This window comes from Moschus berezovskii, chromosome 9 (assembly GCF_049115385.1).
Source record: "Moschus berezovskii isolate FMDL1 chromosome 9, NW_MosBer_1.0, whole genome shotgun sequence".
In the NCBI taxonomy this organism is placed as follows: domain Eukaryota; kingdom Metazoa; phylum Chordata; class Mammalia; order Artiodactyla; family Moschidae; genus Moschus; species Moschus berezovskii.
In genome coordinates, this window is record NC_142468.1 from 21483101 (window position 1) to 21695572 (window position 212472).

General features: G+C 45.2%; 1 protein-coding gene across 6 annotated transcripts; it reads left to right on the forward strand.

The window, feature by feature from the left end:
* The first annotated feature begins 12310 nt into the window (after positions 1-12310).
* Positions 12311-181854, forward strand: SLC8A3 (solute carrier family 8 member A3). Of its 6 annotated transcripts, none has more exons than XM_088839498.1 (8): positions 12311-13177; positions 33250-35095; positions 161714-161820; positions 169684-169701; positions 173605-173729; positions 174290-174389; positions 177214-177486; positions 179765-181854. In XM_088839498.1, exons 2-8 carry the CDS (start codon positions 33312-33314, stop codon positions 180139-180141), a joined length of 2784 nt encoding a protein of 927 aa, XP_088695624.1. In that variant the 5' UTR covers positions 12311-13177; positions 33250-33311; the 3' UTR covers positions 180142-181854. The 6 variants fall into 6 exon arrangements, with proteins under 6 accessions (XP_088695624.1, XP_088695625.1, XP_088695626.1 ...); XM_055436162.2 differs by having other exon boundaries at positions 12312-13177; positions 177211-177486; XM_088839497.1 differs by lacking the exon at positions 161714-161820 and adding an exon at positions 164871-164974 and having other exon boundaries at positions 12312-13177; positions 177211-177486.
* Positions 181855-212472: the final 30618 nt, after the last annotated feature.

Here is a 212472-nt window from a genome sequence, read left to right on the forward strand (position 1 = left end):
TTAGGATAAAGGCCAGGATGTGTATGCCGTGGTGTGTGGATGCCTGTGTGAGTGCTCAGCGCTCAGTTGTGTCTCTTTGTGACCTCATGGACTGTAGCCCACCAAGCTCCTCATTTCCTACTCCAGGGGATTTTCCCGGCCCAGGGATTGAACTTGGTCACCTGCATTGGCAGGCAGATTGTTTACCACTGAACTACCTGGGAAGTCGCTGTATTCCATGGTCAGTCAGCTCACTCAGTTCAGTCGCTCAGTCGTGCAGGGGCAGTCAAAAAAATTTAATGCCCTTTGTGTGGGTGTGTATGTATCTGTTCCTCAGCAATGCACTATGCACTGAAATGAGTTCTATTGACAGCTACACACTAAATAAAATAATCAGCTAAATAAAAACCAGTCCCCAGATCTCTGAGTCTCCTCTATCCTCTTTGCATAATACACCCTTATGAACTGGAGAGGGGAGTCAAGGAGCTGCCAAGGCTGTAACACAACAGTGTTTATCTCAGAAAACAACCACACGGGACATAATTCTGACTTTGCCAACCCCAACCTCTCCCTGCACTAGTTTCCTTCATATCACCAGAGCCTAAAGCCCAGTCTGTGGAATTAAAAAGCAGTATCAGTGGAAAGCTGATTACTAAATAACGCTGAATTTAAAGTTAGGATACAAAATTGTAGCTACCAAATGCTCAGGTATACTCAAACACGTATTAAGTGTGTAACTGTATGAAATTACACATGTCATAACAGTTATGTCCAGGTGGTGTTATTTGGATGATTTTTCTTTATACTTTTCTGCATGTCTAATTTCCCAACAATGAATATGCATTGCTTCATAATTAGGTAAATATTACTGTTTTCTTTTGTCTGTCTTTAAAATCAGCATCACAGTGTAAGAGGCTGTTCTGTTACAAAGCTGGTGCTGTTCACCACCTCCAGAAGGAGCAAATCTATCTATCAAGAGCTGTTTTCATCAAAAAGTGTATTTCTCACTGGTGAAAGAGATCAATAGATCAAGACCAGAAGTTTTGTGATGATTTCTTGGAGGAAGAGACTGCGCAGGGTGCTTGGGGCCAGTGCTGTCTGGTTCCCTACTGCCTCTGGCTCTCTGCAGAATTTAGCAGATTTATCACTGCACTCCATCAAGACTCTGTTATTTTTAGCTCTGTTGACTTCTAAACTGTAGCATACAGACCTGCAATAGACAAAGTACCTTGTAGGTGGACAACCAAGCTGTGGGAAAAGGAAAGAGCCCTCCATTAGGAAGAGGACAACTTACACCAGGAGGTAGAGTGATATGATATCTTGCGTAGAAAGAATTTAGGGAAGGGGACATCAAGCTAACAGCCTCAGGAATTCCAGGCTGCCTGCCTTCAGCAGCAGCCAGAGCTGGAGGTCTTCCCTCCTTGTTTCCTGCCACTCTCTCCCTCGCCCTGCATCCTTCACTAGGCCCTAGCCGCGATGGCTGCTTCCTACTCCTTGAACACAGCACTGGTCATCTGCCCCCAAATGTGCATAAGCCTCACGCCTTCACTTCACTGAAGCTACTGCTCAAAGGTGACCTTCCCTGAGAGACCTTCTCTGAGCATTCAATCTAGATTGCCGCCAAACTATTCTCGCCACAACCACTCTCTGAACTTCTACCTGGCGTGAGTTTTCTTCATGCCACTTTCTTTCATCTGGAGATTCATAAAAATGCCCTCTACTTTATTTGCTGATTATCCCCCTTCTGCACCATGAGAGCAGGAACTTTGTCTTGTTGATGGGTACGTCTTCACCCCCAGAACACTCCCATAGATAATTGACTTTCGAGAAATTGTTGTGTCATCCCGCTCACTTTTGAAGGTGGTTTTGAGGCAGTTTTACTGCCCGTCACTAAGGGGTGATTAACTCTTGAGTCTGGGGTGGAAAACGTTTCCCTGTTGTTTCTCCCTCACCAACGTGTTCACCACCCAAGAACATGGCCCTCTCCCTCACCTCATTTTTAGCTCTTTCATGTTCAGTTCATTCCGTCAACTTTTCCTTTGGGAACTCCCCCTAGAGCCTCAGCCCTTTTCTGGATATCCTTCTTGTGCTCTTGTTTTCTTTTGGGTTGGTTTTTTTTTGCCAGTTTCTTTGAGGTTTGACTGACAAAACTTGTAAGTATTCAGGTTGTATGTGATTTTTTTAAAGGTGTACATTGTAATGATTTAATTTTTGAATGTGTGGTGAGGACACTTATGATCTACTCTTGGCAGATTTCAAGTGTACAACACAATATTACTAACTATGGTCTTGATGCTAGGAAGAACTGAAGGCAAAAGGAGACGGGGGTGGCAGAGGATGAGATGGTTGGATGGCATCACTGACTCAATGGACATGAGTTTGAGCAAACTCCAGGAAATAATGGAGAACAGAGGAGCCTGGAGTGTAGCAGTTCATGGGATCAGAGTCAGACATGACTTAGTGACTGAACAAAAATAACAAAATCCATGGTCACTGTCCTACACATTAGGAAAGGAAAGTGAAGTCGCTCAGTCGTGTCTGACTCTTTACAACCCCACGGACTGTAGCATACCAGGCTCCTCCATCCATGGGATTTTCCAGGTAAAGGTACTAGAGTGGGTTGTCATTTCCTTCTCCAGGGGATATTCCAGACCCAGGGATCGAACCTGGGTCTCCCACATAGCAGGCAGACGCTTTACCGTCTGAGTCACCAGGGAAGCCTCATTAGAACCTATATCTTATAACTAGAAATGTAACTGAGCAAGTGGGTTTGTGACCTGCTGCACAATGGAAAGACCAAATACCAAGTCAATGGTCTTTTACAAAGAGAAACAAGTTTTATTGGACAGAGGAGTCTGGTGGGCTACAGTCCATGGGGTCCCAAATAGTCGGACATGCCTGAGCAACTGAGTGCACATGCAAACATTTTATAAAAGAGGGAAGGGTATTTCCTCCTTTGGTCCTTTCCAAAAGACCCTTGTCTGTCGCCAGTGCGGTGAAACAAAGAGCACAGCAACAGTCATCATTCCTTTCCTGGTAGGAAGTCTGGCTTGAAATAGCCATTTAAGCCTTGTGGCTCAGCTGGTAAAGAATCTGCCTGCAATGCGGGAGACCTGGGTTCCATCCCTGGCTTGGGAAGGTCCCCTGGAGAAGGGAAAGGCTACCTACTCCAGTATTCTGGCCTGGAGAATTCCACGGACCCTATAGTCCATGGAGTCGCAAAGAGTCAGACATGACTGAGCGACTTTCACTTGCACTTGCAATGACTCATAAGACCAAGTCTGTTTTTCTTTGTCCCATCCAGTTTTTGAAAGAGTGAGTAATACTTGGGTGTGGTAAATCCATGGTCTTATCCCCACTAATTTAAAGAGGAGTGAGTGTTCAAGAGCACCTTGTGGTCCTGTCCACTTAGTGGCAAGTTGATATTCAGGTCCTTGTTCTCTCCAGGTTTAGAGGAGGAACTGATCCCCAGGCAGGAAGCGGAGCAGGACTTCCTCATTTGGGGAGACAGACTATTGGAGACAAACTCATGAACGGAAGTTAATATAGTGCTAAAAGTCTTAACACAGTTGGTGACTGCTAAGTCCTTTAAGACATCTATAGATTCTCCTGCCCAGACAGACACCTGGAATAGCCTACCATAAATATTTCAAAAGTGCTTAATTTAAGCTTGCTTTTAGGAGCCACATTAATCTGTAGTGGGGCAACTGGCAAGGCCTTATCTCAAGTTAAATTCGTCTCTTGACATACTTTAACGATGCTCCTTTCTAACGTATGATTGATTTTCTCAGTTTTTCCTGTTGATTGTGGTCTCCGGGTTGGTGGTTGTTTTCAACTAATGTGCAGTGTTTAGACACTTGTTGGGTTATGCCTGAGACAAAAGCAGGCCTCTTTATCACTTTGAAGGGTGCTAAACCATCCAATGGCTTCCCAGGTGGCAGTAGTGATAAGGAACCCATCTGCCAGTGCAGGAGACGTAAGAGACACCGGTTTGATCCCTGGGTCAGGAAGATACCCTGGAGGAGCACATGGCAACCTACTCCAGTCTTGCTGCATGGAGAATCCCATGGCCAGAGGACCCTGGCGGGATATAGTCCATAGGGTCGCAAAGAGTCGGACTCGACCAAAGTGACTTAGCACATAACACGTCACAGACCATCCAAATTGGAGGATAATTTCCTTAAGAAGGGCTAACAACTTTAGAGGCTTTTTGCTATCTGGGTGGAATATGATTTCCCCCATCCTGAAAAACTGTACACAGCACTAGCAGGTATCCAGAATTTCCCGCAGCTCGAAACATTTAAGTAAAGACTATTTGCCAGTTCTCAGTGGGGCAGGTCCCTCTGTGTTGAGTCCCCAACTGGGGAACTCTGACAGGAGTCTTTGGGCTATTTTTGCACAAATCAAGCCGTTCTGAGTGACTCACTGTGTAGTCTTCTGTAGGTTAGACCCATTAAATACTTCTGAATCCATTCAAGGTGCCATCTCTCCCATAACGGATACTATTATGAATGTGCTGCAGGGCTTCCCTGGTGGCTCAGATGGTAAAGAATCTGCCTGCAATGCAGGAGACCTGGGTTCTATCCCTGGGTTGGGAAGATCCCCAGGAGAAGGGAATGGCAACCCACTCCAGTATTCTTGCCAGGAGAATTCCATGGACAGAGGGGCCTGGCAGACTACAATCCATGGGGTTGCAAAGAGCAACATGACTGAGCAACTGACATTTTCATTTCATGTATGTGCTGTAGCACAATGTCCAGGAGTGTCTCAGGGATCAAAACAATTCCTTGTGCACAACATTTCCAGCCAGGCAATCAAGAGAGAAAACCTACTATCTGAACCTCTCTCTGTCCTTTTCTGAATACACTGACTGGTATTTTGACAAGTCAGTCTGTTAGAGAAGTGATCCCATCACGACTTGATAATCGCCCTAGCAAATCATCCATATATTGCAGTCAAAGTCCTTCACTCAATATTAAGTTTCCAACCTTTTCCCAAATAAGGTAGGGGAATTTTTAAATCCTCAAGGCAGGACTGTCCAACATTACCCTTGGACTACCTGTGTTTCTGGGTCCTGCCATTCAGAAAAAAATAGCTGCTGTGATTCTTCCTCAAATCGGAATGCAGGGAAAAAATAAACCATCTTTTAAGTCCCCAAACTGAGTACCAGCCATATTCTCTCAGAATAATTGAGAGCAGAGCACACACAAAGTGCAACTCTTAAATTATTTCATTAATAGCCCTCAAGGTTGGACAAAGCGATTTTCTGCTGAGTTTGACTTTTTGACCAAGAGAATAGGGGTTTTGTATGGAGACCTGCAGGGTTTCCTCAGTCCTATTTTCAAAAACTTCTTGAGAATCGTCTGGATTTCCTTTTTGTCCTCTTATCTCAGAGGATATTCTTTTAGATTAGGTGTCCCACCATCCCTTTTTAATGAGCTCTGTATTGGCCAAGTGTCCCATAATCCCTTTTTAATGAGATCTATGCATTTTTGGCCTTCCCTAGGGTGTCATCTGCCCACCCTTTTGGTCTTATATTTCCATATACCTTGGTGGGGAGAGAGCTCTGTCTCCTTTTCTGGGATTTTTATGATTGTCATCTGTAGGCTTAAAGCTTGCTCTGGGTGGGACTGATGTCAAGCCCTTCTGGCAGAAAAGTTACTTGAACTTTACAAAGGAGATCTCCACCCAAAAGAGGGATTGGACACTCTGGTATATATAAGAAACTATGTTTCAAAGTGAGGTCCCCTAGCTGGCCTTCAGGAGATTGGAAAAACAAATGACTTTGTACTTCTCCAGAGACTCCCGTGACCGAGATGGATTGAGATGTTTTCTGTGCCACCTTGATGTTACCTCTGCATCTGTCAGAAAGTCAATCAGCTCATTCCCTACTGTCATGGGGCTCCTGTGCAAAAGTTGGAATTGCGCTCCTCAAGTCCCATGGAGGCCCTGGGCCTCTTCATTCATCAGTGTTGCTCTCTTTCTACCATATGAGAGGCTCCCATTTTTGTTTTATTGCTTTTCCTTCTTATGTTTTAGTTCAGGGCAATCTTTTTTCCAATGCCTTTCCTCCTTACAGCAAGTGCATTGTTCCTTCCACAATGGCTGTTTACCTTTCTTTGGGTTTTTGTTGAATTTCTTGTATTTTTTGTTATACCCAGCCTGTTGGCTATCCGCATTTAGGCCCCCATGGGATAATACTTAGGGGAAATTGCCCTGCACAGGGAGTGGCTCCTTGGTCTGCACTGGGTGCCCTGTCAGGTCTTGATTGGTTCCTCTGCCCCAGGAACTAACACAGGATTTTCCAATTGATTCCTACATGGAGGGAGAGCTGGTCCCATCGCTTTGTGAGCCCCAGCATAGAAGCAGAAGTAGATGTTTTTCTGGAACTCCCTTACCTTCTCCATGATCCAAGGAATGTTGGCAATTTGATCTCTGGTTCCTCTGCCTTTTCTAAGCCCAGCTTGTACAACTGGAAGTTCTGTAATCATGTACTGTTGAAGACCAGCTTGAAGGATTTTGAGTAGAACCTTACTTGCGTGTGAAATGAGTGCAAATGTATTATAGTTTGAACATTCTTCAGCATTGCCCTTCTTTGGGAATGGAATGAAAACTGACCCTTTCCAGTCCTGTGCCCACTGCTGAGTTGTCCAAATTTACTCATATTGAGTGCAGCACTTTAACAGCATCATGTTTTAGAATTTTAAATAGCTCATCTGGAATTCCATCACCTCCACTGGATTTATTGGTAGTGATACTTCCTAAAGCCCACTTAACTTCACACACCAGATGTCTATAAAATATACTAGATTGTTTCCAGCTATTTTTCCACTGACCTTTAAAATCATCATATCCAGTGTAAAAAAAGAAAATCAAACTAGGATTGTGGTTGAAATTTCATTAAATATATAAATTCCTTTGGGAAGGGTAGATATTGTTATGACATTATCTCATCCTATTAATATCTTAGGAAGTTGTGACTCCATTTAGATATCTTTTTTCCACATTTTAATAATATTTTTATAGTTTTATTTATTTGGGTCTTTTGCCTTTCTTGTAAACTTTATTTCTAGGTATTTATAGTTCGAGGTTTTATTAAAAATGGGATTTCCTCCCCCCAGAAATTTAAATTTCCATTTATTAAAACTGTTAATTTTTGTATTTTAATTTTGTATCCAGTCACATTTTTTTATCATTTTAATAACAAAAACTAACATTTTTGGAGAACTAACAAGTAACATCTAGACGTTGTTTCAAGCCTTTTGGTGCGTTAACTCATTTAATCCTCATAATATCCCTGTAAGGTAGATAGTTATATCAGTTCTATAGATGAGGAAGTGAAGGTGTTAGTCTCAGTGGTGTCCAACTCTTTGCGACCCCATGGACTGCCAGGGCTCCTCTGTCCATGGAATTCGCCGAGCAAGAAGACCAGAGTGGGTTGCCATTCCCTTCTCCAGGGGATCTTCCCGACCCAAGGATAGAACCTGGGTCTCCTGCATTGCAGGCAGATTGTTCACCATCTGAGCCACCACGGAAGCCCATAGATGAGGAAACTGAGACATAAAGTAGAATTTCTTAATCTTTCCTGGAAAACAATCTTCTAACCTGAAATTGAAGATTTTACTATTTAGTGATATTTTGGTAATTTTTTATCTTATTGTATTGCTTAAAACTTATAAAACCGTATTGAATAACAGGAGAAATAATACATTTTCCCCTTATTTTAATAGAACTATTATAAATAGAGATTATAGGCAAATCCAAATGTACCCTGGTAATCTGATAAAGAACTATATGCTTTCAAATAATGATATTATTATTATTAGGGAGCAAAGGAAAAATAGAGATTTACATGTGCAAGTATCTTCCATCATCCCAACTGAATGCACAGTTACAGAGAATACCAAAGAGAGATAAGAAGGCTTCTTCGATGAACAATGGAAAGAAATAGAAGAGGACGATAGAATGGGAAAGATGAGATCTCGTCAAGAAAATTGGAGACATCAAAGGAAAATTTCATGCAAGGATGGGCATAATACAGGACAGAAATGGTAAAGACTTAACAAAGGCAGAAGAAATTAAGAGGTGGCAAGAATACACAGAGGAACTGTACAAAAGAGGTCTTGATGACCCGGAAAACCACGATGGTATGGTCACTCACCTAGAGCCAGACATCCTGGAATGTGAAGTCAGTGGGCCTTAGGATGCTTTACTACCAATAAAGCTTGTGGAGGTGATGGAATTCCAGCTGAGCTGTTTGAAATACTAAAAGATGATGGTGTTACAATGGAATATTACTCAGTCATTAAAAAATGCATTTGAATCAGTTCTAATGAGGTGGATGAAACTGGAGCCTATTATACAGAGTGAAATAAGTCAGAAAGTAAAACACCAATACAGTATACTGATGCACATATATGGAATTTAGAAAGATGGTAATGATGACCCTCTATGCGAGACAGCAAAAGAGACACAGATGTAAAGAACAGTCTTTTGGATTCTGTGGGAGAATGCGAGGGCGGGATGATTTGAGAGAATAGCATGGTAACATGTATATTATCATATGTAAAATAGATCGCCAGTCCAGGTTCGATGCATGAGACAGGGTGCTCACGGCTGGTGCATTGGGATGACCCTGAGGGATGGGATGGGGAGGGAGGTGGAGGGGGGTTCAGGATGGCGAACACATGTACATCCATGGCTGATTCATGTCAATGTATGGCTAAAACCACTACAATATTGTAAAGTAATTAGCCTCCAATTAAAATAAATTAATTAATTTAAAAAAAAGATGATGTGTTAAAGTGCTGTATCAATATGTCAGCAAATATGGAAAACCCAGCAGTGGTCATAGGACTGGAAACAGTCACTTTTCAACCCAATTCTAAAGAAGGGGAGAGCTAAAGAATGTTCAAACTACCAGACAATTGCACTCACTTCCCATGCTAGTAAGGTTATGCTCAAAATCCTTCAAGCTAGGCTTTACCAGTACTTGAACTGAAAACTTCCGGACGTTCAAGCTGGATTTAGAAAAGGCCGAGGAACCAGAGATCGAATTGCCAACATTTGTTGGATCATAGAGAAAGGAAGGGAGTTTCAGAAAAACATCTGCTCTGCTTCATTGACTACGCAAAAACCTTTGGCTGTGTGGATCATGACAAACTTTGGAAAATTCTTAAAGAGATGGGAATACCAGACCATCTTACCTGCCTACTATGTGGGTCAAGAAGCAACAGTTAGAACCTTACATGGAACAACTGACTGGTTCAAAATTGGGAAAGGATTATGACAAAGCTGCATATTGTCACTCTGTTTATTTAACTTATATTCAGAGTACATCATGTGAAATGTTGAGCTGGATGAGTTACAAGCTGGCATCAAGAAAGGCGGGAGAAATATCAAAAAACTCAAGATATGCAGATGATAACCATCATAATGACAGAAGTGAAGAGGAACTAAAGAGCCTCTTGATAAGGGAGAGGGAGGAGAGTGAAAAAAACTTGCCTGAAACCGAACATTCCAAAAACTAAGATCATGGCATCTAAGATCACTTCATGGCAAATAGACGGGGAAAAAGCAGAAGCAGTGACAGATTTTATTTTTCCTTGGGCTCCCAAATCACTGCGTATAGTGACTGCAGCCATGAAATTAGAAGATACTTGCTCTTTGGAAGGAAAGTTATGACCAACCTAGAGAGCATATTAAAAAGCAGGGACATCACTTTGCTTATGAAGGTTGTATAGAAAGCTTTTGTTTTCCTAGTAGTTGTGTACAGATGTGAGAGTTGTATCATAAAGAAGGCTGAGGGTCAAAGAATTGATGCTTTCGAACTGTGGTGCTGGAGAAGACTCTTGAGAGTCCCTTGGGGTTCAAGGAGCTCAAATCAGTTAATCCTAAGGGAAATCAACCCTGAATACTCATTGAAGGACTGATGCTGAAGTTGAAGCTCCGATCCTTTGGCCATCTGGTGGAAAGATCGGACTCATTGGAAAAGACCCTGATGCTGGGAAAGATGGTAGGCAAAAGGAGAAGAGGGTGGCAGAGGATGAGATGGTTAGAAAACATCACCAACTCAATGGACATGAATTTGAGCAACTCTGGGAGATAGTGAAGGACCGGGAAGCCTGTTCTTGGGGTTGCAAAAGAGTTGGACACGACTTAGCGACTTAACAACAACAACAACAAATATTCACTGAAGAAACAGAAACATCAACAGATATAGAGGCAAGAAGAAAAAATATCTAGAACAAGCAAAAAAATGAATCCAGAGTGACAAAACAATCAATGGTTGCTTGAGGGAAGGTGAGGGATAACTGCAGAGGGGACCAAGAACTTTTGAGAGATGAAAATGTCCTGTACCTTGATTTGAGTAGTTGTTACATTTGTATGTACTTTTGTCAAAATTCCTCAACCTGTACACTTAAAACAGGTGACTTATTGTATGTAATTATACCTCATAAGGGCTTCCCTGATAGCTCAGTTGGTAAAGAATCTACCTGCAATGCAGGAGACTCCGATTTGATTCCTGGGTTGGGAAGATCTGCAGGAGAAGGGATAGGCTACCCACTCTAGTATTCTTGGGCTTTCCTTGTGGCTCAGCTGGTAAAGAATCTGCCTGCAATGCAGGAGACCTATGTTCAATCCCTGAGTTGGGAATATCCCCTGGGAAAAGGAAAGGCTACCCTCTCCAGTTCTCTCTGATGGAAAATTAAGATGTTTCCAGTTTTTTCCTCTTATAAACACTACCATGAATGTCCTTGTAACTAAACATTTGAGCACAAATCCTCCATTATTGCCACAGAATGAATTTCTACTAGTAAAATTACTAGTAGAAGCAAAAGTGGTTCACACTTTTGAAGTAATTTGATGTATCTTCCAAAACTGCCTTCCCTAAAATCTACGCTAGTTTATGGGCCCACCAGTAGTCTCTTGGTCTTGACTATGGACCAATCTGCATCATAGGTCTCCATGAAAACAGACACAAGGTAAATCCCACCAATTGTCATAACCTGAAATCTCACATTAGAAGTTATTGAACTTTGGCAGAGTCAATGCCTCAGCCCTTAACTGGACTCAAGGCCCATGAACATTGAGGGATGTGAGACCACAGGGCTCAGTTAGTACTGAGGATATCCGGGGCTCAGACTCAGGACTGAAACCACTGTGTGATTTGCTGAAATAGCATTGTTCAAGGGACCAGGAAAGAACTCACACACCATCTCAAGCTCAGGCGCTCTCTAACTCTTTGGACCAAACCTTGTTCCAGGAATCTGGGAAGTTGCACATACAGTTGCAGTTATCAGTGAAAATCCAGTTGATTCCACCTTTTTCTAGTCCTTGGTTCTGCTGCATGTGGACTTGGGATGGTTTTTTAACCTCTCTAAGGCTCAATTTCCTCAAGAGAAAAATGGAGTTCATAACTGTACCTGTCTCATAGAGTTTTGTGAGGGTGACATAAAAGTAGGCAATCAAATTCATTAGCAGGGTGCTTGGCCCTGAGGAGGTGCTGACACTTGCAGAGTACTAGTCTCACTTTTTTGGCCCATCATTTTCGGCTTCAGGCAGCAAAGGCCTGAGAGCAACTTTGTGCCCCTATGTTCTCTCCCAGAATCTGCCCTGGTGTCTCTACAGAAGCCCCCACCAGTCTCATTTTAAATCTGCCTAATGCCATCCATAGACAGGGATGTGAAACCCCATTCTTAGGAGAGGCTTGCCCACCCCTCAGGCCTCCAGGACCAAGCCTGACAAATATAGCAGAAATTACAGGCATCTGATTTAAGGCTACGTGTGTACACTTCGTGTAAGCCAAGCCCCAAACCCTAGTTCTGTTGCTGCATCAAAGGATCATCTCTCTTCCAGACTCCAGGCCCAGAAGAAGCAGCAATTTGGGAGACAGCCCCCTCGTATTTTTAGCCTTAAAAAACCCCAAAGCCAGCATACCAGCGCTCACCCAAGCGTCTGTCACACGCTGTTGTTTGATTTGGGTTGAGAAAATGACAGACTGAGTTCTGAACCAAGAACAGAAAGGCGGGGCGGGGGGGGAGAGGGGAGAAAGGGAGTTTTCTTTTCCCTCCACTGCTAACCTCCATCCCCCCTCAACTCCTCCCCTAGGCCTGGGTGGACCCTGCCTGGTTAATCGTCCCCTGCTATATTTAAAAACCACAGATGTGTTTGGTGGAGACTTAATTTCGGGATTGCAGGCGGCGTCTCCTGAGGACAAGGGGAAAGCCGGTGCTGCGCGCCCGCCTGCCCTCCCTCCCCGCCGCTGCCCGGAGCTCTGGACTCCGCGGAATCCAGGTCAGGACGCGCCGCCGTCTTGGAACTGCCGCTGGCCAGCAGGCGCCCGGCGCGAGGCTCCAAAGATTGGGTGGGTGGCCTCGGGCTACGGGTTCCGTCTGCATTCGGTCCTGGGGGCTCTCGGGATGCGAGAGGCGGACTCGGCTCCCCGCTGCTGGTCGGAAAGCTCTCTGAAAATCACCTCCATCGGCGCGCGAGGATAAATATGCGCGGCTAGTCATGCCGTGATAGGGTGACGTTGGGTTTTGGAGGCTTGGAGATTGGCTTTTTGATTTGGCTTCCTCCTGCAGCTTAATGGGCAAAGCTCTCGGCTCGCCCAGAAACCAGACCCTCCGCGCGTCCCCTCCGTGCGCGGCGAGGCCCAGACGAGTCCCGCGGTGACGGCGTGCTAGGGGGAGAGCCGGCGCGCTCCCATCCCCGGGAAAGCCCCGGCGACGCAGACTGCAAGTCCAGGGTCCTCGGAGCCGCCAGGGCGCGCCGGGCCGCTCGCCTTCCTGCCCCTCCCGGCAGGGATCCCCTTGCTGCGGGCGGCCGGGACTCCGGGCCTCTCCAGGGCTTTAGTCCGAGCCCGCGCCCGAGTCGGGGTTTCCCGGGGGTCTACGGAGGCGTGCTCCCTGCTCCTTAAACCGGTGCCGAGGGACCCCTCCCCAGGCCCCCTGCTCCGGCCCTAGCCCTCGCCCTCCGGATGCGCTGCCCCAAGGCTCCCTGAAAGCTGGTAGCCCACGAGCCCGGCGGGCGGGCGGCGGCGGACTGACATGCCCCGGACGCGGCTGCGGCCGGCGGGCAGCCCGCTGGGGCGATGAGCCGCTGCGGCCGGTGAGGAGCCCGGCGGCGGGGGCATCGCGCACCTTCCTCAGCCCCCCTCACTTGCCCACCCCGCCCGAGAGACCGAGAGGAAACGGTGAGTGCAGTGCTGAGCCTCCTGCCCTTCCCCCTCAACCGGCGTCCGAGGCCGGGGAGGCAGAGGTCGGGCGGGGGCGGCGGGGGGTGGTGGTGATGGAGGTGGTGGAGGGGGTGGGTTTGGGGATGTCCTCGTGAGGGTTCCGGCTTGTGAATAACGGTGTTAATTAAGTTCTTTCTCGAGATCATTCACGTGAACTGCTTTCCTGCGGGTCTAGTGTCAGCAGAGGTGGCGGGGGAGGGTGCCCCGGAAAGTGTACTGGGGTGCAGGCGGTGCTCGGAGGTGGGGTGGGGGGCGTTCTGGCGGACTGAGTGCCTCCTGGGAGGTGCGGTGGTGGGGGGCGGCGAGGTGCAGAGATGCCTGGGCTGGTCTCGGGTTTGTGGGGTTACGAACGGGTGCGCATTAGGGAGGCTGAGCGCCGTGTTGCGTGCTGGATGCGTGTATGCATGTGTGTGCCTGGGCTGTGCCATCGAGTGTTGTGCTCCCTGGGTGGCGAGCGCCCGTGGGGTTTGGGGGCTGCGAGGGGAGCGCGTTGCCCACTTGGCGCGCGCCCGCCTGTACGCACGCCCGCGCGCACCCCAGCCTCGGGACTCCACCGCCGCGGGGCGGGAACTGCAGCCCCGGCGCCCCAGCCCGCGGCGGCCAAGGGGGCGGGGAGAAGCAGGGTTTCTCCCGGCCGGTGTTCTCCCGTCCGCGGTGGTCTGGGCGGGCCGGGGCCGGGTGGAGAGACGTGAAGTGTGTAACTATCCCCCGTCCCCAACCCGCCTCCTCCCCGCCCCAGCTCCGCTCGCCTACACACCCCTCACCGCCACCACCACACACATGCACGCACGCACACACGCACACAGCTACAGGCCTTCATTCAGAGGCTGGCCTGCTCCTGCAAGACCCTGCCTGACCTGCCCCAGCACCCGGGCCGCGGGGCAGATGAAGAAAGCGATATGTTTCGGGAAGGGAAAAGAGCGATTTTTTCCCTCCTCTTTATTCACTGTGTTTTATTTTTAACCGTGGAGGGAGAGGGTGGGGGTTAAATAGAACAAGCGCCTTTAATGCAGTGCCATAAATTTACCCGCTCCCTGCCCGCCCGCCCGCCGCCTGTCTCTCCTCTCTGTCTCTCCTTGCCCGTCTGTCTCTCTCTGTCTGTCTTCGGCTCTGTCCCCTGGCGACTGAAAAACAAACCCCGAACGTTTGGTTGTTCGGGCTCCTGGGCAGAAAGATTGAAACTGGGGGTAGTTGATCAGAAGGGCAGGCCGCAGCTGGGCGCAGGGCTGCGCGCTCTTGAGTGGCCGAGAAACACCCCAGGCGGAGGGAGCTGTGGGGACGTGATGGGAGCACATCCGGCCTGCTGGTGGGGGCCTCGTGGCGACCTGGTGACTCGCAGCCGTGTGTGATTAATCTTCCGCAGCTGTTGTGCCCCGTCCACTTGAGCTGAGCTCTTGTTTACCTCGGTTTTCAAATATAGCTGCTGCACCCTGCTTCTCCCTGACGGAGGGAGGTCCGCTCAGGTCCTCCCTCCCGCCGGCCCTTCTTCCTGCGGGCCTTGCGGGGTCCGTCCGAGTTTGAGAGGAACCCGCACCTTCCTGCCTTGCGCCTCTCCACACGAGCAGGGTTGAGGATCAGAGCTGGGGGCAGCTGTGGTCTCCCAACCCCTCACCGCCATCTGCAATTCCCCTTTGCAGTTTGCACATACAAGTCCACTCCACAGTTCCCTGTTCCTTTAAATAAAATACAGATATGGGGTTGAGAAGAAGCAGGTGGGACCTAAATTTGATTGAAGTGGTTCTCAGACTTCATAAAGATGGGAAGGCTGTTTAGGTGGTTTCCTCTACCTGGGAATGCTTTATTGCTCTTCCAACACTTCGTCCTTGTTTAATGTACTCCTATTTATCTTTCTGTCCTTAGTTCATTGGTGACTTTCTCAAGGAAGCTTTCCCTACCTTCCCTAAGCCAGATTCCTTTATTTTACACTCCTAACTAGAACCTGTTATTTTGAAGTAATTTAAAGATGCACGTTCAATTTATTTATGTGATTGAGTAAGGCCAGTCACACCTCTGGACAGCAAGCTGCATGAAGGGAAGAAAGAGAGCTGGTGTTTATTCACCTGGTATCCCCAGGGCCTGGCAGTGTGCCTGGCATAGAGAAGCTACTCCGTCAGTGCTGGGTGAATGAATGGAACTAGGAGGAATAAGTTACCTCTCCTCTGATCTCTACTTTGGCATCTCTTGCCCATTTGCCAATGCAGGAGACGAGAGAAGATGCAGGTTTGATCCCTGGGTTGGGAAGATCCCCTAGAGAGGGGCATGGCAACCCCCTCCAGTATTCTTGCCTGGAGAACCCCATAGACAGAGGAGCCTGGTGGGCTACAGTCTATGGGGTCACAAAGAGTTGGACACGGCTGAAGCGACTGAGCATGCATGCACACATGGCCCCGCAGAGCCTCCTGGTCAGGGAAGGAAGAATAGGGCCAGCAAACTGACCCTGTAAAAAACATGCCCTTCCCCTGGACTTCTCCCTGGGCTGGGACCCTGAAGCCGAGGGAGTGTCCTCCTGACCAGCCCCGCCCTGTCCCTGTGCAAGGCGGCCCCTTGTGCAGCCCCTGGCGTAGTTACTGGTGTTGTCCATGGGTAGTCAGCGTGGGCACTGTTCCTTAGCCTACATGGTCCAGTCACTCACTGCCGACAATCTGGATTTGGAGGAATGTGTCACACCTCTCTTCAAGCTACCAAAGTTGGCTCAAAAGAGAAAATCACTCCCTTTGCACTCAAGCCTGGTTGCTTTGCTTGGAAGTTCAAACATTTGATGAGTTTCAGAAATACATTCGACTCCAAAAAAGAAAGCCTTCGTTGATTCAATCAATCAGTTATTTATTCAATAAATATTCAACAATCCCTTTGGCCAAGTATTTGCTGGGGACAGAGGCAAAAAAATGGAATGTTTCCTTTCCTCATAAACACACACTCATCCCAGCAGGGATAACCAAATAGTGAACACACAATTACCATTTAAACTGATTCCTCTCCGTGAAGGCTACATCCCAGGTGCAGTGAAAATGTAGGAAGATCACATCTCTAGGGGGTCTTAAGGAGAACTTCTAGGGACAGCTGATTCCAGAAAGACAGGCTAGGGAGGAGCTGGCTTTGGTGAAAGTAAGGAGGAGAATGGTCGGGGGGAAAGGTCTTTGAGTGAAAGGATCAGTACGTGCTGTGCTGTGCTCAATCATGTCCAACTCTTTGAAACCCCCTGGACTGGAGCCCACCAGGCTCTGTCCATGGGATTTCCCAGGACAGAATACTAGAGTTGGTTGCCATTTCCTGCTCCATGGGATCTTCCCCACCCAGAGATTGAACCTGCATCAGTCTCCTGCATTGCAAGCAGATTCTTTATTGCTGAGTGGTCAGGGAAGCCCTGAAGGGATCAGTATGCAAAGGCCTAAAGTGGACAAGAACTCTTTCAAATGACTAAAGACTGAGAGTAAAGTTCAGAGAGATGAGTTTAGAGAAGTTCTAGGGGCCAGATCTTGAAGGACTTGTACTTCATGCCAAGGATTTCCACTGAGTTTCCGGTGGGGACTTGGGAAGGTTTTCAGTACTGAAGTGCATGGTTAGATTTGCATTTTAGGTAGTGCATCAAGACCAGAATGTAGCCAGAAGTAAGGGACTGTTGTAGAACCCTTGTGCGTTGTCATCCTGCTGGCCTATGAGGGAGGATTATGGGTTCCTCTTTCTGTTTTAGCATACAAACCAGAGCTGTCCTTCTAGGAAGGAATTTCCCTATTTTCTTTAATGAGATTGGTTTGTGTTCAGTTGTCTGTTTTTTGGATGGGCACTCTAAACCCAACACTGGGTACACCACCTCAAGGGGAAAGGAAAAATGGTTCCAGCATGTCTAAGACACTCTTCCCAGTCACCTGAGCTGCCCAGCAAGGTGGACCCCTAAAGATCTGAGATCTCTGGGGCCTCGGGAAGGTCTTGAGCAGGAAGGTGAGGGGTAAGAAGTATTGCGATCCATAGAGACTATTGAACAAGACATCTGGATAGGAAGAATCACATGTATATGTACATTTTTATAATATGAAGAGTGAATAGAGGCTAATTCCTGAATCAAGTGTTTTTAGATGTGGTATACAGGGTCATGTCTACTAAGAAAACAGCTCTTGGAATGGGTCAGGTAGCATTTACTGCCTTGATGTCTGAATGACAAATAGTGCTTTCCTGGTTGTGTACAGGAATGCTGGGTCATGTTGGGACTGGATCCGGAAGTGGGTCTGGAAACTGTATTCCTGCCCAGGCTTCCACATGGCAGTTTCCAAATCACTTGAGAGGAGAGGATGTCCAGGTCACACACCACTTTGTTCATCCTAGAGAATGAACCAAATAGTGTGAGCTTGCACACTCTTCTTTTGCACCCTGATCTCCCAACTTTGTTCTCCATCCTTACTTGTCACTGGTCTCACAATTTAAGAAAGCTCTCCCTTCCCTTCCTGCCCAGTGTCCCTCCTGCCTCGCCTTCATCAGCTTGTCCTGAGCTCTTTCCTTTTGAGCATTGAATCCCCTCCATCTAGTTGTAAGCATGCTCAACATCCTGGCAAGAATATCCCTTTGTTCACTTCCTCCCCTGTCATTTTCTCTTCCCATCTTGCTATCCACACACTCTTGAAATTTTAGAGTAGACATCTGTTTCTATTTCTCATTCATTCACTTAGTCCCTTGTTTTCTCATTTTTTCCTACCTTCTGCCCAACTCTCACTCACCAAGGACTTCTCATTCCCCCAAATATAACTGATTCCTGATTTCCCCCAACCCCCATCAGAAAAGATGATCATTAGCTCCTTGAAACTTTCCCCTCTTGACTTCTATCGCACAGAACTCTCCAGGTTCCGCTAGCTCTCTAGGTGGGCCCTCTTTCACTTCATCTCCAAGATCCTCTCCTCCCTCCCAGTTTTCTCCCGCAGGTTTGCTGTCGCACCTCAGGCTCCAAAAGTTACAGCCACTGTGTGTGATAAAGTACTCCGTTAAGATGGAAAAGGCATTAAATTTGTACTGTAACATATTCTGGGGGCTTCCCTGGTAACTCAGTCGGTAAAGAATCTGCCTGCAGTGCAGGAGACCCAGGTTCGATTCCTGGATTGGGAAGATCCACTGGAGAAGGAAATGGCAAACCACTCCAGTATTCTTGCCTGGAGAATCCTGTAGACAGAGGAGCCTGGCAGGCTATAGTCCATGGGATCACAAGAGTCCAACATGACTTAGCGACTAAACCACCGCCACCATAAGATATTCTGCATGAGAGAATGAAAGAGAATACACTCACACAACTTTTATTACAGTGTAGACTCTGATGCTGGGAAAGGTTGGGGGCGGGAGGAGAAGGGGACGACCGAGAATGAGATGGCTGGATGGCATCACCGACTCTGTGGACATGGGTTTGAGTGAACTCCGGGAGTTGGTGATGGACAGGGAGGCCTGGTGTGCTGTGATTCATGGGGTCACAAAGAGTCGGACACGACTGAGCGACTGAACTGAACTGATTGTTATAATTGTTCTATTTTATTATTAGTTATTGTTGCTAACCTGTTTCAGTTCAGTTCGATCACTCAGTCGCATATGACTCGTTGCAACCCCATGGACTGCAGCACGCCAGGGCTCCCTGTCCATCACCAACTTCCAGAGTTTACTTAAACTCATGTCCATTGAGTCGGTGATGCCGTCCAACCATCTCATCTTCTGTCGTCCCCTTCTCCTTCCTCCTTCAATCTTTCTGGTCCTAATTTGGAAATTTAACTGTAAATGTGTATATACAGGAAAAAACATAGTATACATAGAGTGAAGTACTATTTGCAGTTTCAGACATCCACTGGGGCATCTTAGAATTTATCCCACACAGATAAAGGGGGACCTGGTGTTGCTTACATCTGTCCAGTCCATTCCTCTCTTCTCTATCCCTACTACCACTCCCTCAGTATGGATTTGACAACCTCTTACATCATAATAATGATAATTATAATAGAAATTATTATTATAGCAGCCAACATTTGTATGCTTGCAACAGAGTCAAGCTACTCTATTCAAAGTACCCAACATTGATTTTTCCCACTCAGTCCTTACCGTACCTGTAAAAAAATAACTTTCTAAGCTATATTATTTGATGATACTATAAACAGTAACTTTCTAACATCTTCCCAACTTCATTCTTCCAGTCCTTCAATTCATTTTAGTGGCTGTTATAAGATCGCCCTCCTAAAACACCAATCTAGGCTTGTCATTTTCTCACACAAAAACCTTGAAGGGCCTCTCACTTTTTGCAGGAGCCCAACTTCTGATATTCAAGGTCCTCCATGGCCTGCTTCACCACTCCACTTCTAGTCTCCCTTCTTACAATTCCCACGTGGGCACCTAAGTGCACTTGTCCTTTCTTCTTCTGCGCCTTTGTTCATGGTTTGCCCTTCGCTAAGAATCCTACTGTTCTTCAGTTCAGATGCCTCTTTCTGATGGGAAGACTGTGAAGAAGCAGTCTCTTGTTCTGAATTTTGATAATGCAGCATCTGTTTTTCACAAGTCCCTTATATTTATTGAAATACAGATTTTTTTATTATTAAATATATATATTTTTCATCTTGAGACTTACCTTCTTTCCTGGACCGAGTCCTTTCCCTCTCTCCCACTTCTTGTTGTATGATACCTGAAACACAGTGGCTGGTCAATGAAAAATGAATAACCTACCTCACTCTTGAGGCAAGTGGACTAAGATCAAGAAAGAGAATCTGTCCTATTTATCATAAAAGGAGCCAGCGAAGGAATAAAAAGATCAACCCAGGAACGGGCAATGTGGTATCGCAGAAGATGCAGTGAACAAGTGGCAAGAACAGTATATTTTAGTTATTATCTCTTCTCACAACTACAGGCAAAACCCATTGCTGCTTTCTGGGCCTCACATTCCTTACCCTTAGAAAAGGCTATGTTGGATGTGTTGACTTTTAGTCTACTTCCCTGACAACTCTGTGTTCTGTGGGTCTGTTTCCACAGCTTATAGATCACCTCCTACTAAGAATATTATTCGTGCTGATCACATCTTTTGTTTCAGAGCTTTCCAGCTGCAATTTTAAGCCCCCAGTGTGTCTGTTATTACACTGGGTCTCTAGAGGTGAGATGAGCAGCCAACCCAACTATCTGGCTGTCTGGGCTACAAGGCATCCTGAGCTGGTTGAGGGTCCTGGTGGCCTGAGGTTGGCTCTCCTGTGTGGAGTCCCTTCCCACTGTGACCCTCTAGGGCATTCTCAGAATGACTAGTAGTCATGCTTGGCCCCCAAATGCTCTAGACAGTTCAGTCTCAAGTCCTATGCTTCTTCTTTTCCTTTTCCATCCAGGAAGGATGTATTTGGGTCCATGTAGACTCTGAGAGTCCACCTGGAATCCCTTTGCCCAGTGGCTTTCTGAAGGTTCTGCTTACTCCGTATCATATCGCTGTACTCTCTCCCCTAGGATTCAGGAAGAATCATCTTGAGTCTGTGCCTTCCAGACCCTCAGGAGGAGATAATGGGGGAGTCAACTTCGAGGGGAATCATTAATGACCAGCCAGTGTGTGTGCGCTAAAGTAGAGGAAGAATGGGACTTTGCTGATGGTCTAGTGGTTAAGACTCCTCCTTTCCATTGCAGGGGGCAGTGGGTTCGATCCCTGGTCAGACAGAGAGAGATCACAGCTGCCAAGACAGCAACTGGATCTGCTGGAAGTCCTAGGAGTCTGCTCCTAGCACCCTCTTGTGAAAGAAGGGCTCAGAACATCCCTGGAGTTGAGTGTACAAGAGACTCTACCAGCCATGTATCAGAGAGAGAACTCTGAGTGCTTGCCTGAGTCCATTTGCTCTTCCTTTGGGCAGTAATATGATTTAATCCCATATTTTAACATTTAAAAATTAAGAGAACTAAATGGTATTAAAAAATAGATCAGTCTCCTGGAGAATGAGCTGAGGAAAAGGTACATAAAAGCACCAGCTTTTATGACCAGCTTTCCCTTCATGGGTAGGCAGTAGGGCAGAGGGATGTCAGCCCTTTCTCTGTGGATAATTCCGAAAGATAGAGCCCAAGTCATTTTCTCTGGGAACACAGAAAGGTGGGAATGATACCCCCTCAGGCTGCCCTGGGCTTCTCACGCCTCTGGCCCAGCCCTGATTTCCTTTCAGTAGTAGGGAATGTTGTCTCTTGGTCTTTGCTGACATGATGCTTTTCCGGCTTGCTGAAGGGAGAGCCCCTGAAAGCTGGAGGGCCAAGGTTTGGTTCTGACTCCATTATTTCTTGGCTTGGAAACTCTAGGCAGCTAACTGAGCCTCTGTTTCTTCATCATTATTAACATCCTCGTGAGGACTGAATGGGAGCAAGAAGGCCTTTGTCAACTGTTGGTACAGACTATCACTTGATATTTGTTGAGGGAGTAGTGCACTATGAGTGTTGGCCATTATGAGGCCACACACTCTGGAGGAGAAGTAGGGTACCCATGAGAGGACTAAGGTAGATAGAATGAAATGCTTTTAGAAACAGTCTCCCATCAACCTTCCAAATACTTTGTGGTCCTGTTGGTGCTTTCAAGTGAACAGAACTGCCGGTTCTCTGAGATCATTGGTTTTAACCATTTGCCTCTCTACCCCAAGGCTTCCCAGAAGCTTGACATCTCCTCTCACAGGTGCATCTTTCCAAAAACGCTTAGTCCTGCAGAGTGAGCGCTGATCTCTTCAACAAATGCTGACACTCACTCTGCCAGTCTGCAGTCAAGCAGCCTGAGAATATCGTGGTGAGAAAAAAGATCAAGTTGTCTGCTCCCATGGAGTTTATATTCTATGTTAAACCAGTGAACAAATAGAAAAGCAATGATTCCAGCCAGTGTGGGTGCTCTAAAGAAAAGAAAAGAGTGGGAATTCCCTGAGGGTCCAGTGGTTAAGACTCTGCACTTCCACTGCAGGGGGCATGATTCGATCCCTGGTCAGGGAACTGAGATCCTGCAAGCAGGATCAAGTTGTGAGCTTTCAAAGATGCAAACGTGCATTCCATCAACATTAGGCATGAGTGAAACTGCAGCTCGCCCTCCACCTCCTGTAGCTGAGGATCCTTCAGCTCTACCATCTCCCACCGCTTCACCCTCCTCCAGTCAGTAATTCTTCCTGCCTGTTCACTTGATGCCAGCCCCTGTGTGCCAGCTGTTGTTCTGTACTCCTGTACTTTTCAAGGTACTATACTGTAAGATTTGAAATGTTTGTTTTTTGTGTTGCTTGTTTTTTTTTTATGAATTATTTGTGTGAAAAGTATTATAAACCTATTGCCATATAGTACTATATAGCCAGTTGTGTTTGTTGGGTACCTAGGCTAACTTTGTTGGACTTAGGAACAAATTGGACTTACAAATGCACTCTTGGAAAGGAACTCATTTGTATGTAGGGGACTTAACTGTATCTGATTTACATTTTAAAAAGATGGTAGTTGCTGTTTTTCTGGAGCGTAGACTGTAACAGATGTGGCAAGACTGGCAGCTTTGCAGCAGTCCAGGTAAAAGATATAATATTGAACCTCCAGTAGTTGGAAAAGAGTGTGACATACAGTTGGCACCCAATAAACGTGAGAACACATCCAAGATTCTGCGGACCAGCTGAAAACGGAAGATTCTGATAGTGAAAGAGGGATGAAGAGACACAGGCGGGACTAAACCGCATCAAGCACCGTCATCATCCCAGTGGTCCTGCAGGGCTTTTCCTATAAGGGTCTCCAGGACTGAAGAAAGGGGAGCTGGAAAATTCAACACAGATTGGTCAGACTTAGATAGCTGTATAGCTTTAGGGACGTCAGTGACTGTGAGACAGATGGGGCCAGGAGAATTCTGGGCTCTAGGGAAGAAGGCCCTAGAGCTCCAACAAAAGACCAGAATGCTCCTCAGTCTTGTCAAGGTAGTAACCATTTGTTGGCTCAATAGTCCAGACTGTTCTGAGTCTGGGCTTCCAGGTGGCACAGTGGTAAAGAACCTGCCTGCCAATGCAAGAGACGCAAAAGACACAGGTTCGATCTCTGAGTTGGAAAGATCCCTTGGAGTAGGAAATGACAACCTGCTCCGGTATTCTTGCCTGGAAAATTCCACGGACAGAGTAGCCTGGTGGGCTACAGTCCGTGGGGTCACAATGAGTTGGACACAACTGAACGCGCACACACATAAACACACACACACACACGTATTGATTCTACTTTTGAAGCACTCTAAACCCCTGCCTCCCCTCAGCAGGCCTGCTCTCATTGCCTGTGTTCAGGTTCTGATCACGTCTCACTCAAATACTTTGAGAGTCTCTGAACTGGCCTTTCTACCCCTGGCCTTGCCCCACCTTCATTCACATATCTGGTTTCTGCATAGTTATCAGTCTAGGTCTCCATCCAAAGGAAAAGCAATGATCTTGTCCCTCCTGTGAATAAAAGACTTTCAATACTTCCTTATTACCACCAAGGTAACGACCAAATTCCTTGATTGGGCATACAAGGCCTTTCACAAACTATTCCTCACTGATTGCTGCAGCTCCTCTCTGCTCTCTCAAATGCCCTGTCCTTCAGACACCCTGCTCATCTTTCTTTAAACAGACATTGCTTGTTGAGGCTGACCTGCTCTTTAGCATGGCTTTCTCTTACCTTTCTTGAGGCACAGTGGCTTTGACCCAGTTAACTCATGTTCATTCTTCAAATCCTAGATTCAAAGTTGCCTGGTCCATGAAGTGACCTTGATGGTCCCAGGCAGCACTTGACCTTCCTTCCTCTGCACTGTCTAGGCACATTGCACATGCTTCCAAATCTAGGACTTTTTTGTTGTTGTTGTTAATTTGGTTTTCTGTCACTGTTCTTCAGTGAAGTGTGTGCTCCTCAGGGGAGATTACATTTTTGTTCATATAACTCAAATTGGAAAAACCTTGCTCACAGCATCCCTAACAGATGGGATGCTCCATTTGAATACTGCCAAGAGTGGGAGAAATCACTGGCTATTATGCCTTCTATTTTTGTACATTTATTCATGGATCTATTCATTCACTAAGTATATACTGAGCACCCACTCTATGCCAGGCACTGATATAGATGGCAGGGATACAGAAATACCAAACAGATGAAAATTGCTACCCTCTAGGAACTTTTATTCTAAGTTTTTTTGAATGTGCAAAAGGAGTTGGGTACCTTCTCATCTAATTCAGTGAAAGTCGACCTGTACCACATGAACTGAGTTTCACACAAGTGCCTGCATGTATACGTGAATAAATGAATCACTGAGCAACAAAGATGGATGAGGAAAAACATGGAGCAGTCAACAGAAGATACCATCCGTGAAAAGGAAAATACGTAGAAACACGTCTTGCTGAAAATGGGATGAGCAGCATCATTTTCCTGTGTAGATAAGGGAACTCTGGGTCTTTTCTGTTTCTTCAGTAAAAGTGTAGATTAAGCGAACAGAAGGTTTAGGGAGAGACAATGGGAAAATCTACTTATATGGGTAGGGAGTTGATGCTCTTTGTCATTGGCAGGGTATGAAAGGATGTCAGAGTCCAGGAGGGTGGATGTTTGTCTAGTGTATAGAAAGGCTTTGTGACTTATGAGTCAACTCATGATACACCAAGAGTCCTTCTTTTGGTCCAGGGAAATTCCATAATGGTTGGAATACCTGAGATGCAAATGTCTTTCTTAGTTAGTCTGTGTTCCTTTTATTCTCTCCCAGGATTCTCAACCTTGGCTGTACCTCTAAATCAACTAAGGAATTTTAAAAAGTCTAAATATTGAGACTTCACTCCCAGAGAGTCCAAAACTTAGGTCTGGAGTAAGATCCAGATGTCTGTATTTTTTAGAGCTCCAAAATTATTCTAATGCCCAGCCCTCTTTAGCCTGTGATCCTGGTTCCATTATTGCCTCCGATGTGGGGGATGACTTACATGCAGATGCAGATCCAGCAGCTGGAGAAGCAGAACTTAAATTAGGTGAGCAAGGCCCTTTCTTTCTTCCTTTCACTCTGGTCCCCTTGCGTGGTTTGTGATTCTCCAGATCTGTCAAGGACTCATAGAGGGCAGAGTCCTCTGGCCTCTAGAGAGTGTGGTAAACCTTTGAGTAGAATCAACAAGCCTTGGAATCAATCATAGAATTTTGGAGGCAGGGAGGATATTAGAGATCAGATCCAACCTCTTAGCCCTCTGAACTGAGTGTGATAACTTGCTAAAAAAGAAAAGTCCCTATATTGAGGGGGAATCCCTCAGGGAGTTTCTCTAAGTGTGTAGGAGATGGACATGCAGACAGATCAGCCCAGGTTAATGTGATGATGTGTGACAAGTGCTTTGATGGTCATCAAAGGGCTAGAGGAACACAGGGAAGAAAATGACTCAGTTGGAAGGTAGAAGAAGAGGGTATTATCAGGGAAGGCATCCCAGAGGAGATAGAGGTTTCCAGAGCTGTAGGTTCTTGACCTAAGGGCTCACTTTTAGACTTTGGCATTTGACACACCAAGTTTCATAGCTCAGCTGTGCTACTCAGCTGGTGGACCTGGGTAAATTAGTAATCTTTGGGCCCAAGTCTCCTCATCTCTAAAATAGTTAACACTACTTAAATCATTGTGGGATCCTTAGGTCTTAAACAGAAGCTATAGAAATGCCTGATGCAGTGCCAGCCATAGAGTAAAGAATACTCAATGAAGAGATAGGATTATTGTTATCATTTTAAAGTCCTTTATTTATATACAGCATGAGGAGATTGAGGCTTGCTGGTGCTTCCTCTTTGTGTGTGGCAGTGCCTAGGAGAAGGCCAGCTGGGTTTCATGACATTATCATATGACTTGGATGCCATTAAGGGTTTGGAGGCTTTGAGGAAGGCAAAATGTGACAATTGCATGGGAACAGAGAAGCAAGAATCGTAGAATATCAATCATGCATACTACTGCAAGGTCCTCGATATTATAAAACCATGATGTACAGCAGCCTCTGTCCATAAGGTTAGAGGCAGCGTGCAGTGACCAACTTGAGAGCTTAGAGTGGAACAAGAAAAAGAGTAACTTCCCATGACATCATCATAGTGTCATGCCCATAATTCCTTGTTTGTCTCTATCCTTCATTAGAAGAAAATGTCAAATCGTTGGGGATGTGGAGTAGCACTTTCATAGGTGTATGCTTAATCACTAGCACAGTGCTTGGTCCAAAATGGGCATTCAAAGCAGCTGTTTAAAAAATGAGTTTGATCCAAGGTGCTTTTGGTAAATCCAGATTGTAGGCTCTCCTTGCCTTTTGGGGTCCCCTTTTCCTACCACCCTCCCTTAATCTCTTCTCTTCTGACGTCTCCTGGGGAGTGACTGGCTCTCACACTGCTCTGGGCCAACCTAACTGAACTGTGTGCCTTCACTTCTTTGCCTGTTGTGGAGATGGACCTGCCTGCCATCAAAGCATTTTTGGCTCAAAGCAACTATAGAGATTATCCAGCCCAACACGAATTTTCTGGATGAGGAAGCTGATTCCGTAAGAGTACTCTGACTCTTTGAAGTCTCATAGCTTGTTGAGGCAGAGCTAGGAAGAAAGTTCTTGCCTCTTGCTTTCAGATTTGGGGCTCTTCTACTGTTTCAGGCTGCCTTGGAGTATGTAGCATCTCCAAGTTCATAGTGAGGGCACCATATCCAGAAAAACTCACCCTCCCTTCCCCAGGCCCTTTGCTTTTCAAAGGGCTACCCAAACCCAAGGCATCTACCTAGCATGGTGGTTAACGCCAAGTGCTCTGGAGTCAGACTGCCAGAATTCAAGAGCTTATTTGTCTACTTACCGTGATTTGGGCAAATTCTTTAACCTATGTAAATTCAAATTTGCTTATCCCCTGGAGAAGGGAATGGCTATCCATTCCAGTATTCTTGCGTGGAGAATCCAATGGACAGAAAAGCCTGGTGGGCTATAGTCCATGGGGGTTGCAGAGTCAGACACGACTGAGCAACTAACCCTTTCACTTTCAAAATGGGCGTGATGATAATAATACTAACTTTTTTACTTGGAATATTCAAAGCAATCATAATTTTAGGATGAAAAGCAGCATCCTTACATTTCCCCCCTTGGATCCAAGTTCCGATTGTGGCAGCCAAACTATATAAGTAGCCAAGGTCGCGTCTTTCCTGCTTGAGTGCCGGAAATTTAGTTCCTGTGTTTCTGGGAGAGCTCTGCCATGGAGAGGACTCTGCAGACTCTCAGCCCCTGTAGGCAGGGGAAGTACAGGAGAAGATGCAGTGTTCTTGGACTTGGGTGACACTTGAGATCCAGTGCAGCCTGGCTGCACCTAAAACTTTAATGTAAATTGGCTGTGACGTCTGTGCGGGGGCCCAGATTTAGAAGCAGAGCAGGATGCGTCTACCCAGGCTGGTGACAGACCCGGAGCAGCGTTCCCATTGGAGAAAGTGGAGGGCGTAGCAAGAGGGAGAATTTGCTCAGTCTGGCCTGGTGGCTCTGTTTTATTAATGATCTGGAAGAGCAGAGGAACAGTGACTTTAATTAAATTTGCCAGTGATATTAAAAGATGTCAGGAGCCACTGCTGAGGACACAGACACCTTGCAGATGGCCCTGGGGGCTTTAGGAAAATAATCCAGGAAAAAAATGAGAGGCCGTGAGCTGAGCTGAGGGGTCAGAGGGTCATCATATGCGGAATGTACCCTAGGCCCACCCTCTTTATCTGTATCTGTTCTGTTTCCAATAGATTTCTGACTGATCTTCCTGCTTTGGTTTTGTCCCGCTTACAGCCACCCTAAAACCTATCTAGCCAAATTGGTTTTTCTGGAATACGGATCAGACCATGTCATTCTCCTGTTCAAAATCCTCATTGGCTTTTCACTGCCCTTAGGATAAAATCCCATCTTCTCGGCCTGGCATTTAAGACTTGCCGTGAATTGGGTCCTCCCTCCGTGTCCAGCCGCATCTTCTGTCCCTCCTGCCTCACACTGACTTGCCTATAATCCTGTGTACACGGAGGGCTTTCCTGCCCCACGTCTTTGCTTGGGCTGTTCTCTTTGACTCAGATGCCCTTCCCATATTTTTTTTTTTTTTCCTCTTTCTTTCTTCTTTTTTTTAACTAAAGTGCACTCATGCTTGAAGCCTCATTTCAGGGATCACCTCCTTCAGAACGCCTCCCTGAATCCCCAAGTTGGCTCAGTGCCCTGCTTGTGTTCGGCAGCATTCGGCCCACACCTTCACTGATGATCGTAGAAGCGCCTATGTGTGTAGCTCTCCACCCCTGCTCAGTGGTGTCTTGGAGGGAAAACCCTGTATCATATTTTATTTTGTCCAGTGGCCTCTAGGACAGGCCTGGAAAATCACAAGCACTTGTTAATGTTTGTCAAACTGAACTGATAGGAAGGAGAATATTTGAGTGGGAGACGGCCTTGGACACTCAGGACACCTCCAGGAAACCTGGGGAGCAGTCAACTTAACCAAATGGTTGGCTCTCCTGTGAGGGTACGTAGGGCAGCCAGATTGCTTCTAAGACCGCAGAAGACTGGAAGCTGACTGGGGCTCATGGATGTTCTGCAACAAATTAGGACATCCTTGTAAGGTGGAGTGGTTAGGACCATCAACTTTATGTCATCTCTATGTGAGCTCTGGTTCTGCTACTTCTTTGCTTTATACTTTGAGTAAATGACTCAAATGACTTAACTAAGACTCAGTTTCCCAAAATGTGCAATAGGGATTAAAATAGTACTGATCTCTAACAACAACTAATAGGGTTGTTATGAAGATGAAATAATACGTTTGAACTTTATGCACACAACTGCTTTTAAGCGTTAGTTACTGTCATTAATATCTTCCTTGTTTTGGGCAGTTCTGGGGATCTCAAGCTGGGTCACCTCCGTGAGTATGGCTTAGGACTGATTAAGAGCCTTCTGGAAACACCAAAGATCAGTTGGGTCTCTAAGGGAGTGCAGTGAACCACCCAGGAGGTAGGGATCTGTCTCAATCGGTGTCTGGTGCTGGAGTTATGGCAAAAATTGACCATTGGCTTGTTCATCAGAGACATCCCCTCTCCCTCTAACTTCTCAGTCAGAAACCATCTCCTGGCAGAGCTGGAAAGAACAACTAGGCATCCACTGGTTGTTTTTCACCTTCAGTTCTAACAACTTAGTGCAGGCAATCCCTAACCACTTTTTTGCCTTGTTTTCTTTTATTTGTTCCTTCAGTTCATCTGTTGTCTCAGGGAACAGTCTTTCTAAACTGACCTCTGATTATGACCATGTGATAGCATCAGTTCAGTTCAGTTCAGTTGCTCAGTCGTGTCTGACTCTTTGTGACCCCATGAATCATAGCACGCCAGGCCTCCCTGTCCATCACCAACTCCCGGAGTTCACTCAAACTCATGTCCACAGAGTCGGTGATGCCATCCAGCCATCTCATTCTCTGTCGTCCCCTTCTCCTCCCGCCCCCAACCTTTCCCAGCATCAGAGTCTTTTCCAGTGAGTCAACTCGTCGCATGAGGTGGCCAAAGTATATCATAGTCCCCATAAAAACCTGTTGCCACAAGTGTCTGTGGGACCAAGGAGATTAAAGATCATGATCCTCCTTAATTGTCCCGGTGGGTATGAGCAGTCGGAGTCCTCGTCCCCCGTCGATCAGGATAACACTACTACCTGAGTGTCCCCTGTCCCCTGACTGCAGCAGGCCAGCCTCTTCTCTAACCTGTGGATAGCCCACCCCTTTGGGCTTGGCCAGTTGTGCAGCTGCCACTGCCTGTCACCATGTTGGCTCTTGATCAAAGAGCTGCTCCAGCTGTGCCCACCTCCTGTCTCCTCCTGCGTGGGGCTCATCAGAATTCACAAAGTGTTGTGTTTTCAGAGGTCAAGGCAAGGAGCCAAGATCCGTGTCTGTCCACAGTTCTCCAGGTAGGTGAGTTCTAAACCTATGAATAGGGTCTCTGGGCACATCACAGGTTATGGGGGCATTTTCAGTCTTTGAATATGGATACTGATCACCTTCAGCCTCTCTACGCCTCTACAGTCGTCATAGCCCTAAGCACCTGCTGGGATGACCCCTGGTACCTGGACTAATGGGGATTATGGGCCTCAGCGGTTGGCTCCCATTCTGAGGAATACAAAACCAAGTTAATTCACAGAGCCCTTTGGGGAGGAGGGCCTTCAGGATTACCATATGCACCAGGGCGTGTCCCAAGGGGAACTTCTCTTTGAGTACAAGCCTTGGCAATTGACAGAGCTCCTACGTAGCCTCTAAAATCTAGTGAGGATTTGTCTACGAGATCTATTTTTTCTAAATGGCTACAATTCAGATTGTAAAATGACTTTTAAGAAGGCTGATTTCTGAGTGTGTTAGTCTGCTCAGGCTGCCATAACAAAATACCATAGACTGAGTGGTTTAAACAACGGAAATTTGTCAGGAGGCTGGGATTCCAAAATCAAGACACTGACAATTTGATTTCTGGAAAGAGGTCTCTTGCAGGCTTGCAGATGACTGCTTTCTCCCTGTGTCCTCACAAAATGGAGTGCTCTCTCTTTCTTTTTCTCTCTCTTGTCTTCTTAAATGCCACCAAGCCTATTGGATTACAACCCCACTCTTATGACTTCATTTAGCCTTGCTGCTGCTGCTGCTGCTAAGTCGCTTCAGTCATGTCCGACTCTGTGCGACCCCATAGACAGCAGCCCACCAGGCTCCCTCGTCCCTGGGATTCTCCAGGCAAGAACACTGGAGTGGGTTGCCATTTCTTTCTCCAATGCATGAAAGTGAAAAGTGAAAGTGAAGCCGCTCAGTCGTGTCTGACTCTTAGCGACCCCATGGACTGCAGCCCACCAGGCTCCTCCATCCATGGGGTTTTCCAGGCAAGAGGACTGGAGTGGGTTGCCATTGCCTTCTCCATCATTTAGCCTTAATTACCTCCTAAAAGTCCTATCTCCAAATAGAGTCACATTGAGGATTAGGGCTTCAACATAGGAATTGGCAGTGGGATTGTACAATTCTGTCCATAGCAGCGAGGAAGCTTCCCTAGGGCCACATTTATTTATTCCAAAACATACATTTACTGAGCACCTACTAACTACCTACTAAGGATACCATGATAAACAGAATAAGCATAGTCTTTGCCTTTTTGTCATAGTTTAATGGATGAGTTAGTCATCAATCTTATAATCCCACAAATACATATGTAATTTCAAAATTTTGTAAGTGTCATGAGGAAAATTAAAGGAACGGAGTTGACCATTTTATAGTGAAGGAAAGTTTTTGTGAGAAAGTGACGTTCAAGCTGAGAGCTAAAGCATTGTTACGAGTTGGGGCGCAAAGAAGAAATGATATTTTTGGTCCTGGGTCATGTTATGGGCAAAGGTCCTGAGGTGGAAAATAAAATGGTGTACTCCAGGACCTGATGTAAAGGCCATCACTGCAAAAATGCAGTGAGAGGGACAGTGGCAAGAGATGAGGCAAACGAGGAAGAAGGTAGCTCACACGAGGCTCGGCAGGTCATGGTGAGGATGCAGGTCTTTATCAAAGTGAGGGGGAAATGCCGAAAGCCTTCAAATAGGGGAGCAGGGGCATAGGATTAGGTTTTTTGTTTGTTTGTTTTTAAGATAACCATGGCTATAAGAGAAGATGGAATAGAGAAAGTTCAGAGTTGGAGTGAGTTCAATGAGGAGGTGACTGAGTAGATTCGTCAGGTGAAGTGAACGGGCTGTGATGGCGGTGAGAGAGATGGGGAGGAAAGTTGATGGGACTCTGTTGGACTGGAGAGAGAAAGGCTTGCAAACAGGCGGCGGTTTCCAGGCTGAGAAACCAGGTGGATGGAAGTGCTATTTTCTGAGATGGTAAACAGCAGAGAAGGAGGAGGAGCGAGTAGAGAACAGCAGCGTTCTTCCGTTACTGACAGTACTCCTACATGCTTGTAACAGAGGTGGAAACATGGGCAAGTTGTTTTTCTCTAAGGTATTGAATAGTTATTTGCAGTCTCATTCCATCTGAATGAGGCAGTGAGTAGAAAGATAGCTGTAGTTTCAGCTGAATTTCTTCCATTCTTCTGAACTCATGTTCACCTTTTAGTGTCTTGAGGTCAGCAGAGGAGGCTGAACTTCACCCTGAAATCTTGCCTACGGATTAAAAAAACTTATTTAGAGTCACTTGCATGTTGTTTATAGTGCTTCCTACCACTTGGCCCTTGCAGTGTTTGGGTTTCAAGTTAGAGTGGCTGACTGACTTTCATCTTCCCGTAACTGGATGCCTAAACTCTTTCATAATCCTGTCTTGCTGGAGGGCTAAGGACTGCTATGGACTGGGCCTTGGGCACCACTTACAGGGCTTCGGTTTAGCTACGTGACAGGTAGTATTCACTACAGAATCAATTCTCTTGATTTCTCAAACAATCTCAGAATTACAACTTGCCTCCCTAAATTTTCATCTGGGGAAGGAGTTTTTCCCAACTGGGCTCAGCTGCACACAAAGCAAAGTGTTCCATTTGCAGGGGAGTAGTCCAGGATAACAGTTCAATTCAGCATGTACTTCTGTAAACTTATATGTTGCAAGATTCTTGAGTATGATGACAGTGTGGTAAGGAAGGCTGAAAACCCTAGAAACAGTAGAAGTGGGGATGAAGATTCCTGTTATGTTTGGCCAATTTTAAGTTAATTCTTGAGAACTCTCACAGATAACAAAAGGGCTGGAAGGCAGGACTCAAGGGGTATCAGTTGAGTTTCCATTACCAATATTCCCAGCTATTTTAAGCCATTTTTCTACTGACTCTACCAAATGGTCCTGAGGACAGAGCAGCTATTTGAGCCTCCCAGTGACATCTATTTTTCCAAGTGAGAGACTACCCCATATGTTAGTACAATATGTCACTCAAGATGAAGCATCAGTTTGTATTGGTCGGAACCTGCCGTTAGTTGTCCTCCTTTTTATTTTTATTTTTTTTTTAAATAAACTTTTTATTTTTTATTGGGGGTATAGCTGATTAATAATGTTGTGATAGTTTCAGGTGAACAGCAAAGGGACTCAGCCATCCATATACAGGTATCCATTCTCCCCCAAACTGTTCTCCTTTTCTTCATGCCTTTTTCTGCCTCTCTGATCTCTTCTAGGTCTCTGGCCTGTCAGGAGGACCTTTGGTGCTGCAGTGGAAGCCGGCGGCTAAGTCTTGTGTATGGCGTGGTTAAGGGTGCAGCCTCTCACCTCTGCCTTCCTCCATTTTGGGCTGATTACCTTTGTGCTCTTCCTGAATGGTCTTCGGGCAGAGGCTGGCGGCTCAGGGGATGTGCCCAGCACAGGGCAGAACAATGAGTCCTGTACAGGGTCATCGGACTGCAAGGAGGGTGTCATCCTGCCAATCTGGTACCCAGAGAATCCTTCCCTTGGAGACAAGATTGCCAGGGTCATTGTCTATTTTGTGGCCCTGATATACATGTTCCTCGGGGTGTCCATCATTGCTGATCGCTTCATGGCATCTATTGAAGTCATCACTTCTCAGGAGAGAGAGGTGACTATCAAAAAGCCCAATGGAGAGACCAGCACAACCACCATTAGGGTCTGGAACGAAACTGTCTCCAACCTGACCCTTATGGCCCTGGGTTCCTCTGCTCCTGAGATCCTCCTGTCTTTAATTGAGGTGTGTGGTCATGGGTTCATTGCTGGTGATCTGGGACCTTCTACCATTGTCGGCAGCGCAGCCTTCAATATGTTCATTATCATTGGTATCTGCGTCTATGTGATCCCCGATGGAGAGACTCGCAAGATCAAGCACCTTCGAGTCTTCTTCGTCACTGCTGCTTGGAGCATCTTTGCCTACATCTGGCTCTATATGATCCTGGCTGTCTTCTCTCCTGGTGTGGTCCAGGTTTGGGAAGGCCTTCTCACCCTCTTCTTCTTTCCTGTGTGTGTCCTTCTCGCCTGGGTGGCAGATAAGCGACTGCTCTTCTACAAATACATGCACAAAAAGTACCGCACAGATAAACACCGAGGAATCATCATAGAGACGGAGGGTGACCACCCCAAGGGCATTGAGATGGATGGGAAAATGATGAATTCCCACTTCCTTGATGGGCACCTGGTGCCCCTGGAAGGGAAGGAAGTGGATGAGTCCCGCAGGGAGATGATACGGATTCTCAAGGATCTGAAGCAAAAACACCCAGAGAAGGACTTAGATCAGCTGGTCGAGATGGCCAACTACTATGCTCTCTCCCATCAGCAGAAGAGCCGCGCCTTCTACCGGATCCAGGCCACCCGTATGATGACTGGTGCGGGCAATATCCTCAAGAAGCATGCAGCAGAACAAGCCAAAAAGACCTCCAGCATGAGCGAGGTGCACGCTGATGAGCCGGAGGACTTTGTCTCCAAGGTCTTCTTTGACCCGTGCTCTTACCAGTGCCTGGAGAACTGTGGGGCTGTGCTCCTGACAGTGGTGAGGAAAGGCGGGGACACGTCCAAGACCCTGTATGTGGACTACAAAACAGAGGATGGTTCTGCCAATGCAGGGGCTGACTATGAGTTCACAGAGGGCACTGTGGTTCTAAAGCCGGGAGAGACCCAGAAGGAGTTCTCTGTGGGCATCATCGATGATGACATTTTTGAGGAGGATGAACACTTCTTTGTGAGGCTGAGCAACGTTCGCGTGGAGGAGGAGCAGCCCGAGGAGGGGACGTCTCCCAGAGTACTCAATAGTCTTCCCTTGCCTCGGGCTGTCCTGGTGTCCCCTTGTGTGGCCACAGTCACCATTTTGGATGATGACCACGCGGGCATCTTCACTTTTGAATGTGACACTATTCATGTCAGTGAGAGCATTGGTGTCATGGAGGTCAAGGTTCTGCGGACATCAGGTGCCCGGGGCACAGTCATCGTCCCCTTTAGGACAGTAGAAGGGACCGCCAAGGGTGGTGGTGAGGATTTTGAAGACATATATGGGGAGTTGGAGTTCAAGAATGATGAAACCGTGTAAGTAACCCTTCCATAGTCCATCTGCCTCCATCCCTTGTCACCCCTTTCTCTCTTGCCCCATGCTTTAAAACTTTTTCTTATACTCATATTAATGTCAAACTTTGGTTCCATCACAGGTATGCAGGATCAGCAGACACTCCTGCCAGGTTCTGTTTCCAAAATCTCCTTCAGTTTTCTCTCTTTAAATTGTTTTCGGGCAAGGAATGCTGTGGCAGGATCTAAGCACACAGGACCTAAGAGCCTTTTGTCCACTGAAACTCAGAATGATAGCTGGTGGGGGTGTGGGATGATGGGAGTTCTGCTATCAGATTTCGGGAGATTCTTGTGATGAAGCAAGATCTAGGAGACTGCTTGGGTCTCTCCTTCCTCCTCTTCTCAGGCCAAGGGCTTACATGAGCTTTGAAGGCAGTCCTTTCCATTCTGAATCAGTGATAGTCCAAGCTGGACATCCTCAAGAACGTGAGTGGCATTGGCTTATGTTTTTCCAGTACCATATTGCAGTTGTATTATATAAGTAGATTTCAGGCACCTCTCCTTCATTTGGAAATTGCAAAATTGATTGAAACTTGGCAGTCTCTTGAAGCATCAATAGGCTTGTTTTATGGTGTGAGGCTTGCCCAGTCTAGGTGAAATGAATCAATATGGCCTGAGTCCTGGAGGTATCTTGGAGAAGCAGAGCTCCCAGGGCAGCAGCCACCAGTCTTTAGTCACAGGGCTGAGCTCCAGAATCTGGCTAAGCAGTGGAGGAGAAACCTCTTAGGAATTGGGAAAAATACATCTTCTGTGTGGTCATCTCTTTTCACAGTCCAGAGTTCTCCTAAAACACTTCTCAGGTCACTGGCCCATTTAGTCCTTCAGACACTGTGGGTCTTACATTTCTATTGCCTCTGTCACTCTGAGGCCTCTCTGCATTGAAACATCTTGTACTGGGTGTTCTGTCCTGTTCTCGGATGGATATCTATAAAGAATAAAGCAGACTGACTCTGCCCAGGAGATCAGACTTTCCAAGGTTGCCAAGAAGGAAGGGGATGAGAAAGGGGAACCTTGTCTCAGAATTGCTGCCCACATCCACAAGCAATAAGCAGTAGCAGGGGAAGATAGGAAGAACCAAAGGGACACATATAGGAAGTGGGAGATGTCAAACTGCTCCTAGAACCTGCTAGAGACACTTTCAATGGGAAATTAAAGCTCTCATCTGTAAAATGGGAATAGCAATACTTCCCTTGCCTCGAGGTGGGCTCTTTTTTGCAGTTCCTCCCAGCTCTAGGATTTCTGAACTATAGACATAGGCACTCGGTGTAGGTCATAACCTGCACCAGCCAGATGGAACATGGGGATACTGTCCCCTGAAATGAAATAGCCATTGACAGATTGATTTATTAGAGCTCTGTTTAGTCATTTTGTGGGAAAGGATAATCTCTTGTTAGCATTAGTAAAAACCTGTGCCTTTCTAGAGAATACGATCCCTTTCGGTGTGCTCTGGGGAGGATGCTTATACGTGCAAATGAAGGCCCTCACGGTGAGGAAAACCCCCATGAAATTTCATGCGTATTTATGGCAGTGTCAGTAGATAAATTACTGTCAGGCATTAAATGACACCAGCATTGGCCATAACTGCAGAGACTCATGGTTTCTCCCATTCAGTACCAATCTGCTGAGGGCACCGAAGAGTAGTTTTTTGAGAGATCAGAAGTTGTTTCCCAATTTCTTCACCTCATTAGTAATCAACTGTGCACCTGGTATCTCTAAATATGACTAAACCTTCCTCAAACCTATGTATGTTTTCAGCTTGATTACTGTCTCGGTGTAAATGAGCCTCATGAATGATCACTTCTGGGTAATATTGGTTATAAATATGTATGAACTTCTACACGTTTGAGATGCTAGCCCAGGTATTCTAAGGTTTCCCATCTTTTCCTTTGCATTATTTTTTTAGACTTCAGTAGAATTTAGACTGCCCTCTTGGCCTTCTTCACTGCAGAAGAATGAGTCCAAAACCTGCTAATCTATTCTCACAAAAGGAGACCTACTTTTGATACTTTAAATTGTAATTTTACAGCTAGAGACAGTATGATACAGCAAGAAATCCATGGGCTCTAAGTATAGTACTCTGTGGATTAGGATTCTGGCTCTAGTACTGATTTAACCACATTGGGGAAATTTTATTAATTTATGAGATTTTTTTTCCCCATTGATAAAAAGGAGATCATAATGTCACTCTAGCAGGTCTATTATAATGATTCATGATATTGTATGCAGTGTTCCCTGTACATGATATGTACTCAGTAAACAAACTCATTAATAGCAATATTGATGAATTAACACTATTCTTCAGAGACACCACTGAGGTAATCAGGTTACTTGATTTTCTGTGTCACCCTAATTAATAAGCATGTTAGTTTTTTGGTTAGTAATGAAGATTACTAACCTAAACTCATAAAATATTGGAGTGAGAAAGGACCTTAGAATATCATCTAGATATTCTAGAGTAGTGTTTCTCAAATTTTAATGTGCTTGTGAACCAGCCAGGCATCTTGCTCAAATGCAGATTTTGACTCCCAATATCTAAAGTAGGGCTTGAGATTCTTCATTTCTAACAAGCTCCAGATGCTTCTGGTTTCCAGAAGTAGAGCTGAAAGGCTCTAAAGCTCTTGACCAAACCATGAAACCTAGGAAAGAAAGTGGCTTTTCAGATGAGTTGCATGATTGGATCATGAATGCTTGCTTTCCAGTCCCAGTATTGAACTCCATCTTAGCTCGAATCTAGCTCTTACCCTGAGACCCTGCTAATTGCAGTAACAGTCTGAACCCTGAAGTTGAAACCTTCAAGGGACTCAGACAGAAGCTGTGTGATGCCTGGAACTATTTCACTTTCTTTTCCTTCTCTCTTTGTGTAGCTTTCTTTTCCCACCAAACCCGGTGGCACGGTCACTTTTGCCCTCACCATAATACTCCGAATCTTCAGAACAAAGCCAGGCCTATCTGTGGACATGAGTTTGAGTGAACTCCGGGAGTTGGTGATGGACAGGGAGGCCTGGCGTGCTATGATTCATGGGGTCGTGGAGAGTCAGACACGACTGAGCGACTGAACTGAACTGAACTGATGCTTTATCAATAATATTAGGTCCATGAATTCATTCATTTGGTTTTATGCTTTACTTCTCCAAATGTGTCCTTAGCACCATGGTAGGGTGGAAAAACAAACTCTGGTGTCTGACAAACAGGTATGAATCCGTCACGCATCAGCTGTGTAACTTTAACAAGTCATTTCAGCTTCTGAGTCCCAGCTGTTTTGTTGCAATGATAGGAACAATAATACCTACCTATCCTTCAAGATTATTAGTACTACATACAGATAGCAGGAAAATGCACCTTAGCGCAGTGCCTAAGTGCATCAAAAGTGCTCAGTCACTCAACAGACATTTATTAAATATCTGCTACATCCTAGGTACATTGCTAGTACTGGAGAGACATAAGTGACTAAGATAAGGTGGCATTTTAACTCCTAAGGATCTTATTCTCCAGTGGAGAGGAGAGAGGTATACAGACAAGTGGGAGAAGTATAGTTTGAGATTAGCTCAATAAAAGGGAAATGAAAGCTTCTCCTTCTGTGCGTGATACCACTGAAGTTTTAAAGTCACCTTCATTAAAGATGTAGTAGTGAAGTAGGTGAAGTGTGGGGGTGGTTACATGATTACTTTAAACCCACGTTACAATAAATTCGTGATATTCAAGAAGGATACTACTGACATTTTTGTGGTCTGGAAGAATCCTGGTAGCTTGTGACTGCCACTGTAGCACATCCTGGGGATTATGGCCTCCGAGCCTCCTGCACGTTAATCTCACTCACTGAACACGTGACTCACTCCTGTATCCCAGGTTCGCAGAGCGCCTCTGCAAAAATAAAATTATTACAGCTCATTGACCTTTGGGGTCTCTGGGAATAGCCAAAGCCTCAGATGTCAAATATGCAAATGGCAAGATCTACTATAACTAAATAGCGTGGGCCTCCTTCAAAGTAGAATGGAGTGTAAGCTGTACCGCACATTTCCCAAGCAAATATAGAATGTTGAAGCTAGAAGGTATCTGTCCTCCCAGTTTTACAAATTATGAAATGTGAGAATCTGAGATCCAAAGTGACTTGTCCAAGATCACACAGGTAGATATGATAGAAAGGTAGACTTTAGAAAGGACTTTTTTGGATGCTACTGATTTAATGTTTCCCCAGAGTCGGACACGACTGAAGTGACTTAGCAGCAGCAGCTTCCCCATTTGGACTTTTCCATTTTATTTTTATCCTTCAAAATGTTGACTTTGGAAAGAATATAGAAATTCATGGGTGAAAGATGCCCTGGAAGGACACATCCAGGAGTGTTTTTGTGAGTAATGTCTTCATTAAGAATAATAATATATTATGGACTATTTTTAATCTCTTGGTTCACCTTGAAACTGTTCAGGAAGGAACATATTGAACTCATAGAAAAAAATTTTAGAAGGTTTATCTTCATGATCTCTTGCTGAAAAAAGTGACAAGTGTTGCTGAGACATCTCTTGGCGATGGTTAACTTCGGGCTAGACCTTGTTCCATGAAATAGTGCAGTATTTTTTTCAGAATGATGCAGGCCATTCTCTTCCAGGGGTGCTTTCTCTATAAAGTTTTAGCTAAAGGCATCTTTGCATCAAAACCTATACAAATAAGGAGTTATCCAGGGCACAATTTTCACATTCTCCAACTTGACTAAACACAGTCGGGTTTTTGCTTTTTCTTTGGCTCAGCAGAGTAATAGGATAGTTTTTATGTGGTCACAGAGGAAGATAAGGGGCTTCCCAGGTAGTGCTAGTGGTAAAGAACCCTCCTGCCAATGCAGAAGACAGCAGAGATGCGGGTTCAATCCCTGGATTGGGAAGCTCCCCTGGAGGAGGGTATGGCAACCCACTCCAGTATTCTTGCCTGGAGAATCCCATGGACAGAGGAGGAGCCTGGGGGGGAGCTACAGTCCAAAGAGTCGGACGCGACTGAAGCGACTTAGCACACACGCATGCATAGAGGAGGATCATTTGTTTCTAGAATGTCCTTTCTGCACTTGAGAAAAATCAGAATCTGCACACTTAGCGCGGGCGGAAGTGCAGTGGAGGTAGAGATATTTCCCCCTTAGCTGGAATCCTTTTCTTTCTCCTTTCTTCAGCCTGCAGTGCTGATTTCCAGTAGCAAGCTCTCTTTGTAGTTATAGGTAAACAGTCCATCCCCAGAACCATGGCTTCATGGAACTCACAGTGGAGCTATGTGCTTGGCTCAGAGTGATCCTGAAGAAAGGAATCCATGTTTAAGTGAACTGTTAAATGCGGGGAGGCGGGGGGGAGTGTTTAACAGAATAGTGGAATGTTTCACATAGGGTTGTTCAACTACAATTTCCTCTCTTTGGGGCACAAAGGAATGATTAGAGTCTATGGGGACTCTTCAGCAGAAGCTTTGGATGTTGTGCCCAGAAAGGCCCCAGGTCTTGGTAATTTTTTTTTCTTTTCTTAATTACTAAAATTGCCCAAGAGTATGTCAAAGAGTGACATAGTCCAACTTCAGGATCCATAAAGCACGGCAAGTATACTTAAACCTTATATGTCCATAAAGATCGCCAGCAAGTCCAGAGCCTTCCTGGTTTATTTGTTTTAGGGTCTAAGGGGGCAACATCCTTGGCAATACTGGATTGGGCAGCACTCTCTCTGCTTGACTTGGTCAGGGACCATAGGCAACAGAGCATTCAGTGTGCCTGCCCTGGGTCTTCTCACTTTGGCTTGTCCTCTGGTGTGAGAAAATTTGGGGTGTTGCAGAGTTGGAGACTCCACCAAGGAGAATGTCAGGTTGGGTTTGAGGAGAAAGGCACACTGTGATTGGAGATGGTCACATGACCAGTCAGTCAGAAAATGAAATGGTCTCAGCCTCAAAGCAGGCTCCGCTGAGCATTGCTTGCAATGATGCTAGTTGGGGCTTTAGGCAATAATAAAGGAATAACAATGAAGATCCTGCCACAGGCCTTGCTTCATTTGTCTCAACTCTTCTGGCTCTTCAGGTCAAAGTTTTCTCATTCACTCACAAGCGTGATAGTAAGGGATACTTGGGCAAAGTGAGATGGGTGAGTGGGGAGGACTCTTCCTTGTCGTCCATCTTTCATCAACTTTCCAGGTGTGTTTGGGTCATACATGAACACTTATTCCTTCTCCATCCTTTGGCTATGCCCCCATCAACTCCACTAGGAATGGAGTAGAATTCAGTACTTCAGTTTATTCAAGGTGTTATTTTCTTGTTGTCCTTTTAAAAGATAAACTAACCTGTGCTTCCAGAACCAATCAGAAGTCCTGGTGTAGAGCAGGAGAGAGAGAACTCCTTGACCTACAAACAGAGCAGAATCCCTATATTTAAATTCTGCACCATCCAGAAGCATCTTGCAGGAATCACGTGCTCTGAGGATTTTGCTAAAAGACCATGAAGGAAAGCACTAGGTAAACATTTTTAGCTGATGTGATAGTTATCATTCATAGGAATTATAGTCCCACCCTACCATCTACCACATACAAAAATAGGAAGTTATCTGGCTAAGCAGAGAAGAAGATAAAGTTGAAGTAAAATTTATTCATTATGGAAAAATTTGTTTTTCTAAAATTGAGTCATCACTCGGTGAGTGTGTATATTTGAGTTCAGTTTTCAATGAGGCAGCATCCTGACCCTTTCTAGTGAAGGGTCAGCATGACATGGACACAGCCTGGTTAACCTGCTCTTGCCTGAGCCCAGTTCACTTACCACTTGGTGATAAGGGTTCATGAAGAACCAGTTAGTTATGATGCAGACAACTCTTTAACATGGATACTTTAGTTGCTTTCAAAATGAGTGACATCTTGATAATAGCTTCCTATTCAGAATATGGCTGTGGTACAAGTTATGGATTAGAGGTGATGAATTCTGCCATTTCTTTGTCGTTCAGTTCAGGTCAGTCGCTCAGTCGTGCCTGACTCTTTGCGACCCCATGAACCACAGCACACCTGGCCTCCCTGTCCATCACCAACTCCCGGAGCTTACCCAAACCCATACCCATTGTGTCAGTGATGCCATCCAACCATCTCATCCTCTGTCGTCCCCTTCTCCTTCTGCCCTCAATCTTTCCCAGCATCAGGGTCTTTTCCAATGAGTCAGCTCTCTGCTTCAGGTGGCCAAAGTATTGGTTTCAGCTTCAACATCAGTCCCTCCAATGAACACCCAGGACTGATCTCCTTTAGGATGGACTGGTTGGATCTCCTTGCAGTCAAGAGTCTTCTCCAACACCACAGTTCTAAAGCATCAATTCTTCTGTGCTCAGCTTTCTTTATAGTCCAACTCTCACACCCATACATGACTACTGGAAAAACCATAGCCTTGACTAGACGGACCTTTGTTGGCAAAGTAATGTCTCTGCTTTTTAATATGCTGTCTAAGTGAAGTTGCTCAGTCGTGTCCGACTCTTTGCGACCCCGTGGACTGTAGCCTACCAGGCTTCTCCGTCCATGGGATTCTCCAGGCAAGAATATTGGAGTGGGTTACCATTTCCTTCTCCAGGGGATCTTCCCGACCCAGGGATCGAACCTGGGTCTCCCGCATTGGAGGCAGACGCTTTAACCTCTGAGTCTAGGTTGGTCATAACTTTCCTTCCAAGGAGCAAGCATCTTTTAATTTCATGGCTGCAATCACCATCCACAGTGATTTTGGAGCCCAGGAAAGTAAAGTCAGCCACAGTTTCCACTGTTTCCCCATCTATTTGCCATGAAGTACTCCATCTTTTTCCAGAGCCCTTGGTCTTGATTGGTCTCCCTTTTGGTTTCCTCCTTGTGTCTCCTGTGTGATTTCTTCTTGGGACCCTCCTGACCCCCTGACACTCTCTTTCTGAGCTATAGTCATAGAAGGTGTACCATACCACCATCCCTAGGGCTAACCATGGACCTGACTGCAGATATTCTATGTGTTTACTTTATTTTCCTGCTTGTGCCTTCCTTTTTGCTTGGATGCTTTCTCTTACACTTGCTCTCTCTTCTAAACGTCCTCGGCTACATCCTTTCTTTCTTTACTGCATATGCTCCGGGAGCTGCTGATACTCATGCTGTGTTTTCTACTCCTACTCGAGCTCAGTGCCTTCCCCCTCACGTCCTTTAGTCCCGTCTCCTGTCTTATTCTATTCCCTACGTCTGCTTCCTTCACACTGTTGGCTTCTGTGTTTGGACCGCCTTCTGTCTACTGTCTAATCTGTGATTTCTTTGAGTGACCAAGAGTGTGCTGTGGGTATCCCTCAAGAAAGCCTGGCATTTGCATAGAAAGAACTAGCCTCATGATAATACCAAGAAGACTGATATCTCCCAGGAAACAGACCACTCACTCTGGTGCTCTTTTTTTTTTTCCTTCACCACATAGTATTTGACTTTTGAGACTAGAAGGTTGAATTGTAAGGATCCAGCTTAGGCTGGAACTGGTATCAGAAAGGCATCAGAGCCTTAGGGACCACCTTCCCTGTCTAACACTCTCCCTCTCAGACACGTGGTCTCTGGCTCCTGGCTCCTCTGCTCCTTTCTCGGTCTTCTCCCTTATTGCTTCAGTGAAACCTCACAGCCCCATTTCCTACCTGAAAGATCTTTCTATTCTTCTACCTCAGATTCGTAAGGGAGGGACTCTGTTTCCTTCCGCCACCTCCACCCTTCCCCACCCCTCAACTTACCTATATCAAAGGCCACTGGCCAGATAGATATCGGTTACCCCGGGTTAAGTCATGTTTCTGTCCATCCCCAACTTGATGATTAATCTGCCGTAGCTGGGTGGTGGGGTGGGAAAACGAAGTTGCCCAGGGGTCTTGATGGTGAGCTGACTGAGCAATTGTGTCTCTAAATGGTGGACAGTGTCACTTAGAAGGAAGTCCTGGGCAAAACAGTCATCTGTCACCTCAAAACTCACACAGTATGTAAGGCTTGCTGTACCCCTGCTGCTGCTGCTGCTAAGTCGCTTCAATCGTGTCCGACTCTGTGCGACCCCATAGACGGCAGCCCACCAGGCTCCGCTGTCCCTGGGATTCTCCAGGCAAGAACACTGGAGTGGGTTGCCATTTCCTTCTCCAATGCATAAAAGTGAAAGTGAAGTTGCTCAGTCGTGTCCGACACTTTGCGACCCCATGGACTGCAGCCTACCAGGCTCCTCCACCCATGGGATTTTCCAGGCAAGAGTACTGGAGTGGGGTGCTGTTGCTTTCTCCAGCCGTACCTCTGAGAGAGTGCTGATTTTACAGTGATCAGCGCTGGAGAACGGGAGAAACGGCCACCTCTGGAGCCCCCAGCACTACTATAGCCATCCAGCTGACCACAGACTCGGCAGCTGAAATTAAACTGGCTTCTGCCCAGGTCAACAGAAAGCATTCCTAGTGGGTGATGCTCAGTGGCACAAGTCTCCAGGCCACCGGGGTCGTTCCTCCCCCTTTGCCCTTATCTGGTCCATCGTCCCCAGGAGATGAGCATCAGAAGATGCTCTGCCGTCATTTTCAGGTGCACTCAGTTTGGGTCCTGAGTCACTGTCCCAGCCTCTTCATGGGTTTGGGTTTCCAGAGCAGCCTGTATTCCCGACCGGGACAGAAAGCATCCCCGCCACTTCGTGCTCGCCAGGGATTGAATGACAGCCTCTCCCTTCCCACCCTCCCCTGCTAGACAGCTGGTCTGCTGGACTTAGCACAAGCCAGAGGGCACCCCCACCCCCTTATCTTTGCAGCTGTGACTTGATGCCTCTCCAGGAACTCCCCAGAAGCCACTGTATTCTCATCTCCCGGTGGCACAGAGCATGGCTCTGTCAGGTGCCCATGCCCCAGGGCACATGGCTGGGTGTAACATAGGACTCTTCTGGGTCAGTTCCGGTCAGTCCGTTGTGGCTGTCCAGGGAGCCATCTTGGAAAGGATTTTTGAGGCTGTGTCTGGACTCAACTGTGGATGTGAGAAGAAAAGCCAAATATCTGCCAACTCTAGTCCTGGGATGAGAGATGGGAAGAGCTTCATGGGATCAAGTAGGAGTCTCCATTTCACTGAGGTGCATGAAGTTGTCACCGTCTTTCTGATACTGGGCCAGTCCTAGGGGCAAACTTCAGTGAACCTCTCTCTTCTTCCTCCTGAATTGAAGTCCACAGGGACTTCAATCCCCACTGGACCCATGATGCAGCTAACCTTATCAGACCAGAATCTTCCAGAGTCCTTGCTAACACAGTGGGCTTTGTAAACCAGACCATGGGTTCCCAGCCAGCTTCCCATAACAGGCCATTTTAATTATCTACCCCTCCTTGTGGGACCCCAGGTTTTACAAGAGTCTTAGCTGAAAATTCGGAGAAGGCAATGGCAAGCCACTCCAGTATTCTTGCCTAGAAAATCCCATGGATGGAGGAGCCTGGTAGGCTGCAGTCCGTGGGGTCGCTACGGGTTGGACACGACTGAGCGACTTCACTTTCACTTTTCACACATTGGAGAAGGAAATGGCAACCCACTCCAGTGTTCTTGCCTGGAGAATCCCAGGGACGGGGGAGCCTGGTGGGCTTCCGTCTGTGGGGTCACACAGAGTCGGACACAACTGAAGTGACTTAGCAGCAGCAGCAGCAGCTGAAAATTAATTAGATTTCCATTTTTTTTTTCATAAATGACAGCAGAAGTTAACTGATGTCACAACAGTGAGTGAACACAGTTCCAGCCAAAGTAGGCAGAAATGGCATTTTAGGTAACCCGTGGGCTGTTGGGAGAATATCTACTTTCTATTTTGAGGCCTGGGGAGAGAGTAGAATGAACACAGCCACGAACTGACTTTAAAAGGAACAAGTCGATATAAAACGCTTTGAAAATATTAGGCACTAACTGTTTAAAGTTGTTTTGAAGAGGGTGATCCCCTGGGGAGATCGGAATATGCTGGAGAGTATATCAGAATATAGGACACAGTGTTGATTTTCTAGGCTTCCACATTGTTTAGAACTTTGGGAAAGATTACTGTTGTGGCTGTTATGTTTTTACATAATAAGACTTCTAATATTTATATGGAAATAAAAATTGCACTTTTAATATTATCAATTTCTTCAGATGAGTTAACTGAACTTTAGAAGTGTTAATTTATCTTAGAACACTAAGCGTTTAAGGGTCTGTGTCCAAACCTAGATCTTCTGCTTATAAATCACATATTCTTTCAACTACGTTACATATTTTAGCATCAGAATAAGGTCAGGAAGTTGAAAGCAGCAGACTTTATTCTCATATTGAAAGAGTTAAGAGGACATCTCTTCCTTAACAGCAAAGAGTTGGCTGTCCTTTAATTCAGGGGCAACTGGGCCCAGGGAATTTGGCAAGGGCCAGATAGACTCCTTAATACCCAGCTAAAAAATCTGGACTCATCACTCTTGGCTGTTGTCTCAGACCCACGTTTGCCCGGGCGGGTACACAGGGGATCCTTGTCTGGCCACTTCACCATCAGGAATATACACAGCTGACGCTTTGGCTTGCTTCAGGCAAGGCTAGCTCAGGAACATGTGTTCAAATTGAGGAGGCCCCGTTTGAGGTTGTGACCCTGATGTCTCGGTCTGGGTCACAAAGACGAAGGGTTAGAGGAGGAGGATTGTCAGAGAGCCCGCAGCCCTCAGAGAACCTATGAGAGCCCTCCCTCCAGAGAGGAGGTGGGGAGGGGGTGCCAGTCTCTCAGGGTACAGTCATTAGACGTTCATGGAGCTCAATCAGTGGGCTGAGCACTGTGAGAAGAGGCACCACCCCTGTCTTCAGGGAGTCCCCAGGCGGGCGGGGAAAGGGAGTGCATGTGAGCTTTGCTGTGAAAGAGGGACCCCTGAGCCTCAGCCACGCAGGGACTCCTCCTGCTTTTTGTCACAATTTATCATTATTACTACTTATTTGGCAATGTCGGGTCTTAGTGGCAGCACACGGGATCTCTCGTTGCGATGCGGGGATGCTCTAGTTGTGGTGCTCCAACTCAGTAGTTGTGGCATGTGGGCTTGGTAGTTGCGGCCTGCAGACTCCAGAGAACGTGGGGTTCAGTAGTTGCAGCTAGCAGGTTTTCTAGTTGTGACACATGGGCTCTAGAGTGCATGGGCTCCGTTGCTCTGAGGTATGTGGGATCTTAGTTCCCCGACTAGGAATCGAACCCACGTCCCCTGCCTTGCAAGGTGGATTCTTAACCACTAGACCACCAGGGAAGTCTCCTTTTGTCGTGATTCAGTTTGGAGCCGTTAAAGGTGACTTGCACACCTCCTCCTCTAGTCCACTTAGAAGAACTTGTTAGGAAGAAGGGCTGGTTGACTGCGGCTTGTAGGGCATGCGTAGATAAAAGTGGAAGTTGACTTCAGGAGTAAATGGTCCCACAGCAGGCTGCGTCCTCAGATCAGAGCAGCACTTGGTTCTCTTTCATCACACATCCTAGGGGCACAAAAGATGCCTGTTAAATGAATGGATAAATGAACAGAGGCCTGGTCCTCTGGCTCTCTACCACCTCTTGGTTGCAACAAGCTGGGGAGATACGGGATTTGAACGCACTTCTCAGGTATGAGCTCCAGGGATGCCCACCATCCCCCACTCTCCATGCCTTCCTCCTCTTCTCTCCCAGGGTCTGTGAGACCACCGAGATTCCCCAGAGCCCTCTCTAGCTTCAGGCATCCTAGCTCCTCCCCAGCCTGACCCTTCCCTACACCACAGAAGGTCTGCTCTGGACTGTTCAGCTACCTCTGAGCACAGGCTGCCTTTGATGCTCAGGAGACACCCTGTAATTCAATTAGGAGCTCCCTCCAGGGAGCGTGTCATTATGTTCTGTCTGGGTCTTGTAATGACAGCCCCCTGCCACTGCGCAGGGAGCTGCCCTGCTCAGCTGTCCAGAAACCTTTCACTGGGAGGGAACTAATCTGCTTAGCCCAGATTGGATGCAGTTCCGCACAGCACCTCCCTGAAGGCCTCAGAAATCAGTCCCCACTAGCAGAAAGGACTGCCCTAGGGGAGCCTGAGGGTTAGCTCTGCTCTGTTCTTTGCCGTGTGCCTCCAACCCCCACCCCTGGGATTGTTCTTGGCTGAATGGAGGGTGAGAGAGTTCCATCTCAGCCACAGCCCCTGGCTGACCCCCAGCCCTCGTGGGGCTTAGAAGGGAGATGAAAGGAGACTGGAGGAATTTGCCTCTTTTCCATGTAAGTTTGGGGAAAGAGGGTGCAGGGTGAATTGAATCACTTGGCATGGTACCTGGATAGTGTTGCACTTTGACGGGGAAGGGGCCTGGGCTGTTTTGAGCTATGGGGGCAGTTGCCTTTTTCTCTGCATGACTTACCTTTGTCCGTTGGACTTGATTTCTGTGAAATGTTTTAGACGCGAGGGTGCGGCCTCAGTCCAGCATGGACGCTGCTAAGGGTGGTCTGTCTCCTCCATCTCCCCACCCGTGTCGAAGTTTACCTGAGGCTTTCCCTTGAGGAACCCAAATCCTCTCCTTTCTGTTCTGTGGGATCAGCCAAAAATGCCACTGGCGAGATCTGAGGGGTTGAATGTAGTCCCCGCTCCCTGTTCCAAATCCATGTCCACCCATAACCTCAGAATGTGACCTTATTTGGAAATAGAGTCTTTGCAGATTTCGTTAGTTACAGTGAGGTTATGCTCAGTTAGGGTGGGCCTTAGAGCCTGGGACTAGTAGCAGCATAAGGAGGCCATGTGATAACGGAGATGAAGTTGCAGAGTGATGCCAGCTGCAGACCCAGGGATGCCAAGGATCGCTGGCAAACACCAGAAGCTAGGAGAGAAGCATAGGATAGATGCCCCTCAGAACCTCTGAGGAAGGAATCAACTCTGCCAACACCTTGATTTCAGGCTTCTGGCTTCCAGACCTGTGAAAGAAGAAATTTCTATTTCCTTAAGCCGCCAAGTTTGTGGTAGTGTGTTACAGATGCTGCAGGACACTAATACCCAAGCCTTGCATAATGCTTGCTCTGGACTTCAGTGAGTCAGTGAGGGGTGTCACACGGATGGTCAGAGCGCTGCTGGTGAGAAGAGCATTGCCTGTGGGGTTAACCACCCTCAGAACACTGACCCACAGCTTCTGAGGAGGATGGAGACCAGAGCTCATTTAGCAACTTTGTTATGTATGGATTGTAATTGTAAGCCTTTCCATTCCTGCTTGCAAATTAGATGAGAGTTCAAAAAAATAATCTGGCCCATTTTTCTAAGCCACACTCCCCCCCATCAGTTTAGTTACTTTATGACAGATATTTTAATGTCCTTCCCTTTTATCAATATTCTTAGTCCTAATCCATTGATGATTATTATATATATATATATATGTATATACATATATTCACTTTGTCAATATTTTTATTGAAGTATGCTTGATTTGGGCTTCCCAGTAGGCTTCCAAATTTGGGCTCAGTGGTAAAGAATCCACCTGCCAATGCAGGAGATGTAGGAGAGGCAGGTTCGACCTCTGGATTGAGAAGATCCCCTGGGGGAGGAAATGGCAACCCACTCCAGTATTCCTGCCTGGAGAATCCCTTGAACAGAGGAGCCTGGTGGGCAACAGACCATAGTGTCACAAAGAGTCTGACACTTCTGAGCAACTGAGCGTGCACGCAAACTGATTTACAATCTGAGTTAACTTTTGCTCCACAGCTAAGTGGTTCAGTTATACATATATACACATTTAAAAAAATATATTCTTTTCCATTACGGTTTGTCATAGGATATTAAATATAGTTCTCTGTGCTACTCAGTAGGACCTTGTTGTTTATCCAGTCTATATATAAAAGCTCACCTCTGTTAACATCTGCTAACACCTACTCTATCCCTTTCTCAACCCCCCAGCCTTGGCAGCCATCAGTCTTTTCACCATGTCCATGATTCTGTTTCTGTTTCATAGATAGGTTCATTTGTGTCATATTTTAGATTCCACATGTAAGTGATATCATGTGATCCTTGTCTGACTTAATTCACTTAGTAGGATAATCTCTAGGTCCATTCATGTTGGTACAATGGCATTATTTCATTCTTTGTTTGGCTGGGTAATATTCCCTTGTACCACATCTTCTTTATCCATTCATCTGTTGATGAACATTCGGGTTGTTTCCATGTCTTGGCTATTGTGAATAGTACTGCTATGAACGTTGGAATTGCCTGTTTGAATTGTAGTTTTATTTGGATATATGCCCAGGAGTGGGATTGCTGGATCATACAGCAGTTCTGTTTTTTGTTTTCTCATGAACCTCCATTGATGGTTCTTAACTGCATAGAGGCTCCAGCTAATGCTCCATGAACTGCCTGCCCACTTCTCTTTTTCCACCCTTGTGATTGGGGAGGCACAAGAAGGGCCCATTCTCCCGGCACTCTTTCCCACTGGTGTTCCCTGCTGCTTTGAAACCAGTCCTAAGAGCCAGGTGTGTTATCTGCTTGTCCTAAAATGCAGATGTTACCTGCTTCCCTCTGCAAAGCAAGGTGGGCCTAGCTGGGGAACAAATGGAAATGCCACAGACAGCCTGAGAGCAAGTGAGCCATGGCTGTCTGTGACGAAAGGAAGGCGGCCCTGATACGTGAGAAGGGGGCATTGAATGAGTGCTGGGAGCTGGAAGAAAGAATTTGAGTTTATCATTTGCACCGTGAATCACCAATGACAGAAGTGGGAGAACAGCGATGTGGGTAGAAGCCCGTATAGATATAGCTGGGTAACAGAGCAGAGGCTTCCCTCATAACTCAGTTGGTAGAGAATCCGCCTGCAATGCAGGAGGCCCTGGTTCGATTCCTGGGTAGGGAAGATCCCCTGGAGAAGGGATAGGCTACCAACTCCAGTATTCTTGGGCTTCCCTTGTGGCTCAGCTGGTAAAAAATCCGCCTGCAATGCAGGAGACCTCGGTTCGATCCCTGGGTTGGGAAGAGCCCCTGGAGAAGGGAAAGGCTACCCACTCCAGTATTCTGGCCTGGAGAATTCCATGGATTGTACAGTCCACGGAGTCGCAAAGGGTTGGACATGACTGAGCTACTTTGATTTTCAACAGAGCAGGGTGATAAAATACACGGAGAAGGTGTCATATGGACCAGATTGGAATCCCAGCTCAGCTACTTATTGGTGAAGGAATCTAGGGGGAGTTAACTGGCCTTTCACTTACTCATCTATATATATAGATAACAATAGTGCCTACCTCCTAGTGTTGCTGTGAGGATTGAATACGACTATAACTGGAAAATCCCAGGGATGGAGGAGCCTGGTGGGCTGCAGTCCATGGGGTCGCTAAGAGTCGGACACGACGGAGCGATTTCACTTTTACTTTTCACTTTCATGCGTTGGAGAAGGAAATGGTAGCCCACTCCAGTGTTCTTGCCTGGAGAATCCCAGGGACGGCGGAGCCTGGTAGGTTGCCGTCTATGGAATCGCACAGAGTCGGACACGACTGAAGCGACTCAGCACAGCACCAGTAGCATAAAGCGTTTAACATAGTGCCGAGGCTCAGTTACTCACCAGATGCATTATGTGCCAGTTTGTCATTAAGGAGTTAAAGAATCTCTGCCGTGACCTGTGGGCCAGCCGTCTTCTCAGGCAGTTTCCCCCATCAGTAATTGTATGCCCCACCTGAGCCTAAGGGGAGTTTGGGGGAAGAGACCATTGATCTAAAGATAGAAAGTCAAGGAGTCTTGTCTGGAGGAAGGCAGGGGAAAGTTTCGTTCTCCAGGCTTTCTTTGACGACATCAGGGAACATGTCAGCGTTCTCTCCAAGGAGAGAGCAGCCCCAGGCCCAGGTACAAGGTGACCTTGGAGTGGATTCTTCTGCATCCTGATGTGGACCTTACTGAATTTGTTTGGGAGATGAAGGGAAGGAAGGAAGATGGAGAGAGAAGGGAAGTAAAAGGAGAGGGAGGAAGAAGGGCTGGGAGGAGGATGCATGTTCTTATCTGGAGGATAATTACATAGGAAATTATTATACTTGCTGGTGGGGCTCTGGGGCTGGCACGACTACAGTAATTACAGTGCAGGCTCCCGGGGGCTCTTGGGCATGTCTCTGAGCAGCAGGTAGGCAGTGCTGCGATCTCTCTCCTTCGACCTGCTTCCCAGGCCCCACAGATCAGGAAGTTTAAACAGAGCAATTACCAGTTTCAGAACGGAGGAAATTGCTACTTATTTTTGTCTTTCTTATTGTAACTGGACTATTATATCCTAAATATGAGTCCTACTGACCAAATGTGTATTTATAACCCTCCTGTTAAAATGGTAGATGCCATGTTCTAAGCTGGAAACAAACTCAGGACTGAGGCAAGGACAGAGCCCCTGCCTTGACGGCGAGGCAGGTGACTTCGCCCACTTCTCTTCACTATGTGCCTTGCACATAGTGGGTGACTTAAAAAGCATCTTTTGAATGGGTTAGCAAATGAATCTGTGTCATGTTTTTATGCTTATGTAATCAGTGTGATTATCTAGGGGCTCATGTGATGAAAACCATAAAGTTGTCCATCCTGGCCTCCTTCAGATGGAGAGCCCTGCTCTTGATGGCCAAGTGTCTGGAGCAAGATGAATAACTCTGCCGAAGTGCCAGCCAAGGTGCTGTCCCTTCCCCACAAGAGGGAGTTTGGTGACTAAAGAATTAAATATTTTCCAGCCTGATTCTGGTGCTCCCAGTCACGGCCTTCTGTCTTTCCTTTTGTCATTGTATTTAAAGATGACTCGTCCTTATATGAGCAAGGCAGTTTTCTGTTGTCTAATAAACAGCCAATTAATGATGTTGCCATTTTTTTGGTACTTGTTGCTGTCCAGTCACTAAGTTCTGTCCAACTTTTTGTGACCCCATGAACTGCAACACGCTAGGCTTCCCTGTCCTTCACTATCTCTCCGAGTTTGCTCAGACTCATGTCCTTGATGTCAGTAATGCCATCCAACCATCTCATCCTCTGTCGTCCCCTTCTCCTCCTGCCTTCAGTCTTTCCCAGCATCAGGGTCTTTTCCAGTGAGTCAGCTCTTCGTGTCAGGTGGCCAAAGCATTGGAGCTTCAGCTTCAGCATCAGTCCTTCCAGTGAATATTCAGGGTTCATTTCCTTTCGGATTGACTGGTTTGATCTCCTTGCTGTCTGAGGTGCCAGGTCCTGTGGCAGGTGTGTGACATGTGTTATTTATGACACTTACACTAATCCTGCAATGGTACATAACCCCATCGCTGCCCTGGCCACTCTGCCCTGTGCTTCCCCTTTTGTAGCATAGCATATCACTAGATCAGAGTCAGAGATCTGCAGATTAAGCTTGGGTTTCGTAGGTGTTCATCCTTCCCACAGCTGCACACAGCCCTTTGCTGAAATCTCCCGTGGCTGAGGCATGAGCACGCTCACTGACATTGTCCCTCCTGGCTCTGAACACCAAGTTGTTCTATTCTTGCCTTGACAACGTCCATGTTCGTGTCTCTTCCCACTCAAGAAGTCCTGCCCGACAGTATTCCTGGCTTCTTTCCTGCTTCCGGTCTCTGACCTGACATTTTCTAACGACTGGTTGAATCATATGTAGTTGCTATTCGTGAATATCATAAACGATCACATCGGCTATTTCCTGTGGTCCATCTAACATTGTGAACCCAGAGTTCTCTGCTTGCCCTGTGCGAACACTGTTACCCCCCAGTTCCCTTTACGTATTTCCTGAGAAAGAGGAGGTGAAATGCTTTCCCACCCCCTCTCAACTCCCAACACTAAGAGGCTCCTCACTTTTTTACTAGTCACAGTAACTGCCACCACCCAAGGCTGAGGAGACCCGCTTTGAATTAAGACTTGTATTAAGGCTTTTATCTTAGCCATTTTATCTGAATGTCTTTCATATTTCTTTCTACCACTGTCTTCTCCTCATGGCCACCAAACAAGGAAGCAAAATCCAAAGCATGGTATCACATCGTATAAAGGGCAAGAACATCAGCTTTAGGAGGCAGGGGACCCTGTGTTTCAACCCTGACTCTGCCACTCCTTAGCTATGTATGTTCGTTTTCTTTTGCTGTGTGACTAATTACCAAAGACAATACTGATGTACTGTCAGTTCAGTTTCCCTGTATTGAGAGTCTGGGCACAAGTTAGCTGTAGTCAAGGTGAGGGTTAGGTCAGCTGGGGCTGCTGTCTTATCTGAGGCTTAGAGTTCTTTTCCAAGTTCAGAGGGTTGTTAGCAGAATTAATTTCCTTTTAGCTATAGAACTCGTGGCTTTCTTCTTCAAGGCCAGCAGGAGAGAGATTCACCTTTTAAAAGGACTCATCTGTCTAGGAGGGACAAACCCAGAGTAATTTCCTTTAAAATCAAGACTTGAGTCAATCAATTATATCTGCAAAATTCTTTCACGTCTGCATTATAATGTAATCATGGCATATGACCATTGCCATGTTTACGGGTCCCCACTTACACTTTAGGGATGGTATCATGGAGGGCATGTATGGTCCAGAGGGGAAGGAATCTTAGGGCCGTTTTAGAATTCTGCCTACCATGCTGCGTGACCTCAAGCAAATTGCCTACTCTCTCTAAGATTCAGTTTTCATACCTAGAAAAGAAAAGAGCAATAAAAGCAGCCATATAGAGTTATTACAAAGACTAAAGAGATATAATACGTTGAAGGGAGTGGCAGATAGTAGACACAAGTACATCATTTTCTACTTACCCTTCCTGTTGTTGTTCATATATCCTGCAGTCTCTGTGATTAGAAATACCATGGAAAACCATTCCAAGAAGTCAACATTGTGTCAAAAAGCATAGCTTATTCTCATTATTTGTAGCAGTTATGTTCTATAAGGTTGCTGCAAACACTGAATTAGTGAATGCAAGGTGGGGGAATACAGAATTAGGTTCCTGTGAGTCCCCAATCACGGTATTTTTGCCAACTGACCAATGCTGCTGCTACTGCTGCTGCTGCTAAGTCACTTCAGTCGTGTCCGACTCTGTGCAACCCCATAGACGGCAGCCCACCAGGCTTCCCCGTCCCTGGGATTCTCCAGGCAAGAACACTGGAGTGGGTTGCCATTTCCTTCTCCAATGTGTGAAAGTGAAAAGTGAAAGTGAAGTCGCTCAGTTGTGTCCGACTCTTAGCGACCCCATGGACTGCAGCCTATCAGGCTCCTCCGTCCATGGGATTTTTCTAGGCAAGAGTACTGGAGTGGGTTGCCAGTGCCTTCTCCTGACCAATGCACTATCTTGTTTTAAGTGTTTCTGTATGCTTATGTAATATATGCTGACGCTTCATTAACACTAAACTCATAGGCAACAGCACCATAACTCATGCCTTGTCAAAGCCTATCCAATACAAGTATTTTCTCCATAAGGTGTATCATAGCCTTCCTGCACCTGGAAACACTGGACCGCACTTCAGCACTAGGCTGGGGGGCCATTTAAAACACAAAATCACCAATAAAACCCCACAAAAATGTGAAAGACAGTGGCGCCAAACATACTGCCAAAGGACACTTGTTAATAGCATGAGATGAAACAGAAGGCAGAGCATCACCTTGTGGGACCTCACCTGGGAACATAAGTCAGGTGACTCAAATGTTATATAACATTTTATATAAATATTAAATTAAAATATTTATATACTTAAAGTAGGTAGGTTAGGTTTTAAACTTTTATTAAAGTACAGTTGATTTACAACGTTGTGTTAATTTCTGCTGTACATCAAAGTAATTCACTTATACATATATATATTCTTTTTCATATTCTTTTCCATTATGGTTTCTCACAGGGTATGGAATACAGTTCTCTGTGCTATACAGTAGGACCTCGTTGTTTATCTTTTCTACACATAAATAATAATAATTTGGATCTGTTAATCCCAACCTTCCAATCCTTCCCTCCCTCAGCCCCCTCCCCCTGTCAGTCACGAGTCTGTTCTGTGAGTCTGTTTTTGTTTCATTCACATGTTCATTTGTGTCATATTTTAGATTCCACATGTAAGTGATATCACATGGTATTTGTCTGTCCCTTTCTGACTTCGTTTAGTATGATAATCCCTAGGTCCATCCACGTTGCAGCAAATGGCATTTCATTCTTCTTAATGGCTGAGCAAAATTCCACTGTGTATATGTACCACCTCTTCGTTACTCACTCATCTGTTGATGGACATTTAGGTTGCTTCTGAGTCTTGGCTGTTGTAGAAGTGCTGCTATGAACACAGAGGTACATATATCTTTTCAAAAGATAGTTTTGTCTGGTTGTATGCCCAGAGTGGGATTGCTGGGTCTTATGGCAACTCTAGCTTTTTGAGAAACCTCCATACTTAAAAGTGGTAGATTACTTTCTCCCCCAAATCTTTTTCTAGTGGTTTTTCACTGATTAGATGGAGGAGCTGGAGTGAGAGGCGGAAGCAAGGGCCTTCTTTCCTTTTCCCTTGCTTCTCCTCCTTGGAGAGCTTTCACTCCCTCAATACAGTTTTACAACTCTTCTCCACCATCAGAAAAGAGAAACTAAGTAAATACTGATTTGATTTAAAAAATGTGCATCACTGCATACTAAGAGATGAAATGTTCTAGGGGAATATTCTGAAGATACGACCTCAGCCCCCATGGCCTCGTTGCAGACCCAGATTTCTGCCAGAGGTACTTTGGTTTGAACTTCCCTGGCCATGACACTGTGGATGTGCCGGATCTCCTGCTGTTCAGATTAGGGAAGACATCCGTAGCAGGTGTTGTATATCAAAGAACGCCGGGAAGGGGTGATGCCCCAGTGGCTAGAGCTGGGTGTGAGTTGGCCACACAAGATGCCTCTTCTTTTCTCTCTTCTGCCTGTGGTGACAGATTGCAACCAGCTCTGGCTGGCGGTGGCTTTGAGACACACTCAAAGTGTTCCAGAAGACATCTTACACCAAGTCTGTAATTCCAATGCTGTCGGACATGCCGTCTTCCAGCTCTGCCTGCCTGCCTGTCTGCCTTGGGTTCATCTGCTTTAAAACCTGCTTTGCTGAGCACCTGTCTTCGTAGCTCCTCATTAGTGACATGGGAACCCTTCCCTTCTACCCTGCTAACTGCAACTCATTAGGACTCAGTAGCAACAGCTGTGGTGCCAAAAGTGGGGCTGGGGATTTGGTGTTGGGCAACAGGGCGGTGGGGTGATTATCTGGGGCAGGTGAGCTCGTTGTTTCTTTTGTCCCCTTCCTCTCCCCTCCCCACCCACCTCCCCTAACACACTTTCCTGCACCAAAGGGAAACAGCAAACAATGATCTGGCAATGTGGCTGTCATGGATACCAAGCCTGCCATCTGTGGGGAGCCCTTCTGTATCATCAGTCAGCAAAACAGAGCAGAACCCTGTATCTTGTAGCTGGTAGAGCAGGGCAGCATCTCCACTGAGGGGGCCAGGGCTTCTGTTTGCTTCATTAAGAAATGAAACAGCAGACCTGATTTCATATTTCAAAGTCACACATTGGTGCAGGTGTGGAATGCAGGCATCCACCAACATAGTTGGTCCTGCTGTCTTTTCTCTGTAGTGACTTGTTGAACTTAATAATGGAAATGTATAAAATTCAGAGTGATTTGAACTGAAGGTGTAGGGACTTTGTTCCAAGTTGATATGTAAGGGATTTGGAAGGGAATGAGGGATTCCTCTCGATACCTGTCATTCAATTTTGAAGCCAAATAACCATGCATTTACAAAAAGCAAAAGAGAAATTGAAATAGGATTAATCTGGGAATTTCTGTGCCTCCTATGAACCAAATCTTATAATACGAATTATGGTGGTTGTTTTTTTTTTTCATTCCATGCCCAGTCAGCAAATATGATTAGTGGATATCTAGTGACTTCAGGGCACTGTGCTAAGAGGGGTTACCGAATGTTTTCACTTCACAGAACCCTGCTGAGCTCCTAAGCTGTGTCAGTACCATGCCTGGTGCTCCATGTAAAGCATGACTTTATGGGAGTGTCAGGCCTCAAGAAGCTTATAGTCTGTCCGAAGGCATCAAACAAGTGAGCCAACAAAGTGATCTACTGTCTTAGAGATGAGCCGCTCAGTCATGTCTGACTGTTTAGGACCCCATGGACTATACCCCTCAAGCTGCTCTGTCTGTGGGATTCTCCAGGCAAGAATACTGGAGTGGATTGCCGTGCTCTTCTCCAGGGGATCTTTCTGATCCAGGGATCGAACCCAGGTCTCCCACATTGCAGGTAGATTCTTTACCATTTGAGCTATCCAGGAAGCCCCACTAGCTTAGAGATAGTCCTCAAATTCGTAGAGTTGGCACTCTTCTAAAGAAGGTAAAACATAGACCTGTGAGCATTCAAAAAACACCCACTGAAGATGGTAACAGAAGAATGCAGTTGACGACTGAATTATACCGACTGTAATGACTATAATATAAAAATTCACTGAAAGAGATCATTATGAGCTGGGGACAATCCAAGAGACTTACTTTTGGAGGTAGGTTTTGAGCCAAATCTTGAAGGGTCAATTACTATTGTTTTTTGCTTCCTATTAAAAAAAATGTCTGTGTCAAATGGAGGTGAACGGAAAGAGAGGCTGTGACAACAGAAAGAAAAAGTTTTCTCTAAAGAGTTTTCTGATGTAAGAATCCAGCTCTTTGGGTCTGAGTGTACTCCCTCAACCAGTATTGTTTGAGTCTATCCTTTATGCCAAGTGCTTCATCACACAAGGGGACACAGCCTATGAAGTTCTAGAACAGCAGTGGCAAAACCAGTAAGTTATTGAGGCTGTCAGAGCTTAGATGAGCTCCAGGATCTCGAATCCAAGCCCTCTTTCAGGCATGAGTTCAGTTCCTCCCTATGGAGGAGTGGTTCTTAGCCTAACTTCTCTTTAGAATTACTCATCTTAAAAATACTGATGCCTGGGTCCTACCTCCAGAGATTCTGGTTTCATTGGGCTCTGGTGGGATTTGAGCATCAGTGTATTTTAGAAGCATCTCAGGTGGTTCTAATACATAGCTAGGGTTTGAGCTTCTGCTCTTAATTAGCTATCTGCACTCTGGAAGTGCTCCCAGGTCTGTCTCTCCATGAGTCGACAGGCTTTTTTGCAGCAGCAAATGGAGAGAATTCCAAGGAGGCACTAGTGGTTAAGAACCCACCTGCCAGGTCAGGAGACAAGAAATACAGGTTCGATCCCTGGGTCAAAGATCCCCTGGAAGAGAGCAGGGTAACCCACTTCAGCATTCTTGCCTGGAAAATCCTGTGGACAGAGGAGCCTGGTAGCCTTTATGCCAATTCTAGGGGAGAACTACTCAATGCCTTACTTTATACATATTTGTGACTATCTGTACGGAAGTGCAGTCATATTTTGAGGAGTCGTGTGGTCAAATAAAGAATCTTTCGGATAACCTAATGATTAGATATGCTGCTGCCCTCTTCTATCCCATCCTACTTTTACACAGATCTGAACGGTCAGCCACTCTGACTTTCTGAAGGTAACTAGTTCCTTTGCTGGTCTCTGTAAGAATGGCGTACAACATCTCCTAAAGCAAGCCCAGGGCTGAGCGATTAGAAGCCTGTCTGCTCATGGTAATGTGAATCAGTTGAAGTATCACTCTGCGCATCAGATTTGCTTTGAATCAGCCCAACCCTGGTGACTGGCACTTCTGATTTTTCACTCCTGGCTCATGAGGGACTGCACTGACCATCTACGCTAGGCTGGACTCTATGGAGCTGGGTTCGGTGGCAGGACTCTTGTCATTGTTGAGAGGGAAGCTACTGGGATGGATCTCCAAACCCCAGGCAAAGCAGCTAGGTGGGCACCCTTTCAGAACAAAGAATGGACTACAAGGTGAAAGAACTCACGCTGTGAGGTAAGCCAGGGAGTATGAGAGCTGATCTGAGAAAGGTACCACGTTCTTGTGGGTATAAGAAGGTTATCAGGGGCGGGTCTCTACAAGGTAGTATCTTTGAGACCGCAGCATCTAACTTCTGGTGGTGTACAATTAATTGATTTATGACCAATTGAAATTGTAAAGGTTTCCTCTTGTCTCATTCAAAGTCTCACTCTTCTTTCTGCTAAGTCTGAGGAGAGCTTGTTCTGTTAACCGGTACATGTGGTTAGGAGAGGAAGTCAGGAATTCTTTTGTGCTGTGGAGACGGTCCACATGGGTGCATGCCCTATTGTTTCAGTCGTGTCTGATTCTTTGCGATGGACTTATGGACTGTCCCTGCCAGGTTCCTCTGTCCGTGGGATTCTCCAGGCAAGCATACTGGAGCAGATTGCCAGTTCCTTCTCCAGGGACTCTTCCTGACTCAGGGATCGAATCCACTTCTCCTGCATTGATGGGTGGTACCGCTGAGCCACCAGGGAAGCCCTTTATTAGCTACATACACTTTCGCGAGTCACTTCTGTTAGCGCTACAGCCCGGGGGTTAAGACTGTGCTTTGGAGACACATTTATTTCAAAGACTTGGATATTACCTTAATAAATCTTTCATTAGCTAGCCACATGACCTTGAGCGATCTCTCTGTCTACACCTCTCTTTTTCTACCTATAAAAGGGCATTCTGTTTTCTATCATACAGCTTTGCGGTAAGTGGGATAATACACTCTGCACAGTGTCAGTGCATATAGTAAGCCCTTGATAAGTGTTAGCTAAAGCCAACCAACCAACCAACCAATAAATAAAACCTTTTAGTCAGTGTTGATGGAAGGAGACCATGAGAGAGATTCAAAACACTCTCTTACCATGCCTGACACAGGGCCAGTGCTCAATAAATTAGTTGTTCTTATTATATTGTCATCACCATCTTCTTTCTCTTCTGTAGGCCTCAGGTTTTCCGAGCTGTCTCACAGAGTAATAGTTTAGCAGCAGCATGGATTTAACTGAGCTCCTAATGTGTGTGGCTAGATGCCCTAGAGGAGAGGTGTAGACACAGAAGTGTGAAAAGAAGAAAAGTACGCCCTAAACTAGGCTTTCTGGAAAAGGGCTAAAAACAGTGTTCACAGCAACATTATTTACAGCTGCCAAGATGTGGTCGCAACCCAAGTGTTCATCAGCAGATAAGTGGATAAAGAATGTATACATGCACATACACACAATGGAATACTCTAGCCTTTGCCGTTTGCAGCAACATGGATGGACTTGGAGGGCATTATGCTAGGTGAAATAAAGTCATGCAGAGAAAGACGAATACTGTATTGATATCATTTATAAGAGAAATCTAAAAAAATATAGCAACTAGTGAATATAGCAAGAAAGAAGCAGACTCAGGTATAGAGAAGAAACAAGTGGTTGCCAGTGGAGGGGGGAATATACGGGTAGAGTGGTCAAGAGGTACCAACCATTAGGTATAAGATAAGCTATAAGGATGTTGTAAAACACGGGGAATATAGCTGATATTTTATAATAACTCTAAGTGGAGTATATCCTTTAAAAATTGTGAATCACTGTATTTTACACCTGTAACTTATATAACATTGTGCATCAACTATACTTCAACTTAAAAAAGAGCTGAAGGAATTAGCAGTTAATGTACATCTGCACTGTCTACCAGGCCCGAGGTAAGTGTGTCCTGCCCAGATCCTCATAGCATCTTGATGGTAGGTGCTACACCCATTTTATAGAGGAGGAAGGTAAAGTTCAGATTCAGTAAGTCATTTTCCCAGAATGCTGAGGTGTGAGGTGGCAGCGCCATGACACTAATCCTTTGGGACTTTGCCCCTAATCCATGTTCTAGATTCTCCAAGGCTTTTGGAGACAGTAACTAGGGGGAAATAAAACTGTCCCAGGTTATACGTTCTGAGTTCAGTGATGATTATATGATCGATCATACCTTATACAGCTACTGTATATATGCAGTGGTATCATGTACATGTAACTGGTTTATTAGTCTGAATTCAGAATGTATAATCTGGCTATTTGAGGGACAAATAGTGCAAGTCGCTCAGTCGTGTCCCATTCTTTCCGACCCCGTGGACTATACAGTCCATGGAATTCTCCAGGCCAGAATCCTGGAGTGAATAGCCTTTCCCTTCTCCAGGGGGTCTTCGCAACCCAGGTATCGAACCCAGTTCTCCCAAAAGGAGAAGGAGCCAAACGTCTTCCCAATAGCCAGCAATTCAGGCACCGCCTCCTCTTCTCCCTCTCTGTCTCACAGGCTGGGAGGGGGTTGCTGGAGTGACCACGGGGTGACTAGGAGAGCAGGGCCAGTTCAGTGGCCTTTTGCAGAGTCGCAGGGGAAGTGTCTGGCTGCTGTCTTTAAGGCTGGGGAGACTTAAGGCCTCGTTGCCTCAATTCCACATTCCAGTTGCCAGGGTCGGGACAGCAGGAAGAGTTGAGTTCAACATCCTGTTAAATATTTGATGCATCGCAGCTCAGTGCCTGGCACCGGGCAGGTGTTTTCTAAGCGGGAGCCAGCGGGAGACCTACTGTATTCTTTTCCTCTTTGCTTAACCTCCGAGGTAGCTGAGCCCGTTTGTTTGTCCACGCATAGCCAGATAAACAGAGCACTGAGACTGTGGCGCTCTTTGCCCTGTGTCCTCATCCCAGCTGGGAGTCTGGAACACACTCATCCCACAGATGTTTGTTGGAGCCTTCTCTATGCAGAGCACTGCACCAGGCCCGGGAGACCAGCTTTTCTGAACTCCAAATTGAGGCCAGTTGGCAAGTTGGGTAACTTCAGGCATGGGGTGCAAGCAGAGAAGTGGTGGTTGTAAAAGCAGAGCTCTAAGTCCCCTGCCTTCCGGGAGCTTACAGTTGGTACAGGGATGGGAGGTCTGAAAAAGTGAAAGTTGCTCAGTTGTGTCCAACTGTTTGCGACCCCCTGGACTGTACCATCCATGGAATTCTCCAGGCCAGAATACTGGAGTGGGTAGCCTTTCCCTTCTCCAGGGGATCTTCCCAACCCAGGGATCGAACCCAGGTCTCTCGCTTTGCAGGCAGATTCTTTCCCAGCTGAGTCACAAGGGAAGCCTGGGAGAGGTCTGAACCAGGATTCAATCCACTGGATCTAGATGGGTGATGCAGTGGGCAACGCTGAGAGCTCAAAGCAGGAGGAAACCACTGGTTCAAAGAGGCGTCTGTCCCATCTCAGCTGCTTTATATGGGGAAGCGTTCATACCTGCATTCAGCCTTTCTTTCCTTCAGTCAGCAAAGATGTCTGAGTCCCTTCTGTGTGCCAGGCACTATTCCAGGTACTGAAGATGCAGCCATGAGCCAAACAGGTGGGATCCTGGCCCCGTGGAGCTTACAGTGTAGCAATGAAAGTGCCTTTCTCAGTGGCCCCTCCCTTTGTTTGAGAAACCACAGCCTGAGCCCCTGCAGTGAGGCTGACTGCGCCACAGAGTCACACCGGCCCTCAGGAAGCTCTGTCCCCTCTAGGGCCGGGGTTGCAGCTGCTGGTAGTGTGATCGGTGCCACCCCATACCCTGCTTCCTCCCTTCTCCTGAAGGCAAGATCGTGGGGAACATGTTGTCATTTCTCCTTCCTGAAGAGCACCAGCCAAGGTGTACAAGGGAATTGAGAGGCGTGATGGATCGAGGCCCTGTGGAAGTGAATCACTACCCAGCATGGAGAGCAAGGAGACGTGCTTGAAGGACAGACCGTGCCAAGTCCACTGTGCTTCTCCCCCACAGAGGTGACCTGAAGATCTTATTTTCCCCAGGGAGTCAAACTAACAAGGTGCTGGGAGTTTTCCAAATCAGCACACACACAAAAAAGTCACCACCAGCTCTCAAATCAGATAGACTGGTGGGTGGTTTTGTCGACTTGTTCGTTGTACTTGGCATCCGATGCTAAAATGGGGGTGAAGGCAAGGAGTTTGTATTGAAAATGCATCTACCTCTGAGCAGGCGGTACAAACCAGCATCATTGTGTTTTCAGAGGCAGGAATCATGGTGTTCCCCGATACCAACTACCTCAGTGACCACAAAGCTGAATTTTCACAAATTAAGAGGTAGGAAATTGTCAGTCATTATACAAATTGATTTACCTCGGGATTCCTTCTAGGTGGCCAGTTCCCTCAGTACTTTAAAATATGACTTAATTTATAAAAATTTGATATATAAACAGATTTTTTTATATTCTCAGCATGAGCTGGTAGAAAAAGCTTGTGTTATAATTCTTAGAGGCCTGGTTTTCCATTTTATTTCTGACTCCAGCAAAAGAATGCTATTACCTCCATTGATCAGCCCTTTCATGCTTCATTGTGGGTGTCCATTCCTTCGACAGAGACACAACAGGATGAGCACTAAATGTAACATTCATTTACTCATTCATAAAATTCATTGTGTATCTTACATGTGCTGAGCACTGTGCAAAATGCCAAGGATATATTAGTGAGCAAACTCTTTCATGACAGTGAGCTTGGCTTAGAGGAGCAGCCCCATCAATGGTCCATATCCTCATGTAGCTTATAGGCCAGTGGCAGAAGAAAGTAAATAAACAGCTAGAAAAATTAAACAAGTTTAGGTTGGGATAGGTGCTATGAAGGAAAGAAGCAGGCTGCTTCAGACCCACATAGATAGGATGGTTTGGGAAAGTCCCTCTGAAGTGGTGACATCCAAAGCAAAACCAGAAAAGATAAGGAGTTATCAATTACATGAAGACCTGAGGATCAATGTTCTATGGAAAAGGACTACTCCATGCAAAGGCCTTAAAGGCAAGCCAGGCTTATTGTGTTCTAGAATGTGAAGAAAAAGTCTTACTGGAGTAATGGTGAGATGGCATAAAAGGAATTTGATGAAGTAGGCAGAAACCTCATCGTACAGGTTCTTAGAAGCTATGTGTATTAGCGTCTTGGGGTTGCTGGAACAAAATACCATAAACCACATGGATTCAAGCAGCAAAAATTTATTGTCTCAGTTGTGAAGGCTAGCAATCTGAAATTAAAAGTGTCAGTAGAGCCAGGATCCCACTGTAGGGGAATCCTCCTTTGCCTCTTTCTAGCTTCTGATGGGTTGCTGGCCATCTTTGGCATCCCTTGACTTGCAGCTGTGTCATTCCAACCTCTCTCCATAATCATGACGTGTTCTCCCTGTGTGTCTGTGTCTTCAGTGTCTTCTTAGGACACCAGTCATACTGGATTGGGGGCCCATCCGACTCCACTGTGACCTCATCTTTACCTAACTAATTACATCTGTAGCAACTCTATTTCCAAATAAGGTCACAGACAGTGCTACTAAGGGGTTACGACTCCAACGTGTAGATTTTAGTGGCACGCTTTTTCAACTCATTACCCCATGGTAAGGAGTTTGAATTTGATTCTGCGTACAAGTCCAGGGTGGTCTTACGCAGATGGATGGCATGCTCTGTTCTTAAGGCTGCTGTGTAAGGATGGACTAGTGGTAGTTGTGGAAGGGTGATGAGGACAGAGGTGCATGACTAGGAATTCACTTGTAAAGGGCTAGTCCAGGTCACAGGTGATGATGGCACGGACTAAGATGATTTTGGAAGTTGGAGAAGTGAGTGGAGTTTAAAGACCAAAGTACAAGATAAATGAGACGTGTATGGACTGGGTACGGGGTGAAGGAAAGGAAGGACTTGGAGATGGTATCCAGTGTTTTACTATAATTGTGAGAGGATGGTGGTACCGTTTATCATTGTTCCCTTTACAGACTTGGAGAGGATCAGATCTGGGGTTGGAAGTGGTTTGGGTCAGGGTCCAGGAATGGTAAAAATGCAGGAGATGAAAATTAGAAAGCTTTTCTAATCCCTGCCATCTTGCTTTTGCCTGAAATACTGTTTAAAAAATTTCTTTTCATTTTTTGGAAAGCTCAGTCCCCTGTTAAAGTGAAAACTTTGCTGGGGAGGAAACACAGCCAGTCAGAGCACTTTTCCCCAAAGCAGTTGTTTTTTGGGAGATCAGACGGAGCAGCAGACAAGACACCAGAAGAGAACGTCAGGAAAGAAAGAGCAGTGAAGCTCCAAGGCACAGGACCTGGAGTCACAGTTTTTCCTTAGACTGGCTGTAGGTATGTACTTAGTTAAATTCCATTGCAGTGCTGGAGCGGGACCCAAGAGCAAATAGCCAAAAGTGCCAGCAAATTTGGGATTAGGATATAACAAGTTCCTGCCATAGAGACCAGCTGGAAGAAAGTAAGAGAGAGAGGAATTTTGGGGGTGGGTTGGGACATGCAGTGTTTCAAGCACATAAAACAGAAACAGGGCTTGGGGTAAAAAGTGGGCTAAAGCTAGGCTTTTAAAAGAGAACTGTTTCCTGAGCTCAACTCACCATCACCATGGCTTTCTGTTGACTCAGTCTTTTTTTTTTTCATTATTAGAAAATAATTAAGCGTATCAGTTTTTTCTAAACTTGTTTATTTTTAATTGAAGGACAATTGCGTCACAGTATTGTGTTGGCCTCTGCCATACCTCAGCATCTGTCAGCCATAGGTGTACATGTGTCCCCTCCCTCTTTAATCTCCCTCCCGCCCTTCCTCACCCCTCTAGCTGTTACAGAGCCCCGGTTTGAATTCCCAGATTCAGTCATTTTTGATGCCCCATCTTCTTCGGCATTCCCAGCGATAGCTCTTCCAATCCCCAGAATTTTGCTTCTACCAGAGCTGGGTTTTCATCACAGCATCCCCTTGAGCTTGTATCTCCGTTATCCCTTTCTGTTTGAATTCCCGTCTGATCACCAGAATGTAGGCACTGGGAGTGATCACTGTGGACAGTGGCATCCTGGCTTTGGTACTTGGCATAGTGTGACCTCATTGGTCCCCACCACCTGTGTGCTGCCGCCCTGTCCTGAGTTCTCGCCACTGTGCCTGGATTTCACCAGAAGACATGCTCACTCTCCAGCCTCAACACCTTGCTCTGAAGAGGATGTTAACACTCGAGAGAATATGAGGACAGTTGCCTATGCTGGAAGGGGTCCCTGGCCCTCTTATACCTTTTTCCAGGTGACAGTGAAGGGAGAGGTGGCCACAGACCTACTATCTTTGGACAGACCACCTCCTAGCTTGGCATCGGGACCACTTGTCCAGCCTGTTGAGCAAAGGTTAGTCTGCTTGAGCTGAGAACACAAGACAGTTTAAGCATCACTTTCATCCTGTTGTTTCTTTTCCTTCAAGGCCTTGCTTTTTGGCTTAAACAAATGGCAAAGGCCACTCCGTTGCAGGAACCAGATCAACTTTGCCTTGGTTTTATTGCCATGCTAGTGGGGAAGGAGCCTCCTCTTTGTAAAACTTCAGAAGACATCTGTTTGGTTTGGAAGATGGGAGGTGGGGGCTGTAGCTGGAGGAAGAAAAGATTTTCTTGCTCATGTTTTCTCAGCATTTGTTGAGTGTCAAACCTGGCAGTAAATGAGACTCAGAAGATAGCAGTTAGTGATAAGCAGAGAGGCCAATGGTGTTGCCTGAGGAAGGCAACAGACAAAAGTGAATTGTTGGCTGGCCCCACAAAAGGTATTAGAAGGTCTCATGCTGTTGTGTGGTGAATCCCCAGATGCCCCAGGATGTGACTATGGTTACCTGAGCGCCTGCCTCCACTGTCTCATCCCACCTCCCCTGGGACTGACAGACAAACAACACTCATTTGCTCACCGAGGCCAGGTATTCAACAGCAAAGCCAAGAGCTGAATTTGTCTGGTCAATCTAGATGCTCCTCTCTTTGTACCACATTGCCAAAATCACCGCCTCCAAAGGCTGTCCTGAGATGAAACTGGAGGATGAGACAAAAGGCCTTCTGTTTCATCCACTGTTGCCTCCCGAGCTACTTACAGCAGCAAGTCAAAGCCACTAGCGCTCTGCTTGCCTGCACACACCGCACACAGACAAGGGCGCCCCTGTGGCTGGAAGTTTGCACGTCTCGATTCTAGTCTCAGCTCAGCCTCAGATTCCCTGTGCTTGGCAAGCTGATTTCTTCATCTGGAAAATGAGTTGGCGCTTCCATAACTTAAAAAAATAACTATACTAGAATTTTCACTAATAAATCGAATAGTTTATAAAGCAAGGGGCTGAACCCCTAAATATAACAGTGAAGGCTGCAGCATTTCCTGAATTTGCTGCTTTCTCTGCTGGAGGATTTTCTAGCTTGGTTTCCTCTTTCCCATTCCAATCCAACAAGGAGTGATCACCAAAAGAAGGCAAGCTGAGTCTTTCATTTTATTTCCTTTCAAGCAAACAGATACCATGGAAAGAGCCAAGGGATCCAGGTTCTAGCCCTGGCTCTGCCATTAACTATGTGTGTGCCTTGTCTGAGCCGGCTGTTCTGACTCCAGCTTCTCCTTTGCCTGATAATCAGGCCATCTGGGTGATCACTAATCACTCTTTCCCCTACCAGGATGAGAATTTGCTCTCATCCTGAGAAACTTTTCCCTGAGGCCTCCTATCCCTTCTCCTATTTGAAGACAGCCTGTTTTTTGTTTTGTAAATTAGTTCCTTTGTATCATTTTCTGATTCCACATATAAGCGATATCATCTGATACTTGTTTTTCTCCGTCTGATTTATTTCACTTAGTATGAAAATCTCCAAGTCCATCCATGTTGTCACAGATGGCACCATTTCATTCTTTTTAACGGCAGAGTACTATTCCACTGTATTTATGTACCACATTCAGTGGGGGTGGGTGGTGGGGAAGGATAGAATGGGAGTCTGGGATTGACATGTATGCATGTCATGTTGTATTTAAGATGGGTTACCAACAAGGACTTTCTGTATAGCACAGGGAATACTGTTCAATATTCTGTAATAACCTAAAAGGGAAAAGAATTTGATAAAGCATAGATCCATGTGTATGAATAATTGAATCGCTTTGCTGTGAACCTGAAACTAGCACAACACTGTTAATCAGCTGTGCTTTTAATAAAATGAAGAATTAAAAAAGACAGCCCCACCCTCTTCTTCCTTCTCTGTGACCTTGCTTTCTCTGCCACCCATCTATTCCTCCCCTTATTCTCTCACTTATCACTTAGTACTTCAGTTCAGTTCAGTTCAGTTCAGTCGCTCAGTCGTGTCTGACTCTCCACGACCCCATGAATCACAGCACGCCAGGCCTCCCTGTCCATCACCAACTCCCGGAGTTCACTCAAACTCATGTCCACAGAGTCGGTGATGCCATCCAGCCATCTCATTCTCTGTCGTCCCCTTCTCCTCCTGCCCCCAATCCCTCCCAGCATCAGACTCTTTTCCAGTGAGTCAACTCGTCGCATGAGGTGGCCAAAGTATTGGAGTTTCAGCTTTATCATCAGTCCTTCCAATGAACACCCAGGACTGATCTCCTTTAGAATGGACTGGTTGGATCTCCTTGCAGTCCAAGGGACTCTCAAGAGTCTTCTCCAACACCAGAGTTCAAAAGCATCAATTCTTCGGCGACCAGCTTTCTTCACAGTCCAACTCTCACATCCATACATGACCACGGGAAAAACCATAGCCTTGACCAGACGGACCTTTGTTGGCAAAGTAATGTCTCTGCTTTTTAATATACTATCAAGGTTGGTCATAACTTTCCTTCCAAGGAGTAAGCGTCTTTTAATTTCATGGCTGCAATCAGCATCTGCAATGATTTTGGAGCCCCCAAAAATAAAGTCTGACACTGTTTCCACTGTTTCCCCATCTATTTCCCATGAAGTGATGGGACCAGATGCCATGATCTTTGTTTTCTGAATGTTGAGCTTCAAGCCAACCTTTTCACTCTCCTCTTTCACTTTCATCAAGAGGCTTTTGAGTTCCTCTTCACTTTCTGCCATAAGGGTGGTGTTATCTGCATATCTGAGGTTATTGATATTTCTCCCGGCAATCTTGATTCCAGCTTGTGCTTCTTCCAGCCCAGCGTTCCTCATGATGTACTCTGCATATAAGTTAAATAAGCAAGGTGACGATATACAGCCTTGACGTACTCCTTTTCCTATTTGGAACCAGTCTGTTGTTCCATGTCCATTTCTAAGTCTTGCTTCCTGACCTGCATACAGGTTTCTCAAGAGGCAGGTCAGGTGGTCTGGTATTCCCATCTCTTTCAGAATGTTCCACATTTTATTGTGATCCACACAGTCAAAGGCTTTGGCATAGTCAATGAAGCAGAAATAGATGTTTTTCTGGAACTCTCTTGCTTTCTCCATGATCCAGCAGATGTTGGCAATTTGATCTCTGGTGCCTCTGCCTTTTCTAAAACCTGCTTGAACATCTGGAAGTTCACGGTTCACATATTGCTGAAGCCTGGCTTGGAGAATTTTGAGCATGACTTTACTAGCGTGTGAGATGAGTGCAACTGTGCGGTAGTTTGAGCATTCTTTGGCATTGCCTTTCTTCACTTAGTACTTATCACTTCTGAACTCGCAATGGTTTTGTCCCTGAACTCCAGCGTGTTTCCACACCAACATAGTGACTTCCTAAACAGTCACAGCGGAGAAGGAAATGGCAACCCACTCCAGTGTTCTTGCCTGGAGAATCCCAGGGACAGGGGAGCCTGGTGGGCTGCCGTCTGTGGGGTCACACAGAGTCGGACACGACTGAAGTGACTTAGCAGCAGCAGCAAACAGTCACAGGCTCTGGCACATTCAGTAACTGACACATTTCCCAGCAACAAGTGCAATGACCTCAGAAACCCACAATTTCACCCGATTTCAGCAAGAAAACTCAGCAGCACTTGAATTACACTGTTTGCCATTATGAGGGCCAGTGTCTGAGTTTGCCTGTCTTTCCCTATCACTTATACTCTACCTGTATTTAAAAAAACCTCTCCCGTGGTTGAGCTCCAGCTCCACTGATTGAATAAGGTGGTTTTCTGGAGCAGATGGACCAACCCAAGGTACCCTGCAGCTAGATTGCAGCCTGAATCCCTATCCCCCTGTGAACCCTGTGGTCTAGCTTTTATTATGTTCCCCTTACTGATGAAGAAACAGCCTTGTTGGATCTACTCCAGGCCACACAGTTGTATGGAAGCTGAGTGTCCCACTAAGCCCCGGTGGACCCTGAAGCATCGCAGAAGCTCCACCCGCTCCCACATCATGTCAGCTCCACTCCCACCTTCAGATCCCACCCAGGTGTCTCAGACATCTCCCTGTCTCCGTGTCGCCACCTCCTGCCACTCCTCGGCCCCTGCAGTCTAACTTCTCTGCGGTCATCAAGGCTGCTCTGCTCTTTGACAGTGCTGCTCACTGGCCTTCCGGAAGCTCCTCACTCTTGTGCACTCCAGGACAGAGCACCCTCCCGGCTCTTCTCTTTCTGTCTCTGTTTTGTTCACCGGTAGCTTTTTCTCCATCATGCATCAAAACTGATGTTCCTCGGGGTCTCACTTTGCCTCCTTCCTGTACAGTCTCCATGATCTGTGTCATCCATCCAGGCTTTGCCCACACCCTCTGTACTGACACGACCTGACTCTCCAGCTCTGGCCATATGTTCCGTTGCCTGCGAGGCATCTCTCCCTGAAGGTCTCACAGATGTTCCTCACAGCTACGATCCCCATGGGACTGTCTCTTCCTCAGCCGGTAGCATCATACTTCACCTCATCCCTGGAGCTGGAGTAACCTGGGATTCTTGCAAGCCACCCTTGCTTTGCTCTGCATCCAACTGAACACCACGTCCTTCTTCCTAACAACTTTTTCTCACAGACATCTCAAGATAGACTCCACCTCCTTTGCATTCACCTATCATTACCTCTATAGCAAGCCTTCATCATCACCATCTTTTTATACTGCAGTAGTATAAATGGCCTTTGTTCTTTTTGCCTTGAATACCCTCATCCCATTTCTTGCCCATAAACTCCTACCTATCCTATAAAACTCAGCTGGAAGTTACCTCTTCTGGAAAGTCTTCACACAGACACACACATACACACAGCTACACACCCTACATGACCCAGGCTCCCTTGGGTTACGATTTGAATACCAAACCCTAAAGTACTGTGTCCAAACCTTCATCTTCCCACTCACATTGCTTCAGAGCTACCTGTTCATGTGTTTGTCATTTTTATCAGCATGTGAGGACCATTACTTCTACATCTGATGCCTGGAACACAGCAGGCACTAAATAAATGTTTAGAGGATAAATGAGCAGGTACACCAAATGCAGAGCAAATCTTTAGATATCTGGACATAGTTTTTTTTTTTTCCTCTCTTTTGCTAATGTTTAGTCTCTTATTATAATTAACCAAATCACTTGACTGAACCATGCAATCTAGGGATGAAGAGTGCTTTAAAGCACATTATTATATATTGAAGTCACTCAGTCGTGTCCGACTCTCTGTGACCCCATGGACTGTATATACAGCCCACCAGGCTCCTCTGTCCATGGGATTCTCCAGGCAGGAATACTGGAGTGGGATTGCCATGTCCTTCTCCAGGGGATCTTCCCGACCCAGGGATCGAACCCGGGTCTCCCACATTGCGGGCAGACGCTTTACCCTCTGAGCCACCAGGGAAGCCCACTAGGGCATTAAAACACATTAGGGCAGGGGGAAATATGTCACCTGATTTCTGGTCTATGTGAGTAACTGTCTGGATTTTAGGTTTTCTCCAATTTGTGGATAAACAGATGAGACCTCCTCCTACCCCCTCTCCCACCTCGGGACACAACTTTTTCAAAGCGAGATTAGCCAATGGGCAGAGAATAATAATGATAGGAAATAACCTTCATATGTAGTGGTTATGTGTGCCAGGCAATGTTCCAAGCATGTTGTATAGTTAATATCATTTGTTTAATCTCGACAACATTGAGATGAGTGAGGTACCTTTACTGTCCCATTTTGCAGATGAGGAAACTGAGGTACAGAGTGATTACATAGCTTCCCAAGGAAACATAAACTGTAAGTAGCACACATAGATATTCACATGTTTAAATAGCATTAAGTGCTGATGAGACCAATTCTGCAGAATGCGTTCTCAAGGGCCAATTAGCCTCACTTCATTCATAAACATATTGCATCTTGAGAGGGAAGAAAGGGAAAGAGAAGGTTAGAATTGCTATTTGGGTGCACCTATTAGATGTCAAGAATAGCATTAAGGGTTTTACAAAGATCGTCTGATTTGTCTCTAACCAGACAGATGCTCCTATTTTACAGATGGAGAAACTGAGACTCAGAAAGGCTAAGCAACTTCTGAAATTGCCTAGTAAGTGGCAGAGCCGACTTGGAATGCAGGCCTGTCTGATTGACATTGCTCCACAGTCAGCCTTCAAGGCAGACAGGATCAATGCATGGGAGCAGAAAGGTGATTGCTACCCAGTACCAGAAAATACAAATATGAGAAGTCGGTTTTGTTGGTCAGGATAGGCTTGAGTGTTCTACAGTAACAAAGAATCCCTGAAATCTCACTAGCTTCATATAATAGTTTTAGTTCTTGTTTACTAGAATACAGAGCCCAATGTAGGTCACACTGCCTTCCTTCATCTTGTGGCTACTCCACCAGGAATGGACAGCCTCCAAGATCACCATGGAGGGGTAGAGATAGAAGGAGGTACACAGGCTCTCAACTGCCTTGACTTTGACTTGACACATTTCACTTTCAACTACAGTCCTTTGGCCGAAACTGGTCACATGCCCCATCCAACGACAAGGGAGGCTGGGGAATTTAGCGGAGGGCATGGAGATGAGTGAGCACCAGCCTACCCATGCTTCTGTGGCATCTGCCTCTTATCCCCAAGGGCTCTTAAAGGATGTGGAAGGGGTGAGCCTGGAGGTCTCCTGGCATGTCTCTACATCTTCCCAGCACAGTATTCAGGGCTCCTTCCTCCTCTGTGAAGGTGAATCCTGTATAGAAGAGAGACCAGAAAGTTCTCAAGAGAACAAGTTAGCAGAGGCCTTTTGAACCCTATACCTTCTGGCTCTGGGTTTTGTGAAATACAAGTTGATCTTTTTGCATTTTCAGGAGAGAAAATTCAGTGACACTCACCTGTGAAAGGCACTGCTGTGTCTCCATTGCCCAGGAGTCAGGAGAGAGAGGAGGCCTGGAGAAGGAGCAGGGGAGGTCCCAAAGGGGAGTGGGGGTGAGGATGGGGGATTCCAGCTGCTGTCACTCCACAGCTGAATCCGGACTCTGCAGCAGATAGCAGTCGACTTTTTATTAAGGCATAGTGCCTTTTTCAATATAATTTACAGCACACAACCAAGCCTGCTGTGCGACATCACAATTTGTCATTAAAACTCCATTTCTCTTGCCAGAGTAAATGAGCCATTTACAGCCAGGGAGCCAAGATGGACTGTTGTTATTTTTTCTGCTTTTGTTGTTATGAAGGTTCACAGCTCTTCTCAGACAAGCCCTTGGGGATTCCCAGAGGAAGTACCTTGACATTCAGGTCAATTCGCGAGGCTTGGTGTGGATTTCTGGATATAGGTAACAGCCTTGCAGAGACTGCAGGAAACCAGATGTGGATTCCCCCAATGTGATTGCTGACCCTGAGAAGTATTCCTTGTTCTTACGTGTGCTAACGGGTTTCCCTGGTGGCTGAGACAGTAAAGAACCTCCCTGCTAGTGCAGGAGACGTAAGAGACGTGGGTTTGATCCTTGGGTCTGGAAGATCCCGTGGAGGAGGGCATGGCAACCCACTTAGCACACATGCAGCACATGTGCACACACACACACACAACGCAGGCACATGAGCTCTCACATGTGTATACACAGGACACAAAGAAACACAGGGAACTCAGCATCTCTGCCTTCCCAGCTGTTAGCATTGTCATACCTCCATTAAGGGTGGGAACATTAAGGAAGGTTATAAAATCTCTGAAATATGTGCCTAGATGGGCTCAGAGAGTGACCTGCAAATGTCTTAGGGTGTGCAATTCTTTCCCATGGTCTTCTGGTCTCAAAATTCCAACCTCAGCTGCTGTTCTTGACAGTAGGTCAAGATCTGACCTAGACGAGGCAGGGGGCAGTCAAGTAGACGAGTTCGTCAGCTATTCATTGAGAGAGAGAGAGGATTCTTTGGGTGGCTGGAGGAGGAGATTCGGCTAGTGACTAAGGAAAGAGTTGTCCAGGGGCCTGAGGGCAACAACTCTATCTTGTTTATCTTTATACCCCACCCCTCCTCGTATGCACACTGCCCTGGCAGGTACAGAGAAGATGCTTGATGAAAACCTCTTGCATCTGTTGAGATGATCATAGGATTTTTATTCTTCAATCTGTTAATATGGTGTATCACCCTGATTGATTTGCAGATACTGAAAAATCTGTGCATCTCTGGGATAAATCCCACTTGGATGTATGATATGTTTAATGTATTTTTGGACTTGGTTGGCTAGTATTTTATTGAGGATTTTTACATCTGTGTTCTTCAGTGATTGGCCTGTAATTTTTTGGTGATGTCTTTGTTTGGTATCAGGGTGACTCTAGCCTCATATTAATAGAAAAAGTTCAGAAGTGTTCCTTCTCTCCAATTTTTTGGAATAGTTTCAGAAGGATGGGTGTTAACTCCTTTCTAAATGTTTGGTGGAATTCACCTATGAAGTCATCTATCTGGTCCTGAACTTTTGTTTGTTGGGAGTTTTTAAGTTACTGACTCAACTTCAGTACTTGTAATTGATGTGTTCATGTTTTATATTTCTTCCTGGTTCAGTCTTGGGAGATTTTACCTTTCTAAGACTTTGTCCATCTCTTCTAGGTTGTCCATGACAAAAAACCTCTTGAACTGAATTATGCATAAAGGATGTGATTCTTCCCTCAAGGGATTTCCGCCTTTCCGGTTTCCCAGAAAGCACATGTCCTTCTACCTCTGCCTTTTGAGATCTGGTCTACCTTGCAAAGCCACTGTCCCAAATCCTTTTCTCTAAGTAGGACTACTGGGTCAATACCAACCTCTCTCTTTCCATAACAAAATCTGGTTTACTTGAATACTTAACTGTCTCCTCCACTGGCCTCTGAACTTCCTGGGTCAGGGAGCATATCTGATTGATCCTTAAATCTTCTACAATGTCTAGTACAGTAGCTGGAGTAAAATGCTCAATAAATGCATTAAAACATTAATGAAGCTCACAAAATGCTCTAGTTTATGAGTCACAAAACCTAAAGTTCTCTAAACTTTTTCTTCTGCTTAAAATAAGGATAATAATTTTAATACCCACACAGAATTGCTGGGAGGATTAAAACGATATATGTAAAACTCTTAGCATAGTAATATTAGTTATAAGATGACGGTAGCTTCTAGAGCAACTCTTCTCAGCATCATTTACCTACCCCCCTTTACATCCAGGAGTCCAGATCACAGTGGCCAAATTCCAGGACCCCACGTTTTCTGTAGGTGCTTTCCTTCGAGTATCAGTAAGGTGATTTGGGTCCACACTGTGCTCCATTGAACTCTCTTTTCCCTACTCACAGGCACTGAAAGTGGCCTTTCCAAGCTTGAGCTGAGATGGGCTTGTGAGTAGAGATTGAGGTCTACCCTGTATCGGAAAGTGTTTCTTCCCAAGGTCCGTCTGGCCTAACGTAGTTAGAAATGGGTATTTTGGCCCAGAGCCCAAGCCAGTAATCGGAACCAATGCACACAGGCAGCCACCTGCCACTCTACCATCTCCTACCTATACCCATAACTACAACAGAAGCTAATTAATCTTGTGATACCATTGACAGATGTAAAGGCATCATAGTTTCAGACTCTTTTGGTGTCCTACATGAGTTTTTAAACCAGTAAAGAAGCAAAAATTTTATATCCACACCTATCATGAAAGGCAGGTGGTAAGGGTGGTAAGAGCTAAAATAAAGGTATGAAACACCTTGACAAAGCAGGAGGAATTGTATAGCCTGAGGCCTGGCCCCTTGATTGGGAGAAAGGAAACACATTAAAAGAGGCCACCATATAGCCATAGACACTTTCTCTGGGTTTTTCATGGCTGTGCTTTTGTACTGCTTCTTCTAATATATTCTTATCATAGTCTTAATAACCAGCAGTGTCACCACATTAACTTAAAATGCTAAAAGTCGCCACTTACTGGGACAGTGTGTAGAATGGGAGATAGTCATTTCATTTCATTAAAGAAAGGAATCTTAAAGAAGAAATAGGGCTTTGTCAAAATGGAAGGAAGGACATCTCTGGTCAAGGAGTTACAGGGCCTATTGAGGAAACAGTGAATAGCGCAACGTGGCTAGATCAGGGTGCAGAGGGAAAGAAACTCAGAGTTTGACTGAATTGTAGATAGTTTTTTCAACAGCTGGGCTTCCCTTGTGGCTCAGCTGGTAAGGAATCCACCTGCAACGCAGGAGACCTCTGTTCAACCCCTGGGTTGGGAAGATCCCCTGGAGAAGGGAACGGCTACCCACTCCAGTATTCTGGCCTGGAGAATTCCATGGACTGTATACTCCATGGGGTTGCAAAGAGCTGGACCCGACTTAGTGACTTTCACTTTCGCTTTGACAACAGCTGGAGGGTTTGGACAATACTCTATAGGCAGCAAAGCAATTGCAGAAGTCACTTTGAGTAAGAGAACGACATAACAAAACAAAAAGATCTTTGTTTTAGAAAGGTTAATCTGGTAGCAATATTAAGGATGAATAAGCTGCAGCTCCAGCGCCAACTCAGGGGCCTGGGCACCCCCAACCAGGGCCCAGGCCAACTGTTGTTGCCTGAGGGCATCATGAACAACATGTACACGAACATGCCCATGAATTTCTCTGTGCTCAGCTGCCAGCAAGACACCCAGATCATGCCCCAACAGGGGCAGTACCTGCATCCCCCCTTCGTGGGGTACACCATGCAGCCGGACTTGGCGCCCATGACCCTGGTGCCCCCATTCCTGGATGGGCTTCAGACAGGCAGATCCAGACTCCCTTCCCTCGAACCAGCAGCGAACAGAAAATGTACCCAGTGGTGACCGTGTAATGCAGAGTGTGGCCAGAGTCCTGGACCAGACAGAGGCCAGCGGCAACCGTGGGCTTGGGCAGGATTTTAGCCTGGAAGTCCCTGCCAGGTGGTGAGGTTTATGGCACGGTTCTGTTGGATGGCTTCATTTGCCCTCAGACTGTATGAAAACATCTTTCTCCAAGTGGGTGTTTCTAGATATGTTTTGGTCTTACCTGGTAGTTCAGCTGGTAAAGAATCTGCCTGTGATATAGGAGACTCCGGTTCAATTCCTGGGTTGGGAAGGTCCCCTGGAGAAGGGATAGGCTACCCACTCCAGTATTCTTGGGCTTCCCTGCTGGATTAGATGCTAAAGAATCTGCCTGCAATGTGGAAGACCTGGTTTCGATCCCGGGGTTGGGAAGATCCCCAGGAGGAGGGCAAGGCAACCCACTCCAGTATTCTTGCCTGGAGAACCCCCATGGACAGAGGAGCCTGGTGGGCCACAGTTCATGGGGTCACAAGGGGTCGGACCTGACTGAGTGACTAAGCACAGCATAAGGGGCAGATGGGGAGAATCCAGAAAGAGGGTCAAGACTAAGGAAATATCACAGAAATACAGGTAGAGGATGAGAGAGGCCTGGGTTGTGTCTATTGAAATAGCCAGGAAATGGGTACAAAGGCAGTCTATGAGACTCAGTAGGTTTGGAGCCTAATTTGCACTGCGTGAAAGGAAAATAAAGAAGGCAGGGTCAAAGATGACTCAGTTCAGTTCAGTCGCTCAGTCATGACCGACTCTTTGTGACCCCAGGGACCCCGGCACGCCAGGCCTCCTGTCCATCACCAACTCCCAGAGTTTACTTAAACTCATGTCCATTGAGTCGGTGATACCATCCAACCATCTCATCCTCTGTCATCCACTTCTCTTCCCACTGTCAATCTTTCCCAGCATCAGGGTCATTTCCAGTGAGTCAGTTCTTTGAAGCAAGTGGCCAAAGTATTGGAGTTTCAGCTTCTGCATCAGTCCTTCCAATGAATATTCAGGACTGATTTCCTTGAAGATGGACTGGTTGGATCTCCTTGCAGTCCAAGGGACTCTTAAGAGTCTCCTCCAACAGCACAGTTCAAAAGCATCCATTCTCTGGTGCTCAGTTTTCTTTATAGTCCAACTCTCACATCCATACATGACTACTGGAAAAACCATAGCTTTGACTAGATGGACCTTTGTTGGCAAAGTAATGTCTCTGCTTTATAATATGCTGTCTAGGTTGGTCATAGCTTTTCTTCCAAGGAGCGAGTGTCTTTTAATTTCATCTGCATATCTGAGGTTATTGATATTTCTCCCAGCAATTTTGATTCCAGCTTGTGCTTCATCCAGCCCAGCATTCCTCATGATGTGCTCTGCATATAAGTTAAATAAGCAGGGTGACAATATACGGACTTGACGTACTCCTCTCCCAATTTGGAACCAATCTGTTGTTCCATGTCCAGTTCTAACTGTTGCTTCCTGACCTGCATACAGATTTCTCAAGAGATAGGTCAAGTGGTCTGGTATTCCCATCTCTTTAAGAATTTTCCACAGTTTGTTGTGATCCACACAGTTAAAGGCTTTGGCGTAGTCAATAAAGTAGAAGTATCTGTTTTTCTGGAACTCTCTTGCTTTTTTGATGATTCAGTGGATGTTGGCAATTTGATCTCTAGTTCCTCTGCCTTTTCTAAATCCAGCCTGAACATCTGGAAGTTCACGGTTCATGTACTGTTGAAGCCTGGCTTGGAGAATTTTGAGCATTACTTTACTAGCATGTGAGATGAGTACAATTGTGTGGTAGTTTGAGCATTCTTTGGCATTCCCTTTCTTTGGGATTGGAATGAAAACTGACCTTTTCCAGTCTTGTGGCCACTGCTGAGCTTTCCAAATTTGCTGGCATATTAAGTGCAGCACTTTCACAGCATCATCTTTTAGGATTTGAAATCGCTCAACTGGAATTCCATCACCTCCACTAGCTTTGTTTGTAGTGATCCTTCTAAGGCCCACTTGACTTCTCACTTCAGGATGTCTGGCTCTAGGTGAGTGATCATACTGTTGTGATTATCTGAGTCATGAAGATCTTTTTGTGCAGTTCTTCTGTGTATTCTTGCCACTTCTTGTTAATCTCTTCTGCTTCTGTTACGTCCATACCATTTATGTCCTTTATTGAGCCCATCTTTGTATGAAATGTTCCCTCGGTATCCCTGATTTTCTTGAAGAGATCTCTAGTCTTTCCCATTCTATTGTTTTCCTCTATTTCTTTGCATTGATCACTGAGGAAGGCTTTCTTATCTCTCCTTGCTATTCTTTGGAACTCTGCATTCAGATAGGTATATCTTTCCCTTTCTTCTTTGCTTTTCTCTTCTCTTCTCTTCTTTTCACAGCTATTTGTAAGGCCTCCTAGCAAGATAGAATGGATAGACTTGCCTTTAAAGATGATGGAGAATCTAAAAGTGGGGAATACTTTTGCGAAGTGTTTGGAGGTCAATTTGAGTCCCATTTGGGACATGCTGCTTTTGAGACAGTAATGGCACATCCATGGAAGAATGACTGAGACCAATAGAAACATGGATCTGGCATTCAGTTTAGCTTCAGAGCATTGTCATGATAACGGAGTTGAGATTGAAGACATGGTGGTAGAGGAGGTCACTGAAGAGAAGAATTTAAAATGAAAAGAGGCCAAAGGCTAACTCTGTGGTGTCCTTTCTTTTCATGTACCCTCTGGACCATCAGAGTATCACAATATTCACATCACCTCATGGGTGACCACAGGCAAGTCCCTTCTCTCGAAGGGATTGATTTCTTCATCTGTAAAATCAGGGTTTGGATTGTATGATTCACATTCTATGAAGTCAAGTTTGGAGAGACTGTAGCAAATTGGTTGCTATCAGAGAAGGGCCATTATGAGATGAAATGGAGCAAAAAAATTCTAGCACAGGGAAGACACTTTCTGGTGTGGTCGCAGGAAGGCAGGACTCATCTTAACCCATTGCCATCACTCTCAGAAGCCTTCAGCTACCACTGACCACACTCACAAGGAGAGAAACCATTAGAATTGAGTGTTAACCGCTTAGAGATGGTCGAAGAACTCTGGTTTGCAATACCTGGTGATAAAGTGCTATGATGCCCGAATAGGTCAGAAAGGCTGCCTGCTCAGCACACGGTGCTCAGATGTCTGACATTTACCAAGGGCCCATTCACCACATTCTCTGGATGGACCCGGTGTAGGCTTCATCCAGACTCTTTCCAAGGAACAGAGCATTTGGTTCTCAGTTGTAGGTGTTTGGGGTTTACTTTGCTTTCTCTCCCCACCTCTATCCTTTCTGCCTCTTTCTAGTCTCAATCACATGTAAATTACTTGGGCATGAATTTGGGAGCCATTTCTAGGGGAATAGAAGGCAGAGATGGTGGTATGGGTGGAAGGTGTTCCTCGCTGCTTCCTGCTGTGCTCAGCAGTTTAGGAGACATCCCGGGAGCCCTCCCCAGTGACCAGGAATTGGTCATGGCATGAATAAAATTGATAGTAGGGTCAGAATGATAGCAATGCTTTAAGGTCGAAAAAGACCTAGCTGGAACCGATGAGAAGAATATAGATCCTTCCCTTCCCTGGGTGCTACCTGCCCACTCACTGGCAGGGTCCTGTATTTCATTCTAGAGTGTGTGTGTGTGTGTGTGTGTGAGTGAATTTTATTTCCTTAGTTATAGTCTGAGTTCCCCAGAAAAAGATTTTGTGTTTCTTTGTATTCTCCATAAAGTCCCTTGCATAGTTCTAAACAATAGTAAGGATTACATTCAAGTCTGATTTTAGGCAGCTCCAAATTTTCTATGTAATTGACTTAGAGGCAACAATCTGGTTGCAGTAGAAGTTTAGGAGCTTTTTTAAAGCATCTTAAAAAAAAATTTTTTTTTTTAATGTATGTATTTATGTATGATTTTTTGGTTGCGCTGGGCCTTCAGGCTTTCTCTAGTTGCAGCAAGCGGAGGTCCTCTTCGTTGCCAGTGTGGGCTTCTCATTGCCGTGGCTTCTCCTGTTGCAGGGCATAGGCTCTAGGCACATGGGCCTCGGTAGCTGTGGCGTGTGGGCTCCGGGCCCATGGGCCTCAGTAGCTGTGGGTTGTGGGCTCCGGGCCCATGGGCCTCAGTAGTTGTGATGTGTGGGCTCTGGGGCCCGTGGGCCTCAGTAGCTGTGGCGTGTGGGCTCTGGGGCCATGGGCCTCAGTAACTGTGGGTTGTGGGCTCCGGGCCCGTGGGCCTCAGTAGCTGTGGCATGTGGGCTCTGGGGCCATGGGCCTCAGTAACTGTGGGTTGTGGGCTCCAGGCCCGTGGGCCTCAGTAGCTGTGGCATGTGGGCTCTGGGGCCATGGGCCTCAGTAACTGTGGGTTGTGGGCTCCGGACCCATGGGCCTCAGTAGCTGTGGCGTGTGGGCTCCGGGCCCGTGGGCCTCAGTAGCTGTGGCATGTGGGCTCCAGGCCCGTGGGCCTCAGTAGTTGTGGCGTGTGGGCTCCAGGCCCGTGGGCCTCAGTAGCTGTGGCGTGTGGGCTCCGGGCCCGTGGGCCTCAGTAGCTGTGGCGTGTGGGCTCCAGGCCCGTGGGCCTCAGTAGTTGTGGCGTGTGGGCTCCAGGCCCGTGGGCCTCAGTAGCTGTGGCGTGTGGGCTCCGGGCCCGTGGGCCTCAGTAGCTGTGGCGTGTGGGCTCCGGGCCCGTGGGCCTCAGTAGCTGTGGTGCGGGCTTAGTTGCTCTGTGGCATGTGGGCTCTCCCAAGCTCTGGGGTTGAACCTGTGTCCCCTGCGTTGGCAGGCGGAGTCCTATCCACTGTACCACCAGGAAAGTCCCAGAGACTTTTCTTAAAGCACATTTTACATGTAAGAAAGTGGCAGTTGTGCGTGTCTAAGAATGGGTGGGGTTTAATGACCCCCACGTTACCCTTACCATCATCAGTTTTCGTTTCTTCTGATTCCGGGGTCATCTGACGAAGGCCTTTCGATCCCCCAGTGTAAAAGCCAGACTCTGCTGGTAGAGAAACTCTTCAGGAAATGGCAGAGAAAATTGTGAGAACTTGAATGCACCTCAGATCTAATGCAGTAAAACACTTTATTTTTTATCAGGTAAAATGGAGCCCCTGTGAAGTACAGTGATTTGTTCATGATCACATAGCTACTCAGTAAATCCAGGACCTCTGAGATCCAGTGCCCTTCTCTTAAACCAATGGTTCTTGACCTTAAAGAGCTTTAAAAACCTGCTAGTGCTATATCCTTCCCAGACTAATTAAATTGAACCCATGGGGATGAGACCCAGACATCAGTATTTTTTTTTAAGTTTCCCAGAGTTGAGAGTCAGTACTGTACTATGGGCCTCTGCTGTATTGTAGCTCAAAATGAGTTTAGAAAAGTTTATAGATCAATATAAAAATATTTACTGAGTATGTACGAAGTGCAAGGTACTGTTAAATGACTGTAGGGAAATTTGATTGGGGAAGAAAGCCCAGATCATGGCCTAGATGAGCTTTACACTAATGGAAAAGATAAGTGATAATGAAAGACCATCTTCTTCCACCCCTTCCCCATAGTTTTGACAATGGCAGATACAGCTAATTGATTTTGGTACCTTTATCTCTGACCCAAATATGGTCTCATGAGCCTTTCAGCCAGGATCTAAGCAGATATCACCTTTTGATCTCTTGACACCTGGGAAGAGACCCATTTACTGCTCTTGAACAGGGCATACATATATGGCTAGAGCTGAGTGACCAAACAGGGGAGTAATAATTAAAACAAGGATTAAAGGTTCAGGAGAGAAAGGTTTTGCATGTCAGGCAGTGATCTTGAACTTTCTTAGTAGGAAATCAAAAGCTATTGAGGTTTTTGCATGAGAGACTATAAATCAGATTAACCTGGTTACCTTGAAGGACAAAGAGGTTGGAGTTAAGGAGTCGAATTGGAAGGCAATTGCATAGTTGAGTCATCAGGATATATAGGAGGCAACAAGGGCCTGAACATGAGGGGGTCGTTGTGAAAACTGAGAAGAAGGGGTGATGGAAGAGACATTGAAAGAGGAGAGTTGACAGGACTTCATGATGGGTAGAGGAAAGTGGTGGAGAAGAGAGTGAGAGAAGTCAGAGACCTGCCCAGTCTGGGCCCTGGGTGAGCGAGAAGAGGATGATGCCATTACTGAAAAGACAGGCTGGAAGAGTCACTAGACTCAGTGGAGCGATAATCAAGTTGGGGTATCCAGACACATTCCTCTTGGAGAAGCCAGCGCTGAAGTGGCACCAGCATACTGAGTTCAGATTCCTAGTTCTATCATTTATCTACATGAAGTGGACATGAACCAGGTAAGCCTTTTAATGTCTGTCAGTTGTTTCTTCTGGAAAATGGGGCTGATGCTCTTCATCACAGGGTTGTTTTGTACATTAAATAAGACAAGTATGGCAGGGCTTTGTAAACAGTGATAAGCCCTGAGCAATTGATTGATGATGGATTCTTCTGGCTCATCCACCTGGATGTATGCTGGCCCAGGGGGACCAGAGTCTGGGAGGGAAGCCAGGCCTGAAGATGGAGACTTGAAAATACTCTTTGTGGAAAAGGCAATTAAATTAAGCATTGTTTAAGACCCATTAAATAGATATCAAAAAGAGAATAGAAATCACACAGAATGTTGAATGATACCACTTTATAAAATATTCTATTTCTATCATAAAAGAAAAAAATCACTCTACATGGTTTCCTGCCACCAAACACATGATTCACAGTTTATTGTATCTCTTTCTTTCATGTTTTTTTTTTGTGTTTAATATAAACAATTATTCATAAAGGAGAATAAGAAAAGGAGAAAGTGGCTCTGACATTAAAAATGGTTAAAATAATTCTAACCCCAGGGAATAGTCATAATACATTTTTTTAAGAAGTGGGGATAAAAATCACATACTCCTATAATTGAGAAAACTGTAAAAGTCATTTAATCTAAACTATGTTTTAGGATCCATTATATACACAATACAATCCAGATCCTTGACTAAATGCTATTCATGTACTGTGTCATATAATATTCCCAGTAATCCTATAAGGCAGATAGTGTTACTATCCATTTTACAGATGAGGAAACTGAGACCAAGGTGTGGTATGCTGACTGAGGTCACAGAGCCACTCCTGCCTGATGTTGGGATACATGCTTTTAACCACTGTGCCATCAGAGTTGTCCTCACTGTCCTTGGCCTAGTAAAGCTGAAAGTGTTCCTAAGGGATGAGCGGGGAATGTGGCCCCCGGAGGTGTGTCTGAGTCAGAAGCAGCTGGGAGTAGGCTGAGAAATGAGTCTTCTGTGACACAGAGTAAAAGATAAAATGGGTCAGAAGGCGATAATCATCGTCAGTCTGTTTGGGAATATGTGGGGTGGGAGTGGGGCCATAAAGGTTTCCAAAGTCACTTAGAGGTGACATGTGGCTACTCACGTTTTCCATTCACACACCTACCTGCCCCTGCCAGATCTCTGCTGTGGCTCTCTTCATGGCGCTCTCTGGCTTCTTTAAACAATGGGGTGCCCAGTCCTCCTGTCGTCACAGGGTAGGGATTCAGCTGTGCCCATGGAGTCGAGTAAACCTCTCCTTCTCATTGAGTCTGAGTCTTTAAACAGAGAACCCTACTCCAGCATCAACTGGAATGAACCTTGGGCCATGGCCTCTTTTCTTGTTGGTTGGACAGTCCTATGAAAAAAAGAGTTGGAGGCTGAGGAATCACTCCCAGCCCCCGCAGGAATCAGAAGGGCTGACAGGATCGCTTTTTCACAAACAGCCTTCCTGCCTTATTGGAAAGAAAGCCCTCTCCCCAGCTCTGCTCCAAGGCAGCCTCCTGCAGAGCATCCATAGCAGCGCTGAGCCGTTCCCATGGCAACAGAGGAAGGGGCTTTTTGTTTCCCACAGAAGGTTGAATCCTTTCAAACAGAAAGTTGGCTTGTAGACTGTTCCCCACAATCCACAATCTACTATTTTTTGGCTGCATGACTAGTTTTGGAGTTATGGAGTTTTAAACATAATTAAAACAGGTATAATATGTGAAAACTGAGGCTGAAAGGCTTAGGGAGGCAACTAGTCTAGAAGTTTCTCAGTAACTGCATGTTGTTGTTGCTTAATCACTCAGTCATTTCCGACTCTTTGTGACCCTATGGACTGCCCCAAGGTAGGCTTCCTTGTCACTTTAATCTTAGATTTTTTTCCCTCACTATCTTCGCAAGTTTGCTCAAACTCATGTCCATTGAGTTTGTGATGCCATCCAGCCATCTCATCATCTGTCGTCCCCTTCTCCTCCTGCCCTCAATCTTTCCCAGCATCAGGGTCTTTACCAAGGAGTCAGTTCTTCGAAGCAGGTGGCCAAAGTATTGGAGTTTCAGCTTCAGCATCAGTCCTTCCAATGAATATTCAGGACTGATTTCCTCTAGGACTGACTGGTTTGGTCTTGCAGTTCAAGGGACTCTCAAGAGTCTTCTCCAACACCACAATCTGAAAGCATCAGTTCTTCAGCGCTTAACCTTCTTGGTTGTTCAACTCTTACATCCATATGTGACTACTGGAAAAACCGTAGCTTTGACTATACGGACCTTTGTCGGCAAAGAAATGCCTCTGTTTTTTAATATGTTGTCTAGGTTGGTCATAGTTTTTTTTTCCAAGGAGCAAGCATCTTTTAATTGCATGTTAGAGCTATAGATTTAAACCTACATACAGCAACATTCATCAGAATCTACAGGGGTGTCATGAAGAGGCTCCAGCTACTTCAAAAGCATCCTCTAAAAAAATCCAGAAGTTTCAAAGCAAGAAATGTAGGTGGCAATGCAGTGGAAAACACTAACCTGGCCCCTCTTTGGGGCATAGAATGAGATGGCTTTTCAAATTTCCCTTCTTTTCCAAGGCCATGACTCAAGATGACTGACATAGAGGGCCCAAACCTGACCTCATCTTCAGGTAAGTGACCTTGGATGAGCTATCTGATCTCTCTGGACCTTCGTTTCACTTGTAAAATGAGGGCATGTGAAATAATAGTCTCCTTTTGGGTTTAAAATGCAGTGCTTTGAGTTGCTGGGGGAAAAAGACATTTCTGAATTGTTACCATGTTGCATACTCTGAACTGTTCCAGTATGAACACCTTTCTTAGGATATTTGCCTTGTAAAGTAGTCCTTTTCTGCTTTGTCCTATATTATACATCGAGGTATATGAGGCCTATAATTGGCCATGTAGGAAGAGAACACTGTACACAGTCTGCCTCTAGCATGCCTGAGTCCAGGACAGGCAAATCCCCTCTAGACTGATCCCCTTGAGGCCAGAGATCATATCGTAAAGATCTTTGCCCCCTCCCAGCATCCAGCACAGTGCTCGATGAATGTCTGTTGAGTGGAAGAACTTGTGGAAAATAAAAACAAATCATTAGAGCTGAGAGGATCCTTTGAGCTCTTTCAGTCCTTCATTTTATAGATTAGGAAACTAAGGCTCAGAACATTATGTGACTTGACCAAGGTTACGCAGCAAATTAAGAGCAGAGGGAAGACCTGGCCTGGGCTGTCTCAACACTTGCACCGCGACCCTTCCTACAGCATTTCTAATTCTTCCACTATTCTTGCAAGGGATTTTATAGGAGCGTCAGGCCAGGGCTGAAATCGTTTAGAATCCTCTTATCATTCATCAGGAAAGCTATGTCAGCCACCAGGGAGGACAGAACTATCCTGGGCTCTGCCTCTGTGCCCTCTGCTTTTTAATAGCAGGAGAACGTAGGCTTTTGAATGTGAGAATTAGTTTAAGTAGGGATGCCGCGAATACCTAACCTTTCCCACCTTCAAACCCAGAAGCTGTAGCTAAAAGTGATGCCGGTTAAACACTCCAATTTTCCCTTTTATTTTCTCAATATATGTCCTATTTGAGTAATAATAGCAAAAGCATATTAGACTGGGGGATTCATGCAAGCTCTCGTAACAACCCCCAGATGTCATTGGCTTCCACAATAAAAGTTTACTTCTTACTCATGCAAAGTCTTATGTCCTGGGCAGGCAGTTCTTCTCCAAGCCATTACTTGGGGTGCAGGCTGCTTGCATCTTGCAGCTCCACCATTTGAGGGCTGCAGCGTTGCTCTGGCAAACTCTGATCAAGGCTTCCCTGGTGGCTCAGTGGTAAAGAATCTGCCTGCCAATGCAGGAGACACGGGTTCGATCCCTGGTCTGGGAAGGCCCCACATGCCACAGAGCAGCTACTCCCATGCACCACAACTATTGAGCCTGTGCTCTAGAGCCCAGGAACTGCAACTGCTGAGCCCACATGCCACAACTACTGAAGCCCATGCGCCCTAGAGCCCTTGCTTCACAATTAGAGAAGCCACTGCACCAAGCCTGCATACAGCAACTAAGAGTAGCCATCTGCTTGCTGCAACTAGAGGAAAGCCCATGCAGCAATGAAGATCCAGCCCAGCCATAAATAAGTCAATAAAATTGTTAAAAGGAAAAAGCAGAGGATGGTAAATTTTGTGCCTGTCACTGACCCGCCTTGGTCCAGCAGTGGCACACATCACTTGCCCTTCTCTGGTGTGTGCACTCAGTCACGTGACCCTACTTAGATGCATAGGGGACTGAGAAATGTACCCCTGACTGGTCAGCTGTGTCGCAGTGACAGCTTAACTCTACACTGTGGAAGGGGCGCCCAGATCTGTTTTGGTCTCTACCACAAGGAGCTAGCATTTAGGCCAGGGGTCCCCAACCTCCAGGATCTAATGCCTGATGATCCGAGGTGGAGCTGATGTAATAATAATAGAGATGACGTGCACATTAAATGTAATGTGCTTGAATCATCCTGAAACCACCCCCTCCACCCACAATCTGGGGTAGATAAATTGTCTTCCATGAAACTGGTCCCTGGTGCCAAAAAGGCTGGGGACCACTAATTCAGGCAACACTAATTATTTGCCAGGAGACATCCTAGGTATTATTTCATTTAATCTTCGCAGCATCCCTACAAGGTTATTATCATCTTCAGTGTACAGATGAAAAAACTCCCTGTAGAGAAGTCACACAACTAATGCAAGGTTACGTAAGTAGTTGGTGGCAAATCCAAAAAGCAAGCCTTAACTCCAGAACCCAGCTTCATAGCTGCTTCATTACAGTCTTTTGAGACTCTGAGTGGAGAGACTACATCAGCCACTAAGTAGTCTGTATGGGCCTCATCTATTTACTTTTCCCTTCTGCCCTTGGATTCATTCTCTATAAAGTGACAGTGTTATGCTGGGTGAGATCTGAGCTAGCCTGCCAGCTGGGACATTATATGATTCTTGGGGTGAACAGATAAGATGTGTGTGTCTTAGTCAGCTTGGGCTGCTAATAGCAAAATACCATAGACTTAGTGTGTAAATAACAGACATTTATGTCTCTCATTTCTGGAGGCTGGAAAGTCCAAGATCAAAATGCTAACTGATGTAGTGCCGGGAGAGGGTCTGTTTCTCAAGTTGTAGACAGCTACCTTATCATTATACCCTCACCTGGCGGAGAGAGAAAGCTCTAGTGTTTCCTCCTTTCCTTTTTCTATATTGGAATATAATTGCCTTACAATGTTGTGTGAGTTTTTGTTGTACGACAAAGTGAATCAGCTGTATGTATACATACATCCCCTCCTTGGACCTCCCTTCCACTCTCCATCCCACCCATCTAGGTCACCACAGAGCACCCAGCTGAGCTCCCTGTGTTATATAGCAAGTTCCCCCTAGCTGTCTGTGTTCCACGTGATAGTATATACATGTCAATCCTAATCTCCCAATTTGTCCCACCTCCCCACACCATCTCCACAGGTCTATTCTCCATCAGTGTCTCTGTCCTTATAAGGGCACCAATCCCATCACGGGGGCTCCACCCTCATCACCTTATATAAGCCTGATTACCAACCTCTCACTTCCTAATACCATCACATTTGGAGTTAGGGCTTCAACATATGAATTTTGAGAAGGAACATAATTCACTCCATTGTAATAGGATCCCTATAGTTGCTTGACTATAGCAAGGTCTTTCCAAAGCTTTCCTAATTCCCTATGGAAACATGAAGGCTCACAGTGTCCATATAGGGAAAAGCATGTCAAATTAGTCTCCTTTCTCTGATAAAAAATTAACATACTGAGAAAGGGATGCTTTTCCACCCAAAGCTTGAGAGTAATTTAGGGGTATCCTTGGAAATAGGCTCTTTTATCCAGTGTTCTTCTCACTGGAATGTGGGGGGCGGTTACAAATTGGGAGATTAGGATTGACATACATACACTATCATGTGGTGAATAGGTAGCTAGTGGGAACATGCTGTGTATAACACGGGGAGCTCAGCTAGGTGCTCTGTGATGACTAATGTTCTCACGAGAATGAGGGGAAAACACTACTTCTGTACCCAAAATGCTGATTTCCTGAAATTAAAGGATGTCACCTGGACACAAATCATTCCCAACAACAACAGAAAAATACTTGCACTTGGATACAATTGAAGCTGTAGGACTTTAATGAGCAGGGTCGTATAAGATCCTTGCATGGACATGCTCTTGAAGTGCTCAGATGGATGAATTATTCAGCGTGACTTCTCATTAGAGACTTCTTATGATAGTAAAGTTCCAAACTCATTCCAGTCCAAATTTAAGGAAAGGACAATCTTTGAATGGCTGTGTAGAGCAAAGCTATATTTCACTGTGTTCAGAGGAGACCAATTTTACATTTGTGGGTGTGTGTGTATACACCTTGATGTGTCCTTTCTACCTCCATCTTCCTGATGCTCCCACCCACAGCTTCTTAAGCAGCTTGAGATGTGTAAACTTGGAGGCAGGAGAAGCTTCAAAGGCCTCTTACAGTTTCTTCTGAAAGCTCTTTTGTGACATGTTGGACAGTTCATTAAGGAACAAAGAGATGGCCAAACAGGGTTTATACTTTTATATGGGGATATATGTGTGCAGGAGAATAGGCATCCCTTCTTAGGACTGAATTTTGCTTCTAGGAGAAGGATGATCCCTCAAGAAACCAGGGAGGAGAAGTAAAGAGTTGAGCCTAGAAATTACTGGTGGTCAGAACTGAGAAGACCAAGTTCTAGGCAGAGTAGATTCTAGAGTAGCTTCAGAAGACCCTAGAGTCTGTTTGGGTAGCTTCTGCTAGAGTAAGTGTTTCCTGTCCATATTTGTTCCAGAATGAGAAAGAATGTGAGAAGTCAGAGTGTGAATGGAAAGGGAGTAGGGTGCATGAAGCATTTGGAATCTGCCTGTTGTAGGCTGGGAGCATCAGGCAGCTTGCTTGGGAATGACTAATGCCAATGTCTTCCCATGGCTGCTGGATCTTAAAGGGATTCAGACACTTTGTTGGCTTGGAGAAGTGTCTCTCTAATCCCTTGTTTTAAAATATACCCAAGATTTATTTTAATCAGGTGTGGTAAGACACACAGACGTGGAAATGACTTTATGGAGGAATAAGTTTTTATACTCACAGATCCGCAGAGATGGGAGGCCTGGCCTATCACGCAGGGCTATGTGCAAAAGCACCAGGATTTGTTGCCAGAGGGAAACGTGGGCAAGAGTGTTCATTTATTATGGTTCCTGTAGGAAATAATTGGCAAAGCAGAGTAAGCAGGCTTAGGATTGGCAAGTTTGAATATCTTTGGTGGACTCTGAGGTATAGGGCTTCCCAGGTGGCTCAGTGGTATAGAATCTGCCTGCCAACGCAGGAGTGGCAGGAGACACAGGATTCAATCCCTGGGTTGGGAAGATCTGCTGGAGAAGGAAATGGCAACCCATTCCACTATTCTTGCCTGGAAAGTCCCATGGACAGCGGAGCCTTGTGGGCTACAGTCTATGCTGGTCAAAGAGCCGGAAACAATTTAGTGACTGCCCAGGTATGCACGCCAGGTATAGGGACTGTCTCTAGCAGTCTGACTTCTAGTCTTGGGGTGCTTACAGCAGGTGGAAACTGACCCAGAGTGTAAGAACCCAATAATGGAGGTGGTTGAAGGAATGGGCTTTGGGTTGGCTATCTTGTATATGAAAGGCTCACTTGCTGATGAGTCCTCTACTATCTCTAGAAATTGGCTAGCCCAAGGACAGACTGGTTCCAAATAGGAAAAGGAGTACGTCAAGGCTAAGCCACTCCAGTACTCTTGCCTAGAAAATCCCATGGACGGAGGAGCCTGGTGGGCTGCAGTCCATGGGGTCACTACGAGTTAGACATGACCGAGTGACTTCACTTTCACTTTTTACTTTCACACATTGGAGAAGGAAATGGCAACCCACTCCAGTGTTCTTGCCTGGAGAATCCCAGGGACGGTGGAGCCTGGTGGGCTGCCGTCTATGGGGTCGCACAGAGTCAGACACGACTGAAGCGACTCAGCAGCAGCAGCAGCAAGGCTGTATATTGTCACCCTGCTCATTTAACTTATATGCAGAGTACATCATGAGGAATGCTGGGCTGGAAGAAGCACAAGCTGGAATCAAGACTGCCTGGAGAAATATCGATAACCTCAGATATGCAGATGACACCACCCTTATGGCAGAAAGTGAAGAGGAACTAAAAAGCCTCTTGATGAAAGCGAAAGAGAAGAGTGAAAAAGTTGCTTGAAGCTCAACATTCAGAAAACGAAGATCATGGCATCTGGTCCCATCACTTCATGGGAAATAGATGGGGAAACAGTGGAAACAGTGTCAGACTTTATTTTTCTGGGCTCCAAAATCACTGTGGATGCTGATTGCAGCCATGAAATTAAAAGATGCTTACTCCTTGGAAGGAAAGTTATGACCAACCTAGATAGCATGTTAAAAAGCAGAGACATTACTTTGTCAACAAAGGTCTGTCTAGTCAAGGCTATGGTTTTTCCCGTGGTCATGTATGGATGTGAGAGTTGGACTGTGAAGAAAGCTGATTGTCGAAGAACCGATGCTTTTGAACTGTGGTGCTGGAGAAGACTCTTGAGAGTCCCTTGGACTGCAAGACCAAACCAGTCCATTCTAAAGGAGATTAATCCTGGGTGTTCATTGGAAGGACTGATGCTGAAGCTGAAACTCCAATACTTTGGCCACCTCATGCGAAGAGTTGACTCACTGGAAAAGACTCTGATGCTGGGAGGGATTGGGGGCAGGAGGAGAAGGGGACGACAGAGAATGAGATGGCTGGATGGCATCACCAACTCGATGGACGTGAGTTTGAGTGAACTCCGGGAGTTGGTGATGGACAGGGGGCCTGGTGTGCTGCGATTCGTGGGGTCGCAAAGAGTCGGACACGACTGAGCGACTGAACTGAATTGAACTGAAGGAGGGGCAGGATCAGCAAAGCCCCAGATTTTGACGAATCAGGAAATAAAGAAAACTTTAAAAAAAATGATCAATGCATATCTATAGGAGGCCTAGTCTTTGTGTAAAGAACAACCTAAGCATTGGTGTAACAGGTTGGTTTCCCCAGAAGTCAGACTCTGAGATGGAGACCTGCATGAAGGAAGTTGAATGTGGACAGCTCTAAGGTTGTGTACCTGTGGAGGAAGTGAAGGGAGCATTAAAACTGGCAGAAGAGAAACTGAGCTGTGAGGCTGGTTACACAAAGATCTTGGGGTCTTGGTCCATGTGGAACTCTGGAACGCAAAGGGCCCTACAGAGATATCCTGAATTGGGGCAAGGGGTCAGACCAGTCAGTGGGTGCAGGCTCCCCATCCTGCCCTAAGAGGGATGTGGTCTTAAACGAATCAGCTTTCCGTACACAGGGTACTCTAGTGGGGACTTAGCCACCAACACTCCCAGCAGCTAGAGGAAGAACACTTCTGTCCTAAAGGGGAATCTGGGTGGCACACCTGGGCATCCATTAGAGCTAGGATGAGAATCCATCTCAAAAGTAGGCCAGGGGCTACTGGCAGGAATCCCCTGGAAAACAGAGGTCACTATTTTATTTAAAAATAATTTTTTATTTTTGGCCACACCTCCACACCATGTGGGGGTCCTTAGTTCCCTGACCAGGAGTTGAACCTGCCCCCTGACACTAGACAGCCAGGGAAGTCCCTCCTCATATTTTATTTTAAATCAAGCTATGTATCTGAAGCTATGTGGTGAGACAACTCAATTTGCTGCTAAGGAGAAGTCACCAAACTAAACTGGCTTTCATGTTGAAGAAGATGAGAATCATCCTCAGATTTTGTGGGTGATCCTGCTCAGATGAAGTTTATCTATTGATATGCTTGTGGTACCATTGCTAAAAATCCCATAAGGAGAATCTAACCTAAGTCATTTCCTTCCTCATGGATTGGCTTTTGAAAATGGAAGTTTACCTGGTGCCCCTCTGGATGTTACATGAAAGTGGCAGCTTTGTCTCTGAAATGGGAAGGAACCAACCCTGCCAGTAAGCATGACTGGAGCATTCCTTTTGTGAGAGGAAGACTTAGTGGAAATTATTTATTTTGAGAGCCGCAGATGAAGACACATCATGGCTTTCTTTTACCTTCCAGGCTCTGTCAACCACGGACTTACCAGTGCACCTGAGAACTGGGGATGAAGTAGGTGCTGTGCCTGTCTACCTTAAAGTCTTGGAGCTCTCAGGCAGCACAGCTCCATTGTAGTCATGGGGGTTTTGCTTGGTATGATAATGCGTTTCGTTGAGCGCTTATATAATTGCTGAGTCGATGGTGATCTCCAGGCCAGTTTCAAGTAAAAGCTATTTTTAATGAAATTGCCAAAGGATGGTAGGGTAGGGAGCAGGGAGAGAAGAGATGTTTACAGAATGCTTTTCTAAGCCAATACCTCTCCTCAAATTTCAGTCTTTGCATTTCTGAACCTGAATTTTCAGGGCGGAGGGGATTGGAGCATGCAGATTAAATCATAGCAGATGTATTTGGGAGTGGGATTCCTTTTTCTGCACCTGCAGTTTTCCTTTGAACGCTGTTGCGTGTAGTGGAAAGATGACTGGGATGAGACTCAAGAGACCTGAGTCCATCCCCAGCTCAGTTAAAAGCCCTTACTGTGCCCTTGAGCTGGTTACTATCACTTGCTTCATCTGCAAAATGAGAAGGCTGAACTGAAATAATTCTCACAGCCCTTCCAACTCTAAAATCCTAGATGATCCGCAGACGTCAACAGTGCTAAAGCCCCAGAGCTGTGAGATGTCACGTGATCTGTGAGGGGTTCGGTTCTTCCTGCCTAAATTCTTTCTTCCAACCAAGACTTCTCACTTACCTTTGTTGATACAACCTTGCCTGTCCTAAGCATTCAAGGACCCAGGGCTTTATTTTATAAGCTTTCTTCAGGAGAAGGTAAAAGGCTTCTCTGAGTTCTGAACACCATCTAAGAAGAGCATAATTTAAGTTATTCCAGTGTTAGGAGTTCATAAAGCTTAGTATCAAATCTTCAGAGAAGAAATTTCCACCAACACCTAGCAATTTCAGGAAAAATAAAAACCTTCCTCTGCCACAGTCAGGGTTGTGTGTGTGTGTGTTGCTTAGTCGTGTCTGACTCTTTGCGATCCCATGGACTGTAGCTCACCAGTCTCCTCTGTCCATGGAATTCTCCAGGCAAGAATATTGGAGTGGGTTGCCATTTCCTTCTCCAGAGGATCTTCCCAACCCAGGGATTCAATCCAGGTATCCTGCATTGCAGGTAGATTCTTTACCGTCTGAGTCACCAGGGAAGCCCTAGTCAGGTTAGGCTGCTGAATTCTGATTTTGACCTTGAACTTGCTATATCTGAACAAGGTAGACAAATTACCTAATGGAATGCTTTAGCACAGGAGTGGATTTCTGAACCAATTTTAAGCAACCCTGGCTCTTTCTGTGCATGTTGATTTAGCTGTGGTTATAGTGCTAACAATTTTGTAATTCATCTCATTTTTAATCTCCCTTTCCCTTTAGCAGGATCATTTTCTCTGTCTTAAGGGATTAACACTGAGGTAAGAATGGCTGAATAACTGCCCTTTCTGGAATACAAATGACTTTATAAATAAAGGAATATAAAATAGGAAGAGTTCTTAGTTGCAGTCAGTAAATGCTGTAGGCCTTCATCTCCATGCATCAGCCAGACCAAGCATGGAATTAAAAGTTCAATTCTAGTAGTCTCTTTCAAGACCATCCCCACGCTTGAGTCTCTACTGGGCACAGAGACCACTGTACTTGGCTGAATTATGTGTTCCCCAAAATTTCATGTCTGTCTGTCAATGAAACCTTATTTAGAAATAGGGTCTTTACTGATGTAATAAGACGAGATCGTACTGGAGTGGGGTGGGCATACCTCATAAATCCAATATGAGGTTTGACCCTAGTAGAAGAGAAGAAGAGACCCAGATACACAGACAGTTTATGTGACGAATGAGCCTAAGATTGGAGTGATGCTGCCTCAAGCCAGGGAAGATCAAGGATTGCTGGCAACCACCAGAAACTGGGAAGGGTCAAGGAAGTATCTTTCTCTAGAGCCATCAGAGGCAGGGAGCATCAGAAAGAACATGGCCCTGCCAGTACCTTTATTTCAAACTTGTAGCCTCTAGAATTGTGGGGCAGTACATTTCTGTTGCTTCAAGCCACCCTGTATGGTACTTTATTATGCCAACACTAGGAAACGAATACAGTCAGGCTGGAGAGGCATCTGAGAGCCACAGGAGAACAGATTGTAAGAGCCAGAAACCTCCAGCCTTAACTTGTGCACTGCCTGTTGCCTTCATTCCTGCTTCCAGGCTAAGAGATGGCAGGAAGTTGTGAAACCCACTGATGGTCTCCATGCGGATTCTGCTCCCTAGTCCTGTCCAGACCACCACGGATCTGAAGACAGCCTTTCATTCCTTTCTTGTTGGCTGCCTGTCCCATTCCCTCAATGACCAGTCTGAACCTTTCTCATCTTTCCCAAGTCTCCACACCCACCCACCTGCCTCACCGTCAATGGATGATTTACTCTGAAACCATGATGAAAACCCTCTTTAATTCTTGCTCCACCTTAGAACTCTTTCTGCAGCCCATGTCTGAGGGAAGATGTGCACCTCTTGCTTGCCAAGGAGACTCTCTTCTTTCTCTTCTCTTTTTTTGTTTAGTTATAAAACATATTAGCACATTTTATTTATTCATCTATTTTATTTGTCAACACAATGAACACTCTAAGTTTTCTCAGACTGATTACTTAATGTGTTGAATTATCAGTTCAGTTCAGTCGCTTAATCGTGTCTGACTCTTTGCGACCCCATGGACTGCAGCACGCCAGGCCTCCCTGTCCATCACCAACTCCTGGAGCTTACTCAAACTCATATCCATTGAATTGGTGATGGCATCCAACCATCTCATCCTCTGTCGTCCCCTTCTCCTCCTGCCTTCAATCTTTCCCAGCATCAGGGTCTTTTCCAATGAGTCAGTTCTTTGCATCAGGTGGCCAAAATATTGGAGTTTCAGCTTCAGGATCAGTCCTTCCAATGAATATTCAGGACTGATTTCCTTTAGGATTGACTGGTTGCATCTCCTTGCAGTCCAAGGGATTCTCAAGAGTCTTCTCCAACAGTACAGTTCAATAGCATCAATTCTTTGGCACTCAGCTTTATTTACAGTCCAAGTCTCACATCCACCTCCCTCCATGTGAAGACACAGTGAGAAGACAGCAGTCTATGAACCAGGAAGCAGGCTCTCACCAGACACCCAATATGCAGGCACCTTGATGTTGATTTCCCAGACTCCAAACTGTGAGAAATTTGTTAGTTAAAAGCCACACTGTTGGCAGAAGCGGGAGAGGCCCAGCTCCGGCGGCGCAGGCGCAGACGCGGGAGACGCCCAGCTCTGGCGCAACCGACCACGTGCAGAATCGTGGCTGAGAGGAGCTGCCCCGCGCCCAGGGTTAGGGCGGTGGCCGAGAGGAGCTGTACCACGTTCAGGAGGCGGTGGCTGCTTGGGCACCGGAGGGCCGAGAGGAGCTGATCTACATTCAAAGCAGGAGGCGCGGCCTTGAGGAGATACCCCTCGTCCAAGGTAAGGTACAGCGGCTGCGCCTTGCTGGAGCAGCTGGGAAGAGATACTCCAAGACCAAGTGGAATATAAGAATCCAGTGTTCTGGGGAGGAAGGAACAAGATGGCGGAGGGATAAGATGGCAAGACCACTTTCTCCCCCACAAATTCATCAAAAGAACATTTGAACACGGAGTAAAGTCCACAAAACAACTTCTGAATACTGGCAGAGGACATCAGGCTCCCAGAAAAGCAGCCCATTGTCTTCTAAAGGAGAGAGAAGAAATCCAGCTCCACCCGCCAGAACACCGACACATGCTTCACTAACCAGGGAACCCGGACAAGTCACCCATCCAACCCCACCACAGTGAAGAAACTACGTAATAAAGAGAACTCCACAAACTGCAAGAAGAGGGAAAGGCCAACCCAAGCAAAGCAATATAAGCAAGATGAAGAGGCAGAGAAATACCCAGCAAGTAAAGGAACAAGATAATTGCCCACCAACACAAACAAAAGAAGAAGATATAGGGAATTTACCTGATAAAGAATTTCAAATTTTGATGGTGAAAATGATTCAAAATCTTGAAAGCAAAATGGAGTTACAGATAAATAACCTGGAGAAAAGGATTGAGAAGATGGAAGAAAGATTTAATAAGGACTTAGAAGAAATAAAAAAGAGTCAATATACAATGAATAATGCAATAGATGAGATCAGAAACACTCTGGAGGGAACAAACAGTAGAATAACAGAGGCAGAAGACAGGATAAGCGAACTAGAAGATAGAATTGTAGAAATAAATGAAACAGAGAGGAAAAAAGAAAAATGAATTAAAAGAAATGAGGACAATATTAGAGACCTCTGGGACAATGTTAAACGCTCCAACATTCGAATCATAGGAGTCCCAGAAGAAGAAGACAAAAAGAAAGACCATGAGAGAATATTTGAGGAGATAATAGTTGAAAACGTCCCTAAAATGGGGAAAGAAATAATCACCCAAGTCCAAGAAACCCAGAGAGTCCCCAACAGGATAAACCCAAGGCGAAATACTCCAAGACACATATTAATCAAATTAACAAAGATCAAACACAAAGAACAAATATTAAAAGCAGCAAGGGAAAAGCAGCAAATAACACATAAGGGGATTCCCATAAGGATAACAGCTGATCTTTCAACAGAAACTCTTCAGGCCAGAAAGGAGTGGCAAGACATACTTAAAGTGATGAAAGAAAATACCCTACAGCCCAGATTACTATACCCAGCAAGGATCTCATTCAAATATGAAGGAGAAATCAAAAGCTTTACAGACAAGCAAAAGCTGAGGGAATTCAGCATCACCAAACCAGCTCTCCAACAAATGCTAAAGGATCTTCTATAGACAGGAAACACAGAAAGAGTGTATAAACTTGAACCCAAAGCAATAAAGAAAATGGCTATGGGATCGTACTTATCAATAATTACCTTAAACGTAAATGGGTTGAAATTTTCAAAAAGGCTAGGAAACAATTCTCATAGCCATCAATAGTTCAGTGTTGAGTTCATGAATAGTTTTTAAAGTTTGGGACAAACTGTGCTGCTGCTGCTGCTGCTAAGTCACTTCAGTCGTGTCCGACTCTGTGTGACCCCATAGACGGAAGCCCACCAGGCTCCCCCGTCTCTGGGATTCTCCAGGCAAGAACACTGGAGTGGGTTGCCATTTCCTTCTCCAATGTGTGAAAGTGAAAAGTGAAAGTGAGGTCAGTCAGTCGCGTCTGACCCTTAGCGACCCCACGGACTGCAGCCTACCTTGAAGTACTATTTGTAATTGGCATATTACGATGTAACATTGGTCTTCATTTCCATCTTAAAACGCCTAAAAATGCCTAACAGGTTTTTAGATTTGTGAATTTTAGTTGAAATGTATTTTACGATGTTACGAAACCTGCAGAAATATTGAAATATTTCAGAGAACTTATTCACTGTACATTTAATTTATTTTATTTATAAAAGTTATGAACTGTAGAAAGTTTTACTTGTTGGGTCAAATGCTTGTTGCTTCAAATGGTTGTTGCATTTGAAGTGCTAGTTACAAGAAAATCAAATACCTTCAATGTATAAATGCTATTAAGTTTTTAAAGGACTCTGGAGTATAAGTAAGTTTGTTTAAAGAAATTTAGTTTGTTCAACTTGAAAAAAATAAATAAAATTGGAAAAAAAAAAAAAGCCACACTGTTCATGGTATTCACTACAGCAGTCTGAACCGTCTAAGACAGGAGTCCCCAACCTCGAGGAGCTAATGCCTGATGATCTGAGGTGGAGCCGATGTAATAATGATTGAAATAAAATGCATAATAAATGTAAAAAAAAAAAGTCTCACATCCATACATGACTACTGGAAAAGCCATACCTTTGACTAGCTTTTAAACCTTTGACATAGCTTTTAAACCTTTGTTGGCCAAGTAATATCTCTGCTTTTTAATATGCTGTCTAGGTTGGTCATAACTTTTCTTCCAAGGAGTAAGCGTCTTTTAATTTCATGGCTGCAATCACCATCTGCAGTGATTTTGGAGCCCAAGAAAATGAAGTCTGTCATTGTTTCCACTGTTTCCGCTCTATTTGCCATGAAGTGTTGGGATCGGATGCCATGATCTTAGTTTTCTGAATGTTGAGTTTTAAGCCAACTTTTTCACTCTCCTTTTTCACTTTGATCAAGAGGCTCTTTAGTTCTTCTTCTCCTTCTGCCATAAGGGTGGTGTCATCTGCATATCTGAGGTTATTGATATTTCTCCCAGCAATCCTGATTCCAGCTTGTGCTTCATCCAGCCCAGCATTTCCCATGATGTACTCTGCATATAAGTTAAATGAGCAGGGTGACAATATACAGCCTTGATGTACTCCTTTCCTGATTTAGAACCAGTCTGTTGTCCCATGTCCAGTTCTAATTGTTGCTTCTTGACTTGAATACACATTTCTTAGGAGGCAGGTCAGGTGGTCTGGTATTCCCATCTCTTTCAGAATTTTCCACAGTTTGTTGTGATCCACACAGTCAAAGGCTTTTGTGTAGTCAATAAAGCAGAAGTAGATGTTTTTCTGGAACTCTCTTGCTTTTGCAGTAATCCGACGGATATCGGCAATTTGATCTCTGGTTTCTCTACCTTTTCTAAATCCAGCTTGAACATCTGGAAGTTCATGGTTCACATACTGTTGAAGCATGGCTTGGAGAATTTCGAGCATTACTTTGCTACTGTGTGAGATGAGTGCAACTGTGCGGTTGTTTGAATATTCTTTGATGTTGCCCTTCTTTGGGATTGGAATGAAAACTGACCTGTCCAGCCCTGTGGTGACTGCTGAGTTTTCCAAATTTGCTATCTTACTGAATGCAGCACTTTCACAGCATCATCTTTTAAGATTTGAAATAAACTGAAATTTTATTTGAAATTCAACTGGAATTCCCTCACCTCCACTGGCTTTGTTCATAGTGATGCTTCTAAGCCCCGCTTGACTTTGCATTCCAGGATGTCTGGCTCCGGGTGAGTGATCACACCATCGTGGTTATCTGGGTCAAGAAGATTTTTTCTGTACAATTCTTCTGTGTATTCTTGCCACCTCTTCACATCTGCAAAAACAAGTTATTGTTTATGATACATGCAGGTTTGGGAAGCAGATTCTTTTAAAGTCTGCCCCTGTGTAGACCTAAAGCAAATAAAATACATCAAGTTTTAAGTAGGGTGTATGTATTTAATATTGTATGTAGAAATTTTATGTTCAATGTAAAAAAAATTATATAAAAAATGCTTCAAAATGCATATGACAGTCAAGAATCATAAGTTTGCCAGTTTGGTTTTCACATGGTGCTTTTCTATGCCTAGGGTGGAGTGATTTGGGGGAAACCACACCTAAATGACATGTGGGAAATAGCACACCTAAGAATTCTATAGAACATAGATGACCTTCTGGGGGTAGGCAATGGACTGTCCGGGATGTTGGGAGAGGTTACTGTCTCAGGATAATTGGGGTACAACAAGGGTATAAGTGTACTGGATAGCCAGGGATCCACAGAGATGGTCAATATGCCTTCGTACAGTTCCATTCTTTATTTCTTTTAGTTTTTATTTTATATTGGAGTGTTGTTGATTAATGATGTTTGTGTTAGTTTCAGGTATATACCAAAGTGATTGAATTATACATATGCAAGTATCTATTCTAATTTTTTTTCCCATTTAGGTTATTACAGAGTTCCCTGTGCTAGGTAGGTCCTTGTTGGTTATCAGTTTTAAATATAGCAGTATATACAGTTCCATTCTTTATAGGTTTTGTTGGGCTGAGATTGCAACCCAAGAGCAGCCAAGTCCGCAGTAGCAGTGGGAGTCAAGGTTTCAGCTGTACTCTTGACCCAACCCTCGCTGGCAACTTCAGCATCTGTGCTCCGTCATCCCAGCCCAGCTGCTGGTCTCAATCTCTCCAACTCTGGTGCTCCCCTCTCTCCCCACTCTCAGCACCTTTCTACAGGCAGGCCTAGGTCTCTCTTAATAAAGCCAAACCAAACCAACAGACAAATATATTCCTCAGACGATTATTTGGTCTTTCCTTTCCCTTCAGATTTCTTTATGGAATTTTTTAATAGTCACCCCTTCCACTTCATCAAACCCTTGTAGACAGACTACTGCCCTCACGCTCTAACATGAAACCACTAGGGAATTTCCAAATCAATAAAACAAATACTCTTCTTTTTGTTACCATTAAAGACATCTCAAATATTCATTAAAAATTTGTTTTCAAATCTTCATTTTAAAGCATCATCATCACACATTGCCTCACACTGAAACAAAATGTTTTTGCGGTTTTCCTTTCATGCACACATGTATTTTCATGTCGTTAACATGGTTTGCATGTTGTCTGCAGCATTTCTCACTGGGGCCACTCTCTTCTCGAAACTCTCAACTCACTTGGACCCTGGTTTCCTCCCACCTCTCCAACTGTTCCTTCTCAGTATCATTTTCAGGCTCCTCTGCCCCTACCCGTTTCTTTCTTAGGTCTACAAGCTATCTGTGAATAATCTCATTACTCCTATAATTTCAGTGATCACCTGCATGCCAGTGGTTCACAATTTCCTATCCTCAGCCCAGACCTCCCACTGATCTTTAGATTCTTCTCCAACTTCCTGTCTTGATGTCTCACAGATATTTCATTTTCAACCTATCTAAAGCTGAACTCATTATCTTTTCCCAATGCTCTTATTTTTGTGTGCTTTTTCTCTCTGCACTGCACATGGCATCTTCATCCACACCACCACTCTCCTGAACAGCTGGGAACTATCTTAGGCCACTCTCTCTTCCATCTCCACTGCCACCCTACCCCCCGCTGTGCCCCTGCTTCTGTCCATGGTACCACTACTTTCTCTGAACTCATTATGGTGTCTATTGTCTCCAATGGCTTCTCGAATCTAGTGAGTGGGCTAATCCCCTGGATTGTCCTACAAAATTTGCTGCTTCTTGTTGTCTTTCCCTCCATGCCTAATACTTCCGATGAGGCTTTCACTACATTTCATCTGGACCACTGTGGTGGATTACTTGGAAACAGTCCTTATGACTCAGGTTTCTCTCTGGGCTAATGTCAGCTTAAATAGTGAAAGAAAAAAAATGTCCAGAGTATTGTTTGAGGACTGACTTGGAAGGAGCATGATTCCATCCTACTAAAAAGGAATTCTTTGATGGCAGAAAACTCAAGCTGGCCTCCAGATACTAGCACCCTGTGGTTTTGTTTGTATCTCACTATCTCCAATACGTTCTCTTTTGCTCAGGATCCCCTGGTACTTTTAAGCCTCTGTGTCTTGGCTGTGAGTGCTACATACTCCATTGTAACAACTCTGTCCTACCTCACCCTTGCACCATATAACATTACCCACCAAAATCCAGGTCACACTTTAACATTTATCCCAAATCATCACTGCCATCATCATCACTGTCGACTTATGTTTGAATAGGATTTCAGTTTTCAAAATGCCTTCACATGCACTTTCTCAAAATCCCTATAGCTCAGAAGGGTACGGATTTATTATTCTTTTGACCAGTGTGGAAACAATTCAGAAAAGGTAAATTACTACCTCAGTTCATTCACTCAGTCATGTCTGACTCTTTGCGACCCATGGACTGCAGCACACCAGGCCTCCCTGTCCATTACCAACTCCTGAAGCTTGCTCAAACTCATGTCCATCAAGTCCATGATGCCATCCAACCATCTCATCCTCTGTCATCCCCTTCTCCTCCTGCCTTCGATCTTTCCCAGCATCAGGGTCTTTTCCAGTGAGTCATTTCTTCACATCAGGTGGCCGAAGTATTGGAGTTTCAGCTTCAGCATCAGTCCTTCCAATGAATATTCAGGGATGATTTCCTTTAGGACTGACTGGTTGGATCTCCTTGCAGTCCAAGGGATTCTCAAGAGTCTTCTCCAACACCACAGTTCAAAAGCACCAATTCTTCTGCACTCAGCTTTCTTTGTAGTCCAACTTTCACATCCATACATGACTACTGGAAAAATCACAGCTTTGACTAGATGGACCTTTGTTGGCAAAGTAATGCGCTGCTTTATAATATGCTGTCTAGGCTGGTCATAGCATTTCTTCCAAGGAGCAAGTGTCTTTTAATTTCGTGGCTGCAGTCACCATCTGCAGTGATTTTTGAGCCCAAGAAAATAAAGTCTGTCACTGTTTTCAGTGTTTCCCCATCTATTTGCCATGAAGTGATGGGACGGGATGCCATGATTTTAGTTTTCTGAATATTGAGTTTTAAGCCAACTTTTTCCTCTCCTCTTTCATTTTCATCAAGAGGCTCTTTAGTTCTTCTCCTTCTGCCATAAGGGAGTTATCATCTGCATATCTGAGGTTATTGATATTTCTCCCAGCAGTCTTGATTCCAGCTTGTGCTTCCTCCAGCCCAGCATTTCTCTTGATGTACTCTGCATAGAAGTTAAATAAGCAGGGTGACAACATACAGCCTTGACGTACTCCTTTCCTGATTTGGAACCAGTCTGTTGTTCCACGTCCAGTTCTAACTGTTGCTTCTTGACCTGCATACAGATTTCTTAGGAGGCAGGTCAGGTGGTCTGGTTTTCCCATCTCTTTCAGAATTTTCCACAGTTTTCTGTGATCCACACAGTCAAAGACTTTGGCATAGTCAGTAAAGCAGAAGTAGATGTTTTTCTGGAACTCCTGAATTACTACCTAATATATAACTATTTAGGAGGCTCCTCTTTATATTTCTCTTGTCTCCTATCATGTTCTTCCTATTAAGATTATTGCTCCTATGATCATATCTTTCATTCTATGTTGTAAATCATTTATGATAGCAAATAGTAGTAAGAGTGGTTTACTTTTGTATTACATGGTTTGCAAAATGCTGCTTTCAAATTAAGCAAATCCTCAAAATATTCTTCTGTTAAGAATGATTACCCCCACTATAACATACATGTTTGTTACTTGAGCTAAATTTCCTTGTTATAGTTGGAACAGGTCCTCATCCATAGGATGAATGCAGTGTGTGTGGATTGTCATGACAGTTTGAAAATCTAGTACTCGAAAATCTGGCCATGGAAGAGCAAGAGATTCCTTAGTCTATGTGTCCTCATATTGTAAAGTTAAAACCTGTCAGTGGACTTTAGAGTAAGGGGATCATGCTTGATGTAAAAACGACTTTATAGCACTTGGAGCAGCCTAACACTGAAACTGTCACAAGATGTAGTGAGCTCTTTATTTCAGAGTATTACAGAGGTCATTTCTGCAGAAGGAGGGAAGATGGCCAGGTAGGATAGATTCTTTATGGATACACTTTATTTTGAGAAAAACCCTTAAAAGCAGCATTTAAGGTGTAGAAGTTAAACTGGCAGATATTGAGGGAAAAGCAATCCAGGCTGAGGAAGCATCAGATGCAAAGGCCCTGAAGTGGGGAAGAGCCTGGAAAAGAAATGCAAGTCAGGGCAGGCCAGTATGGCAGGACCACAGTTACAGTACAGAGCTAGACAGCACCCTCCCCGCCGACCCCCCAGGCCGTGGTAAGGAAGTAGTTTAGATTTTCTTCTCAATACACTGGGAAACTGATAGTTGTTGCATAAAACTATCTAAGAATGGCAGCTTCTTCAATAAACTCTCATATACCCAGACTCCAACACCATGAGTGGCAGCTGTTCTAATTCAGGGTGGATCCTCCCGCCACACACCGTGTGGACAGGGCTCTGATTCACCAAGGGGACATTCTTCTCTGGGAGGAATTTAGCGATCTGCCTAGGGAATACCTGAGTCTCAGAGAAGACAAGGCAGCAAGGGAAGACAACTTCCTGGGACAGAGATTTGTAAGGATGAGAAGAGAAAAGGAGGTGTTGAGCCCTTTCCCCTTATCCATAGCCTTCAGTTGGACACACAGAGAAGCCTGCCTTCACTGGTTTCATTCCATGGCTGGAGAGAACTTGGAAGAGACTCTCAGTAATAACACAGGCTACTCTTCAGCTCATCAGTGAATTTTTGGAGCTTCTATTATGTCCAAGGCTCTACCAGCCACTGGGGATATGACAATGAACCAGACAGGCGAAGCTCTTGTCATCAGAGAGCCTAAGTAGCAGTGGACACACGGAGGTAGAGAGCAACCCTTTAGGAAGTCATTGTAAGCACATCCAAGAGAAGGAAGTCCAAGGGCAAAGACATCCACTCATGCCAAACATCTCTCAGAGGCAAGAGATCAAAGAATTTTAAGACCGGACCTCAATGACAAAAGGAGGTCTTTGGAAAGGAAAATTGGGAGGATGAGGGTAATTACCTGGGTGGCAACCCCAGTCCCAAATTGAAAAGGTGGCCAGGAACTCCTGCTGGAGTCATTTCTGGGTTAAGTGAATGTGCGGAAGTGGAGACTCCTGGACTGTTTGCAGATTTCCCCTTATTTCATCCCTTTTGTAGAAAGGTTGCGCTGTGGCCTTTTGGGCTGCTGTGATTATGTTAGGACCCCACTGAACAGCATTGGTATGAATTAATCTGCTGCAGTATCTCTCCAGATCAAGAGACTGACTTCTGGAAATGTTCCAAGGCACAGGGAAAGCCAAAATCTCCCCACACTGAGACTGAAAATGCCTTGGGTGCCCTTGCTGATAAGATCTGATGTATAGATGCATGTCTACAAGTACTCAGTGGCCACTGGCAACATTTATTACAACTCGAGTGTACATGTGCTGTCCTATTCATGGATTCTGATAAAATTTATCAGCCATGGTTGATATACAAGGAACCTGGCTTCACTGTGACTGAGTAGAGTTATCTTATTTCCTATTTCTAAACCACATTTACTCTGGGAATTGAGCTGGAAATTGCTCACAAATGCTCTCCTTTCTTAGTTATGAAGGTATAGTTATTTGGTTTTCTACAGGAAGAGATATAAGACAATCACATTAAACATATTCTACTGATGTCAGAACTACTGGTCCTAATCTCCCTTTCCAGTCTTAACTTCTATTTATTTGTAACTCTTGCTCCTCCAAACTAAACTACCTGTGGGATCCTGAAATTGTCACCTCTATTCAGTCTGGCCCTTTTGCCAGGAATGATATAGGAGTTCTCTCTCATCCTTTGTGAACCAGCTGAAATCTCAGTGTCTCTGAAAATTCTTTCTGTCCCACTGGGGAACTTCTTTATTCTGCATTCCCACAGGTCAGGTCCTGTGTTGAGCATGGGAGATGCAAAATCAAGCTGTTTAAGTGTCTGGACCCTCAAGTTCTCATAGCCTGGTGGAGAGCTAGACACCAGTAAATACACCTGGTATATTTACTTCCTATAGCAAAGGCATAAAAAGAGACACAAATTAAAGAATCAAATCAAATGGAACATGGATCCCGATTCCAAGCTCTTCCATCGTTAGGAAATTACCGGTCTTCTCTAGTGATGTCACAATCGCATCCTGGTACTCTTCTCAGTACATCTCCTTCCTACACAGGTAATCACTATTCTCATCATGATCAGCAGCAACCTCATAACCATAAAATTATAAAAACAGAGTTAACAGAGTGTGAACTTTCCAAATCAACAATATATGGTATGATTCTTCATATGACAAGGATGATTCTTCATTTTCTGAAGACATCTCTAAATACTAAGATTCCTGCTACAATAAAACTCAAGTTCAATTTACAGATCTTGAATATAGTCCATCTTTAAAGAATATTTGTTTCATAAAATAAAATTAAAATGCATGTGAGAGTATTAGCACAAAGGAGTTGCAAAATCAAATGTTAGTCAAATGTAAAATAAGATACACATGCATTGAGAATAGGAACAGTGATGATTATTATCATATTCATAATCAACATCTCTAATCATTGTGCCTTCTTTGTAGTATTTAGAGTTGCACTTATTGCACAGAGTACCAGTTGTTCAAATGCCCTGTATTAGAGATTTTCTTCTTGAACTTAAGTAACCTATTAATGATTTTCTTTAAAATTTTGTGGGCATAATTTTTTATCTAACAATTTATCTTCCATGGAAGCTAAAACTCACTATTCTGTTACATTGCCAGTACCATACTAGCTTAATTACTGTGGCATTTTAGTAAGAAGTGTGAATTCCCTAATTTTATTCTTCTTGTTCAAATATTATTCTAGTTCCTTTGCATCTCCATATACATTTTAGAATCCGCTTATTAATTATAGGAGACCAGCTGTGATTATAATTAGAAATGTAGTGTTGACTGCATAGGTCAACTTGGGGAGAATTGAAATCCATATACTATTGAGGCTTCCAATCCATGAACATGCTATATCTTTCTGTTTAGGTCTTTAATTTTTCTCAGAAATGTGTTATAGCTTTCAGTGTAGATGTCTTCTATATATCTCCTTGAATTTATCTCAAAGTATTTTTTTGTTTTGTTTTTGGTACTAAGTGAAATTTAAAAGTATTTTTAAAATTTCATTTATCAGTTGTTTGCTGCTAGTGTACAGAAATACAGTTGAGTTTTGCATATTAGCTTGTGTCCTATGACATTGCTAAATTGCCTTGTTAACAGTTGATTGTTGCTTTGTGTTTTTCTTAGGGTTTTTAATGTAAACAATTATGTTCTCTATAGTTTTACTCTTTATGCTTTTAATTTCTTTTTTCTTGTTTGTTGAATAGGAATGGAAAGAATGGACATTCTTGGTCCCAATCTTCTTCAATATTATGTCTATAAATTTTTCAATGATGCCATTTATTAAATTGAAGAATTTCCTTCTATTTCTGTTCCCTGTTAATTTTTTTTTAGACCATGAATGGGTTTTAAATTTTGTCAGACTTTTTTCCTGTGTCTCTTTAGATAATCATATGGTTTTGCTTTTAAAGCTGTTAATATAGATTTTACATTGATCAATTTTCAAATGTAAACCAATCTTATAATACTGACATAAGTTGTACTAGGTCCCTTTTATATACAGAAAGATTCAAACTACTACTAATTTTTGTGTATATGTCTACTTTCATGATGGAAATTAGTCTGCAATTTTTTTCTCATTAGGTTTTTGCAAGGGTTTAGGGTATCAAGGTTATTTGGGTTGAGAAGAACTCTCTTCATTTTTCTTAAAGAATTTGTGTGACATTTGAATTATTTCTTTCTTAGATGATCAGTAGAATATACCAGTGAAACCATCTGGACTTAAAGTTTTGATTAAGAATACAATTTCTCTAAAATATAGTACTTATATTTTCTGTATTATCTTGTGACAGGTTTGGTGAACTGTATTTTTCAAAGAATTTGTCCATGTCATCTATATTGTTATAAAATTGTCCATAATATTCTTTGAATGTCCATAAGATCTGTACTGATGTCCCTTAAATTTTTTTTAAGAATGCTTGCTAGAAGCTTATTAATTTTATTAACCTTTCCAAAGAACTAGCTTTTGGTTTTATTTATTTTTCCTCTTGTTTGTCTATTTTTCATTAGACTGTTTTCCATTCTTTATTTTCTTTCTTCTACTTTGGATTTTAATTTGTTCATTTTTTCCTAGCTTCTTGAGATGGAAGCTAACATTATTGATTTTGAAACTTTCTCCTTTTCTAATATGTGCATTTAAACTTATGTTCCCTTGTAAACCCTGCTTTAGCCATGTCTTACAATTATGATATTGTTTTTATTATCATTAAATTCAAAATATTCTAATTTTCCTTAGGATTTCTTGTTTGACCCCTGGGCTATTTATAAATATGCTGTAATTTCCAATTGAAAGTGAAAGTGTTAGTTGCTTGATCCTATTGACTCTTTGCAGCCCTGTGGACTGTAGCTCTTCAGGTTCTTCTGTCCATGGAATTCTCCAGGCAAGAATACTGGATTACATAGCCATTCCCTTTTCCAGGGGAATCTTCCCAACGCAAAGATAGAACCCAGGTTTCCTGCATTGCAGGCAGATTCTTTACCATCTGAGCCACCAGGAAAGTCCAATTTTCAACTGTCTAGAGGCTTTTACCTATGTCTTATTATTGTTGTTTTCTAATTTAATTCTGTGGGGTCAGAGTACATACTCTATAAAATTTCTGCCTTTTGAAATGTGTTGAGAATTGGTTTTTGACTTAGCAGATGGTTTATCTTGGTGAACATTTTATTTTCATTTGAAAGGAAAGTATATTCTATAGTTATTGGATGTAGAATGAAGTGATTAATAATGTTGTTTAGATCATCTATATCCTTACTGAATTTTGTTTGTTTCATGAATAACCAAGAAAAAGGAGTTAAAAATCTACAACTGATTGTGGATTTGACAATTTCTCTTCTTAGTACTGTCAGTTTTATTTCATGTGTCTTTGAATTCTGTTATTAGATGCATATTCATTTATGATAGCTGTAGCTTCTTGATGAGTTGGCTCTTTTTAAAAATCATTTATGGGGACTTCCCTGATGGTGCAGTGGTTGAGACTTCATTGTAGACCTGTTTCCATTTGATATTATTTCTTTTGGTCTGAAACTTCCATTAACATTTCTAGTGCAGGACTGCTGGAAACATATTCTCTGTTTTCATTTCTCTTGAAATGTATTTATTTTGCCTTCGCTTTTGAAATATAGTTTTACTGGGACATCGAAATCTAGTTTGACAGTTGTTTACCCCTTTTTCTTGGGTTCCATTGTCTTCTGACCTCTGTTGTTTAGGAAAAGGAGTTATCCATTATTTGCTGTTTCCTTGTATGTAATACATATAATATGTTATTTTTCTTTGGTTGCTTTTAAGATTTTTCTCTTTATCTGTGGTTATCCACACTTTGAATATGATGTGCCTAAATGTTGTTTTCTATATTTATCCCACTTGGTGTTTACTGAGCTGCTAGGCTATGTAAGTTAATTTTTCCCTTGGACTGCAAGGGGATCAAACCAGTCCATCTTAAAGGAAATCAGTCCTAAATATTCATTGGAAGGACTGACACTGAAGCTGAAACTCCAATATTTAGGCCACCTGACACGAAGAACTGACTCATTGGAAAAGACCCTGATGCTGGGAAAGATTGAAGGCGGGAGGAGAAGGGGACGACAGAGGATGAGATGGCTGGATGGCATCACCGACGCAATGGAATGAGTTTGAGTGAATTCCAGGAGTTGTTGATGGACAGGGAGGCCTGATGTGCTGCAGTCCATGGGGTCGCAAAGAATCGGACACGACTGAGCGACTGAACTGAACTGCCTGGGACATTTTAAACCATTATTTTATTGTTTCTTCTTTTCTGTTCTCTCTCCTCTCTTCCTGACACTCCGATCACACATAGGTTATACTGCTTGATATTACCCCACAAGTCACTGAGGTTCTTCTTTCTTTCTTTTTTTCTCTATATTTCCGTTTTTTCCTCTCTGTTCTTCAGATTGAACAATTTATCTTATCTGTCTTAAAGTTCATTTATCTTTTCTTATCCTATTTCCAATCTGATATTAAGGCCACCAGATCTAAAATTTCTATTAGGTTCTTTTTTATAGTTTCCGTTTCTCCGTTAAGGCTTTTTGTTTGCTCACTCATTAAGATATATTTTCCTTTAAGTTCTTAAACATACTTGTAATAGCTGTTTTAAGGTCTTTGTCCACTAATTTCAACATCTGAGTTATGTTAGAGTTATTCTCTATTGAGTGATTTTTTTTCTCTTGTCTGTTGGTTACATTTTCATGTTTCTTCCCATGTCTAGTAATCATTTATTGTCTGCTGGGCACTGGAAAAGACTCTGATGCTGGGAGGGATTGGGGGTGGGAGGAGAAGGGGACGACAGAGAATGAGATGGCTGGATGGCATCACCGACTCGATGGACATGAGTTTGGGTGAACTCTGGGAGTTGGTGATGGACAGGGAGGCCTGGCGTGCTGTGATTCATGGGGTCGCAGAGAGTCGGACACGACTGAGTGACTGAACTGAACTGAACTGAGGCATTGAGATGAATATTTTAAAAGGTCTCAATAATGTCATCTTCCTTTAAAGTGTATTGAATTTTGTTTAGAAAGGAATTACAGTACTCTGACTTTTGTTTCTGTCAAGCTTGGTCCTATTCTTTGTAAGAATGGGCCTGTTTTTAGTTTTAAACAGTTCTCCTTGCTCTATGGTATGGTCCTTACTTCTAGCAAGCTTACCTTCAATGCCTGAGATGCTTAGTGAGGTCTCATTACTCTGATTGGGCTGGAACTGTGGTATTTCCCATCATGGCCTGATCTCTGTTTTCATCATTCAGCTCTCAGGCCTGCATAAAGAGATCCCTTTTGGGCCTTGTGGAATCTTGCTTGCACTTGTGCAGTCCAACCCTCAACTAAAGGCCTACAGGGAACCTACATGCAGATTTCTGGGTTCTCCCCCTCTATAGCTTCCTCTTCTCAGAGATTCTACTATGAAAATTTCAGCCACCTCAGCAATCCAGAACTCTAATCTCTTCTTTTATCAACTTAGCCCAGCTACTACTCTGTTTCAGCTCCATCTTTGGCTCCACAAAAAGAAAAAGGAAAGTATCTCCAGGAAGAAAGGCTGGATAATTGTGAAATGTTTATGACTTTTGATTCATGAATTTTGTTTCTCTTAAAGTTCACAGTTCAGTCCTGTCTGTTATTCAATACCTGAAGACAGTTTCTTCAAATACTTCCCCAGTTTTATGACTGTTTTCAGTGGGAGGTCATGTCTAGTACCAGTTACTCTATCATGACTAGAGATACAAGTTCAACATGAATCTTTTTTAGAATACAAATTGGGTCACATCTCTTCCTGCCCAAAACCCTTTGGTAGCTTTCCATTCAGTTCAGTTCAGTCACTCAGTCGTGTCCAACTCTTTGTGACCCCATGGACTGCAGCATGCCAGGCTTCCCTGTCCATCACCAACTCCCAGAGCTTGCTCAAACTCACATCCTTCGAGTCGGTGATGCTATCCAACCATCTCATCCTCTGTCGTCCCCCTATCCTCCTGCCTTCAATCTTTCCCAGCATCAGGGTCTTTTCCAATTACTCTTACTTTCCATTACTCTTAGGATGTTTGTGATCTCTAATATCATCTTCAAAGCTGTATATGACAGGGACTCTGCCTACTTCTCTAGTTTCTTATGGCATCACCCTTCCTCCTTCATACGCTACCCTTTTATTAGTCTTCTCACTTTCCATCGAGTTCTCCCACTGGGGGCTTCTCACATCATATTCCTTCTACCTTCAAATGCTCCATTATCTCCTTGCTGCTATTCATCCTCAGGTTTCAACCAAAATATAATTTCTTGAGGATGGCCATTCCTGCCCCCACCGTGAGTCTTAGGTTTCCATCTCCTATTATATGCTTTTGTTTCACTCTGTATTTTTCCTTCAAAGCACTTACTGAAACTATAATTATGTGGGTTTTTTTTATCTGTCTGCGCCTCTAGAATGCTCAGTCCAGCAGCACAGAGAGCCTGTCCCTTGTATTTATTCTACATCCCCAATGTTTATTAGTGCCCAATACTTAGTAGTTAATATGTACTTGTTGAATAAATGAATCTACCTCTGTCTTTTAGATCTTTTATTCACTTTATCACTGATAATAAATATAACATCTTGAATTTGTATAGTCTTTTTTATTTTTCAAAGAGGAATCTCCTGCATAACTCCTCTGAGTTTCACAAAACCCAGTAAGGAAGCTTTGTGACTGTTATCAGGTAAAGATTTTTGAGATATAGAAAAGCCTGATGATATGTCAGAGCTCATACTACCAGAGGTGGAAACGTGGCTGGAACAGTCTCCAAGCATCTAATCAGGATTTTTTTCATAAGAACCCCTCTGGCCATCTTTCTACCCTTATAAAGAAAAATGTGTGCACAGTATAATCTTCTTTTTGAAACAAGTCTCTAGTTTCTCAGGATGGAGTCATGTTGACTTTTTAGGTTCTTAAAAAATATCAGTGAGCACAGAGAAGACTCTATGTGGGTTTACACTCATTTTGCTCCCATCAGTTCCCACACTGAGCAGTTTCCCCATTTCCATTCTTGGCTTTGTGGGGCTCTTGGCTGTCCAGTCACAGTTTAAAACTGCTTGGGTCTTTTCTTGCAAAAATACATCTCAAACATTCTAACACCCCCTTTTTTAAAAAAAGTGAATAAAGGCTGTTCCGAAAATCAGCCGCAAGTCTAGAAAGCCTGCAGTCATCTGGGTGCTGTCATCCCTGGGTAGACGTGCATGTTCTGAGCTCTGCCCCCACCCCCACCCAGCTCCTTTCTGTGACCTGTGCGGATATTCACAGGACAACTGGCTGGGAACACCACCTGAATTTTTGACCACACAAAGCCGAATGGCTGATCCAGGTTTAACCTTGACATCATCAACACGACCTTCTCAGCACCACTTTGGCTCAGCAGCTCAGTTATGCATTCCAAAGGATGAATAAATGCAGTGTCAGGGTCTCCTTGGGGGCTTTTGAACTCATTTATCTGTTCAATCTTTTATAAAAGCTGAGGAGGCGAAAAGGTAGGCCAAAATAGTTTTGTACTATTAAAGGTTGTCTGATTTCTCAGTACATGTTCTTTGCTGCTTTTCTGCTAAAACACGGTTTGGATGCTATTGCTTTTAGTAGGTCTTGTGCGTAAGGGGCCTCATAACTCTATGGTATAGCGCAAGGCTGTATGGTAGTGGTTTGGGTGAGCAGCTAGTCCTGTTTTAGGTGTTCATCATCAGAGCCTTCGTCCAACTTCTCGTGGGCCCAGAATCCCTGTCTCCACGGAACACCTTTGAATTCTGGGAATTCTAATTCCTGAAGCAGTTGTGAGGAGGAGTATCTGATGCTTATCCAAACCAAAATATTTGCAATTGGCGTAATTCTGGAAGAAAATCTAGGTCATTTTCCTGCCATATTTCAAATGTACTTTTCCATCCTTCCAACAGTAGTGCTGACTACCGTTTATAGAGTATTTATGCAATGAACACTGTGCTAAGCTCGTGTCTTCATTCTCTGTGAGATAGATACCAAGCCTAGTTTTACAACTGAGATGCACAAAAATGATATAAATGCCACCAATTCATTCATTGCGTTAGTTTGTGGAAGGCCTGGGGTTTGAACCTCATTATATCTGTCTTGAGTCTGTACTCTGCTTTTAACCAGGGGTTGGAAAACTATTTCTGCAAAGTGAAGTGAAGGTCACTCAGTTGTGTCCGACTAGCCTTTCCCTTCTCCAGGGGATCTTCCCAACCCAGGGATCAAACCCAGGTCTCCCGCATTGCAGGTGGATTCTTTACCAGCTGAGCCATAAGGGAAGCCCATTTCTGCAAAGGGCAGATGGTAAATATCTCAGTCTTTGCAGGGAATCTGTGGTCACTGTCACATCTTCTTCTTTCTTTTACAACCCTTTATAAAAGCGAAAGCCATTTTGAAATCACAAACCACACAAAAAGCGGATGATGAGCCTGATGCGGCCTGGCTTCAGTCTGCAGCCATAGTTTGCTGACCTCTGCTTTTAATCAGTGCACACACTGTTTCTCAGGATGTGAAAACTCAGTGTTTCCAGTGGAAAACAGTGAGAAAAATGGTGAGAGCCTGGGAAAGGTAGCTGGATGACAATAGGTGCTGTCCCCGCTCTGGTGAGATGAGCCAGATGTCATTTAACCACTGGCTGCTGTGTGCCTGGAAGAGTTCAGCTTTCCCTTACCAATTCTGTCAGGAACCTTGTGCCTCCAGCAACCCAGAGAACCGCAGGCGAGAGGGACAGCCCTCCTCGTGGGAGAAGGAAACCTGCAAGGCCAAAATTGTTTTCGTGTCCACCTGATCCTTCTCAACCTTTCTTTCCTGCACCCTCTTGCTTATAATCAGAGCACTATCAGGAACCCTAGAGTCAGCAGCTTTTTATTTGTATGTTTTAATTTATTTCCCTTTTCAGTTGCCAAGCGTTTGACTGTTTAAGGGACTCCCGTGGTAAATATTTATCTCCCTCCTGGCACAGCGAGGTTCCCTTTGCTGGGCTCACACAGTGGGGTTCTTTGGGTGCTGCCGACCAGGACAGCTGACCATCTCTAGTAGGTGGAGTCCCCAGCTGTGAGCTGAACCCCTTCCAGAAGAGGCTGGAGGGCCAAGAAGCTTCCTGCGAGTCCCCACTGCCCCCGTCTAACTAACATCTCCATCTCCTCACCGCACACCTCCCTGCCTGCCCCCTTCCCCTGGCGCAGACACATTCTTCTGCCTGGCAAAAGGAACTGTGTTTCCATGGAAGCCTCATTAAATCTGCATCTTGCTTTAGTTTGGGTTTGATCACGGCTGCCAGAGTATTTTTAGCCCATGCAGTTCTGTAATGAGATGGGAATTGGGGAAGGGAGAAGGGACAGTATGGACAGAGAAGATTTAAAAAAAAAAAAAGAGGAAGGAAGGGAAGGAGAACCTCAGAAAGAGGGTCCCACCAAAGGAGGGAAGGGTGGAGCACTCCTTGGGTGGTGAGGACTGCTGCTCCTGGCTCACTCCACCCTCTGGAAGCCTGTGGACACCTGCCATGACAGCTGTCCTGGTCACATGTCAGGGGAGCCTCTGATCTCCCTTTCCATGAGCTCAGTTGGCCCCCGCCAGGGTGTCACTTAAACCAGGGAGTGTGGTGGATAACGCCACTGCTCATGGGTTTCCCCTCCCAGACGGTGGAGGGGGCAGGGAAGGAATAGTAGCCTAGTTGAGGACTGGGGTTCTCAGGGTCTGCAGTTCTAATGGCCACAGGGTGATAGCAGGGGAGAGAGGGTGTCTTAACACACTGAGGTTTATACCCAGAGACAGGATTTTGGGGGTCAAAGAGGGTGTGTAATGTGATTATGCCAGAACCTGACACCAAGGCCATCCCCTGGCTGCTGAGGTTCTCAGAACTTTCATGTTGGCCCTTCAGCCAGACTGTGCCCTCACTCTGCCCTAGTATGTGAGAGGGCTCTTGATAACCTGGTTGGTCATTTGCGTTGACATTGTTGGAATATGTGTGTACGTGTGTGTGTGCATGCCACACACCTACGTGTGCAGGTCCATAAATCGCATCACATAAAGAGATCAAAACCACAGGCAGGGAGAATAGCTAACATTCACTGAGCCCTCCTTGTAGCCACACAGCATTTTAGGCATTGTGTACGCAGTAACTCATTTTCCCTTCTCCTATTCTATGGGTGAGACACTTACCATCTCCATTCTACAGACAGGGAAACTGAGGCATGGAGAAGTTAAGAAACATACTCAGGGTCACAGACCTAATTAGCAGTGGGTCTGAGTATTGTACCCAAGCAGCCTGACTTGCGAATCTGCACTTTGAAATCGGTAACGTTAGCATGGGCCTGTCATATGTTTGAAACAATTTTCTGTACGGAACCATTTATAGTAAATTTGGATGGATGAGCTGAACACAGTCTCCCGATGTGCTGCTGGGATTTCATTCATCCTTAAAGAGATGGTGTGTTTTTTTTTCTCCCAAGGTTTTCTGAGGGCGGTATCCAAATTCATAAAATCTTCACAATCAAGATTTTCACGAGCTTCATTCTGACTCTCCTGCATTGCTGATCTTCCCACATTTCTGACTGATTTTTACTGCTGCATCTCTCTCAAGCCCCACTGCTCCCCAGAGTGTCCCCATGTGCAGCAACGAAGACTCAGTGCAGCCAAAAATAAATAAATAATATGTTTTAAAAACATCCTATGAGCTGAGTACCAGCGATACCCTTTATTTTACAGATGAATAAACTGAGGCACAGAGAGGTAATTTCCTTCAGGTCCGCACAGGTAGTAAGGGGTTGGAACCATGATGCAAAAGAGGGCAGTCTGGCTCCAGAGTCTGGGCCCTTGATCACCATTCTATGTCACTTCCTACTTGAAAACAGCCAGGGACAAGCTGGAGATAGATCAGTAGCCATCTCCTTGCACAATAAAGCAGAGGCCAACTGTCTGGAGCTACACTAGCCTGGTTGTTCTCTATGAAGGCCTTGCGTTCAGCGATAGCCTCTAAAGTTCAAGGTCTTGCCTAGATGCTGTAACAACTGGGCACCAGCAGAGAAATCAGCGTCTATGATTCATCAGTTTTCTAGTCCATCTAAAGGTGAGGTAGGAAGAACACATATGTATGCTCCCTGTCACTCTCCTTTTTTTAAGCTGAATGTATATGGTATAAGGGTATCTTACAGAATTTGGTTTAAGGCACACAGGCCTTCTGAGGTGCTGAAAGCAAGAATGAGGATGTTGCCAGTACCTTAAAAAGTCAAGGCAGAGGTTCAGTTCAGTTCAGTTCAGTCGCTCATTCATGTCCGACTCTTTGCGGTCCCATGAATCACAGCACACCAGGCCTCCCTGTCCATCACCAACTCCCGAATTCACTCAAACTCATGTCCATTGAGTCGGTGATGCCATCCAGCCATCTCATCCTCTGTCGTCCCCTTCTCCTCCCACCCCCAATCCTTCCCAGCATCAGAGTCTTTTCCAGTGAGTCAACTCGTCGCATGAGGTGGCCAAAGTTATTGGAGTTTCAGCTTTAGCATCAGTCCTTCCAATGAACACCCAGGATTGATCTCCTTTAGAATGAACTGGTTGGATCTCCTTGCAGTCCAAGGGACTCTCAAGAGTCTTTCCAGCACCACAGTTCAAAAGCATCAATTCTTCGGCGATCAGCCTTCTTCACAGTCCAACTCTCACATCCATACATGACCACGGGAAAAACCATAGCCTTGACTAGATGGACCTTTGTTGGCAAAGTAATGTCTCTGCTTTTTAATATGCTATCTAGGTTGGTCATAACTTTCCTTCCAAGGAGTAAGCGTCTTTTAATTTCCTGGCTGCAATCAGCATCTGCAGTGATTTTGGAGGCAGAGGTTAGTCACGTCCTTTTCATGGTTGGAGACCCCAAGGCACAGAATGCGCCTGGCTGGGGATCCAGATTTCTGGCTTTTGTGTCTGTACTGGGCCCACCAGACATGGTATCTGATTTTGAGGGGTTGTGGGGTTTCTCTACTTTGTCTCCCCCCATGGCACTTGCTCATTAGGGGCTCCTGGGGCCCTCCTAGGGTAAATTCAGTGCGAGAGCCTCAGGAGAAAAGTACGCCAAGTGAAATTCTGGATCAGCTCAGGCTCTGGCGTTGTTACTGACCCAGGTTCTTGGCCTCCTCAATCAATAGAAATTGATCAGAGGCCAGACAAGATATTCAGCCAAGGCTTTATTGGGGCCCCTGCTGCAGCAGAGGGGAGTGAGAACAAAGTAACAGGTTCCCTTGCTCATTCCCCATAGGGAGGTGAGCTGGTTCCTCATTTGGGGTGAGGGTAGGAATGGGTCCAGGGATCAGCTGGATGGGTAGCTTAGATGCGTTGTCCACCCCTCCGGTGGTATTGTTTGCAGGAGGCATGCGCAGTGCCCTGCTTTTGTTCCCGCCTCTTCAGAAGTGCCAGTTGGGTTTTTGGTCTTCCTGTAACTTGTTGTCATAATTTGCCCCAACTGCAGTTATTTTTAGTCCCCTTCAGTTTCTTTGTATTTTGTGGCTCGAGGAGATGGTTCTGTCTGGGTGCAAGCACTGCAGCAAAGGTCCCTAGGCCCCCAGTCCCAGCCTGTCTCAGAATGAGGACTCCCGGGTCCTGAAACCAGCTCTTGGCTCATCAGTTGCTTGGTGCCATCGTGGAGCTAACGTCTAGTGCTCCTGGATTTAAATACAAGTCTTCAAACTTCTGCTCCTTCTACCATGTTTCAGACCCTCACATATCCATGCCTCAGCCCTACAGGATGGGAGCTTTCAGACCCATATCCCAGACGAGCCAGTTGGGACTAGGAGAGTAAGCAGCTAGTTCAAGGTCACACAGCTGAGCTGGAGGTGAGAACAGCCCTGTCTGAATCCCGAGAGCCACTTACCACATTCCTCCGCCCTCTGCTTCATTTCCTTGTCTGTCTGATGGGAACAATATGCCCATCTCCCTTGGATATTGGGGGAGAAACAGACAAAAGAAGAGAAAGTGCTCTGAAAACGTCAGCAGCCCCTGCAGATGGCAGTTGTTTTTGTTGCCATCACCTCCCAACAGCCCCCCACTCCTCACCCCCTGGGGTTTGCCAAGCTCTACACAGCCCTGGGCTCCTCTCCACCGACAGCAGGGTAGCCTGTCTTCACCCTGAGCCAGGCTGACAAAGTGAGCCCCCCCCACCCCCCACCCCACCTTCCCAGGCCTGGAAGGAGTGTAGCTCCCTTGTTGCAGGAGGGAGGTGGGGGTGAGGTGGGGGGTAGGGGGTGGGGGTAGGGGGTGTGGAGGGGCACGGAAGGGGGTGGAACGGCAAAACCTAGAATTAGGGTCTCAGCAGGTTGAAGAGATGAGGGGATAGATTCCCCCAGCCCACCGCCCCAGGTTTATTTTTGAAATATTTGTATTTGTGGATCCACATTTGCTTGCAAATTTCTTCCAGAGATATAGAATATCCCAATAATGAGAACTGTTTAATAATTGAGGAGTGGGAAAGGAAACATCAGCTACTGAGCACCTGATCTATATTGGACAACTGTGTGACTGTGGGTCATCTTTGCAATGTAGTATAGGCTCTATTTATGCCCACTCCACAGACAGGAGGATGACCAGCACTGTGTGTGTGTGCCTAGTCACTCACTCATGTTTACCTCTTTGTGACCCCCGGGTATGCCAGGCTTCTCCGTCCCTGGGGATTCTCCAGGCAACAGTACTGGAGTGGGTTGCCATGCCCTCCTCCAGGGGAATCTTCCCAGTGCAGGAAATTGAACCCAGGTCTCCTGCATTGCAGGCGGATTCTTCACCATCTGAACCACCAGGGAAACCCAAGAATGTTGGAGAGGGTAGCCTAATGACCAGCACAGTTGTGTTCAATTGGCTGGTTCCTCAGTGATGGAAGGAAGGGCTGGGTTTGAACCTAGGTCTCCAAAGTCTCCGTCTTTCTACGACTGCCTCCCATTGGAGGGGAGATTGTGGAACAGGTGTCAGAGGTGTTCCTTTCCAGCCAAGCAGACTGGGAGGCCGGTGGAAACTACTTGTGCCAAGGTCAGCTAGTAAGGAAGAAGTCAGAGCTGGACTGAGTTGCCAGGCCGCTCGCCCTTGCCGACCCACATGGTGTGGCCAGTCGTCATCACCCGGGCTTGGACTAGGCTGGCTGTGTTCTGCAGAGGCACACAAGCCAGAACAGTCTGTCAGGGTTCACCAAGGTTCACCACAACTCGTTATCTAGGGCAGTTACCTGGGAGCATGTTCTCAGGGATGGAGCAGGTAGGCAGGAAACTCAGGATCCGTTTTCATGGCCAAAGGCTGAGCTGAGAGGCCTTTTGAGCAGTGGAAGGGTGGGAAATGGCCAGAAGGTTTGCTTGATGATCGAACCAGGAGGAGAGGAAAGAAAAAAAAAAAAATCAGGTGTTGAACGTGGGAGGGCTCACCTCAGCTCAGGTGTGTTGGGCCAGCTCTTGAAGGAGTGACCCTGCCTGTGGCCACGTGTTTATCAAAGCAGCCCGGTCAGCCCTGCAGTGGGCTCTGTGTTTAGAGAAGGACCCAGTGTAATTCCCCAGAAGGGATTTACAAAGAGCAGCAAAGAGCCACTATATGTTTTCTCTTGTCATCCTCCCAGTAGTCCTGTGAAGTGAGAAGGTCCCAGAGAAGTTAAGTTGCTTTTCCAGAGACACACAGCTGGTAAATAGTGTCTGTCTGAGCTGTCTTCTATCCCACATGCCATGGTCTGTAAACCACACAAATAAAAGCCGATCGGGCAGCCATATGGAGTATGTACGCCTTTTACAGCCTCCCTCATTTCATCTTTCAGGAAGTGCTCGTTATTTTTGGTTAGACAAGAAATAATCAGATCAGCCAACACTTGTGCAGGATGGTTAATCAAATACACAGAACAAACTCAGACCCAAGTACATGCTCAGAATGTGCATGGAGTCACTGCTTCACCATACAGCTTTAAGGTGTGGCCTCATGTACCTATCATAGTATGACACGTGTTCACACTGTCACCTCAGTCCCTGATTCCTCATTACAAGAAACACAATTTCAGTCTTTGTTTACAGAGCCTCTGGTGAATGCCAAGCCTGGAGTTAGCAGCTGGAGTCAGAGACATGAAGAAGGCAGTCAGTGTTACTTGAGAGGACTCTCTGGTTGCAAATAGCAGAAACCCAAGTTGCATACATGTTGGGGAAAGACTTCATTGGCTCCCATAAGCAAAGCATGAGAAGGGCAGTCCCAGGGATAACCACAACCAGCAATTCAGCTGCCTCCAGGATTCTTCCTGTCCTCTCTTCACCTGCCAGCTTCCTCTGCCCCGAATGGCCTCTCTTCACCAGGCTGGAGACATAGCTGCAAGCAGCCATCAGGCTCACAGCTTGAGCTTAAACATTGGAGGTGACTGTCCCTCTGTGTCAGAGACCACTCAGAGCATTCGCTCAGCCAGCTCGGCAGGATGTGTAAGAAGATGGCAGCGCCCACGTCAACCATGTGGTTGGAATTAGAGGAGCAAACATACCCCAAAGCAGGTGCTTGGAGGTGTGAACCTACCCCAAACAGGAGCTTGTTGGTCACACTGTAGGTGGAGAACAATATCCAGTCTCTGACCTGAAGGGCCTTTCCCTCTAGTGGAGGGTGTGGGTGTGGACAAGTGAATCTGCACCTATAATACAGTCCCATAAGCTCTAGACATAGGAGCCATGAAAACCAGAGGAGGGGAATCCATGTGGGTCTGCACTGGGGTCAGGAAGGTCGTCGGGAAAGCCTGACAGGAGAGCTGAGGGACACTTGATGACTGGAATCATCTGGGTGTACTAGGGGGAAAGGGCATGCCAGCCAAACCCAGCCACATTAGCAAAATTCCTGAAGGGTATGAACATTTGGGAAAGACAAGTAACTCGGTATTGTTGGAGGCCCAGGTACAAATCGGAGGGTGGTAAGGTTCTGATGTCAATAGAAGAATAAAGGTTTCAGAAGTATTTGTAGAGTTAGGATCTTAAAAACCCTGAAAGGAATTGTTGAGAAGAGGATCAGAGAACAACTTGAACAAAGTATATAGGCTGAGAAGCAATGGACAGCGAGTAATGTGGTGACAAATGTTGGCTTGAAAACTATCTGTAACACGATGGTTTTTCGAGGATTTTCCTTTGGGAAGAGAGGAAAAAATCTCAGATTCTGCGAGTAATTAGTGAATTTCCCTATACATATAAAATCTCAGGAAATGTGGTTATGGGGATGATGGTGAGACACGCAAAATGGTGCAGTTTGTAATTAGTGGTTACTAAGTTGGCTTATCCTTCAGGTCATGCTTGTAACATGATTTTCAAAAATTAAAGGTCACTTAAGTTTGTTTAAAAAAAATTATAAAGGAGGAAGATTATGTTGCCTTCAGTTAAAAAGGAACGTAGGAGCTGGTGATAGAAATGATCCGAAGCACCAAGCTACCTCTTAGGATTCAAGGGGCTAGGGTACAGCTCAGAAATCAGATATATGCAAAGCAATATGGAATGAGACAAGTCAACAGCAGACTTTTAGAAGATTGGAACTGATATAGGATTTTCAGGCACCAAGAAAATGACATGAGACCTAATAAAGGAGAGCAGAAGTCAAGGATGTGTAAGGTATTAGAGAAAGTGAGAGGGGAGGGTTTTGCAGGAAGGGAGGAAGGAGCAGCAAAAAGAGCCTCCGCCTCCCCTCTCCTACTTCTTGCTAAAAAGTGGATTTGTTTTAGCTGAAATGACTGTAAAGCAAACTTTTGTTTTCAAAAAGGAGCTATTTTGTGCTGACTTCCATCAAAGAATCAGAGCTCTGGTGCCATAAAATAAAATCTCATAATAGGATGAGTAGGAATCTTGATATCTTGCAGGAGAAAAGATGGCAGCCCGCTCAGTGCCATGCTGGGCATGATTGCACACAAGCCATGCACCTCTCGCTGGGAGTTGTAGCTCCTGTAGCTCACATTTTCTTTACAGCTGTTTTCTCTGCATTCTGAGGTTACTGAAATCCATCACCCTCAACAATTGATCTTTCGTCTAGGGGTTATTGACTCAGAACCTCGGGACATTTAGGGGATCAATGGCTGGTTTTGTAATATACATACAAAATATTTGAGTGTGAGTGTGTATATTTTTCTGATAAAAGACATCTGAATTATCAGAATAGTTTGCGATCCCTCAGAAGAGTAAGAACGATTCCCTAGAACAAAGAGAGTTTTTGCTACACTTAGAGACTTCCAGATTTGACCAGGGCAGTTCACATAACTGAGATGCAGTTTCACACTTCAAAAGCAGGTCTATTTTCAGCTCTACAAATTCATCAAGGACATGTCGGAGCAATTCTGTAAGAATCAGAAATTTAGTATATTGAATGTATTTAGAATAAGGACTACTATATACAAGTTCTTTCAAAAGGCCAAAGATTATGCCCTTGGCAGGGAAGAACGTGTCAGATTCATGAAGTACTCTTGTAATTATATTTCAACCCTGAAAAATAATTGTGGTTTCACTAAGTAAAACCTTTATTTCAGTTAGGAAAATGTTGACTGGCTTTAGCTTCCAGTGGTAAAATATAGCCTTGATGATATACCATTGCATTGTACTTTCATTCACTAACAGGGCTTTTGTAATTGACAAGACAGGCATAAGGATGTGCCCATATTATGTGGTGTGTTTAAGGACTCACAAATATTCACTTGAACTGGAGGAGAAGAAAATTCAAAACACAGAATTTCTTATGGAAAATCAACATACAGAACATAGAGGAGGCAAAAAGAAGAGTGAGTAGGAATAATTCTTGTAAAACTTGTCTGGATCAATAGCAACCAATCTGTTGATCAAAGAAATTCTATTTGGGGGGTGGGGAACAGTAGGATCCAGCTGAAAAATAAGCATCATACTGCATAAAAACAGGTGACAGAAATTACAATGGCCGGATGGTGTAATGAGGTAATAAACATCTGGAGTTTGCAAAATACACTTGAAAAAAACAGAGTTGTTAGGAAGACAGAATACAAAAACAAAACAGCAAATCTTCAAACTCAGAAGCAATGGAGACAATTGTTCAGAAAAGTAAGAAAAGAAACCTCACTTAGACCTGAATTATCTGGATAATTGATAAAACTTCCTTTCACAAAGCAGCTTCTGACCCCTGCTCTTCTAAATTCTGTATTGAAGACATCTTCCATAGATGGTTTTAAAGAGATCTTTGGTGTGGATAAGTCCCAAACCTGTGTCTCCAGGGTTCTGTCTAGCCATCTTCTCCCAGTCAGCCTGCCCAAATTGAAAGCATCATTTTCCTTCCCCAGAGCCAACTGCTTCTGCTCTTTGGAAGTCTCTCTGAGTCCATCGCTCCATCGTCCCTTCCTCCTCTGTCAGGTGTGAACTGTGACATCTGTCTTTGACGTTGCCTTACCTTCCATCTCCGCGTTCAGAATGTTCGCACACATCCCTTCACTCATTCACTCCCTCGCTCGTTCATTTGTTCAGAAGCATTTTTGAGCTCCTGCTTGGTTCCGGATACTGTGCTTGGTGCCGGAGACGGTCTCGTGAAGAAGTGATGTCAGCTGAGTGTGCTGTGTCACCACAAAGGCAAGAAGAGTGGGAGGGCAGAAGAGACTCACCAACCCGTTCAGGGAGGTTGGTGACGGCTTCTTGGAGAAGATGATGTCTGAGGGCTGGAGGATGCGTGGGAACTGGGCGAGAAAAGGGGCAAGGAACAGGGGTCCAGAACAGCCTCTCACAGCACGCTAAGGTTAGAGGACAGCGAAGAAGGGAAGGAGGAGCCTGGGGAGACTGGCAGCATGAACAGAGGGCTGTGTTGGAAGAATGAAATAGCATGGCCATGAAGCAAGTCAGGGAGATGATTTAGGAGACTGCTGTGGGAATCTGGGCCAGAGGTGATGGAGGCCAGTGAATAAGAATTTTATAATACCATTTGCAGCAGCGTGGATGGACAAAGAGATGATTACACTAAGTGAAATAAGTCACACAGAGAAAGACAAAAGCATATGATATCACTTGTATATGGAATCTAAAAAAATGATACAAATGAACTTATTTACAAAACAGAAACAGACTTCAAAAACAAACGTGATTATCCAAGGGGAAACCTGACAGGGAGGGATAAATTAGGAGTTTGGGATTAACATACACACATACACTGCTCGGAGGAGGCAATGGCAAGCCACTCCAGTACTATTGCCTAGAAAATCCCATGGATGGAGGAGCCTGGTTGGCTGTAGTCCGTGGGGTCGCTAAGGGTCGGACACGACTGAGCGGCTTCGCTTTCACTTTTCACTTTGACACATTGGAGAAGGAAATGGCAACCCACTCCAGTGTTCTTGCCTGGAGAATCCCAGGGACGGGGGAGCCTGGTGGGCTTCCGTCTATGGGGTCGCACAGAGTCGGACACGACTGAAGTGACTTAGCAGCAGCAGCATACACTGCTATATATAAAATAATCAATAAGAACCTACTGTATAGAACAGGGAGCTTAATATTCTGTAATGACCTACATGGGAAAAGAATCTGAAAAAGAAAGTATAACTGAATCATTTTGCTGTACACCCAACTTTACTCCAACATAAAATTGAAAATTAAGAAAAGAGTTTTAGAGGAGGACGGAAAGAAGAAATTGTATTTTGAGCTCTAAGTAGGTAGAAACAACAAGATCCAGTGCCTGGCTGGAAGTGGGTGTAGGCCAGAGAGGGCCCCAGGATGCAGGAATGAATGGATAGTGTATGATCCACTGACAGGGGCTCCAAAGGAGAAATAGCTTTGATCAAGAAGTGAAGTTCAATTAGTAATAACTGTATGTGGTGTGTATATATACACAGCAGACGATTATTCATCCACAAGAAAGAAGGAAATCCTGCCATTTGCAACAGCATGGGTGGATCTTGAGGGCATCATGCTAAGTGAGTTAGGGAAAGACAAGTACTGTATGGTCTCACTTATATTAGGATCTGAACTCATAGAAACAGACTACAATGGTGGATGGGGGAAAAGGGATGTCAAAGAGTACAAACTTCTAGATTATTCGACAAATAAACTCTGGAGATCTAACATACAGCATGGTGATTGCAGTTAATAATACTGTGTTGTGTACCTGAAAGTCGTTACAAGAGTAGATCTTAAATAAAAATAGTAATTATGTGATGCAGGTAAAAAAAAAAGATAAATTCAGCTTTAGGGTGTGGGAATTTGTTATTTCAGAGAGGGGGACCATTTTAGGCAGTGGTAAATCTCGGGGATAGAGGTTTGAGAGTGGATGGCCGAAGCAGTGGTGAAGGTGATTGAGGATGAGAAGGTCAGCAGATCAAGTGGCAAGGATTTTGGATTAGTCATCTTGGAGCTGCTTACATCACTCAGGATGCTGACAGGAAGACTAGAAGCCAGGTATCAGAGTCTGCGGTGCTGAGACAAGTGACTCAGACGTCAGCAGATGGGGGCAGGAAGCAGCAGGAAAGGGGTTTACAGCCTGCTGGGTGAGGGACCATTACCTGAGGGTGGCACAGAGGACAGAATTTTCCTTGGCTGATGCAGCAGTGAGGGCTTGTGCTTTTCAGCCAAGCCCTGAGAAAGAAAAAACAATATTCTTAGGTAGACACTGACTTGCCCAGAAAACCTGCCTAGATGCATTCTCTTGCCAAAGGACTCTTGTCTAGAAAAGGACTTCGTTATTAGAGCATCACCAGTCAGATCTGTATATCATTAGTTAACCTGTGTCTCCAACCCTTCTGCTCTGGCCACATGGGCTTACCCATGGTCTGCTGAGTACACGTATTTTCCTCTTGCAGTGCTGCATAGTTTGCAACCTTCTTCTTGCCTCTTCCTCACCTCACCTCCCTAAACCTTGTGGATTCTTTTTGTTAAATTTATTTTTAATTGAAGGATAATTGCTTTACAATGTTGTATTGGTTTCGGCCATGCAACAACGTGAGTCAGCCATACGTATACACATGCCCCCTTTCTCTTGAACCTCCCTCCCCGCCCCCACCCCCTCCACCCCACTCCTGTAGGTTGTCCCAGAGCACTGGGTGGAGCTCCCTGTGTTATACGGTAGCTTCCCACTAGCTCTCTGTTTTGCATAAGGTAATGTGTATGTTTCAACATGGAATCTAGAAAAATGATACCGATGAACCTATTTGCTCGGCAGGAATAGAGATGCAGACACAGAAAGCAGACTTGTGGTCACAGCGGGAGTGGGGAAGGAGAGGAGGGGATGAACTGACAGAGTAGCTTTGAAACATACACATTACCTTGTGGATTCTTAATGACCAACTTCATCCCAGCTCTTCCAAGAACCTTTTAATACTTACCAGGTGATCATTCCCTCCACTGACTGCACCTCTGCAGTGCAGCACTTGTTCTGCAACTATCAAATACTACTTATTAGGCACATGTTTGGCAATCTCTTGGTAGACACAGAATCCAGCTTATACTTTGTCAGTCTCTAGCACAATTCCTTGCATACCTAGATGCGTCATGAATATTTAGAAGACTGGTCAGTTAATTTCCTACCTGAAAATTACATGCGTTACAAAGTTCTGGCCGCTGTGTTTCTTGTATGAAGTAGGAATGATAGACAGTACATGGAGCTCAAATTCCATGAAGCAAAAGCATATAAGGGATGGCACTGGACTATTTGTTTCCTTTTAGCTCTTGTAGCAACTGTTTTGAATTTGTTTGCTTTGCCTGAGAGCTAGGATTGTGAATGGCAGTTCAAGTGATTTTTCTGTACATCTGGAAAATGAAATTGAGTACTTGATAGAGAGTAACCGCTTAAGACAGGAAAAAGAAGAGATTGTAGTGCTCAAAAAAATTTTTATAGCAGAGCAATAAAAAATGAAAATAAATAAGGTTAAGTAGCAAATGTCTAAGCCTATTGGACACAAGCTTCTGTGGCCATTGATAAGCAAAGTTTATATGACTGCTGGGCCATTGATAGATGTACATTAGTGGTCAGTGTTCCAGGAAGTTTAAGGAGATGAATGGAAATTGCACATCAACCCAAGTGCTCTCTTAGGATGACAGTACTCTGTCAGAATGCCATCAGTCTGTTTGCCTGTTCTAAATTCTTCACATTTAATTGCCTACTTTTTCTCATATTTTTAAAAGAATTTTTATGGGACCATTTTTTAAGTCTTTATTGCATGTGTTACAATATTGTTTCTGTTTTATGTTTTGATTTTTTAGCCATAAGGCATATGGGACCTTAACTGCATGACCAGGGATTGAACCCACCCCCCCCCCCCTTGCACTGGAAAGTAAAGTCTTAACCACTGGACCACCAGGGAAGTCGCCTTTTCTCATTTTTATGATGGTTGTCCTAATAATACTCTAGCCTGGGCTTTGGCCAAGACATCTGGAGATAGGAATAAACCACTGGACCACCAGGGAAGTCGCCTTTTCTCATTTTTATGATGGTTGTCCTAATAATACTTTAGCCTGGACTTTGGCCAAGACTTCTGGAGATAGGAGTGATCCTGAATTATTCTATCTTTTGGGTAATGATTTTAAAAACTTGTTAGATGGCTAGAGATCCTGGGAGAATTTCTGTTTTCTTGAAAGACTGACAAAGATGGTGAGGACTGAGCTTTGGATAATGGTCCTTATGAAAGGTGACATCATCACCAGCTCCCCAGACTCTAGTCAGTGAGGACCTTTGGAACTGCAAGAGTTTCATCGACTGATCCCAACAGTCTCTTCCCTCCAGCACTCCTAATTTGGCACTGGTTCTGTGTAGTAGAAGGCAATGGCAAGCCACTCCAGTACTCTTGCCTAGAAAATCCCATGGACAGAGGAGCCTGGTGGCCTACAGTCCGTGGGGTCGCTACTAGTTGGACACGACTGAGCAACTTCACTTTCACTTTTCACTTTCACGCACTGGAGAAGGAAATGGCAACCCACTCCAGTGTTCTTGCCTGGAGAATCCCAGGGATGGTGGAGCCTGGTGGGCTGCCATCTATGGGGTTGCACAGAGTCGGACACGACTGAAGTGACTTAGCAGCAGCAGCTGTGTAGTAGGGGGTCTGGTTTATGGAATCTGGCTATCTCAGCAAGGGGGTGAAGAGGGGCAATGGAGAGCTCGTGTTTAATGGAGACAGAGTTGCAGTTTAGGATGGTGAAAAATCCGGGATATAGATGATGTTGAGAACTGCACAACAATGTGAATGTACTTAATACCACTGAACTGTACAGGTCCATCTAGTCAAAGCTATGGTTTTTCAAGTAGTCACATATGGATGTGTGAGTTGGACTATAAAGAAAACTGAGCACTGAAGAACTGATGCTTTTGAACTGTGGTGTTGGAGAAGACTCTTGAGAGTCCCTTGGACTGCAAGGAGATCAAACCAGTCCATCCTAAAGGAAATCAGTCCTGAATATTCATTGGAAGGACTGATGCTGAAGCTGGAACGCCAATAATTTGGCCACCTGACGCTAAGAATTGACTCAGTGGAAAAGACCCTGATGCTGGGAAAGAGTGAAGGCAGGAGGAGAAGGGGACGACAGAGGATGAGATGGTTGGATGGCATCACTGACTTGATGATCATAAGTTTGAGCAAGCTCCGGGAGTTGGTGATGGACAGGGAAGCCTGGTGTGCTGCAGTTCAGTTCAGTTTAATTCAGTTGCTCAGTCAGGGTCGCAAAGATTAGACACAACTGAGCGACTGAACTGAACTGAACTGTACAGTTAAATATGGTTAAAACAGTATGTCTTATATTATGTGACTTTTACCACAATAAAAAGCATTAAAAAAAAAAGAGAGGTGATAGAAGCACCTTCCAAGAGTGAGGGAACTAGATACACTTATCCTACTTTGCTGAAACTCCAGAATTTTAGGGCAACACAAATGTTCAGTTCATAATAGGGCATAGCTAGTACCTGGCTCATTGAGCTGTGATGATGGTTGAATGAGATGTGTTGAAAGTACTTAGCACAGTGTCTGGCACATAGGAGCATTCAGGAAATTGATAAATGCAGGCTGTAAAGTAGCCAGAGAGCCCTGAAGGTGACCGTGGACGACAGAGGCTGTAATCTCTTCTGACTCACTGAAAAGCAATGTTTTACCATCTCATTTGAGAAGTCAGTATAGCCTGGTCATTAAGGGTGTGGACTGTGGACTTAGACTAGCTCAGTTCAAATTCTGAAGCTGTCGTTTAAGCTGTGTGACCTTAGGCACGTGACTTAACCTCCCTATGCCTCAGCTTTATTATCTCTAAAAATAGGTAATAAATAAAACAATGACTTCTACCCAATTGGGTTGTGGAGGTTTAACAAGTTGATATGCATAAAGTGCTTGAAATAGTCCCTGGCACGTATTAAATGATATGTAAGTATTAGCTGTTACTATTTTGTGATGTGTGGTGAAAGACATATAAAAACTCCAAAGTTTTTGAGGGGTTTCCCAGTTTCATAAATCGCCCTGAGTGTGCAGTGTAAATATTTCTTTGCCTATCTGCCTTCCCCATTGGACTGTGAATTCTTGAAGAGCAGAGAAACAGTTTCATTCATCTCTGTGTAGCATAGCATCTTAACGATGATGCCTGATGTTTTTGAGATGCTGGCCACAGTATTGGGCATTTTATCAGATCTCTGTCAATGTGGATCAGAGCAGGCTGGGCGGCGGGTAGGTTAAAGGTGAGAGAAAGGCTTCAGGGGCATCACACACTAAATAGTCGTCAACATATATTGAAGACACTGCTATCCAGGAAAAATCAAGTCCATATTTCCCCTTCAGTATCAGCACCGAAAGAACCTGAGAATACATAGAAGAGAAAATTAAGATTTGCTCAGACATGTTTTACTTAATCTTTTACAATATTTATTGATTTGGCTGCACGTGGGATCTTTCATTGCAGAGCATGGACTCATTCGTCATGACAGGTGGGCTTAGTTGCTCCTTGGAGTATGGAATCTTAGATCCCCGACCAGGGATCAAAACCTTGTCCCCTGCATTGCAAGGTGGAATCTTAACCACTGGACCACCAGGGAAGTCCCTGTATGTGCTTTAATATTACCATTATCATCACTAGATGGTTTTGTGTGTGTGTTTTATGTTTTGTTTTAGTGTGCATGGAAAATGAGGGCCCATCTTTTCCCCTCCGCAACACTAGAGCTCAAGAGAAATTGTCACAGACATGAATCTGTAAGCTGGGAATTTGGCCATGAAGGTTTCTAGGTCGCTCTTTCTCAACATTTATAATCTGTGTCATGCCAAGCTCCTTGAAGTAAAGAACATCTTCCTCATGTTTGTAACTCCTTCAGCCCCCAAAGCCATATACTTTGACCATAGACATTCATTAACCATTAGAAATGGCATTGAATTTCTGAAATCCAGGAAGGCACTCACCTTTTCCCATCCCCCTATCCTTCTCTTGCCTTCTACCTTGTAGACAGCATGTGATGACATCCCAGGCATCTTCTTCCTCCATCGTTGTACTTGACACCTCCACTGCTCTGTGACTCTCTTGTCAACTTACAAGGCAGGAATAGAGAAGCAAATGTTGAGAATGGAGGTGCAGACAGGGGATGAATCGGGAGATTAGGTTTGAATATATATACCACATATATATATATACACTGCTATGTGTAAAATAGATGGCTAGTAGGAACCTGCTATAAGGCAAAGGAAGCTCAGTTCAGTGTTCTGTGATGACTTACAGGGGTGGGATGGGATTGTATAGGGGAGGAATGTCCAAGAGGGAGGGGGTATATGTATACACATAGCTGATTCACTTCATTGTACAGCAGAAACTAACACAACATTGCAAAGCAATCACATTCCAATAAAAGCAATCAAATTTAAAAAAAAAGGGAAAAATCCCACTGCATTACAGTGAACCAGAGCAGAAATAAACCAGGAAAGAATCCATTTTTGGGGGGTAAAAAAAGAATTTCAAGTGCCATTAAAATTCTAGAAATCAAGAGACCTAAGACTCTTCAGACCCCGCAATTCAGTTTTGTGATGTGAGGTGGGTCCGTAATTTCTCTCCCCGACTCTATTTCTCCTCTCTCTCAGTGAATATTTTCTGAGTTCCCCTACGGCATTGGCAATTCCAGAAATATTCGTGTTCTCCTCTCTTAACACCACGCTCCTGGACACCACTTTCCCTCTAGAGACTGAACGCTGGAGAGAAATGGAAAAGTACTTTGAAAGCATGTGCGTGTGAGGAAAATGCTAAGTGTTCTCTCTGATCGCTTCAATGACAAGTTTACCTCTTCAGAAACTGGACTAGACAGAGTGTGAGGGGAAAAAAAAAGGAAAAGGCAGAAATGTGTTAAGCTTGGCTGAATAATGGCCAGCAACTTGAAAAGATAAGAAAACCACCTCCCCACAGGATTTCTATCCTTAAGCCCCAGGAAGGTTGACAACAACGGCATTGAAACTACTCTTAACGGGGGGTATGGCAAAAAAATCCCAAAACTGTACAGCCACATTTTTGGTTTTTTATTTTTTTTACTTTAATTTTTAAAAATTAATTTGTTTATTTTAATTGGAGGCTAATTACTTTACAATATTGTAGTGGTTTTTGCCATACATTGACATGAATCAGTCATGGGTGTACATGTGCTCCCCATCCTGCACTCCCCTCCCACCTCCCTCCCCATCCCATCCCTCAGGGTCATCCCAGTGCACCAGCCCTGAGCACCCTATCTCATGCATCAAACCTGGACCGAGGATCCGCTTCACATATGATAATATACACGTTTCAACGCTACCCTCTCAAATCATCCCATCCTCGCCTTCTCCCAGAGTCCAAAAGACTGTTCTTTACATCTGTGTCTCTTTTGCTGTCTCGCATAGAGAGTCATCATTACTGTAAGGTATAGTTCAGGCAAGGCAGAAAAAGGAAAGATGACCTCAGCAGAAGTAGGTTACCTTTATTCAGGCAAGGAGGGGGCGACAGTTGGCCTAATGACCAGGCTGAGCGCAGAGAGGGATCAGGGAGGCTCCATATTTATAGGGAGGTTTGTGGAAGCGATAAGGAAAACGTTAATCAGGCGGGATTGTTTGGGTATTCTTTCGTTGAGATGGCATTTGTAGTTGGGCAGGGGATGATAAGTCTTTTGGGCAGGTGTAGGGAGTGGAAGGTTTCTGGTCAGGGGGTGATAAGTCCCAGATAAATGCAACTTGCCTGGAGCATCAGGGTGGGACCTAAAGTTCTGTTTTGTTTTCTCCCAAGTTAGATGATTCAGCAAGGGCCTTTGAAACTGTTGTTTTCTTTTCTAGGCCCAAAAGACTCCTTCAATTACCATCTTTCTAAATTCCATATATATGCGTTAATATGTTGTATTGGTGTTTTTCTTTCTGACTTACTTCAGTCTGTATAATAGGCTCCAGTTTCATCCACCTCATTAGAACTGATTCAAATGCATTCTTTCTAATGGCTGAGTAATACTCCATTAGAAACCGAAGTTAATCGGTTCTATGAAGACCTACAAGACCTTTTAGAACTAACACCCAAAAAAGATGTCCTTTTCATTATAGGGGACTGGAATGCAAAAGTAGGAAGTCAAGAAACACCTGGAGTAACTGGCAAATTTGGCCTTGGAGCACGGAATGAAGCAGGGCAAAGGCTAATAGAGTTTTGTCAAGAGAATGCACTGGTCATAGCAAACACCCTCTTCCAACAACACAAGAGAAGACTCTACACATGGACATCACCAGATGGTCAACACCGAAATCAGATTGATTATATTCTTTGCAACCAAAGATGGAGAAGCTGTATACAGTTAGCGAAAACAAGACCAGGAGCTGACTGTGGCTCAGATCATGAACTCCTTATTGCCAAGTTCAGACTTAAATTGAAGAAAGTAGGGAAAACCACTAGACCATTCAGATATGACCTCAATCAAATCCCTTATGATTATGCAGTGGAAGTGAGAAATAGATTTAAGGGACTAGATCTGATTGATAGAGTGCCTGATGAACTCTGGACGGAGGTTCGTGACATTGTACAGGAGACAGGGACCAAGACCATCCCCATGGAAAAGAAATGCAAAAGAGCGAAATGGCTGTCTGAGGAGGCCTTACAAATAGCTGTGAAAAGAAGAGAGGCGAAAAGCAAAGGAGAAAAGGAAAGATATAAGCATCTGAATGCAGAGTTCCAAAGAATAGCAAGGAGAGATAAGAAAGCCTTCCTCAGTGATCAGTGCAAAGAAATAAAGGAAAACAACAGAATAGGAAAGACAAGAGACCTCTTCAAGAAAATTAGAGATTCCAAGGGAACATTTCATGCAAAGATGGGCTCGATAAAGGACAGAAATGGTATGGACCTAACAGAAGCAGAAGATATTAAGAAGAGGTGGCAGGAATACACAGAAGAACTGTACAAAAAAGATCTTCACGACCAAGATAGTCACGATAATGTGATCACTGACCTAGAGCCAGACATCTTGGAATGTGAAGTCAAGTGGGCCTTAGAAAGCATCACTACGAACAAAGCTAGTGGTGGTGATGGAATTCCAGTTGAGCTATTTCAAGTCTTGAAAGATGATGCTGTGAAAGTGCTGCACTCAATATGCCAGCAGATTTGGAAAACTCAGCAGTGGCCACAGGACTGGAAGAGGTCAGTCTTCATTCCAATCCCAAAGAAAGGCAATGCCAAAGAATGCTCAAACTACCGCACAATTGCACTCATCTCACACGCTAGTAAAGTCATGCTCAAAATTCTCCAAGCCAGGCTTCAGCAGTATGTAAACCGTGAACTCCCAGATGTTCAAGCAGGTTTTAGAAAAGGCAGAGGCACCAGAGATCAAATTGCCAACATCCGCTGGATCATGGAGAAAGCAAGAGAGTTTCAGAAAAACATTTATTTCTGCTTCATTGACTATGCCAAAGCCTTTGACTGTGTGGATCACAATAAACTGTGGAACATTCTGAAAGAGATGGGAATCCCAGACCACCTGACCTGCCTCTTGAGAAACCTGTATGCAGGTCAGGAAGCAACAGTTAGAACCGGTCATGGAACAACAGACTGGTTCCAAATAGGAAAAGGAGTGCGTCAAGGTTGTATATTGTCACCTTGCTTATTTAACTTATATGCAGAGTACATCATGAGGAACGCTGGGCTGGAAGAAGCACAAGCTGGAATCAAGATTGCTGGGAGAAATATCAATAACCTCAGATATGCAGATGACACTACCCTTATGGCAGAAAGTGAAGAGGAACTCAAAAGCCTCTTGATGAAAGTGAAAGAGGAGAGTGAAAAGGTTGGCTTGAAGCTCAACATTCAGAAAACAAAGATCATGGCATCTGGTCCCATCACTTCATGGGAAATAGATGGAAAAACAGTGGAAACAGTGTCAGACTTTGTTTTTTTGGGCTCCAAAATCACTGCAGATGCTGATTGCAGCCATGAAATTAAAAGACGCTTGCTCCTTGGAAGGAAAGTTATGACCAACCTTGATAGTATATTAAAAAGCAGAGACATTACTTTGCCGACCAAGGTCCGTCTAGTCAAGGCAATGGTTTTTCCCGTGGTCATGTATGGATGTGAGAGTTGGACTGTGAAGAAAGCTGATCGCCGAAGAATCGATGCTTTTGAACTGTGGTGTTGGAGAAGACTCTTGAGAGTCCCTTATACTGCAAGGAGATCCAACCAGTCCATTCTAAAGGAGATCAATCCTGGATGTTCATTGGAGGGACTGATGCTAAAGCTGAAACTCCAATACTTTGGCCACCTCATGAGACGAGTTGACTCACTGGAAAAGACTCTGATGCTGGGAAAGGTTGGGGGCGGGAGGAGAAGGGGACGACGGAGAATGAGATGGCTGGATGGCATCACCGACTCTGTGGACATGAGTTTGAGTGTACTCCGGGAGTTGGTGATGGACAGGGAGGCCTGGCGTGCTGTGATTCGTGGGGTCGCGGAGAGTCGGACACGACTGAGCGACTGAACTGAACTGAACTGAACTGAGTAATACTCCATTGTGTTCTTATGCATTTGTCTGCAGATGGACATCTAGGTTGCTTCCATGTCCTGGCTATTGTAAACAGTGCTGCGATGAACATTGGGGTACTCGTGTTTCTTCAATTCTGGTTTCCTCGGGGTGTATGCCCAGCAGTGGGATTGCTGGGTCGTATGGCAGTTCTATTTCCAGTTTTTTAAGGAATCTCCACACTGTTCTCCATAGTGTACAGCCACATTTTTGAAACAGGATAGGGAAGTTTGTGACACAGAGAAACTGCCTAACTGTATGGGATCCCACTGCCATCTTGGATGATAACCAAGATGATATGGTCTCATTGAGGATCATTTAGTTAAAACAAATCCAGTGTTGAACGCCACTGCTGCTGTCAATAATCACAATAACAATGCGTATATTTTGAGGAATTTGTGCCAATCAATTTGCAGGAGATTACACTTAATCTTCATGCTGTCCTTTTACAGACAAGAAAATCACCTTTAAACAGCTGTTTTTCCCACTGTTATCTGGCCATGAGTGGCAGAGCTGTAACTCAAACTTAGGCCAGTCTCACTGCAAGATCTCTGCTCTTCTTTCCTGTATTGTAATATACCGTTCATGGAGATGGACCCTCATCAGAACTGCTTCTGTTACCTGCAGAATGCCTCGGTATGGATTGAGTCAAGCCTATAGGCGGAGAGGAAGAATAGGGTATTTTTTATTCTTTCTTTCTTTCTTTCTAATTGAGGAATAATTGCTTTACAATATTGTGTTGGTTTCTGCCATGTAACAACATGAGTCAGAAATAGGTACCTTGAACACACACGATCTCATCTGATCTCAGAAGCTTAATGGGGTTGAGCCAGGTTAGTACTTGGATGGGAAAAGAAAAAGAGGGTATTGAAAAGAGTATGACCTTGTTTCTGAAGACATGAGCCTAACCCATTTACCAGACATAAGTACCATTTGCCAGCTGTGTGACCTTGGGCTGATTCCATCACAACTGAGCCCCAGTTCTCAGTTGCCACACACCTCAAATGTAATGTGAGTATAACTCACATGTGTGAGTTATAACTCAGATGTGTGACTATAACTGCATGGACCTCACTGGGCTGTTGTGAGGCTTAAATGAAATAACTCTCTAAATGAAAGTGCCCACTGCAAATACAAAGCTTTGTTGGCACTCGCCAGGTGGTACCAGTGGCAAAGAGCCTGCCTGCCAGTGCAGGAGACATAAGAAATGTGAGTTCAGTCCCTGAGTTGGGAAGATCCCCTGGAAGAGGGCATGGCAACCCACTCCAGAATTTTTGCCTGGAGAATCCCATGGACAGAGGAGCCTGGTGGGTGACAATCCTTGGGGTTGCAAAGAATCAGACATAGCTGATACAACTTAGCATGGCACTAGGCAAGTAGGAACACCAAACATGGTCAGTTGTCTACCACTGGTGATATAGTTAACTTTGGCTCCTCTTTCTCTTTCTCCTCAAAAACTTATAAGACATTTGCCAGCTGCCTTTCCAATAGGATTTTTTTCTCTTCATGCATGGTAAGTTGCTTCAGTTGTGTTCGACTCTGCGATCTCGTGGACAGAATACTGGAGTGGATTGACCATGCCCTTCTCCGAGGGATCTTCCCAACCCAGGGATCGAACGTGTATCTCCTGTGACTGCTGTATTGGCAGGCAGGTTCTTTACCACTAGTGCAACCTGGGAAGCCCAGGGAGAGAGGAAATAGACCTCTCTTGTTGTTCAGTCCCTCAGTCATGTCCGACTCTTTTGTGACCCCATGGACTGTAGTCTTCCAGGCACCTGTCCATGGGATTTCCCAGGCAGGAATACTGGAGTGGGTTGCCATTTCCCTCTCCAGGGAATTGAACCTGCATCTCCTTCACTGCAAGTGGATTCTTTACCACTGAGCCACCAGGGATGCCCAAGATGCCCAATAGCTAACCCCATAATTCTCTGGAGGAGATGGGACCTCTGCACTATTAAGGTCAGACAGTGGCGGTGGCCTCATCTGGACCCTGAAAACAAGTTCCTAGGCTAGAACCCAGGACTTACATAATAAATGTGTTGCAGTTTTTGTTGGCGTTTTTTTTTTTAAATAGAGAAGACTTTACGATGTAATCTGCTATAAGAGCAGGAAAACAGCAAGGGAGAAAAATCGGGAAAAGAACCCTCTTGGAGATATATCTTCATTTACCTGGTACCGGATCACCCAAAAGCATTAGCTAAGTAGAATCATCTCCCCAAAAGTTAGGGAAAAACTGAAATAATTTGAGATTTAAAAAAAATCCTATCATGAGGACCTAATTGGGCTTCTTATATTTATTTTGTGGGTTAGAGTGCACATAGAACCTGGCTTTAGACCACTTACTGCCTGGATAACCTTGGACAAAATTACTTAACTCTTAACAGATTCAATTTCCTCACTTGCAGACTGCAAATGCTAATAGTACCTCATAAAGTTCTGGGGAGGGCTAATGAATTATTAGTATAAAGCATGATGTTCGGCCCAGAGGACGCTACTACTTGTAGGGGAGGGGACATCGTAAGGTCTTCAGAATGGAAGAGAGCTGAAAATCTTAGTCCAACCCTGACTATCTCCTCAACAGCATCATCAGAACCTCGGTCCTTTGTCATATAGTTCTCCCAGCACTTCAGTAAATGAGCAATCGAGCATTCATCTTTCGGTGTATTTCTCCAGACTTTGTGCTTGGCCAACAAATGTATTTTCAACCTAACTCTCACATACTCCTTGAGGATTTTTCATCTGATCAACCTCTTTCCTGTGCTTTTGAGAATAGTACCCTTCCTTTCTGCCTTACCCAGAGCTTCTGTTAGGGAGGCAAGCTGGCTCCACTCGCTGCACAACAGGTCAGTGAATCTGAGAGATGAGGTGTTGAAGCACGGGAAACAACTTTATTTGGAAAGCAACTGACCAAGAGGATGGCAGACTAGCACCTCAAAATAACCATCTTATGGGGTCTGGATGCCAGGTTCTTTTATAGATCAGAGATGGGGATAGGTAAAGAAGCAAAGTAAAAAGGCCATTGATCTTGCAAACATCTCCTCGAATGACAAGCCTCAGGCAGGGGATGTGTTCATTTCTTCCTTCCTGCCATCCACAGGTGGACAAGGTTCTGAACAAAGGCACTTTTAACAGTCAGGCAGAGGGGCAAGATTCTCTGAGGCAAACCATTCTGTGTGATTATAATAACAAAAGCAACAAAAAAACAAGTCAAAGAAACAGTTCCATCATGAAGTCAGAATTGGCTTCTCTGCAGCACGTCCTTGGGTGGCCATCTGCATGTTAGACACAATGATGATCCCACCAAGGTCAGAGGGTGGCTGTGGCCTCATCTGGATCCTGATGACAGGTTCCAAGGCTAGAATCCATGGCTTACCAACTGCCTGGAGTCCAGGTGGTCTGAGTTCAAACCCCTGTTCTGCCATTTATCAGCTGCCATTTATCAACCATTGGGCAAGTTGCCAACCTCTCTGTGCCATTTCCTCCTGTAAAGATAATCCTACCTCACCAGGCCACTGTGAGGATCCAGCGAAGTAATGTGTGGTTACCAGCTTTAGGAATACTGGATCATTCCGCAGTGCAGGTTTTGCATCATCTTGGAGCCTGCCATGCCCACGTTCAAATCCAGTCGGTATATAGAGTTCTGCGTGTGAATAAAAGCCTTCTCTTCATTTCTGCCCTTGTGTGACTTTGGTTTTCCTTATGGGCTGAATCCATGATGTGTGAGCCTCGGCTATAGTGGGGCTCCCCTGGATTCTGTTGTTTCTCCCTCCAAACCCCTCAGAGCTGAGGACAAGAATTTCCCAAAGTTCAGCGACAAGAAAGGGGACATTCCTCCCCGGGAAGGAGTCTGGTCTGAGCATCTTCCAAGCCCAACATCATTAATGTCACTCCTCCACCAACCTCATCAGCTGCCTCCTGACTCAACTGATAGAGAAATCATTTGAGGAAGGCTCCAGGAGCTAAGGCTGGGGCAGGGTCAGTGGAGAGAGCAGTTTTCAGCAGTTAGTTTTCTTTATCTCCTCTTACAAGCCTTTCCTAGGCAGTGACACCTCCCATCTCCCTGCAGCACCTCCTGATGGGGTGCTCAGGTGGGGGTCCTGGCAAGCATCAGCTCAGTGGGAGAATCCCCCCTCCAGCCAGACTCACAGATCTTCCCGACAGAGCTTCATCTTTCCTTTCAGACTGTCCTCCCTGCTTCCTCCCCCACCATCACCATAGCAACACAGTGGTGTAAAAAATAAAAGAGCTAAGGCATCTAAATATAGTCCTGAGTCTCAGTACTTCCAGCACAGAGCCTAAAACCTCGGGGGTGACAACTAGGAGCAGCCGAAGGATGAGCAGCAACCAGGAGGCAGGATGAGTCCAGGAAGGGTGGAGGATAGAAGGGAAGGGAGGGGAACGGCCATCCCCTGACCCTGCTGCCTGTGTCTTAGCATTTGACCCCCACGCCCCTCCCCCTCCACGTGGATGGTGTCACCTCCCTGTTACTGCTGAAGACACGGAAACTCAAAGAGGTCAGGAACTTGGCCAAGTTCACACAGCTGTAAGCATTTGTGCTCCAATTTTTAACTCACGTCTCTGGGAACCTAGACTTTATGTGTTTTTTCCTGCCATACCATATATTAGATGCAGGTGAGATGCTTTTCTGGGGACACGGGGCTTTTTGAGATAATCATATAAATAAGCTGAGTCCAGAGCTCAACTAAATTATTGGATGAGGTTCAGCCTGGTTGTAGGGTGAGGGGTAGGGAGGAGAGGGAAGGATGTGGCTTCTACCTGAAGCCCCTGTGTGTTCCTTGAGGACAGAGGAGGATGAAGAGGGAAATGATGATGAGAGGGACCCAGGGCACATGATGGAGTGGAGTGGGAGCGGAAGCTGTTTTGATTCCCTAAAACAGAACTAGAGCCTGTACAAAAAGGGCATGATTAGAAGCCCTAAACCAGAGAATGCTCACTGTGATTCGTGCCATCACTCATCCATTCATTCAACAGATATTTTTATAAGCATCTCACTTGTGGTCGACTCTGGAGATACAGAGACAATTCAAACAAATACAGCCCCAGCCCTTGTAGAGCTTAGAACAGTGGAAAAGACAAATAAGGAAATAATTACACACTTGATTCTTTCCAACTGCGACCTGTATAACTATGTAACAGAAGTACATCACCTCCCTGAGGGTATCAGTATAAGGGAGATACAGACGCTGTTACAAATGAAAAGAATTCACTTGGTCAGTTTTCAAGGTGATGTCCATCTTCAAGGTGGTGTACTAATAACTTAGCTTCAACCGTGAGCTAACGTGATCAGTGTACCCTGTCCTGTCTCGTCATAAAAATCATGAAGTCTATCTGATAGCTGTATAAATGAAGCTTTCAAATCCCTGCACCTTAGACCCAGGTGAAATCCGATGGAAATGCATTATGTCTTCTTACAGCCCTTGGTGTCACTGTCGTAAGTGTGTTTTAATGTAAACAAAGCGAGTGAAGCTATGGTACTGGCTCCTTAGGGCTACCAGGAGCAGAATTGGGAAGTGTCTTGAATTAAGCAGGTGCAGGAGAGAAGGGAGAAGGCATTAGAAAGTTGTGAGTTTCTGTGGATCCAAAGCTTTTCCAAATTACTTGCAAGGCAGCAAATATGGGGCCTGCTGTATGAATGAGTTAGAATTAGATAATAAAACGTACGTGGAGCCCTTTAGGTCTTCAGAGTAATGCTGTCTAAATACGTAGTGCTTGCATCAAAGATAACGATACAGTAGTCTATTTATAGCACTCTGCTACCTACCTGCGGGCTCTTTTCCAGGGATGTGGTACAGATGAATGGGCAAGAGCTGGGAAATGTTCTTTGAAAACCTTGATTAAAAGGCCCTCCAGGCAGATGTAGAGTTTCAAAGAGTATTATATGACTGTCATTGTCATGAGGTTTTCTTTTATCACCTGGAGTGTCACCGCCTTCCGTTTCAGGTGAATGACTCTGCCTGACTGGTGCACGCCCTGAACATCATCAGGAAGTCAGCAGCTCACAGATGTGCAGTATAAACAAGCATGTTGTTAACTGAGGGTTCCAAGGGCGTGCTGGGCTGACTCTTGTCAGCCGCCCGCGCCCCCCCACCCCGCCCGGCTCCTGTGAACTTCGGTTCTCCCAAGCTCATTTTATTTCCACCACTAGGACAGGAAGATTCAAACCTTGTGCTGGAAATGAGCATTGTCTGCAAACCTTCTGGTCCTGAAAAGTGGGGAGAGGTGACAGTTGGAGGAAGGGCGGGTAGATGTGTTAGGAAGGGAAAGTGGACTCTTCTCCCCATCCCCCCCGCCTCACACTGCCAGGCCAACAGAGCAAAGGAGCAGGCGCAGGAGAAGTCTCGGAAGTGAGGGCAGGCCAGGAAACGAGCTCCAGGAATTGACACTAACTGCGACTAATTGTGAAATCAGACTGTTGCATCTCTGGGAACAGAAAATGGTGTGGATGGGTGGGGAGTGGGGTGCACCTCTGTCAACTGGAACATCTAGGATCGGGCTGGAAGGAAGTGAATTCAAATGCTGCCTCCTCTCCTTGACCTCCCATGGAGAACTGCTCTTGCAAGGACAAATTGGCACCATTGTCTCTTCACGTTCCCCCAGGAAATCAACCAGGACCCTTGAAGGCCCTTCTCTGACCAGTTAAAATATGGGATTAAACTATGCAAATGAATCGCCTCTGCAATCACCCTCAGCTCCCGCCCCAGGAGAGAACCAAGAGCAGCGTTGGATAATAGGGAAGGTTACCTTCTGATAATAGGAAAGGTTACCTTTGTCTGTCCGGCCCATCATGGCAGCAAAAGGTGTCCCTCCTCCCGTCAGAAGCAAACCCCAGGTAAAGGACTTAGATGTAAAGGAAACTAGAATGTTGCCTTGAGCTACAGACACTTTGGGGCTTCCCAAGTAGCTCACATGGTAAAGAATCTGTCTGCAATGCAGGAGGACCTGAGTTTCATCCCTGGTCAGGAAGGAAGGGAAGTGGCAACCCACTCCAGTATTCTTGCCTGGAGAATTCCATGGACAGAGAAGTCTGGCGGGGTACAGTCCATGGGGTTGCAAAGAGTTGGACACAACTTTACATACCTTCTGAGAGGCCTGTGGCTAGCATTTCAGCAGCAGGTTCAGGGGAAGGATAATCCTCATTTCCCAACAGACTTCCTAAGACAGGCTAATGTCCATATGCAGGGACAGAAAGTGAGAAGTGATGTTGAGGAGATACTAGCCCCCTCTGGGCATGCACACCCCGCTGCAATTCTTCCGCAGGCCAGACCGTGGCGTGCAGAATGCTCTACCTGCTTCCAGACCAGCACCTGTCAAACTCCCAATCATCTCACCCTCTTCTGATTGTATCTGAGAAGGAATGATCCCCCTGTTAGTTGCATAACGATAGACCATCATCAAATCAAGTGAAATTTATGACTGCTTATTATGTGCCAGTTAATGTACTATGCGTTTTACTTGCATTGCCTTATTTAATCCTCTCAAAAGCCCTGTGAGGTAGGTTTTATTATTGTACCCATCTTGAGATAAGGAAATCAAAGCTCATGGAGATTAAGCCATTTGCCCAAAGTCCTAAAACTCTTTTTCTCCCCCCATAGGTTAATTATGCTTTATCTTTTTTATCGTAATTTTTGTTTTTATTGAAGTATAGTTTATTTACAGTATTATAATTAGTTTCTGTTGTACAACAAAGTGATTCAGATATATATACATGGACAAAGCTTGAAAAAGAATATATATTCTTATATATGCATATATATTCTTTTTCATATTTTTCCTATTATGGTTTATTACAGGATATTGAATTCAGTTCCCTTTGCTGTACTATAGTACCTTGTTATTTATCTATTACATATATAATAGTTTGTATCCTTATCCCAAATTCCTAGTTTATCCCTCCCTACTCACTTTGTTTTTTTTTTGCGAATCTGTTTCTGTTTCATAAATAAGTTCATTTGTGTCATATTTTAAATTCCACATATAAGTGATGCCATATAACATTTGTCTTTCTCTTTCTGACTTGCTTCACTTAGTTTAAGAATCTCTAGGTCCATTCATGTTGCTGCAAATGGTATTATTTCCTTCTATTCATGGCTGAGTAGTATCCTTTATACACACAGCATATCTTTATTCATTCATCTGTCAGTGGACATTTAGGTTGCTACCGTGTCTTGGCTATTGTAAATAGAACTGCTATAAACATTGGGGTGCATGTATCTTTTTGAATTATAGTTTTGTCTGGATTTATGTCCAAGGATGAGATTTCTGAATCTTATGGCCACTCTATTTTTAATTTTTTGAGAAACCTCCATACTGTTTTCTACAGTGGCTCCACCAATTTACATTCCAACCAGTAGTGTAGGAGGGCTCCCTTTTCTCCAAACCATCTCTAGCATTTGCTATTTGTAGACTTTAAATGACAGCCATTCTGACTTGTGTGAGGTGATACCTCATTGTAGTTTCGATTTGCATGTCTCTAATAATTAACAACGTTGATCATCTTTTCATGTACCCACTGGCCATCTGTATGTCTCCTTTGGAGAAATGTCTATTTAGATCTTATGCCAATTTTTTGATTGGGTTGTTTGTTTTTTGGTTATTGAGTTGTATGAACTGTTTGTAATGTTTTGGAAATTAAGCCCTTGTCAGTTGCAAATATTTTCTCCAAGTGCATTGGTTGTCTTTTCAAGGTTTCCTTTGCTGTGCAAAAGATTGTAAGTTTCATTAAGTCCCATTTGTTTATTTTTTTCCTTTTATTTCTATTCCCTTGGGAGAAAAGTCTTAAAACTCTTTAAGTACTTGAGTCCCGATATCTCTGACCTTGGGCTCAAGCTCTTAACCACTAAATGACAGAACGGAATGTTGTTTTCACAGCACAAGTCACAGGACGGAACATAATGTGCTGTGCTCAGTCGTGTCCGACTCTTTGTGACTCCCTGGACTATAGCCTGTCCGTGGGGTTCTCCAGGCAAGAATACTGGAGCAGGTAGCCATTCCCTACTCCAGGGGATCTTCCCAACCAGGGATCAAACTCCTGTCCAGAATAGAAAGTTGTTTTCATGGCATGGGTCACAGGAAGGAAGAGTGTAGCATATTAACATTCCACTAAAGGCATGACTGAATTCATGAAGTGGCAGTAGAGCCAGGTTCTAGCCAAGGGGACTCCTTTCATGTATGTTTTAAAGGCCAAAGGAGTTTAGATTTGTTTGGGAAGGTAACAGGGAGAGAGTAAAGATCATTTCATAAGAGAAGGCCCTAACAATGCTCCGAAGGGAGAATATAGGCAGAAGTGATGTCAGAGAGGCCTGCTCAGGTCTACCTCGGTGCAGCCTCCAGCACAATCACTTGTTAAGAGTTAGTGTAGGCTCTGCAATCAGTCCCCAGGTCAAATCCTGGCACCATCACTTAGTAGTTTTCATTCACTATTCATTGAACAGATACAGATTGGGGGCCTAAGTGCCAGAGGCTATTGGGGCACTGGTAAAGAAGACAGTCACAATTTCTGCTCTCATGGAACTTATTCTGGTGGGGGAACAGATTGTCCGGAGACAAAACAAATATGTTCAGTTCAGTCACTCAGTTGTGTCCAACTCTTTGCGACCCCATGAACCGCAGCACGCCAGGCCTCCCTGTCTATCACCAACTCCCGGAGTCCACCCAAACCCATGTCCATCGAGTCAGTGATGCCATCCAACCATCTCATCCTCTGTCGTCCCCTTCTCCTCCTGCCCTCAATCTTTCCCAGCATCAGGGTCTTTTCAAATGAGTCAGCTCTTCGCATCAGGTGGCCAAAGTATTGGAGTTTCAGCTTTAGCATCAGTCCGTCCAGTGAACACCTAGGACTGATCTCCTTTAGGATGGACTGGTTGGATCTCCTTGCAGTCCAAGGGACTCTCAAGAGTCTTCTCCAACACCACAGTTCAAAAGCATCAATTCTTTGGCGCTCAGCTTTCTTTATAGTCCAACTCTCACATCCATACATGACCACTGGAAAAACCATAGCCTTGACTAGATGGACCTTTGTTGGCAAAGTAGTGTGTCTGCTTTTTAATATGCTGTCTAGGTTGGTCATAACTTTCCTTCCAAGGAGTAAGTGTCTTAATTTCATGGCTGCGATCACCATCCATAGTGATTTTGGAGCCCAGAAAAATAAAGTCTGACACTATTTCCACTGTTTCCCCATCTATTTGCCATGAAGTGATGGGACCGGATGCCATGGTCTTAGTTTTCTGAATGTTGAGCTTTAAGCCAACTTTTTCACTTTCCTCTTTCATTTTCATCAAGAGGCTCTTTAGTTCTTCTTCACTTTCTGCCATAATGGTGGTGTCATCTGCATATCTGAGGTTTTTGATATTTCTCCCGGCAATCCTGATTCCAGTTTGTGCTTCCTCCTGCCCAGCCTTTCTCATGATGTACTCTGCATATAAGTTAAATCAGCAGGGTGACAATATACAGCCTTGAGGTACTAACAAGATAAAAACAAAACAGGGTGACTTGATGGAGAGTAGTTAGAGCCAATCAGAATGGGTGGACAAAGAAGTAACAGGTAAATTGAAACATTTTAAAAGGCCCTGATGATAAGAATCTGGAAGGTCCCAGGCTTAGGAAAGAGTTTAGAGAAAAGGCACTAAAGCAGGATTGAGGGGGATGCGTTTGAGAAAATGGAAAGAAAGCAAGTAGAGCTTGGGCAGAGTGGATGGAGGAGGAGTGGTAGGGCCCGAGTTGGGGGTAAGCCAGGCTGAGCTCTGCAGACCCGGTCAGGTCCTCAGGGTGGTTCTGGAGTCTGTAGCATCAGTGTCCATGGAAACTTGTCTGAAATGCAAATTCTCAGGCCCTACCCAGACCTCTAGAATTGGAAACAATGGGGATGGGGCCTAGCGTTGAGTGTTTCATCAAGCCCTTTTAATGATTCTGAACATGCTGAAGTTTCAGAACTTCTGGGCTTGATTATGCAGGGTTTTTTTTTTTTTTTTTTTTGGTTGGTGTTGTTGTTTTTAAATTTATGTGCTTATTTTAATTGGAGGATAATTACTTTACAATATTGTGATTGTTTTTGCCATACATCGACATGAATCATAGGCAGTTTAATTTTATTCTCAGTGCACTGGGAACCCACTGAGGGTTTTAAGTACGGGAGTAGCACATTATAATTTTCATGAAGAATTTTTTAAAGCCCCCTTGCTGTTGAGAAGAGAATGGACTCTTAATTCGGCAAAAAGGATGGAAGTAGGGACCTGGTTGACTTAAGTGGCTATCACAAGGGTCCTGGCCGGAAGTGACAGTGGTTTCAGCAGAGTGTGTACCACTGAGGAGAGCTGGGCCATCCCTGATAAGGGCAAGGGCCACAAAAAACTGGCTGCCACCGTACAGAGGACAGTTCAAAGGCAGTGCCTTCAGAGAGGACATTCTGCCCTCCCCAATCTTCTCCCTTTTGTCTAAAATTAGGAAGTTCCAAGTGGAGATCAGGCCTGTCTTAAGTGGGCGGGGACTTATCCTGGTGCCTGAGGACAGGTGAGGTGGGCAGCAGTGATGAAGGGATGGACTCTGAAAGGCTGAGAAGGCTGGGAGCCTTCCTGAGCGGCCTAAGGGGTTAGTTTTGGAGGGTGACATAGGAGCCCAACACATTACATACACATACACACACACACACACACACAGATGTGCTTGACTGAAACCTGTCATTTCCAAAAGCAAGAGTTGTGCTTTTTGGCGTATATCAATATCCACAAAAATCCTGAGAGAGAGAGAGAAAGGCTCCTGTTCTCTCATTTAAGCTCAGAGAGGGTGAGAGCCTTAGGAGAAGGCATTGAATGAGAAGCAACAGCTGAATACAAACTTCTATCTTTTGCTTCCAAGGCTAACATCATCTCTCTTAACACAAGTCACCAAATGACACCTGGAGTGGGTTAGGATGAGGGTGAAGTGAGTCATACACATGCAGGGTGGCTCCTGTCTTTATTTAAAAATTTGGTTAGCAGCAGCAGCATGAATTTTTTAACTTAATTCTTTTTTTTAATGTTACATTAAAATATTACTTATCTTGATCACTGAGTTGCCTGGTGGACCCTTAAGTTTTCTACCTTTCGCTTGCTTGCCTCACCCTGGTCCTGGCCATGGACCTGTTACTCTATTCTGTAACAACCTCTTCCATTGACCATGAGCATAACTGCAGACCTTTATCACAGAGCAAATAGGATGTCCATTCTCCTCACCCTGTGAAAATCTCAGCTGCAGATTTTAGACTCTATTGCCCAAGAAACTGGTCTCCTGACTTCCTGCCGAGATCACCAAGTATCTGGAGGCTAGGGCTTGACATTGAAGCAGAGGGTACAGCACTTAGCACTCCTATGCCCAGCAGGGGCCAGGATTCAACACTACCCACTCCAACCCTTTGACAGTCTGAGCTCCAGTTTATCTCTGTGTGGTGCAAGACAAGAATTTTCTGTTTGGCTGGTAGAAGAAGGGAAGAACCCTGAACTGGAAAACAAGTCATCTAGAAATCTCAAAGGCAGGGAATTCCCTGGGGATCCAGTAGTTAGGACTCTGCACTCCACTTCAGGGAGCATGGGTTCGATCCCTGATCTGGAAGCTAAGATTCTGCATGCTGCAAGGCCAAAATAAAATAAAGTCAGTTAGTCTTTAGAAAAGAAAAGTCTCATAGGCAGAAATTTCTGACAACCCCTTTGGAAAGCACAATTCACCCAAAATGGACACAACGGTTGACACGCGTAACCTGGATGCTCTCCTCTCATCCAGGGCGACTGCATCACAGAACCCCCAGGGCCTGCAGTCCCATGGACATCTACATGAATGGATGGAATGCTGCAGCTCAGCCTTAGTTTAGTTCTGGATTAAACCAGTCAAGAAAACTCCAATAGGACCAGCAGCTCACCTTTCATTTTGTTAAGTCCCTAATTGAAGGAGTTTCTCTGCCCAGACCTGGGACAGTAATCTTTCCTGAACTTGCTCTTCACCGGGATCTCTGAAAATTATCCACCAGAAGGATGGGCTTTTTAAGTGCTGCAGTGGACAGGGATGTGAGGTGGAAAGTGAAGCTTTGACTGTGTTTAACTCAGGTCCTGAGGGGAGAGTCCTCTCTCTTCCTAACTATTAGAAGGTTTTCCTTGGACCTGAATTTTCACATCTGTACAGTACGAACATCCTTCCTTTCCGCTTGGATCAAAATCGTCCTGAAAAAAATGAGATCCCCTGCAGAGAGAGAAAATAAGACAGAAAGACCCAGCGTCTCCAAAGCTATGAATCAGTCACTTGTTCTCTTTGGAGCTGGAGGAGACACACTGTTAAATAAAATGATTTTATAGATTATTCACACTGCCTTTCCAAGAAAGAGATTTATCAATTTCAAAGCACAGAAATGGTTTATTCCCAGATCATTGATGGTTTTCTTTTTTTTTTTTTTAACCTTCTCCTGTTGACTTAAAAGAGGAAGAGAATTGAAGCTGTGAGTTGTCCTCCTCTCCATTCTACTTTCTTAGGGTGAGGCAGGGCACACGTGGGACCCAATGAGGGCTGTAAATAACTGAGTCACATATGGAACTGAGACCCACACGTGAGACCTGTCAGGATTGGAAACTGAATTTCCCTTTGTGCATAACTAAGACTAATGCAGAGACTTCTTTCAAGAAGGCCAGATTCTCCCTCCAGTGTACAGTGGGTTATACCTAACCCTTCCCCACCCCATCATAGCACACCTGCGCGCACACACAGCATGCACACACACACACAGCCACACAGCCAGGAACGTGAAACACACACTCCCTACCAGGAACGTGAAATACTCCCTACCATAGCGCAGCAGAGGGGGAGAAATCTCTATTGTGGCTTGGAGAGCACTCTTCTTCCAGCAGAGACATTGCAGCTAGACAGTGGAGGAGCTCTTTTCCGCGTGTGTGTGAGCATGCACACACATAGACTTTTATCTTTGCATGGTGGACATGAGACATAGTGAAGCTTAGGAGCCTCCTTGACGTTTGTGGTACGCTCAAAGCAAGACAGATTTGCACTGCTTGGGGAATGCCATCTGATGCCTCCACTGAGAAGTGTCTCCTAGAGCTTAATATTGCCTGCTTTGCCATGGAAATGCCATAAAAGCATTGGTCAGGGGAAAAAGGGTACTTTCTGTACATGTTCACACCACCAGACTGTGAGCTTCATGAGGGTAGGAACATGCTTTTGATCTATATGTGGTCATATTGATGTGTGGGTGGATGGAAGGATGAGTGTGTGGAGGGATGGATATTACAGAGAACATCTAATTCCTGGAATGAAGGATCCAGTCTATATCCTCTATGAAAAGATATAGACATAAAAATCTATAATCTTTTCTACCCTGTAGGGCTGCCCTGTGAGGCATGACAGCCTTCCAAAGAAAGGGTGTCTACCAGAAATGCAGACGGACTGCTGACTGAGGAGCGAGAAATGAAAAGGGTGGGGGAAGAAAAGAGGAAGCTCCATGTTTTGCTCTGTATGCTTTTGTACCATTTGAATCTTTGAGACTATTTTACTTGAGTTATAATAAAGAGAAAACACAAAGGGAAAAAAAAGAAAGGGTGCTTATTTAGAAGACCATATTTTTAAAACATTTTCTCACTTTGTCCTGACCCATGGGGAACAGAATGAGTGGCCGGCCCTACTGGGACTTTGGGCACTATTCTGGCTCTAAACATACCCTAAAGCACTAAGTTCCAAGTCATGCAGTCATTTCAGATGTCCTTTTCCCTGTAGCCCCAGGTAAGAAGTTCTTCAGGTATGGAGAAAGCAGGGGATAAGGAAAGGGAAGGAATTGGTCATGAGTTATGGTGCCCAGCAATGAGCCCAGACAGTCCCAAATGGACAGGATACACATGAAGTCTTCAAACGTGGGTGTGCGCCCATCAACTTGCCCAGCAGTCAAGTCTTAATTGTCAGTGGAGATAGAACGTTTCTACATTTTGCCTAGGGGAAGCCACCCATACTTATAGGTTTTCTCTGATCAGCCCAACTAGTCATAAGTATGTAAAAGCTGCACACAGCAGCAGGCTCGGAGGGTCCAACACAGATGCCAAAGCAGCAGAAATCCTGTGCATGCTCCTCCTTACACACCCACACATCTTTCCCTCCCACTCTGTGCCTCCCTGTCTGCTCATCCTCCCACCTATCTGGCCACTCCCCAGGCTGCAGAAAGTTATTCAGTGAAATCCACGTCTCTGCCTTCACCTGTCCCATATTCTTGTTGGTTCAAGCATGTGTGTGGAACCGTCAATCAGGCAAGAGTCTGCCAGGCGCGGCTGCCGTGTATAGTTGTACAGGTTGTGCACTGCATAAAGACCCTTGAGTGGAGACTCAACACTCAACCAGCACTCTCCACACCAAGTTCAGCTGTCTGACAGCTCTGGAAGCTGGAGGAAGGAGCTTTCTTCTTGCCAAGCTGTGTATCTCCAAGGCTGTATCTTTTCTCAGTTGTGCATAAAGGCTCTGTGGAGCCTAGCAGTGACTCGACATCAGAACAAAGTAGTTTGATTACAAAACAGACACTGCAAGACAGTTCCAAGAGATCATCTGGCTCAGTTCCTGACTTCATAAAATTTTAAAAAGCCTTTCATATTAGTTGCTATGAAACAATGTGTCATTAACTTAGAGATGTAACACAATACCTAAATCACAATTCCATAGCTCAGAAGTCCAGGCATGGCAAGGCTAAGTTCTCTGCTCAGGGTCTCCTGAGGCTGAAATCAATGTGTGGGTGGCTGGTCTCTTGTCTGGAAAACTCTGGGGAAGTGTCTGCCTCCAGCCTCATTCTGGAAGTTGGCAGAATCCAATGTCTTGTGGCTGTAGGTCTGGGGACCCCCTTCCTTACTGTCTGTCGTCCAGAGACTGCTCTGCTTCTTGAGGCTGCCTGCTTTTCTGCTCATGGGATGCCCTCCATCATTAAACAGCATGTTGTATCCTTCTTATGCTTCGAAGGGATTCATGCATGAATTCCTCTGGCTTCCTTTTTCTTCTAAGGACTCTGGTGATTAGGTCAGGCCCACCTGGATAATCCCCCTATATTAAGGTAACATAACATATCACATAACATCATGAGGGAGTGATGTCATATTCACAGGCTCCAGGAATTAGAGTAGAACATTGTTGAGGGGACATTGTAAGAGAGTTCCAGAAAAACATCTATTTCTGCTTCATTGACTATGCCAAAGCCTTTGAATGTGTGGATCACAATAAACTGTGGAAAATTCTGAAAGAGATGGGAATACCAGACCACCTGACCTGCCTCTTGAGAACCTGTATGCAGGTCAGGAAGCAACAGTTAGAACTGGACCTGGAACAACAGACTGGTTCCAAATAGGAAAAGGAGTACGTCAAGGTTGTATATTGTCACCCTGCTTATTTAACTTATATGCAGAGTACATCATGAGGAACGCTGGGCTGGAAGAAGCACAAGCTGAAATCAAGATTGCCGGGAGAAATATCAATAACCTCAGATATGCAGATGACACCACCCTTATGGCAGAAAGTGAAGAGGAACTCAAAGGCCTCTTGATGAAAGTGAAAGAGGAGAGTGAAAATGTTGGCTTGAAGCTCAACATTCAGAAAATGAAGATCATGGCATCTGGTCCCATCACTTCATGGGAAATAGAGGGGGAAACAGTGGAAACAGTGTCAGACTTTATTTTTGGGGGCTCCAAAATCACTGCAGATGCTGATTGCAGCCAGGAAATTAAAAGACGCTTGCTCCTTGGAAGGAAAGTTATGACCAGCCTAGATAGCATATTAAAAAGCAGAGACATTACTTTGCCAACCAAGGTCCATCTAGTCAAGGCTATGGTTTTTCCTGTGGTCATGTATGGATGTGAGAGTTGGACTGTGAAGAAAGCTGATCGCCAAAGAATTGATGCTTTTGAACTGTAGTGTTGGAGAAGACTCTTGAGAGTCCCTTGGACTGCAAGGAGATCCAACCAGTCTATTCTAAAGGAGATCAATCCTGGGTGTTCATTGGAAGGACTTATGCTGAAGCTGAAACTCCAATACTTTGGCCACCTCATGTGACGAATTGACTCACTGGAAAAGAGTCTGATGCTGGGAGGGATTGAGGGTAGGAGGAGACAGGGGCGGCAAAGAATGAGATGGCTGGATGGCATCACCGACTCGATGGACATGAGTTTGAGTGAACTCCGGGAGTTGGTGATGGACAGGGAGGCCTGGCGTGCTGTGATGCATGGGGTCGCAAAGAGTCGGACACGACTAAGCGACTGAACTGAACTGAACTGAATTGATATACATGTTGTGCTAAGATGGGACTTGTTTGTTTGTTTTAAACCTTTAGTAAAAGCAAAAAAAAGAAGAATGCAGAAGAACACAATGCTGAAAACTTAGTATAAATGTGAATCTTACTAGATGTTCAAATCTGGTATAATGCAAATTTTGTTCATGCTATTTTACATTTTTACCAGCTTTGGTTTGTATATTTGCCATTAAGTACTGGCAAAAAAATTCTTCAGATTCACATATTTTGGCTACATTGTTTCTAACAAATAAAGATTTATTTCCAGTTTAAGAGAGAAATGCTTATGGTTTGTGCATGATCAAGTATATTTGAAAGATTCAATAACTGCTTTCATCTAATAAGTTCTGGTTTTTCAGAAAATGCTGGCATCCTCATTGAAAAATCTTTTCACATAGCTGATCATTTTTGTTCTCAGAAAATGTATAAGGGGTCATTGCACAGTTCAGAATGATCCTTTTCTTTTATATAAAATTCCTCTAAAACAAATTAGCTACAGTAGACTAAAATTTACTCCAGAATATTTTCCTCAAAACAAAGTCAAACCACAACAAAGACCATCACTCGAGTGGAACCGAGGGTTCAGTCCACAGCCATCAGCAGTGGCTCCACGTCAGATGGGGCATTTTAGAAATTCAGGCTACCACGGTCTTGTCACCACCCACATTTATTTTAAAAACCAAATCCCTGAGCGTTTTCTCCCCAAAGGCTTATGTGAATAAGCTCTTTCAGATAGCTGCCCGTTTTAAGCAAAGACTTGCAAGTAGTAAAATAATTTGTAAATCGATCAGAACTACCTTTTCTCATCATAACCACTCTGGAACATGCTGGTAGAATCTGAAACTGTCAGTGGTCTGTTGGAACTGGCTCTTACCAGTTCACAAGAGCTGATTGTTATGTGTGCAAGCTTTTTGCAAGCTGGTTGTTCAAGCTACTAGTACCCTAAAATTTACTATAGTGGGAGTATTTACACCATGGAAGACATCACCTCAAATCAAGGTTGTTTTTTTTTTCCCAATGAACAGGTTTACCAGCACACCACTGAGTGTTGATCTTTCTTTAGAGATCATCTCTTTGACCTCCTGTGGCATGTAGAATCCTTTACACAAACCTTTTCATGCATGGTCATCATCCAACTTTTGAATACCACCAGAAATGGGGTGATCACTCCCTTTTAAATCAGTTGATCTCATTGATGTAATGGTATATGGTAGAGTTGAAGTCTGCCTCCTGGCCATGGCCTTGGTCCTTTGGACACACCACTTGTGACGGCCCCAGGACCATTTGAAGCGGGTGCCATCTCCTCCCCAAGCAAACACCTCTCCTCTGGATCCACATATCCAATCCTGATTAGAAGGTCAGTCTTTAGAGCCACACTGTTTGAGTTCAAATCCCAGCTCTGCCACTCATTTAACTGTGACCTTAGGCAAGTCTCTTAACTTGCCTGGGCCTCTAGTTCCTCATCTATAGAATGGCAATAAAAATAGTACATACCTACATGGGTTATGGTGAAGACTAACTAAATGAGATGATATGTGTACCTTGCCTGGCATGTACCTACCTCATGGGTTTGTTGTGAAGATTGAATTATCTAATATAATAATTCTATAATCTAATATATAATTCTAGAATTCTAATAATTCTATCTAATATATAATTCTAATGAAGTGCCAAAAGAGAACAGTACCTGGCATAAGTAAGCACTATTAAATTAATTTGAAACATGATGTCTTCATCAACTAAGTCACCCTGTTCAGGGTACACTCCAATTTGCCTCTCAAAATGTAGTGTCAAGGGACTTTCCTGACAGTCCAGTGGTTAAGAATCTGCACTTCCATTGCAGGGGGCACAGGTTCAATCCCTGGTCAGGAGCTATCCCACATCCCACGTGGTATGGCTGAAAAGCAAATTTAAGAAATAAAAAAAAAAAAATAGTAGTGTCAGAATGGACCCAACTCCAGCCTTTGCTGAAATGCTAGACTTCGATTTCAGCTCCACCTCCCTGACTGGCACTAGTTCTTGAGCAGCTACGTCCTTTTCCCTGAGTTTTTAGTAAATTCAGAGAGACTTCCCCCAAAAGTCTTGGGGACTGGACAAGCAGCGTCCAAATACCCAGGTTACTTGTTAGAAATGCAGAATCTCAGGCCCCACCCCAGACCTGCCTACTCACAATCTGCATTTTAACAAGATTCCCAGGGAAAACATGCACACCAAATTTTGAGAAGCGCTATTTTTGGGGACCCTATGACACATTGATTTTCAAGAGAAAACCAATGAGAGCATCTTAAGCCTTCTCATGAGATGAGAAGCTTTTCCCCCAGACCTTGGTGCGGTTAGGGGAATGTCACTGTTGGGCTGTCAGGCTGTGTTGGAGGTGGGAGGGGCTTTTCTGCCCTGATTCAGAGCCAGAAACCTAGCAGAGGGAGAGATGGGGGCTGCTGGCACCAACTTGAGAGATAAAAAGGACTAAAAGAAACAGCACAGACGTGAGGGTTCTGAAAGCTCCCACAGAAAGGCTAACAGCTCTGTCCTATGGCCCTGGGTCAAGGAAGCTTTGTGAGTGTTAGCTGGCCTGGAGCGGCCAGGATAAATTTAGAGATGATGAAAAGGAACCCTTCTTGATGTGGTGAAGAGTCATTTAGTGGGAATCAGGAGGGAAGAGGTCACCAAGTCAGGGATTCTTTAGAGATTATTTCCAGCAAGGGAGGGCCAAAGGGTTAAGAAGCCACCTACTCACATTGCAAAGCAGAGTCAGATCCCTTTATTACCTGCCTATGCTGCCTGAATTTAAATGGGAGAATTCTGTGCTTTTTTACTGTGGCCATAGCTTGGGAATGGCACCCAGAGTTTACCCACCTGCTTGTACAAAATAAGCTACAGGAGTAATAAGGGACATATGCTAAAACCTCAGCTCTGCTGTTTCCCACCTGGATGACTCTGGGCAAGTTACTTAACCTCTTTGGGCATCTGTTTGCTCATCTTTAGAGTGGAAGCAATATCACCTATGTTACACGGCTGAAGTAAGGATGAAGTGAGAAAGTTCTTATGGCACTGAATGAGATGAAATGTACATGTTATATTAGATTCCTTCCTTGTGTAAAGTGAGATTGACAAGGTCCTGATTTTGAATTGGGTTTCCTCATACAAAAGAATGTTCTGAGAAGGTCAGCTAGGCAGCCCAGAAATATGTTTCCTAATCCTTTCCCGGTTGCTGGTGGGCGAGGTCCTGGGGGCATCTTATCAAACAGCATAATCGGTCTTAGCTGGGAATGCTGCCTGCTTTGGCACCTCCCTCTCCAGGAGGCTCAGAGGAAAGGCAGGTGCAGACTTACCGTCTCTGAAAGCATGACTGACTTTTAGGAACAGCTGCTCAGGATAATCTGACCCCATGACCATTTAGTATCTGCCACTGAGCGGAAGGGAAGGTCCCCTGGAGAAGAGACTGGCAGCCCACTCCAGTATTCTTGCCTGGATAATTCCATGGACGGAGGGGCCTGACAGGCTACGGTCTATGGTGTCGCAAATAGCTGGACGAGAAGTGAGACTGAGCATGCGTGCATGAACTGGGCAGAAGGAGGAATTGGGAATAGGAGAGAGGTAGGGTTCAAAAGCCCTAGCCTAAACCCTGGCTTAGGGTTAGGTCCTGGCTTGTTGTTGGAAAGAATAACATCATGTCCCATAGACTGGACAGATAGCATAGGTGAAATTTGCTGAGGGTGTAGTTCAATGACATGTGGGCTTCTAGCCTCTTTGTGGGAGAAGGCAATGGCACCCCACTCCAGTACTCTTGTCTGGAAAATCTCATGGATGGAGGAGCCTGGTAGGCTGCAGACCATGGGGTCGCTAAGAGTCGGAAACAACTGAGTGACTTCACTTTCTCTTTTCACTTTCATGCATTGGAGAAGGAAATGGCAACCCACTCCAGTATTCTTGCCTGGAGAATCCCAGGGACAGGGGAGCCTGGTGGGCTGCAGTCTATGCGGTTGCACAGAGTCGGACATGACTGAAGCGACTTAGCAGCAGTAGCAGCAGCAGCCTCTTTGTCCCACTAAGAATGCTTAGGCATTTCATCAAAGTAGCCTTCAATATATTTTTTGTTCCTAATGAGTTATATTTTCACTGTAAAAAGGCAGAGTAGATTCATTTCATGAAATCTCAGGTTCATGATGAATTTCATGAAATTCAGATTAGTTGCATGAATTTCAGATTAATTTCATGATTTTGTAATGTGTTAGAATTTTGCCATTAGCCATGTCGGGAAGACGTGACGAAGGGCCTCCTCTACACCAGACACTAGGACTGCAGTGACAAATAAGAAGGACAGGCTCCCTGTCCTCAGGCAGCTTACACTCTAACACGGACAGATAGACTAAGTTAATAACCTAACAAGCTAACTTCGGGCTGTGATCGGTGTACTGAAGGGAATGGGTATAGTAAGTAACTTGATGGAACATGATAGAAAGTGACCCAGGGTGGAGGGGTGGGCATGGTGGGGAGGAAAGAGACCCAAGGAGGTAATATGGCCTCCGAGGAAGGAATGTTTATGTGGCATCAAAAGGACAAGGATAAGCTCAGAGGCAGGCGCTGGGAACAGCAAGGATGACGCCCTAAGTGGGCAATGATTTAAAGAAGAGGAAGACCAGCCTGTTTGGAATTCATGAGCAGAGGGAAAACATTATGAATGAAGTTGGATTATACAAGACCCTATAGGCTGTAGTAAAAATTTTGTATTTATTCCAATTAAGGAGGCACGATAAGACCTGGATTTTATTTTTACTAGATAACCCTGTTGTCATGCAGGGAAGGAATTGAAGGAGGATGGCAAAGTCAGGAGCAGGAAAACCTCTTAGGAAGTTATTGCAAAGTCCCAGGGGACAGGTAATGTTGTTTTGATCTAGGTCCTGATAGCAGAGGGAAGATGGTGATAAATTAAATGTTTTAGAGTCAGAGGTGGGCATTGGGCAGGGGCTGTCAGTGGGGAGGAATGAGGGGAAGGGAAGGAATCAGGCGATTCTGGATTTCAATAGATGATGGTTCCATTGACTGAAATGGAGAACAAGTTTAGAAAGAGAACACAAGACCCGGCTGGTGACCCTTAATAAAGGTAAATGTTCTTGTGGCCTCATTTGTGGCTTGAGCAGAACTGAGAACTTTCTCAGTTTTCTCCAGACCAGGTAATGTCTTAAGCCCAAGCAGATGTGGTGCCTTCGCCACAAACAGTCTCAGGGAGGGGGTCTTACATCCTGCCTCCTTCCCCGTGACACCTTCCAACTAGAGGTTCCTCCTCGCTCAGCCAAATTTCTTTTGCCACTACTTGTTGTCTGGCCTCATTTCTCTGTCTTCAACTAAGTTTTCAGTGGCTTCTCTCATTTTGTTTATCCATTCACTGAAAATTAAACAAGCACAAGGCAGGTGGTGTTCCTGAGGTGTGGTCTGTCCAGCCCACAACTTGTCACTGGCAGGGACAGAAAGCCAGATTGGGGGAGAATATGAGAGTCGCTCTCCATGCTACTACCTTTAACGTTCCAAGCCCTTCTAAGAGCCCATCTGGCAGTTATGATCCTGTTCTGTCCAATTCCTTCTTGACCTGACTTCTATTTCCAGCCTGTGCTACCTCTTGGGTCAGCAGCTCTATTTCTTGACTTCCCTTTCATCCTCTGATTCAATAACTGGAGATGAGATTTCTTTACATATTACTCTCGATGTACCAAACTGGGGTTATATTACTCTTAGTAATGATAGTGGCCATTTATTAAGCATTTACTAGGGAATGCACAACCTGCCAAGTGCTTTGCATGCGTTATCTCAGTTAAGAGCGCTGTGAAGAGGTATTAGTATTCCACTTTACAAATGAGACTTGGCGTGCTCTAGCAAGTCGCCTGAGGTCAGCCAGCTAACTGAGAGGTGGGGCGGGGTTTGACCCCAGGTCACCATCTTTGATACAAACCCATTGCCCTGGAAGAGAGAAGGCCAAAGTATTGTGGCCTTTTAGTGACCCCAATGACTGACTCCTGCACTCTCTGGTGACCAGCCAGGTTATTCTGTGACTGGGCTGGGTGTGACAAGTGATGAGGGTTTGGAGCCTGCTTTTGAAGCAGTGGGGTGGCAGGGGCTGGGTGCGTTAGTAACTGCTATTACATTCACTTCAGGAGCAATGGACCGACATCTGGTTCTACAAGATCGACAGTGTGACCGGTGGAAGTTCTATAGACATCCAGAGTTCTAACAGTGACTTGGGAAAGCACAGGAGAGAAGAGAGGTTGTTCCGAGTCACAACGTAGCCATGTTCCTACTTTATGCTAAATAATAAAGGGTGAAGCTGAAGGCCTCCGTCTCCTCTACAAAGGGCAGGCTTCAGGGCACCCGGGTGGGAAAGGGCAATGCCCTGGGGCAGCTGAGCAGGGCTCCCATGTAGCCCCTTCTCTCCCACCATTGAGGGGAGACTCAGCTCCATGCCCACCCTCATCCCGCAATGTCTCTCCCCCTATCTGGGGTCTGATCCGGAAACATCCCCCTCATCAAGCAAAGCCTGGGAGAGGCTCAGGACCTCCTCTGTCTTTGAAGCTCCTGGTAATATGTATTTTTTAAAGTAAGGAAATATGCAAAACAGGGTTCCTGAAATTGGTTTCTGTTTTTCGATGTTTAACAGAACAACTCCTTTTAGCACAAAAAACAACTTAATGGTGCTCATCGCAAGATCGCTGTAGGATTTATGAATTAATCGCTGTAGGATTTATGAATTAATCGTAATTCAGAGAGTCAGAGTTCCTGTGATCCAGTCAATGTGTTCCTCTGACAACAGAAGCGTATTTGCAGATCTGATCGGTAGTGTTTGACGACTGCTGTGAATTACCAGAAGGTGTGACTTGAGCCAAACGGCCTCCAGGCTTCCCTGTGATAGTCATAAGCACAGAGAAAGGGATGGGTTCCAGGCAAAACTCCCACGGGCCAGCAACACCCCCCACACACTGCCCTTTCTATAAAACAAACCTTTCAAGTCAGTATCAGCTGATTTCAAAAGAAAAAAAAAATTTTTTTTAAACTCTCTCTTGCTCTAAAAGCAAGACAGAATAAGGAAGGAAATGCTTTAGAAGAACCTAAATGTCTGAGCCTTTATATGTATATTTCACAGCTCTCACGTTTGCCCTGGGATGATGTTAGTGTTATTCGGCCTGTTTGTGTAGCAGTGTAATTATTCGTCCAAGGTCACATAGCGTATACAGGATTAGAACCTAGATTGTTTAACTGCAAAGCCTGAGTGTCTTCCAGTCTAATAATGCCATGAAGCCACTCAAAGCCTGGGAGGAGTCCAGTGGGGCTGGAAGGCGGCCTGGGGCGACCACTGTCCTCTGTTCTCCTATGGTGTTGGGGTAGATTTTTGACCTTTCTGGATCTTTTCCCTGTTTCTTTCTCCTCCCGTTTCTTCTCTGGCTGGCTAGCCCCCCAGTCTCCTCCTTGCTTATGATCCTTATTTTTCCATCCACAGCAAAACAGTTCACATCAAGGTAATTGATGGTGAGGCGTATGAGAAAAACAAGAATTACTTCATTGAGATGATGGGCCCCCGCATGGTGGATATGAGTTTTCAGAAAGGTGTAGTACCCTGTCCTCCACACTAACGTTAACACTCTCCTCTCTTCTGTGTTCTCCTTTCTCCTACCTATTTGTCGCCCTCTCCTTCCCTTCCTGCCTCTCTGTTCAGTCCCCGTCTCCTTTTTGTCCGCTCTTTTCCTCTCTCCCTCTCCTCTCTCTGCACCCAGCTCTGTCCTAACACCTGCCAGCCTGTCACATGGTATCATAAGAGGGATGCTCAAGAGCCAGTGGTAACTTTTGTGGGATGAAGAAATGGATATGGGGAAAAATTTGAGAGAGCGCACCAGCCACAGCCCTGAGAGTATCATATACAAGCCTCTCTGCTTCTCCCGAGTGGTTTAGCATGCAAGGAAGGAAAAGACAGAGCAGCTCCAGGCAGAAGGGCAGCCCTGGAACACTGGCCCAGCTCTTAGCCGAGGTCCACGGGGCAGCTCTTCTCAGGGCTAAGCTGATAGTCCCTGGGTACGAACGATCAATGTATTTGGATTTGGGTTCTATTTGTGGTTCATCCATTCCTCAAGGCAGGCCTTAGGTGAGAGCCGCTTAACTGCCATATCCCTGCGAGCAAGGGTATTTTTCTCTCCCTGACCTTGATTGAGCTGAAAGTACAGGCTTGAGTTCTAGGTCTAGATCAGAGGCCTGCCTGTCATGTTCTGCTTTCCCTGTGAAGGGCATCTCTGTATGAAGGCAGTTAGAAGATGGGAGGGAGGATTCTGACCTGAGGAGAGGCTCCCCCAAGAAGTCACAGGACTTCTCAGAGTGGGCGGAGCTTCTGCTTCGACTTAAATGGCCCCATAGACCCCAGCCTCCAAGAGACAAGACAGAAAATCCTTTTTTCGGATGGATCATACTGTGCAGGAGGGCAGAGCCATCAATTGTGTCCCTCCAGACCTTGCCCAGGGTCACAGAGCAAGCACCCCCTTCCCGTCCCCCAGCAGAGTCCCTGCAGTGGATAAACAGGCCGGGATCACACCCTAGACAACCCTAGGGTACCACATCTAGGGTGAGAGAGAGTCCCAGAAAATGCCTCTTGACAATCAGTGATATTTGTCTTTGGTGCACTGAGCAAGCTGTGGAAAGATGTCCAGAAAGTGCTCAAAAGGTCACACACAAGCACACACACACACCACAAATGCACAGCAAGCCCTGTGCCCAACAAAGCTCCTTAGATCAGCCTAACACTGTATAGATGATGAAGCCGAGCCTGTCTTCAGAATGGAACAGGAACATCAGAGGTTCTAATGAAACTTTTTACACTATTGTCTGTTAGCACATTTTACCCTTTGAAGAGCGTTTAGGTCCCAGGCAAAACAAACAAAATACAAAATAAAAAGCAGAAAATGACAGTTAGGGCTCACTATTAGGACTTCTTAACACCACTGTGGTCCATGAAGGACCAGGAGAAGCTACACAGAGATATCCAGGCCCACGTGGCAACTTCTCCAATGACAGTGGACCTGAACCAGCCTCAGGCCAGTCTGTGAAAGGAAGGGATTTTCTTGGAAACTTTGCTTTCCTGTATGACTTGGTTTTAATAGATAATATGCTTTGTTGGCGGAGAAGGCAATGGCAAGCCACTCCAGTACTCTTGCCTAGAAAATCCCATGGATGGAGGAGCCTGGTAGGCTGCAGTCCGTGGGGTCGCTAAGGGTCGAACACGACTGAGCGACTTCACTTTCACTTTTCACTTTCACACATTGGAGAAGGAAATGGCAACCCACTCCAGTGTTCTTGCCTGGAGAATCCCAGGGACGGGGGAGCCTGGTGGGCTTCCATCTATGGGGTCACACAGAGTTGGACACGATTGAAGTGACTTAGCAGCAGCAGCAGCAGCAGCATACTTTGTTGGGGCTTCCCTGGTAGCTCAGCTGGTAAAGAATCTGCCTGCAATGTGGGAGACCCCAGTTCAATCCCTGGGTCAGGAAGATTCCCCTGGAGAAGAGATAGGCTACTCAATACAGTATTCTTTGACTTCCTTGGTGGCTTAGATGGTAAGGAATTCGCCTGCAATGCGAAAGACCTGGGTTCAACCCCTAGGTTGGGAAGATCCCCTGGAGGAGGGCATGGCAACCCACTCCAGCATTCTTGCGTGGAGAATCCCTATGGACAGAGGAGCCTGGCAGGCTACAGCCCATGGGGTTGCAAAGAGTCGGACATGACTGAGTGACTAAGCACATGCTTTGTTGAGATACCCAGAAATGAGCAGAAACCTCCATCACCGTGTCCCCCTGATGCCTAATAATCAGCATTTAAGGAAGCCAGCTTTGAGACACATTGCCCCCATGTGATAGAGGTCCCAAGATGATTTAGAATTGATGATTTCTGTCATTTTCATCACACTTTTCAGGAATGCATCAGCTGTAACTCTTAAAGGAGTCCCACCTCACACATATTTATTTTACTTCCCACCACTAAAGCCCCACAAGGTAAAAAGAATGAAGAAGATGATAGAATTCTGCCTTCCTTCCTTCCTCTTTCTCTCTGATTTCCCTGCCTCAAAAATACTTTCAAGATTTTCTTTATGAGGTTCACATATGAAGTGGGTATAGACATAATAAAGGGAAACAAGCCCCTAGCTAGATACTGTTGACATTCTCTGTTGTAGAAGAGCCCTGGGCCACCCCCATAGGCCAGCAGTTCACCGACTCCCCAAAGAAATGCCAGTTACCATGTGACGCCCAACGGAATGTGCTGCCCAACTCACTTCGTACTAACCATCAGCAGGATCGAAAATGACTCCTCCCCACCATCACCCCCTTCTTCCTTCCCATTCCCCCCCATCCTCATGGACCCCTTCCTTTGCCCACTTTCCCTTGCCTTCTGACTCCCTTTCCCTCTCACTCGTAAGGACTATGACCAAGGAGATAAGAAAAGCTAAGACCATTTTTGACATAAGAACAATATAATCCACCAAGTCCTGTCAAAAGCCACCATGGCGGGACTGGGCTGCATGTGCCAAGAGTGATGGGGAATGATTTTAAAGGCTGTGCTCTGGGTGACCAACCAACCTACCGACCCAGTCGACACTTTCTCTCTTGTTGTCCCTACAGGAAAACCGTAAGGGTTAAAATAGTAGATGAGGAGGAATACGAAAGGCAAGAGAATTTCTTCATTGTCCTTGGTGAACCGAAATGGATGGAACGTGGAATATCAGGTGTGAGATTCTTAAAAAAAAAAAAAAACGAACAAACAAAACAAAAAGAAAAAAATTTTAAACAAGCTGTAAAGCAACAAGAACAAAAAGCAACTATATTTTTTCTCCCCTCCCCCCTTTTTTCTTTTTCTTCCTTCCTCCTTTTGACCAGTGGACTTTTTTTATTCTGTTCCCTCCTGTATTCTCGCTCCCACCCTGTTTCGGTATCATCTCTGCCTTCTTAGCCTTAGCTTATTTCCACGTCCTCCTTTTTCACCTCCTGGGCACAGTGCAGCCTCAACTCCTCATGACCCTGCTAAGTTAATTCCACCTTGTGTTCCAGTTATCTGATTACCAATGCCCCCTGCACTTCCTCTCCCACCGCCCCATTTCCCACCCCACACAAAGTCGCCTGTAAATGTGCCGACTCCTTGGTGGATGGGGAGGAGAAGATAAAGAAGGAACGCATGCGGTGCATGCCTGTGCCCCTTCCCTGCCTTCTTCCCCTCCTACCCCTCCTCTCTTTCTAGCCTGGATTGAATGGGGGAGGGTCTGGGATGGGGGCTGGATCCCGGGTTGCAATGATGCTTTGACAGCCTTCTGCTGCATCTCCCAACCTCCGTGGAGTGCTTGGCAGGTTTTTCACTTGCAGAGTGGCCCATGGGCCCCTTTGCCCTTCATGGAGGTAAGTGTTTTATCTGGCTATTTCACAGTTGGGTAGAGCAAAACGTGGAAAGGTATACCAGTTGTCAGAGGTCGCACTTCCGGGAACTCTCTGAGGGAAAGCTGTTTTCCAAGGTAGTCATGCAATCTGGAGCCCTGAGCTGTTCATCCTTCCCTTGACATCCCACCCCATCTCGTTCTACCTCTTGTCTAGCCCAAGGCGGGGTACTTTATTCCGACTGCTTTAGGGTAGTGCAGTCATGAAAGCAGAAAATTGAGTCTGCAAAAGTGAAGTGATTAACTCCAGGTATGGAAATCACCTCAGCCAGAAGGCCCTGGAAAAGGACTGACATTGGGCCGGCCCAGAGTATGGCCTTTTGGGTTTTCCAATAGGAGGGACTCAGTGGCGTGGTTGGTGTTGATCCTTGAGAAATAGATGTTGGACAGTTCACAGAAGGCAGCCTTGGCTTGGCGTCTGCAAATGAGAATATCATCCAGTCTTGAGATAACCCTCATCCCACACCAGAGACGTGGCCTCCTCTCCTCCTTTCCTCAGGACCTGCATCTTGGGATACCTGCCTAAGGGACTGATTATGTTGCAACCAAGGTAGATGTCAGGAAAGATTTCTTCCCTTGAAGAAAACGATTGGAAGCTACACCTTTGAAAGTGTTGGAGAAGTATATGTGGGTAAGAATGCTCTTGGGAAATGCCAAGAGCGGGGGGTCATTTAGACTCCCCTTCAGGACACATGTGCTGCTGGGAGCCTCATGGAGGATAGAACAGTGAGACCTGCTTGTTTGTCAAAAAAAGATGATGCTTCTGCCACTGCTTCACATGATAAACAATAGCATGAAGCCTTTCACTCAAGGATGGATCTAAGATATTCAGCCACTCCATTCCCAAAGGCATATGCCCAGGTCTTCTGCTGAGACGTGAATGATTGCTCAGTTCCCCTTGTCTTCTGACTCTCTGCAGATCTGACTGTTTCTGTGCCCAAACTGGTTTGGTCGCACCTGGTGTCGGAGAAGCAGAAGCCCTCTCTGCTTTCCATTATTCATTCTCTTCTTGGCCACCTAATAAGATGTTGCCACGTGCCTGATTCCCAAAGAGTGCTGGAAGAAAAGAGTACTTTCCGTTGCTTCCCAGATTGTGTTCCTGCCACCTGGACTAGTCTCAGAAATTGTCTCAATATCTGCCCTACCTCATTCCCAACTCCCTTCTGCGTTTACTGCACATCTTCATGATTGGTTGGACGCAGCTGACACCTAAGGCTGTTATCAACTAGCCTCATCAATTTCCACAGTCCCTAGCTACTTATGTGCAAATGAAAGCTGGACAAAGGATCACACAGGGTGGCTAGAAAGAAGACAGTCTTCTCCAGACAAGAAGAGCGAGTTGCAAGTCCATCCGTGACTTTATTCTACCAGTGAAAAGGCTTTCTTTTCTGCCTCCCCAATAAAGACCATTCAACAGCAGGACAGAGTGACCTAAGATAAATCTTGTGATCTTCAAGAGACTTGACCAAACACGAATGCCTTATGACTACCCTTCATTTGAGGACCCCTTTTCACTGCAATATATTCTCTGTCCAAGGAGATGTCAGCAGAGCCCTGATGGAGTCCAATCCTGGGGGAAGCAATAGGAGAGAAGACAAGGATTTCATCAAGCTACCAGTGTGATATGCCCCTAGATCTTTTCCCAGTGACCAAGATGGAAGTTGCCAATAGGAAAGGTGTCCATTTTCTATCAGTTTCTATTATCTATAGGGTTTATTTTCAGTTTCTTCGGATCGTCCCATATTTTGGCATTAGACCACAAGGTGAGAGTTCATAAAACTTGATTGTCTAGACTCAGAACCAAATGAAACCCCATCCTGATGTCCAGAATGCCCTGCTGTTCTCCTAGTGAAAAACAACTCAGCCTTTCATTATCATTGCAGCATGGGAGAGGCTTGGGCATCCAGAAGAGCATAGCATAGTGGGTGCATGGTCAAAGTGGCAATTGCATTACAAAAAATGTAAAATGCTGTATTTGAAATAAGAGATTCTATTCTTGGCAAACAAAACAGATTTCAGAAGGGAGATTAAATCCTCCGGACAAACCGAGGGAGGGAATAAGAGGGGATGAACAGGAAACACATTTGCCCAGGAGTAGAGGAGGCATTGGAGTTTAGCAGTGGACGACTGAGAGCAACTCTGAGCAGTATGATCAAGGCTGTCAGGCCTGGGCCTGGACATCGGAAGCCTGTTTGTGCCTTCCTTTACCACATCCATGGGCTCCCCCTAACAAGTTGCTCAGATACTTCCAAATGCTCAGAGATGTGCTGTTTCCTGCTTGTCCCTGGGGTGTCTGAGCAATCACCTGACCCTGAGGGATCAACGCAGGGAAAAGTTCAGCTCCAGCTTCTCTCATCAGCCACAGCAGGAAAAACACCCTGGAGGTATCCTGTCACTCAGTGTGTCTACCTGGATCTCACTGATCCATCCATAACTGTTAAATGGAAAGTCTCAGATTCACATAGACTTGACCAGGAAACAGTGCAGTTCAGCTGACTGAAAGTCCTCTCACTATGCTAGAGATGATCCTGGTGTTGGGAGGGATGTCTCAGTGAAAACCAGAGCAGCAGGGACTTTTCTGGATGAGCTGCCCTTTCTCTGGTCTACCTGGGTACACTGATTTGTTTGGGTCTCGACTCTTTCTTTTCTTTTTTTTCTACTCTCCACCAGAACTTAGGGGCCAGGAGAGACTCTTCGGTGAAGATCCACAGAAGGAGTAGAATGAGCAGACTGTCTTGCTATCTATCTTTCATCTCAGTCTAGCATGAAGATCCATTGATCCATTGCCCCTTAGAAGTCTGGGAAAAACCAGAAAAGTCAACTGCTATTCTGATTATGTGTCGTAAAGATTCTGTATCCATATGTGTTTTCAGTGGCTGTGAATATGGAATCACAGACCTGAGTTGTGTTCTTAGAGATTTTTAGAAGAGACAATTTACAGACACCTTTCCCTGCCCGCTGCCTCACTTACTCTTCATCAATCCCCATCAGTTGCCAGCTGCACCAGGAGTAAGTAGCAGGATATTCCCAGGCTTTTATTTGACAAGAACCAGGGAGCGAAGTGCTATACTAAGATACCATCAAAGTGAAAATGTGGTATGTTACACAAATTTCTTTTATCTTGAAATCTAGGAGAGTTTAGCATAAGTGAAAACTCAGAGGCTAGGAAAGACCTGTGTTGGGTATATCTAACTCAGCTTACCAGACCATTTAGGGACCTTGCATTTGTCATCTCCCATCTGTCAGTAGCTTTCGGTTCGACAGTCTCTCTGGTCCAGAATATCTAGACTCTGAGTTAGCCTGTCCTTTCTGAAACAAAACACCATTCAGTGATGCAGCCCCACAGGATCTGTGAAAAATACAATTGCCAAAATAGGTGGCAAAAATGGCAAACCTCTACTGGACATCTACTCATTGCAATGACTTTGCAGTTGGCTTCACAGTGACTTTGCACAGTCAATGCAAAATGGGAGGAGTCCATGGCCTCCAACCTCCAGCCTTTCTCTATAAAATGATACACTGTTCAAGGAAAACATTTTGCAGGATTTATCTTTTCATGAGGTTATTCTTTTAGGGATACTCAAAGCTCTGGTAGGGTTGCAAGCTATACAGTTTGAAGATACCTGGATTCTCACGCCTTTCCAGAATGGATGTGATAACCTGATCCCTTAGAAGATCACGAATGGCCAACTCTGTCTCTGCTCCACCTACTTAGTCCCCCCATCCTCATTCCTCTATCCATGGCCCTCAGGGTTGCAGAGAAGTTGTGGGGAAAACTTGCAGCTGCAAGGCCCTGGTGCTCAGCGGTCTCTCCAGTAGCTCACACCTCTTGCTGCGGCGGCTGTGCATGCTCCAATCGCTGCCTTTTGCATGCGGCCACAGTGCTCTCACCTACTAAGCTCACTGCTTTCCTTGTGCGACCACAGCCACAAAACCTGGGGACACTTTCAAGATGGGACCTTAATGCTCTTTCCTTTTCTTTCTTCCCTTTGGTACCCGTTTGCAAACAGCGCTCCTGTTATCGCCAGGTAAGAGGTGTCTTCTCCCATCCCTTTTTCTGCTTCTTGCCAGTGCCATTATTTACTTTAAGACCAATATCCTTTGCTTTATTTACTAGGAGCTGTGGGCTTAAGTTCTCCTAAGGACCAGGAGATTTATTTCCCTACTGCAGGTGACTGTGAGGAGGTAGACAATTCCTTGAGCACCATTTCCGTGGATGTGGGTGAAGGCATAGTTGGTCCTCTCTGAGACCAGGAAGAGAACTGAAGCCTACTGAAGAAATGGGGGAGGTCAGACACTTCCCCTGAGTCTTAATTCCTCCACCGTCTCATGTTGTGGGGCAAGAGAGGACGGGAGTCAGAGCTGACTCTCCTAATAGGATCGTGATGGAATGGGAAAGGAAATACTTCAATCTGGATGGGGTTCGGGGAGAAATAATCAGGAGTTGCTGTGAGAACATGAAAAGTAGTTTTTAAGGAATCTGGAATTTTATTGATCCTGAGGATCTTCCATCTCATCACAGCAGAGACCTAAATTTCTAGAACTTTGGTTCATTTGTCATTGATCTTTGAAATCACATGTGCCATGAACGACAAGAAGAATTCGAATATTATGGGGTGAGGGGGCAATTATTTGATTGGATATAGAAATTTGGGAGAATTTATATTGGGGATAGTCTCACACAGAATCTAGAGCCTGTCATAGGGAATGTACCAAATATGCTTGCATCTGTGTAATCAAATCATAGACAATATCCAACTTTGTGAGCAGTTAGGAAGGCGTTGCCGGCATATGGGCAATACGGTAACTCTTGGTGCAGACAAAGTGCGCTGTACAACGTGTCTCAATATATGTTAAGATAGCATTTTGCATTTCATCAGTTCTTTGAACGTATAAAAATTGTAAGGTCATTTGAGATGCAAAACATCTTTCGGAATTCACTGATAGTCACCATAGGTTGTACACTGAGTTTGAGAAAGGGGCGATTACATAGTAAGGATGCTGACCTCCTTGGAGTCATAATCCGAAAAAAATAAAAGTAGATAAACCCCTACATTTTCCCTTTATGGAAAAAACTACTTCAGCTTCCTTAGTTTCTTGCTTCCTCTTATATCAATAAGATAATGACTACCTCCAACCCCATATATTCTACTCTTCTCCCAGGTTTTAATGTCAAAGCATTGGGTGTTCCTTCTCCACTTAGCTCATCTTCTCGCATGAGAAGGCATTCGGGCTTTTTTGTTCCAATTCTTGCCTCTACCCACTACCAGCCACACATATATATGCTCAAAACAGAGATTGTGATTTAATTTAAGCTTCATTATACTTTTAACACATTGGCACAGATACCAGTAGAAGCTAAAATAGGGAAAAAGGTGTCATTTCCTAGATCTTTCAATCTGTAAACCTTCAATTTAGGAGCCCTTGGTTAGACTTTAAATTCAGTGGAAATCTCAACTCCTTGTTTGGATTTTTCCAGGTGGCCAAGCAAACATGATTCACAATGCCTCGTGATAAATGGAGAGAAAATGTGTTCAATCTGAGCTATACCTCTAAGCTCAGGGACCTGGGAGTTAGAACACTGACTACACTGCCCCATTCCTTTCTGAGAATGCCTGTAGAACATTGATGGCAATCTATTCCAGTCTGGCCTGGCAAGCTCTTCTCTCTTCCAATATTTGTTTAATCTTCCATCCTATTAATAAGTTCATTCTCTCTTTTCCCCGTTCCCCCTCCTTTTCCTAGATCTAAGCATTTGTTTAGTCAGTCTGAATATCAAGGTCACCTGTCATTTATTTTCTACACTCAAAACTGAGAGGTTACATAAACAAGTGATCAGAATAATTATGATCTTTAAGGTTTGAGACTTCTCACCCTCTCAGGAAATTAACTTAATTTGAATGTAAAGAAATGATCATTACAGAAGTAAGGCAGGAATTACTACCAAACCAAGATACTAAATCAGAATTGATTTAAAGGCATGTGAATCAATCATTAACAGATATATATAGAGTACCTCTGTGGGGCTGCGGGAGATCCAAAGATAGAGGATTGGTTATTTGTCAAAGTGATTTCTGCAGAGAGCTAGATGGAAAAACTGACTGTCACCACAGGGTTGGACAGGTCAGTAGCTAGATCAATATCCTGCCAGATGGATACAGTGCTAGATTGATAGCTAGACAAGGGGTTAGACAGGTACATTTATAAGTCACTGGAGAGCTCATTATATTGGGATAAAGTGCTTGTGGCACATGTAAAGTATGACATGGGGAAATGGGGAGGGAGGAGTGGAATAATACTGTCACTACTAGGATATGCATTGTAATATGATCCCAAAGTCCACAAGTAGAGGAAAAGAGTGCCCATGCTTTTAAAGAGTCTAAATATATGTTTTTACAAAGGCTTTTATTCAGAGTGGCTTGCAGTCTGGCTTCTAGGATCACTGAGTTCATAGCCAGACTCATTTTCAGAATTATCTAATAAGAGGCTCATATGGACTGAATGAAGTCAGGCTGCAAGAGGGTATATGCTTAGAAATGTACAGGAGGGCATTGATCCATGAGAAGTAACTGTTTCCAAAAGTGGTCACCAACACTAGCGGGAGGACAGCACCACGGACAGCTCCCCAACATTTTGGGATTGCCTTCTGCCTTTGGCGCCAGAAGCACTGAGTAAAACAGCCAGCCCAGGAATCCACTGCACACTGTCTTACCAGTCTTCATTCAAAACAGCTTTAAAAATTCTTATATAAAACATAACCCTCTGCCTGGTTTACGATCTTTCCAGTGAATTGTTTTCTTTGCAACCTCGAGAGCTCAAGTCTCACCCCTCACCATGCTTCACCAATTCCCAAGATAGAAAAGAAGACCTTGTCCTCTGACCCATTTTGTCCTTGAGATTACTCAAGGACTAGAAAACTCCCCTGGGAGATTCACTGTGTGGAATAAAAGCAATTAAAGAGCCAAATAAAAGAATTAATTTCATGTAAGAATGTGGACTCGGATGGAAAGATGTTTAAACGAGCTCTGAAAGAAACAGACTGCCAAGAGCAATTTTCTAATCAAAGGGGAACAAAAAGATTCAATCTCTGTTTCACTTTAATCCAGAAAACACGTCTTCATGGTGAAGTGGTCTTAAAATGGACTCACCAGCTGAAGTGGAAAAAATTTCTAACTGTTCAACATGAGAAAGGATTGTAAATGAGTCAAGATACTGAGGGGCGACCGGGAATGCCTCAGAAAGAAAGGAAGAACTTTCTTTGTGTGTGTGTTTGAACAAGTATTGGTATTTCAGAAGAAATGTGCCTGGTTCCTTAGAAATCCTAGGGCTCTTTCATTTAGACATTATGACATTTTGGGGGAAGTCGTCCAAGTTTCTCATTGTGAGGCTGATATTTACTAGCACGAAATGTAGATATTCCTGGAAACATCCTTCTTTGTCCCTTATAGAAGTTATAGTCCTAAGAATGTTGGAGACAGATGTTAATGTGAGCCAGTGGGCATTCCCTTTGGTTGAAATGTGCTTCTGACCCCCAGGAACCTTTATATGAAGTAGTCATGCCAGTCATGCCCAACAGTTCAAAATTGTTAAAGGTCAAGAGATTTGGCTTTTGTTCCCAGTTCTTCAATATCTCATCAAATGTCTTGGGGCTTCACTTGGTGCTGCTTCTCAGAAGGTCTTTGGGTCAGGTTCCCCCAAACCCAAGCCAGGTATAAAATGGAAAGAGGAATGTTAAGCCCAGAACGTGCAAGGAACCCTTTCACAGTCTGTTTAGCAGCTAATAGAAAGAGGCACTAACAAGTACACAAAATCCCCATCCTCAAGAGCTATTTCCTATAAGCCCATTGCCAATGCCTAATGCTCTGAGCCTTCTTTAGACTTCCAGGGAATGGCCAATGTGCTAAAGCCCGTCTGATTTTGTTTTGTTGCAGAGGTGACAGACAGGAAGCTGACTGTGGGAGAAGAGGAAGCCAAGAGGATAGCAGAAATGGGAAAGCCAATATTGGGCGAGCACCCCAAACTAGAGGTCATCATTGAAGAGTCCTATGAGTTCAAGGTCAGGCCATAAGTGAGACGTGGCTGAATAGTAGAATGATGAGGTGGGAGGTAGAAGACCTGGAGTTTTGCTCTAACGTCACCACTGAATACGTAAAGTTGAAACTGGACAAATCTCTTACCCACCCCAGTCTCAGTTTTCCCATTTGTAACATGGAACAAACAGTGCTGGTCATTTGTAACTTAGGAACAGTGAGGAAATATTACAGGGCCTGTGGAACAAATGAGCTGTAATACCCCTAAAGTATCATCACTATTTAATTGTGTTTTTAAAACAAAGATACTGAAGTTCACGACCCCAGGTCTAGGTTGACTGGCATCATTAGTGCTATTCTCTATTGCATTGCTTTAAATATCCAATGTCAGCAGTCACAACCAAAGAAGGGGACAGTAGAAGGACTATGCCAGAAAATGCCCCCGAGGCCATCTCATGCATAGCTTTCAGAACCCACGTGGAGCCCCCTGGAGCGCAGGGTATCTTTCATCCCCACGAAGTGCCAAATTCTTCAGTGGTTCTGAGCATTCTGACCTCATGGTTCCAAGTTTTAATCTCCCTGACAGACTACCGTGGACAAGCTGATTAGGAAGACAAACCTGGCCTTGGTCGTGGGGACCCACTCCTGGAGGGACCAGTTCATGGAGGCCATCACCGTCAGTGCAGGTAAGAGGGTCTCGAGATGGACACAGGCTTTACTGGGAGGAGCAGGAAGCTCCAGAGAAGCAGGAGCACAGATATGTCAACAGCTCACCCATCTCAGGAAGGGCCTCAGTGGCCAGCCTTCCCAGCTCTTACCCTAGATGTTTGTCTTTTCACTGGGTCACTTTGGAAGACAACTGTGGGGGTAACTAAAAGAGCATGGCTATCTCTGCTTTCAGACCTTGGTTCTGCTATGTGAAGAGCTTCCCAGGTGGCTCACTGGTAAAGAATCTACCTGCCAATGCAGGAGACGCCAGAGACGCGAGTTGAATCCCTGGGTCCAGAAGATCCCCTAGAGAAGGAAATGGCAACCCACTCCAGTATTCCTGCATGAAAAAGCTCATGGATAGAGGAGCCTGGTGGGCTACAGTCCATGGGGTCACAAAGAGTTGGACATGACTGAGCACACATGCATGCTATGTGAACTGAGACAAGCTGTCCTGTGTTTCAGTTTTGTCACCCAAAAAATGAACTATTGCCACCTTTCTTTCTCAGCAAAGAGAGTAGAAAGCTACAGAGTCTGGTACTAAATAGAAACTTAAGAAATTCTGGTTTTCATCATTCCGTCATCTTGTTAAGGCAGTCCTCCTTTTCTGTAAAATGGGAGACTATTCTGATTTACAGATGTGCGGGTCTGAGGTTTGTAAAAACTTTGCATGGACTGACAGACCTCTGCCCTGGATGATTCCAGATCTCTCCTTGGCACTTAGTGGCAGGTTTCCTCAGTGGGGACCCAAGGCACAGCCAGCATCCCGGAGGCCTACATGCGGGCTGGCATGGGAAGGGAGGGGTCTCATCACTCCCAGCAGTAGTGCCTTTCAGCACCATGGAGGCCTGCTGTGCTGCCCAGCACTCCGGGCCTTGTCTCTTTTCGTGAAGCTTTGTTGTCATAGCAACCCACCGGGTCACATCCCTGAGGTCCCAGCACCACAGCCAAAGTACAGACAGGAAGAGAGGGCCACTGCTGCTGTGTTCACTGCCCCACTTTTTCTATCACCTGCTTCCAGACTCCCCCACTTATGACCTTACTTTGCCCCTAAAGAGACAATGAGTACACTATCAGCCACATAATCTAATGCCCTCCTTTTTCAAATGAGGAAACCAAGGTTCAGAAACAAAAAGGGATTGATGCCAGGTTCCAGATTCTTTTCATGGCAAAGATGCAATTGGAACCCAAGTGTCCCGAATCCTGCTTCTACAGGTCATGTTGAAACATGACAGAGCTTGCCCTTGACTGAGCTGCAGCACATCCTCTCCTCCTGGACTGCTGAATGGGGCAACTCTGCCCGAGTTTCCTGGCAAGGACAAACCGGGAACAGCCCAGCTCCATCCCACAGGATATTTGGAGAATGGCAACAGTTAGAAGCAACAGTTAGAACCAGACATGGAACCAAGGACTGGTTCAAAACTGGGAAAGGAGTACATCAAGGCTATATATTGTCACCCTCCTTATTTAATTTATATGCAGAGTACATCATGCAAAATGCTGGATGAAGCACAAGCTGGAATCAAGATTGCTGGGAGAAATATCAATAACTTCAGATATGCAGATGACACCACCCTTATGGCAGAAAGTGAAGAGGAACTAAAGAGCCTCTTGATGAAGGTGAAAGAGGAGAGTGAAAAAACTGGCTTAAAACTCAACATTCAGAAAACGAAGATCATGGCATCCGGTCCCATCACTTCATGGCAAATAGATGGGGAAAAAGTGGAAACAGTGACAGATTTTTTCCCTTGGTCTCCAAAATCACTGCAGATGGTGACTGCAGCCATGAAACTAAAAGACACTTGCTTCTTGGAAGGAAAGCTATGACCAACCTAGACAGCACATTAAAAAGCAGAGACACTGCTTTGTCAACAAAGGTCCGTATAGTCAAAGTTATGGTTTTTCTAAGTAGTCAAATATGGATGTGAGTGTTGGGCCATAAAGAAGACTGATCGCTAAAGAGTTGATGCTTTTGAACTGTGGTGCTGGAGAAGACTCTTGAGAGTCCCTTGGACTGCAAGAAGACCCAACCGGTCAGTCCTAAAGGAAATCAACCCTGAATATTCATCGGAAGGACTGATACCAAAGCTGAAGCTCCAATACTTTGGCCACCTGATGCGAAGAGCAGACTCATTGGAAAAGACCCATCAGCTGGAAAAGATTGAAGGCAGAAGAAGGGGGTGACAGAGGATGAGATGGTTGGATGGCATCACCGGCTTAATGGACATGAGTTTGAGCAAACTCCAGGAGATTGTGAAGGACAGGGAAGCCGGGCGTGCTGCAGTCCATGGGCTTGGACTTGAGTTAGTGGCTGAACAACAACTGACCCCCCGGGATGCCCACATGACCTGGAATGACAGGTGTCTCACTGTGGATGGATGATGACCAGAACCACGTGGCTATTGCAGCAGTCATGTTAGGAAATTTAGGAGCTCCACGGGTGTCCAGTGAAGAGTGGGCTCACAGCTTTCGCTTTTCCTCACCCAAGCAACCCCACGCCTTCTCCATCTTCCTCCCTCTCTCCTCCCCTGCCCTGTCCTTTTCACATTCCCACATTCTATCTCTTTCTCTTCTTACTCCTCTGTTCCCTCTCTCCCTCTCTCTCATTCTCCCTGCATTCAAACTGACTAGTGGGGCATCCCGATGCGTTTTCTCTTTCCCTTCTGTTTTTGAGTGCCTGCACCAGCTGCCCAGGAGACAGCTGGTGTCTCTGCAGCCAGTGATGCTCCTGATGTGGGTTGGACTTGACTTTCTCATGAATGAGGATCTGACCCCACCACCCGCTTTTCTTGCCTTCAGCAGGGGACGAGGATGAGGATGAGTCAGGCGAGGAGAGGCTGCCTTCCTGCTTTGACTACGTCATGCACTTCCTCACGGTCTTCTGGAAGGTGCTGTTTGCCTGCGTGCCCCCCACAGAGTACTGCCACGGCTGGGCCTGCTTCGTTGTCTCCATTCTCATCATCGGCATGCTCACCGCCATCATTGGGGACCTGGCCTCCCACTTCGGCTGCACCATTGGCCTCAAGGACTCGGTCACAGCTGTTATTTTTGTGGCATTTGGCACCTCGGTGCCAGGTGAGAGTGAGGGGGGGCTTGGATTTGCAAAGGGGATATTACCTGGTTCAAGTGAGCCCTCCGATTTGCCTCATTACTTTCCCTACCATCTCAGATCTGAGTTTAACAGAGCCTCTGCCTCTAAGGTGCATGAAGGTCAACCCAATGGACCTCTGCTACCATTAAGAATGATCATTAACATTTCTTGAGCACTTCTGATGTGTCAGGTGGTATGTATGCTAAGCAGTTTACCTGTTTCAGCCCTGTAACCCTCACCCAAACGTTATTCAACAAGGAGAGTTATTATCCCCACTTGACAGATGAGGAAACTGAGGCCCAGAGAGGTTAAATCACTTGCTGAAGTCAGTGACCCTCTTTCTTAACCTCTGCATCAGACGAATAGGCCATTTCCCTCTGGCTGCAGATTAGCCTGCTTGGAGATTTGCAGAAAAAAGGCCCACAAGCCTCCTCTGCTTAGGACACCTGTAAATACCAAGTGTCTCCCAGCAGGTCAGGTGAAGGAAGCTTCACAGGCTCTTGCCCTTCATATGATGAATCACATTTTTTTCCCCTCATAAACACCTAGAGATGAACAGGAACAGATAGGCCTTTATTCATTCGTTAGACAAATGTTTGCTGAGCCTGATACAGTTTTGTGCTGGTTGCAGGGACTGTAATGGGAAACAAGACAGACATACTGCCCTCTCTACATGAAGTTTATAATCTAGTGAAGGAGACTACATTCAACTATGATCATTCAAATCATCTCAATAAGTTTGATGACAGTAAAGTACAGGCTCTGAGAAAGTATGGAATAGGGGGACCTCGGCTGGGCTGGGAAGGCAAGCAGGGGTAAGCAGGCAGAGAGGGGCTACATTAGCTCAGGTTCCTTACTTAGTTCAGATGGGGTCTCCAGGGTGTCTGAACCCCAAATTCCTACCAAGGAGCTGGCCTCTCAATTGTGGTAGGAAGACAGAGATGACACCCTCCTATGGAAAGGCTTTGCCAAATCTCATCAGACAGGACTCTGCTGGCTGGAAACCCTTCCTGTGCCAAGAAAGCATATCCTTCTGGGGAGTAACTGAGTCTGCATCACACTCTGGAGAAGCCATTTCCCCAGACCCCAGCACAGACCAGTAGAATTATTTGTACATTAATGATGCAAGAGGTTTGGCTATCATGGGAATGTATGGAGTGGTAGGAAATGAAATGGATAATTGAGGGAAGGCTTTGTGGGGGAGATACCCTATGATTTACCTCTGTTCTCTGGGGCCTCGAGGAGCTATCAGAGGAGAAGGAGCAGATATGGGTAAAAGGAACAGCTGTGGGAAGAAGTTACAGAGAATCAGAAGTTAACAAAAGAAGCAGCAAGGTCACAGGCAAGAAAAGGCAAGAGGTTTTCTCAGGGGCAATATTGGCAATGAGGAGGCAGGCTGGGCAAGGGAGAGCTTGGGGCTTGTCCAAGACCTTGCAGTGGCTGCAGAGAACAGCTGGCAGCTTTAGGGGCTTGAAGGTGATGCTGTGGTCCACTCAGCTGATTTGTGGCTTTGGCTGAAGCTGTTTGGATGTCGGGTGAAGCTATGGAAAGGGCTCTCAGACGAGGGTTTTCAGGTCAAATCTCTTGCTAACTTACCTTGAGTAGATGCCTTGACCCTTATTTTTCCTAACTTGTCAAATAAAAGGGTGGCTGGCCATCCTTCCATACCAACATCTAAAGTCCAGTAGCCTTCAAGGCCCTGTGCTCTGTATGCCAATTGCAAATCCTCAGCCCTATCATTCTTGAGCCCATGGATATCCCCATCAGTAGTCCCTGCAACTCCTCGTGTGTCCTCTGTTCCCATAAATCCAGCCTTTAGCACAATGCTAAGCCCACGGGCTCAATCACAGTCTGTTTTGAAAGTAAATGTCCCACTTGACAGGGGCAATCAGATACTTATTCTAAGCAGCTTTCCCAGATATCAGAACTCCCTAGGAGATATTACGGGAAAGCAAACCCCACCTTACAGAAGAAGTACTCAGAAGGGAACAATAAAAGCCACTCAGTAAATATCAGGACCAGAAGGACCCTTGGGAACCTTTCAGGCTCAGGCAGATTAGGAACAGGAAGCCCAGAGAAGTAAGGTGACCAGCCCAAGGCCACACAGCTTATTAACAGTGGAACAAGGAGGAGCCCCAGGCCCCCGCCTCTCACTCCCAAGGCTCAGCCTGCTGGCCCCAGCTGCCTTTCGGCCTCTCTCCACGGAAGGCCCTCCGCATCTCAGCCTCCCCACCGGCTGTCACTGTCTCTGCCTCTTTCCAGATACGTTTGCCAGCAAAGCGGCTGCCATCCAGGACGTGTACGCAGATGCCTCCATCGGCAACGTCACGGGCAGCAACGCCGTCAACGTCTTCCTGGGCATCGGCCTGGCCTGGTCCGTGGCCGCCATCTACTGGGCCCTGCAGGGACAGGAGTTCCACGTGTCGGCCGGCACGCTGGCCTTCTCCGTCACCCTCTTCACCATCTTCGCGTTCGTGTGCATCAGCGTGCTCTTGTACCGCCGGCGGCCCCACCTGGGCGGGGAGCTGGGCGGCCCTCGTGGCTGCAAGCTGGCCACGACTTGGCTCTTTGTGAGCCTGTGGCTTCTCTACATACTCTTTGCCACGCTGGAGGCCTATTGCTACATCAAGGGGTTCTGAGTCATAGAAGGAGGCCTCTGGCCGGGCAGGCCTGCAACTTCTCCCAGAGAAGGGCGCGTCCCCACCCGTGACCTCTGGGAGATGAGCCACACCCTGGAGAGGCAGCCTCAGGACCCGAGCCGCAGGAGCATCACTGGACTGGGCCCCGGCAGTGAACTGAAAGGGCAGAGTCCATCCAACCAGTGGAACAGAGGAAACACCCACTTGGCAAAATATTTAATTCAATCCACACCAACGACAGCAACAGATCCACCTCCAGCCCGTCTTCCCGCCGTGTCCCTGACCCACAGCAAAGTCAGACCCTCTCACCACCTTCTCTTCCACGTTTCTTCTGACTATTCCTTCGCTTTCTAACTTTCCTCGGCGGGGGACAGGGTTTCTTCTGTCCATCGCTATCCTCTCTCCGCCCGGGAGGCGTGAACATGAGTCCTGTCCCCGTGGCTGGCTCGGGGGGCTCTTTTCATTGTCGTCAGTATCATGGTTGCTTTCGTTTTCCTGCCAGGTTTTGCTCATCATTTGTTTGTCCACCTTGTCTTTTCTTTCTGAGGTTAGTGATGACGTTGCTGCGAAGGAGCTCAAGGTCTGAGCCGACGGACAGGGGCCTGAACTTTCAGACACACCCTTTCCCCCACTCTCCCTGGGTAACAGCTGTCTCCTGCTCCATCGGGTTCCTGTTCCCTTTCTCCTTTGACTGTCTGCATTCTTGAATGGACTGTGGTGTCTGGGTGGTGGTAAGTTCACACACCCGCGAGGGCAGTAAGAATGGGGACTGTGGCTGGAGCAGGAACAGCTTTATCTCAAGATCCAGTTTACAACAATAAGTCCTTGTTCTCTTCCCTGCCCGAGCCTTTCAGACTCTGTCTGTCTCATTGTATCAGTGTCTGGATGTTTATCCCTCTGCAGGAAAACCCACCGAGCGGTAGATAGGGGACGAAAATAGAAATAGAACATGATGACAGAGGGCAGCTAGGAAAGCAGAAGGGCTATATGCCTTCTAGAACATCTCTGGCTTTGTATCTGAGGCAGGAGAGAAGCGGTGTCCACCTAGTGGGATCTGTAGGGAAAAGATTATATTGAAAATGTCTTGATTCTGAGAGATGTCAGCTTCACCACTCCCTCACTTCCTAATGCACCAGACTAAGAGCTTTGACTATATTTCTTGATTTCCTGCAAAAAACTTAGAAGTTTATAAGAAAATGAGGGACTTCATGTCTCCTGGACTCGGGTCATGTTTGAAAGCCTTTTCACAGGACAGGGATTGGAACTCCTCATCTCTCCCACATTCCTGCTTGGTTTGAAACCTCTTGAAGCTCTTTTTCCAGCCCATGGGCTATTTCTTGCCCCAGTAAGAGGAATCTTAGCTGCCATAATTCCATGGAGCCTGGGTTTATAGAGAGATTGCCATGCCCTCCAGACCTTTTCCCAACAAATTTTGAAAGGACCTGGCTTTAAAACACACACACACACACACACACACATATAATCACAAAAAGACTGCCCACAGATCTTTAGGCTTTCTGCATTGACATAAATACATTTTTTAAGGGAAAAGAAGAAATGAAAAACACCTGTTTAATTTTAAACACATTTTTTAAGAAAACAAATAACTGAAAAAGAAACCGTGTTCATGTCATAAGCTATGTTGACAGTTGCCAGTGGAAATGTTGGGTTGGTTTAAAAAAAAAATAAAAGCTATACTTATATCTCTCTGAAGACAGCTTGCTTCTCCCCATGTTGCTTCAGGAAAAGGTCCAGGGGGCCACCTGGGGTTCCTTCTGGGGCTGTAGTGGGTGAGGTGACAGTGTCATCTCCTGTTTGAATCTCCTGTGTGTACCTGTCATCTCCTCAGGTGCCCGTGTGCCAAACCTAGGATTTTTAAAGCAAAAAAAATGCTTCAGGGAAATGCCACCTGTCAAAAATCTGGATTTAAAGGGGCTGGAGGCTATGAGAGGTAGAGCCGTGGTGATTAAAGGGGAAAGAGCTCTTGGTATTAGAAAGGCCTGCCGGGTCAGGAACTCCAGCTAGACAGACAGCATCCTGTGTTTATCACCAATGGGCACGTCCATTTGTTCGTTTACTCGTGACTCTTTCAACAAATGATTCTGAAAAACCAAGTGTGCCTTGAGATATGTTCTGGTGCTTCAGCGAAGAGGAAGATAGAATTTCTGACCTCAAGAAACTCGCAGTCCAGAGTGGGGGTAGAGCTTCTTTAACCAAGGCTCTTTGGGTCACAAGAAGCAGAAACCCATTAAAGTCGTTCAAGAAATGAAGAGGGGCTGTACTTCGAAGCCCTGGTGGGGGCCTCTTGGGGAACCCAAGGCAGGAACACAGCTGGCCACAGGGACCTGAAAGCCCTCAGGAACTGAGGCCACGTTCCGTGTCCCCAGGATCACAGCACGTCCCCCATCCTCATTCCTTCTCCCTTGCAGGCCTACCCGCCTCCTCCCTCTCCCAACGTGCCCTTGCTTTGCTCGTCTTGTACGGGGTCTGGCATGGCCCTGACACACTACCGTGACCTCACAACTCTGTTCCCTACAACAACCTGGAACATCTCTTTTAAAGTCTGAATGCAAATTCTCAATAGAGAAAATGGGGCCAATTTTTCATCAAAAGGGGCCATTTCCCAAAGGCAGAGTCCTTTGTAGAAGGCTCTGTCAAGATGGCAGGGGTACCTGTGGCCTGGTTACTTTGTGTCTGGTGTCCACTCCTGGTCTGAACAACTCAGGGAAGGAGGCGAGGGTGGCGACCACCTTCTATGTACTGTCACCCTTTCCAAAAGTTAAGGGACGAGAAGAAGGTTTTGATGCATATGAGCCATCAAGGTGGGAATAAAAATTACAGTTCTGTGCCATGATTGGTCAAAAGGTGCCATAGGCAGAGCACCACAAGGACACGATGGAAAGAAACACTGATTCAGCCTGCAAGAATTGGAGGAGACTTCACAGGAAATGGAATAGGTGGGTGAAATCTTGGAAGAAGAATAAATAGTAACTTATCTTGGTGAGGGGGTTGGTGATGAAGAACATTCAAGAAGAAACAGCATGCTTGAAGGCACGGGATGAATCAGGGCCTGGCAGAGTCATGGATTAGCAATAGTTGTCGTGGCTAGAGGATAGCGTTTAAAAGGACACACAAGAACACAAAAAAGCAGTCCAGGAAAAGGGTTTGGCTACAAGGCTCAGTCACTTTTTTTTGCCAGCCACAAAATAGACGGTGAAAAATGCCTGTTAGCCAATGAAACGGTGGAATGAAGAATCATAAAATCCATTTGTCTCCATCTCTCCCATTTCGTGAGTCATTTCTGGGTTATCCAGATGCTAGACTTTGTCAAGAAATAAGCTGGGTTGAACCATAGAGACCTGGTTGAACCAGGTCTGAGGACTTGGTACTAGTTAAGATGCCACTACTCAATAGCTCTATGCACTTGAGCCAGTCCACCTTCCTCCGTTTCCTGAACTACAAAAAAGTTTTAATATATGGCCTCTGAAGCTCATTACTTCTAGCTTTAACACTGGGATTCTAGAATATACATACATACATACATATATATATATATATATATATAATGTATCTCTCTCTGTGTGTAATTAAACTGTCCACCGACCTCATCTGATGGAGCATAGCAGATGTCCTTTTGCAATCCCTTGGCTTCACTGGCCTGTGTACTAGTGTGGAAAAGACACAGCCAGCCGTTATGCACATGGCATTTTCAGCATTTTTTCCTGGCGGAGCTATAGCATTCCCATCCCCTTGATTCATTTATTACTTAGAGCAATCTTAGCTGCTGTAATAAAGAAACCCCAGGATGTCAGGGCTTAACAAAACGTTTTAGCATCTCTCACTCACATAATAATCCAGCGAGAATGGTCTCAGTCAGTAGGTGGCTTTCTTCCAGACAAGGATTCGGGAACTCAGTTTTCTCCCATTTTTCAATGCTGCCAATCTCAGAGGCTTTGGAGTCCTCTTCCTCGGGTCGTAGATGGGAAGAAATTCAAGAAGGGACATTTCTCATCCCTTGGCTCTGAAGTGCTGCTCATCACTTTTGCTCATATTCCATTAGTAAAGGTTCCTCACTTCAACCCAGTCATATGCAAAGGAGACAGGAAGTACAGTTCTGGCTGGGCTGCCATTTCCCAGTGACCATTCTATCCTACAAGACATGGTTTTTTTAAATGAACGGTTACCTCTGCCACAACCCCTTGGTGATTAAAGATAGGTATTTTTAGTAGCAGTGGCCAAAAGCAATCTGACCTATGTCCATGTTGGAACTTTGTGGCTTACAAACCTTTCATGTCTTGAGTTGGTTAAGAACCACAGAAGTAGATATTTTTTTCATTTTATCAGTGAGGTTCCTAGAGGTTAAACAATTGCCCAAGAGCGCACAGATAGTAAGAGGCAGGTCAAAAACACAGGTCTTCTAATTCTAAAACAGAATGTCATAGCCTTCTATGAGACACACCAGAACAAAGGATGAGCCCCCTCAGAAGGCCATTCTTCCAGTGAGGGACCCTGGGAGGCAGCCAGGGTCCAGGAGGAATAGCTGAGAAGCCAGCCCTCTTGACCTAATTCTCCTTTTGTCCCCATCCTTAACTGAGCAAGGACCTCCTCTAGGGGCAGCTGAATGGACCCAGTAAGAGTCAAACTGGTGAAAATTTCCACAAAGGGAAACTACACTGTGATAAAGTGATTTGGGTCGATGAGTCTAATTATTCACAATTCATGATGGCATATTCCCTGGTCCCAAGGAGTGGGTGATTCAAAAGACATCTTAGGAAAGGGTTCCTAGAAAACTGCTCCTAGAAGGCATGCCATACGATATTTACAACATGTTCAGAAAAGAACAGGGGACTCAAACTATCTTTATAAGAAATGGGATTAACCTTTACTCATAAATGTGGAGGGAATTCAACATTCTTCAGAATCTGGAAAGGAGGTGACCCAAGGTAAACTACTTTGATGCCTCAAAATCCTCGGATTCTGATTTCTAATCTAATTAATCTAATTTCTAACCTTTCTGCTGTGTCTCAGGTTGGTCCCAACTTCTTCATCAGGTGAAACACAATAGGAGCTGGTTGTCACTCTGTGGCACCCCCAGTGACCTTTATGACAAGGTCAGATTACAGGAGTGACACTGCTTCCGCCTTGTGAGGTAATCCACGCTTCCGCTGTGATCACGGCCTCTGGCAGACGCCTTGTTCAATCTGTTTCTCTTTCCATGACTGTGCGGGGCAGGAGTTAAACCTGGTGGGCAGCAGTGCGATGCGTTTGATCCATGTATTTTTTTTCTTTGATGGTTACCAGGAAATAGGGGAGCAGGCTAACAAGATTGATGTTTTTGTTTTTAATTGAAGGATAATTACAATATTGTGTTGGCTTCTGCCATACATCATGATCAATGTATTTTTTAAGTAGAATAGTTTTCAGTGTCTTTAAACAAGCATTTTGTGTAAAAATATGGATTTTAACTTCTCTGGCCACACTGGGAGAGCATTCCTCCATGGCGATACTCCAGCGGAGCTGATCAGTGATCACCCCGTGTTGACACGGTTTAAGTTCTCAGTTCCCCAGAGTCCCTATCCAGCCTTCCTCTCTCATCCACAGGACCTCCTGGTCCCTGGAGCCACTTGTGCATGTGACACCTACTGTGGAGTCAAGGTTTGGGTTTTGCCATTTGACTTCCTACATGTTGGTGCTAACCTCCAGAATCCTCTGGGGTTTGAACTACAGTTGTATCATTTTTACCTTTTGTGGGGATTTTTAAACAAGTGACTTTAACCTCCCTGAACTTCATCTTCTCCGACCCAGACATACAGTTGTTGCAAAGTTAAATGAACCATTTTTCAAGGCAATTACCATAGTGCCCTGTACCTAGCACATACACTAGAAATATTCCTTTCACCTCACAATAATGCTTTGTGGTAAAATCCCTTACAACTGGTACCATTGGGGTCTAACATGTTCCAGGAGCCTGGCAGTGTTCCAGGGAGTAGATGGATGACCTCAGGCCGCCTCATACAACACTGCCCCTCTCTATGTCGGTCCAGATGGGCTCCCTGGAGGTGGAGAAAAGCCCTTCGTAGTCTTGCTTCTGTAGCAGGAGCAGGTCTCTGGCTTCTTGGCCTGTATGGGGCACAGAGGTTAAGATTTAAAGGGACAGCCAAGGGGCAGCAGAATCCCCAGGTCAGGCAAGCCCCTTGCTCCTTGGAGAAGTGGGGCAGATATGTCTACATCAAAGAAACAGTGACACAGAAAGGAACAGCAGCCCATATAGAGTCTTCCTTGCTAATACTAAAGTGGGTCATGGTGTACATAATACCTGCGGACTCACAGAAGGAGGTGAAGCTTTGGGAGAAGCCATGTAGTCTGGTCAAGGTCATCCAGCAAGTAAATAAGCTGGACTTAACTATGTAGGGCCACCAGATTTCAAAGTCACTGCTTATTATCTTCATTTACATCTTCATTGCATATATCTTCATTTAGGTGTGTAAGACATGCTTTGTTTACTCCCATAGTGCTGATTAAAAGAAATGAGGAGCATAAATAGGATGACTTGTTTTGGTTTTTCCTGGACTTTGCTGGTTTTCGCACCGAAGTTCCCATGTTTTAGGAAACACTTCAGTCCTGGGAAATGGGGATGGTTGGTTACCCTAAAATAATCTGTCTTACAGAGTAAGACTTCGTGCAGTGTTGCTACTATTAGTAAATGGCAATCTCTGCACACGCATCTTCTGCCATGTCAGGCTGTCCCCAACCATTCCAAATCCCATTACCCTCAGCCAGTATTTCAGTTGGATGCGGTCCTTTACCTGGTGTGATAGCTCAAACCTTCATCCCAGAAAATTTGAATTCTTGGTGTTTTGCTCTAGTTTTTCATTGATTGGTATTCTCAGGAAAAGGAGTATGAAAAGGCACCCACAGTGAATCCCAAGATTCCAAAATAGCCCTTCTTACTCTCTTTAGGTCCCCCTAACAGTGTCAGACTTTATTTTTTGGGGCTCCAAAATCACTGCGGATGCTGATTGCAGCCATGAAATTAAAAGAAACTTACTCCTTGGAAGGAAAGTTATGACCAACCTTGATAGTATATTAAAAAGCAGAGACATTACTTTGCCAACAAAGGTCCGTCTAGTCAAGGCTATGGTTTTTCCAGTGGTCATGTATGGATGTGAGAATTGGACTGTGAAGAAAGCTGATCGCCGAAGAATTGATGCTTTTGAGCTGTGGTGCTGGAGAAGACTCTTGAGAGTCCCTTGGACTGCAAGGAGATCCAACCAGTCCATTCTGAAGGAGATCGATCCTGGGTGTTCATTAGAAGGACTGATGCTAAAGCTGAAACTCCAATACTTTGGCCACCTCATGTGAAGGGTTGACTCATTAGAAAAGACTCTGATTCTGGGAAGGATTGGGGGTGGGAGGAGACGGGGACGACAGAGAATGAGATGGCTGGATGGCATCACCGACTCGATGGACATGAGTTTAAGTGAACTCCGGGAGTTGGTGATGGACAGGGAGGCCTGGTGTGCTGTGATTCATGGGGTCCCAAAGAGTCGGACACGACTGAGCGACTGAACTGAACTGAAGTAACTGGGATAATAACCATACCCAGTTCAGTGATCTTCTTTACCTTCTTGATATAAATAATCTGAAACTGTGTTCCCTGGTAGAGGCATTTCTCCCTTAGGCTTTAGGACCGCCAGACCTACTGAGGCCAAGGTTATAGGGACAGAAAGTAAAATTCTTCAAGGAGATTATTAGGCATAATGATGAGAGGGAACACCCCACCTCCACTCCTTAGTCCTCAGACCTATGCATCCTGTCTGGAGGAAGTCAACACTATACTGGTTCCCAATTTAAAGCATGTTGTTGCTGTTGTTACTTAGTCAATAAGTTGTGTCCGACTCTTTGTGACCCCATGGAGGACCGTATCCCACCTGGCTCCTCTGTCCATGGGATTTTCCAGGCAAGAATGGAGTGGGTTGCCATTTCCATCTCCAGGGGATCTTCCCAACCCAGGGATCGAACACATTTCTCCTGCTTCTCTTGCATTGGCTGGCAAATTCTTTACCGTTGAGCCACCAGAGAAGCAATTTAAAGCATACACTGTATTCAGTAGGATAGCATCACAACCTCACAAGGTATTACCTCCTAGTTGGTGCTGTAAGTGAGCCTGCAACAGGTCATTCCACTATTATGTCAAGTCAACCATATTTGAGTGATAGGAAATGTGCTAAGTTAGTTCCTCTGATTAAAGACTGTGTTATAAAAGATATATGGTAATGGATAATGCAATCTGAGTCCATAAATAATGTTAGCAGAGACACTATGGGCAAATCCACACCCAGAAATTGTGTTCAGCTCCTTGCAAAGATGAACTGCTACCTCTTCCATGATGAGAATGATTCAGTGTAATCACCCAGGTAACTAGCTGATCTTCCTGGAACATATCAAGGGCATATCATATCAAGGGCTTATCAATTACCTCTGCAATTAGCAGGTTGTCCACTTATCAGTGGCAAGAGCCAAATGAGCCTCAGTTAGGGGATCCAATTACTAAGTTCAAGCATAACCTCCATCCCTGTTGCCAGGACAATTTTATGGATGAGTCCACCAAACAAGCCACCAGAACAACTGGAGAAAGGGGCCAACTAAGATCGATAGTGTGAGTCATCCTGCCCATCTGATCATCACCTACCACGATCATTTTGCAGTTCAGTTCAGTCGCTCAGTTGTGTCCGACTCTCTGCGACCCCATGAACCACAGCACGCCAGGCCTCCCTGTCCATCACCAACTCCCAGAGTTCACTCAAACTCATGTCCACAGAGTCAGTGATGCCATCCAGCCATCCCATTCTCTGTCGTCCCCTTCTCCTCCTGCCCCCAACCTTTCCTAGCATCAGAGTCTTTTCCAGTGAGTCAACTCGTTGCATGAGGTGGCCAAAGTATTGCAGTTTCAGCTTTAGCATCAGTCCTTCCAATGAACATCTAGGATTGATCTCCTTCAGAATGGACTGGTTGGATCTCCTTGCAGTCCAAGGGGACTCTCAAGAGTCTTCTCCAGCACCACAGTTCAAAAGCATCAATTCTTCGGCAATCAGCCTTCTTCACAGTCCAACTCTCACATCCATACATGACCACTGGGAAAACCATAGCCTTGACTAGACGGACCTTGGTTGGCAAAGTAATATCTCTGCTTTTTAATATACTATCAAGGTTGGTCATAACTTTCCTTTCAAGGAGTAAGCATCTTTTAATTTCATGGCTGCAATCAGCATCTGCAGTGATTTTGGAGCCCCCCAAAAATAAAGTCTGACACTGTTTCCACTGTTTCCCCATCTATTTCCCATGAAGTGATGGGACCAGATGCCATGATCTTTGTTTTCTGAATGTTGAGCTTCAAGCCAACCTTTTCACTCTCCTCCTTCACTTTCATCAAGAGGCTTTTGAGTTCCTCTTCACTTTCTGCCATAAGGGTAGATCATTCTTCAGTTCAGTTCAGTCGCTCAGTCGTGTCCGACTCTCCGCGACCCCATGAATCACAGCACGCCAGGCCTCCCTGTCCATCACCAACTCCCGGAGTACACTCAAACTCATGTCCACAGAGTCGGTGATGCCATCCAGCCATCTCATTCTCCGTCGTCCCCTTCTCCTCCCGCCCCCAACCTTTCCCAGCATCAGAGTCTTTTCCAGTGAGTCAACTCGTCGCATGAGGTGGCCAAAGTATTGGAGTTTCAGCTTTAGCATCAGTCCCTCCAATGAACATCTAGGATTGATCTCCTTTAGAATGGACTGGTTGGATCTCCTTGCAGTATAAGGGACTCTCAAGAGTCTTCTCCAACACCACAGTTCAAAAGCATCGATTCTTCGGCGATCAGCCTTCTTCACAGTCCAACTCTCACAACCATACATGACCACGGGAAAAACCATTGCCTTGACTAGACGGACCTTGGTTGGCAAAGTAATGTCTCTGCTTTTTAATATACTATCCTTACGTAAGCATTAATATCTTCACACTTAGGGCAGCATTCCAGAGGTCCACATATACACATCTTCAAACTTCCGTGTCACCAATTACCTTCCTTTCAAAGCTTCAGGGAGCCACTTAGTATGCACTTCCCTGGTGGCTCAGATAATAAAGAATCCACCTGCAATGCAGGAGACCTGAGTTCAGCCCCTGAGTTGGGACCATCCCCTGGAGGAGGGCATGGCAACCCACTCCAGGATTCTTGCCTGGAGAATCCCCATGAGAGGAGCCTAATGGGCTATAGTCCATGGGGTCACAAAGAGTCAGACACAACTGAGCAACTAAGCACAGCACAGCACAGCACATGAATCCGTGTAGATTCATAATTCAGGCTGAAATGGGCAGTCAGATGTTCTGCCTGAGGTTTGGCCCCAGGAGAATTTCCACCACTGTGGTCTCTGAAGGCCATCTCAGTGGGGCTATAGCAGGGTGCTCTCCATTTTTGGCTGGTTCTGGTACACTGTAGATCCAGCCGAGAATTAGGTTCATGCTTTCCCCTTACTTATTAACTGACCACAGGAAATTATCTGTGAAGCCACAGTATGGCTGAAAAAGAGGCAGCAAAGCTGTAGGTATAGTTGCTATACATCTAAGTGAGTGAAGGCGCTCAGTCGTGTCTGACTCTTTGTGACCCCATGGACTGTAGCCCGCCAGGCTCCTCTGTCCATGGGGATTCTCCAGGCAAGAATACTGGAGTGGGTTGCCATTTCCTTCTCCCAGGGATCTTCCCGACCCAGGGATTGAACCTGGGTCTCCTGCATTGCAGGCAGATTCTTTAACCTCTGAGCCACCAGGGGAAACCCATAAGCATCTAAGCCACCTGTTTTTACAGCTTACTGGTGCCTGCTTGACTTGACTGGCTTGGGTTCCATAATTATCTCTTCAATTTTCATAATTAAACACTTGCTTTGTAAGTCTAATTTTTATAGTTTTTGGATAAGGTGCCCAGTTCTACACAGTTAAAGTCTCATGTTACTTGGTTTCACTCCTTCCCGACCTGTGTCCTTAAGATATATAATAGGCATGCTCAGTCATTTCCAACTCTTTGCAATCCTATGGACTGTAGCCTGCCCGGCTCCTCTGTCCATGGGATTTTCTAGGCAAGAATACTGGAGTGGGTTGGTGTTGTGTATTTAATTGATGCTGTAACTTGGACTTGATCCATATTCCTATCCTCCCAGTGCCAACAGGTGAGGAAGTATTCCTTTAAAGTTTTCTGGGAGGATTTCCATTTGCTAATGGGAATATTAATTATTTTCATTTGTCTTTTTCCTTATGTATGATCTTTAAGGCCATAAAAAGAGCTGGGTGGCTCCACAATTTTTATTACTGTTCTAAGTGCTACAACACGTTGATCTCCAAACACCTTGCTTTCAGTTCAGTTCAGTTGCTCAATCGTGTCCGACTCTTTGCGACCCCATGAATCACAACACGCCAGGCCTCCCTGTCCATCACCAACTCCTGGAGATCACTCAAACTCATGTCCCTCGAGTCGGTGATGCCATCCAGCCATCTCATTCTCTGTCGTCCCTGTCTCCTCCCACCCCCAATCCTTCCTAGCATCAGACTCTTTTCCAGTGAGTCAACTCGTCGCATGAGGTGGCCAAAGTATTGGAGTTTCAGCTTTAGCATCAGTCCTTCCAATGAACACCAAGGATTGATCTCCTTTAGAATGGACTGGTTGGATCTCCTTGCAGTCCAAGGGACTCTCAAGAGTCTTCTCCAGCACCACAGTTCAAAAGCATCAATTCTTCGGTGATCAGCCTTCTTCACAGTCCAACTCTCACATCCATACATGACCACGGGAAAAACCATAGCCTTGACTAGATGGACCTTGGTGGGCAAAGTAATGTCTCTGCTTTCTAATATGCTATCTAGGTTGGTCATAACTTTCCTTCCAAGGAGTAAGAGTCTTTTAATTTCCTGGCTGCAATCAGCATCTGCAGTGATTTTGGAACCCAAAAAAATAAAGTCTGACACTGTTTCCACTGTTTCCCCCTCTATTTGCCATGAAGTGATGGGACCAGATGCCATGATCTTCGTTTTCTGAATGTTGAGCTTCAAGCCAACCTTTTCACTCTCCTCTTTCACTTTCATCAAGAGGCCTTTGAGTTCCTCTTCACTTTCTGCCATAAGGGTGGTGTCATCTGCATATCTGAGGTTATTGATATTTCTCCCGGCAATCTTGATTCCAGCTTGTGCTTCTTCCAGCCCAGCATTCCTCATGATGTACTCTGCATATAAGTTAAATAAGCAGGGTGACAATATACAACCTTGACGTACTCCTTTTCCTATCTGGAACACCTTGCTTTACCTTGTGATAAATTGGGTAATTACAATCCTACCATCTACCTACCATGAACTGCCTTGTCCCATATGTCCTCATCCAGCAAGGTATTTTTGGACTCCTAAAATACGTGATCAACCCAAGCCCAAAATTCCATTTTATGAGTCTGTTTCCTGGAACCACTTCCAGCATCTGTCCTGTGTCAGTGAGAATCCCAATAGAAATAAATGACATTTTCAAATTGGGATAATCCAAAAGTGTGGACAGTACTGAAAATCCAGGGCTGGCAGCAGTGGACTGTTGCCACCTCTTGGGGGAGGCAGGGGAGGAGAGAGTTTTGGACCTGAGAAGGAGAGAGTCATGCACATAAGTTTTTTGTTTCTGTTGTTGTTTAGTCACTAAGTTGTGTCCGAATCTTTGTGACCCCATGAACTGCAGCACATCAGGTTTCCCTTCCCTCACTGTCTCCCGGAGCTGGCTCAAACTCACGTCCACTGCGTCAGTGATGCCATCCAGCCATCTCATCCTCTGTTGCGCCGTTCTCCTCCTGCCCTCAGTCTTGCCCCTAGCATCAGGGTCTTTTCTAATCAGGAAAAGCTCTTCGCATCAGATGGCCAAAGTATTAGTGCTTCAACTTTACCACCAACCCTTCCAATGAATATTCAAGGTTGATTTTCTTTAGAATTGACAGGTTTGATCACCTTGCTGTCCAATGGACTCTCAAGAGTATTCTCCAGCACCACAGTTTAAAAGCATCAGTTCTCGGTGCTCAGCCTTTTTTGCAGTCCAGCTCTCGTATCCATATGTGACTACTGGAAAAACCATACCTTTGACTATATGGACCTTTGTCAGCAAAGTGATATCCCTGCTTTTTTAATACACTGTCTAGGTTTGTCTTAGCTATTCTTCCAAGGAACAAGCGTCTGTTAATTTTGTGGCTGCACTCACCATCTGCAGTGATTTTGGAGCCCAAGAAAGTGAAATCCGACACTGTTTCAACATTTTCCCCCATCTATTTGCCATGAAGTGATAGGACCAGATACCAAGATTGTTTTTTGAATGTTGAATTTTAAGCCATCTTTTTCACTCTCCTCTTTCATCTTCATAAAGAGACTCTTTAGATTCTCTTCACTTTCTGCCATTAAAGTGGTGTCATCTGCATATCTGAGGTTGTTGCTCTTTCTCCCAGCAATCTTGATTTCAGCTTGTGCTTCATCTAACCCGGCATTTCACATAATGTACTCTGCATAATAAGTTAAATAAGCAGGGTGACAATATACAGCCTTGACGTACTCCTTTCACAATTTTGAACCAGTCTGTTCCATGTCCAGTTCTAACTGTTCCTTCTTGACCTGCCTACAGGTTTCTCAGGAGGCAGGTAATGTGGTCTGGTATTCCCATGTATATTGTCACCTTGCTTATTTAACTTATATGCAGAGTACATCATGAGGAACGCTGGGCTGGAAGAAGCACAAGCTGGAATCAAGATTGCTGGGAGAAATATCAATAACCTCAGATATGCAGATGACACTACCCTTATGGCAGAAAGTGAAGAGGAACTCAAAAGCCTCTTGATGAAAGTGAAAGAGGAGAGTGAAAAGGTTGGCTTGAAGCTCAACATTCAGAAAACGAAGATCATGGCATCTGGTCCCATCACTTCATGGGAAATAGATGGGGAAACAGTGGAAACAGTGTCAGACTTTATTTTTTTGGGCTCCAAAATCACTGCAGATGCTGATTGCAGCCAGAAAATTAAAAGACGCTTGCTCCTTGGAAGGAAAGTTATGACCAACCTTGATAGTATATTAAAAAGCAGAGACATTACTTTGCCAACAAAAGTCCGTCTGGTCAAGGCTATGGTTTTTCCAGTGGTCATGTATGGATGTGAGAGTTGGACTGTGAAGAAAGCTGATCGCCGAAGAATCGATGCTTTTGAACTGTGGGGTTGGAGAAGACTCTTGAGAGTCCCTTGGACTGCAAGGAGATCCAACCAGTCCATTCTAAAGGAGATCAATCCTGGGTGTTCATTGGAGGGATTGATGCTAAAGCTGAAACTCCAATACTTTGGCCACCTCATGCGACGAGTTGACTCACTGGAAAAGACTCTGATGCTGGGAAAGGTTGGGGGCGGGAGGAGAAGGGGACGACAGAGAATGAGATGGCTGGATGGCATCACCGACTCTGTGGACATGAGTTTGAGTGAACTCCGGGAGTTGGTGATGGACAGGGAGGCCTGGCGTGCTGTGATTCATGGGGTCGCAGAGAGTCGGACACAACTGAGCGACTGAACTGAACTGAACTGATTCCCATGTCATTAAGGATATTCCACAGTTTGTTGTGATCCACACAAAGACTTTAGCACAGTCATTGCAGCAGAAATAGATGATTTTTGGAATTCCACTGTTTTTTCTGTGATCCAGCATATGTTGGCAATTATTAATCTAGCTTGTACATCTGGAAGTTCTCAGTTCATGTACTACTGAAGCCTAGCTTGAAGGATTTTGAGCATAATCTTGCTGGCATGTGAGATGAGTGCAACTGTATGGTAATTTGAACATTCTTTGACATTGCCTTTCGAATTGGAATGAAAACTAAACTTATCCAGTCCTGTGGCCACTGCTGAGTTTTCCAAATTTGCTGACATACTGCGCGCAGCACTTTCATAGCATCATCTTTTAGGATTTGAAATAGCTCAGCTGGAATGCCATCAGCTCTACTCGCTTTGTTCATGTAATGCTTCCAAGGCCCACTTGACTTTGCACTCCAGGATGTCTGGCTCTGGGTGAGTGACCACACCATCATGCAGCAATTTCAGTTGAAATCCAATCAGTACAAGGCAAACCCAAGAAAAGAACCAGGGGAATAAATACCCCTCCTTCTTCCCTTCCCACCCACCCACCTCCTGCTGGACTCCTGGTTTATCCAGACAGCACTAGAATTCCACTGATGCAATTCACACAAGCCAGCCCTCCATGGCAGAGCAGGCAGCAGTGGAGAAGGGGAAGAATAGACTTAGAGAGTCAGGCAGATTTCTAGCATAGCATACAGAGTTATTGCAATGATTTCACGAGATAACAGACTTGGCAAAGTGCGTGACATATAGAAGGCACTCACAGGTGAGAATGCTGAGGAGGCCCAGAGAGGGAAAGCTAACTGCTCAAGGACACACAGCTAGTTCATAGCAAAGCCGGGGGCGGGGGCAACGGGGGAGATTCCCATAGTGAGTGCTCTCTCCACTTCCCATCCCTGCCCTTGTGTATCACATGGCTTTGCTGCTGACATTGAACTGTCCCTTCACCCTTCTCCTCAAGGAATTATCTTCCCATAATACAGCCTCTATCACACCTTTCTGCAATGGGATGTATATCTCACCATGCTATTTACATCTCATTTCACTGCCTCAGTAAGTAAATTTCAGGATACCTTTCCCTAGTGGTAGTAGTTGGAGAAGGCAATGGCAAGCCACTCCAGTACTCTTGCCTAGAAAATCCCAGGGATGGAGGAGCCTGTAGGCTGCAGTCCGTGGGGTCGCTAAGGGTCAGACACGACTGAACGACTTCACCTTCCCTTTTCACTTTCACACATTGGAGCAGGAAATGGCAACCCACTCCAGTGTTCTTGCCTGGAGAATCCCAGGGACAGGGGAGCCTGGTGGGCTTCCGTCTATGGGGTCGCACAGAGTCGGACACGACTGAAGTGACTTAGCAGCAGCAGCAGCAGTTGTAGTAGTAGTGTTAATCGCTCAGTAGTGTCCAACTCTTCGAGACCCCGTGGACTGTAGCCCACCAGGCTCCTATGTCCATGGAATTCCCCAGGTAAGAATACTGGAGTGGGTTGTCATGCCCTTTTCCAGGGGATCTTTCTGAATCAGGGATCGAATCCGGCTCTCCTGCATTGCAGGCAGATTCTTTACAGTCTGAGCCACAAGGGAAGCTCATACCTTTCCCTAAACATCTCATATTTTAGATACTGACATGATGTATTACTCAACATCACAGTAGACACACTTCTTCTTCCACATTTAATGGACTTTTCTGCTCACAATTGTCATATCTCTCTTTAGATGTGCCAAATTAAGCTCCATTAAGAATACTAAATTAAGAGCCAAGAATTTTAATTACATCTCTATCACAAGCTAGGTGTCTGATCTGCAGAAGAAAACTTACCGAGGTCTTGGATTTTTTTCATGTATCCAAGTAGGCAATTTTCTGGGCTCCTGCCAGTGCCAAAGTTCATTAATGATGCAAAGGAAGAGGAGGAAGATGACGACTCACAGATAGTGAGCCCCAGCTTTGTACCAGGCACTGTGCCAAATATCAATACTTCATCCTCATTTCCTCGCTGAACCACTGTGGCCACCCTGTGAGAAAGACCTGTTATCCCCATTTTACAGATGAATAAACTGAGACTCAGAGCAGACAAGCGATTTGCCCAGTCACCCAACTACCTCTTAGAAGCACCAGAATGTACTTTGATTCATCTGACACTAGAAACCACATTCTAATCCAATGATTCTCAAAGTATAGTCCCAAGATGAGTAACATCAACAGCATAAGGAATTTATTATAAACGCAAATTCTCAGGCCTCATCTCAGACTCCAGATCCCTGGGCATGCGTCCTAGTAAACTGTTTAACAAGCCCTCCAAATGAATCCAACCCGCAGCTCAAGTGTGAGATCCACCGCTCCAAACCACTATGCTCTATAACTTCTCTCTCCCTCCTACCATGTATATCTCATCATAGGTTCAAATATGCATATATCAATACTGCTCTCTTAAGGCAAACCACAATATCTTTCTGCCTGCATATCCAGTTTTCTTCTTAAATGTGCTAATTGCATAATTCTTCCCATATAAACATCTCAGTGTACCTCCTACATCCTTTAAATATTTTCATATAACTGCCCTCATTTAGGTTTGCAAGGTATTCTAAGTCTAAGGTGGTGACCTTGGTCTAGCTGAAGGAACAGACGTGAGAATTACTGATTGCAATCTGGGCAAGGACATGCGCTTTGGTGGTCAGAGGGGCAGTCAAAAGACTGAAGCAGCAGCATTTGATTCTAAAGCAGCATATAATGAACAGAGCAGTTGGTGTTTCTCTCTAAAAGGAAGTAATGCTTGAGTAGTTTCAAATATTAGTCAGAAGAAGAATGATTGTTATTGTTTTAATCTTAGTTCCTTTTTTAAAATTTATTGAAATATAGTTGATTCACAATGTCTTGTGTTGTTTCAGATGTACAGTAAAGAGATTCAGCCTTATATATAAATATATATATATATATATACTTTTTTAAGATCCCTTCCCATTATAGGTTATTACAAGATATTGAATGTAGTTTCCTGTACTATAAAGTAGGTCCTTGTTGGTTATCTATTCCATATATAGTAGTGTGTATATTTTAATCACAAACTCTGAGTTTATCCCCTACCCCTTTCCCTTTGGTAACCATAAATTTGTTTCCACTGTCTATATATCAATTTCTGTTTTGTAAATAAGTTCATTTTATCAGATTCTACTTATAAGTGATATCATATAAAATCACCTTTATCTGACTCATTTCAGTTAGTATGATAATCTCTAGGTCCATCCATGTTGCTTCAAATGGCATTACTTCATTCTTTTTTATTACCAAGTAATATCCCATCGTATATGTGTGCCACATCTTCCTTTTCCACTCATCTGTCAATGGACACTCGTCTTGTTTCCATGTCTTGGCTATTGTACGTCGTGCTCTATGAACATTAGGACATCTGTATATTTTCAAATTATACTTTTGTCCAGATATATGCCCAGGAGTGGGATTGCTGGGTCATATGGTAGCTCTATTTTTAGTTTTTTAAGGAACCTCCATACTGTTCTCCATAGTGGCTGTACCAATTTATATTCCCACTAATGGTGTAGGCGAGTTCCTTTTTCTCCACACCCTCTCCAGCATTTATTATTCATAGATTTTTAATGATGGCCATTCAGATCCATGTGAGGTGATACCTCATTGTAGTTTTAAAATATCAGACAAAGAAAATATTTTCACCAGCTTAAAGATCTAGGTGACCATTCCCAGTGACAAATTAAGAAAAGACTCTAAAACAGGCACTCCAGTTTTCACCATATTCCTCCTGAAAGCTCAGGACTATGGCTGGGCTAAGATCAGGGTGGTTTGGAAGCACTCAGGAGGAAGCACCAGGAGTCAGACTGGGTGAGCTAAGTTTTGAAGGCCCAGACATAACTGGCTCTACAAGGAAGACAAAGGATGTCCATCCCCAGGCAGTTTGGCAATGCTGCACGAAGAAGTGGTGGAGAGCACAGAGCGGCTTATTTGTAGAGACCCAGGCCTCCCTGTCCATCACCAGCTCCTGGAGCTTGCCCAAACTCATGTCCATCGGGTCGGTGATGCCATCCAACCAGCTCATCCTCTGTCATCGCCTTCTCCTCCTGCCTTCATTCCTTCCCAGCATCAGGGTCTTTTCCAATGAGTTAGTTTTTCACATCAGGAGGCCAAAGTAGTGGAGTTTCAACTTCAGCATCAGTCCCTCCAATGAATATTCAGGATTGATTTCCTTTAGGATTGACTGGTTGGATCTCCTTGCAGTCCAAGGGACTCTCAAGAGTTTTCTCCAACACCACAGTTCAAAAGCATCAGTTCTTCAGTGCTCAGCTTTCTTTATGGTCCAACTCTCACATCCATACATGACTACTGGAAAAACCATAGCTTTGATTAGACAGGCCTTTGTCGGCAAAGTAATTTCTAGGTCAATCTCTAGGTCAGGAAGATCCCCTGGAGAAGGGTATGGCAACCCACTCTAGTACACTTGCCTAGAGAATCCCATGGACAGAGTGGCCTGGCAGGCTACAGTCCATAGGGTTGCACAGAGTTGGATATGACTGAAGTGACTTAGCAAGCAAGCAAGTAAGGAATCAAGTCCTGCTCTCATATCCCTGGGAGAATGACTTTGACTACATCACCTAAGGTTGTGGAATTCTTGTATTTTTCACTGCATCACATAGTTAGAATAGTATTATCTAGTCCAGAGTTTGGGAGATTAAACTATATAACTGATATAATTTATACATTGCACTGCCTTTTTTATATTATTATTGATGTTGTCATCTCAGGAAGAAGCATGAGAAATGAAGACATTGAAAAGCAAGGGGCAGAGAGTATTGTAATACAATTGAGGAGTGGACTGAATTGTGAAAGCAGCAGGGTTTAATTGGACATACACTAGTGTAGTATGCTAACATCACAACAAGATGTGCATAATTTTTAGGAAAACTGTGTATGGAAGGAGTGGTTGAAGATCACAACCAAATCAAGAAGTTTAGCTTTTGGGGCTAAACTAAAGCAGCTACGGTGGTGGTAGGTCATTTCAGCCATGTCTGACTCTCTGTGATCCTATGGACTGTAGCCCACCAGGCTCCTTGGTCCAGGGATTCTCTGGACAAGAATACTAGAGTGAGTTGCCATGTGCTCCACCAGGGGATCTTCCCAACCCAGGGATCAAACTCGTGTCTATATGTCTCCTGCACTGCAGGCAGATTCTTTACCACCAGTGCCACCTGGGGAGCCCCAAAGCAACTGTATTTATCTCCAAATCTATTGTATTAGTCTGCTCAGGCTGCCATAACAAATTATCACAAACTGGGTGGCTTAAATGACCAAAATTTATTTTTTTACAGTTCTGGAAGCTAGAAGTTCATGATCAAGGTGCTGATTGGGTTGGTTTCTGGAAAGGCCTCTGTTCCTGATTTGCAGATGGTCACCTTCTCGCTGTGTCATCAACTGGTCTTTTCTCTGGTATTTCTTCCTGATAAGGACTACTGTGTGTCAGGGCCTCATCTAACCTTGATTATTTCCTTAAAGGATTCATCTCTGAATACAGCTACATTGGAAGTTAAGGCTTCAACATATGAATTTGTGTCCCCTCCACCCCACTGAGGGACTTTTAGCAGGAAGGAAACATGATCTGATTTGCCTTTTTTGTTAGCTCAGTCTGAGCTGTCTGTGTTGTGGAGGATGGTTGAGTTGGGGAAACCAGATGCCACTGACAGCTCTCCACCACTGAAGGAAGCAGATGGAATGTGGCAGTAGGGGTGGAGAGAAGGCCCCAGGGGAGAGAGAATTATGGGTGGAAACTCACAAGATATGGTGGCCAGCTGGATGGACAACAGGGGAAGGACATTGGAATGAGAAGAGAAGCAGGGCTGTGGGGTCCCAGGCTTGGGGGAGTGGCCGCTGGTGTGCCTAGCACTGAGGAGAGGTGGACGGAGATGGCATGTACAGGTTTAGTTAGACTGAGTTTTGTAGACTTGTGGGACACCCAAGTGGAAGTGTCCAGGAGCTTGGGTGCAGCAGAGACCCAGGCTGAGTCTCAGTCAGTTCAGTTCAGTCGCTTAGTCGAGTCCGACTTTTTGCAATCCCATGGACTGCAGCATGCCAGGCTTCCCTGTCCATCACCGACTCCCGGAGCTTGCCCAAACTCATGTCCATCGGGTCGGTGATGCCATCCAACCATCTCATCCTCTGTCATTTCCTTCTCCTCCTGCCTTCAATCTTTCCCAGCATCAGGGTCTTTTCCAGTGAGTCAATTCTTCACATCAAGTGGCCAAAGTATTGGAGTTTCAGTATCCATCCTTCCAATGAATATTCAGGACTGATTTCCTTGAGGATGGACTGGTTGGATCTCCTTGCAGTCCCAGGAACTCTTAAGAGTCTTCTCCAACACCTGAGAAGGGCTGAGTCTCAGACAGGAATAATCTCCCTAGCAGATTTCCAGAGCAGTCACCATTCTCCTGAGAGTCTATTCTGAACTTGCTTAAAATAGCCCACACGCTGCCCTGCAGCCATCAGTCACCAGTGTGAAAACCCCAAACTCCAGCAGTCCAGCAGAGACACCTCAGCCTATTTCTAGTTTGTTTTTCCAGTTTGAGATGTCTCATTCCTCCCAAACCCTCTTCCTTCACCCTTGCCCGAGACCTGTTAGTCCTCTCCCTCCCTCCCCACCCCACCATAATTTTTTCCTCTTGAACTCAGCCTTTCACGACTCTTCATCAGCCGTGACCCTCCCTCAGGGTTCTCTCGGCCACTCCTGATTTCCTTCTTGACTCTCTTCTTCCTCTCCCTGCACATGGCTTCACCTCTTACTCTGCCTGCATCTTATTTCCTCTCTGAACATCTCTGCATTTTTTTTCCTTCCTTTCCTGACAATGGCAGGCCCATAATGTGGTTTCCCTCCAAGGATGCTTATTCACTCCCGTGCCACTTCCTAAAGATGCATTTGTTGCATCTCCCCATCCTGTACCGGCCCCGCTTTCCTCTGAGGACGCTCAACACGTCTTCCCTTTCTGTGTGCCTCCTTGTCCCCTGAAAGACACAAACCTCCTGCAGTGCAAGACCTGCTGCCCTCTGTGCAGTAGAGCAAAGAGCCCAGGCAGAAAGAATCAGTCTTTGAAAGGTGAAGGCAGTCACCTGAAACCAAAAGTAGTTCAACGGCTGAACCAGGATGAAAAGCTGATCTTCTAAGTCCAGGACTCTGGGAAATTAACACCACCAAATGTGTCAGGTCTCCATAGACTCCAACTTCTCACCTTAGCTGGGTTCCTGCTGCTGCGCAGGGGTCCTCCCCACCATCTCCTGATGACTCCCCACCACCTTCCTCAAGGAGAGAGCTTCTTTCCCAACCTTCCTGCCTCAAGCAAGTAGACTTTTCTCATCTTAGAATCTGCTGGGTCCAGGTGTCCTCCGGGCCAAGGATTTTAAAGGCACCTAGGGTCAAGGTGTCTCTGGAGTCATCTCTGCTCAGCATGGCTCTATTGGATCTCAAGGGTGACCCCTTAGAAAACAGTGGGCCTGCGTGCTCAGTCATTTCAGTCGTGTCCGACTCTTTGCGACCCCATGGACTGTAGCCCGCCAGGCTCCTTTGTCCGTGCAGTTTTTCAGGCAAGAATACTGGAGAAGGTGGCCATTTCCTTCTCCAGGAGATCTTTCCAACCCAGGGATCAAACCCACATCTCTTAAGTCTCCTGCATTGGAAGGTAGATTCTTTATCACTGATGCCAGCTGGGAAGCCCCTCAGAAAGCAGAGTCCATGTCTTTAATAGGAAGGAGAGATGTCTATAGAAGAGAGTTGCTAAACATGGGAGGGTGGGGGAGGATAGGGGACTGAGAAACCTCGGGTTCCATTTGCAGCTACATAGCACATCTCTCAGGCTGCAGTCCGTGGGGTCGCTGAGGGTCGGACATGACTGAGCGACTTCACTTTCACTTTTCGTTTTCATGCATTGGAGAAGGAAATGGCAACCCACTCCAGTGTTCTTGCCTGGAGAATCCCAGGGACGGCGGAGCCTGGTGGGCTGCCGTCTATGGGGTTGCACAGACGTGACTTAGCAGCAGCAGCACATCTCTGAAAGTACTCCCCTTAAAAAGCTCCAATTCCTTCTCCTGGGCCAGCATCACAGGGGGTTAAAGAAATGGGTCACTCATGGGAATTTAGAAGATGTATTCATACAGCACAGGAGCCCATTGGAGGAGTGGAGATGAATTGGTCCCCAGAGTCCGGTCTGGTCCTGAGGTCAACACCCTGAGAATGGAGTTGTCTAGAGCAACAGGCCCAATTAGGGCTTTGAGATGGTGGGAGGCTGGAGGTCCCTGGGACTGGAATTGGAGCAACCAGAGATTCTCTCTGGGCTCCTCTTCCCTTGCATTCATCACTAAGTTCAGTTCAGTTCAGTCGCTCAGTCGTGTCCAACTCTTTGCGACCCCATGAATCACAGCAGGGGAGGCCTCCCTGTCCATCACCAACTCCCGGAGTTCACTCAAACTCATGTCCACAGAGTCAGTGATGCCATCCAGCCATCTCATTCTCTGTCGTCCCCTTCTCCTCCTGCCCCCAATCCCTGCTAGCATCAGACTCTTTTCCAGTGAGTCAACTTGTCGCATGAGGTGACCAAAGTATTGCAGTTTCAGCTTTAGCATTAGTCCTTCCAATGAACACCCAGGATTGATCTGCTTTAGAATGGACTGGTTGGATCTCCTTTCAGTCCAAGGGACTCTCAAGAGTCTTCTCCAGCACCACAGTTCAAAAGCATCAATTCTTCGGTGCTTAGCTTTCTTCACAGTCCAACTCTCACATCCATACATGACCACGGGAAAAACCATAGCCTTGACTAGATGAACCTTGGTTGGCAAAGTAATGTCTCTGCTTTTTAATATGCTATCTAGGTTAGTCATAACTTTCCTTTCAAGGAGTAAGCGTCTTTTAATTTCCTGGCTGCAATCAGCATCTGCAGTGATTTTGGAACCCCCAAAAATAAAGTCTGACACTGTTTCCACTGTTTCCCCACCTATTTCCCATGAAGTGATGGGACCAGATGCCACGATCTTCGTTTTCTGAATGTTGAGCTTCAAGCCAACCTTTTCACTCTCCTCTTCCACTTTCATCAAGAGGCCTTTGAGTTCCTCTTCACTTTCTGCCATAAGGGTGGTGTCATCTGCATATCTGAGGTTATTGATATTTCTCCCGGCAATCTTGATTCCAGCTTGTGCTTCTTCCAGCCCAACCCACTGTCATAGGACTGTGATGGCGCAAAAATTTTCTACTTTCCCAGAATTAATGATTAGGGCCCAAGATGAAGAAAACAGAGATGCTAAGTATCCCATATTGTAAAGAACAACAGTTGGGGCCTTGATACCCTCCGCTAAGAGAGCATGACACTTGAAATAGCTCTGGAACTAACCCAGCCCAATCTATAAAAGAAGGGTGGGGGAGAGAGTGGAAGGAGATAGATAAGAAACAATGGGTTGCCTTCTCACCTCCTTGAAGCTGAAAAAGCAGGGAGGCTCTGAGAGAATTGTTAATGGGGGGTGTAAGCTGGCTGTTGGTCTGACATCTCTTTTCCCAGTTAAACATCTGTGATGCAGGCAACTTGCTGATCAGCCTCCTCTTCCTAGTGAAGCAGGGATGGGGAGAAGTTGGAGAGATGTAGAGAAGAGGTGATAAGGATCAACCTGCACTCCCACCAACTGGTACAGCAAGGGTATGTGAGTTTCCCATGGGTGAATGGACTCCCCAGAAGGGAGCCAGGTGTGAGCTACAATTCTGGTCTAAAACCCAAGGCAAGGTCCTAGGAGCAAAGTGGGCATGGCATCATGCATTGGTGTGCGGAAGTGTGGAAAAGAGCAAGCCAGAACTGGACTTCCCACACACAGGCTCTGTGTATGGGCAGGGGTGGGGGGCAGGGGCCGGCACCCGGATCCGGCATGGGCCTCATAATATCCCATACGGTATTTGAGCATCTGCCACCCAGAGGGCAAGCAGCGCCAACCTGAGAAGCTGCAACAATGAGCAGAAAGGGGACCGACTCTTGTCTGCCAGCATATCCCCCTGGATTCCCCAGCTGTCCAGTGGTTAGCATTTCATCTTCCAATGCAGGGGGTGTGGGTTGGACCCCTACTTGGGGAGCTAAGATCCCACATGCCTAAGGGCCAAAAAGCCCCAAAACATAAAACAGAATCAATATTATAATAAATTCAATCAAGTCTTTTAAAAAATGATCCACATCAAAAATACCTTAAAAAAAAACAAACAAAACAGAGACCCTCATGGTTTTCCTTTCCCTCCTTCCTTCCCCATCATCTTGGGAGAGCTACTTCAGGATAAAGTAGAGGAAGGATTGTCTCAGAAACTGACTGAAAGACCCCTGATCTCCTCCAAGCTGCTGGGCTGCCAGTTCACCATTGGGCACCCCAGTATTCTTGGGCTTCCCTCGGGGCTTGGTTGGAAAAGAATCTGCCTGCAATGCAGGAGACCTGGGTTCAATCCCTGGGTTGGGAAGATCCCCTGGAGAAGGGAAAGGTTCCCCACTAAAGGATTCTTGCCTGGAGAAGTTCATGGACTACAGTCCATGGGGTCCCCAAGAGTCAGACATGACTTTCATGGACAGACAGACAGGGAAGGAGGAGCTAAACCAAGCTGGAGACTGAAGCTTTGTCATTGGGCAGAACTGAGCTGGTAAATAACTTAAGTAACCAGGAAGGTATGGGAACTGCCCGAGCTGTCACAAGGAAAAGGAGTATGGCAAGGCTGTAGATTGTCACCCCACTTATTTAACTTCTATGCCGAGTACATCATGAGAAATGCTGGACTGGATGAAGAACAAGTTGGAATCAAGATTTCCAGGAGAAATATCAATAACCTCAAATATGCAGATGACACCACCCTTATGGCAGAAAGCGAAGAAGAACTAAAGAACCTCTTGATGAAAGTGAAAGAGGAGAGTGAAAAAGTTGGCTTAAAGTTTAACATTCAGAAAACTAAGATCATGGCATCCAGTCCCATCACGTCATGGCAAATAGATGGGGAAACAGTGGAAACAGTGGCAGACTTTATTTTGGGGGGGCTCCAAAATCACTGCAGATGGTGACTGCAGCCATGAAATTAAAAAACGCTTACTCCTTGGAAGGAAAGTTATGACCAACCTAGACAACATATTAAAAAGCAGAGACAGGCTCTTCACAAGAGTTGCCCAGGAGGAAATGATCCCAGTTTTCCTGTTTTGAGATCTCATTGTCTTCATGTCACTATTTTACTGAGATCATGAGGGAGAATGAAATGAAGAGAATGCATCGATAAGATGAAGATGAGGAGTGATGAAAGGGGGAGAATTCAGTTCCTTGATGACTTCATAGAGCTACTGAATTAACCGAAACAACTTTGAAACTTTTTGTTGATGCCCGGCTCCAGCGGCGCAGGCGCAGACGCGAGAGACGCCTGGCCCCGGCGCAACCAACCACGTGCAGAATCGTGGCTGAGAGGAGCTACCCCGCGCCCAGGGTTAGGGCGGTGGCCGAGAGGAGCTGTACCATGTCCAGGAGGCGGTGGCTGCTTGGGCACGGAGGGCCGAGAGGAGCTGATCCACATTCAAAGCAGGAGGGGAGGTCTTGAGGAGATACCCCTCGTCCAAGGTAAGGTACAGCGGCTGCGCCTTGCTGGAGCAGCTGGGAAGAGATACTCCACGACCAAGTGGAATATAAGAATACAGTGTTCTGGGGAGGAAGGAACAAGATGGCGGAGGGATAAGATTGCAAGACCACTTTCTCACCCACAAATTCGTCAAAAGAACATTTGAACGCGGAGTAAAGTCCACAAAACAACTTCTGAATACTGGCAGAGGACATCAGGCTCCCAGAAAAGCAGCCCATTGTCTTCTAAAGGAGAGAGAAGAAATCCAGCTCCACCCACCAGAACACCGACACATGCTTCCCTAACCAGGGAACCCGGACAATCACCCGTCCAACCCCACACACAGCGAAGAAACTACATAATAAAGAGAACTCCACAAACTGCAAGAAGAGGGAAAGGCCACCCCAAGCAAAGCAATATAAGCAAGATGAAGAGGCAGAGAAATACCCAGCAAGTAAAGGAACAAGATAATTGCCCACCGACACAAACAAAAGAAGAAGATATAGGGAATTTACCTGATAAAGAATTTCAAATTTTGATGGTGAAAATGATTCAAAATCTTCAATGCAAAATGGAGTTACAGATAAATAACCTGGAGAAAAGGATTGCGAAGATGGAAGAAAGATTTAATAAGGACTTAGAAGAAATAAAAAAGAGTCAATATACAATGAATAATGCAATAGATGAGATCAGAAACACTCTGGAGGGAACAAACAGTAGAATAACAGAGGCAGAAGACAGGATAAGAGAACTAGAAGATAGAATTGTAGAAATAAATGAAACAGAGAGGAAAAAAGAAAAACCAATTAAAAGAAATGAGGACAATATTAGAGACCTCTGGGACAATGTTAAACACTCCAACATTCGAATCATAGGAGTCCCAGAAGAAGAAGACAAAAAGAAAGACCATGAGAGAATACTTGAGGAGATAATAGTTGAAAACTTCCCTAAAATGGGGAAAGAAATAATCACCCAAGTCCAAGAAACCCAGAGAGTCCCCAACAGGATAAACCCAAGGCGAAATACTCCAAGACACATATTAATCAAATTAACAAAGATCAAACACAAAGAACAAATATTAAAAGCAGCAAGGGAAAAGCAGCAAATAACACATAAGGGGATTCCCATAAGGATAACAGCTGATCTTTCAACAGAAACTCTTCAGGCCAGAAAGGAGTGGCAAGACATACTTAAAGTGATGAAAGAAAATACCCTACAGCCCAGATTACTATACCTAGCAAGGATCTCATTCAAATATGAAGGAGAAATCAAAAGCTTTACAGACAAGCAAAAGCTGAGGGAATTCAGCATCACCAAACCAGCTCTCCAACAAATGCTAAAGGATCTTCTATAGACAGGAAACACAGAAAGAGTGTATAAACTTGAACCCAAAGCAATAAAGAAAATGGCTACGGGATCGTACTTATCAATAATTACCTTAAACGTAAATGGGTTGAAATTTTCAAAAAGGCTAGGAAACAATTCTCATAGCCATCAATAGTTCAGTGTTGAGTTCATGAATAGTTTTTAAAGCTTGGGACAAACTGTAGTATTTGCTATTTGAAGTACTATTTGTAATTGGCATATTACGATGTAACATTGGTCTTCATTTCCAACTTAAAACACCTAAAAATGCCTAACAGGTTTTTAGATTTGTGAATTTTAGTTGAAATGTATTTTACGATGTTACTAAACCTGCAGAAATATTGAAATATTTCAGAGAACTTATTCACTGTACATTTAATTTATTTTATTTATAAAAGTTATGAACTGTAGAAAGTTTTACTTGTTGGGTCAGATGCTTGTTGCTTCAAATGCTTGTTGCATTTGAAGTGCTAGTTACAAGAAAATCAAATACCTTCAATGTATAAATGCTATTAAGTTTTTAAAGGACTCTGGAGTATAAGTAAGTTTGTTTAAAGAAATTTAGTCTGTTCAACTTGAAAAAAATAAATAAAATTGGATTATTTGATTTAAAAAAAAAAGAAGTCTACAAACGATAAATGCTGGAGAGGGTGTGGAGAAAAGGGAACAAACTCCCTCCACTGTTGGTGGGAACATAAATTGGTGCAACCACTATGGAGAACAGTATGGAGGTTTCTTAAAAAACTAAAAATAGAGCTACCATATGATCCAGCAACCCCACTCCTGGGCATATATCTGGAGAAAACCATAATTCAAAAAGATGCATACACCACAAAGCTCACTGCAGCACTTAAGTGTTCATCAACAGATGAATGAATAAAGAAGATATGGTACATATGTACAATGGAATATTACTCAGCCATTAAAAAAGAATAAAATAACGCCATTTGCAACAACATGAATGGACCTAGAGATTACCATACGAAAAGTGAAGCAATTCAAACAAAGACAAACATCACATGGTATCACTTATACAGGAATCTAAAAAGATGTTACAAATGAATTTATTCACAAAACAGAAATGGACTCATAGACTTTGAACACAAACTTATGATTACCAAAGGAGAAAGGTGGTAGGGGCAGAGATAGATTAGGAGTTTGGGATTATACACACTACTATATATAAAAAGATAATCAACAAGGACCTATTGTATAGCACAAAGAACTCTACTCAATATTCTGTAATAACTTATGTGGGAAAGGAATCAGAAAAAGAATGGATATATGTATATGTATAACTAAAAACTTTTATAAAAGAAAAGGGCAAACGTTATAAATAAGTAAACAAATAACTCCAAAAAAAAATAAAAAAAAATAAAATAAAAAGCAGAGACATTACTTTGTCAACAAAGGTCTGTCTAATCAAGGCTATAGTTTTCCCAGTAGTCATGTATGGATGTGAGAGTTGGACTATAAAGGAAACTGAGCACCAAAGAATTGATGCTTTTGAACTGTAGTGTTGGAGAAGACTCTTGAGAATCCCTTGGACTGCAAGGAGATCCAACCAGTCCATCCTAAAGGAGATCAGTCCTAGGTGTTCATTGGAGGGACTGATGCTGAAGCTGAAACTTCAATACTTTGGCCACCTGATGTGAAGAGCTGACTCATTTGAAAAGACCCTGATGCTGGGAAAGGTTGAGGGCAGGAGGAGAAGGGGACGACAGAGGATGAGATGCCTGGATGGCATCACTGACTCAATGGACATGAGTCTGGGTTAACTCTGGGAGCTGGTGATGGACAGGGAAGCCTGGCGTGCTACGGTCCATGGGGTTGCAAAGAGTCGGACACGACTGAGCCACTGAACTGAACTGAACCCTGAAGAAAGAAGACGCAGTGGAGCACAGCTAAGACCCAGGATGGCAGAGGGAAAATGTCATATTTGTACCCCCAGGGTGCTGCAGTTCCTCAGCTGCTTTCACAAAGAGTTACTTGCTGCCTCTCCAACTTCTCCAGCACTGGGGTGTGGATAGTTACCTGAGACCTAGCCCACCCCCATCCCACCCCTCCCCAGGGTGGGGTGTGGTAGCTCACTGGAGAGAAGGTGCATTCATCCTTTGCTTTACTCACAACAGAGAGAATGATCATCGCCCTAATGATCATTACCTTTATGTCAGAAGTCATTGACATAAAATGCACTGTGGAAACTGTAAAAAGCAAGTCTTTTTATTCTTGGACAATGTAAAAATTGCAGATTTTTTTCCCACCAATATGGAAAATAAAGATAATCTATGTTGTAATAGCCATCAGAGTTGTCCACCAAATATTGATTCTACTTTTGTTAACAGATCCCCCTGGACTCCCTGGTGGTCCAGTGGTTAGGGTTTCACCTTTCAATGCTGGGGTGCGAATTGGACTCCTGGTTGGGGAGCTGAAGTCCCACAGTACTAATTCTACTTCTGGGCACTTGCCAGCTGCCCTTGAGCTAGATGGGACCATGTGATTTGTCGTAGTCATTGAGATGGGAACCAAGTGACATGGCCCTTCCAGATGGAAGCTTTAAGAACCAGGGTACAATGTAGCATGTTCTCTCTCTTTTTCTTTTTTTGCCTTCACAATCAAGGGGAATGGAACCTCCCTCAGCCTGGGTCCCTGATGACAAGAAGCACCCCTTGCTGACGAGTGATGGATATGTTCCAGGAGGGAGATGAATACCTTTGTGACTTAAGCGGGTAGGGAGCAGGATGTGTGTTACTGTATCTTATCCTGGTCTCTCCTGATTCTTATGAGTAATTCACCAAGGTGCCCATCATCCAGTGAAGACACCACATCCAAGCAGTCAATGGCCCTCCACCGCCAAGCATGTAGATGACCAGGGTTAGTGTATGTGTCACATACAGGATGGCAGACCATTAGCTACAATCAAAACTTTGGTTAGGAAGACCCCAGGCAACAGGACCTTCACAGAACAGCTACGGGAAGGAGGGGAGCAGTGCACACAGTGGGGAGGATGAGGCTACCCCAATAAGGTGTTGGCACAGAAGAGTATAAGGGGTGGATCAGATTTGACAAGACATGACAAAGGTGCCTGTGTCACACACCGGACAGGCATATAATCAAAGTCATGCCCTTTCCTTGTTTAATTCAGGAAAACCACACAAAGGGGCATAGTGATCCAGGCCACAAGAATGAGGGCTTGGTTTGGTATCAAGTTTTGCCTGTCACCCCTGTAAAACAGGCGGGGAAAAAAAGTCAAATGCCATAGACCAGAAGATCAGGTTTCCAAGAAGCTCTTCAATGTCCTTGATGGGCACACCTAATGGCCTTGTGAGTCATTCAGGAACCTGGGAATAAATGGTCGGATGAGCAAACTGGCTCTCTCTGGGTTCTTTTCCTACCAGGAGTCTGGTGCTGCCAGATTCCCAGACCCCTGGGGAAACCAAGGATGAGTACCAGCCTGGAGACCCCTCTTATAGTATCTGAGGGACCCCAGCAGCAGTCATTTCTTGACATCTAGCTGACAATGTCCCCGGTCTTCCCCTCCCCACAAAGGCCAAGCATGACTCAGAAGCCTGTGGGTGAAGGAATTAACAGGATGGGTCTACGGTTCCCTTTTCCTTGACTGCCACTAGGAATGGCCCTCTGGTCTTTGGAGAAAGCAGAGGAAGCCTAAACAGGGCTGCAGGGTCAACCCCAAGTCTCCCAGTGAGGTCCTGCATGAGCAAACACTTCCATTATTTCTCTTCCTCAATCCCTGAAGCCCATGATAGGCATCGGCAAATTAGTGGTTTTTTAATAAGACTCTAAACTATGCAGAGAGAGAAAAAAAAATGCACTCACAGCTGAATACAGCCACGCAGAGTGAAGGAAGGAGAAGGCTGCTGTTCTAGTGCCTGAAGGAAGGCAGCCCTCAGTGGGCAGAGCTCAGGGCCGGGAGGGGAAGATCTGAAGGTGATGCCTGGCTCTGCCTTTCCCAGCCTGGTGCAACCCAGCAAGTCACAGAGCTTCCGAGCCTGTGACCTCACCTGTGAGATGGGGATAATGACGCCCATGTCACTGGGCTGGGGTGAGTATTAGTTCGGGGCCTGTGGACACAGCAGCTCATTGTTAGCCCTGGAAGAGGGAAACCTGCTGGACCCATCTGAAGGCTGAGATCCTTTCCCAGGAATGCTTAGCTAAAGAAAGGGCTGGGGGCAGGGTCATTTTCAAGGGCACTCTTTTCTGTTTACCTACAAAGGGTAAGGGGACAGAGGTGGCAAAAGGAAGTTCTCAGAGGCGGGAGAAGAAGCCACTTCTGGACGCAGCTGCTTGTGCAGAGAGGGAGGCAAAGGGGAAAGATGTCTGTAGCCCAGAAACAGTCTGGAGCCTCATCTCTGCCGCAGTGTCCATGCTGAAGGCCTCTAGCAACATGAGCCAGACCAGCAGCCTTGACCTGAATACGTGCCCCACAAAACTAGGGCACAGACGGCGTGAACCCCACTGGGGCCTGCTCCCTGTTTACAGTTGCTTCCCAGCCTGGGGTCTTCTGCTCAGGATTACGGCCAACATGCCCACTCCCATCAGCCTGAGCCATGGAACGGGCTTCCCCAGCCCTGCCTGCCAAGCACCGCCAGCAACATCCCCTACTTTCAAGTGATGGCTTGTGGGGCTAGCTGCAGAGGTGCAGGTCAGGGGAAGTGTTGCAAACAGGACACCGCCGCTA

What these genes read in the sequence shown, in the direction of transcription:
- SLC8A3 (XM_055436162.2), top strand. Translation starts at nt 33,312, where the DNA reads ATGGCGTGGTTAAGGGTGCAGCCTCTCACCTCTGCCTTCCTCCATTTT. An exon ending in AAGAGTCCTATGAGTTCAAG is followed by an intron (nt 173,730 to 174,289) that starts GTCAGGCCATAA and finishes TCTCCCTGACAG; the next exon opens with ACTACCGTGGACAAGCTGAT. An exon ending in GGCCATCACCGTCAGTGCAG is followed by an intron (nt 174,390 to 177,210) that starts GTAAGAGGGTCT and finishes TCTTGCCTTCAG; the next exon opens with CAGGGGACGAGGATGAGGAT.